General features: G+C 36.9%; 1 pseudogene; it reads right to left on the bottom strand.

Moving 5' to 3' along the window:
* Nucleotides 1-267,061: 267,061 nt before the first annotated feature.
* Nucleotides 267,062-268,361, bottom strand: LOC109459312 (large ribosomal subunit protein uL4; annotated as a pseudogene).
* Nucleotides 268,362-288,358: the final 19,997 nt, after the last annotated feature.

The following is a 288,358-nucleotide window of genomic DNA, read 5'->3' as shown; positions in this document are numbered from 1 at the left end:
AGACCTATATGCTGAAAACTATAAGACGTTTTGAAAAGAAATTGAAGAAAACACAAGAAATGGAAAGACATTCTGTGCTCATGGATTGGAAGAATCAACATAGTTAAAATGGCCATATTACCCAAAGCAATATACAGATTTAATGCAAACCCCATCAAAATCCCAATGGCATTTTTTAAAGAAATAGAACAAAAAATCATCAGATTTGTTTGGAACCACAAAAGACCCGGAACAGCCAAAGCAATCTTAAGAAAAAAGAACAATACCGGAGGTATCACACTCCCTGACTTTAGCTTGTACTACAGAGCAACAATAACCAAAACAGCATGGTATTGGCAGAAAAACAGACACATAGACCAATGGAATAGAATTGAGAACCCAGAAATAAAACCACATAAATATGGACAGATAATTTTTGACAAAGAAGCAATAAACATACAATGGAGAAAAGACAGCCTCTTCAATAAATGGTGCTGGGAGAACTGGACAGCCACGTGCAAAAGAATGAAACTGGACTGCTACCTGTCACCATGTACCAAAATTAATTCAAAATGGATCAAAGACTTAAGCATAAGACCTGACACAATAAACTGCATAGAAGAAAACATAGGTACTAAACTTATGGACCTTGGGTTCAAAGAGCATTTTATGAATTTGACTCCAAAGGCAAGGGAAGTAAAAGCTGAAATAAACGAATGGGACTATATGAAACTTAAAAACTTCTGCACAGCAAAAGAAACCATTGATAAAATAAAGAGGCAACCAACTGAATGGGAGAAGATTTTTGCAAACAGTGCCTCCGATAAGGGGCTAATATCCAAAATATACAAGGAACTCATTAAACTCAACAACAAAAAAACAAACAACCCAATTGAAAAATGGGCAGAGGACCTGGAGAGACATTTCTCCAAAGAGGACATACAAATGGCAAATAGACATATGAAAAAATGCTCAACATCACTAATCATCAGAGAAATGCAAATAAAAACCACAATGAGCTGTCTCCTCACCCCAGTCAGAATGGCTGTCATGAAAAATGTATTCTCTTTTGAACTGAGGGGGAATCACAGAAAGGAGGTGGGCAGATAGAAGACAAGGCTCCCAGTTCTGTGTATAAACTCTGCCCAAGTCTTCCTTTGTCTCCTGAACCACACACATGCTGATAATTTCAAAAAGGCCAACAAAGTTAAAACATCCCAAGACCCATTAAGAATGCTGAAACTAACCCTACAGATTCCTTAAACATTAAAGTGATAATAAAACAATATTCTGAACAAATTTATGCCAACAATTTTGAAAACATAGCTAAAATGGACATATTCCTTTAGAAACTCAACATACAACATTGATAGAAGATGAAACAGAAAATCTAAATAACCCTACGTGTATTGAAGAAATTGGATTTGCTATTAAAAAGTGTTACCTGAAAACTGCTAGGCACACATTTTTTTTTTTTTTTTTTTCAAACAGATGGTGAATTCCATTAAGCACTCAAGGAATAAAGAACCCCAGTCTTACAAACATTCACCATATAAAGGAGAAAACAAAACAAAACAAAACAAAACCTTTAAAATTAATTTGATGAAGCCAGCATAACACAAAATTCATTTGATGAAACCGGCATAATCTAAAACTTGACAAAATATTTTATAAAAGAAAATTATGGACTAATATTTCTCAAGAACACATGTGCAAAAAGCTTTAAGAAAATACTATCAAACTAAATTCAAAGATATATTAACATAATAGCATATTGTGACCAAACAGAGTTTGTCCCAGAAGAGCAAGGTTGGAATATTTGAAAAGCAATTAAATTAATTCACTGTATTAACAGAAAAATAACCAGAGACTCATGATAACTGCTGCAGGAAAAATATTTGATACATATCAACACCCACCACTCCTTGAAAACACAAACTTTCAGAAGGAACTTATTCTATAGATTAAAGGGATATGTATAAAAAACTTAGCTAGCATCAGAATTAATGGTTTAATATCGAATATTTTCCAATTATATTGGAAACAAGGCAAATATGTTTACTCTCATAATATCCATTCAATAATTTCCTGGGATTCCAAGCCCTTCCAATAAGAAAGTATAAGAAATAAACATCACAATGATTATAAAGGAAACTACTGTTACTTGTAGATGACATGACTCTTTACACAAAAAGTCCTAAGGACTCTGCAAAATTACTAAAATTAATAAGTGAATTTAGCTATTTCAAATGATATAAGATTAATGAATTGAAAGTCTGTATTGTGAAACATCAATTCTTTCCAAATTGGTTCGTAAGTCAACTAATCTTACTCATAATTCTAGGCTTCTTATTTTGGATAAATTGAATAACTGATTCTAAATTTAGGTGGAAATACAAATAATGAAGATTATCATAGAAAATTTTTAAAAAAGAATAAAATTGGAGGAATTACACCTCCTGAATACAACCCTTCTATCTTGCCGTAAAGTTATAATAAACAAGATAGCGACAGGCTAAGAGGCTAAACACGTGGGTCTGTGTAACAGCGTGTGTGTGTGTGTGTGTGTGTGTGTGTGTGTGTGTGTGTGTATTTTTTTTTCAACAAAGTTGGCAGGGTAATTCATTAAATAAAGTTTTGTCAACACTCTCTGCATAGAAAAATTGGATATCTGTATGAAATAAAGATATTGCCCACAACAGAATGGTAGTTACCAGAGAAGAAAAGGGCGGGGGGAGATAAAAGAGGGGGAAGGGGTTCAAATATATGGTAATAATGGAAGGAGACTGGATTTTATCTGGTGAGCACACACTAGAGTATATAGATGTCATATAAAGTTGTATACCTGAAATTTACATAATGTTATCAATCAATGTTACATCAATAAATCCTCCATAAATTTAATTAAAAGCATAATATTTGCTTTTACATCATATTATATGTAAATATTAACTAAAAACCAATCGTGGCCCTAAATATAAAAGCTAAACTTATAAATCTTGAAGAAAACCTTTGTGAACATAGATTAGGCAAGTTTTTTTTTGTTTTTGTTTTTTTTTTTAGCTAAGGACACATTTTTAAAAGTACAATTTAGAATTAATCAAAATTAAAAATGTTTTCTCTTTAAAATATACCATTAAAAAAAATTAAAGGGCAAGTCACAAAATAGGAGAACATTTTTGTAAAACACTTCTGACAAAAAAGAGTCTTATTTAGAGTAGACCAAAAACCCAATTTTTAAAATGGGCAAATGATTTAAATAGACATGACAGGGTTCGGAACAGCCTATGTTAAAATATGGCACCTTGGCATATTGGATATTTTAAGCTGAAGGGATTTGGGAAACAGTATGTACAGCAGGGTGTTTCTTACCTTCCTCTGAAGAAAGTCATATAACCCTCATGCCAGAAGTGCCCTTCCTCTAACTGGAGGAAGGGAGTTTGCTTATCTCTAAGATATCTAGAACTATCTGAACAGGACTTACTGTTTCCTAGTTCACTACACTTAGCTCAAATCCTTTTCACGTTATCCCATTTTTCCAAAATTCTACCCTTTTCACCAAACTTAGCATTAAACATTCAGGTTTAACTGCTTCTTTGAGTCTTTATTTCCTTATAAAGGCTGCTGTGTCATGTAAAACTGATATTAAATAAATTTGTTTTCTTTTATTATCGTGTTCCATGGTATAGGGGCTGGGCCAAGAACTCTTAGAAGGGCAGAGGAAAAAGATTCTTTCCGCACAGACACTCCACAAGTAAAGATAAATGATTAGACAATAAGGCAAAAACAATAACAACAAAAAGTTCAACATTATTAGGCCTCAGGGAAAAAGAAATTAAAATGACAGTGGCATGTGACTATATACCTATTGAAATGGCTAAAATTTAAGGGGTTGATGGTACCACGTGTTAGCACGGATATGGACATGAACTCTCATAAATGTTGGCAGAAGTATAAAATGGTAACATCAGTTTTTAAAACTGGGGAAGTTTCTCCAAAATTTAGGCATATACTTGCACTATGACCTATATTTGCCGAAGAGAAATGAAAATGTATGTCCATACAAAGTCTTGTACATGACAATTGCAACAGTTTCATCTGTAATAACAAAAACTCTAAACACTAACAATGTCATTCAAGTTTAATGGGCAAATAATATATGGCCTGATCCCTCGTGGTGGGGGTGGGGAAGGGGGGCAGAAGAAGGAAAGAAGGAAGGAAGGAAAAAAGGATGGCGTAAAAATGTTTAGCAGTTGCTATTTGTGCTACTTTATAATTTATGTTTTCAGAAGCACGGATCTAAAAAATTATCACTTGTTTAACATTTCTCTCTTCTTTAATGAGTTCCTTAAGGCAGTGACTATGATTTATCCTGCCTTTTAAAAAAATCTAGCACCCTAAAAGCGGTATCATTCATGGGTGCACACACACACACACACACACACACACACACACACACACAGTCATGTGAAAGGAATCCCTCCTAGTCCCTTAAATTCTGAATGCAAGTAGGGAATTAAAAAAACCAAAGCTACGCATGGTAAGAATGCTCTTTATTCACTTGTACAGTGCTTTGACGTTCATGTGGCACTAATGCCATTGTAAAAAATAACACAACCCTTATGGAATCATTATCAGTTATTCATTTTATGATCATTGGTTGAAATTCGCACCATGTGTTCAGTTGGAGGCTGAGGTGCACAGGTTATCCCCAGAAGTAAAACTGAAGCACCTAGAGAAGCTGGAATAATTACTGAATATTTTAAAAGTGCATGTATGTAAGCACTAATGTTCCCCTGATTCTCGGATGACAAAACTTAGCCTTGTTTCTTTCTTTCTTCTTCTTCTTTTTTTTTTTTTTTTAATTTCCACCTGAGCTAAGGCGTATTTCTGTGTTGAAAGTATAAGATGGAGCACAGCACACAGAAAGAATGCCAAGCGCTGCAAAATGTATTTTTACCCTTATTTATTATTAATAGGAATGATAAAAATAACTAAAATTTATTGATCACTAAACCTATACCCACCATTGTGGTAAGAGGTTTATATTATGGTATGTTTTTATTCTGGTATACGTCTTATTTCTGCAGATGCAAAACCTGTCGCCCAGGGTAATACAAAAGTTAATCAAGGTCATATAGCAAATAAGTGGCAGAATTGAGATTTAAATGCTGACTCTATTCACTTGTTCTGCATTTCAAAGCAAAGATTCTAATTCCAGAAGAATACCTTGTAAATAATTTATCTTTGTCCTTCCTTCAGTTTTTCATCCCTCACTCTTCCCCCTCTCCCTCACTTTATTCCCCCTCCCCCTCCCTCATCATAAGCCATTGTTCTATGATGATAAGATCAAAGAAAAGGTCTATATTGTAGATTTAATACAGGCTCTTTAAGACAACTTGGGTTTTCTGTGGGGTGTCAAGAGGAAATAGTGTTAGTTGAGGAGAAATGAAGAATGGGGTCCAGAGATGAACGTGGATGCATAACATACAGGAAAAGGGAACAATCCAATTTGGCCTGAGTATAAAATTGATTAGGGTTTGCAGGGGAAGATGGGAACATTTTGAAGCCATCCCATCACTAATTCTGGCCTGGAGGCATGATGTGTACAAAGATTTTGGTTATATCTCTACTCTGGCTCTTCTTGGCAGTAAGAGCAATGAAGTGAAATGGAACATTCACTGGTAAGTGGCAGCCTTGTAAGAAAAAAAAAACAAAAACAATAAGAGAGTTTACTTTAGCGTAGATTCTGCACACTTATCTAAGTGAATTCAAACATTAGGGACTTTGCCCACTTCTATCTATAGTTGGACCATAACTCTCCAGGGAGGTGGGGTGTGAAAGTGGAAGGGAACAGGGAATATATTATAGCCATGACAGAAATATGCTCCAAACAATCAGAAGGATTTTCACTAGCTACTGTGTGTGTATGGCTTTCTGGAGAATGGAAACAGTGACTAGTAATGATGTCCAGAGATCTTTCTGAGGGCTCTGTGCATAACACTGAGGGGGCTTCCTTTTAAGGGGAAAAAACACACAAAAAAACTACAACTAATATTGATATTGATCTTCGATCAATTGATCATCAATCAGTTCAATAAATGGAACCTGTAAAGTCCCATATTTGATTTCTTTTTGTTACTAGTTTCAGGTGTACAAAACAATATAGTGATTATACATTTACACCCCTCACAAGTGATAACCCCAGTAAGTCTACTTCCCCTCAGACATTGTACAAAGCTGTTACATACCACGGACTACATTCCATATATCATACTTTACATTGTGTGACCATATAGTCTTTAAAATTATAGTTCATTCATTATTATTTTATATTAGTTTCAGGGGTACTGTGTAATGGTTAGACATTTATATAATTTATGAAGTGATCTCCCCAATAAGCATAGTACCCATTCGACCCTATACATAGTTTTTGCAATATTATTGATTACATTTCCCATACTGCACTTTGCGTCCCTGTGACTATTTCATACTTGATTTCTTTACATATTAACAGCCCGAGCCATGAGGAGTTTGAAAATTATCAGGGTTAAATAAGTATCTTTGCAATTTCTTATTCCCTCTTCCATTCTTTCTTCCCTCCTCCCCTCCCTTTCTTCTTTCTTTCCTTCCTTTCTCCTTGCTTTTAAAAGAACATAATCTTGACAGTCTAGGAATGAGAGCAGGCTGATGAGATGGTGAAAAACTCAAGGGTAGATTTTAGCAATTTGGATTGATAGTTTCAAATATGCTGCTCCTTTTTGTGTGTGTGCCCTGGATAATATATTGAAATTCAGCATGTCTGAGTTGCTTCTATTAACGGAGGTAGATGAATCTTGCCATCTTTAATCTTGTCACTGTGCATTACCTCCATTCCCATCAAAATTCTCTGAGGTAAATACCACTATTTCCCCATCATACAGAATCGGAAATGGAGCCATAGTGAGGTCATATTACCCCAAAGTGACAAATTCAAATATTCAACAATGTCCTTTTCTTAAATTGCTTATACCAATCAGAAAGTCAGAATAATGTAATGATAAAAGGAGTTGCCTTTGTATCACACAGACTTTGACGTTACCAAGTTTTTATTTCACGAGTCATTTTTCTTTTTGAAATATGCCACACCGATTACTTCCTAACCATCAAATGATATAGCTAAGAAAAATACTCTATGATTTGTTAGCCATGGTGATAAATCAAGATACAAAATGCTGGTTGTCCTCCAAGTGCTATTCAGTTTCCAAGAGCTGATCTGATTAAACAGTTGGAGAAAAAAATTAAACAAACACAATTTGGTGGACATGTCCTTATTCTGTTGACCCTGCTTAGACACAAATTATCACTTGCCATTTAACTAATTGTGCACTTGCAAAGCTTTCTATGTGGACATGGTAGGCAGGAAGCTTCACTGTCAAAATAAAGCTAGTATCTGTCTAATGTTTTTAACACTAACCACATTTCAAAAGAAATCAGTATAGTGGCTAGGAAAATGCCTGTTGTGAAGCCAGAGGCAAAAATCACCTCTCCTTTAATGAGAAAATATATGCCAGATATACCACTTAAAATTATAAATTAAGATGCCTTTGGCAAGTTTGGCAGTAAAACAGCAAGCTGTATCTCTGACACTGAGTGCATACTAGTTTTTTAGAGTTGACATATTAACTGTGACCAAAGATGATGATAATGAAAATTTGTTGAGAATAAACAGTGCATGAGATGGTAAAATGAACTAAGTTGTATTGATAGTTACCAGGTCCTATTTCTTTATGTATTTTCTAATGTTATCTTTATAGCATCCTGATGAGAATACAGTGTATATTATATCCATTTTTACAGAGCAGGAAACTAAAGAATATAGAGGATCATTCATTTGCTTAAGTCACAGGACTAGTCTTTGGAACAACAAAAGAATCAAAACCAGGTAGTTTCACACTGGAATCTCTGCAGTTACATACCATACCACAATGTGTCTCAGGTAAGGGACTTCAGAGCCATCACTTCACTTAATATTCATAATAATCTTATGAAACATGTATGATCAATATTACCTATCAGAAAGCAACACTTCAGAGCGACTGGCTTTGTCAAGTGAATCAGCTAATAATGCATCCAAGAAAGATACTGATCCAGAAGGTAGTTATTTTTCCCCCAATAATAACTGATTATTCTGAATCACTATTTGTGTGTGTGTGTATTGCTGTTAGGAAATAATTCTTTCTCTCTGAAATGCAAGCTATGAAAACTTGTCCCTAGTCATTCATGGAGGGGTGGTAAGTAAGATGTTTAGGCTAGTGTGAAGTTTAATTCGTCCTCGTTTTCAAATACCTGAACAATCTCAAAGCCTTCTCAAAAGAGCTTTCTACTGCATTTGCATCCTCTTTCAAAGAAACCTCTCATGTGATTAGTGTTTTGTCCCCAAATGACAGTTTGCTAATGAGGCATTTTCCTTTAGAATATGTTAAACGTGAGGAAATAATTTATCCAAGTAGGGAACCCTCCTTACCTACCCCAACACCTGGGAAGTAGGAAACTTTCATCACTGAGCAATACTTTTTGTATTTCAAAGAAATACCACAAAGACAATTAGCATTGCCAGACTTGTACTTGCAGTAGGGAGGAAGAGTGTGATTACTCTAAAGCTTTAGTATCTGGCTTGAGTAATCATAGGTGATTTGATGCCTCTGGCATTTATATCCCCCAGATTTATATGCTGACCTTGAATTAAAAATGGTATACCTGTTATTTATTGAATTGTAACCTTAATGAAAATGTTTGACAGCGAAGTGAGGGGTATTGATGATGAAACTGAAGCCTTCTTGCCACATGGCTAATTGAATATCACATTTGAAATTATTTTGTGACCTATAGGACCCTTTTCCTAGTGATGGATATAATTATGCACACCGCCTCAAGACACCGAGCGGAGACATTTCACTTTCTAGAAGCTGAGCTCTGCATGTATCACCTCCCTTCAAGTGCATACAAAACCAAAAAAGTTAGATTGTATCAAAAATTTTAGGGTTTTTCTTCGCTTTTTGTAATATTTACAATTCCAGAAGATGTCTCTAAGTTATTATTCAAATCTCTATCTGATGAAAGTAGCACTGGTGTAGTTCTGGATGCTGAAGTGTGATCAAGACAGATGCCATTTCTGGAACTCCCAGACAACAGATTCTGCTATTTCTTCTTCTTGAAGAAATCTGATACATTGATACTCATGGCAATCATTTTTACTCAAAAATGAATCACAGGCAGTGATTATTCTTCAGATCCACTTCCACAAGGAGTTTGTGCTATCTCTATTTACTAATATATGTCTTATTGCAATAATAGTTTCTAATTATCCTTTTATCTGGCTGATTTCCAAATCAGTCCAATCTCTTAGGAAGAGTCAGAAAACCTAGGAATCATTTAAAAATTGTTGTTTACCTGAATGTGGCATGTCTGTCCTGTTTCCCCCAAGTGCTATGACGGGCATGGTAAAGGTGGGATGGCATCTGTAGGCCGTTAAAGAAAACATTATTCACGATACTGTTGAAGAGTATAAGGAAGAGTTTATTCAAGGAGGCCGTCACGATAGGTAGTGCAATGGAGCCTTGCAGTGAGGGAGAGAGATTGGGCTCAATCTGTATATAGCATGGGCAAGTGGGAATTTATGGCCAAGGAGCAAGACTCGGGGTCAGCAGATGGAAATTTACTAAGAGGACCCATCAGTGGCTAAACTAAACTGAGAGGATTCTTGTTGAAGTCAGTCCAGGGTAATCAGACATCACCTGGTGGACTGTGGAGTGAGGAATCCAGTTGTACATATGGAGGGTGATACGATATTGGAGATGGGGAATTCTGACTAACCTGACTTAGCAGATTTTGTGCTAAAACTGGACAATACAGACAAACAGAAGTCCAAAAGTCCTGGCTTCGCTGAAAAAGAGCTCGGGGAGCCAGAGTAAAGCATGGTCATGGAGAAAATCTTTGTTAAGACATAAAATATGTCTTCCCAATATTTTCACAGATTTAAAATGTGGAATGGATTTTCTAAGAAATGATCTTGAATTCTTAACGATTAGACTCTGAGGACTGCTCTGTTATTGGGTTTCTTTTATACCATTGACATTTTTTGGTGTCTGTGGATCTTGTTGAATTTTTCTATTTTATGTGTGTACCATCATTTATATTTTAAAAATGTACATTCTCCAATTCATCGACAAGGATAAAAAAACCTTTAAAACACCAGCAGAAGTTGGAGGGGGACCCTGGTTCCTCTTAATCAAGATAGAAGATTAAGCTCCCGATCCACCCAATATCCAATTTACCCTTTCTTGTCATCCCCGTCACAAGTGATGCGGCACATGTGACACATCGGGGATGGCCATTTGCAGTGATTTATTTAATTCACCATTTTAAGAAATTAACTCACCTCATTTTATACACCTGCTGATACGAGTCTGAGCTCTAGACAGAGGTGTGGACATACCCTCAGAGTTTCCGAAGACTGCAGATGGGGAGGATTTATGTCAATGGTGGCTTCAGATCATTCCAGCTGAAAGCAGAGCTTTCAGAAAGACTTCTAACTATTCAAGATATTTCTACTTCAGTAATGTTCAGGTTTTTACTAAGTAAATAAGTAAGTAAATAAATAAATAAATAAATAAATGCTAAAATCCTTGAATTTCCTTGATTTTTCTTTTCTTTTCTTTCTTTTTTTTTTTTTTTTTTGGTCAAATATGCACTTATCTAGGTCTTTAATTTTTATTGCTTATTTGCGTGTCTTCCAGATTATTGAAAGTGATAGCTGAACATTACCCTTATCTCTTAGAAGTAGCAGAAAATGGGACCAAAGTGTGGGGGGGAAGTAAACAACAAGAAAAAAATTCTCCAAATTAAAAGGGAAATGGCTATTATTAATATTTAAAAACTGATGCCTCCCTTAAAATATGAGACTCAATCTAGATATGCTTTCCAGGAAATGGTAGAACCTATGAACAAGTGTAAATACTTCACATTTCTCCACATGTGTGTACAAATACCGGGGTGCCGAAAGGATGTATACAAGGGGACACTTTGGTCAGCGTTGCTCAAGCAGTAGTTCGCCATAATCAGAAGTGTGTGGACGCTGATGGTAACCACTTTGAGCACCTCTTGTAATTGCAGAAGTCAATCGTGACTTGTATTCATCTTTTGTTATTGGTATATATTGAGTATTACAATTTTAATAACGTTTTCCTTTTTTAAAATGTGTATCTATTTTTTGGCACCCTCTGTAGATTATAAAAGGTTATAAAAGGTAAGCTATACATATAGAAAGAGCACACACACGTACACATAAACCAGGGCATACCGCTTGGAAGATAAAGCCATCTGGGGGGCTTAATTTCATCATAGTTTCATAAATAAGCATGTTGAAAATATGGAAGAATGGACAAGAGCTACTTCATTACTAATCTGACATTTTCTAAGCATATGCTGAGTGCAGAGAGCTATAGGTTACAGAGTCTGCTTATGTGAGGAACAAAAAGAGATTACAGAGGCCAAACCTACATTGCAGTCGCAAAAATGTGTACAAGTGTTCTTCCACAGCCTCTGTGCCAGTCTTAGCATAAATGCTGACTGCATCTCCAAGTGCTGTCGATTTTTACCTTAAAAATAGATTTGAATTCATTTACCACAGGGCACAGAGGGAAAGGAGGATGAATCAGGAGGATCTCAAAGAGAAGATGCTTAGACACAACAAACAGAAGACATGCAGGAGGCAAAATGTAATTTTGAGGGGAAAAATCATAAGATAAGATTGGATTTTTCAGCATAATTTTTCTGAAAATGCAATTTGTAACAAGTTATATTGTCTGTAAAAGAATCCCTACTGCACTTCTAATGTGCTTTTTAGTATCTGAAACATAAAAGCACATCAGAATACATCATGTGCAAACCATGGCATTAAACAGATTAGAAAAACTAAATGTCATACAGTAACATGGTTGGTTCTCGTGCAGTTAATTTACTAGAAAGGGAGAGAGTCGCTGCAGGAAACACTTTCTCTAGTTATGCACCCTGCAGCTAAAATACCTTGTATACTTTTTTTTGAAGGAACAATAACTTTGCTGAAGTGATAAATTTAAAGCTTATGTGGTTTTCAGATGGCTCCTCAGCTAAATTAGTCCTGAATTGGGCTGTGTGTTGGGAGACACAGATGTTAGAATGGACAAGCTAAGCCCCCATCTTCCTCTGTCCCCCAAAGTCCTCCGGCATGAACACCGTTATTAGGCTCACTGGGTGTTATTTATTCTAATGAAATTAATACCTGGACTAGAACTACCTTCTTGGCATCGACACCCCGCTCTGTTTAGTGTATCTTTTTAAGGTTCTTGGTTTTTACATAGCCTTACGGTTAATGCACCACAAAAAAGGTGCATTTATCTACTTTCACTTAAAAAAAATTAAAAAAATTTACATTGTGACTTGGCGTCATCTGGACACCAGGTCAGGAAAGTTAAATTGAGCATTATGTGTTCTCCAGTGGTCTTAAAGCAAAGACCATCACTTCTGTTAATTAGAGCTTTTCATGTGGGTTCTGACTAAAATCATCTTGGGTGCTTGCTCCAGCTCTCACCTGATTCTAATTAGTCCCCTTGGACCATTAATCCATCTCCCTCCTCCTGTCTCCATCCCCACCTCATGATTCATCTCATTAGAAAAACTGATAAATGGGCTACTGATATCTGCTCGGTAAGATCTACAATCGTGATCTCACCATTAAGTAGTTTGCTAACGATAAAGGATAGCCTTCTTATGGCACGCATTACAGAGTATCATTGCCTAATGCCCTATAATGTGGGGAATTAAGCACATCAACAGTAGAGATAATTTTTTCACAGTGGGGGTTAAGGAGAAACTTGAACAAAAAAATAGACTTTGCCCGGGCCAAGCTGACATCTCTATAAAGCATTTAAGCAGATTTAACGAAGGTGCTTTACATATTGGCGACTAAGCAGTAAGTATTCTGGCCTCCTGCGTTCAGAACAAAATGCATAGAAATTTTAAAACTTGAGCAACAATATGTAGGGGGCAGAATAATGATCACTCCCAAAGATGACCACAGTCTACTCTCTGGAACATGTAACTATACTACCTTCCCTGCCCAAAGAGACTTTGCAGATATCCTTAAGATTTAGGACACTGAGGTGGGGAAATCATCACAGATGGTCTGGGTGAGCCAAATGGAATCACAAGTATCTTTAAAGTCTGTCATCAGAAGGAGATGCTTTAACAGAACAATGGTCAAAGAGGTGCAAAGTTGCTGGCTTTGAAGATGGAGAAAGGGGCCATGAGACAAGAAATGTGGGTGGTGTCTAGAAGGTGGAAAAGGCAAGGAAACAGTCTCTCCTGGAGCATCCAGAAGGCGTGGAGTCCAGCTGATACCTTCATTTTAGCTCATTGAGACCCCATGTTGGGCTTCTGATGCACAGAACTATCAGATCGAAAATGTGTGCTGTTTTCAGACACAAAGTTTATGTAATTTGTTATAGGAGCAATAATAGAAAGCTAATTAAAAATAGGAATTTAGGAGAAAAGCTCCCTCAGTAGAAGAATCATGAAGGGCTCGTTCAAGGTTGTATTCAGGGCACCTATCAGTGTCTGTGCGTAACAAAAACTCAGCCATTATATTTGAATCAACATATATTTACTGACCACCTATGAAGTGTCAGTGACTTAATGTTGCTACGTTAATAAGGACACTGTTTATTGCTTCTTTGACAGACTAAGGTCTATGGCCACAAAATGTTCTAATTTCTGTTAACTGTCACTTAGCCTCCTAAACAGATCTTTCATAATTTTGGTTCGAGTTACTTGTGCGTGCTTTTTTTTATTAGTTTCAAGGGTACAAAACAACCTAGTGATTAGACATTTATATACCTTACAAAGTGATCAGCCCGGTAATCTGTTATTCATCTGACACTGTGCATATTTATTATAATATTATTGACTATACACCCTATGCTGTACCTTATATTTCCATGACTATTTTTATAGTTGACATTCAACATTATTTTATATTAATTTCAGGTATACAGCATAGTGGTTAGACATTTATATAATTTATGAAGTGTTACCCTCAATACATCTAGGATCCATCTGACATTATACATAGTTGTTACTATATTATTGACCATATTACCCATATTGTACTTTACATCCCTGTGACTCTTTTGTAACTGCCAATTTGTACTTCTTAATCCCTTCACCTTTCTCACCCAGTGCCCCCATCCCCTTCCCATCTAGTAATCATCCGTTTGTTCTTTGTATCTACGAGTCTGCTCTGTTTTGTTTGTCCTTTTATTTTGTTCTTTAGATTCCGCATGTGAGTGAGATCATATGGTATTTGTCTTTCTCTGTCTGACTTATTTCACTTAGCACGATACCCTCTAGGTCAATGGAACAGAATAGAGAGCCCAGAAATAAACCCATGCCTATATGGTCATTTAATCTATGACAAAGGAAGCAAGAACATACATTGGGGTAAAGACAGTCTATTCAAAAAATTGTACTGGAAAAGCTGGACAGATACATGTGACAAAATGAAAAGGATCAACTTCTTACTCCACATTCAACAATAAACTCAAAATTCATCTTGTAAATTCTTGAAAATTATTTCTGAACCTTCCGTGTCACTTAGAAGTAGAAGAGATTCGGGGTGACATAAAAATACACTTGGAGTTCTTCAAAGAGTGTACTAGATTAAAAGAAAGATGTTTGTTGAAATAATGAGAGCTAACATCTTTCTAGAGGCCAGTCATGCCTCTAACAGCTTTGGCTGCTTTAACACACTTATTCTTCAAAATGATAGTAAAAGGAAGGTATAATTGGTAACCTCACTATGAATAAGGAGTGGGAGGTTAAAAACAGAAAAGAAACAAAACAAAACAAAAAACAGTTATTTGCTTGAGATCACATTTTATGAATCCCACAAGTGGGATATAAACCCATGGAGTCTGATACCACAGGTTACAGGTTTCATTGCCTTAAATAGCCTTTATCAGAGGGGGTTCAGACATATTTCCTCTTGTCAGAATCTTTAGCCTTATTTGCAAACTATCCCTTTGCAAATCTGATGAAAATAGTAGTGCATCTTCCAAAATAAATGGAGAAGCATATTGTGGACATGTAAATTTTTATAGAGTGTACTTTGGGGATCAATGACATAAAATTGGGTATAAGCACACCAGAAACATACATAGTAGAAAATAACCTGGAGATTTTAGATGCAGAATCACCATAGAATTATCTTTCTGTTGAATTTTGATTTGATATAGAGAGACTGATGACTTATCACAGCCAATTAAATGTGCTATTTTCTTAACTTCTCTCAGTCACTTCTTGATCTTTGCCACAAATCACTTTAATAATTGTCTTCTCCATTTAAATCTCAAATATTGAAAAGATTCTGTAGATTTAAAAATATGCCATCAGCCAAACAACAACAAAAAGGCATGACATATACACTAATCTCAGGACTTTTTTTTTAAGTCCAAATTCAGTAGCATATACTACAAAGGGCCGATTACGCTATTGTCAGGTTAAGGAATTTTGAAACATTAAAAGTTCTGAGAACCAGCAATCCATCAGACAGGGTCTGCAAATATTTGGATAGAATAGGGTATTGTTGCAAAGGCGTAAGTTTAAGCAGCATTTGACCTACACTGTGATGATATAGTTGAATGTCAATGGTATATGGTTGGTGGCAGTGGTCTTGCTCTTTTTCTACACTTTTCATCCAACCACCACCTATAAAAAGCCTTTCCTTCTGTGTGTGGATGGATCCTACGTTATGAAAAATGAAAATCCAGATTTCCATAAGTGATTTCAAATATAATGTTGTATGTGAAATCATGTACTAATCTTCTCTCTCTTTTTCTCCCCCCCCTTTCTGTCTCTGTTTCTTTCTCTTTCCCCACCCACTTTCATTTTACTTACATAATAACATCATATATCCATGCAACTCTTTAACTCTGGTTTCTAATAACATTTGATGAAAGAGAAACCTTAATAGAGAGTGCTACTCCTATAAAGAAACATATCACTGTTCACAACAGTCATCTGCAGATGTTGTGAAGCAGAAAAAAAAAAATTAATTGCATATCTTTAAGAAGGAACTGAGGAAAGAGAAAACCATACAATGCACCTGCAGAAAGAGGCATTTAAGCATTGGGAAAGTATGAACCCCTGTGGTTTAAGAAAGGAAAACAAATAATGGAATCTAACATTCCTAAACGGAGACTGCTGTCCATCGCAAGATGAATATATTGGGATTTGACTGAGCGCTCGGACAGCAGTGTTTGTCAGTGGTCACTATGCGTTGCACACTGAAGTATAAAACATTTTTTCTCAGGATCTTTATTATTAAAGAGTCTGCATTAATATAAATTCTAGATTACAGACCATGGACATTTTACTCGTTCATAAAAAGAAAAAAAAGGCACAGAAAGTAACTTTTCATAGACCACCACAGTAAAGGACTGTATTTCTCCAAAAACCTGTGCATCATAAAGCCACAATCTGAGAATTCAGTTTTGGAAACAATGATATGAGAAATTCCAAAAGGCAGAGGAAAAGGTTAGGTGTGTTATCTGCCAGGGAAACTACAGGGTTTCTGAGGGCTGTGGGGAACGCTCCATTCGTCAGTGCCCTGCTTTGTTTACTCAGAACAGGCATAACTATTTATACATCTCTAAGGGGAATCTGCTTTCACTGCGCTCTTTGCATTCGGGGAGAAAAACTATACAGAAGCAGATTTTCCCTCCTACAGGGAATTGACATACCGTATTCCCTGAATTTGGCTGAAAATAAGTTTCTGTTCTGAAAACCTCATAGGAAGCATCCATAGACATTTCTTTGGGGGTTGAGGGTGGACTTGGGTGTGGGGTGGGAAACTGCAGAGCTTTATGTGTGAGTGACAGAGCGATTGATGTTGACTGGAAGTCGTGGCTCACTGGTATCCATGACTGAGCACTGAGCAGGAAGCCATCACGCTCCCACCCTAATGCATGAAATGCAAAGATAAACACATAAATATGTGTCTTCTCCCAGGCAAAGATGAGAACGGAATGTGGGACCAGTTTCATCCCTTCTTCTTCTTTTTTTAAATGTATTTTAACAAATTAACTTTTGCCAGTTTATTTTTGTTTGTTTGTTTGTTTGATTACAATTCCCCCTCCCCCAATGGTGTAATGAGTTTGGGGGAGATTTTTGCTGAGCCTATTGCTGGGTGATATACATAGGAATTTGTTTATGGGTCCATCTAATAGAGCCACAGGGAGACCTTGATGAAACGTGCTGGGGGGAAGGAAAAGCTTATCTAAGTTTATTCTAGGAGATTACAAGAAATTCAGAACACAAAATTCCTTCTAGTTCAAAGGAAGCTGATGATCTTTGTGCAAACGAGGATTTGCTTTTACACTGCATGTGCACGTACAGAAGAAGCAGCTGATAGTAAATACCTTGTGGAGATTCAACTGTGTGTATTTAAGTTAAAGAGGAGAGTGTCTTGGAGCAGGAGAACACGATACTCTTAAAAACACAAGGAGAATTCATATTATCACCCCTAAGCACTTAAATGCAGCTGCCCATCATGTCTGGGGCAAAGCAGAAAGTCTGATTTCAGAAGACTGACAGGATCCACCTCCCAGAGATGAACTCACTTAGCAGTTCCATGTTCTCACGTGCCAGTCCTTAAGATTTCTAAGTCTATAGAGGACATCTTTTTTCCTTCCGTTCTATCTTATCTTGACACTCCTCATTTCTACCAAACAAGCCTTACGCCGTTATCTGGCCCACTGAGATCAGCTTCCCACTGGATTTTCAGCCATGCAGGCTGCGCTGTTGGTACCACTACCATCACACTGGAACACCTTACCACCTGCTAGGCCCAGGCCACCCAGTAAAGCAGAGGAATGGAATATTTTCTCTATAACGGATAAAAGTTGTTCACATTAGAACAAGGGCAGATGGAAGACAATTATAAATGGGAGTGGAGGGATTCTCAGCTCTGTAACATAACAAACAAGATTATTTTCATGGCAGCCACGAGCATCGGCTAGAGTCAGATTGTGGTGGTTTGACTCACTATCCCTGTGGCTGTTAGATAAGCACTAATTTTTGTGAGTCTTTTTTTTTTTTTCCCCACCTGTATAATGAAGCTAGCAGTAGTAACTCACAACATGGTTATAAGAATTAAATCTGATAATTCATATATTGTTCCAGCCCTGTGTCACGATAAATTCTATTTGTTGTTTAGGTTATCCATTGCTCATAAAACACAACCTAAAACTTAGTGGCTTAATACAACAATTTATTATTTCTAACAGTTCTGAGGAATCCTTGCTCTCAGGTGGCAGTGCCAATTTTGGGTCTCTATGGAATTGCAGTTCAAGGGCAGCTCTGGATGAAACCAACTCAAGGCTTGATTGGGCTGTATAATTAAAGGGGTTTCTTCCCGTGCATTCTGGGTCATTTATGGGGGCTGCCAGATCACGCTGTCAACCACAGTGCCCCTGCCTGGCCTCTCTCTGTGACTTCTTATTGCATGGGAGCTGGGTTCCAGGAACCCAGTGCGACACACACAGAAGGCATATTTTTTTTAAACAAGACCTAACCTCAGAATTCCCAGAACATCACGTTTGCTGCATTCTGTTGGATACACAAGTTATTAAAGCCAGTCCACATTCAAAGGGGGGAATTAGACTCTACACCTGTACTTTGAAATGAGAAGCAAATATACACACACAGGAGGGGAAGTATAGATAGCCATCATCTTTTGAGAATATAATAATTAATATATTAATAACAAAAGTTGTTTCTGTTAAAGAATACTACTAATAGTTATTAATCTTCGAACCTCAGTTTCTACATTTGAAAAATGACATTTTAATGAGATCTTCATAATGTGCTTGAGACACTCTCTAGAATATAATGTCAAAGTGCTCTGTAAATGAAATTTGTTATTTTAAGGAATATTCTTACTTTGATAGGTTTGCTTTTTTTAGTTTTGCTAGTAACCTCCAATGAGATGTAACTAAAATTTGATGACTTTATGAATAAATTGATTTGTTTTGCTTTTAATTAACAATTTTTAAATCACATATATATTATGGCCTTAGGAAATCAATTGATTTAATATATCAATCTCAACTTGTTGAACGTAGCAAAGTATATGATACATTTTAAATATCGTAATATTTATTCAGAAAATACTTTCTAAAACATTGAAAAGTATTATTTCACCATATTAAACTTTTTAAAATCTAATTTTTCCATTCATGGTGATGGCATACCATGTTCCAATATAGAATGATAAAATAAATGAAATGAGGATACTGTGAATACCTAACTATGATACTTTGGCTAGTTATTACATCGGGCATTTTCAAGTATCACTATTTTATTTCTTTGCATTTTAAAATGTTTAGAAAATGAGCCATGAGTTTGCCAGACATGATAGTTTTGAATTCTGGAGAAGTATTAAGTATTGTGTTTCTTTCTCTCCAAAGTTTCATTTGTTTTGATCAAAAACTCTTACCTTTAACTGCCTTCTTAGATACTCACTGTACTACACATGGGTGCAAGCTCCCAGTGAAAATGCACTACCACCACAAGACGGGGAATGAAGCATGGGTCTCTGAATGGACAGAAGACTAAGAGGCCTTCCTTGGGGAACTGTGCAGAGGACATCAATTCAATAAATGGAAGAAAAGGCAGCCCTATTACCTCTGGACATTCAGCTCAGAGTCAACCTGTAACCAGCCTAACAGGCTTTTAGTTTGATTAAGACTAATTTTGCAGCAAAGAAATTACAAATTGAAAATATCTATTAGGTCATCCAACTTGGAACTTTCACAACTGCAGTATGTACTATGACATATGATTATCACCAGTGAGAGGAAAGGTACAGCATTTGACCTCTGCCATCCACTAGGACATATCCCATTTTTTCCTTGTTTGGCAAAGCCATCATTAGGGACATCTTTTTTTAGATTTCTTCCTTCTCTTTTCCCCATACCCTATACTAACTAATTCCCCATATTTTTTGGCTGAAGAACTTAAGTTGGGAATGGCTCTCAAAATGGAAGCAGCATTAGTCTGGCATTGGCAGCCTTCTGGAACTCGGGTCTGCCCAGACGTTACCCATGTTTATCTTGACTCCTCTTCAAACCCTGAGTGTCTTCCAGTCCCGTTTTCTTGCTATGACGGTTCACCTCTCTCAACCCCAACACCGCATCCTAGCCCACGTTTGTATCCAACATCAGGACGACAGCAACAGCACCGACACAATTTCCCCTTTTTAAGGTAGGCTTCACTGAGTCTCTCCTTTACACTACCAGGGTCAAGTGTCTAAAATGCAAATACAGAAACAAATATTCTAAAGAATCATGATGCGTGCCATCTTGAACTCACGTTCTGTCTCTATTGCATCTATACAGCTCCAAGGTTTTGCACATGGTGCGTCCTTTTCCTGGAAAGCATTTCCTCATTGTAGCTGACGCGCCGTCCTTCTGATATGAGTTCAGATATCACTTCCTCCGAGTGGGCTTCCTTGACCACTGTATCTATAGCAGTGCTCAGTCATTCTCATTAGGCCACCCCAACTTATACTTCATAGTCTCATAGTATCACTAATGCATTATGGTTATTCATTTCATTATTGTTTATTGCTTCGACTATCAACTAGAATGTATACTCCACTGGGCTCGTACTTTGTCTGAATCGTTTTCACCACCAGTGTCTAGGACTGTACTAGAGATAACTCAATGTGCATGTCATGAATATATGAGTAAACAGCTGGACTAATGCAGGTTGAGATCTCAACAGCTACAGGAGGTTCACCATTCCTCTGTTTAGAGCAGCGTGGAAGTGGACAGTGTGGTGCCCACCCTAACTGTGGGCCCTGGGGCTTTGATGAGTACCTAGGTGACAGGGGCCTCTTGAGCCCCAGAAAATTTTGCAATGAGACCTGCAATCAATTTCCAAATAAAACAGTAAAAACATGTTTCTGTATTATGACTTCTCAGGTATGTTTTTATGTGGCTATAAAAAACCCATTTCCTTAATAACTTATATCAATAAAACATGAAACCTAAAATGAAAAATACACAGTATATCATGGTATTTAAAAAAACAACACTCTGCCACAGAGAGGATAACATGCCAACAAGAGGTTCAAATCAGTGTTTAAATCCCAGTTCCAACATCTCTGGAAGTGACTGATGTTGGCTTGTTTACCACAGGCTGTATTTTTCCCATGGGTACATTCTCACAGGATTTTTTTGTAAGGATTGTATAGAACAGGTTGACATGGTCCTAAGATGATACTCAATACATATCAATTCCTTTCCTCTGACATTCAGTATTCAATATGAAGGGTTCAAGTGTGTCCCCCAAAAAGAAACATTAAAAATCCTAATTCCTAGTATCTCAGAATGTGCCCTTATTTGGAAATAGGTGTTGCCAATGTAATTAGTTAAGATGAGCTCATACTGGAGTAGGGTGGGCCCTTAATCCAATATGAGAACATGATGTGAAGACATAGAGAGAATGTCATGTCAGGATGGATGTGAAGGTTGGAAGTGACGCAGCTGCAAGGTAAGAGATGCCGAGGAGTGCTAGTGACACCACAAGCTAAGAAAAAAGCGTGGGCATATTCCACTGTAGAGTGTTGTCTTAGAGAGTGTGGCTGCACTAACACCTTGATTTTGGACTTCTGGCCTCCAGAACTGTAAGACAATCCATTTCTATTGTTGAAAGCCACCCAGTTTGCTGTGCTTTGCTAGAGCACCTTAGGAAACTAATACACCCAGAAAGACAGTTGCTGGAATATGTCCCCCGGCAAACGCATTTCCAACCTTTCAATTTCATCGCATTACTCTTCATCACATCCTTTTTATCATGTCAAAAATTCCTTTTATTTCTTAGCATTTATAACACTCAGCTATGAGACAGTAAAATCTCATCATAAATCAACATCTCAAGTCCTTAAACCATTTCTAATGCCAATCGAGCAATGCTTTCCTATTGTAGGGAAGTAGTAATGAATAGCCTCCACCAGAAAAATGTCACCAAGCGCTAGTCTCTGATATATTTAGACAGATATGACTGCCTCCCTGCTATACATCATAAAGCATACCTGAAAAAGATACACGTCACATTTATTCCTCTTTTTTTTTTCTTACTAGTTTGAGGTGTGTTTAACATGTTCTTCATAGACTGAAATCTAGTTTACAGTCAATGTGATTTATGATGTATTATCCTTACATGTTTTTCTTCCAATAGTATTGCACATTGATTTGCTATTTCTAAGTCTCTGAGGATGGTGGAGAAAGAAGTTGAGGATCTTTTTTTCTTTTTTTTTTTTTTTTACCATTCCTGAACAATGCCTCACTTGACTTTCTCTTGCTACCATTTGGTATTGCTTAGAAATTTCCATAAGATGACGTTTTATTGCTCTTTCACTGGAAAACTCAGATATAGATTCATATTTTAGGCTGATTTTTCCTGGACTTCAGGCCAGCATTGCCTGAAAGGGAGTTATTTTTCCTTTCTGACAATGTGGCATGCCAACCAAATGGGTTCTGAGAATAGTCAGCAACCAATGATTCAAGTGCCAGGCACTCAGCTAGGGGCCAGCACCCTTTCTATAGGAAGATAGACAAGACCCTTCCTGGAAAAAGCTTCATGACCTAATCAGGAAGAGAGAAAATACATATATTATTGTAGGCATGCAAAATTTCATGACAGATATTCATAGAAAACACCCTAACCACGCTTTGCTTGGTCAAAGGAGCAATAATATCTTTGAAGAATAATGTCTAAGCTGAGCTTTCAAAGTACAAAAGTATTAATTAGGTAATAGAAATCTCAAAACTTATGCAATATAGATTTGTAATTTTTAAATTTTTTTAACTTCTGTTTTTGGATAAAAAACCCACAAAGATATTATATGAATTTTCTAAGATAGTGACAGAACTGGGTCATCTAGGAGGCCTATAGCTCCAAAGCCCATTCTCTTGACCACTAGACCACACTCATAAGCTCCTTGTTACCTGGAAAGATTTTTTTTTTCTTTTCATTTTTATTAAAGGCTCATCTCAGGTGACACAATCAGCCAATCCTTCCGTGAGCAAGACATCTTCCAAATTAGATAGTCTGAGCCTTCTTCTACCAAGTTCCTACCTCTTCTTCACAGTTTACATCTCCTTTATTACATATAAATATTTACATGTGTGTATTATAGCAATAGTATTCCGAGTCCTTTTTCATTCTCCTAACTTTATCCACCACTTATCTCTCTTCCATTATTAGAAAGAAAGAGAAAGAGAAACAGACAGGAGGGAAGAAGGGAGGAAAGAAGGAAGTAAATGTGGTAAGTTTACGAAGGACAGAAAACAATGCATGTTTATATCACCAAAGTGCCTCATATAGCTGTGCGAATGTAGGTGATCTTCTGTACATAAAAGCTGACTTGGGACTCACTTATAGGCTAGCTGACCACATATGAATGGGTTTATTTCTGGGTTCTTAATTCTATTCCATCTGTCCATATGTCTATTTTTATGCTATCACCATACTGTTTTGAATACTATAGCTTTGTGGTATAGTTTGGAATCAGGAAATAGGAAGCCTACAGCTTTAATTTTGTTTATTTGAGTCATCTTTCTTTTCTTTTTCTTTATTAGTGTAGCTAATGGTTTGCCAATTTTATTTATCTTTTCTTTCAAAACCCCAATTTTCAGTTTTACGTTTTCGTAATGTCTTTCTGATCTCTATATCATTTATTTCTATTCTGATCTTTATAATTTCCTTCCTTCTGCTAACATTGGGCTTAGTTTGTTCTTCCTTTTTTCTAGTTCCATTAGGTATAAAGTTAGTTTGCTTATTTGAGAACTTTTTTTTCTTTATATAGACATTCATCTCTATATACTTCATTCTCCGAAGCACTTCAGCTGCATTCCATAAGTTTTAGTATGTTGTTTTCATTTTCCTTTGTATCCAAACACTTTTGGATTTCCCTTTGGATTTCTTCTTTGACCCTTGGTTGTTCAGGAGTGTGTTTTTTAATTTCTACATATTTGGGAGTTTTTCAGTATTGCTACTCTTATTAATTTCTAACTTCATACTATTGTGATTAAAATAAATATTTGTATGATTTTAATCTTCTTAAATTTGTTAAGGCTTGCTTTGTAGACCAACATATGATATATCCTGGAGAATGTTCCATGTAAAATGTGTATTCTGATGCTGCTGGATGGAATGTTCTTCGTGTCTATTATGTCTTTTTGGTCAATTGTGTTGGTTAGGTCCACGGTTTCCTTATTGATTTTCTGTCTGGATGATCTTTCCAGTTTAGCAAGTGCATTATTGAAGTCTCCTACCGTGTTTCCCCGAAAAGAAGAGGCATCCAGAAAATAAGCCCTACCAAGATTTTTTGGGATGACATCCCCGAACATAAGCCCTAATGCATCTTTTGCAGCAAAAATTAATATAAGACCTGGTCTTATTTTCAGGGAAACACGGTATTATTACTGCATTGCTTTCTTTTTTTAACCGACTCCCTCCTGACCTACAAGGATTCTACATGCGATGAGGCATTTTTCTCTTGCTGCTTTCAAAAATTCCTCTTCATCTTAATGTTTAACATTTTGATTACAATGTGTCTCGTAGCAAGTTTCTTTGGGTTGGTCTTGCTTAGTGTCCTCTGAGCTTCCTTTACTGGGATGCCCACATCTCTTCCATAATTTTGGAAGTGTTTAGCTAATATTTTTTTTAAAAAGCTTTCTGCCTCTTTTTTTCTCCTCCTCCTGGGACTCCCATGATACAAATGTGAAGTTACTTGATATTGTTCCATAAGTCATGTAGGCCTATGAATTGTGGCCAGGATGGGCTGGAGCCAAGTGTATGGCCTTTTCAAACATTTCTGGGGCCACAGATGGAGTGTTTCCTGCAAAAATGTCCATTTATATTTTGTGGCTGGAATGTGCTTATTACTGAAAACAAAGCAAATTTTTTCTCTCTCAGTTTAGTAATTTTTTTCCATCAAAATTTCATGTGACCATCAAATCCTAATTATTCTTTAATGTTATTAATTTGAGTTGCAAAAATGGCACCTTAAGAACGTATTACCAATACAGAGAAAAAGGAACCTGCTCAGAAAGATAATGCATACAGGTGACAAGAGGGAAGAAAAAGAAAATCAGAAGTCCAGGGGCTGCAATAACTGGCTGTGTAAGAAATAAGTTTAAAAAAAAAAAAAAATACTCCCCCGTCCTCATAATATAAAACTTGCTAGAAGCAAGTTGACTCTTGTATTCAATGAAAAATGTGTGATTACCATGGCAATCTCTGTAGGACATGTTTCATACTGCATTTCAGAGATATAATGAGATAAATGGGAATGAGGTCTCTTACAACAAACAGCAATTTATTTTTATGAAGACTTTTCCCATATGGAAGACTAGGATTTGACATCTCTCGAAAGTATCTTTCACAACAACCCTGTCACCATTTAGAAAGGGAACAAATGATTCCCTAGGGTGCTTTTGCTAATAATACAAATGCTTTTCTGATTTTATGTAGTTCTTTTATTTTACTGTGTTGCATCAAGAGATTTAGCCAGAATATATCCTATTACAACAAAGACCTGTGTGATCTCTTTCCTCCCATCCCTTGGACATCGTTGGGTCCCCCTGCTCTCTGCCTGGTATCTTCCATTCTCGGCCTAGAACATATCAAACCTTAACCTTGTAATGCCATAGGCATTTGTGCTGACCTTTCCTGTTGGTCTGGAAAGTGGCCCTTGATGTTTTCTATCACTAACCCTCTTTGTGTCATTCACAGCATTGTAAATATGCCTATTTTATTTGTTTAGTTTCCTTTAACAATAACATTTTTCCATCAGGTGATATTTTGGAAAAGGGGGGTAATATTTTACCTTTGTGCCATGATTTAGCACAGTATTGAAAACAGTTTAAGCACTCAGTACCGATGTGTTGAATAAATAAGGTAATTCCTTAATTCATTTTTGTTGAATGCTCACCCCTATCTTCAGAAACACAACAGCTTTTACGACCTCATCACTGCCTCTCTCTGAACCAACCACTGTTCAAAAATCACCGTTTCCCACCCTACGTTCCAGCTGGTCACTGTTTCATTGCTACCAACATGACATGCTCTCTTTCTCTTCTGTATGTCTGCAAAATCTGTGCTATCTCCCTGGAAGTTTCTTGACATTTCTCCATCTAGCTAAATGGTACACATCGATCAATTGTCAAATCAGGTTGACACCTTCACGTCCTCCTCTCTGATCCTTTAGTTTCTTTGATTTCTGAACCATACAGACTGTTCCGCCCCCCACCCCCAGGCAATTCAGCGCCACTTTGATCATAGTCCTATCACAACATTTCATTCATTCAAAACATGGTGACGCCTTGTCATTTCACAATTCCCACATGGTAATAATTAAAGTACACATTCTGTGTCTATATTTACTCTCTCCGTGGTTTTAAAACTTTGGTCTTTATAAACAACTTGGAGAGCTTATAAAAATATTCAGAGTTCTAGATTCTGATTTTGTAGAATAATTTACAGAATCTATTACAGATCATGAGAAAGGTACATCTTAAAGTTGACTGGTTCTATAAGAGCATGATACTTGAAGAGTCCTCTGTGTATTACTGCATGTTTCTTTTCCATCCTCCCCCTTAGGAACCAAACTGCTCTCTCTATCTTGCCATAGCAACACAATACCATGCATTTAAGACTGGGTTGAGAAATCTCACATCTCATAATCGTATACTTAGAGTTGCCTAAATGCATTGTCAAAAATATTTTTTTAACCCTGCAATACTGAAAAAATAATACTATAAAAAAATTAGTTTGGTCATTTTCTCAACTACTGAGGAAGAAACTCTAATGAACTCATCAGGTCACATATGATTCCCTTTACTCCCACCCTCTCTTTTCGAAAAAGAGAATGTGTGGCTCCTCTCTCTTCTTCCTGCTACGACCATCAATAACCAGCACATTTTTCTTTTTTACCATTGGAGGTATAATTTATCAATTAAATCTTATGCGAGGCTTTGGAGTAAAATCTAGTCAATTCATTTTTTTGCTTTAGTTATGTTCTGTAAAATCTCTGCAAACAATTAACGAACATTGAACCGACCACTGTTCCTAGGGGAACAACAGAGTTAGGTTCCTGCAAGCCTCTGGTAATAAGATTCTTGTAGACCAATCAATAATCTTGATTTATGCATGTTTCTGTTTAAAGACATCTTATTTAATACACAGAGGGTGCCAAAACATATGCACATTTTAAGAAAGGAAAAAGCTGTATTAAAATTGTGATACTCAACATATACCAGTAACAAAAGATGAATGTAAGTGATGTGTATACATTGCTTTGGCACCCCTGGTATATTGTTGACTACTTAACATAGAATTCAACAGACAACAGCATGGTAACTCATGCCTGAATAAAGATTATTTAACATCAGTATTTTCTCCATAAGGTACATCACAGCTTTCTTGCCGTTAGGAACAGTAGACATACCTTCATTGCTATGAAGCTAAAATGGCTTGGGGGCCATTTGAAACAGCAAAATCTTCAACAAGGAGCACAGAAACGCAAAAACTGTCACTCTAAATAAACTGTGAAACATAAACTTGTATATATCATGAAAACTGAAACAAGAAGTTACAGCATCTCCTGTTCAACCTGAGCTGGAAACTCAAAATTTTTACTGTTCTGTGCACATCTGTGAATGACCATGAAAAGTACTATGTGATCATATAGCATTTTTTTTTTTTAATTTCACTTGCAATGCATCCTGAAAAAAATATTTCAACATATAAATTATACATGTGTGTACATATACATATATAAATATAAATATATATATATATACACATATATATATATATTCTAATTTTGATGCCCATATTTTATTCTACTTTATAAATGCATTAATTATTTTATGCATTCAATTGTTTTTTTTCTTTTCTCTATTTTTACACTTTCAATATGTTTCCTATTAGAATACACATTTTCATTAACACATTTTTGAACACTTATAACTGACTTTTCCTTCAGTGGCTCGGATGGGTCTAAATAGGTCTATAATTTAGGATTATGATGTGTATTGCTGTGTTGTCCCATCTAAGCATTTTAACACATCTCATGCTCATTATAGAAGTATGAAAATATATGTTTTCCAGAACAGGAACTAGATATCATTGTGAGCTAACTCAGAGTATCATTTTAATTTTTGAGTTTATTTGTTTACTAATGAAGCTGCACAACTTTTATTTGATCTTTTGATTTACTCTTTGTGAAATGCCTGCTTCTATCCTTTTACATGTGGCATAATCTTTCTTTTTTCTAATTTGCCAGATAGTTTTGGTCCTCTGATTGTTTTAAGTAAGGCTATTTAAAGTATAATTTACACACAATAAAATTCATTCTAGTTTTAAGTTCTATGAATTTTGACAAACTAATACAGTTCTATAAACACTACCGTAATCAAGATATAGAATTGTTCCATCATGTCAAACAACCCCTCCTGCTTCTTTGAAATCAACCCCTCCTCCCTAATCCCTGCAAACAAAAGTTGTCATTTATATAGTTTTGTTCTTACATGAAGGTTATATAAATCGATCCATACAGTAGAGCCTGCCTTCTGAGTTCTCCTTCTTCCTTTTAGCATCATTCATTTGAAACTTATCCATGCTATTGTGTAATCAGTGATCCGTTATTGATTGACTGATTGCTCAATAGTATTTCATTGAATGATGTTCTACAGATTTTGCTTTTACACTTTTACCAACTGACAGACATTTGGGTGATTTTCAGTTTCTGGTAATGATGAATAAAGCTCTGGAAACACTCACATACAGGTTTTTATGTTAACATGTTTTCATTTCACTTGGTTAAGTAACAGGAATGGGATGACTCAGTCATATGTGAAGTGTGTGCTCAACTTTAAAAGAAATTACCAAATTGTTTTCCAAAGTGACTGGACCATTTGGAATTCCCACCAGCAGTGTACGGGAGTGCAAGTTGCTCAACATCCTCACCAGCGCTTGGCATTTTTCAGGTTCGTTTATTTATTTGTATATTTGTTATCTATACTATTAAGTTAGCAATAATACAGAGAGTGACAAAGAAATATATACATATTTTAAGAAAGGAAAAAACTGTATTAAAATTACACTGATGGTAACTACTTTGAGCACCTCTAGTAATTGCAGAAGTCAAACGTGACTTGTATTCATATCTTTTGTTATTGGTATATACTATAAACAATTTAATACAGTTTTTCCTTTCTTAAAATGTTTACACATTTTTCTGGCACCCTCTGTAAGTGCTATATACCTCTGTATATCATTGTGGCTTTTAACTAAGATTTTCTTACTCACTAATATGTTTTAGATTATTTTCATATGTTTATTTTTATTGTCAATAGTACCATTTTTATAATTTAAATTTTAAATTTTCATTGCTACTGTGTAAAACTACACTGGTTTTTGCCTATTTTCTTGTATCCTTCAAACTCGTTAAACTCACTTAACACTTTTAGTAACTTTTCTATAGATTCCATTCAATTTTTTACATAGACAATTATTTTGTCTGTGAGTATAAACAATTTTCTTTCTTCTTTCCACTCCATGCCTTTTATTTCTTTTCTTGCATAATTGTAATGGCCAGTATACCCTGTACTATGATGAATAGGGATGATGAGATCATATGTTTTTGCCTTGTTCTCAACCTAAGAGGAAGAACATATAATCTTCTATCATTAAATACTATGATATAAACTGTAGGTTTTTTGTAGGTACTTTTATTAGATTGAGTTTCTTTCTAGTAGTACTTTACTGAGAGTTATCTTTTGTTTGTCCTAAATAGATATTAAATTTCTCCAAGTTATTTTTCTTTAGTCTATTTTCATGCTAAATTTTACTGATTGATTTTCAAGTGTTGAACTTTTTATAAGTATGGATGCAAATCTTTGTCATATTGCTATAAATGTTGCTCCTAATCCATCATTTTTTAATTTAATTTTGATTTATGATACATGTATTTTGTTTAATAAAAACTATTGATCTTTTACAGTCTATATTGTTGGTGACATAAACACAATGATTGAAGTTTTAACATTATATAGTCTCCTTTTTAATTTCTGTATCAGAATTTATTCACTCTTTACTCATTTTAGGCTCTTCTGGTTATTATATACATACCTGAAGTGTATATCTTTATGCACGTGCCCTCCAACATGCATGTTTTCTTTATAGGTAAGATGCACACTGGTACCAATGAATTAAAATATATCAATTATTAAAATGGCCTTTAAAGCATGTTGCACAGATGCTATCACACAAAAAAAAATGATCCTAATTTACACTTGTATCAGCAAAATACAAGAGTTCCTGTTCAACGTATTGGAAAATACAAATAGTTTAGCAGGATACAATGTAATTGGGATCAGAGAACCCTACAAATAAGGCATACTTAACTCACATCACTATCTTTCTTATTGTAATTTTGTCATTTTTCTTTAACTTCTATTTTATGCTGGAAACCCAACTCACTTGTCTCTTTAGCTATTCAATTCCATTGTTTCCACATGAACAACTAGCAGGGTATCTGAACCATAGTTTTCATTTTATAATGCATTTATTTACCCACTGCATTATTAAACTCTGCTTCATGAAAGGGTTGATTATATTATTTGGAAATAAAAGATGAGAGAGATTCCAAATTTATCACAAACCTATAGATACTTTTAAATGGCTGGGAAACACTCTTCTTAAACTTACCTGTTGATCACATATATACACATATATAATGTATGTAATATACATAGTATTATAGATTGCATCATATATATATACATATATGTATATATGCATATGCATATGCATATGCATATACATATACATACATACATACATATATATATATATATATACATATATATGAGAGAGAAGTAAGTTAAGCATTGGTTGCAAAAGAACCATAAGAAATATGTTTTTACAGAGTTCAGCCTTGTGGGCTGGGGACAAAACTGCAATTGCAAGATGGCATGTTCAGTTATATTGGGAAGAAGCATAGGAAGCAAAGGCGAGACATTCACCAAAGCAGGTTAAGTAAGTCAGGAACCTTGGGAATAAATGCCGTTTGTTGTCACTCATCATCCACGGTACGTTTACAATCAGTAATGAGAACGTACAATAGCTCTGTTTTCTGGGAGGTGGGGGTCTTGATTTGCAATGGGATGAACACCTTTATTTTAAAGAGTGGACTCCCTCTGAAGAGCCTGTCTCCACTAAGTAGCCCTGCGCTGACTTCTAGGACAGCCTATTTCTCTTCAACTAGAATAGCGAGTTTTCAAGGACAGGAAACACAACTTTTTACTTTTCAAATTATCTATTGCTAACAACTGCCCAGGAAGGAGCTTCACATATTATGAGCACATAATGTGCATCCACCACAATTTGACTTTGATTGAAGTTGACTTTTTCTATGTGGTTGTTTAGGAACACTTTTTTCTAATTCCACCATTCTCCTCCTATTTTCTCCTCGCCTCACCACAAAGAGATCTCTTTATTTAGAGATCTTTAAATATTTACTGATTGCGTACTGTGTGGCAGGCACTGTTTTTGCCAATAAACTTTTATTTAAAAGTATTTAAAATGAAACTTGGTATCACTATTGTTATTGGTTGAATTTATAAGTTCAAGGCTTAACCCCTTGTACCTCAGAATGTGACCTAATGTGATCATTAGAATGGGCCCTGTCCAGTGACTCTTGTCTTTATGAAAAAGGGAAATTTGGACACAGACATGTAGGGAAGGAAATAACATGAAGAAACAGACAAAAGACAGTTATCTATGAAGGCAGACAATTAAGTTTGCAAACTCATCCTAGAAAGCTAAGCACCAACGCCAACACGTAGTCCATCCTTCAAAGCAATTTTGGAACTCTTTCTGGAATGGCCATAGGAACTGTCATCGTATTACCCTTGATGTCCTGAATGTCATCAAAATGTCTTCCTTTCAATATTTCCTTTATCTTCGGGTAAAGAAAGAAGTCACTGGGGGCCAGATCAAGTGAGTAGGGAAGGTGTTCCAATACTTATGTGTTTACTGGCTAAAAACTCCCTCACAGACAGTGCCGAGTGAGCTGGTTCACTATCATGATGCAAGAGCCATGAATTGTTGGTGAAAAGTTCAGGTCGTCTAACTTTATCACGCAGCCTTTTCAGCACTTCCAAATAGTAAACTTGGTTAACTGTTTGTCCAGTTAGTACAAATTAATAATGAGTAATCCCTCTGATATATAAAAAAAAAAAGGTTAGCAACATTGTTGCAACAAGTTCAGGAACTTAATTGTCAGACCTCGCACAAGCCAAGGAAAGAAGCCCAGAACAGAACCTTCCCTTGTGGACTTCAGTAGGAACCAGCCCGGCTGACACCTTGATCCCGGGCTTCCAGCCTCCAGAATTGTGAGAAAGTCAATTTCTGTTGTTTAAGCCACCCAGTTTGTGGTCCTCTGTTACAGTAGCCCTAGCACAGCTACTATAATCGCAAAATCATTTCCACTTGCAATATAGAAGATACTTATTAAAAATACGCATACACATAAATCTACTATCATGTTAAATAATCCTTGAAAGACTTGAACAAATATTCATGCTTTCAGACTTTTGTGTCCTGGGTAATAGGGTTTTGGTACCTCATCTTTAAAAGAAGCATTCACACATCATTGGAGACATGCATCAAGGCCACAGTAGCTTTCCCCCAAGCAGCTGTTGCTTTCTCTGACATTGCGTTCATTCACCTCAGAATGTCTGGAACTGTGTCAGGGTCTGCATGTATTGTACGCGACACTGGAACACCCAGGCCTAGACAGCATTTATAACTGTCAGAGTGCATTTCTCTCCCAGGACCCTTCCTACAGCCCCTTGGGCTGTTTGCATCCAAGAAGCACTGAGCTGAAGCAGGTACGGACGCCCTGCCCATACCCCTCACTCTTGGCTGCCTCCAGTTTGGGCCCCTGCTTGGATACTCCCAAGTGAGATGATGAGAAACTGGGCCCCTGTATCCAATTTGGGAAATTGGCTTGAGGCAATGACGGTGGAATAGAATGAAGAAACTGCATGGCGACACATGTTCCACAGAGGAATGAGGACAGCAGGTGGTAACACATAGCAGGGACTGAGAGGAGAGAAAACTGAATAGGTAAGGGACAGAAGAAGAATGAAAAGAGGGTCTTGAAAAATGGGACTTGAATGGGAACAGCCAGAGAAAACAATAAAAACATATTTTCTATCTTTTCAATGTTTTTCTTTTTTTCCCTTACCACCTGCCTTGCTCGCCTGCTGATCTTCGCACCTTTGGTGTCTCTGTACGTTTGAACTGTCACAGATACCCTTTGTCTCAACCTCTGCTAACCAGGTATGCCCGGTTCTTAAATCTTTTTCTTCCTCATCCCGGATCTGTTCTTTTCACTGGTGTTACAAAGGAAAAGAGCAGAGGATCCTGAAAAATAATGACAATGTATGATACCCTCAAATAATATCTACATATTTTAACAACACTGATTAGCTAATGCCCACTTAGGATATCCACAACTACGTGAGAATGAAAGTGGGTGGAGCTGGCTTAACTCCGTATGAGAATGTCTGCACTGTCAGAATCTTAATGTCTTCGGGTATTCTTTCTTAAAATGCCCCCCATCTAACCGTCACAACTCTACTTTTTGCTCTTGTTTCCTGCCCGTGATACTTACCCTTCATGAAATACATTCCATCAGCGTCCCTTAGTCTGATAAGTGAAAACGCTTCATCATTGTAGGGTAAGATAATGGAAACTGGTTTTATAAAACAAGGCTTTGTGATATTACCATTTTGATTACAATGATATACCACTTCTTAAAATGAGCATGGTCCAGAGACAGAGAAGCTATTAGAAATGTATTCTCAGTATGATTTAATTATCTAACGGCTCCCCACGAAAGCACACTAAAAAGTTATTTGCATGTAAATCCTGTTGACAGTATATTATTCTTACTATAGAACTGTGCATGAGGAAGTACACTTCCAATTACTTGTAGAAACATAAACAACAAATTCATATATATATATATATATATATGAAATGTATTCATTTAACTGTTGGTAGGAGAAATATTTCTACAATACCTATAGTGGACTCACTGTAGCCCCAGCTATGTATTTGTAAGCACACAATGGCACATTTGATAGGAATAGCTTTGTTTTTTTCTTTTTCATTCATTAGTTTATTTTCTTAAGACATTGTTGTCCTATTTATAGTTTCCAGTTAATGGACAAGTTACTAAACCTCTCTAGCGCATACTTTGTAAAGCCAGAAAAGAGTCTGAGGCACTGTTTTCTCCAGAGCTCTCTCAGCCCATAAAATTCTATGACATTTTATGATCTTCTAACAGGTAAAAAAAATAGCATTCATTGGACTTTTAAAAGTGTCTTTTGGTCGAGTGCTTCAATAGAAAATCCTCTTCAGATTTAAAAAATATTTGCAATTTATTGCAAAGCAAAAGCACGATGAAACCCTCTTCACTCAAAATCTGAAATAGATGAGACTTAAAATCATTAGCATACGCTTTATGTCGACTAACTGCATCAGTATTTTCACTATTTACATGTAAATAAATTCAGTAGTCAATTTTGTATTTATAAAGATGTGTAATGTAAAATCTGAAAGAGACCTTTCCTGGCATTTTGTAGCCCCATTTCTTGATGGCAAAGATCAAGGATTTAATGAAGACAATGGGGAAATATGAATAGGAATATAAACTCATTTGGACTGAATTCATTCAGAGTGTGGTGACCATTTGTTCTGCTGAGTCTGGGGAAGGGTGGGGAGAAAGAAAGAAGTGGAGATGACCTAATTAGATTATGCAGTTGATCACATCACTCTTAATATCAGGTTCTTCTTCACTTATAGCAACAGTATTTTTGGGTGAATAATTGGCACACTGCCAACAGACAAGGCACAACCCTGTCAGCTAAAGCGAAGAAGGTTACATGCCAGAAACAAGAATCACAAGAGGATTTTTGAACCCCTTTAGAGGGAATGAGGATTGGATTAAGGTTGCTCTATCTCTACTAATATTATATTTGCATTTCCACTGAGATCATTTATTTGTTACCCCATCCTGTCTTTTTCTCCAAAATTTCTTCTGCTAGATTTGCTTATAAACATGACGTCTTAAGCATTGCGAATGTGAGCATTATATACTGACACATATCTATAAAAAAAAAAATCCAAGGTTTAGCTTGTGAATTCATATTTTATATCCTGACTCTGAGAGGCTTCACACTAAAATACAGAGAGAAAAGGACAAAGATCTGGAAATGGCTTTTGAATCAGCAGCTGGAGTGCCCAGCCCACAAGAGATTCATCTGCTGTGGATGCCGTCTCCCGTGGCAATTATCTGCTGGAAAGTAAAACACTTCCAGCGACAGTAAAAACATCCAACCATGCTCATGTCAATCACTAGTGTACGCTGGCACCTCTTTATTGACTTACTTTCATCTATAAAATGGACACCTGTTCACTGTACTTCAGGATATGCGGAAAGTTTATAATTAAATAATACATATAAAAATACTAGAATAAGGGCAAGTACGGATTTACAAAATACCTTTATCATTACAACTATTATTTTTCAAAATTCCTACCTTTATTTTCTGTCTTTGTTTAAAAATATCATGGAGACGTGATCATTTGGTGACCTAAGAAGAAACAGACACCTCTGGAGGCCTATTGATGCACTTCTCATGGCTGCCCTTCCACTGTTACTTCTCCAGGCATCACTGTCTGCTCCTACCATTCTCGAGACCAAAGGCTGGACACGGGACTTATGTTTTCCTTCAAATATTATTGTCATACCCTGGAATTCATGATTAGACTTCACTTCCTTAAATTTCAAAGCTTCCACTTTCGATGTCACCTTGTATTTTAGTGTTTTGTTGTTGTTGCTTGATTTCAATATAGGTGCAAATGTGAATTCAGAGAGAGTTCATAAACAAAAGAGGATGTCCATATAATAAATACTAATTTATTCACGCCTTGACAGCTCATTGTTTTGACAATGAATATTTTTCAGTTTTAAAATAAAATTCTTGATTTTAAAAACAAATTCTTCTTGTTGGCCACCAGATAGCTACAGGTTCTGTTTTGTGAAAGCTGACACTCTGGCTTGTCTATCTTAGCGTTCTCCCATCACCTGTCCCTCCCCATCCTGATCTCTGTCCCGTGGCTAATATCTTGGCTCTTCTCCTGGGAATAACTCTCCTGCCAGCTCTTACACATTTGGCTTGTAGCATCCAGGAGCGAATTTCTCTGTTGGTGACTGACTTTGTTCCAAAGTAGAGTTGACTGAAACTAAAATTCAGTCCTCCCATTCCACTTTGCTCCGTCACCCACGAACTCATCAGCCTACATGTATATAGCAAGCCCCTGCATACAATTGCCCCTCAGTCATGCAGAAATCCTTATCAGCCTCCAAACCTACACATCCTTCCTCCTTCATGGCCTTAGTCATGCATTTAAAAAGCAGGGGTTTAAAGTCACCCACAGTAAGTGGCATACCGCGCTTGGATTTGGGCTAAATGATTTCAATTCCTGTGCCTTTTATTATAAATAAAGAAAAGAAGTAATGTAACCTAATGAATAATATATGTAAATGAGTAACATTGAGTGACATTCAGTAAATGGTAACTGGTTATCGTTATCATCATCCTCCTCATCATTATCGTCATCTCATCGTTTCCAAACCCACATTTCTAGCTCACCTCCATCATCACCTACCTCCAATACGGGACCAGGCCTGCAGGACAACCCTTGGATGAAGTCAGAAAGGAGAGTGTGAAGCCCAAACCTGTAGAGCAGTACCTCCCAAAATGGCTTCACCACGGAATCACCTGAGGTGATGTTAAAACTTCTCAGGCCCAGGCTGGACCAATTAAACCAAGCCCTGGGGGTGGTTCCCAAACACCAGTATTAAAGCTCCCTAGGTGATTCCATTCTTCAGTCACGATTGAGAATCACTGTTCTACAAACAGCCAGTGAAACTGTTAGATCTAGCTGGAAGCAAGCAGAGAGCTCTCTTACTGCTTTCTGAATGACAGTGATTTGCTTTATGGCATCCATTTTGCTCCGGAGAACAAAGAGCAAGATCCGAACCAGAGTTGACCATTTGAGAGAGGGAAGCAGCTAGTAGACCACTTAGGATAAAAGGTTGGTTAAGATGGGATTAGATTGCCTGAGTTTGACTCTTCGCTCAGCCATTTAACAATCATGTACCCTTGGCCAAGTTATTTCATGTCTGTAAGCTTCAATCCCCTTTTTGGCAAAATAAGGTTAAAAATAGCAATGAGGTCACGGGTATGTTGTGAGGATTAAATGAAATACTTAATATACAGAGGGTGCCAAAAAATGTATACATATTTTAAGGAAGGAAAACTGTATTAAAATTGTAATAATATATATCAATAACAAGATGAATACTACAAGTCACGTTTAACTTCTGCAATTACAAGAGGTGCTCAAAGTGGTTTCCATCAGCATCCCCCAGACACTTCTGATTATGGCGAACTACTGCTTGAGCAACGCTGACCAAAGTGTCCACTTGTACATATTTTTTCGGCACCCCAGGTATATCAGTTAACATACATCGTAGAGTATGCACTCATTCAAATGTATGATTGTCATTATTCTTACCGTTATGATTAAGAAAGTAGGGTAATAATTTATCACTTGATACCCTAATCTTTCTTCTGAGGTCATGTGAAAACTGAGTACAGGCCTAAATCAGCAATTTTTAATTAATGTTATAAACCTTTCATTGACTTTCAATCACAAGCTGGCATGTTGGGAAACAGCAAACTGAAATAATGATTTAGGATCAAAAGAATATGATTTTTCAGAAGTAAGTTATCCCAGGCCCCACACAACAATCAAATCTCTATCAAATCTTTTTTCCATCAGCCTCTCAAATCATACTCTTTTAGAAACAGATGGTGTTTAAAAAAATATTCATTGCTTTTCAGGAGGCATATCCTTCACCAGCTTGGATGGTCTATGTGGCTGCATCTACATGCCTGACACTGCACTAGTTGTCCCAGACTTCCAGGGCTCATTATCCTCATCTTTCATGGGCTGTCAAGGACATACTCTAGTCAATGGCAGATCTAGCATCTGAGCCCAGGTGCGGATGACCCAGAGTAGTACTGTCTCCAATAGAACACAAAGACACGGTCAAGAGAAAGGACAGTTGGGCTACGGGAATGGAGAGGAGGAGAGGGATGGCGGTAACATCCTCCTCTTGGCAGCTTTATACTTTTTTTTTATCATCTCTCTTGCACCGAAGTGCCCTCCTGCTCCCTTTTCCAGCTATTTCTCTGGTGTTGACAGCAGCCATTCAATGTCTCTCTCTTTTCTGTATAAGAAAAAGATAAGCACATTTTCAAAAAGGAACACAAAGGGAGCTTATATATGTTGGTGGAATAATTATTAGAACTCATAGGCTCTATTTAAAGATTTGGATAAGAGCCCTGCACATGGGACTGCAGATAGACGAGTGGCTTGAAACTCCATCTCCCGCACTGCCACTATTTGCATAACTAACAGGACACTGTGTCAGTTCTGGATGAATTAGATTTTTCACAGAGAAGGTTAAGACAAGAACACAGGATTATGGAATATTCTAATGAAATATTGGGCCCAGTGATTCTGCATCAATGTAGTTGAATAATTGCCTGCGTGTGGGGGTTTAAATGATTTGCCCAATTATATACGCTTTGGAAAAAACTAGAGAGTGTATCAGTGGTGATTGCTATACAGCAATGAGTGAGAAAAAACATTTATTAAAGCTGCACATTTTGATAGCTTCTGGCTCTCTGAAGTTTTCTGATGTGAAGCTCTAATCACTCCTGCTTATTCTCAACCATGAGTACATTATTTGAAAAGGTTCAGACACATTTCGTTCATCATAAAAATGTACATTTTCCTCTAAAGTAAAAGGAAAATAAAAGATTGCTTTCAAATGGTAAAATAAAAACCTTTAAAGTAAGTAGCTTTATAACCAGCGCTGCGCTCCATGATAAATAGGAGAAACTTGACAAAATAAAAACTATCAGAGATTTGAGTTTGTATTAGGTCATGAATAATTAAAATATGGAGAACACATGTTCCACACTCAGGAATTCTAATGGTAATATTTTGATGCTGTCATATATATAGCATCTGAATTGTCTAAGATTAGACAACATTGAGCAGTAACTTTTCTAAAAGTGTGAGAGCACGTGTAAGTTGTGTGTGTGTGTGTGTGTGTGTGTGTGTGTGTGTGATGAAGCTTCATCACCACCATTATAATCATCAGTACACTTTAGGGAGCATCTTCTAAGGAGGTCAGGTGCTGGTGACGTAAGGATGAAAACATCACAGCGCATGACTAACGAGCTCACGTCCGGTCTATAATACTTTCTGGTAATACTTTCTCAATTTATACTACTTTGGAGAACAAATGCTACACCATGATTCAGAATTTGAGGTTTGGTTTAGATCAAATATCTGAACACATCCTCGCTCATGGCTGAAACATATAGCGTTAATAATTCTTTATACAAATAAAGAAATGTGGCCTTAGTTAAAGGACTTTCTAATTGTGATAGTAATAAAAATAATTCTACAAATAAAATTTCATTTGATCTCGAAAACATTTCAGACATCAGGTCAAGTATTTTGTTGTTGTTGGTCCCGTGTTACACACCGGGTTTCTCCGAAGATAAGACCTAGCTAGACAATCAGCTCTAATGCATCTTTTGGAGCAAAAATTAATATAAGACCCAGTCTTATTTTACTATAAGACCGGATCTTATAAAATATAATATAAGACCCGGTCTTATATTAATTTTTGCTTCAAAAGATGCATTAGAGCTGATTGTCTGGCTAGGTCTTATTTTTGGGGAAACAGGGTAATAGAAACTTAGGCCCAGAGATTTTAGGTGATTCACCCAAGGTCAAGGTGAATGAGGAACACCAAGTTCTTTGTTCTGAAGCTTCACATTATGCCAAGTTATGTGCTAAATACTCTTCAGTGCTTCACCATTTTTGCTCCCAAGAAAGTATTAACATTCTCCATTCAAATAACCATTCAAAAATATTTACCACGTGACTTCTTTACACTAATCATCATGTACGAGTATATTAAGCCAAGTAAACAAAACTTCCTTCTATCTAGGGGTATTTATTCCAATTGCAAGACAAAAAGTAATATGAGAGACCTGCTCCAATAATCTGATATTATAAACATTTCTTTAAATGATAACATGATCCTCACCCACTTCACGTTTTGTGAAGCATCCTGTGCTGTCCATAATTGAACCAAGACTCAGACATCCTGGCTTTCATTTTGGGGTTACCACTTAGTGAATAGGCCTCTTGAGGAAACAGTGTGTGGCTTGGGCCCTGTTATTCTTAATGCAACATCAGCAGCCTCACACATAACACATAAACAATGCCACCTGTCAGGTCCTATCGCACTTGGCTGTTGAAAAGATGGAATGATTACTGATTCTTTGAACTACCTCTTCATGAGTAAAGCACTGCATTTATTTGCTGTGCGTCCTTCCAATTCTTCCCATGTTTTTAGCTCTTTAATTATGATGCTTTCTTTTTGCCCCTCTCTCCTTTTGCCTTCTCTTTTTCTCCTACCTAACCTAGCACGTAGCAGGCAAGAGCACAGAAGCGCAGCCTTATTACATCTAGCATACACTCGAATTGGTTTCTGTGGACATATATCAATATCTGAAGTGTTACATGCATCATAATGTTGGTTCCCTGTACTCCAGATTGGTGATTTGGCCATTTAAATTTGCTAACCATTATGCATTATGCATAAACAAAAACAAAAACAAAACTCACTTCAGCATCTGCTTTATGACAGAAACATGAAGGAGGTGGAACAGAGTATATTTATAGGAGGATGGTATGTTTTGAGATCAAAATTGTATATATTCATTTTTGTTAAGTTCATATTACCCAGGTTATCCAAATATCATCAATAAATATTTTGTATTAACCAGTTTTTGTTGCTTTTGGTTTTGGGGGTCAGTATGTATGTCAATATATAACATCTTTAAAGACTCTGTGAATCTTAGTTTGTTATCTATTGTGTCTAATGGGCAAAGGTGCATAAATCAGGGACTTTTTCTACATTTGATATCTCATCAGTTTTTATCAATTTTGTCAAAAGTTATGCTAGGGGCTTTGGAATGACCATGTATTGAAATAGTTTAGGGGTAAACCTCTTCATAGGTTGCCACTTGATCTAACTGGGGACTAGATAATTGTGTAGAATACGTTTCTAATGATAGAAGAGGCGAGATTTCCCACTGGGTTCAGTTTCCAGGGTTCTGCATGTACCTGCATTGTCTGCCAGAATTACAGGGCAGAGGAATTTACGTGATTTTCCATAGATCTTCTTATCAACACTTCTACTTAGAGACAAACATCCAACTGACTTGAGCCTTAGTGTCTTTTGGACACATTTGAGAGAATGGAACTATCCAATTCCCTGGGTTCGGCTGGAATCCGTCACAATGCGAAGCATGATTTTCATTCCTACCACGGCCTCCTCGACAGCATGGTGACTTTGCACTCACTGTCCAAATAGTCAGCTTTTTTTTTTTTTTAACACAATTTGCCTCCTTTGTGCCATTTTACTTGTGGAGGAGACAGTCCTCTCTGAGCGCTGAATCTTCCCTAGTATGTTCCCATGCTGATAAGCCAGTGCCCAAGTTCAGAACTCAAGGCGTTCTCAGGGATGGATCATTTAAGTCAGAGCAACATATCAATTTGTAGACAGAAGCAACCCAGGAGACAAGTGCTGCCCATTGGAACTGACTATTTCTACAGAAATAAGGCAGTTGACACGGCTGCTTTCTCAACAGGGAAACTGGAAAAGTGGCCACTAATTGCTCCGTTCTAGTAAGCGTCCCTTCCTTCCTTAACAACAACAACGAAGTTAAAGACATGTTGACAGAGCTTCGCACAGATGTGCATCCTGCATCCCTTGGACACGGGCTTTCCTTGCTATCCCTCAGTACTTTTCAAGGCTTTATTTCCAGCTGGGAGAAGCTTATTTTGAGCTTGTCTCCACACTCTAGGTGATGGTGGAGAGAATGAAATGTTTTTGTTTATTTAGCTTTTTTTTTTTTTAAGTAACCTGAATGACACTGTATTTTAAGTTAAAGGTTTTATCAAATCTGCTTCTTTCCCCCCGTCTGAGGGCCTTACTGCATTTCCCCGAAAATAAGACCTAGCTGGACTATCAGCTCTAATGCGTCTTTTGGAGCAAAAAATAATATATGACCCAGTCTTAATTTACTATAATACAAAACCGGGTCTTATGTAATATAATATAAGACCGAGTCTTATATGTATTAGTTTTTGCTCCAAAAGATGCATTAAAGCTGATTGTCCAGCTAGGTATTATTTTGGGGGAAACATGGTAGGTATAAAATTATACAGAATTCATGCTGACAAATGGCCAATCTGGGAGAATAGCTACACATTTCATTTTCTTGCACATCTGTTGAGAAAGAGACTGATATCAATGAAAGTTTTTCAATTATTTGTACCCCCAAAGCTACTTTCCCTAATACTTCATAAAATGCTGACAGAAAACAACTGTCTCCTTACAGTATCCCCAGAGGCCCTTCTTCTTAAAATATATATTTTAACAGAATGTTTCATAAGTCTGAATAGGCCTCTTGAGGAAATAGTGAAAGGCATTGTCTCCATTCAACCAATATAATACAGAGAGAATCCTCAGAACAGATTCCCGCTTGGGTCTGATTTAACCAAGACAATTTGCAGTGCACTTGGAGAGTTCTAGGTTTGGTACTAGATGCTGGGATAAAGGCGCAAATAAAGTACATCTCTTGCTTTCACGAACCCAGGACACTAGTGCAGCAGGACAGGGCGAAGCGTGACTGAGAAATAGGCCAAGACGGACAGATGTCCTCAGGAGCATTCAGCTGTTGTTTCCTCATTCATCAAACATCTAAGTGATACGGTCAGATAATTTAGGTTTGCAGATGAATACGCATCTTACTCCTACTTGGCCTTGGAAAAAATTACTTAATCTCTGTGTACTTCTGTTTTTCACCTTTTAAACAAGGATACTAACAGGAGCTATTTCATATGGTCTTTGCTAGAATTAAATGAGTCAATATATGTAAAATACACAGAATAGTGGTTAGTGTATAGTAAGCACTCAGTAAGTGTCTTGTACTTGACATATACAAATGCCAGGAACAACTATGGATAGGTTTATAAGAAAAGGCTATACCGTTTTACTAGTGCTACCTAGAAACCTGGATACACTAGTAGAAGTGACATACAGATAAAAAGTTTTTGCAATGCAATATTAAATTTTATGATCCACTGCTGTGTCAAAATGGTAAACAGAGCACATACGCAGACCCTCTGATCCAAACACTTAGCAACGATGGAAGACATTTGAAATGAGGAAACTAAAGCAATATGACTGCGCTCAAATTCCAGTTATATATATATATATATATATATATTTCCCAGACACTTAATAAAAACAAACAAACAAACAGAGAACTATAGTCTTTCTCTTTCCTGTGTCTGCAACCTCACAGTACTGGATAGTTTAGTTCCTACAGGGTAATGAACAAAGAAAATTGCTCAATTTGCTCCAAGTCATGGTCTGAGATGGAAGTTCCCTGACTCCAGAGATAAGGCTAAAATAAAGGAACCAATATGTTCATGGAATTTATCAACACAGCTTTAGCATCAGGAGCTGACCCCATGAGAGAGTGCAAAATGAAGATATTTTCAGGCACATACACACAAAGAAGATTGTCTACACCCAGAAATTCAGAACTTGGAAAAACCAAACAAACAAACAAAAACAGCATGAAGGATATATTTTAACATAAATAAAAATAAATTCAAGTTGAGGTTATATGAGAGCTGGAAACAATGAGGAAAGAAATTTAATCAACTCAATTAAATATTTAATTGCTTGTGATAAAAACAATGACAAACGAAAAGACTAGATGTATTTAATGGATAATTATACCAAGTACTCAAGGAAGAAATGATATGAAGCCATAAACCTTTATATTCGCAGGTCATTTTACGATACCCACATTACATTAACAACCCAGGATAAGTCCTTACAAGAAAAGCAAATTACAAATCAATCCCCCCATGAGCAAATCCGTTTAAAAACTGTAGAATGAATCCATCAATACATAAAAAGTTTAACATATCATGATCAAGTATGTAATGGATTCTTATTGCAAAAATACAGGTTAGTTTTACTTCTTGTTTTGTTTTTTTAAATCAATATGGTAGTTTAACATTTTTTTTTTCTAAATCAACCTAGGTCATTCTTAATGTTAATTTGAGAAAAAAACATAAAATCTCAACATATGAAAAAAATGCATTTAGCAAAACTCAATGCATTTAGTACAACTCAATGACCATTCATGATTAAAGAAAAGAAAACAAAACTCTCATCCAATTAGGACTAGAATAAAATTCCCTTATTTACAAAGGGCATCTACAATAAACATACCTATTGTGATACTCAATGGTGAAAGACTAAATGTTTTCTTATTAAGATAGAGAACATGGCAAGAATGAAAACTCAACTTTTACTCATGATTGTACTGGAGGAACCAGACGGTGCAGTACTATTGCCATATTCTAGTTGGTAGAAGCGACTCACTGAGTCTGGTCCAGACTCAAAAGGAGAGCTTATGCAAGTGCATGGAGACTGGGGATGGGAATCATGGGAGCTATTTCAGAAGCTTCCCACCACAACAGCTAAAAGGCAACTATGGTCATTTCAACGCATGTGTTCAAAATCTTCAATATACTATATTCACTATGATTACAAAGGACAAATATTTTTACAATCTTTAAACATAAGGTACAAGGGAGCTTTCTTAAACTATTAAAGGCGTATATTAGACCATTTGCTACTTAATGGGGAAACTTTAGAAGCCACCTCAATAAGTCAACCGCACAACAGGTTTGGCTTCCATCACTATTTCTATTTTACATTTATTGAATGTACTGGCAATATAACAGGATAAGTAAAGTACTCATAGCTATGTAAACTGCAAAGAAGAGATGAAATACCCTTTCAATTTTTAGAATATAGAATTGTCTATATATGTTCATTTTGCTTAATATAAAAATATAACATGCAAGAATAAATAGTGTTTGCAGACATCAGTATTAAGAAATTAGAAAACACAAGAAGGAAACACTTGCACTCATAATGGAACAGCAGATAAGAATACTTATATCTGTAAAGCTTCTAGCAGAAATAAAATGTATTAAAGGAGTGAAAGAAGAATTGAGGGATTGGAGAGAAATACCATGTTTATAGGTGGGAATACTCTATTGTTAAGCTAGCAACGCTTTCTAAATTATCCTATAAATTCAATGTGATCTAAGTCAAACATCACATTTTAGTGCAAGTGAATAAGTGTACTATGACTAAAATGGAAGGACAATGGGTCACAAATAACAAAAAGACTATGGAAAAAGAACAGTGTGAAATCACTCGTTTACAGATATTATGCCTAATTTAAAACTATAATAATCAAGAGAAATTAGTTGGGGTGGGAAGGAATAGATGTCAAAACACAGACTAAAGAACTACACACAAAAACCATAAACTAAATCAAAAGATAAATAAAAACTAGATTTGGGACATAAATAAGACTATAAATCAATGATTAAAAACCTCTTGAATATATCATATTGGAATGACCAATTATTTACATGGGAAAGAGTGAAATTAGCTCATAACCTCAAACATAATTCTAGGTGTACTAAAGAACTGCTGTCAAAAGTAAAATTTTAAACTGCTAAAAAATAATGTGTAAATTAAAGTCACTTTAGCGTATGTAATGGATTCTTAGGTTTGCCACAAAAAAAAAGCAGAAAACATTAAAGACTGAACGTATTGATTATGTCAAAAGTAAAATTTATGCAAAAAAAAGACAAGCACAAACTGGCATAACATACTTGTAACATATGTGATTAATATATATTTAAAGCTGAAGATCTAAAAAAAAACCTCATAAAAATCTCTATGGAAAAATAAATGTCTTATTACAAAAAAAGGGCAAAGATAATTCACAGAGGAGTAAACCTAAAAGGCTAATAGGTATAAAAGAGTAATAAGCCACACTTGTAGTCAATGAAACACAAATTAAAACATACTAGTTGTCATTTATATGCCCCTCTGTATGGACAAAAAATTCATCTTTTTGAAAAGTTTGACAGTACTAATATTTTGAGGTATGTGAAGCTATCCACTTTTACTAGGACAATCAAGTATACCAATTTTCCTGGATACAACACAGAATTTTCTGTGCTAAATCTGGGAAAGTTCCAGACCGATCAGAACTAATTGTTCACCGTCCTGGGATAATAAGTTGGTATAACAATTTTGTAGGGCAATATTGCAATGCTTAGCATTCCACATGGCACATTACTTGTCAAAGCAAAAAATAATAACAAATGTTCAGCAAAAAGAGAATGGTTAAAGCGTGGTATATTTATACAACAAAATACAATATAATGCAAATAAATGAACTAGAAGAGTGGGTGTCACACTCTGCTGTGTATCAGAATCACCTACAGAGCACCTATTAAGAAAGGGCCCAGAAACTCAGGTTCTATTGCTGCAGGATGAGACTCAGTCCTTGGTTTTGTTTTCAAGTTCCCCAGCTGATTCTGATACCCACTGAAGTGCGAGGACCACTAAATTGGAGATACATGTATCAGCAAAGAAGAATTTGCACACATATTGTTGGGTAAGAATAGCAAGTTTCAGAGTGTATAGGAAGCATGATTTAATGTATTTAAACTTTTAAATCCTCCAACACAAGACTACATTATGTTTAGAGATATGTAAATATGTATTAAATATTAAAACATGCATGGGAACAATAAATATCAAATTCATGTTTGTGATAACCTTGGTCAAGGATAACAGAATCAGATGGCTTTTTCCAGGGGGCTTCAACTGTGTCTCAAATATCTTATGTTTTCTACAAAAATGGGACTGCATAACATAGCATAATGTTAAGAATTGATGTTAGAAATTGAATATTTGAAATATTTCACTAAAGAGTATAAAACTATGAATGTATTGTGATTTCTATTTTGTGAAAACATTTTTTAATAATGGATATGGTTACAGAAGGAACGTCATAGCCATAGATTATTATTACCTACTGCTATATTTAAATCTCTTAATTATTGAAAAATCTCCTTGGGCTATGATTAAGGCAAGGTGATGTAATTATGGGTGATTCTTATTACTTTCTGTTCCATATATATAATTTTTTTTTAAACCAGAAATGCCATTAACACATTAAACTGATAGCTCATATGACAATCTAGAGTTTGCAGGCACAGTTTTCAGATTAGTGTGACGATAAATGACTTCTTTTGCTATTCCCTGCTTTGTTGTGTATTGTATGATAAATACAGATTACAGAGTATACTACCAACTGTATTTATTCTTCAGAACTAAACTATTTTATCACTAAAAGGTTGTAAACACCCACTATCTTCAGCTATGAAGGATTATAGAAACCTTGACCTTTAATCATTACTTGCCTCAGTTAGTATTCTTTTAACCAATGGGAACAGGAAAACGAAACTGTATATGTTGACTTTCATCATTAGTTATATATCATACTGGACATTGTTCGACCAATGGGCTTGATCTGAAAGTAAGTGAAACAGGGAACATATCCAAATACCATATATCTCACATATTCTTCGTGGTGGAGTTTCCTAACATATGTCACCATGTACTGAGAAGCTGAGAAGAATATCTGCAAATTAGGCTTTGCAGAGTCCATTGGAATACCTGGTTATAGTGCGATGTGCACACCTTAGAAAGTTGCAACAAAGACAAAAAGTCCTCATCAATTATTCAGAAAGGTCACTTTAGATGACTGTTTTTTAGGTGGATGTAAAAGACTGCTTTTTTCAACTGTCAGTTTGATATGAATTGAAGTTCCAATAATAGTCAGGGAGCTGTATAATATATTTACATTTATACTGTGTTTAATCCTTACAAAATAAGTGTCAATAAGCATAAAATTATATTGCAGCATCTTGATGGTCAAAGCAGGAAAATTGATAGTGTCAGAGAGATAGAGTCTATGTTTGATTGGTTGTTGTTTTTTGTTTTGATTTTGGTTTTGGTTTTGGCTGTGGGTTTGTCTTGGTTTGGGATTGGGTTTGGGTTTGTTTGCTCATTTGTTTAGCAGAACTCAAGGTTTGCTTGCATAGGGATATTTCCAGACTACTCAGGCAGCAAGGGTCGTAGGCTTTTTGATAGGGAAACTGCAGCCTAGTAGGAAAGAAGTCGTAGTGGAAGAGCAAGTCAAAATATGGAAGAATAAAGAAATAAAAACTGTTAAAAATAATTTTAAAAATGTGTGCTCAAAGTCTCTATCTCACCCTTCATCCGCTTTTTCAAAGGAATGTTGAAGAGGGTGGGTAGCAGAGAGAGGATTTCTAATCCAGTCAGAGAACAAGATTTCCAGTCAAATAAACCTGAAGGGATTCTGGAAAATTGTGTGTGTAATGGTGCCAAGCAATAAAGCACAGAACAATTTTAGGTCTTTCAGAATTTACTGATGAATTGGTTAAGGCTGTTATATGATTTTGGATGAACAACATGAAAAGAAACATCATATTGGAGGTACAGAAATACTTGCTTTAATAATAGTGTTTCTAAGATATCAGCACCAACAAAATTTTATGCACACTTTCATTTAAACTTAAAATTAAATAGAAAGATACTACTTATTTTTATTAAATTTAAAAAAATGCACTACCTGCAGTTTATGCTATTATGTTGTTTCCCAAAAACCTTCCTGGAAAATTGGGGGTACTGGATCCAGGGTATAGAGTCGAAAGATATGAAGTTTTGTCATAGTTAGGAGATAATGCACAGGAGGAGACCTGGAATTTTAAAGATCAGAGTGTCCTGGAAGATACACACAGATTAAGAGAAGTTTGAAATTAAGGGGAGGTGTCCTGGTTGATTTCGGCAAATGCCTTTACATATATATCTATGTTAACATATAGTTCATTATTTTGGGAACTATTTCCTGAATCTCTTATATGTGCCAGATTCCAGCACACTCTGGATACGTCTAGTAACATAAAACTCCACAAAGAGCTTCTACTTGGAAACCTTGGGATATCTCTTGCTCTCTCTTCTACTCTTCCATTGTCAATTTGGGAAACAATCAATTTATTCATCAGAATGGTAAGAGAGGAAACACCAGAGATTATTTCTTTGTTTGTCTGAAGAACCCACTCGTGTATGAATAATCTCTTATCTTCCCTTTCTTTTCAATACTGTTGACTTTTTTCTAAGTTAAAAGATATGTTCAACATAGCACCTATACTGCCTTCTTTACTAGTTTAGCAGAAATTTCAGTTGGAAGGCTTTATAAAAACCTCACAGGAACTCTGAATTTGGTAAGAGTATGAGGGCTGGATTTACAGCCCAACACCACTTGGAAATCTTCTGATTTCCACAAAAAGAGCACTTCTCACTACATTCTCTGTCTTCATTGTGTTTTCTAATCAACCTAAGTGAGTGTGCCAAGAGTTGAAATCGCCTGTCATTTCCCTTGACTCATCCAGAAAGAAATGTCAGTTGTTTCTTTTCAACAATTTCGGTCGAATTGCTTCACCTTTTAATGGATTTGAGTCACAGCTTTTTTTTACTCGTGGTATTAGATTTATAGCTATTTTCAAACACATAATGTTATCTTTAAATGCTTTGACCCTGTTAATAACAGGGATGGAGATGAGAGCTGAAGAAGACCCTGACACTAAATGGAGTTTCCATTGATGTTTAAACAATACCTAAGTTGTGGTTAACTCCTTAGAGAGGTGAGCTGCCCTAATGGACTCTCGGAGCTAATCAATTAATCTATAAGTAGTATGAACAGTGGTTCGCAACACTGGCTGCACATTATAAACCCAGGGAGTGTCTTACACTCCTGACATTGAACTCCACCACAGACCATTGAAATCAGGATGTTTAGGAGTGGACCCTATACATCAGTGCATCTCCAGGGATTCTAACACGCTCTCCATTTTGAGAACCATTGGTAGAAAACAGTACTTCCAAATATGTGTTCTGCATACCTCCTGCATCAATATTATCTTGGGAGCTGGTGCCAATCTGATATGCGGAACCAAATCTGGTGATCAGGGGTGATATTACTAATGTGATAGAACAGGAAGCCCCAGGCCCTCTGCCCCTTGTGGAGATGCCCACTTAAAAAGAAAAATGGACCAAATTACCTTGGTGAGAATTTCAGAAATCAGTTAAGAAGTTGTAGCACCAAAGGCACAAATAAATGGAAAGACATCCGTATTCACGGATTGGAAGACTTAATATTGTTTAAATGCCCATACTTCCCCAAAGATTCAGTGCAATCACTTGCAGAACCCCAGTGACATAGTAGGAGTAATATTTTTAAAAATCCTAAAATTCACATGGAATCTCAAGGAACCCTGAAGAACCAAAAGAATCTTGAAAACGAAGAACAAAGTTGAAAGCCATACACTGCGTAATTTCAAAACTTACTGCAAAGCAACAGTAATCAAGACCATGTGGTACTGTCAAAGGACAGATATAGAGACCAAAGGAACAAAATAGTGAGCTCAGAAAATAACGATTGCATGTGTGGACAAATGATTTTCAACCAGGGTGCGAGAGCTGCACAGTGGGGAACGGACAGTCTCTTCCACACATGGTGCAGGGGAAACTGGACATCCACATGGAAATGAATGAAATTGGATCCATACCATACTATACACCATACATACAAAATCAACTTAAATTAAAGACGTATATGTAAGACCTGAGGCTTTAAAACTCCTAGAAGAAAAGATAGAGGAAAAATTTTAGAACATTGGATTTGGCAATGATTTCTTGGGTGTGATACCAAAAACACAGGCAATAAAGGCAAAAACAGTCAAACGGGACTATATCAAATTTAAGTCTTCTGCACATCAAAGGAAATAATCAACAGAATAAAAGGGCAACCTACAGAATGGGGAGAAAATTTGCAAGTCAAATATGAGAGATGGGGTTCACATCCAGATGTATAAAGAACTTTGGCAATGCAACAACAATCAACAAACAACAAAGAACCAAGTAACCCAATTGAAAAAAAAAAAGGCAAAAGATTTGTATATATAGTCCTCCAAAGAAGATATAAAAATTACCTTCAGGCATATGAAAAAATGCTCAATGTACCTAATCATAGCAGAAATGCATATCAAAGCTACGATGAGATACCACCTCACACTCAGTAGAATGAGCATTATAAAAAGAACACAAAATAACAAATCTTAGCGAGGACACAGAGAAATTAAAAAGCTTGTGTATTGCTGGTAGGAATGCAGAATAAATAGTGCAGCCTCTATGAAAAATAGTATGGGGTTCCTTAAAAAATTATAAATAAAACTACCATATGATCCAGCAATCTCATGCCTAGATATATGCTAAATATACATATTTTGTTTGTTTCTCTGGAGTACCCAGACCTATAAATAGAGAATTCTAGGATGTGGATTCAGATCTAATACAATAGCCAATATTTATTTAATTCAAGCAAGAAGGGAAAACTGCCCTATTTAAGCAAAAAAGGTCATTTACCAGTCCCTGTAACTGAGGTGTCCAAAGGTAGGTCTGCTTTCAGGTATAGCTGAGTCCAGAGGTTCAAACAATCTTATCTTGTATTTCTCCCTCCCTCTCTCTCTTTCCTCCTCTCCTTCCTTTTTTCTCTCTTTCCTCTGGGACTCCTCGGACTCCTCAGCTTCATTGGTACCTATTTATCATCTGTCATCTAATTTTACACAGAACAACGGTGAGAACATTGTTCCCAAAGAAGCCAACACAGAACAAAGGCAGGGACAGTGGCCCCTGAAAAACCCTAAGGCTATATTTTAGCTTGTAATGCAGAAGAAGAGACATCATTTATGTCTCCAAGTCCCCAGGTAACAAATGCAGGGACGGGTATCTGTCCTATTTTCAATTACCGTAACTCTGATCACGGTGCATATTTAGATCAATTGCCTTGATTAGCTCATGGAATGTGTCGGGTTGAACTCAGTTGTTGAAAAGGGACCACACTGATATCTCCACCAGAACCATTTTTAATGGGGAAGGATGCTTCTTCCAAAAAGTTTGCTGGAAAACAAATACCACATACCACTCCTGGCCTCTTCTGCATTTGGTGATGGGATCTAGTTGGTTATCCCTCGTTACAGGGATCCATTTTCTTACTAAGATTGTAAAACAGAATGTGTGCTTGCTCTAAAAGAGTCAAGATCTAAAAAAGTCTCTGTCCAGCACCAAGGATATGCAGTGGAAGGTAATTTGAAAAACTAAAGTGGGGATAATGTACCAACCTTGTGATTTGTGGCGATCTGCCAACATGCCTCAAACCACTGTACATTTAGCATTTGTGAAAATCACTCTCACTTAGATTTCAGACATGTCTCTTCCCTCCCCTTGCTTCCTCTGACCAGGCCTGAAAAATCTGTTTTACCTTCTAATTGATCATCTGCACTATATTTTCTGAAGACCCTCATGTCAACATTTAGGCAAGTGAAGTGCCAGTGCCATTGTAAATGGGGGAGTAAATGCGTAGCTTGGACATTTTTATAATAATCACATTAGACAAAAACCACATCCCAGGGAGTTTTTAATGGGTCTAATAGAGGCCCAGGGACTCAGGGGAGCAGAAGGCTATAGGCCAAAGAATTTCAACCACCCGAGAAGAAAACTAATGGCCCATTAAAGCACACCCTGGAGTGCTTTATGGTTGTCATCGGAATTAGAATATATATCTTTGTTTTAAAATAGAATGCGGCTTTGATGACATTTTAAACATGTTGCCTGCCTTTTCTCTCCATTCGCTACCAGTTCCTTAAAATATCAAGCAGAAAAAATCAAGAAACAACAGAAGCAAATGAAATCTTTGATTTCACAGAGAAACTCCAGGCATTATGACAATTAAATTATTTTACAGGGCTATTAAATTACTCTATAATCTCATTATTTAGAAAGAAATTTGGATTGCAGTTATTTGCATTATAAATGAAAATAGAAAAAAAATGCTTGGAATAACTTTCTATTGATTGATGTCAGATTTTTAAATTAATATGTACACAAGTATCTCTAAATTTGTTTTCATTAGGAAAGTGTGAGCATTTAAGTTGATTCATAAAATTTGTGGTTGGTAACATACATGTGAAAATTATAAAACTGCTAACATCGTTTACAGGAAATTTTGTTTGGGTTCATGAAAAATCAGTCTTTGCCTCAAATGTATAATCTTTGTGAAGCAACGGTCTGCTCCTCTGCCTTCGGTAACTATGGGATCCCGCTAAATTAAATGAGTTTCAGGAATGCCCCCGCACATTAGCATAGACACATCTTTCATGAAAGCCTAGTGACAAGATCTCATCATAAACTCATATTTAATCAATGTTGATAACAACGCCTGAAAAACCCAGAGGATTATAAAAAAGACTCCTGAGAAAGATACTTAAAAACTAGGCTAGGAAAAATATTGAGACCTGATCATCTCAGATGGTGGCTTTATATGTCATCATATCATTTTATATTGAACTGTATACAGAAAACACCATATAATCTGTGGTCAATTATATAAATATATTATCCAGGAGAAATGCCTCAACATGCAGCAATAAATAACAACTAGCACTAGGAATTAAATACTTAATTATATGTATATTAATTAGTCAACCTTAATAGAAAGAACTGTATGGCGAGGAGTAATTGAGGAACTTTGTATATGACACAGGATAATTCTGGCATTTACTATCAGTGTGCAAATTTTCACTCCCTACACTGCTTCTTATTGAGCAAGATATAGTGGTGTGTGTGTGTATTAGTGTGTGTATGTGTGTTTAAATCATTAACGATAAGATAAAAATCTCTGAGTAATGGGAGGTCAATCTCATACATATGCACATAGATTGAAGTTTGAATAATAGACAGGACCTGCTTGCTTTCGTTCAAACATATACACACTTAAGAAAAGTGTCCCTATAAGCTCTGTGTTGACCAGCTATATCATCCAGGGGTCTATTACGTATATAGCATAGTCTTCATCAGATGCATTTTCTCTTCGGTGCAATATTTAACAAATAGACTGTCCAGCCATAAATATATGCTCTGAAAAGGAAGAAAGAGAAGAAAGACTCACCCAACTGCTTAGTAGAAACAATAGAACAGTTTCCTGCTATGTTCTTTTCAAAGCAAGGTGCCTAAGTCAGGCTGTGCTCCCATGTTATACATTTTGTGGAATATTTCCTTGAACCAAATTCTTAATTTATTCATATATGGTCCTCTGGATTTGAAAAGAAATTCAGTTTGTGCTATAAATCCAAGATATGGTTGGGTTGGCTTAGAAGAATATGAAAAAGTAAAACCGATAGAACAAGAAATAAAACCAAAAGTCCCGTAACTATAGTTAATATAAAGACGTTAGTGATTGACAGCTGTAAGTAACATTTCCTGATCTTTGAACAGTACCTAATACTGCTATTTTCCTTAGGCAAAAATTGACCCTCTTAGAAAAATTGTACTTTTCACTGTATATATAATACATATATTTAAATTATAAAAATAATGTGGTCAATCGTCAAATAAAGATGAATGGCCATTGAAAAAGAATTTTGGAAAACTAACACATAATAACTCTTTCAGTCTATAAATTGATCACATTCAAACTTCTAATTAGACATTTCTAATGTTCCAGGAGCTAATTTTCCTCAATAAATTTCAATTTTACTTCACTTCAACTCAGGAGAAGAAACCGAGCGGGGGAAAGCTTTTTATTCATACGTATTTTTAGATGCGTGTAAGTCTGAATATTTTTTTCTTTGATAGTAATCTGAAGTTCATGCAAATAAATCAGTGAACAAAGAAGAATTTGGTAAGTTGATAACACAGATATATTACTAAAACAAATACAGTTCATGTAGCTCTCAGCTGATAACTAATCTTTGGGTAAGTATAAGTAATGGAATTTGTTTGGTATAAAAATGGTGACTAAACTCATTTGTTATTGCTATTTATTTCAAGTGACTTACAAGTATGCAATTTAATGTGGTCTCTCAAACGCATTCCCTTATTAACTGGTGAGTCAACATTATTAACTGTCTTTTGATGCATAAGGAAAGATTGCTTGTTCTTTAATAGTAATTCCCTAAGTTTTTAGAATATAAAGAACAATATAATAAAATATGTCTTTTGTTAATAAATTTTGATAATATTCTACTCTTCATAGCAGTGTGTGTGTGTGTAGAAAATAGGCAATGAGATGATAGCACAATGGTAGGAGAAATCTATGAAAGTCTAAACTGAGTAGACTAGTTCCATGGTCTTTGGTGTACAATGTGGGACTGGAAAGAGGTGTAAGATCAGTTGCCCTTAGCTACCTGGTGATTGGGGTGACCAAACATTTGGAAGAGTTATTCAGGAGTGATAAAATGGGAAGAGTGCTGAATTTGCAATGCAAGGACTCTAACCCTATTTTTAGATCTATCATCCATACACTACATTATCTAAACGATCTCCTTGTGACATGGAAAGTTGGGCTCTCTTAAAGTGCTCAGCATATAGCAAGTTGCCTTCAAATTTGCATATGTCCAGAAAGTGGCTTTCAAATATGCCAAGTCTCAATCTCCAGAAAGACCACAAACACAGCAACCTCTAAAAAGTACAGATACCCACAATTAATCATCTATGATTCCATAAATCTTCAAACTACATTTCTCTTATCCATTTACCATATTTCAATGTGATTGGTTATGTGATCATCTTACCGCTTTTCTAAATCTCTTAATCAAGTGTAAAGGATAAGCTCACAGGACGGAGCCTGAGTTTGAGACCTCCCTCTTCTCATTATGATAACTGTCTTATTCTGAGCAAGTGTCTTCACCTTTGTCTTTCTCAGAATCTTCATGTAAAAATTGGGATCATAATACTAGAAACCTATAGGGTTGTTATGAAAACTCAGTGAGTAACACATTTTCTCAATACCTGTGACTTAGTAGGCGCTAAATGACTTTAATTATATTTCTTTAACCTACGATTTGATAGAGGGACCAGAGATCCTTAAAGAAATGGTCAGTTCCAGGACTGGAGCAGAAGACATGTAAGATGAAGTAACAAAGGTGCCAAAAAGTAAGGACATGCTTGAAACCAAAAAGAAAATAAAACGAAGATCCCAAAACACCACAATGATGCAGGTATATCAAAGAACACAGAAGCCTACTGAAAGAGCTCCCAAAGGCAAAAACTAGAACATTTTGCACAACAAAAGAAAATAGTAAGTTATAATCCAAAGTATAAAAGAAATATGCATGAGTCCATACTGATATAAACAGATAATTGGATAAATAAATAGGAGAGAAGAAACAAATCTCCCATGCGGAAAATTTGCAAGTAATGTATGGAATCACTCTGTTCTTAAGGGAAAGGAACATACCTCCCCACTCCTTTCGTGTAAGTTGCAGACAGTGACCTCTGTCCAAAGAGCACTGTAGGGAATGGGACAAGGGAGAGGACATTTTCAGTGGACAGACCTGACACACTCTCAGCTAGATGATCAAGTTCAACATCAATAGTGATGAGTCACACTGATAGTGTGTACCCTAGATGTGATGTGATGAAAACAGCAATTTATTTCTGTGGTTTTCCACCCCCCCAAAAAAACAAAAAACAAAACAAACAAAAAAAAACACAAAAAACAAAAAACACATACCCCAGTGTAATCGTGAGAAGAAATCAGACCAATTCCAGGAGAGGGACATTATACAAAATACTTGACTAGTACTCCTCAAACCTGTCAAGGTTATCATAAACAAAACAATGAAAGTTTGAGGAACTATCACAACCAAGAGAAGTCTAAGGACATACGACGACTGAATAGAGTGTGGATGGGATCCTGGGACAGGGAAAGATCATTAAGTACAAACAAAGGAAACTTTAAAAGTATGGACTTTAGTTAATACTAACATATCAATACTGGTCCATGAGTTGTAAAATGTTAACATAAAATGTCAATAAGAAGGAAAACTGTGGGGGTCTATGAGAACTCTTTATACTATCCTTGCAATTTTTCTATAAATGAAAAACTGTTCTAAAAATTATTGTTTTTTCTTAAAAAAAGTCCAGCATCCAAGACTTGCTAATTCAATCACTGTGTCCTGGTCCAGATCTCCATGAAGGAATGCCTACTGAATCAGTGTTGGGCAGACTGCAGTCTGCTTTCAGACAAAGTCATAGATTTGTGGATACATAAGCATCTGAGTCACATAAGCACGTGGATCCTGGTTTTGTGGGATCTGAGGCTTATGGCCTTTGCGGATTTGCTTTAAAAAGAAGAACACAAAATAAATACATATTTGATTATGAATATGTATGTAAGTTAGGGTCCATTCTTGTGTCTCAGTAAGACACATGCAAGGGACAGGTCCTGAAGCTTAAGCTTCATTAGCATCATGATAATTATCCCTCTGCAAGTAAAGCTGAGCTAATAGAGATCTGGGCAAAGGCATGAGAGGAGAAGAACATTAGTATTAGAGGAAGTGATTGGTGTCTTTCCTTTTTGTTGAAATCTCTCCACACACACACACACACACACACACACACACACGGTCAAACAAATCTAATTTTTTCCCATTACAAGTTTGGTCTGGATGACTGACTGCTCAGATCCTGATACCGAGTGAATATTCACTACTTTTCACCTAGCCAGGCACGATGAGAATTTCTCCTTGAGCCCCTGAGACTATCAGATTCAGAGCACAGTGGAGGGATAGGCTTCGGATAAAACTTTTGATAGATAGCTTCCATTCAAAACTAGAAGGGTAGGAGCAAGGGCAGGTACATGTGAAGGCATTCTGGTTGTTTATGGGATGCCAATTGGAGGACATTACAATTTGTTTCGATTTTCTCAGTAGATTATGATTTAAGTCATTACCTGAGAGTGTGGACGAGAAAACTGGTTGCTATTGGAGCTTTGAGGAGAGATAGGAAGGTGTGAAGAAGTGTGGAGAGTCGGAAGACAAAAAATAGAAATGCATAATTGGATTGCTCAACAATATTATATTCATTTCGTGTTTGTGATCACATATTTAAAGCAATATTATTTTTCACAATTTTGTACTTGTCTACAGCAAAGCTCGCCTCTTAAGTGCAATCCTGAAGTTGATCCTAGGCAGGGATATTGACCAGATCAGGAAAGTAGAGGTAGATGGGCAAATGGGGCTGTGAGTCTTTGGGCAGGTGTGAATGTAACAACAGATCCAATTTCGCTACTTGGAAGTCTACCACACTCCATCTTTTTTATACGAGGTAGCTTTAATGTCACTGTTCTTTTTCTCCCTTCAATAATCGTTTATTTCTTTGGAAAAGTCACGATTGAAGGTTCCTTAATAATCTGCTATTATTAAAACACAGTATTTATTGTCATGCCTTATGTGCAAGTTGCCTTTATATATTTATTTTTAATTGCTTTATCCCCATCGTCACTAGGATGTAAACTCTTGTTTGCACCAATACTTTGCTCACCAAGCTAGTGCTGGCTTCATACAGTGATAGTACTCACGCCATTTTTCTAAAACGTATTACAGGTGTGTGAATAAGTATCTGTAGCGCACTGGTTTCTATTCTACCATTTGTGAATTCCTGAGGGTTAGCACAGTATCTGTTATTTTACAAACTCATAACAAATGTGTGCTCAATAAAAAATGAATTTCTGAATCCTGTGCTATATGTAAAGCTTTATATGGAAGACATATAGCACCTGTGTGTCAGTTTACTCAGTAAGCCTCTCCTATGTGTAGCTATAACGAATTTCTTTGCTAGGAATCCATTCAGTATCATCATACAGGGTTAACTTTCTTCATGCAGTGGAGCATTACGTAATTCTTAATAGCTGCTCATGTTTTCAAGTACCATACCGTGGGATATTTAGGAGTTAAATATGAATACCCACATAGCAAATGTAGCATTTCTTTCTAAGAAGTCTTAATCTTGGTTTGCTGAAAACTCCTAGTAAGTGCAATTATTACACTTCTTTGATTTTGATGGTAAAAGTCCTCTTTCAGGTTAATACAAGTACAATCCAAATTCCAGTTGTCATCTTAGTTATTATCTTGAGCAGGTTGGCACACGTTAAAAGCCATGCGTAGATTAAGAATATAAGAATGGGAAATACTGACGTGAGATTAGCAATATTTACAAACTAAACCTCTTTATTGAATGGTCAGCTTTTTCCATCTCTGGCAAGGCTGCATCAATAAAAGACATTTCAGATCTGATATATAATTTTTCATCAGCTTTTTTTTTTTTTTCTCGAGGAGGGGAGATGATAGAGGATTGCATCTCACTCAAAACAATTTTCAGCGGGAATGACCTTCACATTAGCTATAATTGATCTCATGGATAATTGTCTTAATTATGCCAGAAAGTACATTTCTAGTGTTGGCCATAACTACCCATGTAGATATGAAAGTGCCTTTATTGGTAATCTCCAATATTGTGAGTACCCCACAGGCAGAACAGAAAAGCTCTAAATGCCTGATGAGAATTCTTGACAGTCAGCGTTTAATGGTGAAGTGTGCATAATAAGGAAGTTAAAACTCCTCTGCAAATGGAATTCTGGTGTCTTCAGCCCATCAATGGAGACCACAATCTTGAGATCCGGGAAGAAACATATTTTCCAGACCAATGGACATTTTCAGTGGAGAGAGATCAAAAATTGATGTGACGAAGGTTCTGTGATTCTGTGAAGCTTATGATGAACTAAAGATTTCAAGTTCTCTGTTCTACAGAAATTTAGCATTTCATTTGATATTTTTTCAAACATATATGTTTTATAAATAACTATACTGTTTCTCCCCTCATTTAGTCTTTGATTTCTCTGTATTTTCTATCTTCCTCTCTTCATTCTCTATAGTCAACAGACTTGAATTTGAACAGCTGCTCTACCAATTACTAAGTATGACCTAAAAGGGGTTGTTTAATCTTCTTGAAACTTAGTTTTCTTATTTCTAATGGTAGGATTTTTCCACTGAATTTGATAATTTTTCAAAACCAACTAGCGCCTGAGATCTATTAGCTGCCTTTTTCAATAGATCTTAGGCGCTACACCCCAATCCCTCTATAGTCCTTCCACATTTATTTGACACAAACACGTGTGTGTTTGTATGTGTGGTTTGTGTGTGCGCCTGTGCAAGCTGTCTTCACAGGACAGCCGCTGTTTATTCAGGGCCAATAATGTTTCAGGCATCCTGCTAACATTATTACATGGATTATCTTGCATTATTACAAGGATTGCTATAAACTACTTTATGGATAACCAATTTTTGTTTCAGAGGCATTAAAAATATATCGGAAATTAGGGATGGAGTCTCATAATTTCAACTAGAAATGAATATATTCATGCTGTTAATTCAAACTTTACACCTACTTTAGACTTTCCATAATATTAGCTAGCCTAATTGAAAACTTCTGAACCAAAATCCAGTTGAATGTTACCCTTTTACCTAATTTATCCTGTTTTAGCCTAATGACTATATTATTTAAATATAAAGAAACTACAGATTAACAAAGTTGTTAACTTTTCCAAGTCCTCAAAACTCAGAGAGAAATGTAATCTAGGTTAGGCACTGGACTCAACAGTTGGGTGTATAAGTATGTTTTTTTTTTCTAATGGGAGAATGGACGTGCAAAAGGTCAAGTTGCGTGGGAATGAGTGATTTCATTGTGCATAGAGTAATATTACATAGGTTTTAATTCTGCCAGTACACAAGCTGTTAACCTGTTCTAAGCTTCATCTGGCATAGAAGGAGAATAATGTATGTACCTCACAGGGCTATTGGAAAAATTAAATGTGCTAACATAAAGGAAAACATAAACCATTGTAAAAATGCAGTGGGTTGTAATAGGAACACAAGTATACTTAGAAATTCTGTAGGAACACAAAGAAAGTGTTTCAGATTGAGTTCCCCTAGAGGCAGCCCACAAAATGGAGATTTGTACGCAAGGGATGTACTAAGAGTACTTAGTAGTTTTGAAAATTTGTACCTGTGGAAGGGAATGGAGTAGACGTAGGATTCAGAAGAAGTCATTGAGCTGCAAAGCATCCCTCTTGTAAACCAAACCCATAAGGAACCCTAGCGCTGCAAAGTTGCTTCAGATTTTATACCCCCATGTTGGCTAGTCACTTGATTCATGCTGCCTCTGAAAGGAGGCATGGATTTGGGCAAGGACATTCTTTACAACCTAAGTCAAGCAACCAATGAGTGCTGACAGCTGACAGACATCTTCACTTCACACTCCTAGAAGCTGGGAGAATAATTCTAAATTTCAGGGGGGAAAAAATCTTCATTGTGCATAGCACAAGATGAAGGAGTCTACACGGAAGAGGGGATATTTGATTTTGGTTTTCAACTTAGACTTGAAAAATTCTGAAACTTTCATCTAAACTTTTATCTGAAAATTTTATCTGATTCTGCACGCACGCAAAATCAACCCTCTAAGAAATAAACGTTTTATATCTTTGATCTCATATTGCTTAATATGGAAGGAGAGAGAACTCAGAGATGAATTGTTGTATGAATTGTTGCTTTTTCTCCTGGATAGGTAGAGTCACCTACAAGGATGATAACATTTCATGACCTATCTGCATTGTTTCTCTGACATCATTTGGAATCTGCAAGTGTAAAGGATTTCTCCAAAAAAATGAAAAATCTCTATTAGCTCGTGAGCATAACCAGAGGTCATTGATAAATACCAAATATAACCATTTTTTAGAAGAGATGGTACAACAGTCTGTTTTTATTCAATGTTAACTGCATAAATTTGTTCTGTTGTTGACTTATCTGCTTCTCGATGTCTTATTTTTTTCTTTCAAATGACTCTTTAACAGATGATCTAAAAGTCCTATCAATTTGTGGTTTGCAGAATATAAGCTTCCAAAATCACTTACTAATATAAATTTTCATCACAAACTTATCTTTACCAACGATTGGGCTACATGAGCATTATGACCTCCTGCTTTATGCAAAATTAAATTTCAAGGGAGGCATTTGTTCAACCTAACATATCAATGGCAGCCTATACTATTCTACAACCTTTCTGTTTTTCCCTGACATGCCAATTTTATTAGCATATAAGTGACAATGTGGAACTACTTCATTAACTTGAGGTTAGCCAACAGCCATTGCACTTGGCACTTAACGCAGGAAAACAGTTTCACTTCATTAAAAAAACCTACACTTACTTGCTGTTAGACCATAACTGTTCTTAACTGACACTGAGATATCTTGTTCGAGTTATCAGAAACATTCACTCACATAAGAGGACCCAGGACACAGACCTGATTAAGCAGAAAAGAAATGCATTTAAGATGTGCCATCTAGAGGAAGCCCAAAGGATTAAACCCCTATTTTAGTAGAAGAGACACATTTATATACATGTGAGTCTTAACTTACGTAAGCTGGAGTAAATGATAGCAATTCAATTATATTCACAGATTGGTCGTCTGTGGCTCCCTCCATGCTAGGAGGAATTTTAACCTTTCTCTAGTTTACCCCATAAGATACATTATTTTAATATTGCGAATACCAGCTACTATGGTTGGAACACTAGCATATACAATCCAGAACACACAGGCTGACATTTCGAATCCTATCAATTCAGCAATACAGAGCTGTGAAAACAGAGACAGAGTAGTTGGTAACTTTTCCAAAGTCCCCAGCTAGTCTGTCATGAGTGTTAAAATCAAATACACATAAGTGTGGGTCTCAGCTTTACATTTTGGATCTCTGTGCACAGTTTCATTTGACTAACCTGTTTCTAATTTGTGTTCTGATGAGTTGCAGTGACATTTTTTTTTTTTTTTTTGTCACTGTCAACACCAAACACAAAGGCTATGCCTCCAGTGCCATTTGAAGGCACTGCTAGAGCTGTGACCCATCAATGTCGTCACACATTCTGATGCCTGGGTCATAGGCACTGGTGTTAGTAAGAATGGTGCCATTTAATTCCTGAAAGATGTCACCAACTCTTTCCAACAGAGATACTGTATGCTGTTGCTTCTCAGAGTGGTTAAAAATATGCTATTTGTTTGTTTGAATTTGAGTTTCCTCTTGTAAAGAACTAAGAGTGAGGTCTCAAGAGAAGTTATAGTGACAGACAAGCTCATTGCCGTTACGTGCAGTACTCCACACCAAGATATCAGTCTGGAACCAGACTGGACCTGGGAGGAGAGGAAATTCAGGAAGCCGGCGTTCCTGATTCATCCTGTAAATATTGTCTCTCATGGCCTGCTTCAACGATCTTCTCAACCGAAGAGGAACCTCCTTAGGTTTTCAACAAGGTAACCAGTCGTGGTGGCCAAATATAAGCAAATACACTCACTGGTATTCAGCCAACTGGAGTAGCTAATATCCTTTCATTTTTACAACTAAGGTTTCAATCAGGACAAAGCAAAAAATCCATGCATTTACAGCTGATCAAACAGTGTAGAAATTTGTCTCTAGGTCTATGAAACATAAAGCAAAAGACTTAGTTTAGCTATAGGCTTGATGGCCCTCGGACCAGCTATGTATTTATAACTGAACTGTCAAATAATAAATCTATTTTTCTGATGTCACTGCCCTCCTCTTGACTAAAGAGAAAAACGTGTCTTTTGTGATTGTTCAGTTATTTTTGTATTGCATTGTGTGTGTGTGTGTGTGTGTGTGTGTAAGGGACAATAAAGGAAGAAGATTTTTGAAAGGTCTTTCTTCCATGCAGACTTTGAAGTTAGACAGACCTGAGTCCCCCTTGGTGTGAACTTGATAGGACATAGATATTGACATACAGACAGAAGCCTAACAGCCAGAATTCTTACCTAGATGTCTATCATCAACGAGCTCTATGGTCTGGCAACATTACATCACCTTTCCAAGCCACACCTACAACAATCATACCTAACTGACAGTGTGGTGGGGAGGTCCGAGGGATAAGAAGAAGAAATCACTGAGCACCCACCATTTAACCACACTCACTAGTTACCACAGATGTCTCCAGTCTTTCTTAAGAGACAGCAGAGCTGACCCTCTGCGGACTACTTGGTCTTGTCACATCACATCTATGTGAAGCTTCTGCTTATGTTAAGCTGTGCTGAACTAACTTGGAACACTCTTTTTCTTTTTTTTTCCTTCTTGTTCAAAAACCAGGGCTGAATTACAAAACCAGTCAAATAAACATGACTAAGACACCAGAAAAGCAGGGAAGAGATGCATCTGGAAAGCTTAAAGAAACTCATTAACCCATCACATCTTCTTCATGACACTGCTTGTTACACTGCATGGCAGCGTTTTCTGGGAAGAAAAGACCTCCTGAGAGAAAGTGTGGAGTTCCATCCCAGGTCAGGAAAGAGATATAATCAGATAGAGAATCCCTTTGGGGTTTCTTCTTTCAAATCCTTTTGCACCTTTTTTTAAAATTATTATTATCAGAGATCCCATAGCTCTTGGAAAATGACTATCCCAGGTACGGTAAGAATTCAATAACTCATCATAGGGATTCTCTGTGGCCTACTTATAACCTGCAGGGGAAAGGGCATAGAGAAAAAATTATATTCCGGGAGTGTAGATAAAACCATTATGCCTTGACTCTGGAAAAATTAAAATACAATCAGAGCTAACAGATAATTATAGTACCATTAAGATAATGAGTTAATTATTATATTAATTGGAAGGTTAATGGAATGCCAATATGGATTTTAAAAGTCTGAATTTAAATAACAGGGAAAAACTATATTAAGAATTTCCTCCAGATAATGTATCTTTACAAAAATACAGTATTTCCTCATAAAGACTCCGATTGTATATTTACTCCCCTTCAACCAACACTTAAATACAAAAGCAGAGTAGACACTAACAGTGTGTAATGACTACAGAGCCTTTTTAAAGACAGAATGTGTGATTTGAGTATGATGTCAGGTATGTTTTAATTGGATTTTATTGATAAAAATAAATAATTTAAGAGAAGATGTCACATTTCTCTTATTCGATATTTATGTCCTTTTTGCTTTGGTCTGGGGGTTAAATCACACTTGGTTCTGCATGGAGCCAGTCATTCTAATACCCGTTAAGCAAAACCTTGATTAAAACTCTGAGCATGGAGGCTCAGAGAGCGTCTGCGTTGGTGAGCGTACTGATGAATGGGGAAGGGAACGCAGGCACACCCTGACTCCTCAAGGACAGAAGTGCCTGCTCGCAGAACCATTCCAGACTTTGCTCCTATGTGTATCTCTTCCTCTGGCTATTCATTTGTATTTTAAACAATAAAATGGCAATCATAAATAGAATAGTTTCTTGAGTTCTGTGAGTCATTCTAACAAATGATCAGACCTGGAGGGGAGTTGTAGGAAGTCCTGGTTTGTAGCCATGCTGGACAAGAGTGCAGGTGGCTTGGGGGTCCCCTGAGACTTAAGGGTGGTGTGTCCAGTGAGCAACATCTTGGGAAACTGAGCCCTTTACCCTGTGGGCTCAGTGCTAACCTGGGATAGTGAGCGTCAGAATTGAATTCAAGTGTAGGACACCAGCTGATAGCAGAGCACTGGTGATAAAACTGACCCTCCGATCATGTTCAGCCCATTCCCAACAAAGGAGGGACGGAAAATACCTACATCTTAGATCTTGGAAACCTCATCAAGTTCCAGTGTCAAGAAATGGACCAATTCCCAGACACAGTTACTGTATATCAGTACGGGGAAGGGTGAAGTATTAGAAAACACTACGAATTACCAGTTAGTGATCTGTGGGGTGTGTGGCTGTCACGTGAACTCCACAGCCTCACTGATGCTACTCCTCATTTAGGTTTGGAGTTTGAAACAGGCCTCTACATTCTAATGAAGCCAACTTCGCTAATTGTGACCTGATACGTGGGACATGCAGCCAGTGCCTGGTGCATGTTAGATTCTTAACAAATGGGCCTTCCTTCCTTCCTTCCTTCCTTCCTTCCTTCCTTCCTTCCTTCCTTCCTTCCTTCCTTCCTTCCTTCCTTCCTTCCTTTCTTCTCCTTCTCTCTCCTTCTCTCTCTCTCTCTCTCTCTCTCTCTCTCTCTTTCTCTCTCTCTGTTGTCTAGTTGCAAAACCTGAATTTCTATTGTCCTGGGGTTTTCCAGAGTTTCCAGAATACTCTGATATTACCAGGTGACCAATTCATACTCTCAGCACTGTGGAACATCAGACTTTGCCAACACTCTACTCCAGTCTTAGAAGAGTAGAAGCCACTGAAAGAGTATTTGTCACATCTGTTCTTCAGAGAAGCTCATGTTCAACACTTGCTGAGTAGTACAATTGCTGAGATATAGAACATTTCATTAGGTGACAAAAAATCACCAGGCACTGAAATCTTTGTGACCACAAAAGAGTGCCTTCTTTTTTCAGAAACTCATTAATTTTCAATGTGCACATCTAAGAAATGCAAATCTTAGTTGGAATGTATGCAAATGTTACATTAAAAAAAATATATTGGTAGGTAGCAACAAAACCGTTTCCTCAAAACTCACTGACTCCTGTCCGAAGTGTGCAGAAGAATTTCTACAAAGCAAACTCATTGCCACAAAGACAGAAGAATGTTGATGGTTTTATAGCAAGCTCTTACAGCAGCTTCTTCAGAAATAAATTTTACATGGATCCTGAGGCTATTACTCAGTTGTATGCACCTTTTTTTTTTTTTTTTTTTTTTGCTGTTGGTAGTGATATTAGTAATTTCACATGACATTCTTTAGCCTAGAACTCAACAATTACTTTGTTTTTTTTAAATAATCATGTTAACTCAAGATTAAAGATAACATCTGACGCAATTTAAAGCATCTTAAACTATTTTACTATCTTCTTGTAATTTTTCTTTCCTAAGATACTACTGTGTTTTGGAAATACTAATGATTTCTTAAAGTATGCCTAGACTGGGGACTTTATTTTCCAGTGTTCAAGGTAAAATGAGAGAACAATAAGTTGTTACCCCAATCTTCACAACTATATGTGAAACCGCTGCAGGAAGACTCCAGAAAATTTCATGATTTATGAAACACATTCCATGAAAAGATGCAAAGCAAAGGATGACTTTGGTGGCCTGAAATGCATACAATAACCTTCCTGTAAAATGGCATCATTGCAGGATCAAGCATATCTGTTTATCTTTTGTTCGCACCCAAGAAATGCCATCATTTGGTATATAAAGAGAAACTGACAATGATAGGGGAGTGCCATTTGTAAGCTGAGAGAAGTCCAATATAGCAGATCATGAACATTAAAAGTCATCAGAAGCCATGCAATTATAAAATATTCTTGTAGTATTTGCTCCTAATGCAGGCATAATGGAATGCCACATCACAGTATTGATTTGGGGAAGTTTTGTTTTTTGGCTCTGTTGCCATAGTGAATTCCTCTCCAAGCTTTCCTTCCATTTCCAGCGGAGAAGGAAATCGTGAACTATTTGGAGGTTACTTGAGAAATGTTTTATGTAAACTTTGAACACTGTGAATTTTGTATTGCTTTCAAGATCACTGCCCCTCCACATTCTCTGATATCTTTCTGAATGGTATCACCAATTTCCTCAGAATTTAGGGCACTCTATGACTCCTCACACTGAATAAGCTACTGAAAATGGGCAGCAAGAGGTTTGATAATCTTTTTGGAAGTCAGACCAGGGAAATAAATTGGAAGGCAATCGTCTTTAAACGACTGTGCAAGCAGCAGTCAAGCCTTTTTTCTCTCATTTTGCAGCACCTCCAAGAAACTAAAGAAAGAGAGGTGGCCCAGAGAACCCTTACTGCCACAGACACTGAGAAAGAGACACAAAGATAATAGTTTCTGTCACTGAACAGAACAGTCTGTGATGGCTTTTCTGCAGGAGTTATAAAAGTGAGGCTAACACACTCTGTGTGAGCTCTCGCTTGCCTCTGCCACTGAGATGCAGAGAAGCTCGTGAATAACTTGCTTTCCAGCGGCTGCCACAGCTGCCAGACTCCATAGGGAAGAGACACCATGTGGGTCTTCCCTGTACGCATAGGTGATAGCAAGATAGGAGATATGTCCTTGCCCACGCTGGGCGTGTAACTCCAGGCAAGCGTGGTCAACATCTATGAGGGCAAGTTCATTCACCTGTTCTCGGCGTCTGCTGGTGATTATTTTTATCGTTTTTCTGTTTAGTTAATTTTCATTTCTTCTGCCCGGCTATATGACATATTTGTTAACTTATTTAAATACATTTAAAAAAATAAATTAGGTCATTTCTAATTAATCATCTAAAAGTAGAGTAAGTTCTAATGCAAGTCCTAAAGATTTCTTTCTCTGGCCCTCTCCTCACTCCACGCACACTGAGCTCTCCTGGGTTCACTAGACCTCTGACCGCTTGCATTCACTTCTGGTTTCCAGGTTTTACTCTTTCATTAAATATGGCAATTCATCCTGAATGTTAACATTAGACCCTTGACTCACCTACTAGAGTGCAACTATTTACTCAGAACTGATATCTTTCCGGCTATATTAGTGGATCAACACTCTGAGAACCTGTTGAAAATAGAAACTCTCTGTTCCCACCCCATACCTACTGCACTGGGAATTTTGGGTGGGGGGGTGAGGGGTGAGAGGGCATAGTAATGTGGCTTTTAACAAGTCTTCCAGGTGATACTGGTGAGAACCATTAGGGTATACAAATCTTCCTCCTTTAACCAGCCCTGGGTCCCGAATCCACCCGTATTGTTAGCACCCCAGCATTAACCCCTTCCTTATAGAGGCTTTAGGACAAGACAGAATGCGAGCCAAAGCCAGTAGGCTAGAGCAGGTGGCTATCACCATAAAAGGAGAGAATAAGCATACATAATGATCTTTAACCAGAAACTGGACGCACCATGGCCAGCAGAAGTCATGGCCCAAGGGCAACAAACTGATATTTATCTTAAGGGATTATATGTTCCTACATTGGGGTTGGAAATAGAAGGATGAGGAGAAGGAAGGGGAGAGGGGGAGGGGAGAGAGAGAGAGAGAGAGAGAGAGAGAGAGAGAGGAGAAAGAAGGAAAGGAGACCCATGAGAGAGGGAGGAATGAAGCCAAAAGGTGAGCGACAGAACGAAGGATGTGTGATCAACAGTAACTTGATTTAATGAGACTTGTGGTTTGATTGAATTCAAAGACTGTTACATGAAGACAGAAAAGTTTTCCAATTCTTTGAACACAAAGGAGTCGTATCTCAAGGCAAGGTTCTTAGTAGAAAGATTAGGTATATGGCCCTGATTCTCCTAATCATACATTAGGCTCAATGATTGAGAATTACAAGGAGGTAATTCCCAGCACATCCTAAGAGAAGTTGTGATCTCACACAAGAAGGAATCAACTGCTTGATATGACTTGGAGTGACCTGTCCCAACAACTATTTAAGAAACTTTTGAAAACACTCATGGGCATATTAGAGTGTATAGTACTTGGAAACAGGCATGTAGTGTGTGTGTGGGGGGGGGGGCAGGGGAGGGGATAGCCCATTCCAATTTTAAGTTGAATTTCATTTTAAGACAAAACAATTCAGTACTTAAATAATATAAGAAGAAGTCATTTCACTAAAAGTAATTTTAAATAATTTTTAAGAACTGGGAATCCATGCATGTTTCATAATCTCATAATTGTAACACAGGAGCTAGGAAGTGACTGATACTGGTTAATACGTTTGCTCTTCTATACTACTTTTATATTTGTACCTAGAATATATCAGTGTAGACAGAAGAATCCCAAACATGGTGAACCCAAAGAAATCATGATTCCAGGAGACAAGTTCAATGATGAAAGTGGTAGAGAGAGACAGCCTCACAAGAAATCAATGCATGAAGAGGAAAGAGATTAAGAAGGGAAGGAAGTGAGAAAGTGAGTGCAATTAACATGAAACCTATAAGTCCTGTCCTTTCACCATGATCGTAGCTCAACTAGTAGCTGCGCATTTCATTGGATCGGTTAGCATCATTATGGACACAGCACCATGGAGGCAATAGTGTGGGTCCCCACACAAGCCCCAGTCATAGAGTTGTTTACCTAGAGAGACAACATAACAAACGTCATATGAATATTATCTAATTATGACAAAATAAGTGGCAGTGTCTCAAGCCCTTTCCATCTGCCATGATTGGTATAATAAAAAAGAGAAAGTAGCCAATGCCTTCTCCAAAGTCACCTTGAGACCTTGAATTTTTGTAGAAGTGCTCTTGTGACACAGTAGAACTAAAGTGGAATTTGGAGTGTCAGACACTCTTTCCTACTGGATTCTTGTGTTTTTATGCTTACCTCCCTTACTTTTCCTACTTTTGCTCTACTGACATTTTATTGCCACAGTAAAGAAAAGCAGACTGCTGTTCGTAATGAGAGCAAGCCACCTACTTATGATGTCTGAGAGACTCCAATTTTGTTTGAAATAAACTCTGTTTTATTTGTATTAACATTGACAAAATTGCCTTAAGCCCTCCAAAATTCTCCCCACTTGCTTCTCCCCCAAGCCCTCCCTAATCATCTCTGCTCCCAGACCTCCAACTGTGTCCAGTAGAGAAGAAGCCCTGATGGTTTGCCATGATAAACGTATGTATGACAAGCAGTAACTGCCACAAACCTAAATACACAATTACTATTCACAGAAACCTGCAACCCCACCCAGCCTGTCCTCCTAGCCACATGAATACTTTAGCTTCTGTACTTGGCTTGTTCCCCATTCTGTCTCAATCTCTACTTGGGAGGAAGCTCCTTCAATCAGAACCCTCTGTTCTGTGAGTATTAATAAATGTGTGCTCCTTCTCTGGAGTTTGCCATGTCACGAAGCCCAGCCACCCAACAAGTCAAAACCCAACAAGTGGATTACCGTCAAAACCCTTGGCCAATTAAAAATCCTGTTTAAATACCATCTTCCTATTCTTGCACATAGTTTCCCTTTTGAAAGCTTTAAAAATCCCAATCCCAAACTAAATCTGAAGGAATGGGCATCATCTTCAACGTAAAATTAACACCATAAAATTGAACACCTCATTGACTTTCTTCTCTCTCCAGAAATCTCTCTTTTGCTCTTCTTTCCTTTGTGTGTTGCAGCTGTAAATCTCTTCCTTATTGTGAGAGATATACCTTATTTCTTTATCAATATTTGTTCATCAATTATGCAGTGGGATCACAGGCCACAAAATCTAAAATATTGCTAAGCTTAGTTCCCATAGATTCCTTTTCTTTTTCCAAATTGGAATCCAGTTATACGGAAGACATCAGTAATATTTTCATATTAACATTCATCTCAGGTTTTTAAAAACTACTATTGCTATCCAAATTCAGGGCTTTAATTCCTCACTTCTTTAATATTCCAGTAGCTTCCACTTTGTTTCAGTACTACAAAGGAACCTCTGGCCTTTACCAGCACCGAGAGAGACAGAGAGAGAGAGAGAGAGAGAGAATCCTATATCATACACACACATTTTCTTCTGTCCTTCTTTATAACTCCTAGTAGTTACCATCAATTACAAAATGAATTTGAAATTCTCTTGTAATTTCAAAATGATAATTCCAAATTCTCCACCATCTAGTTTTGTATTTTTCTACTTTGCAGGAGCTCATCTTCTCGTTCTTTCCATTCTTAGGCATTCTTGAACAAAGGTAGGAGGCATTCGTTTTCTATTCCCAATTCATTTATTAAAATCTTACCCTATCTTTTTTTTCTCTCAATTTTTGACTTTGAAAATTTCTAAACTTACACTGAAGTTGACAGAATCATGCAAAGACCCTACTACATTGTCTTTAATGTTCTTTGCACACTTCTTGAAGTCATAGACATTTTGACACTTCATCCTTGAATAATTCAGTATTTATTTCACAAAAATGAGGGCATTATCTTATATTACCACAATAATATTATTAACCTGTCAATCCAGTTTTTATTTCAGTCACTACTGCAGTAGAAAGTTCTTGTTTACACACTGAAAGCTTTTCCATCTATCTTAACACTTTCCTCCTTCAGGACTCACCTTTGCAAATGTCCTTGGAAATGCAGGTGACATATCACCACAGGAAGCTACTCTCCAACAATAGGGGTCTTGAATCAGTGGATAAATATCCCAGCCCCTGTCTTTCAGTTACATTTCTGGAGTACATGAGGAATAGTTACCCACATGTCTATGGTAAACAGCTCCACGCACCATTTATAGGAGGGATCTACATCTAATCTCTCACTCTCTTCACTCTGTTTCTCTTCCTGGGATCACTTTTAAAACTATCCACACATACATTGTTGGCTCAGTTCTCATCTTGGGAGAATCAAAACTAAGACTATCCCAGACAAATTTAACATTGGTTTAATAGTATTACTTAATATTCAATTAATATTCAAATTTCTTTAATTATCCGAAAACGCCCCCTAACCCAAGAATTAATCACACATTATTTTTGCTTGTCTTTAAGCTGAAACACCCATCTTCATCAGTTTTTGTTTGTCTCATAGAATTGACAATGTTAAATACCTCAGGGCAGTTTTCTTACAGAAAGTCTCACATCCTGGATTTGCCTATATTTTTCCTCCTAATTATTTCTTGTTAAACACTATGTAAGTGGTATTATTGAATCAAGTCAGAAAAAAAAATTCAATTTTTCAACTCTCAATTCTATCTGATCTCTGTATTGGAAACCATTTTGTTTTGCTCATTCTACAAGTGACCATATCCTGGAGGAAGTGTGAAATCCCACGGCATATGTTTTGTTTCACACAAAAGGCTTTGCATGCATACTGAGAACTGCACTCAGGTGGTAAGACGATAAGCCAGGGAAATTCATGTTACGTCTCTATCACCTTTGCAGTTCCTCAAGTAAGTGACTTTCAAAATATTGATGGTTTTCAACTCTGTGAAAACAAATACGAATAATCCCCATATACATTCTTAGGTGTTATAATAACTCATTTCCCACATATACTACTTAACATGGTGATAATGTATTTCTCCTTCACTTAATAAACTATAAGAGGAAATAAACAAGCTTCAGCATAGCTGAGGTCATCTAGCCATGGAAAACTAAATAAAATGTTTACCTATACATGCATATACACAAACACATATATGCACACAAATATATCTCCCATATATGTTTCTTTGAGTTTTTATGCTTTCTGGGAATGAATTCTTTTTTTAAAAAATTATGAAATATGGTCTGTTGTATCAGTAATTGAGAATTAAAACTTTTGACATTTTCATCTTTAGAAATACAGCCCATTCACAACCAGTCATTTGTTAAATTTGGAAACTGTTCATTTTCTTGGTAAGTTTTTTCCCCTTCAGGACATTCATACAATGAAAGTTACTTACTGCACCAGGATTTTTTTTTTTTTTTTAAACACATCCAACAGAGAAATGAACTTGAAATCCATGTGGTGAAGAAAATAAATTTACCCTGCATCCCAGTTTTTAAAATGACAGGGTATCTTATTGATCTCCCTCACTTTGCTCACCTGCATGACCATTATGTGCTAACCAAACATTATGTGAATTGGCAGTAGTTTTTTTTGTGTGTGTTTGGTTTTGTTTTTTGTCTTTTTTTTTTTCCTTTTTCTTTTTCACATCTACAATAGAACCATAAAACCTGCCACTTAGAATGGCTCTACAAGGGGCTATCTATTTCAAGTTGTAAAGGAGATTGTGGGGTTGGGATGGAGAGAATACTTCTCTTATTTTCTATTATAATATTGCCTTGTCAAGCACTTTATCCTGCGGTTACCTGAGCTTTGAAAGGAATACCATATTTCAATTCTATCTAAAACCCTAATCATTCTAATCTTTCAAAGACTAATTTGGCTTGACAGATTTTCATGGTTGTTCTCAATCTATAATATCAAGCAGTTTTCCCACCACATTTTGTAGTCCAGGCCAGCAGAACTGCAGAAACACCACACTTGCCAGCCCTTTCAGATTAGCCATAACCAACCTTTAAATTCTGTATCACACTTCAATGTCCATCCTTAATTGTTTTGACATTTTGCTTGCGTTTCAGCTAGCTCTCATCTGATTTCTGGCTTTTGCTCCCATATACCATTTATACTATGGGCTCCTGCCTTTGTCATTTAGTGTCTGCATCTGGTCCACCCACATCCTCACTCCTGTTTCCTCATCAAAGAGTAGGGCTTTTGCTCTCCTCTGTGGTTATCAGTGAATGAATTTCCACACTAGGGGATCCACCCATTGGATCTATCAGTGGTGTGTGTGTGTGTGTGTGTGTGTGTGTGTGTGTTGTCTTGAAGACTAGCTCCCATATCTGCCCATGATGGAAGAAATTCAGAGAGATGCGGGGTTTTTGTTGTTGTTATTTCCAATCTGCTTTGGAATGGGTTAAAATCACACCTTATATTTGTATAAAATTTGGGAGAATCCCTATTTAACATATGTTGCATTCCTGATATTTTATTTTCGTGTTTTTTTTTAGGTATTGAGCAAATCTCAGGATACAGAAATACCAAGCTTCATTTTTCAAAGCCAGATAAGGCATTAATCTCTGCTTGTTTTGGAAACAACCCTCTCAGGTATGTAAGGCTTGGATTGTTATCATGATGTAGATTGATATCAAAGTTAAGTAACAGGTTCGCATGTCCAATAAGTGTGTGTGTGGAACCTGGAGATCAGTCCTAGAACCCACCATAAAATCCGATCTCCAAACCACACTAAGTCATGGACATGTCGCCATCACATAGTAATGCTGGGCACGAATTGCCTACTTATGTCACACTTGGGTTCACCTTTCCTGGTTCCTAGAATCTATGAAGATCAAAATGTACAAATAGCTGTATGACTGTGCTAGAAATTGGGTGAGAATGATTAAATTTATTCTGAATGCTACCCACTTTATATATGGCTATGATGTTGTTCAAAGAAAATTAAATGTTAGTTGGGAAGCATCTCCATTCTCTTCAAGAATGTTCACTTTTTAAAATAAATGACATTTATTTGCAGATACCTTGAGAATTTTGCAAGTAAATCATGAGTTTACCATGAAAAATTTGTAATCACATTCTACAATAACAGCTTTAGGAAAATATCTGTTATGTAATTACCAATATATTCCTGTGAATGACAGGTGACATTCTTACTTTTTAGGAAGTGATATCTCATGTTGGTGGTTTATTCACTCATCAATTCATTCATGGATGCATTCCTTTTTTTTTTTCTTTAGGAAATGTTTATTAAGTGCTCACTTTGTACTTGGGTCTCATTTTACTGAAAATTTATGAAGTGAGCATGGATTTTTGCTCAGGATTTTTATCCTTCATGTAGTCTCTTCCACATTTAAGAGAGAACTATGTTTTGTTATGTTATTAAACTTGGCCCCTCCCCACACAACTTGGAGAGCCAAAGATAGGCAGCAGCAAATTTGAAACTTAGAAAAGTGGAAAATTGATGCTAAAGGGATCTGAATTTTGTTTCATTCTAATACATTGGGAAACTATCAATAGCTTCAGCTGTCACCTTGTTCTTCTCAAACCTCTAGGGATTTATCTGCTTAGTATCATACCTATTTAGAGAGATAGTAAGTTTTGTTTTGCAGTTAATTGTATCTGTGGGCAAGATGAAATGTTGGGGGGGGGGGGAACAAAAACAAGGCAATTGTGCTAGGCTTAAAAACGACTTGTCCCAAAGATATCCATCTTCTAATTCCTCAAACCTATGAATGTTACCTTGTATGACAAAATAGCATCTTTTTAAATGTAATAAAGTTAAGGAACTTGAGATGAGGAGAATATCCTGGGTTTTCAGAGTGAGCCATTAGTGCGTTCATAAATGTCCTTATAAGAAAGAAGAAGAGAGAAATTTGATACATGTACAGAGGAGAAGACTACGTATGTGAAGACAGAGTAGAGAAAGAATGAAAAATGCTAACTTGAAGACGGGGGGATATAACCACAAGCCAAGGAATGTCTGCAGCCAGCAGGCAAGAAAGAGGAGAAAGTGATTTTCTAAGATGAAAAGAAGTGATTCCCCACAGAGCCTCCACAGGGAGTGTGGCCCTGCCGAAGTCGTGATGTTGGCCCAGTGTTACTAATTTATGACTTCTGGTCTCCAGAACCATGAAAGGATAAATGTGTGGTGGTTTTTTTGTTTGTTTGTTTGTTTGTTTAGGTCATGAGTTTGTGATAATTTGTTACAACAGCCTCAGGAAACTAATACAGTAATACAACCCACTTATAATAGGTAGATTTTAAAAATAAGAACACTGAACAAATGAATGGTTAATAGTTGTGTGGTTTTGACAGTTGACACATTCTGTCAGCAGCATTTTATTTAACTCTAAGATGGTGGTAAACTAGTGCCTTTTCCCTCTTCTAGCCATGATGGAGTAATCAAATTTACCTTCCCACCTTAAAAACTAGAAAACATGAAACATACATGTTTCAAAATGTGGAGTGCTAATAGCAAATTTTAAGTCAACAACAAGGTCAACAGGTCAGTAGATAATTGCCACTGGAAAGATAGTTTGTTACTCACAGTCCCCAAGGGGAAGGGTCATGGAGTGCCATGGGAGGGCTGGGGGGATACAGGGAAGCACTGGGGTCAGTCAGGAGACAGGGAGAGGGGTGACTGTGGGCGAGAGTCTATACTGGGTTTTCTGCAGAAAGGAACAGGTAAAGTGGTATAAGTAACCTTAGGACTGGCTAGTCTGAATAACTGCCGTGGGCTCTGGGCATAAGGACTGCTCCTAGTTATCAGGTATGTGGCCCAGGGTGATTAGGGCCCATGGATAAAGACTCAGACAGTAAGAGCCCAGTATGGGACACGGTTGGAGTGTGACCTCTATTGGTTGGTTTCCATTTGAAAAGTGTACCCTCAGGAGGACTCCTCACTAGAGAGGCAGGAGGTGACACGGAAAGCCAGAGATCAAAGCAAGGCGACTGAGGCATATTACCAGACTGCCCATCCATGGAATACCCAACTTATACATGTAGGACAGATGTTAAGACATCAAATTTACACAAGCTAGAGACATAGTTAATAGAATACATGAAACAAAGATTGTAAGACATTGCATGACAGGCAGCAGGAGACAATGACCACTCAGAGAAGGGAAACAAAGAAGCAAGCCCTACAGCTGCCGAGCTTAATGTCAGGAGAGAATTCACAGGGCGAAGCATAGAATGAGAAGCATAGAATGAGAAACGTATACAAGGTTCGGAGGTTTCATTGAGTTCAGGAGGCAGAGGTGAGTGCTGTGGGATGGCAAAATATGGAGAACATTGAGCAGAGTGAGAGCTCATGAGAGCTGTGAGGAGGGAGTCAGGGACGCTTTGCCTGAGTGAGGCCTGATCTGGGCATGCTTGTGAGTAAACACTGGAGTATATATTCCGCTGGATTTTTGTTCTATATACCAAGTGGTACAATGTTTTCTGAAGAAAAGCTGTAATAACTTAAGATGTATGCTGTAAACTCTGGAGAAACCATTAAAAATTAAATGAAATAGTTATAGCTAAAAAGTCAGTAACTGAGAAAAATGCTACAGAACATATTCTTTTAATTCACAAGAAGGAAACTATTTTCCTTCCTTCTTGTGGAAACAAAGAAGTGAGGGAAAAAATAGAGAAAAGAAATTAGCAAGATTATACATTTAAGATCTACTGATAAGAATATTAAACGTAAGTGGCCAATGTAAAAGACAGAGATCAGATTTGATGAAAAGCAAGACCAAACCATATGATATCAACAGAAACACTCCCTTTAAACCACTTTGAACACATGGGTTAAAGTGAAAGGATGAAAAATCTATACCATGCAAATATGAATAAAAGAAAAAGTTGGAGTATCTATATTAATATCAGACAAAGTAGATTTCAGAAAAAGAAATGTTACCCAAAATAAAGAATGCTATTTCATAATAAAAGGAGAAGTTTATTCATCAAGAGAGTGGGATAAACCTGAATAAGTATGCAGTTATTAACAGAACTTCAAAATACAGGGAGCAAAATATGAGAGAAATAAAAAAAAAAAGACAGACAGACAAATCCTCAATTTTAAGAGGAGATTTCAATACGCTTCTCTCAATAATTGGTAAAAGAAATAAATAGAAAATCAGTAAAGGTCTCAACGACCTGATCAACTCTACCAGTCAAGTTAACCTAATTGACATTTAAGAAACATACCACCACAAAAAGAAACCAAAACAACCCATTCATTCCAATTGCACATAGAACATTCACCAAGATAGACCATATTTTGAACCATACCACAGGTCAAGATGAGGAAAAACACAATTTACCAGTATCAGGAATAAAAGTGAAAAATGACAGCAGATCCCAGAGACATGAAAAGGATAACAAAGGGAATACTATGAATAAAGCATACTAAACATTCAACAATGTAGATGAAATGGAAAATTCCTTAAAAGACACAAACTACCAAACCTCACTCAAGAATAACCCAAATAGTACTGAATCTGTTAAATGAATGAAATCCCCACTCACAACTTCCCACAAATAAAACTTGTGACTCAGATGGCTTCATTGACAAATTCTACTACATAGATAAGAAATATTAATACCAATTCTGCTCTTTCAGAATATAGGGGGAAAAAGATAATTTTCTCAGCCTTTTACAATATCCATATCACTCAGATGCCAAGATTAGGTAAAGTGATTTCAAGAAAGCGTCAAACTAATATCCCTCACGAATACAAATGGAAAATTCCTTAACAAGATATGAAAAGGTTAAATCCAGCAACATATAGAAAAAGATAAGAGTTTTATCCTAGGAAACACAAGTTGATTAATATTCATTTGTTCATGATTCATTGTCTTTTAGTAAGGCTTCAAAAAGAAAGATTTATTTAAAAATTATGCAAATCAATTCTATTTTATTATACTACCAGTGAAGAAACAAAAGTTAAAATTAAAATAATACTATTTAGAATGGCCTAAAAATTTATGAAACATTAGGGGAAATTTTACAAAACACACACACACACACACACACACACACACACACACACAAGACTTGTCCACTGAAAATTACAAACCATTCCTGAGAAAAATTAAAGTAAACCTATATAAATCAGAAGATTCATGGTTAGAAGTTTTAATATTTTAAGATTTCTAAAAAAAAGCATGACATAAAAAACTGATACAGTAGACTATCAAAATTAAAAACTTTAGTTCTTCAAAAGGCAACTATTGGAAACATAAAAGTGCAAACCACAAACTCAGAGAAAATAAGTTCAGGACATATATCTGATAAAGAACTTGTATCCAGAATTTATAAGAACTCTTACAAGTCAATAACAACATAACATCTGATTTTATAAAAAAACAAAAGTAGGCCAAAGATATGAGGAGACATGTCATCAAAGGCTAAATATATCAAAGGGAAAATAAACCCATTAAAAAAAGAAAAAGTATCATTAATCACTTTAAAATGCAAATACAGATGACAATGAGATAGTAATATACACCCATTAGAAGGTCTAAAAGTAAAGGCTTACAAGATCAAGTTTTGGCAAGCGTGTAGAGCAAATGATCCTCTCATATATTACCAGTGGGAATACAAAACAATGCAGCAACTAGGGAATTTGGTTTTGGTTGTTCATTATAAAGTTAAACATCCATTTACCATATGACCCAGCAATTCCAAACCTAGGTAGTTACCCAGGAGATATGAAAACCTATGAAGACTTGTATTCAAATATTCATAGCAGCTGTCTCTGTAATAGCTAAAATGTGGATGCAACCCACATTTTCATCAACTGGTAAATTAATAAAAATATTATGGTATATCCATGCAAAGGAATACTGCTCAGCAATAAAAACTAAGGAATTACTGAGATGTGCAATTACATGGATGAATCTCAAAGGTGTGATCTAAGTGGACAAAGCCAGACACAAACACATACTTCATGAATCCATTTATATGAAATTCTAAAGAGGGTAAAACTATAGTGATGTAAAGAATATCAGTAAATTCAAGGACCCAGGGGATGATGGGGAAGATGAGACATTTTGTAAAAGGCGCAGGATGAGACATCGTGGGGTGACGGAAATGATCTCTATATCATAGTTTTGGTGGTTACATGTCTGTATACTTTTGTCAAAACTTACCCAACTGTACACTTAAAAGTGTAATATATATATATATGTATATATATATATATATATATATATATATATATATATATATATATGTGTATATATATATATATATATATATAGAGAGAGAGAGAGAGAGAGAGAGAGAGAGATGGGGGGGTGCAAGTTAAAACAAAATAATGTCTGTTCTATGAGCTATGAGATGTTTGGGGGGGACAATGGGTTATTCATGTGAAATTGAAAGTGCCTTTTGAACCTGGGCTTACATGGTTAGGAAAGGCATAGCTGAGATCCAGAGACCCATGTCTCTGATGCCTGTTTCAAACCACTTTCTTCCTTCTCATGTGAAAAGGAACACGATTCAGGTAAGTGTTCTCCACTGTGCAAGCCTGTTTTTCAGCAGAAAGAAATCAATATCCAATGCAAGCAACACAACTGCTTCAGACATTTGTTGATTTGAAGTTACTTGGCCAAATATGAATCTTCATTTTCATTGAAGATTTGACATCGGCATTACCAATAAATCTAATGGATTAAATTATGTGGAAGAAATCACAAAATATTGATTGTCATTCCAAGGCTGAGATGGAAATTACCTATACTGAGATCAGAAACACAGTTCCAAAGTCATTGACTTCACAGGGAGTTGCATGAGCATAGGGGGGATATTACTATTAAATTTGCAGACAATTTCCCTTAGGGGATTAGAAGACTGTACTCCAAACTTGTAGTTTCAGTAGACTGCATGAGATTAACTGGGATTTTTCCCCAAAAAAATAAATAAAGCAAAGTAAAATAAGATGTGATAAAATGTATTAGGATCTCACTACACAGAACACCCCTTGAAACCTCAAGCCTTTTTATCTTATTCCAGACTCCTTATCTCTTGAATTAAATCTTATTAGCAATTCCAAAAGACAAATCAATTAACTTCCTGGAGAAAAAAAAAAGAAGAAAACAGACATCAAAATTTCTCATTTGTTACTGATATCATCTACATTCCAGGCAGCTTCTCCCATTGAGCACCAACCAGTTTATCAAAAGCAAAATTAAAAGGGCGTATTGGAACATGAATTTTCCTCATCCCTCTTGTTTCAGATGTGACTCCATCGTCGTTGCCTGAAAGACAGTTGTCCCTCAGTAACAAATGATTACAGCTCATGAACCCCAGAAGAGCTGTATTAGTGGCTATGCCACAAATGTAGAACAAAGGAGTAAGAATGTTAACAGGAGCACAGGATCTGTTTTTCATTGCTGCATAATGTTTTGCTCCACTGATCTATTGCTGAACAGCAGCTGCAGAGCTAGAGGCAGACTGAGACCCAGAAGTGACAAACACCTCTGGGAGTGACTGCAAACCTAGGCTCACCTCAGGTCCTGAACAAAGTCACGACTGCCACTGCAAAAGGAGGAAGGATGTGTTAATGTTGCCTTGTATCTTCTGAGAAAGGATTGACTGAGGCTCCACACATTAGCATGATATTCTGCGGCTGATCTGATATCATCCCGATTCGCATTTGTATCACCACAGATGTACCTCATCTCTCTAGTAGGAAAGTCATTTGCAAGGATAGCGTTGTTTTTTTTTTTTTTTTAAGCTTCCCCCTCTTTGTCCACAACCTTAGTGCTGAAGATTTCCTGGTTTGTAAGCCATCCTCCTTTCCTCTCACGTTTTTATACCTAGCTCTAAGTTTCTCCTCTCTGCCCCTCCTCTGATCCTACACTACCATCAAATACCTGCTTACAACATAGATTTTGCTTCATCTATAGCTTATCCTAATGAACAAGAATCTCTGTTTCCATCTCCAGATGTTGGAGAGTGACCTTCACATCAGTCTTCTGTGTGTAATTATTGCAAACAGTTAGAATGTTAAGAAAATTTAAAAAAAAAGTTTTTCAAAGCAAATGAATTAACAATCATAGGGAAAATGAGAATTTTTTTAAACGAAAAAGGCAATAAAATAAATTTTTGTTGAAGGAAGAAATGCAAGGGAGGAAAAAAAACACAAAAAAACAGAAAATAAAATCTTGATTATCTTGATTGCAGTGTGTACTGCTATTATTTTAAATGAACATTCCTATCATAGTTTTTAGTATTAATTACATGTTAAGATAGATTGCTAATTCTGAGAAAAAAGATATATATTATTTAACACTTCTTACAGTATTGTTTTAAAAATAGTTTGAGTGAAAAAACATGTTGTCAATTCAGTTATAGAAAAAATAATAATAGTTTAAACTAATTGAAAATTAAATTGCCCAATAGCTTACTTTCTTAGGTTGATAGAATTATCTAGCCTTACATTTAATTACGAGGGATTGTTATGACAGAGAAAATATATCTTATCTCTGTCTTTTCTTCTCTTTCTCATCGTGTTGAAATCTATAATTTTTGCAATGTGATCAAATTTAGAAAATGTATAACTATACCTTAGGTCCATCTATTCTTTACAATAAATGGAGTAATCTCACATTTTACAAAACTCTCTTCTTAGAAAGATTCACTTGTTTTATATATTTAAAGCTATAATCCATTCACCAATCCATCCATCCATCCTTCATTTATTTAGACAACCGAAAAACCACGACACAATTATTACATGCCAGGGACAGTATCAGACACCGGAGATAAAAAAAAAAAATAAAATAAAAAAAAAAATAAGAAGTCAGTGTCCATGATTCAGGATTAGGCTTTAATGGGAAGATAGACTTGCAAGTAGTAAAGCTACTGCACACCAAGTAATTGGTTAAAACAGACATAATGCATGAAAGGAGCATGAAAGAAGGACCACCATCTTTTTGAAGGTATCAAGCAGATCAAAGTGGAAGTAGAATTTGAATTGAATTTTGAAGGATAAGTAAGAGTTTTCTAATTGGACAAGAAGGGAAACATGATTTAGGCACAGGGAATAATATTGAAAAGTGTGGAGGTGGGGAGTGGATCTTTATATACTTAATTATGTAGAAATGTATTCAGTTCTTCCAGATATAGCAGGTGAGATGAAACCTGGAAGGAGTAGACTTAGGAGGTGAGGCTGGATACATAGCTAGAAAGAAGCGCATGAAAGACTTTTTAGGCCTGATTTTGAGGTTTAAAAATTAATTTTCTGTTGGGAACCATTGAAAAATTTGGTACAAAAAGGGAACATCATCACTGTTTAAATATAGGAAAGCTGCTATTGAAATATTTCTATAATAATCTTTAAAAATTCCTTGAATTAGAAATCTATCATCTATCTGTCTGTCTGTCTGTCTGTCTGTCTATCTACCTGTCTATCTATCAAATCAGTAGTTATATTGATATTCATGTGGAATATATTATTTTCTTAAATGATTTTGAAACTCTCAGATGATTTAGATGAGCAATACGAAGAGTGAATTGTCATGAATTCTTCACGAGTGAAACATTTTATTCTGATAAGTGCATTAGTCTCAAGTTTGCTCACAACATTTCAAAAAAATATTGAGAGAAAATTAGCTCCTACTGCCCCCAAACACTCAGCTTTATGCCCCTATTTATTTCCAAGTTATCTCTTTCCTCTGCCTGAGATATTTTCTGTCCTTCTGTAATTCTGACGTCCATCTGTTACTCTGCACCCTTACAAAGTAACATTCCCTGATATTAAGAGTGGATTTTGCATGATACAGATATATGAAAATGAATGGATTAGCCTAGACAACAAGATTTTCTACCGTTGGGGAAATGGTGCATATGAAAGTGCTTTGTGGTTTCCAGATAAATGAGATAATACATGCAAAAAACACCTAGTGCCGTCTTTGTAAATGAGCTACTGTATGTAAAAGTAGCTCACACTTTTCTCAGCAGATAGCACATGGGGATGGTGATTCACACCTCTGTGTCTAGTAGAGTTAACTGCCAGTATGAGGACAAAGAAGGAGAAGAAAGCACCATATTGGAAAGTGCATCCCATCTGGTATTGCATACATATATATATATGTTCTGTTGTCACATCATTTTTCTTTATCTTGAACAGTAGGATTTTCAAAAACCCTAGTATTGGAAATTGTGATCCAAGGAGAGGAAACAGGATGATTTCAACACTAGCTGACGTGTTTATTCTCATGGGTATGTAAAATGCAAATCCCAAGGTGGTAACCTAGTAAAGGCAGCTATGCAACTGGCAGCTGTGCCAGTTTCCAGACGGGACATTGAGCACGCTGCTCTATGGCAAGAGATCATCTGAACCTGCCAACAAGGTCTTCCCAGATACAGGTCTTAGATGCCTTTGCAGTAGGAATCCAGGAATGGCTGGGCAAGGAGTCAGATTCAATCTCCCATTGCCTCTACACGCTTCTACACACACACACACACACACACACACACACACACACACACACACACTGCAGTCTTACTGAACTCTAAAAGAGAAAGAAAGAGCTACCAAAATCTCAGTTACCAAAGTGGTAGATAAGATAACTTTGGTTTGGGGTATGGTCCCAGTATCTAGAAATAGCACAGATAATAATACAGGATATAGAAGAAGAAAGAAAAGAGACACTATGGCTTGGGTGTTACCCAAGCAGGAGGACTCACCCCGGGGCAATGTCTCCCCGTTCTGTAAAGGCACACAAGGCACAGGGACCTTTGTTTCCAGTTCTGCCATATGGTGAGGGAAAGACTATTGTGGAATATTCTATTCTGATCCAATTTGACACAAAATTGGTTTTCATATGTCTGTCTACCCCAAAATGTATATTCACTATGGATTTAGGATTGTGGATTTAGGATGAGAAAAGATAAGGATGAAAAACTGTGAAAGAATAAATATAAAGGCAATCTCAGGCACAATTGGTATTTTTCGTTAGAGTTACTCAGATTCACAATGCCTAGTTCATTCTACTATTTCAAATGACTTAATCATCTACTTAAGCAAAAAAAAAAAACAACTTGGAAAATTTGATTCAACCAAGAATTGAAATCAACTAAATCAAGAAGGTAAAATCTGTGTAGGTAAAGTCAGAATCATAAAAGGCACATGTCCTCAGTCATGTATCATCACCTTTATTTCACCAAACACAACCCTCAGTTCTACTACCATCTCACAGTGTGGCCATGTTATGAGCCTACCAGACTCTAAACCTAAAACGTAATTCGTTTCTGGATTATCTTGAGTTCACTTATTTCTTTAGAGTGAATTTCACACAGCGGCTAGTTAATTAATGAGTCTGAAGACACAGGTGTGAAGTAGTTGTCCTTACAGCATTCCCTGTTTAATAGAAAATGCATTTAGAACACTCAACGTGCTTGATTAGTCCCCCCAGTTACAAAATCCTGTTTCAAACCACATGTGGTGAGGTTTAAATAATTTTTTCCTGCCGTTGGGGTTTTGATATTCTTAATGACTAATTGTTTTCTGAAAAAGAAAAGAAAATGTGATGTTTTCCAGTCGGAAGTATGGTTTAGGTGACAATTGCAAATCTAATTTGAAAACCGAGGGTAAAAATCAATTTGCCCTTAAATTCATTTGGATAATAATGTGGTGTGGACTTAGTGTGTCTATAAAATGCTGTAAAAACTGTAAAGATGTGCCTCCCAGGGTCTTTGCCCTCAAACATTGCACCATTTCATTGAGAGATATGCCCAAGGAACTTGTATTTACACATATTGCAAAATTGTGTATATTCAACTCTTGTTAAATAGAGATGTACTTTGGGGTGAGAGTGGTAGTTTAGAATTGTGTCTGGAGGTGTCCTTGGAAAACTCAGTGGATATAGGTCATGTTTCTTTTATGAGATAAAAAAAAAATCAGAGAACTATAAATAAGCACCCCTCTATTTTGTTCACAGAATGAGGATAACAGTTGTTGAAAAAGAAATCTAGATATTATTCCAATTTTAAGCCATAGTCTCTGGATTCTCCAAAGTGGGGAGAGGAAAGTGACCGTTTTATAAAAATAGAGTACTGTTTCCAAGAGAATGGGGAAGAACGCTGAGTATTCAGAAATGTAAATGTCTATTGCAACGGTTTTCACACTTGTCTACTGTGACATCCAAATCATGTGACCCTTTTCTTCTGAGTTGCTCCTTTAGCAAATAGTATGAAGCTGTCCAGAAATTTGTCTCTACCGATTTCCCTGGCTCAGACCCTTTATAATAAGATCCATCAGTGGAATAAGATCTATATAGATTTGTAAAAACCTCAGTCAAAGAATGGTAAAAGACGACATGGGGAGCTCACTCCAGAAAACTTACCGTCAATTCTGTAGGAATAAGTTCAAAGATAGACTTCAGTTCAAAGCAGGTGAGGAAAAACCAGAATAAAGCAAGTTCAAACCAGAGTTGCTATGTTAGATTTCATAAATGTGGCATTGGGGAGTAAAGAGGAAAATAGTAATTGCAAGGCAAGGATCTCTCCCATCCCACCAGACACTGCATCACAATGGCAAACCTAGTTTCAGAGCCAAATCTGCTGATCCACAGCCTTACCTGTCAACACTGTGCTGGAAAAGCATGAATTTTAGGTGGTTATGGGAAGTTTACCTTGGAGATATTACAAAATAAAGCTCTTTAACATAGGTGTCTTAAATACCAGAGGGTTATAAGAGCTTAAGGTTACATCCCAAGGAAAAGGAAAACAGAGACTAAAAACTAAGTAAGAGATACAAAGACATGAAAGTCACTTATACTGTCCTAGGAATTTCATTAACTGGAATCCATGATCTGTGAGCTATGGCTAAGACATTCACTATATTTTGCCTAAATACGTAGAAGCCTGTATGCTCCTCATTTAAATTACACAGGCCAACTGGTGTTATTTGATACAAAAGAACCAAGAAAAAGAATAGCCAAAGAAATAAAATGTAAAAAGCTTTTAGGGTAATACGATTTTAAGTTAATCAGGGATTTAAATACCTTGCCCTTTATTCGTTAGCAACAATACAGCCTTGCCGAGCATAAATAAATGAGTAGCGATAATCTAATATGAAAATAAATAAATAATCCCTTTATTTGCAAACACTGTTTTACTAATTGTATGGATTGCCATGCTTGCAATGCCATGAGGAGACAAAAGTGACTCCTCATGATGACTAAGAATGGATGTCTGACTGCCGAAATTCTAAATAACCTCAGGTACTGCAAATACCACCTCTACCCAGTATTTGACTCATTCCTGATCAAGACTAAAGAATCAGGAGGTTGGGTCTTTGTCTTAGTCATGGCATAAAATATTCCTGGTTGAAAGGAGTGTTTGCAAAATAAGCCACAACCTATCCACCATCTACCCTTTCTCTGTGCAATCTTACTTGTCTTGATTTACTCCTCTGAATTTACGAGTAGGCACACCAATCTGTTCCTTTCTCCTCTCCAGGCTGACTTGAACCCAAGCCTCTTTATTCGGATTGCAATTTATTGTTTACTTTTTACGAGCTATCAAAACTATGGTCTTTTTTGGAACCACATAGAAATCTCTGAAGCAATTTGCGGCCAAGTAGCTAAATACTAAGAAAAGTGACCCTGCTCGATCAAGCACAGAGATAGAGACATGGGAAGAGAGGAGTCTACTATCATATCAAAGAGAGTACTTTGGGCTGTTTGCATATTCCTGAAGCTCAGAGGTCAGCAGGCACCAGGATAACCTGCCCAGCCCCACCAACTCCTTCCATCCCTCTAACAGATGTTACTGCTGTGCTCAGAGTAGAGTCTGCACAAGTCAATAGGGAGAGAGAATGAGGGAAAGCTGTCACATGTCTGCAGCAACTCAGACAAACTTGTTTTTCCTCTTGAGCATGACAGCTCTGTGTTGTGAGGCTTCGTTCCTGAGGTAAAATGAGAGCCATTTCAAGGTATGTAGATATCTGGATAAAGCAATTTATTTGTCACAGTTCTACTTGAAGGGAGTAAAATTAGACGAGCAACAGCATTTTTAATAGATTTCTTTGATAAATCTGTTTGGTTTCATTTTTGTTTTCATTTTTTGGGCATACTTCAAATTACACTGACACCTGGAATTCATCAATTCTCTTAGAAGATGATCCAGTTTAATTGTATTAATTCATTCTTTAATGACTATGAGTTTGGGTTGAACTTGTAAATACTCTCGGCCTCAGTTTCCCTGACTATATCAGGGTGATGGAATGTTATCTAAACAATAACTTAGGATTTAATAAGCATTAAAGTAAACTTTATAAAGAAAATACATCATTTCTTTAGGCTGCCTAGCCTAACAGTAACTGAATACAAAATATAAAAACTTTACAGGTCATTTCTATTTGAAACTCCCCAAGGTCACAGATAGAAATATGACAGATTCTATTAATTCAGTTTAGGAGATGGGGGAAATGAGGCATGGGAAAGCTTAGTTATCTGCTCTCATTTTTCTATTTTACATAGTTTTATAAGATGCAAATACCAAATAATGCACCTTGCATTCAAGCACTTAAAAGATTAAGCTCTGCAGAACTCTAGTTGGAGGGAATATAAAAAGGGCCACAATAAGTTTGGAAAACTCTAGTTCAAATCTAATTACACTCTAATGTAGGGGGTCCTAAAAAAAGATATGTTAGATTACATTGTTTTTTTCTCTCTTAGCTAGAGCAGTTGTCAAGGCTTCACAGATGGGCAAGGACAGAAAATAACCTTGAAATAGACTTCCTGTTTTTGCAAATAAAACGTTACATGACTTTTCTGAGACAGTGAAGCATAAGTTTAGTTGGTTTCACTTACCTAAGGGACAGTGGTGGGGCGGGGTGGGGGGTTAGGTAACAAAGAACCAAATACAAAGATGATTTCTAAACAAGTAGAACTTGATCATGAGGGAACAGTAAGTGGGTGGGTATGTATGTGCAGGGAAGTAGCACAGAGTGTTTTGGGCCTATGAGATAGTTGATTCTGGAATGAGGAATGCAGTGGTGCTCTCAGGGCAGGCTGGCAGGCAAGAAGTAGCTTTATATGTGAACCGAAAGTACTGAGTGCAAAGAGCCGTACTATTGAGGTTCAGCCTTTTAGGCAAACAGCCCTTTTGAGTGATGGTGCCATTCCCCTTCAGTTACCACTGAAAGGTCTTCCCTACGGCAGACAAAGAGGCTCTCAGCTTTTGTCACCACTTCCAGCCTGCTACACAGGCGTTGTCTCATAGGTATGCTCAGCTCTTCACTGACCACAATGTCCACTGGAGACTCAAACCCTCATCACTTGGCTGAGCAGCCCCATCTGTTCCACCGGGGACCCTCAACTACCTTGTCCCAGGGTGAGGCTTCAAGTCCTCAGCCATACTGGTCCAGCGCAACAAGCATCCCTGTAGAGTAATTTTGAGGATAATAGACATAAGACCTCATATATTCTCATGATGCCACGGCAACAGATGCACCTTTAGAAATAGTGAGGAAGGGAATTGAAGGAATGTAACTAGTTAGTTGACAAGTTTTCAAACTTTAGTGAAGGGAGCTACGAGCCTTTGTAAGAGTAGCTGCTTACTTCTAACAAATACTATAGTGGCTGCTTACGAGGCAGGCATTTACCCATTTCCTTCCCTTCAAGCTCTACTCTCCAAGCCGGGTTGAATTCTTATTCCTAGTGGCAACTGGGAAACTCTCAAAAACCTTGAGCACATAATGACAAGTGGTGTAGTCTGCTGTCACTATCATTCTGAGACTGAGGGCATTCTGCAACGTTTTGCCCCAAATATAAATTAAACCAATGAACAAAAAAATCTCCACTAACAATTTATTTTTCATACAGGATTATTTTTCCAGACCCTTAAATATTCTAACATGCACTTTAACATGCACTGAAAATCTCCAGACAAATAGTGTTCTACAGCTCCAAGCATCTCATCCTAGAGTCCTTTTTAAGAAGCATCCCATGAGACACACTTGGGAAGTGTTGAATTCATAATTCTTTCTGAGCCCTTGATAAGGCACTGGTGAGGCTACAAAGTGCTTTTTTTTTACCTGCGACAAATTGTCTGGGCTACCGCTGTGGCTTAAATTCAAAGCCAGGCAATGAATGGCTGTCTTATTGATATAAAGCTACTCAAGTTCTTTTATCCTGACCTTTCCATTTAGAACTAGATATAAGTAGCGTTGTTTGCTTAAAAAAAAAACAACCTACTATCTAACTCAAAGTAGCTCATAATTGTTTTATTTGTTAACTTAGGAAACAGCTAATTGTTAAGACAATAAACATGCATTTTAGGGAGCCATATGAGTTAACATTCTGTGTCTCTTGTATTACGTTTCATTGGGAGAAAACATGGCCTTCTCTCCTCTTCCCCTAATATTTCTACCCTTTGTGTGGAGTATCTTCACTTAACAATACTTACTTATGGGGTTAGTTGTTTCTATTACTTTTGAATCCTTAGGCAAATATAATCAAGGACCATTACAAACTTGTTCTAGACCAAGTCTCTCTCTCTCTCTCTCTCTCTCTCTCTCTCTCTCTCTCTCTCACGCACACACACACACACACACACACACACACACACTTTATTTTTTCTTCTTCCAAGACTCATTTTTCACATATAGGCTTTTTTATTTTTTTCATTTCAGAAACAGTTTTTGCAATTGCCCCTATGTTCTTTAACATTACATGCATTTACTTGAAGAGGTGACATTTAAAGAAATAGTTGAACTGCTATCTATTAATCAGACATTTTATCACTCACTCTGACTCTAAATATGTTTTATTTTAATCTTTACTACAATCCAAGCAGGCAAGTTTTATTATCACCTGGTTTAATGATGGAGAAAATCAGATATGTAGAGATTATTTTATTAGCTGAAAATCATAAGCCATATGGAGGGGATTCCTGAAATTAAAATCAGGTCTAGAGATCTCCTTTCACATACTTTCTGTTCAAAATCCCCTGCCTGCCTGAAACTTTCTGACCAACAAATCGTCCTATTTATTTTTTACTTTGATTAGGTCTCTATATTCAGACTACCTCATCCTCCTGGACAAATACTAATCAATCTTCCCTTCGATCAAAGCCAGAAAATATCATTGGAGGATCTAATAATAATAATAATAATAATAATTAATAATAATAATAATAATAGAAAATCCAAGAGAGAATTAGAAGCAAAGTAAAGGCTATTTGGAACCTTGCTTTTAAAAAGTTATGAATTAGTATTATTCCCTTATGTTTTATTAAGAGAAGAGTCAAAAAATAGCTATTTGAAGAAAATGTTTCTCAATTTCATAAGCAACATGTTATTCAAAATGATTTACTTCTATTTTTTTAAATTAATTTTGCCATTCTTAGGAGGGTTATTGAACAAATAATTTATTGAGGTAATATGCTCAAAAGAAACCTTTGAAGAAAGTATGGGAAATAGCATTGGGCGAGGAAACAAAGGTAGTCACAAATGTAGCCAAAGGTTAGCCTTCGGCGGGTCTCGCAAGGGACTGTGAAGTGTGACTTGTTGCACAAAATAGCCCACTGCGAGGCAGGGGACTGGCCTGTTATATGTTGTATCAGTCCATTCTTTTTCTTATGAACTATCCAGGAAGAAATTAGCATCGTACCTCCCATGCCTCTCTGGGTGACATGGCTCCTATCATCCAAAGGAAAACCTACAGAGAAAGATTCACCTGTTGAAGCTCTGAGATGGGTGCACGAGCCGAATAATGGGGATGTAGGTAGGAGGTCAGCATTAACTGCTATATGCCTTAAATAAAAGTGTATGCACTAAATGCTCTTAGATCTCAGGACACGGAAACATCTCATTTGAGATATATATATATATATTTCCTATTTGAATACAAGAGGGAAATACAACACTGTCACATTTCTCTTTTTGCCTTGGCTACCATGACCTTTGTGCAAATTTCTTAGCTCTAACCATATTTAGAAAAGTTTTCTGGTACAATTATTGCCTTAAGTTTCACCTCCTCTCCAGCTATATACCTTTCTTCTTTTTATCGTTTCAAAGGCCTGCTTTTACTTTTTTTTAAAAAATTGTGAATCATTTCAAATTATTTCTAATAATAAACAAAATGAATAATAAAAAATTAAAAATAAGGACACATTACTCCAATGGCATGTAGCAAATATGGATAAATGCAGTACATTTGCAACTATGTATTTATGTAATCATGACTACATTTTCTCAACAGCAGACTCCATTGAAAGTGACATTTATAATACAAAATTTTCCACAGTATTCATTTTGCATAAGAATAGACATTTTAATTTCATCTTTAACATTTATTAAAGTAATAATTTAATTTTTTTCCCCAAAAAATAGTTATGGAAATATCAAGTTCAAACATATTCTGAAAACCTTTTAATTTAAGGAAAGCGCTCATTGACCTTAGTAATGATTATTCTATCTAACCAGGCACTTAAAAATGACAGGGTCAAAGTCTTAAATGTGACATTTAAACCCTTTAAATGCCCTAAAACAAATTATTCATTATTCACAAATTCAAAATAAAATAGCAAGGTCGGTAAAGTGCCCTTACATTTACAACCTGAACAAATCATTAAGCTTCTATAATTATCTTTGCCTTATCGAAAAGCACCCAACCCCTTCCCCAAGTTTCCTGCGGTCATCTAGGTCATGATGTCCCTTTGTAATGTCTCAGAAAAATAAATAATCAAGAACTGCTGCCCCATTTCAAGACTGGGGGTGAGGAAGTGAATAGTAAATGGTCAAACATCATTAAGAAAAAGAGCATGGTGAATGAACTCTGGACAAAATTATGAAGTCAGTCCTTGATTGCTCCAACTTCCTTTTTTTCTGTCCCACTATTCAAGTCTGTGATCTGAAAAGAATTTGTATTCTATTATTCACATGAGAGAGAGTCTCAGCGTCCCAGCTGCTTTGCCTGTAGGATTCTAATATGCTATGTATGGACAGTTTTTTAACTGATGTGCCTGGGTAACCCCAAGTATTTCAGCTCCTAGAATAAGCATTTGCTTTAATATTCATTTAAAATGTCTCATAACTCCATGCCATTTACTGTTGGAAGTCCATCTACTAATCAAGATTTCTAAGAATCTCTCAATGTGGAGAGTGTATTTCAGAGTAAATGGCCAAAATCATTGGCTTACCTCTTGGTGGCTGCTATCTACTTTCTGCCCCCTCTCCCCCCAAGTCTCCCTTTATTTTCTAAGTCAGCATTAACACAAATTGTTGTAGGTGGCCAAACTTTACTAAAGGTTTGGTATAAAAGTGAGATTACAAGAAAAACTAAAACTAGGTGAAAACCTGACATTGGATATTAGTCCTGTATGTTGTAAATTGCCTTAGACATTCCTACCTCTATAAATTCCTCCTTTATTAATATATTTTGAGGAGATATTAAAAAGAAGCATTTCCTAACAAATCAATTAATAACAATAATTACAAAAAATTACTGCAGCAGATATTACTGAGTATCTTTCAGACCTGCCTCATTTAATATTCCCCAAATGCATGGAAAAATCAATATTATCATTTACATGCTATGGGTGAGGAAAAAATGGAGGTTTATAGATGTTAATTAATTTGTCCAAGGTCACACTAGTAGTAAGTGACAAGTGAGAATCTGAATTAAAGTTTCTCTGATGTTGACGCGCCATTGAAAAAAAAAAATACGAAAAAAAACAAAAAACAGAATGTTCTGTGGGTAGCAGTGGACTACCTGCGAAGAATGGATAATGGACAATTACTGTTTGATAAATTTGCTGGAACATAGAATAAGTATAGATTTTTGAGCAGTTGTTCAGATCAGCATCTTCCACCCTCGTGAAGAAACAGGACAGGAACCTCGGTTTTGATACACATCAGCAAAAAACGATGCCAATTATTTATTTTAGCAGTAGCAGCGCTGATTGTAGGAAACGTTTTTTGCAATAGACTTTGGTTCTATCATTAGCTTTATGATGACTGCCTCATGGTTATTAGAGCAATGAAAGCCTCTGAAGCAAACCTCATTTCTGGGAGATGGAAGAGAGAGCTCCTCTCCTGGCAGATTTATTAACTTCATAGCGAGTATTTCTTTCTTGTTGAATCTGGAGGCCGCTACCAATCAAACTGAGTTTAACTTAGAGCTGTAAATTGACTGCCACCTCTAATTTAGGGCAAATCCCCTCTAACAAGCAAATTGATCAGAGGTGTGCTTGTAAATGTTTACCAGCTGGCTGGTGGGGAGACGGTGGGCTCTGATTTATATCATGTGGTAATTTCTATGACGTAAAAACTCCCAGGCTGGCAGATCCTACACTACTATCCTGACATCACCGAGTGCAGAGTTGGGAAGAGAAATCCACAGCTAAAGAGCTGTGCGATTCTTCTCCAGAGCACCGATCACCTGGGAAAAAATTCACATGTTCACGATCACACATGTATTACTCCGGGAGGAGAACTCCCATGACCTGAATTCTAAACCAGAGGCCATTTCAAACGGAAAGATTTCCATTTTCATTCTCGTCCTTCACCTTACCCCAAGAAAGAAAATCTGAGTGTTGACAGAGCGAGTGCAAGAACAGGGTAAATGGGAGGTAGTCACTTCAGAGCCCTAAGGACTTTGGGAGTGGCCATAAGGTGTGATGGGCTCTTTATCTCCCCCAGTCCCCTGTGTACAAGACAATTGATTAGATCAGAAAAAACTAGTTGCGCTTTCTCTGATTGTGGAGACCAACACCAAACCAATTTCATCCAGCAAGACAAAACAAAGCATATTCTAAAAATAAGGCTGCGATGTGCAGTGCAGTGAATCACAGCATGGTATTTGAAGTAGGTCAAAAGTTATCTCAAATGCTGGCATCACCATCACTGGTAGTAACGCTCGGGGGAATGTAATCTCTCCAAGCTATAAAATTGGAATATCCACGCAGTAGTGTTATTGATGATTTAATGTGATCACCTATCTGAGCACATTGCTTGAGACATAGTAAATGTTTAATAAATGAATGAACTATTATTACTGATAAGAATACTATTATTTTTACAGTACTGTTTTAAAAACTGTTCACTAGAACTCTTGAGAGTTCTATATATGTATAAATATATAGTATACGGAGGAATAAAGAAAGTTATCAAACTGAATATTCGTTTGCCCTGTAATATTCTATCTGACTATATGTCTATCCCTGGATGTCCTATTCTATTTTATTCCAAATGTCCTTTATAAGAATTTCAGGCAGGGTAGACAATGCCTTAGTTTTAATCTGGAAATCACCGTTCTCTTTCCCAGGTGTGTGATTCATTCGGCGATATTTAGCACCAGGTAACCTTGGGTCAGGTCTTCTGAACTTCCATTCACTTCTTACCGCAGATTCACCATTGTAAATCAATGCATTGCTTATGCCTATTTCAGGTTTGTTAAAATCACAATTAGACACATTTTCAAGGTACCGTTCCTAACAAAGCCTTTCCCCTCCTGGGCAAAACTCATGCATTTTCAAAGGATTCTGATCCAGATAGTGCCCCCGCTTTATACCAACTGATATATTTCAACTGTGCGACGTTGCAGACCATCAATGTGTGTTGGGTTCATTAAAGTTTTTATTTTTCCTCTTCCATACATTCACCAGTTGGTAAATTAGGGGGAAAAAATGATATGCTTTAAAGACAATATAGAAGATCTACATTCTCAAATCTTTTACCTAACAGGCTGTTAAGAAGGTTGGCCTAATTACACTTTCCTCTATTGAAAAATGTCCAAGCATGGAGGAGTTTAGTTAAATGAGTCTGATTTTATTGCAAGCTCAATGGGAGGAGCTCTCCAGGGTAGGGGGCTACATGGGTTGCACTGCCTGCTTAATTGCCTTGATTGTAGCACAGTTTCTAAACCAACAACAGTCTCAGTAGGGCTAGTACTCTACGTATTAGACAATTTCAGTGCGTGGCATGTTTTTTTCATGTTTCAGTATTTGGGGACCAAGTTTAAAGTAGTAACGACAGATAGGCTGTGTGAAGTATGCTACTCTTAGTAGAGCTTGGTCTGAGACCATGTATGAAGCGGTTACAAGCATGTGTGGTTTGGCTCAGTCACTTATAAGCTACACATGTAACTAGAATTCTCTGATTTTTCTCTATTCCTTCTTCTGGAAAATATCACCACGTGGGCTAATTTGCATGTATGTTAGAATCCAATGAATACCAACTAACTCCAAAGGGACAATTATAATTGGCAAAGCAATGGAACTCCTTTGTTTGGATGTTATAACAAAATGAAATTGATTCTAAAAATGACATGATTTCTAAACCTGCATGGCTCATATTTTCTATCTCCATTGCTCACATCTTTTTACATCTTTCTGGTCTGGAAACAAGTTGTGGGTAGTTACTGTGTCTTGCTTCTATTAGTGTTCCTCAAAGTTGTGGAATGAATACTTAATCATTTACACCATTGCAGAAGAAGGCAGTTTGGTGATGTTCTAGTGATATTGTTGCTCTTAACCTTTATTCTTCTTCTGATTCAGATCTAGACATGGTGAGTGTGTGTGTGTGTGTGTGTGTGTGTGTGTGTGTGTGTGGATAGGGGCAAGGGAGAAAATGAAGTATTTAAAATAGTGGCACCTCTTCAATCCTTGATTAAGCCTCGTGTAATACTCATTCAATTTATTTTAATTCCACAAACATATAAGTAGCACTGTCTCTGTGTCCAGCACCCTTTTCCCTCTTTCATGAAGCACCAAGCCCCCAATACAATAAATCATTCATTAATATTATACTTGTCACAATTAGAGTATCTTAGAAATGGAATAAATATAAATAATCTTGATGTGCTCCCCTCAGTTTACAGCTATAGATGTTACTGCTCAGAAATATTAAGATCTGACTAAAACCACAGGACCGTTGAAAGCAGAAGTAATTGGCTCTTGAATCCCGTTACAGGCCTTGCTTCTTATCCCTTTTCTAAATATCACCATTGTTCTAGAAACACAGATACCGTTTTCTGTGGAATACCTATTTCAAAGGGCACAGTAATGAAAAACAGCATTTGAGTACAGGCTGTGGGTTGTGAAACTTCATTATTTCCCCCAAAAAAGGATTCTTTGATTTGGACAGTTACCTGCTAGACACAGTCTTTGATTTTGCTTACATGATTCTGAATTGATACATAGGCAACAGTGGCCTCAGACGTGAGCAGCATTTGTACCTCTCAGCCTGGTGCTCTGCCTCTAACTCAGGCTGCAGGTGGGCACGGTTCATACCTGGAGTTCACTCAGGTAAACATCTGCCATGGTATGTCAGGGCTGAAGGGGGCACATCTCCCACTGTTCTCATTCCAACGGAACGGCGTGATCTGAAGCAGCATACTTTACACCTGCAGGAGGTGAATACCTGCAATCCTGAGCCACCAGACTACTATCCCTTTTTCCTTTCCCCCATTCTACCTGACTGGATTTTATGAACATAGTTAATCTTTACCATGGGTGGGTGGTGGTATCTTTTATATTAACCAAACAGCATAATACACTTACACAAGCCTTTCACTCAGAAAAAAACTACCTGGTTCAATTCCTAGTAGGTCACATGCTAGGCAGAGGAAAGAAGCGACTTGTTCAAGCTATTTCCTTACCTATATGTAAAGGGAAACTCAAGTTTCTATCTATCTCAGAGAGTTATTCTGTATACCTGTTGAGATTTCTTCATTCATTCAGCAATTGTTTATTAAGTGTATTCTGTCTGGAAATTCACTAGGTCAGGGGTATAGAGTGTAAAACTAATAACTAATACATATGTAGAGTTATAATTATATAAAGACTTATTTTTTCCCCAAAGATAATATATTTAAAAATATTAGTTAGCCCTGGACAAATCAAGGCATTTGGATATTTTCTTGCCCGATAAGCAAATGCCTTACAGTCTAACAAAATTAATATTCAAAACCATGGCCCCAAAACAATTGAATATCTTGGAATGCTTTTTGCACAGAAGGCAATTTTAGTGCTGTTAACTCTTTCATCTCCCTAAGTTGCTGTGTCAAATCAGTTTCCAGTTCTGGAAATGAACAGTGCTGTGCAAAATTTCTCACATTGATCCTATTCTTTCCAGTCTCACTGCTGCCATAGCAGTTCAGACCCTTGAGTCACGTGCACATTTTTGCAAAACTCTCCTGGTTAACTTCACTGCCTCAAGGCGCTCTCAGTTTCAGGACGTGAAACATTATACTCTGTGATTACTCAGTAAAAAAAAAAAACAAAACAAAAAAACCACAAAAAAAACTGACAGTGCCACTTTACTGCTCTACACCTTTCTAAATATGTCCTCTATCAATTATAAAAGATTCAATCTCTTAGCTTGGCATTCAGGACCCCCAGAATTTTCTCAGGTATACATGCCTGTGCTTGCCCCTTCCAACCTTATATTCTGGCCAAACTCAAGCATTCATCTATTGACTTATTTAAGCATCTGTTAAGTCTAAATGGTCATTAAATACCCATGTGTTTCTGGCTCTGTCACCTAGGAGACTGACCAGGCTATTTAACTTCCCTTTGCCTCAGTTATGGTACTTTTAAAATGAGGATTGCATTAAAAATAATAAAATCAGATAAAATGAGGATTACAGTCACTGCCCCACACCGTAAGATAACTGTGGGGATTAAACAGGATCAGGGGCCTGAAGGGTACATATAGTTCCTGGTACATATAATTCACCCAATAATGTGTAGTCCATATTGTCCTTACTATTGTAATTGAGCATCATGCTAATTTATACACAAGATTTGTTTTAATGTGTTTAAATGTATTTATATTTTAGCACTCTGAAATTTGCCAATTCATTTATTGCAGATAAGGTAAGTCCTAGAATTTTCAAAGAAATGGAAATATAGTATCCACAAACATGTTGTTTATTGCTCAATAGCAATAATCTTGTTTATGTTGATTCTCATTGATGGTGTTCATCTTATGTCCTACAAGATAGCAGCTGAAGCCAACAGTTGCTTCAGAGGCAAGTGGATAGGCCTGAAAAGCAGCTACAGAATTGTGAAAACGCAGAGGAAAAGAGAGTCTGATGTTGGAACAAAAATCAGAACTAGAAGGTCAAGTAGTGACTGAGAGAAGCAATAAGAGTGTTCGTTGTCACTTAATAACCAAAAGAAAACTTCGGAAAAACCAGGCAGCTGAAAGGCAGCCATTACTTAGAGGAAACCCCAGGTTGAAATTCCAGATGTTTCATTGATGATATTTTTGTCTGAACGCACTGCAGCCTTTGAAGTTCAAACCTTTCTTGCCTTGAAGTTGCTTAAATGTAGGAAGAAACCCATAAGTAAACGCATTTTATGTGCATACCATGTTTTCCTGAAAATAAGCCCAGGTCTTATATTAGGTTTTGCTCCATTAAGGCTTATGTTCAGGGAATGTCTTATTTTTTTCATGTACAACAATCTACATTTATTCGATTACAGTCACGTCATCTTCTTCTGGAACATCGTCATAACATACAAAATGCATCCATCTGGCTGAGATCTTCACTGGGGCTTACTTTTGGGGTAGGTCTAATTTTCGGGGAAACACAGCAAATATTTAGGTAGAGAAAGAGACAGAGCGCAAAATTGAAGTAACATAGAATTAAGTAAGGAAGATAATTTTGGGAGACATTTTCAGCTCCACCATTCAATTTCCTCCCTCACTTTCTCTCTCCCTCCTTCCTTTCCTTCCTTCCATCCATTTTTTCCTTCCTTCTTTCCCTTCCTCCTTCCAGTGGTACCCTGACTGTCCCCACCATAAGAACAAAGAGCTGATTGTCAGCTAAAGCACGCCTTTCTAAGAAGTCTCAGAATTCCTTACCCAGCCCACAGCCCCCTTCTCAAAGAAATGGACACACCTGAAACCTCCACAAAAATTGTTGTCTGTGATGATTGATGATGCACTAACTGTAAAGCTCATTCATGTCATGTGACTACCTCCTAGGGTACAGCTGATTGGACCAGAAATAGGCACGTGATTTAAGGGCAGATTATTCTCAGTTATTTAGCAGCCTCTAAGCTTTGCCAAATAGTAATAACAGTGATAAACTGAACCAATAATATCCTCATGTACAGTGAGTTTGAATATAAAACATACAGAGAAACTAAGGAAGTTGGATTAAGAGAAGTAAAAGGACCTAATAGATAGAAAACAGAAAATAGAAGCCATGTGGTAGAAAAATTTAAGAGGTGGGTAAGTCATTAACATGTAGAAACCACACATGCACCAGAATGATGAGCTGGAGACCAGGAAAGAAAAATGTGTAACAGCAAGACTCCATAAACAGAGACAATAATTAGCAATCTCACGATGATGGGAGAATATGCAAGCACAGATACCTGAGTGCCTGCTGCTAAGCAGCCCACGGAAATACTTTGGCTACAGCTAGAGTATATCCTGAACAAAATTACAGTCACTGAAATATATTGCTTTTATTTTGTGATTACTATCATTTTCTCTTACTCTCTTTGTGCAACCTTTTTTAAACATCTGAGTTTGTTCTGTTTCTTTTATAGTAGATTAGATCACTCTGAAAATACTCCCTCCCTATGTTGGAGAAGCAAAATGTCCAACCCACTGATGTTGGGACTACCAGGTGAATGTGTTTTTTGCCAGTGGAATGAAGGGGGAAGTGGTAGTGTGCTAGTTCCACATCTAGTCATTAAGAGGCATCCTGTGTTTTCCTTGCATCGCTGGGTGCTGCTCACCTGTCATGAGAATAATGTGCTCCCAGGTAGCTGCTACCTCTCCAATGTAGGCCCCAGATGGGACAGGTGCAGCAGACCCACACCCCAACCCAGCCACAAAGCAGAGTGAGAAATCAATGTTTATTAATGTTAGCCACTGAGATTTTATTGTTCGCTGTGTAGCGAAAGCTCACAATATAACTTACAATTTTAAAAAAAAATCAATATAAAACTTCTTTAAAATTTAAAATTATGGAAAGGAAAGCTAGTATGTGGGAAGACAGAGCCTGCCTACTATGCTTCCTTATTTGGAGATGAGTAGTTTTCAAAGATGTTAGGATGCTTCTTGTTTTTGGAAAAGTCAGGGTAACAAGACAAAATAAAGTCCTCCACCTCACCCCAAACCAGCTTTTTTCCCTTTCCATTTTTTTTCATGATTTATGAACTCTGATACTTCTGTTAAGAAATGACTTTCTTTTATTGCAACAAAAATGATACTTAGGAATAAACTTAACAAAGGATGTGAAGGACCTATACATTGAAAATTACAAGATACTCTTAAAAGATATTGAAGAAGACACAAAGAAATTGAAAGATATTCCATGTTCATGGACTAGAAGAATCAACATAGTTAAAATGGCCACATCAAAGCAACATACAGATTCAATGCTATCCCCACCAAAATCTGAATGGCATTTTTTTTCAAGAAATTGATATTCACAATGTTGGATTTGATTACCAAAATGGAAAATTTATTTGATATTGTGAGTTTGATTGGCACATGTATAAATTTGAATTGATGGGTCATTTTGAAAAATATTTGAGTGATTTTACATTGCACTGGTGTAAGTCTTATTTGCAAACTTCTTGTTTTGATTTTCACAAATGTGAATTTCTATTGCACAAGCGTGAATCATGTGCAATGGCATGAATTAGTGTAAATTTTATTTGAACAAATGTGAATTGATGTCTGCATATTTAATTGATATTAAGAATGTTGAATTTGATTTGCACAATTAGGAGTTGATTTGCACACTTATGTGTTTATTTTCACAAGGGTGAATTGGATAAACACGTGTGCGAATTTGATTCACTTCAGGTCCGACTTGATTTGTTCAGGGGTGAAACATGTGATAATTTTATTTGCACAATGTGAATTTGATTTGCACAACTCTGTAATTGATTTGCTCAAAGGTGACATTCATTAACACATGGGTGAATATGGAATCACAAAAGACCCCAAATAGCCAAAACAATCTTAAGAAAAAAGAACAGGGTCGGAGGTATCACACTCCCTGACTTCATCTTGTGCTACAGAGCAATAATAATCAAAACAGTATGGTATTGACAGAAAAACAGACACACAGATCAATGGAATATAATTGAAACACAGAAATAAACCTACGTACATAAGGGCAGATAATTTTTGACAAAGGAACAAAAAAATATATAGTGGAGAAAAGAAGCCCTCTTCAATAAATAGTGCAGGAAAAAATGGAAAGCCACATGAAAAAGAAGGAAACTAGACTGCTATATGTCACCATGTACCAAAATTAAGTCAAAATGGATCAAAGACCTAAGCATAAGACTCAAAACAATAAATTGCATAGAAGAATTTATACTAAATTTATAGACCTTGGGTTCAAAGAGGATTTTATGAATTTGACCTCAAAGGGAAAGGAAGTAAAAGCAAAAATAAATGAATGGGACTATATCAAACTAAAAAGCTTCTTCACAGCAAAAGAAACCATCAACAAAACAAAGAGGCAACCAACTAAACAGAACAAGATATTTGCAAACAACACCTCTGATAAGGGACAAATATCCAAAATATATAATGAACTCATACAAGTCAACAACAACAACAAAAAAACAATCCAATTTAAAAATGGGCAGAGGACCTGAATAGACACTACTCCCAAGAAGACATACAAATAGCCAACAGATATACCAAAAAATGGTCAACTTCACTAGCTATTAGGAAAACGCAAGTCACAAGACAAATACTAACAAGTGTTGGAGAGGCTGTGGAGATAAAGGAAACCTCATACACTGTTGGTGGGAATGTAAGTTGGTACCACCACTGTGGAAAACACTAAATATGCTCCTCAAAAATTAAGAATATAATTCCATATGACCCAGGAATCCCTCTTCTGGGTATCTACGCCAAAAAATCTGAAAACTTTTATCCATAAAGATATACGTACCCCGATGTTCAATGTGGCATTATTCACAATGGTCAAGACATGGAAACAACCAAAATATCCTTTAATCGATGACTGGATAAAGAAGATACGGTATATATACACAATGGAATACTACTCGGCCATAAAAAAAAAAAAAAGATTAAATACTGCCATTTGCAACACAGATGGATCTTGAGATTATTATGTTAAGTGGAATAAGTCAGATAGAAAAATTCAAGAACCATATGACTTCACCTATATGATTATGTGGGATATAAAACTGAAAGAAACAAAGGAACAAGACAAACAAACAAAGAAACAAAAATTTATAGACACAGACAATAGTTTAGTGGTTACCAGAGGGTAATGAGGGGGAGAGGTGGTAGATGAGGGTGAAAGGGATCAAATATATGGTGATGGAAGGAGAACTGATTGTGGGTGGTGAACACACAATGTGATATATAGACGATGTATTATAGAAATGTACACTTGAAACCTATATCATTTTACTAACCAATGTCACCTCAATAATGTTTAAAAAAAGAAATGACTTGCTTTTAAAGCAAAATTGGACATCTTCAGGTATGCAGATGGTCACTACGGGAGGTAGGTAATTAGCCTAACTGATTTCTCTGAATTTAAAGAATAAATTTCTCCCTGTTTATGAGTGACATGAGAAGGTTTACCCAGATCAGATTCTGGCAATTCTTGCTACTGAGAAATTTGATCCAGAATCATTTTATCCTCCCCCGCAACTGAGTCAGCTAAATAGGTTTGAAGACTTTGAAGGCGGAAATAGTTATACAGAGGGTGCCAAAAATATGTATACACATTTTAAGAAAGGAAAAAAAAAAACTATATTAAAATTGTAATAGTCAATATATACTGATAACAAAAGATGAATACAAGTCATGTGTATACATTTTCTTGGCATCTCCCATAGATAAGGGTAATGTCCAAACTTCATTGAAAGTTAGTCAGCTTCTCTGATACATTGAAAGAGGTACTTGTAGTTATAAAGACATGAATCTTGGGTTCTGCTACACCCTTTAGTTCCTGGATGTGGGATTAAAAAGCCCTTCTCTTGTGCTAAGTTTCTGGTGGGCACAGCACCACCTGAAAAACAAAAGCAATTATTATGCATATGGGAAAATAGGGAAATGTTACCACCAGAGTAGGAACCAAAAATCCTTTGTTTCAGACTTATTACGTTCATTTAATTATTACTGATTTATTTTTATATAGCAACTCTTATCACTAAATGTTTCAATCACTGGTGTACCGTTTACTCATCCAGTTATCTGAGGGGAATAATTTGCCTATGTCAGTATTTATGCTCATTTATAAAATCAGAGGTGTGCCAGTTTTGCCTACACCTCACAGCTGTGAATCAAGTGAGATTATTACATTAGGAGAGGGTACTTTGAACAATAGAAAGTGACACACAGATGTAAGAAAATATAATACAGTTGTCTAATCTGTCAAAATGTCTATCAAGTTTTCTTTGAGATAGTTGTTATATTTTAAGAGTTTTGATTATTCTGTAACCTGTAGGCGTTTGGCATGAGAAAAACCTGTCACATTCTTCAGTGTCTCATAAAATAAATGCCCAAAAGTGGGTCTAGGGACAAAACAATGAGGCCATTTTGGCTGCGCCATAAGGCGTTTTCAGAGTTCTTTCAAAGCTGAAAACAATGACTATTTAGCAAACTTTGATTACCCCTGTGGAGGGATGGGGCAGCTTTTCTGTGAGATTTTCAGTGTGTTAAATTAGCATGCATGATTTTTCTAAATTCAGATGTTAGGTGGATTTAATATATTCTTACTATTTCCTGTAGAAGGTCAAGTTCCCCTCAAGACAGACTCTGAAGATGGAAATTATTATACTGGACACTTAGGTAGTGTTTTCTCATTTCCCTACACATTTGAGGAGTAAAGTTACCAGGATTGGGCAGAGCAAGTAGCGCTTCAATGCCAACCCAGGAAAGGTCTCAGTCTGCACTATGGGAAGCTCTGGAGCTGGGTGTTCCTGTAGAATTATCTTGAATTGGGGCAAAGGGAACACAACTGACCGTACATGCCCCACAAAGGTCACATGTTGAAATCCTAGATCCCTTCTCCACCCATATGATAGTATTAGGAGGTATGGCTTTCAGAGGTAATTAAGTTATAAATGAGATTAATGCCCTTAAAAAAGAGACTCCAGAGAGCTCTTCAGCCTTTTTCTGTCATCTGAAGACACAGTGAGAAAATGGTTGTCTGTAAACCAGGAAGCCTACCCTCACCAGATGCTAAATCTACCTTGATCTTAGATTTCCCTGCCTTCATAAATAAATGTGAGGAATACATGTGTGTAAGCCACCCAGATAATATGTTGTTATAGCAGCTCCACCTGACTAGACAAGGAGCAAAAACATCAATGCACTGCATGTACTAATCATTGAATGCAGAATGACGCTGGGGAGGAGGCATTTGGGAAGAAGTTGTGAACTTGGGTGAGGAGTCTGGGAGCAATCTACATGCTGTCAGTCAGGTCACGGTCATCACCTGGTAATGACTGCTTCAGTGGTAAGGGAACCATCGGGGCTGTACATCAAAGCACCCATTGCATTTCCAAAACACTTCCAGTTTCGCAACTACAACCAGAAGATGTGTTCTTAAATATTGAAGTCACACAGGTAATGCTGTGTCTTAAATAAGGAAGGAAGGAAGGAAGGAAGGAAGGAAGGAAGGAAGGAAGGAAGGAAGGAAAGGAAGAAGGGAGCATCAGCTTTAAATATTCTCAGACCCACCAACATCAAGGTTAGGAAACTGTTTACATCTTAGAATGTCACAGAATTTCAGTTAGTTAATTATGCTGCAGGTGGGCAGATGTAACTAGAAGTAGACATTTGCAGATGCAAATTGTGAATTTTGCATGTGTAAAGGTAAATAGCTAAAATGATTATTAAAGCACAGTGGAAAATAAAATGATATATAAAATGCAAATGTGCAGTGACACACACGGAGGCATTTTGCTTGTGAAATTTGACTTCCTGTAGTCGGAACGTTTCTGTGCTTCCGGTCTTGCTCCATTATTTTCCACAACGAGACAGACTTTCAGAGTGCAACCTCTATGCCCTGCAAGTGACTTTCAGTTACCCAGGCCTCAAAGTTAAGGTTTTATAAATTACCACTTCAAAGCAGGAGTCACCTCTATGGGCAACAGGACCCAGGTAGGTGTCATGGGATACCAACCCTACCATTTTCTTATTGTCCCATTTCAGATTGTACTAAACAAGTCCTATTTTCTTTGTAGTGTCAAGAGCTTTATTCAAGCAGAAAAGTGAATTCTCCAAATATAATGCTTTATTATTTATTTTATCTGCTCAAGAATCTTCTTTGACTGTCTGGAACCTAATACCTTCACCCTGAATGCAACTGCATTGCATCCATTGCACCCACACAATTTATCACCCATTGCATTTCAACCTTGCAAACAATTTTTTTTTCAATCATGTCCCCACAATTTCTGTGTAAAACAATCAGCCTAGTCCCATGCCATCCCCTCATTCTCAAATGCCTGGCCTTGACTGTCTTTGCCTTCTTCTCTTCCATCAATGTCATTCATTTGCTCATCTATTCATGCATTTAAAAATGATCACTGCATGCGTAACTTTCTCTCAAGCAAGATGTAGGGTATCACAAGAATAATGATGTATGACTCTCATTCTCAAATTTAGTGGGAGGCAGGCCTCTACATCAATTAAGAAAACATCTACACTGGGTTTTGGAGTTTGCATAGAAGTGTGTTTAATGGATGGTCGTATACTCTAGAAGTGAGGGACATGCATAATGCTTTATAACATTAAAAATATGGAAATTTCAGAGAACAGTAAATGTTCACTGTGAGAAGAGCACAGAGTACAAGGGAAAGCAGAGACAAGGATGAAGAGGTACCCAGGACACAAATTACAACATCTTTATCAAAGCAAACCGTACATGCTTTATGTCCTCATTTGAATATATGACTGTCATCTCACATCAATATTGCATCCTTGTGTTTTCTTGTAGCACTAATTATATAAACTATACATTAAATTATGATATTGTGATTAAATTGCTTATATTTTGCTTTGTTTTGGGGTAATATGTATTATTTCCTCAGTTATTTGCGGTTGATACCAGACTAGCTGATTATAAGTCAGGATCTGATCAGATTAAATTGTACTGAACCACAAAAGGACTATCACCTTCCAATTCTGCAAAGAGAGGGAGATACAAAACAATCAGTTCCTTAATTCTGTTAATTGAGTGAACATATCGCAACTCAAAAGTATATAAACACCAAATTCACTAATTGCAAGGCTATATTTGAACTTGGGATAGACACACAGGCAACCGCACAGGTTGAAGGAGATGCAAGGCCAGCCCTGTGGGAATTGTTCGTTGTAACTGATTGATGTATGAATGAACACTAGAGAGTAAAACGAGAGACTGTGGTCTCCAAAGGAAAAGGATCTATCGGAAGAAGCTCTTACTGCATTTAAAAATGCCATTTGGAATGATTCTTTCTTCAGCTTCAATGTGGAGACACAGAGGAGGCTGGGTCTCTTTAAGAGCATTTGGAAGGGGGACGTCATCCAAGGCTCACTGTGATTGGTCTCCTTGCTCAGTGCTGCAGGCACAGTAACTGTCCTTTAAAACTCCGAGTCTGTTATTCTAAGTAGTCTTGAATTACGTTCAAGTCAGTTTTCTGAAGGGCAGACAGCCAGAGTGAAAGCTGTTGACATACACAATTTCACGTATTCTTGAAACTGCCCACTTCCAGACCCAACACACTGCTATTCTCAACATGATCAAACTTGAACAGATTTTCCACTCTAGTCAAATACACCCTTCATAGGGATGGATAGAATGCCTTATGTTTTGTTAAATCAGATTTTCCCATGGTGCAAGTAAAAAGAGCAATGATTTTTACACTTTGCAAATGATCACAAATTAACTGGGAAGGAATTTATAGTTTTTCAGACCAGTAATGAGATGGCTATACTGAAAATGGATTCACGATTCTGGTCTCATGACAGAGTTGAAACATAGATAAATCACCATTAGAAGGGCCCCTACTGTACAGATACAAAAAATTAAATTCCAAAAAGTAAAATAATTCGATTGAGGTCACATGACTCATGTGTTAGTTATCATGGGAACTATTTATTGTTTCTGTGTTTTTGTTTGTATGTATGAGTGAGTGAGTGAGTGAGTGAGTGTGTGTGTGTGTGTGTGTGTCTGTCCACCACATATAATTATGCATCCTTTTATCAACTCACACCAATTTCTGGAAAAGTAATCTTTTGAAAGAATCTAATTTTTTAAAAAGCACAAAAGCATCCTTAGATAGAATTGCAGGTTTTATTGAAATAGGACACAGCTTGACCTCAAATTATGGAATTCTTCACTTTGTCAGTTGGTATGGGCTTTGCAGGGGTTACTTCAATCTTTGCCCTCCAATAACTATCAAGCAGAAAGTTAGTTTTAACCTCATTTTTTTCTTTTTCTGATAAGGACACACTGACGTAGAGAGCTGAAATAACTTTTCCAAGACTACCAGGCTGTAAGCAGTGAGAACTTTTGAAACCCTGGCTTCTAGTCTCAACCACACAATTCCCACATCGTAATCAATATGAGGAAGAATGTGGAAAGTGCCCTAATAGAGAAACTGGGATTCTATGGGACCCAGAAGGGACCCGGCCTGAGACACGAGAGGCTTACTGGAGGAGAGGATACTTAGGGAGTCAAGGTCAGGTGCGTTGTAAGTAGGGGAGTAAGCCCCTTCCCCTTTGTGAGGACTTTAAGGACCACTCCCACATGGCAAATGAAACTAAAGGACTTAGGACACTTGCAGGTCATAGAAGAGGGAGTCATGGCGGGCCATGCAGGGGACGCCATGAGAGGAATGCAAGGGTGCGAGCTCAGCAAAGCAGATGGGGAGCCACGGGCGAGTGCCTTTATTGTAGATCAGGGTGGAGTACACAAGCCAAAGGTGGGAGGGCATTTCATTGGTCATTGGATTGTCACTAGGTCATAGTCAGGGAAGCATAAGAAACTGGTGGCGGGGACCAGCCTTGTCACAGTGCACCTGGTGACCTGGGCAGGATGTTCACCGCCTGTTTCTGGGGATGTTGAGGTATCAGGAAAATACAAAGTTTTTCAATTTTCCAACACAGAGGAATTTTCCAGTAGGGAGATTTGTGCAAGGATACAGAGGTGCCGGAGAGAGGAGTGCATTTTAGAAATTGAGAAGTGTGACTTGTGGGTAATCCAGGAGAGTGTAACAAGAAATGAGACGAAAGGCAGGCAGGGGCCCGATTAAGAACTCAGGGACTTCGATTTGCTTTTTATTGCCAAAGTCCATGAAGGTTATTGCACAGTAGCGTTCACCAGGTGTGTCGCACCTGCCTGTGTTTTGGGAAGCTCATTGCGTCAGTACTGTGGAGGGTATAGTGGAGGGGTGACAAAGTCATTATAAATAATGACCCCCAGCAGGGCCTGTCAGCTCTGCTTGTGGGTAGGGGGAGGGGTGATGAATGGCGGAAATCCAGATCCCGTCCTGAAGTCTCTGAGTCACAGCCTGTCCTGATAGCCTGATAACTGTGCTAAATCATTTTGGCCGGTTCTGTGGTGCCACAGTCCATTTATTTTGTATTTTTACACATTCCCGGGAGACTGGCTTGACACTGGGGAAATCTGACTCAACACAAAATATTGTCAAATTTATTTTTCACTTGGGTTTACAAGAAATTGAGTTAGTAAGTAGGATGCTGTATATTGCAATTTGAATGTGAGCAGAAAACTTTTTATTTTTTTACGTGACTTATCATTGCTATGGACTATATCACATTTCAAATAGCAAATAATATTTTGTTGCCGTTTCTCTCCTTGGCAATGGTGTGGTCTCTGTATTTTTCATCACTAGAATTAGTCTTTCCTCTTAAACAGAGAGATCATTCATTGCATGAGGTTCAGTCAGAAGTTTTGTTGTTGTTGATAAGTTGAAGCGTATAGTAAGGAAAAGGGGGAAAAGTCTAATTTGCCAGCGGAGAACAGGACATAAAAATAACATTATCCATTCCGTTGGATTGAAATCTTGGCAGCTGCTCTTCAAAAATGTTGCTGACATGGTTATATTATATTAAAATTCAGAATTACTGCATTTTCATCAGTTTTTCTGTCTGCAGCTGGCATATCATGTTGTCAGCATCTTGGGATTTACAGGACTATTTGCATTGTGAGAATGTTCCTTTAAATGGACATTTTCATAAGCACGTCTGCTAATTGATACGATGTGGTATTTTAAAGGGGATACATGTTATGAAAGCCTCAATGCTTTAAAGTGTAAGTAGAATACATGAGTTGGGCTTTCTTGGCTCAGTTTTCATTAGGTTTGCTTAAAAGCAAAAAAGTTCCTCTGGGAAAATTTTTAACACATCTTTTAATTTTCAAAGGCATCGATTATGTCAATGAGGAAAGTTGTTAAAAGATAAACTTGGAATGGTGCATGCATCCAAAAATCTAAAGTATTTAAAAATGGATGCACAGAATTTGTGATACTCGGAAAAAATGCTATCAAATATAACATTTGCACCATGCAATACTATTCTATGTTGTCATTTTAATAGAATGATTAGTCTCGCATTCAATACATAAGCTGCTACTAATAGCATAATAAATACAGCTTGTAGAATGTTGGATTCTAATAGATTGTCAGTATTTTATATCTGTGCATAATTCAGAGTTCTTTGGAAACTAATCAGTTCTAAGAACTCGGCAATTTCATAAGGCTTTCGATAATGTTAAAATATGTATGCTTACACGTGGCTCCTGTAGATATTTATAAGCACTTATGTGGTTATGATGATAAAACTAAATTAACATATGCATATCGACTTTAGAGGATGCTTAAAAATTGAATTTGAGGCTAAATAAGGCTGGGTGTCTGTAGATTGAAAATGATTGAAGGAACTTTGATTGCACCTGAAGAGCACAGCAGATGAATTTCTGGGTTTGAAAATAATAGTTCTGACTTTTCATAATGTCCATTTAGAATGCACCTGTGAAAGATCTAGAAATACAGGAGGGTTGCATGCCGTTTCCTGGGAAAGAGACGCCCAGAGTGGACCCGGCCAGAATGTGCAGAGCTGGGATTCTGACAGCCTACTAAGCAATGCTTGTCCTTGGGTGCCAAAGCTGGCTGTCTCCTGTTTTAACACACACACACACACACACACACACACTTGGCTCCTTTTTGCACAGTTGCCTAAGGACATGGTATCAAATTAGCCTCTTTATTTATTATATAAACCAGCAGCTGCCTAATCTCTCATTATAACTTCAGAAAGAACCCATTAATATTTCTACCACTGGTGAGCAAAGCTAGTGAGATGAACAGAAAAGCTAGGTGAACAATTCCGATAGCTCACAGTCCATTTTTGGCATGAATACAACTGGCTTTGTGGAATCAAGACGTTGACTGAAACTTTGCTAAAGCTGAGGGTTTTGTTTTTTCCCCCCTCCTTTCTGTGAGACTGTAATAATTGCATTTCAATAGAATTGATGTCATTAATATATAATTATTACTTTCTTTAGTTGGAAAATATGAATGTGAAAGTTTTGGCCAAACTGCAATCTCAGGAGGGAAATTAGTAGTCTTGGTAATCAATAACGCGAGACATTCTGAATCTCTCCTTGGTTTTCATTAGCTGGAAGGAGAACGCATTTAAAGGAATGCTAACAAGTATCGATGTTTAAATTTGATTTATCAATGCTATTTAAATGTATATCTGCACTGTGCCGAGTTTATTTTTCCACATTAAAGATTATTCAGTGATATCCCCTGGGTTAGGACAACTTCTAAACAAGATAAAACACCCTGTGAATTAATTTATTTCAGAGAAACAAGAAAACCTAATTTATGTCTTCTTTTCATTAAATTATCCTTTAGTATATTGATTTAACAGAAACCAAAAACTTATTTAACTAAGGAAACAAAACACAGGTCCAGTATTCTATCACTTTGGTACCCTTTCTACTGAGAAAAGGATATAGGTGTGTGGGGGCATGTGTGTGTGTGCACGTGTGTGTGCATTTCGTGCATTTCTCTGCATCTTAGTGGCATTACAGGTGCTGTGTTTGTTGGAAGAGGAAAGTGCTGTTCGGTTTCCTTCTGAAACAAAAGCAGTACTATCCATTTATGCTTTCTACCAGGCTCTTCACGTTTTGGTTATGTCATACATAAACAACAAAATTATTGGAATTATGTCATCAACACAAATAATAGAAACTGACTGACCATTTGCAAGTTAAAGGTTTACAGACACCCTCAGGGACCAACTCAGTGACCAAATAACAGCAATTTTTTCAACCCTTTAAATCAATGGCTAAGCACAATATGAGAGAATTTAAAAACAAACTTAACATATATTGCAAGAACTGTTTCTTGTGTGTGTGCATGTATATGAAGACTCTATTAATCTGTTGATTTTATCTGTACCCAAAGATGTAAATTACTGTTTACCTAAAAATGTTTAGTCTTGTGAACCTGAATAGATGAGCACTTATTAAATTTGGTCTCTTAAGAGCACTTAAATTCTGATGGTAGCACGGAGACTGAGCCTGTAGAAGCTATCATTACGTGTTGAAAACCTAACCTCTGTAATTAACTTGCAATATTATACATTGGGCTCCAGTTACAGTAAAATCCAATTTTCCATAGTATACACACTAGGCAGCTTTGCTGAATATTAGATTTTAATGAGATTTATGACCTTATTCATAATTTATTCTTTAAGTTGGGAAAGTTTTGGTTGAAGTTCAAAACAGTCTCTTGAAGCATGAAAATAAAATCTATACCAAGCTCTTCTTGGAGACATTTGAGATTGAATTTTGGAACCCCAAAAGGGCTTATCTCATTCTCAAAGCAATTCATGGAAACCATTCTGACTTTAACACAGGAGCCTTCCCTGTTGTTAATAAGTAGCTGGTCCAGGTTTGTCCCTGGTTTAAGGATGATTGTTTGGCCAGCTCATTGGTTATTTGGCAACTTTACTTCATGGATTAATTTAGTCCAGCACATCTGAAACGTCACTGTGCCTAGAAGTCACTTGGGGATCCTGTCAAAATCCAAATTCTAGTCCACTAGGAACTAGTGGGACGCACGACTCTGAATATCTAATAAATGATTCTGATGTTGCTGGTTCAAGGACCACGCTTTGATTGGCAAGGGTCTACCCGGCTAGAAACTGCTCATGTTTTCGTCCTCTTTTTCAGAGGAAAAAAATGATGCTCAAAGGTAGGAAATATTTCTCCTTAGAGTAGTAATTCTTAACTAGCATGGATTTTTTTGAAGCACCAGAGGAATTTTTAAACCTTAAGACATGTGGGCCCCACCCCAGACCAATTCAATGAGAAAGGATTCGGATGGCGGTGCTTTTGCCAGTTCTCCCACGCAGTGAGGTTTAAGGATCACTGCTAAGGTTGGACCGCCAAGAGGGGAAGGGCTGAGCCTAGTGGAAGGCTGGCTGATTGGAGACTGATTGATTGAGGCAGTGACGGATTTCTGCTTACACTCAGGGCACACTTACTGAGCTATGCCCCAGATGCTACAGACGGTCCTCTCATGTTTTAGGTCTCATAGTAAAGGTTATCAACTCGGAAAGACCTTTTCTGACCATGGTATATAAAGGGCGCCTCCTGCCTCATCAGGCCATCACATCATTCTGCTTTTTTTTCCCTTCAAATTTATCACCACTAACTGGGAAAAAAAAAAAAAAAAAAATATATATATATATATATATATATATATATATATATAACATAATGTATATTAATATATAATAATCACTCTATATATGTATATATAGAGTGCCCAAAAAATGTATACACATTTTAAGAAAGAAAAAAACTATTAAAATTGTACTACTCAATAGATACTTATAACAAAAGATGGATATAAGTCACGTTTGACTTCTGCAATTACAAGAGGTGCTCAAAGTGGTTACCATCAGCATCCAGACACTTCTGATTATGGTGAACTACTGCTTGAGTAACGTTGACCAAAGTGTCTACTTGTATACATTTTTTTTGGCACCCCTAGTATATTTTATATATGTAATATATATAATATATAAATACATTATATATAATATATAAATATATATTAATATATTTATGTATATTATATATGTATTTGTTTATTTATTTCTTTCCTATCAGAATACAGCTGTCATAAAATCAGAGACTTCATTTGTCCCATTAACCTCCAGGTCTTGCCCTTGGGAAGCCCAGAGCACATGTTTGTTAAATACACTAAATTTAACGGGAAACAATAGAGCTCCACCACTGCAAGTGTGAGCTTTGAATCCAGCTAGATTGGCTGTGTTTCCTTGGACATGCTACTCACCTCCCACAAAGCCTTAATTTCCTCACTGATAAATCAACAGTAGCAGCTGCTTCATAGGATTCTTGTAATATTAAATGAGATGATTCATGCATAGCGCTTAACCCAGTGCTTGACGTACAGAAAACATTCAGTAAATAGCTCTATGATAATATGATTTAATGACCGCAAACTTGCTGGGAGTTAGATACTGTGATTCTCATTTAGCAAGTGGGAAAATAGACTCATGAAAAAGAGGTCATTTGCCCCAGATCCCAAGTATACATTTGGGGAAGGCTGGATCGGAATCTAAATACTCACGGGGTAACGCTGTGTGTAAGACCTTTCCCGCACATGGCTGGCTGGAGCTGCCCATCAGGAGGGGCAGCTCCCTCTGGTCCTAACCCAGTGCTACTCAGACCACACCACTGGCCCATTTGATTGGCAGTACAAGATGCAGCTTTCTTCATGTGCACCTGTCAATGGATTCATCAGCAAGTGTCCAGTTCTAGGACTTCCTCATGAAACCAAGGGTTGACTGTGCCCACAAAACTGTTGGCTACAATGTATTCAGCTTCTGCCAGGTATCAAGCACCCATTAGACCTCACTAAACCTCCATGATAGAAGTGTCATCGCTTCCAAGTTATAGATGAAGATATTGGATGTCAGAGCAGTCAGACTATTAAAATTTGCAAGACGCAAGGTAGGATGGAACTCACAGCTATGAGCAATAAAAATAAAGTATGGAATTAGGGCGGAATTATTGCACTTCATGGATGGTGAGTCCATTTTCTGAAATGGTAAACATACTAGAATCACTTATTTTTCCTTGCTTTATGTTGGGGTAACTTTCTATAGAGATTTTTACCATACAATAAAACCTTATAACATGTGGTTGTCTCCTGAATACAAAGTCAGGAGGGGGCATGGGAGGTGTTGAAATTCATTCATCAGCATGCTTTTGTGTGTGTGTGTGTTGTGTGCGTGTGTATGCATGTGTATGTATGTGTGTGTGTGCGTGTGTGTTGGGTATACGTATATTGAGTTCACAGTAATTGTCAATCCCAAAAGACAGATAATGTAGGAGATACAATTCTTAGGCTCAGGAAACTCAGATTAATGAGTGTGACTTTATGGAAATATGTCTGGTGTAGAGATCAAAAGAAATGTGCTATAGCAGAGGCAGAAACAAAGTGAAGTGACGATGCCCAATGCTCTGGAGCCGTTTGGGAAGGTCTGACAGGGGAAGTGACATTTTATCTGCCTTTTAAATTTGGAGTAGGCAGAACTCATTTCAAGGATATCTCTGTTAGAAAAACAACATGTGCAGAATCATGGAATGTGAAAGAGTCTGGAGAGTTTGGGGACTGGTAAGAAATAGTCTATGGCTCGAGCAGAGGGTATGTGGGGGGCGTGCATAAAAATGAAAGAAAACTTAGCATTTTATCAATAACATACTTTTTTAGTTAAAAATAATTCTCCCTGCAAACTTCTGAGTGAGATGCTTTCTCCCCGTGCCTCCTGCCCTGAACAGCAGGAAGGCTCCACAGGAAGTAAACTTTAAGTTCTGCGTGCATAGCTTAACGTTACTGCACAGTTTTGAGAGCTGCTAATGTGGCAACATTTTAAAAGTCTGAAAAGACGTTTTAAAATTTATTTTTCATAGGCAAGGGATTGACATTTTCCCTTTTCTTTGCTTTCTGCTTGCTACTCTGTCAGTATTTACCCAGCTTGCTTGCACGTTTGAAAACTCAGTTTACATATGCACAAGGAAGAATACGGAGATTTGGGAAGTTCCTGAAAGAGAACCTCATAAAATGCCACCTTCATCCAGAAGTTGAGAAAGTCTGTAGCTGGCGGAGAGCTGAACACTTCCGTGAGCCAGAAGGGGCCACGTTACCCTGTCCCCCTGTCCCAGGGACTCATTCTATTCCTGAAATGAGCCTATTGTATAATCAACTGTCCATCCTCACCTATGGGTGGGTTTGTAATGAGTCCCACTGCTGTATTACAGGAATGGGGTGCAGCACATTTTTCTCTCCAACCTAAAATAATTTGCTTTGGTATCAGAAATACTAAGCTTTTAGTCATGGCTTTACCGTGATTTTTACTGGGGGACTTCAAGAGGCCTGATTAACCACTCTTTATTGTTGTTTTCTTATCTACCCAAAGTTAGGATGATATTATGTTTCTTGCAAGATTGTCTGAATATTAGCAGATAGATGATTGATAGATAGATAGGTAGACAGATAAATAGATAGATGATAGGGTGTCTAATGCAGTCCATGTCAAAGAAAAAGCTCCTCAATTAATGGTAATTATAATGAAAACATGATGATAATGAGAGGGATGGAGGAAGGGGGAGAAATAAAAAAGAAAAGGGGTGGAACAAAAGATGGGCAAGTACTGACGTAGTACTAGAAGATGCACTTATACTTTGATAAATCGCTGTGTAAACTGGGCTTCTGCCTTGGTTTCAGAGTAGCAATAGCCCCCAGGGGCCTTGTCCTGAAAACCAGGATATGGTACATTCTCCCTCCTCTGCCCCTGCCAACAATCTAGTCTCCTGTTCTCAGGAGTCAGACCCCAATCTCTGGGCCCATCTATACTGGCTGGACCATATATCTCTTCCTCCCAAAAGCTTTTGAAAGGCATAAATCACTTATCAAACCACTTTCTTATGTTAGGTTCTTATGTTAGGCCTGTCATAGAAAAAAATCACCTAGTTGTTACAGCAAATTAGTGATCTTCCCAAGACATGGGCAAATCTACGATGCCAGAGAAGTTAAAATCATTTCATTTTATTGTCTTTGCCTCTCCATTTCTGTAACTTATTCATAATGTTTTTGCATCTTTGGCTGGTACTGAGTACCATGTTTTTGAAACCATTATATATAAAACCATTTTATATATATAGTGCATGCATATATGTGTATATATGTGTGTGTATATATATACATATATGATAATGTGTTAATTATTTGCTATGTTTTATAAAACTTTTTCCCATTTTAAATGATAAATCCGACAGAGAAAGATATTAGGAAGCTTCCTGAAATTTACACGGTTGGTAAGGAGTGTGATGAATCCACAAAGGGAAGTTCAAGACAATGGACAGTGCTCAGATGCACAGCTCTTGTGAGATCCTTTGGCAGCCACCCTGTGCCTTCATTTACTGTTTTTCCAAATAACATTGCGAAGGGGAGCCACTCCTCAAATAAAAAAATAAACTAATAAATAAGCAAATCAATCAATAAGGCATTGCTCTAAGAGCCACGTAATTGACATAGCACAATTTAAAATCCCCACACTAGTTTGAGACACTGCTTCTGTTACTGACTAAATGTCAGTTCAGCAGAGCAGGGTTCTCTGTGGATTTCAGTAGTTTGGGGAGCAGGCAATGAGGCAGCAGTGACAACTTTACTCAAACATCAATCAAAGATTTTTAGGAAGTTCTGTGTGAGTTTTATTTGAAATTTTAGTCTTCCTACTCTTGATTATCGGAGTAATGCATTTTCATTGTGGAAGTTTTGGAAAGCAGATAATATGTAAATATAAAAATATTTATAATACTACCACCCAGAATCAGTCACTGTAAATAAACCTTGTTTACATTTAGGATGCATTTTGCTCCTTTTCCTTTTTAACCAACAATGTATAATTCATAAAGACAAGCTGCAGTAAATGCAAAACCGTAAAATTCCTGAGGGCTCTCTCTCCTTTCATGGCCACAGCTAACAGGGCAGGCATGGTGGGAGAGCAGGGAATACTAGCGTACCATCCAGCCAAAATGGCTCAGCTTATTGTTCCCTCTCTGATCACTTCAACAGTTATGGAAATGTCTCCACCCCAAAGCTCCATTTCAGTATTTTGTATAATTTTCTGCCTTGCTGAAGGAGCTTTACTCTTCCAGCAATCCAAAGCCACCGTGCACAGAGCCCAGACTGGTAGACAAATCAGAGGCCACAAAGTACCTTAATAGCAATACCTAGAATTATATCCCCCCAGAGTGGAACAGCATTTTAAGATGACTAGTTTAAAAGCTGTTGGGTGACAGTCTATCCACGGGCCAAAAGTAAAGCAAATAACCTTAAGCCACATGAAATAGCTGCTCAATATTAGGAAAGGAAAAAAAAAGCTGAATCCATTCACCAAGGAAGAGAGATGGCAAGGCCATATCATTTTATTCCTTTCTGTTTTGATAACCGCAAATACTTAGAAACTAGAGATCCTTTTAACATTTTCTTGACAATTTGTCACTGACACCCCTTCACAGATATTATTTGTCCAGGCAGAATGGGCAGCTTTCAATTGCTCACATACCATGCTTCCCCCAAAATAAGACCTAGGCAGACAATCAGCTCTAATGCATCTTTTGGAGCAAAAATTAACACAAGACTGGTATTATATTATATAACATAATATAATATTATATTATAAAACCCGGTCTTATTTTGCTATAAGTAAAATAAGACCGGGTCTTACATTAATTTTTGTTTCAAAAGACGCATTGGAGCTGATTGTCCAGCTAGGTCTTATTTTTGGGGAAACACAGTAATACTCTGGACCACTTTTCAGGCCATCCATAGAAAGCGCAAACACCAGCACTCTGCTGCTGTTCACAGACTTAGTTCTGAACCACCGTCCCTGTATGATTCCTCCTACCTCACGCTCTCCTGCTTCTCTGCAAATGATGCAGCTGGATTGGGAGTAAGACATATCAGCCCTCCTTTCAGGCACGGTGTTCAGAATGTCTTCCTGCCAATGTGCTTTACCCCTCTTTACCCATAACCTAGGCTTTCCTTCTGCTTCTTGGGCTTTCTTGGGGGTGTGTGCGTGTGTGTGCGTGTGTGTGTGTGTGTGCGTGTGTGTGTGTGTGCGTGTACTCTACTCTTTTCAATCTTGGGACCTCTGAATTTCAAGGGCAGTGCCATGGACGGCACTCCCCATTGGCCTCATGCACTTTTTGGCAATAACAACCAGATATGAACATTCTTATAACAGAAACTCAAGAATATATGTAGTAAGGAATTACAGATATACTTGGCTGAAATACCAACCCTATTCAAATTCTTGATAAGTTCTATATTGTAATAGCAAATCTGCAAGAATAATTCACAGACATGCGCCAACGAAGAGAAAAATAAAACACTGTTAAGTATTATCAAAACCATTTGGTTTACTGTGAGTCCTCACATCTGATAACTGGGCTGGGACACGCAACAGTCACAAAAAAGGCAAGAAATAAAATGCATATCTTCCTACACATTAATCCTAATAAAGCTATTTGTAGATACTTATTCTGAAAATCCCCAATTCTCACAGTTAATGGAAAGAGTGCGCACTGTCCAAGGAGAAATCACATAGTAATAGGTAATTTTACAAGGAGAGAACTGAAAAAAGAGGGAGACTTTCCATGTCTAAATGGATCATTAATTCTAGCCCTGGTTTTCTTAGACCTGAGTATCATCTGCATCATTCTTTCTTAGAGGACACAAATTAACTTTATCTCACACTGGACTCCTCAGGAGTTCACAGTGCAGCCAAGAGACAGGATTTGAATGCTATTTGTTTGTTTGTTTGTTTGTTTGCTTTCAAGGAGGTGAAAGTCAGGGTATCCGGGTGCTACTGAGAAGGTGTGCTAAAGGTGAGAAATGTCACAAATTGGTAGAATCAAGGAAATAAAAATACAAAATTGAACTGGGTGGGGAAGAGAGAGAGAGAAAAATCCAAGGAACAGTGTGAGAAAGAAAAATTAAATGTTGTGAACCGGTTAGAATATTTCCTTATTTTTATTAGTTATTTATCCAAAACTGAATCCCATAACATGTACAATCATGGTAAGAATGTTCAAATCAGAAGGTTGTAGATTACAATAAGTATTTTAATTTATCTGATTTTAATTTTCAAATTGATATGGAAATTAAAATTTTACTTAAACTTAAAATATTCTTACCCCAAATGTAGGGCTCTGTTGTTTTTGTCTAACAGAAGCATTAAGAGATTTACAAAGTAGGAAACAATTTAAGGAATACTCTTTAGCAGAAGAAAGTCAAAGTCTTTTATCACACATAGAGAAATAATGAAGTCTTGGGGGATGTGAAAGGAGCACTCTTCTGGGAATGAAAAAATCTGGGTGATTGTATAATGTTGGGCTTTAGGTTACTTATCTGCAAATAGAAAACAGAGTACAGAAAAGTTTTTCTAGCTTTATCCAAGACGCTTGGAAATTCCTTTTATCTCTCCCTGTCTCCTGCTATTTTGTAACAGGAGATCTTTATTTGCATGGCAAGAGATCCCCAAGAGCAAATGGAGAGCTGTCAGAGGAACCGAGATTTCAGGTATCAGTCACATTGTGTCCTGTGTCTTATCCAAATCTGATTCCCTGGCTTTTCCCTCACCTGTAAAAATATAGGGCCCGTGGGAGCCTTTTGTGTCATGACAGGCATGTGCAGGGATGGATTTCTCCATGGCAGTTTAGGAGGAAGTTTAGGGGATGAATAGCAAATGTCTCTATCTGTTACATTGCAGCTTCCTCCCAATGTGACTGAGACTCAGAGCCTCAGGACACAAAACAAAACAAAACAAACAAATAAAAAACTATTACACAAATGCATAAAATTAATGTAGGAATGTAGTTATTATAGCATAATGAATGCAGCACAGACCATTAACACTAAACACTAGCTCCAACTAGGCATCAAGAAAATTGGTTCCAGAGAGATCCAAGATGGCAGAGTAGATAAACACTGTGCCTGCGTCCTTCCACGAACACATTAAAATTACAACTAAATTATACAATGAACAACCTGGACAACCATCTGAAGTCTAGCTGAACAGAAGTCCTATGAAAAAACTATAAAAAAGAAGCCACATTGAGATTGGTAGGAGAGGTGGAGACGCGGAACAGGCCCCAGACCTCCGTGTGGTGGTTGAGAATCAGGAGGGCATCTCAGCCACAGAGGCTCCCCCTGGAGGAGCGAGGAACCCCAGCCCCACATTCACAGCACCCACAAGCCCAGAGTACTGGTGCCAGTAAGAGGAGCCTCCACATCTGGCTGGGAACAACAGTGGGGATTCGGGCCATCTGGTGGAATGGAAGGCTACGGAAAACCCAAACATCCTTTCAAACGGCCCACAAACAGACTCACTGGCTCACAGGCACTCACCTTGGGCTCCAGCGGAGGGATGGCGACTCGGGAGGCATTGGAGACGAGTTGGGGTGGGGGGGGCAGTCTGAGGTGTGTGGCTGTGGGGGGAGGACTGGAGGAAGTCAGTATTTCCCCTGTGTGAGGGCCTCCTCCTTTGCAGCAGGCAGGCAGGCGCCATCTTTCCTGTGTTGAGCCCGCCCCCACCACCGCCAAATATAAATCCGATTGGCCTGGTGAGCACAGCTGCTACATTCTGATGACTCACTGGGATCCCATCCACCTGATTCCCCCAATGCTGGAGGCACTCTCTCCAAGAGCAGCCAGCTCCACCCACATTGCATTCTTTCTTGAAAAACTTTCAGAGTCTGGCAGACCCTTGGTGGCTTGTGGACAGTGACTGGCCTCTGAGTGCTCTGAGACATTTAATGAGTAGCTCCAGGCTCAGCACTGGCACCAAACCAGAATTTACATAAACCTGGCAACCACAGCTCTTCCCACTCTAGCAACTGAGACACCTGCCTCACCCAATTTGCATACCTCATGAGGCTCTACCAGCAGTTAACTGTAAGGAAGCTGGCAGGTGGCAGCAGATCTCAAGGTGTTCTGGCTTTTTGAGGAGCTACCCCAGGCCTGGTACTAGTGGCAGCCATCCTCGGTTCTTAGTGTGCCCTCTCCCACGTGACTCCAGGTTTAGCACAGGCAGCAAACAACCGCAGATCACTTTGTTGCTCCTACCAGGTAGTCCCTGAACAGTCACAGGCAGTAGGTGACCTGGGCCTACACCAGAACACCTCCTGGGAGGCCCCAGAAGCAACATATTCGAGGTTGGCTTCAGACCACAGAAACCCCCCAATTAACCCCACAAGCAGCACACACAAAGAGTGGTCTCAACAGGCACCAGAGCCCGCTGGGGCAAATCCTACTCACTGAGATAAGCCCCTCACACAGCAGTTGTGGACATGTCCAAACCCCACAGCCAGTCAGCCCGAGGGTCAATCCCATTTACTGAAGTGCCTATAGCAATCAAGGCTCAACTATAACAGGAGAGCACGAACCACACAAGAATACTTCTGGAGAACCTGGAGCAGGTGACCAGGGAGACTGTGCCAATGGGCCTCACAGGACAGCTGCTACCTAACACCACCTGGCCAAGACTGGGAGACATGGCAGATCTACCTAATAAATAGGAACAAACACAAAGAGGCAGCCAAAATTAGGAAAAGAAAAAAAAAAAAAAGAAAGAAAGAAAGAAAGAAAGAAAGAAAGAAAGAAAGAAAGAAAGAAAAAGAAAAATAAATGTGTCCCAAATGAAAGGACAGGAGAAAAATCCAGAAAAAGAACTAAACAAAATGGAGGTAAGCAAGCCACCAGAAACAGAATTCAAAACCATGGTTATAAAGATGTTCAAGGAACTTAGTGAGAACATCAATAAAGGGATAGCAAGCATAAAAAGGACACAGCAATCATACGAAAAGAGCCAGTCAGAAGAGAAGGATACAGTAACTGAAATGAAGAAGGCACTAGAAGGAATCTAGTGAAGCATAGGACTGAATCAGGGACTTGAAAGACAAGGTAGCAGAAAATACCCCAAAAATGTAGAATCCTAATTGTTTAATTATTTTATATGGAAAAGTGTACTAACTATAATGTGATTCTCTAAGGCAAAACGTCAAGAAGCACCCAGGAATGATCAGAAAGCATGTTTGATGACTCTGCTGAATCATAAGGTAAATAGCCTTTAATATACGGTTAAATTCCTTTCTGCATACATTTAAGTTTGTGATGAATTCTCACCTTGCGCCAGCTAGTGGGTATATGTATGTGTCAACTACCATGTTTCCCTGAAAATAAGACCTAGCCGATCATCAGCTCTAATGCGTGTTTCGGAGCAAAAATTAATATAAGACCCAGTCTTATATTATATTATGTTAGCTAAGACCCCGTCTTAGATTATAGTAAAATAAGACTGGATCTTATATTAATTTTTGCTCCAAAACATGCAGTAGAGCTGATGGTCCGGCTAGGTCTTATTTTGGGGGAAACAGGGTATCTACCTTCTATTTGTCATCTATCTATCTATCTATCTATCTATCTATCTATCTATCTATCTATATATCTATGCATAAATAAGTGAAGGCATACACCTTCAATTAGAGGACGGTATGCTGGATTTTAGAACACTTCGTCTGGCTGCAAAATGATAGTTGACAACTGAATTTATCAGGTTCTTTATACTCAATCATTAGTTGTTTAAGAAACATTTAAGAAACTACCAGTTATCAAGTTTTGGTATAGTATCAAAAAAAGAATTTCAATAATTATGTGATAAGACTATGAAAATACCCCTCCCTTTTTTAATACATGTGAGTGTCAGGTTGTATTCTCTTCATATAATTTAACGAAAATAATGTGCTGTGCTTTCGCCAGACTGAATGCAAAAACAGAAATGAGAACTTATTATATTATTTTAATCCAGATATTAAAGAGATCTGTTAAATGTAACTGCTCTTATCCATTATTATTTTTTTCTGTTTTGTGAAACAATTATCTTTTCACAAACATATGTCATTTCCATTAATATTAAATTTATTATTTTTAACTGAATTAATGAATAAACATATTTTTAAATTTCTCGTTTTAAATTTCTAATATGATAAACACTGATGGACATAATCCATATAGAAATCTATTTGTTTGCTTCAAAAATTTTAAGAGTATAAAGCGCTTTGTGAGACCTAATGTTTGAGAATAGCTACTTTTTTAAGCGATATTTTTCAAACCGAACCTCATGATCCTGATCCCTTAGTCACTATGATCCCACAGTGGGAAAACTACTGTCCGTGGGTCAGAGCTGAGCAACTGTTTGCTTTTGTAAATAAAGTTTTATTGGAACACAAACATGCCCAATTGTTCGCATATTACTTATGGCTGCTTTCATGCAACAATGGCAGAGTTGGTAGCTGCAGCACAGCTGGAGATCCACATGGCTCGCAAAGCCTATAATATTTACTCTCTGGTCCGTTAGAGAAAAATGTTTGCCAACTCTTGATTCTGTGAGCCATGAAATTAAATTTGTGGTTTTGGACCAGCAGTCCTGTAAAACAGAGAAAAGAGTTAAAGAAAACGGAGAAACGTGAAATAAATAGAAGTGATGATATAAAAAGAATATAACAGTGATAATTACTATTCCTGTAAAACAGTTATTTTAGTTAAGAGTGTATATGTCTTGGGTTTGGAGGCAATATATTTTCTTACTGTGGATGTAGTCAAGAAATTGAAATCTGTTGATTTAATTTAAAAGCTAAATACAATTAAGATTCTCAGAGATGTATTGTTAACATTGTCAAGTGCTGTAAGTTCTCCAAGGCAGTATGTGGCATATAAATCCAAAGCAGACAAATTGACACATTTATATCAGTCTTACTGAAGATATTCATAGATATTTATGGCAAAAACAACTTCAACAGGTTTTATAGAATGTAAATTGCCCCTAATTTTACAGATTTGGTTATGCTTCATAGCCTGTTATTTTAAGAATTCCATAGTTAATGTAATTTTCTCTACACATGTCAGATATGAAGTTTGTTTCTTAACCTGAAATTAGTCTTTTGTACAGTGTGTTATATTCTCATTGTTAATATGCAAATGCCAGAAAGTGAATACCTTTACAGTTATTTACTGGTGTTTAATAAACATACTTTATATATACAACCCATAAGTTCATAGTTCCGTGAATTTTTGCAAAACAGAACATACTTGGGTAACCAGAGTGTGGACCTTTCATATTACACATTGGAACACGTTAGAACTGATTTATTTATTGAGAGTGTTCATTTATTGAGCATGTTGTTAGGCATTTTGAGACATAAAAACATAAACAGAGCTGTGCCTGTCATCAGGAGTTTCAAACTAAGATGGGAAAAACCTGGATATAAATAGTTAAATTACTGTGAGTGTGTGTGTGTGTGTGTTTGTGTGTGTGTGTGTGTCTGTGTGTGTCTGTGTCTGTGTGTGTCTGTTGGTACCATATACAGTGTAGTTTTGAAATGTCATGTCCAACAGAAAGAGAACATACTTTGGATTCAGAGACGTCTGCGTTAAAACCCCTGTGGAGGATACAGTACCTGTGAGGCCTTATAAAATGTGTAGCATGGAGCCTGGTAAACCTTGTACTATGGACCGAATGTTTGTGTCCCCCTCAAAATTCACATGTTGAAACCTAAACCCCAATGTGATTCCATCAGAAGGTGGGGTCTTTGGGAGGTGGTGACTGCAGAGAGCTCCCTAGCCCCTTGTGCTAGTGAGGGCACAGCGAGAGCATGGTCATCCATGACCCAGAAAGCAGGTTCTCACCAGACACTGAATTTGCTGGCACCATGATCTTGGACTTTCCAGCCTCCAGAACTACAAAAAAAATAATTTTTTATTCTTCATAAGCCATCCAGTCTACGGGATTATGTTATAGCAGCTTGAGTGGACTAAGACCTCTTGGGTGCTAGACAAAAGTTAATTTCCTCCACTTGAAGAAAATAGCAGCGGTATAAAAGGTCCAGGCCCAGTAGATGTGTCTGCAGTGTCCCTTCCTTGAAGGAAGCACCTACTGCAACAACACTGGCAGACCCAGTGGCAACCTCAGTGAACAAATCCAGTGACAACAAGATCAAAGAGTAGGGCTTTGGAGCAGAACAAAGATAGAAGCACTTGGTTAACCTCTTTCCAGATTTTAAGGTGGAATTTTGAACAGAAGCATCTGCGAGTTGTAATTACTCAAGTTCCTACACTAACTCCGTCTTTCTCTCCTCTCCTTAGAGTGTCACGGGATAGTCTCCAAAACCATTTATAGGGCAACGCATTGCACATTTTATCTGCTGATGTTGCTAGTTCCTTCTCTGTCATGTCCACAATCAGGAAAATAAAAAAGTAGCTTTCTGTGAATATGTGTCTGAGAAGACAATGTCCGGCATTTTCAAAACCAAACAGCTCAATCCAGAGCAAGATAAACGTGTTATATTGTACTATGTTGTGTGGTGTCGCATTGTGTTCTCCATGGTAGCACGTGGATGGTTAAATTGCCATAAGTGTTGAGTTAGTTGTGTACAAGTTAAAACCCGTTAAGTCGATATACGTAATCATATGTCTCTCCCTCATCACTCCAATGGTTGCCAGCAATAATGGATCACAAGACCCTTCCTCTCTGAGTCTAAAAAGAGCTTCAGAACACTTACAGATACATCTATCCAGGCCATCAATAAACTACTCAATAGCTATGAGCAATCATCCACCAATAGACGTCTTGTTAAATCAGAAAAAAAAAAAAAAAAATCAGTCGTTTAAGTCACTCTAAGAAAAATTTACTTTGAAAATGCTCTTAATTGAATTATATAGCTTTATCCCTGGTTATTGTTATCAATTTTGTTTCCAATTTATACAATTCATCAGTCAATTCTTTTAACTGTAAGTACAATACAAATGTATCTCAGAGCTGCGAGAGAGTAAACAAAGACGTACATGATAGGTAGAAAATAGGGACAGTTATTTGCCATGGGACCCACAGAGTAACGAAAGAAGCTGCAGGTAAAGGACCATGAAACAGAACTGCAAGTTTGTGGCATCTATAAGGAGACAGGCAGCTCAGCTGAGGCTTCACTAAGAATCAAATATAATTTACGGGCCAGATTGAGACTATAGAACCCTGACATTTTCGAGGAGAGTTGAGAAATGCCTTCTTAGCTTATAAGAAGACATTAGACACTTCTTTATTTTGTCATCACAAGCACCTACACTGCAATAGATGAGCGGAATGTACCAATATACCTGATACATAAAATCACCATCACTGTAGTCTCTACTCCAGATAAAACACCACAAGGGATAGAGCCAATCACTATTCTGCAAGTATGTATCTCATTGCTTACTTTGGAAATGTAACACCTGCTGCCTTATCATGTCCCCCTCTTTATATTGCCTATTTTCCATTTGATCTTGGATTTGAAGTAGGAGAGGGTCATTGGGTTCCTCTTTGATGTGCATCATGAAAGGATATCAATTGCAGTGTGTTCCACAGGGCAAGGGTACAGGGAGGCAGAATATACTGGAGACATATCAAAGCTTAAGGTGCATATTTAGGAAACTCCGCTGCTGGCTTTACTAACCTATATTTTGTCATGTCTTATTCTATAGGATAACACAATCCTAGTGAGAACTGACTCCCTTATGACTGGTGTCTCTGATCCTTCGGTGTACTTTTACAGAAGTAAAGATGTCTGCTGTAAAGAGACAGTCTATACTGGATAATGAATGACTAACCAATGCAAACATATCCACTTCCTTGAGGAATTTTAATAAGAGGCATACAGAGAGATATTTGTGTGTCCAAAGCAGCATACATATGGGGGAAAGAAAGTAATCCAAAGTCATAAGAAAATAAAATGACAAACCAAAATTGTGAGAGAACTGTGACAGGGAAAACTCAAATAACACCACCATTGACCACTAGGAGTTGCAGAAAACCTGTAATAGCCGGGCACTCTCCAGCACACACATTAACAGAGTTCATCTTTACCACACAACTATAATGCGTGCACTATTGTCTCACAATTCTAATTTTACATGCAGTAAAGTAGGAGTCTACACAGACTGCGTACTCTCCTCAGATTAAAGCACCTGAGTGAGCTGAGCTGTGGATACAAGCAGTCTCACGCTTACCCGTTCCACTGCATCGCCTCTCATGTAGCAGTTTAGACAACGTACACTTGCATCTTAAATCATGTTCTTTAAGTGACCCTGAGGACAAGCATTTCCTTTGCTTCTCATTTGGCCCTTGTGTTCTTAAAATAAGCTGCAGAGGCTTCCTTCTGTCTTTGCAATGCATCCAGGTGTGCCTGGGCCGAGCTCGGCTGCCTATGAGAAGTTTTGCCCTGAAAATCATGTCCATTATCTGACCTTTGGTTTCTCTTCTGTAACTTGGGAATCACCACAATGAGCTGCTTGAGGACGGTGCTATAGAATCGATGCCCAAAACACGCTGCTGGTCACAGCTGCTCCACCATCTGACAGGAGACTTGGCACGGGTGCTTAATGGAGTTCTTTGATTACAATCAAGAGAACTCAAAATGCTGAGGAATTAATAAGCAATACTCACTAAGTAATCCAGAGCTCTTGCAATGAAAACCTACTCTTCTTTTCTTTCTCTGTGTTTTTCCTATTATACTTCAGCTCGACCACACTGGGGATTACTTCCCATGCTATGAAATGAAACTTGCCCTCAAAGGAGAAATGGAAACTGGCAATGTGTTCATCATTTTGCTGTCTTTTTGTTTGTTTGTTTGTTTGTTTTTGGGGGGTGGCGGTGGGGGGTGTGTGTCGGGGGTGGTTCTACATTAGCTACATGGCATCAATATCACTTTTTCCTGAAGAAACAGATCTTACAAATCACTCCTCAGTTTTGAACAAACATTGTAGTGAAGAATGCCGCTGGGAAGGAGCTTGCCTCAGGGGACTACTTATTGTCAACTAGCTTCCAGAGTAGCTGAGAAAACGTTGTTTTGCTCAACTAATACCACCTTTAACATCATGGTTTTGAAAGTACAAATGTAAACACTATGGAGCAAGGACATCGTCTCTTTTTTTTCTTTCACAAATCTCCCTGTACATGTGGGTTCACCCAAACCGTCAAGCATGATTTGAATTATTTTTTAAATTTTCTTTATCTCTCCTAAGTTGACGTATGTTTGTCTTACATAAAAATAAAAATAGTGACAGAAAAAAATATACACACACACATAACTGTATGCTTTCATGCCATCTTCAATGTGTGCATGTATGCTATTATAAATCATTAGCACTAACAGTGACACTAAATGAGGATGGAAAGGATTAGACTTTCAATAGAAAATAACAATCATTTTCTGTTTGTTTGAGTTGGAGCATCTGTAACTAACCAGAGAACAACATTCGCTGTACTATCTTATCTAATTTTCAGCAATACTTTGAGACAAACATTTTTAACTTAATTTTACAAATGAGAAACATGGTTGAAGACAGTTACTCCAAAGGTCACAAAAGAGCTAAATATCAATTTGAATTCAGGTCTGTTTGATTCAGTTATCGACATACTTTCATCACTGCTATTATTTATTTGCTAAGTTATTTATTCAGGTCTTGCATTGTGTATTTGTTAAACACATATATAGTTTTTATTCGCAATCCAAACTAATTTAGCACTCTTTACTTCTAAGCAGAGCTGCATCATTTATATCATTAAAAAAAAAATCTATTAACATGGACTGATGTTCCCAGTTAACTTCCTTGCAGAGAATTAGAGGTGAATACAGAAATATAGAAGTTTTGTCATTTTTTGTTTGCTTTTCTGCATGGCTAAGAGATAACACCAAAAATAGATGACCACTGCTTAGTATAGCTTCTTATTGACTCTCTGGATTTCCAGAGGCAGGTATGCATATATGATGGGTAAAGAGTTAAGTTTCTTAGCAAAATGAAGGAAAGGGGATTGAATTTCTAGTAAACTCAGAACAGAGGTGTCTCAGTCAGTTCTGCTTGCCATAATTAAATATCAAAGACTGAGTGGCTTAAACAACAGGCATTTATTTTCTGGAAGCTGAGAATCCATATCAGGGTGTCAGCACCATTAGGTCTGGTGAGAGATCTCTTCCTGGCTTGTAGATAACTGCCATCTCCCTGTGTCCTCACTTGGCCTTTCCTACATGTGTGTAGGAGAGAGAGAAAGCAACCTCTCTGGTTTGTCTTCTTAGAAGAACACAAATCGCACGACGAAGGCCCTACTCCCCACATCCTCATCTAAACCTTCAAAAGCTCCATCTCCAAATAACACCACATTGTGGGGGATGGAGGGACAGGGCTTCCACAAATGAATTTGTGGGGGACACAATTTCATCCATAGCAGGAGGGACCACAGGGAAAAATAAGGAGAAGTCATAGAATCATAGAGAAAGTAGGGAACAAATGAGATGCTGAGAGCCTAAAACCTATGAACTGAACAAGAAGGGATAATTAAGAAAATCTCCTTGGCTGGAATCAAAAAAGAGTCTACAAAAGGTTGGGATGCCTGACCTATAGTTACTTCTACAAATACCCTATCTCTAAATAAGGTCCCATTCTGAGATACTGGATGTTAGATACTGGATGTTTTGTCCCCTCATTTAGGGGACAAAATTCAACTGATCACAGCAGATAATAAATATGACATCAGAAAATCACTCTGTGTTATAAAGTTCCTTCGAAGAACCCCAAATTTACTCCATTGCACAAGACAGCTCTTGAATGTAGGGGATATAGAAAAAGGTAAAGATTTGCTAGGTATTAATGGATGATAGGAGTCATTTCTTTACTTTTCGCAAATCACAAGGCAATCATTTTTATTCTGAAATCCATTTTTTAACACAACCCAGGTATTGCATATGTAATTAACTTCCAAAATTATTTCAATAGCACTGGAAAAATTTTTTATTCTGCCAAATGAGGTACATTTGAAGGAACAACATCCATCTGAAATTCAAATTATGGCTAGTTTTTTGAAATGTATGTCCTGTTATCTTATAATCATGATGTGGTGTGGATATTGCAGTTTTTTAAATGGGATTCCTGATTATATTTCAGATTCCTGGAAACTTAAGTTTTGTACTCAATTTTTCCAATCAGGATTTCATATCATTTAATTTGTGAAGTTCTGCTCTTAAAGTTTTATGATTAAAAGTTTTACAATTATTGTGAAACTTTACAAAACAGGGCATACAATAGTACAGTGAAATTCTTTTTAGATACACTAAGTGGTAGACTAAACTTCAATAATTATGTGTCTTTAAAATAGACTTTTTATTTCTTTTTTTTTCCTCAAGAAAATGGTAGAAGCTCATTTTCTTTGATGCATAAGAACACTGATATTTAAAACGCTAAAGTTAAAGATTTCCATTGTAATGAAACTGGTAACTGTCCAATATCCTATTCTAAACCACAAAGTTCAAGCATTATACCTTCAGGGCCAAGAAGTCAAATTTTCTACCTAAGATAAAGAGTTGAAAAAAAATCATAAAATTTAAATGTCTTTCATTATAATTTTTTAAATAGCTCTATCTCATATTTCCTTATTTCTACATTGTCTTCATCAATGTAAGCCTGTGACATAAATTTTAATACATGATTTATGGTTACAAATTCATTTTTTCGTTCTCATTTATTATGGGGTGTCACATTTTATCATGCCTGCATTTAATCATCTCCTGTCTGCATATTAATGGTTACAAATATGATACCTGTGTAGACCCAAGAAGCCAGGAGCTTAGCTGTCTCAGAGTGTAACGGTTGAGTGCCTTGAAAAGTGTGGTTGGAAAAAAACAACTTTAGATGTCTTTGTACATGCATATGCATTACAGAATAATTCATGTAGTGAAAAGAGGGTTTTCTACTACGTAGAGTCAATTTGTGTAAATTGATTTTTCATAAGCCCCCATAATTTGTACATCCATAACTGTTACTGAACATATAACAAGCCTTGTGTCAAAATCATGGGACATCACAAACAAGACAGTGCTAAGTTTAGTGCCAATTTTAGACCAATAGGCAATACAGAAATGCCTCTAGGTACATGCATTCATGTTGACACATTTCATGTATTATTGGCTAAAACACATAAATGAAATGCATGTTTTTAGGAAGTTAGAGTTTATCTAAACTTGATGTGACATTAGGGTTTGAGAGCTGAGTAGGAAATTTGCAATTAAAGTCAAGTAGGAAACCCTCTGTTACAAAAGTATGAGTGCTTGACAAAAAGCATGTACTAAATATACATTTGATTAATGAATAAGTATTTTATTATTTCTTGTCAACAGAGAGTAACTGAGAGCCACATCTGGTACTAAAGCAAATTGAGTTGCGATACCATCCATAGAAATGGGGTGTGGAGGAAGGACTGGGCGTGAGTCCTTCTGAGAAACTACAAGAAAAGGAGAAACAAATCATGGGCATAACATGAGGCGCAAAGAACAAAACCAAACTAAGAGCAATGAGAAGCCAGAAATGCACAGGAAGGAAAGGAATTACGGTAAGTTTGGGAGGGGAGGTAATTTGGGAGGTAAGATACAGAGTGTTAATATAATCATGACAAACTAAGACAGTGATCAGCCAGAGTGTGTGCTGCTGACTATGCAAATTGAGGTTAAGTCTGAGGACTTCAAGAATCCATGAGGAAGGAGGGAATGTATTAATTAAGAGGAATTGCATGCATGATTGGTATCGCAGCAGAGAAACAGAAATAGGATAAGTTGTCATCCTTGGCCTCGAGGATGGCTGCAAGGAAAGAGTCTCCTAACTCATAAAGAAAATCACAAGACAAAATTGTTGGAGACGTGCTAAAGTTTAGAAATGTAAAGAAAAGGGAAGGTGGTTTGTCATGGGTAACTTGGTGGCTATATTTAAGGACTGAGAATACAGGCCTATTAACCCTTGTTTTCAAAATAGAATATTGGTCTTGAAATAAATTAGACTACCTCACAAATCTGTTATCCTAGTTTCAAAAGGAGAAAAACTTCCAGAGCAAAACTACACTGTTGAAAAATAAGGTCACTGGCCGATCTTCCTTTGATTCTATATTTTTTCTGTTCTTTTGCACAGAATTTTAAAGTTGAAAGAACAGTGTAATAAAACAAGGCATATGAAGCTGATAAAGCTAATCTACTTATAAAAATATCGATTTCTGGAAAAGATAAATTGTGTTTTCCCAGACAGTCTTACTAATTATTGCTGCCTTTTCAGACATGATGAAGTTCACATGAGTAATAATTCTTATAGATGTTAACAAAATTGACAATAGCTTTTCAAGGAAGTAAGCTGTACAATTAGAAATTTCAACAGCTATTAACAGTATAACAGTGTTGCTGTCTAAGCATGTGGAATCACCAAACATGTAAGTTACATGCATTTTCCCACATCCTATCTTTAATACCTCTCCTTTTGTCTTCTATTAAAAAAACACACATAATTTGCAACTTTACAGGTGATTGATGTTATTACATTGATAACTTGAATCTGCCCTAATTTATAAACTTAACGACACTTCGTTTAAAATAATTGATTTGTGATGGTTTAAATTGGGCCATAATATTAATGGCTGAAAACTTCCTCAGTTTCACCTTTTTCTGGGGAAGGAACACAGTGAGATTTTATAAGTCTTACTAAAGCAAATTGTGGAAAATATTGATATTTGTTTACTTTGGTTGACAGGGATATATGAAGTCTGCCAATTATGTTCCTGAATTCAGCCTAGAAAAAGTGCTACATATTTCATTGCTGAATATCACTGTCACTTTTGAAATACTCCCCTTGGAAAGCTATGCACTGATGCCAGTGCCTAGTCCACCCTTCAAAGCAATTTTGGAACTCTTTCTCTGGAATGATCTTCAGAGCTGTGGTCACATTACCCTGATGTCCTGAACGTCATCAAAATGTCTTCCTTTCCATATTTCCTTTATCTTCAGGTAAAGAAATAAGTCACTGGGGGCCAGATCAGGCAAGTAGGGAAGGTGTTCCAATAGTTATTTGTTTACTGGCTAAAAACTCCTTCACAGACAGAGTCGTGTGAGCTGGTGCATTGTTTTGATGCAAGAGACATGAATTGTTGGCAAAAAGTTAAGGTTGTCTAAATTTTTCACATGGCTTTTTCAGCACTTCCAAACAGTAAACTTGGTTAACTGTCCAGTTGGTACAAATTCATAATGAATCATCCCTCTGCTATCAAAGTAGGTTAGCAACAACGTTGCAGCAAGTTCATGAACTCAATTGTCAGACCTCATAGATATTTTTAAATATCATTAGACTCTTTGCCCTAAGCAGCTCAAAAACACACACACACAAATGTAAACACATCTTTTTCACAAGAAAACAAACCTAAAAATGTATCTATATTTGAAATATTCATTTTTAGATATATAAAATATTTTGTCACATAAAATATTTATTCAAATCTACTTTACCGTACTCCTGATGAAGATAGATGCAAAAATTTTCAACAAAATATAAGCAAACCAAATTCAAGGAGGCATTAAAAGGATTATATACCCTGATCAAGTAGGATTTATCACTGGGATGCAAGAATGGTTCAACATAATGAAAATCAATAAATGTAACTCATCACATCAATAAATGAAAGATAAAAATCTCATGACCATTTCAATAGATGTAGAAAAAACATTTAACAAAATGCAACATCCTTTCATGATTAAAAAACCACAAAAACAACAACAACAACAACAACAACAACAAACTCTTAACAGATAGGAATACAGAAAGAAAACAGCTCAACATTATGGTGGCCATATGCAACAACCCAACATCTAGCATTATACTCTGTGGAGAATAACTGGGAGGGTTTCCTCTGAGATCAGGAACAAGACAAGAGTGCCCACTCTCACCATTCCTATGCAATATAGTCCTGGCAGTCCTAGATGGACAATTAGGCAAAACCCAGGAATAAAAACCATCCAAACTGGGAAGACAAAAGCAAAATTGTTGCTATTATTTGCTGATGATATGATCTTACATATTGAAAATCCCAAAGAGTCAATCAAAAACTGTTAGAATCAATAATTTTAGTAAATTGGCACGTTACAAAACCAACGTACAGAAATCAGAGCTTCCGGTGATACATAAGTGGTGTCTGAGAAAGAGCAGCCTAGCAAATATAAAAACTAGCCATCAGTGCACTGGCCCCTCTAATTTACAGAGGTCTTAATCTCTGTGTTGGGGTGTTGAGTGGACTCGTGTTCCCACTGATCCAAGCATGCACATGTGCCAAATCTCCTTTTCCCAGAGTGCTGCATCAACTGATTCCTTGAAGTAGTAAAACCCGTTTTGGATTACTGTTGTTGGTGAGCCTCGCACACAAAACAAAGGGGCAAAGAACACCTAAGAGTCTCTACACTTTTGCTGGCGCATACACACACACACACACAAGGCCAAACCACAAAAGGCGCTCAGCACATAGTAACAACTGTCTGAATCATTTAAATTCCTTTGCTGAGGAAACAAAAAATGAAAAACACCATTTCCTTGAAGCCTTTTAACAACAACAAAAGCTTGCAGGAGACTTAAAATATGGCTGGGTTTCATCAAGTCTTTTTCCTTACTACAAATATTAGGCTTATTTTTATTTTTTTTATTGATTATTTTGGGTCTGTGTATAAGCATGCATTTTAAAAACACAAGAAGCAAAAGACAGACAGGTAATTAGGCAACAAAATAACAAAACAACTTCTTATTTACTTGACTCACATGGGATTAAATATATTTTCTAAAGACAACTGATGACATTATTTTAAATGAATTGAATGCCATCACCAGAACTGTGTAGCCTTTGGCCTTCTCCTTAGTAAATGGAGCAATGAGACATTTCTTAAAGGATCCTTTTGACAACTCAGTGCCTTAGCTTTAGGATGCAATTTGTTTTCATAAGATAAATCCATCTCTATTTCCAGAAAGGCATTTCTTCCTGAAAGAGGCAATATTAGATACTATATCCTCTCCCCACAAAACAATAATACGCCTTTGAAAGTAGGATTCTAGCCCAGTGCCAGAGAGAGAGAGAGAGAGAGAGAGAGAGAGAGAAACACACTCATTACAATGTCTTAAAAAACACAGGCTTCCATCTACAAAATAAATAAATCTTGGGGATATAGTGTACAGCATGGTGACTATAGGTAATAATACTCTATTGTATATTTAAAAGTCACTAATAAAGTAGATCTTAAAAGATCTTATCACAAGAAAAACATATTTTATAACTACATATAATGATAGACGTTAACTAGATTTATTGTGATGATCACTTCACAATATATAGATAGATTTTGAATCATTATGTTGCACACCTGAAACTAATACAATGTTGAATGTCAATTATAACTCAATAAAAACAAACAAATGCAAAATAATTCTTTCTTTCCACCTGCTAGAATCTAGTCGGGGTCAGCAGGTCAGCTGAGGATTAGTTAATCTAAACTAAATTTGGCTGGGTGAGTCTCCAAGCTAAAGTTCGGCTGTATATGCTTCATCTTTTTGGGACCGTGAGCTACCTGGGGCATATGTTATTCATAGTGATGACAGAGACATAAGAGGACAGCAGATGGCAAAGGACTCAATGACAATATCTGAGGAGAAATCAATTTCCTAGCACGGGGAATAATGCTTAGTCCTGAAACATTTTGAAGGTTGAAAGATTTTCTAATAGATACGCTGGGTACCACCAGGATGTCATCTCAATTTCTTCATCCATAAACTGAGGATGATGAAAACATCCTGGAGGATTGCTTTGGGAATCACTTGTGAAAATGCCTTAGACAGTGCCTAATAAACCATTAAATATAACATGAGTGATCCTTTGACCCATTTATTTCTCTAAACTTTAATCACAATTTTGTATTAGGATGTAATAAACATGAAATTTCAGTTTAATCTGTCTTCTTATCTCTCAGTTGTTACTTATACCATGACATACATGAAATAAAATCTTGGAATTCCAATAAACACATATTTAATTTCTGCCTGCATCATTTACTGGTTGTGAGATCATGGTCCATTACTAGAAATGGGCCTTGAGAAGCTTTCTTACAAAGCTGGCAAAATAATGCCTCTCTTCCAATTATTTTAAATAGTAAAAGGGGCAGTATTTTATTTGTAAATCACTTAGCACTGCATACAGCTCATTAAGACATGTGAAAACTATCAGCTCTCTTTGCCTCCAATTTAAAAATTTTATAACTGTAGAAATAATTTGTCACATGCATGTTTACAGGTAATAACTAGAGTCATCTCATCTCTGTATGCTAAATTGTAAGTAATTTGAGTTGTAAGTATTATGTTGTAAGATTCATTTGCTACCAGATTAGTAAAATGCTGAAATTGAATAGATTTTTACAATGCCTTTTTTCTTCCAGATATGTAATGGAAGCTTAATGAAGTCTGTACATCTTCCAAAATCTGTTATGTCAGCAAAAACAACGGAAAGTTTTGGTGTTTTGTTGTTGTTGTTGTTGTTGTTGTTGTTTTTGAGGAAGGGGCATCCTAATTCCATTAGATGTAATATTATGCCATGTAATGTCTAATCGGTTGCAGTTTAACAGAGATTCATGTGGAATTGCATTCTGGACAATCCCAGGATGTTGAGGACCATATGCTAAATTCCTCAAGGTACAGTGAGAGGGGCTTGTGTGCTTGTTAAGGACATGCCAGGCCATTGGCAACATATGCATTGGATGGCATCATAGCACATGTGCTCTCGGGGGGGATTATATGCAGAAAAAACATAGACTGAAAGAGAATTGTGCATCCTCTCTCGTACAATTGGAAAGGTTATAGTTCTGTATTAAAATTCAATAAAGACTCAAAGTGCTTATTATTAAGCTAAGTACAGAGTTCTTCAGGCATCTCTCTAGAAATCATCAGAAAGACTGTCAACAATGTTCCTTAGACATCGTGTCCATGTTTGGGGTGGATGCAAGTGTGATGATAGGGAATAGTCCCTGTTTATGCAAAGCTCATCACCACTGTCATCAATATCACCGTCAGTTTCAAGCCATTCTTTGCTTATTTCTGCCAGCTTGTCTGATAGCCATGCTATGTGCATGATTGTATTTAAGTTTCAGAACACCATTATGATACTTGTATCCCCATTTTACAGACCAGGAGTCTAGTGCTTACAGAAATTAAGCGGCTTCCTCAAGATCACACGGCTAATAGATGGCCGAGCCTGGCTTTTGATCCTGACTCTGCAGCATAGGGACTTGTCTGTATTCTATGTGGATAGGTGAAGACAACACACATTTCTGAGGCATTTTCTGGTTAAAATTATCAAACTTAAAGAAGTCTGTATCATAATTTTGTATGAGGACAAGGAGTCTTACAGAGACTTGAAAAATAAAATTGTATTTGTCTCTTATGTAAAAGGGAAGCCAAAACTTGGTGGCAGCTCCATGGTCATAGAAGTTCATGAAAATCTCAGCTTTTTACATCTTCCCTATTCTCTGCCTCTTGATCTCACAATCCAAGATACTTTCCAGCTCTCCACCCATCAGACCCATATTCCAGGTGGCAGGGTGGAGAAAAAAACTAAAGAACGCATCATTTTCTTTAATATCCTTGATGGCTGTACCTCCTAAAACTTTCAGGCATAATCTCTATTGTTGGCATATGGCTTCTTCTATTAACAGTTCAAGAAACACCAGGGAAAATGCCCTATTATATGGGACGCAATGAACCCATTTGAAAAGTATAATTCTGTACCTAAAGATGAAGGGGAGGATGGATATTGAAAACCACCAGCAATAGATACCACATAATCTAAAGAAAATGATCCCCCCCTAAATCACCGCAAATTACTTTCATTTTAAAAATAACTTAGATAATAGTAATGCTATATGTTATGGATAATCTGGATGGCCAATTTCTACAACATATTTTCTTAATATTTTAAGACTCATTGGTATTCTTGCTTATAAAATTGTCAGTAAATAGTACACTTTTGTTAGGCATTCATAATGAAAGCAATTCTACATGAGTGATATACACATGCCAAATGAAGGTCAAATTACATCACATCACACTATAGGAACAACAGCTTTATAGTAATTTGAATAGAGAAAAATGATCACAGCTTTAATCCCCCCCCCCCGTATGAGCAAGAATCGACATTTCAATTGCAAAACAACCTGTGCTGTAGCAATCATGTGGCAAAAGGCGACTTTATTTCAAGCCAAATAATATCACCTGTCAAGAAAAATTCATCCTCGTTATTGTGAATTTTTTTAATGTGTAGTTTTTTGTGTTAATTACAAATTTGTGGTTTTATACTTGTTTATCACTGTAAGTCTATGAATTTTCTATCTAGTTTTATGTTTATTACATAAATAACCTATAGTTAAATTAATTTAAATCAGCATGGGTTATATTTTTTTGGGGGGGAGGGATGTTTTTGTTTTGTCCCTCCCTTTGAACCAAGTACGTGGCAAAGGTTAATAATCACTTATAGTGGTAAAGTTGAGTTTACTCACCAGTCTCCTCAAAAACAGAGTCATTCACTTTCTGCTACGCTGTGTGATCTCCAGTCCCAGATTAATTGACACTTTTCTCCCTAATTCCCTCTTCTCAGCATCCATCATTTCCTTCTGTGCCTCCAGTGTGCATGTGTCATTGATCAGGAAAGGTTTTGACTCTCTTGACTGCTCGTTTTGAACCCTGTAAAATGCAGGGGCTGTGGGAGCATATTGGGTATTTTATGAAAGATGGACCGATGGATTGACTGTCCGTGGGAATAGAAGCCCTGAGTGGAGTGTAGGTGTGCACGGGTGCTGGATGGACCTTCCTTCCAGGAAGGACTCGCTGTTCAGCAGCCGGGAATGTGGTGGGTTCTGTCACGTCAGCCTCAGGCCCACGCAGCTGCAGCACTGAGCTCACTCCCTTCCGGGATGGCCTGTGTCCAGTGACAGAGAGAGGCGGACTGTAGAGGTCAAGCCTTTTTAGTTCGTTGTGGGACAGCACTGGGATGGGGGAGGCTTTGCTGGGCTTGCACTGTAGTACGACTTCTCTTTCTGTCCCAGCCTGCTTCCTTCATCTTCCTTTCACATGTAATGATCCCTAAGACATCTCTATACCCCAAGCTGTATTGTCTTCTGTTTCTGAAGAGCCCAGGCTGTGATTCTAAGTAACTACCATGTTGCAGGCGCTAGGTTGTTGGTTTTCCCCCTTGCTCTTGGTTTGTTTCCTCTGATTCTCTAGCAGTCCTTTGCAATAAATACTGGTATTATATACATATTCCCATTGTACATCAAATGATAGTGAAATTCAGAGAAAAATCACTTAAAGTCACACAATTGGCAACTTGCGAAGTGAAAAGACGGTGAAGACTTCAACTCTAGGAGCCCAGCGCTCATTTATGCACTCGTATTCATTTAAAAATATCAGAGGTGATTCAATGAGTGTTTAATTTATGCCAAATGTTATCCCAGCCCCTGCGTAGGTGGATGGGGAAAAGTCATGGAAGTGGAAACATACCCTTCCACTCCTTCTGGCCTCTGTGAGACTTATGGTCTAGTGGGGAAAACTGATATTTCCCAAATAATAAAATTTCAAGAAATCACAACTCGTTGCATCTAAGAAGAGGCGTGTACTGTCAGGGTAATCTGTAAAGGGAAATTTTGAATAGTTTACGCAGGAGGTTATAGAAAGTTTTTAGTGAAAAAAAAACAAGACATTTTCTTCAGATAGCTAAAGGTTGAATAATATTCGTCTAGGCAAATAAAGAAGAAAAGAATATTTAAGACAGAAATGGGATGTGCAAAGGTCCTGTGACAGAAGTTAGCATGGTAATAAATACATAAATAAATAAATAATCCTGTGACTTCATCATTGAGAAAAAGGAACAAAGTGGTCTTAAATGAACCCAAGAGATACAGACGCAGGGTAAGAAAGCCCATGGTAAGGAGTTTTGTCTTTGTTATATGTGTGATAAGAAGATATCCATTAATTTTCATCAGATGTGCATTTGGAAGTCATCACTTTTCTTTATGGCAGAGAAAAGCCATTAGAAAGGGTGAGAATGGATGTGAGGCTGTAATTGTCAAGAGTAGACAGCCAAACGGTCAACTCTGAGAAAGAGGAGTATTCAGGCCATACATGAAATATGACATAAGAACATTTCCAATGTGCCACAGCATGGTTGTAGTGAGAGCAAATATAAGCCCTGGACACATCAGTTGAGCAGAGCAAAACTTCCACTGCAGTAGACACACAGATGCTAGCCTGGAGGAGAGAGATAAGCTTACAAAGCTGCATTCCCACAAAACCTAGAGACAGGAGACAGTGGATTAAGACAAATACTCAGCCTCAGAAAGGTGGTGACACACGAAACTCTTCTTGCTGGACCACAGTAAAAATACACCCATACCTCTTCATATACTATGTGGATTCCATGAAATTTCCTTCTGGTCTAGGGCCAAAGTTGCACGATTTATAGTGGATCCTCTAACTTATAAATATGAGGTCTGTTCTTCATACTCCTGCCTACCTTTGGCCACTAAATATCTCAGAGATGGGTTTTCCTCGCTGCTAAATTATATCAGGTCTCCCACCCAGATCAAACCTTTCAGTGTGAAGTAGCATGCTTGTGAAACTCCTCTATGGATAGTTTTTGTTTGTTTGTTTTCTGTACATTGCTTGTGGATTTATCCATCAGGCTTATCAAAGTGCTTGCATTTTGAAGTATTTTAAAGACTGTGTGTTCTTATAAATTAGGTTTTAGTTCATTAAGACCCATAACAAGCTAGCTAAAAGCCTTTCATTTCCAAAGCAGCACTCACATTTAAACTAACATGAGGCATGTTAAGAACTATGAGATAGGGCTCAATGAGATAAATCAATATTCTAATATTCTATCCACTAAATGTGGCACTTTGCTCTCAGGAGGAGAACATGATGATTTTTCTTCTCCTTCTTGTCTCTTTCTATTCTGGATTCTGGTTTTTCCTCCACACAGAGCCAAATTTATCTTTTCAAACCAATCTAAACACAGCAGACTCATGCTCGAAACCCTAGGACGGTTATCTACTTCCTACAGAATGAAGTGCAAACATCTTAGCCTGGCACTTAAGGTTCTTCAAAATCTGATTTGAAACTATATTTCCAGTTTTAGCTCCTGCTAAACTTCCCCAGGCACACATTGCTCTCCTTCCAGAATTGCTCAGGTGTTCCCCCGGTATAATATGCAAACACATACCTCCTTGGTTTTGCATATACTCTTCCTCCCATTTGGAAATCCTTCCCTTTTCTTCTCTTCTGGAAAGACTTGCTTACAATTCAAGACCTGTATCAAATGCCACCTCCTCTGAGAAATCTTCCTGGGTACCCACATGCAGCTTTCCTGCCCCTCACATTGCCCAGGACACCACAAACCCTTGGGATTTATAGAAAGAGCGGCTTAAAATACAGGAAACATTGCATAAGCCTACACACACATTCTCAACAGGTAATGCTTCATATTAAGGGAATGCGTAAATAAGCTGGGCTTCCCTCAGGCTTGAACTATATATGTTGTGTCATACAAGGAAAAACAGAGGGAGTGTGGGAAAGGAGTATTTGAGCAGTACAGAAATCCTTAGCAATGACCTTAAGATATGAAAGAGCTGGTTTTGAATGTCATGTCCCTCACATATTAGCCTTTTACTTTTGGGGGTAAGTAACTTAAACTTTCTGACCTTGCAAAATATAGATTGAAATAACTACATCATTGGGTGGCAGGGGACCTTGTACACAAAAGATAGCACACAAAAAGGCTTATTGTGAAAGGAATATTGCGCTCACAAGAATAAAGGAGTAGCAAATTAATTTGTATAAATTTCTCATTTCTTGCCTAATTCTATATATATATATATATATATATTTTTTTTTTTCTTTTCTTTTTTTTCCTTAGAAACCTTATAAAAACAATTCAGTATCACTTCTAGACTGGTCAGTTGGTATCAGGGAGAGATCCAGGAAAGCCACTGTTTGGCTGAATTTTCACAAGAATTTGCTTTGTTTGGACCACCAGGATCTAAATTAAGGTACAGCAAATACCTAGAAACAAATCCCTTAAAAGCTGAGAGTTGCTTTCTTCCTTAAGAAAAGTCATAAAGTAGCCCAGAGAGTATAAAATTGTATAAAGTCTCCTTTCCTGTTTAATCTGAGAACCTTGGCACTGTGTAACAACCCACTGATGAACTGTCAATATGGTCAAATTGAAATCTGGATTATTATGGTGGGAGACGGGGAAAGGCTTTGGGTGTATAGCTTATTCGGGTGAACAGCTTATGAGTTTTTCCAAAATCTTACTCTTATTATCCTTCCTACAAGCAGAGTGCTTATTCTAGGAACTATGACATTGAAACGTAATTTACATAACAGAGAAAATAGAAGCTTCAAATAAGTAAAGCAAGAGCTTTTTTCTCTTGGCTTCTTGAATTCTCCGACCTACCTCCTCCTGAGTTTCCCATACAGAAGACCCCTTAAATTCATTCTCTGGCCAACAGAACAGAGTTTGGAAACTCCCAATGTGTTGGATTTTGGAGTCAAAGAGATTAGACTTCTTGTCCTGTTACCGTGTTTCCCTGAAAAGAAGACCTAGCTGGACCATCAGCTCTAATGCATCTTTTGGAGCAAAAATTTATATAAGACCCAGTCTTATTTTAATATAATATAATATAATAATATAATATAATATAATATAATATAATATAATATAATATAATATAATATAATATAATATAGTATAATATAATATAGTATAATAATAATATATAGATAGTATATATATATAGATAATATATACTATACTATATTATTTTTAGATAGTATAGTATAGTATAGTATAGTATAGTATAGTTTAACATAACATAATATAATACTGGGCATTATATTAATTTTTGCTCCAAAAGATGCATTAGAGCTGATGGTCCGGCTAGGTCTTCTTTTTGGGGAAACACAGTATGATCACACATACACTGTGCTTACTTTGCATGAGTACATTTTTCTCTCTAAACTCCAGTTTTCATCTCTAAAGAATATGAATAGGGAGAGATTCTTTATACAGAATTGTTACAATAACTGAATAATCATAATAATGAGAGCCCACATATATTGAGTGCTTACCATATGTCAAGACCTGTTTCAAGTATTTTCTATGTATTTTACTCCTCACAAAAGCTCTATGAAGTAGGTACTTTATCTCTTGCTCCCTTTCAGCCTGCTTTATCAGACCTTTCTCTAATTGCCATTCTTTATAGAAGACCTCGAGGTAACATCAGTGTTTTGTAGAGTCAGGGTTCAGAGCAGGGACGCTCATCTGCAGATTCCTCACTGTTACCCATTAGTCTCCATGCAAATACTGACTGGTGCACATCATATACGAAGCCCAGGAAGTTAAAATCCTCTCAATATCAATTGCATGCCCACTAAAATACGGCAGATAGTAATAATCGTCATATCATTGCTATTATTAACACAGTAACAAAAAGACATTTAAATATCCTAGTTCCATGTCATGTTTCAAAAAACTTTTGAATACTGATGAAATTATATTTGACCTTGAAATTGTGTTAACTGCACTAAAGTTCTACATGTTTATTGACTTTTACGAATATCTCCATGTTGAAGAGTCAATCCTTCTTTTTACAGAGATAAAACTAAGAACTCCAAAACAAGAAATCCACAATGATACCATGCTATAAAGTTACTGTGGTTGCCCGAAAATAAGACCTAGCCGGACAATCAGCTCTAATGCGTCTTTTGGAGCAAAAATTAATGTAAGACCCGGTCTTATTTTACTATGATATAAGGCTGGGTCTTATATAATATAATATAATATAATATAATATAATATAATATAATATAATATAATATAATATAATATAATATACCGGATCTCCCCTTCCCTTCCCTTCCCTTCCCTTCCTTCCCTTCCTTCCTTCCCTTCCCTTCCCTTCCTTTCCTTCCCCTCTCTCCCCTAATTCCAATGACTGCAATGGAGATCTAGTCCCTTCAATGACTTCAGACAAGCCAGGAATTAGTAATCTGTAGACTATCTGCTATGTTTCTATGCCTCATTCATCCCCTTCCTTTTAAGGATGAGGGCAGGCAGCTGCTCCTAAAAAGCCCTTCGACAGACTTAGAAATCTAGCCATCCTACCTCCTTTTCTGAATTACCATCATTCACCCCATTCACCCCCAAACCTCACCCCAACCTTTCTGCCAGACTAACTTGTCCCTTTACAAAGGTTGTCTATTTCTAATTACAACTCAAGTTAAATTGCAAGAAAGTCTTTCTTTTCCCATTTCTAATACTCAGGGATTCAAAGACAACCTTCAAATTCATCTGGTTTTATGTCCCTTCACAGACAAAATCTTCCTTGACATCTTTTTCCCTCCAGACCAATGGATATTTAAGTCCTAAACCCCCCTCCCACCCCTCACACCAGAACGTACCCATTTCAGTGATGTGACCTCAAGCTGAGTGCAGAACTGGATGTGATATTTATTTGGATTTTTAAAACCCAAATTTGATCATTTAACGTAAAGGCATTTTACCAAGCGCTCATCACAATCCTGTCCTAAGTTGTCCCAGGGGAGATGGATTTCACCTGATAGCCCAGGCATATCCCTATACATTGGCACTTGTGTCACCCATTGCTGTCATCAGAAAGAATACTTCTTTCAAATTTGCAAAATCACAGGCTTGCGAGGCAATGCTTCAAAGCAGCTTATAACTCATCTCTGCCACTGGTATTAAGGATGAAGGTAAGTGGCAGAGAGAGGTACAGTTGGAAGACACAGGCTTGGTAATCTGTCACAAAAGCTTTGGGGTGTGAATGGGGGTGGGAGAGGCTGATGTGCATGAAAGTCTCAAATGCCAAGAAAACCAGCCTGTGATCACCAGTGCAAAGAAACCATACAAATTACTAACTGTGATTTAAATTGTGTTTATTGCAGGCAAACAGCCATGTCTGCAATAAGCATGATCCTAAACTAATACATTCAAATGGCTACTTAATAATACCAGATGGATTTCTAGTATTTCCTTTTCCTGCCCTTTGAAAGAACATAACCCCATGCAAATACAATATGCTCTTTCCATGAAGTTACACTGTGATTTTGGTATCTCAGGTAGCACTTGATGTTAACAGATAATGAGAAAATTAAGCCCTGGTGACAATGCCTCATTTTCCTTTGCCCCTAATGAACACTGACATTAGTGCTCAATTAACAATGAGACATATAATCATATGAGCCTTTGCTCTGATTCCAACTCAGTAGGACTGGACCATATGGAGACCGCCCTGGGTGATCAGATCAAAGCCCCTATGCAGTGTGTCTTTTCAGAGCAGGGCAGAGACAAATCGATCATATTTATCTAATTTTAAGTGGCATGGTTGAAGACCCACTGGGGAAAATTCATGGCAGGTGCAGGGAGCAAGGCAGACTCATGTCACAAAAGAGACGAGGTCTCATGTCTGGCAATGCCTATAACTGTTTGCAGTTTTCTGCTTTATAATGTTTTTCTTTTCTTTTCCTCATAGATATTTAAAATTAAATTAGTGCTTTTCTTTTTTAATGAGAGATATGAAAGATGTTTTTTGGTCATGATGCCTAGCATGCTAAGTATATCGATATACCCTTCTCTGCCTCTTTATGTACTTTTTTTGATTTTTTATTTTTTCCCTTTCCAACCTCCTTTGGGGAGCTAGTAGGAAATAACTTTGGCTAATCATTAATAATGGGAGGATTCTCTTGAGGAAATCATTTGAAATTGTTATGCTCTACTAATACATTGTCATTTCAGAATTCTTATCAGCAAAATTTGGATTCCAAATGGTAATTACAGTGGCCCATTGCATCTGGATTGATTGGCATGTAAATGTAGCTGTTTCTGTCTTCAAGAATCAATATAAAGTAATATGTATACACGCATGAAGAATAGGACTCATGTGCTCGGGGACTTTGTGGAAGAACCTGATACAGAGATAATAATCTTCATATTAGGAATAAGTTGGTTTCTTAAATTCTATTGCACTTTATTCTCTCAATAGTCTCTGCCATAGCTGCTTCAAACGTCTAGGCTCTTTCAACAATGTCACACAACTCCCACTCAAATCATATCAATGTTTCTCTGCCTGAAATACGTTATAGCCCGAAGCCACTTTGTCCAAGGAGCTCCAACTATTGCACTGATACTTAGTAGTAAAGGAAGTCCCGGTGACCCTTAGAGAAAGTTGGAAGTAGAACGGCCCTTGGCTGTCCTGGAAATGATACATGCTTCAACTTGGACTTGTCCCAACTCAAGGACTGTAGTTCTGCGACAAAGACCTTGAAATCTGTTTATTTCCTGATGCCACAGTGGAATCATTAATACCCACAGACCCTGATATGCTGAGTATAATAAGATTCTCTACAATCTGCATTATACAAGAATCTGAGATATCCCAGGGTTCCAGAATAGTCCACATTTTACATAAAGAATCAGGGGAACTCTGCTCTCTAGTACTTCTTCGATCTGCAACACTTATACTAGTCTTCATGCTATTATCCTCATCTAGAATGCCCTTCTCATTTCTTTCTGGAGACAGGACTACAAAGCAAGCGTTTTACCTAGGACTCTGTCATTATTTGATATCATATTTTATATGGTCTTGGACAAAGGTAATTAGTAATTGTTATGATGTAATCCCTTTCTTTGCCTGCATGAGACACAATCATTCATTCATTTTTCAAATTATCTGCTTAGAGCCTTTTATATGTCAAGTACAGGGTTAGGAATTTGGAACAGTAAGAAGAGTCATTAAGATACAATCCTTGCCTTCAAGGAGCAAAATCCAGTGGAAAGGTTAATAGATTAACAGATAATTACAAAGAATGTGATAATCCTCCTTCTGAAGTCTCTGAGGACATGTTTGCAGTTAGTTGAAGCCTATAAATATTCAAATCTATATAGTGTGTCAGAGGCAATTTACATTGAAATTCTCTTCTGGGTTCAGACGATGTCCCTCTGTGTGGCATTATATATCATTTATTTTTGCAACCTATTTAATAACAATTTGTGAAATCTTTGTATTATTTCAGTATTGTTATTTAACATGTCATACATTTATGCCTCACGTTCTGAAAGAATCTGAGAAGAGGTACTCTGTCGTGTATGTGTGTGTGCATACTCTCTAAAAGCAACTTCCAAAAGAAATATTATTGAAAGTATTCAATATTTTAACGTTTTTATTTGAAAGTACACCACATAATTCATCAAACTGTACATACAACTGTGTACTTAATAAACTCTTTACAACCTTTCAACAATGATCTGAACCACTTATAGTTCACCAATTTGATTTCCATTTGCAATAATGTCAATCTGGCTGGTACTAATAGCTACAGATTTTATTTTTCTCTCTTTAAAAAGTGTATCCACAGTACATAATAAATCCAGTAGTTAAACAGCATTCTCTTTGGATCCTAGCTCTACTATATTTCAACACCAACATAGCTTAAAATGTTATTTCCAACCCCATTTCAAAATGTCAATCATAATTTAGCAATCAAAAGTAATGTTGTAAGAGAAAATAAAAAGTGCCTTATTTTTGTTTGTTCTAAAAAAAATTAAAAGCATTTGACACTAATGCCTCCCCTCTCATACCAAGATCTTCTGATCTTGGTTTTATTTGCCATATTGTATGCCATGAATGTTTGAAATAATTGCTCGCATGTGTCTACGATGTCACTTTCCATAACTGCTTTAGTAACAGCCTATGCTTAACAAAATAATCACAAGAAAACTCATAATGTCTCCCTCTTTATTTGGAGTTAAATAGTGTAGGGAAAAGTGACCATTGTGTCTCAGTGGCTTTTCAGGCTATGAGCTTACTAGAATATGTAGTAATTATTTGTCATAATTATGACTGAAATGTAAAAAAAACAAAAAACAAAAAAAACAGCAACAAAAAAACCCCCACGACTTTATTACTTTTTATTTTTCATCAATGGCAGCAAAAATTCCTGGACAACAGGCATTTTTGCTCTATGCATGTTAAAGATTAAATTAACAGAAATTAGCAATTTGCCCACTAGACTAGTCAAGTAGAAGCTGAGACTTGCACAAAGTTTTTTGGCTCCAAATACATATTATTTCTTCTGCTCTTGTAAAATAAAAGAAAGCATGAAATCGTGATATAAATTTTAGGTATTTTTAATGAGAAATCACAAACCATATTACTTTAACACTAAAGAACAAATTAAGAACTATGTAGGAGGAATAGTCACCTTTAAATGCAGCCAATTCATTTGTGTGCATTTCTTATAAAATATGTCATAAGTTATGCACATTCTTAGTCTTAATATCACCTCAACTGACATTCCTTGCTTAACCATGTTAAAAGTATCTAATTGAGAAGGAAAAAGGCACTGCACTTTGATTCATTCCTAGTTAGACTCTGCCCCTAACTGCAGGAGCGACTAGGTAATTTTCACTTGCCCTGACTCATGGCCTCTGTCTTCTCCCCACTTTCAATGTGATCACCTTCTGAAAATGACCGGCTAGTGCCAGACTCCATATTGACTTAATGGATGTGCCATGTTGCCACTTTTTGTGATTAAAATGGGAAGGTGAAACTACATCATCCCCAAAGTTCAAAATTCAAAATGGGAAGAGCCATGTTACAGTAAATTAACCACACTTGTCTGGGCACACCTCTGCTCTAGGTCATGGCCACGAGTCAATAGAAAGTCACTTGCGTAAGAGAATATTGTAAGTTGCAATATTCTATGCAATACAATTTGGAGCTTCAAATACAGCTTTTCATTGACATGTCACAAAGGAGTTAAAGATGCAGTGGTATAAAACAATATTTCCAACCCTTTCAACTTTCATTTTTGGCACTGCCTTCTGAACCTTGCACATTTTATTACTTTCCTGTATTGAGTGACTTTTCAAGTGGTCCTGCCATGAGCCAGTAGAATTACTAAGAGGTTTCTGATTTCATAGCTATTTTTTATTATATTTGGAAGCTGGTCTTAAGTAGAGCTAAAACTCCAGGGCCACTATTTTAGAGTAGTAAAGATTGGCGTCTAAATTATGATCTAAGGAAAGTACTTGGCCATAGCTTTCATTGAATGTCGGAAGAAGTAAAAAATGGATTTGTCTCTGAAAATGTTGGCTATTTGACATCTTTGAGAAATTTTCTAGCATATTAAATTCCAAATCTCAGCAATAAAACTGCAATAGACATTTGTCTTACATCTATTACTCTTGGTTAATTCCCAGTTAAAGTTCCTTAATTCTAGCTTCAAGTGATTCTCTCTTGTCCTGGGGAAAATGTGCTGGCATATGATTTAAGAGTCTAAAGTAGATATTATAGGGATTAGCAATGATCAATGTGAAGGCATAATGTAAAAACAATCTGTTGCAAAAAGAAGGGAGAAAAGACATATAGAATATTTTTATTCAATTTTTCATGCATAGAACCAGAAACTGTATATTTCATTCAAATCTAAGTAAAATGCTGTGAGTTATATGTTCTATTTCCCATGGGAATAAAGCCCAGGGAGGTTAGGAAACATACTTGAGATCATTTGAATAGGAAGCACCTTTCTGTGCAGCTAGAATGAATTATTTCCACACGCTTTCTCCTTAGAGGTGCTTTTTATTTGTCTTTCAAAATCAAATTTAAATAGTGCCTCTTTGGATAGCAATCCATAACGACCACCATTCAATATGACATACATATCCAAGTGGTTATTTCCAGACCACCTTGCATTGTCATCTTAGAATTTATAAAACATGATAGTAACAGTTTGGTCATTTCTCAATTTAACCAAATAGAAGGCAGGAATTAACTCAATTAAGTCAGAAATAACGCTTTATCAGATATGACAAACCCAATACTTACCTTAGTAAATTATATTAAGCAACTGCGAATGGTTGGTGCATAAAGTAACATAACTAGAAATCAGACACAGATCTATGTAACTGCTAAGGTGATGCATTTCAGGGAGCTGAGCCCAAAATAATAATATGGGGCAACTGTTCAAAGTAATAAACTGATGATGAGTTAAGTGGCATCACATAGGTGCTTTTTGGACTGTGTTAGATGTTCTGTGTGGCTAACTATATCTCCAAATAGCTACTCATCCTAAGACAATACCCATATTTAGTCTAAAAGACAAAGATAAAAACGAGTTTTTCGTAAAGCCTAAGATATCATGCCAGTTTCACTGAACACTAGGAGGAGGGGAAGGAAAAGAGAGAGACTACCTGACAACTGGCTGAAATTGGGCTGAGAAAGTGAACAAAACAAGAAAGCAAATAACTTCAACCACCATGCCCTAAAGTAGGTCTTTCTGCTTGTACCTCCACCTTGACTCTTAGTTTTGGAAGAAAGGTAGGGATAGAAGGCTATCTGAAAATCTACGTATACCAAAATTAATTTAAAACACATGACAAAAAGACTGTAGTGGCCTGTATTCTGGCTATTTCCATATAGAATCAGTTCTTAATTTGCTGCTAATTATTACTAACACCCTTTGAGGGCAGTGGGGGGTGGGGTTAGTTCCAAGGATACAGAACAAGATATAAACACAAATGCAATTTGGGTTGTCCAGCGTGTATAAGACTTGGATCATGAATACGGCCGTATTGCCTAGAGTATGTTCTGATTACATGCTGGCTGTGGGTGTTTGAGAAGGCTAGAATGAGGATACACACGTACACATACACCACAGGGAACCTACCAAAGATTTAAATCTGCAGTGTCTGATTCCAAGCCCAGCGTTCCTCCACACTGACATGCTAACTGATTCCTTGAAGTGCTGATGGTGCATTGTATTTCTGCTGTGGGTGTGTCTGAAGTTGGGAGACACCAGGGAAATAGAGAAAGGCCAATGGGTACCCTGGCCAGAAATCTCACCAATAAAGTAGTGTCACATGTATGGAAATTCACCAGTCCTAACGTACTATAAGGGGCATACTATATCTCATCTCATCCTTTAGACAATTTGGTGAGATCGGTTGTCACCATCTCCATTTGACAAGGTCTACTATATCATATCCCAATGAGGTTAAATGGGTTGCTCAAGGTCACATAACTACCATGGCGCAAAGTCAGAACTGAAAACCAGGTTTCCACCTTCAAAGCCAAACTGTATGTGACACCAGCCATGATGGAATACCTCGTGGCCTCCTGCTGCGTGCCCCTCCTCTTGCTTGCCACTTGCAACATGAGTGCCTTATGAAATGACAAGATTCTGTGGAACAGAGATTGTCTTGACTATTGTGGCAAACCACCACAAGCATCACCACAGTATGAAGATATCGCATTGTGGCACAGTTATTGGTGGAGACGGTGGTGGCGGCTCTGCTATTGACCAGTCTCCCTAGAAAGTCTAATGTCGCCAAGTCTGGTGCTATTCTGGTAGCAATAGGAAACATGGCTATGTGTTTCTATATTTCTTAACTTACTACTGAAATAGGGTTGGAGATATAATGTTCTTACATTCTTCCTCAACTCAGGTGTCAGGGGACACACACACACACACGCACACACACACACCTCACCATTCATGTTCTGGGTCACTTTTTGTGTATATTCTTTTCTTAGGTCCAATCTTTAGTCAACATAATATGATCCAGGTGTTTTTCCTTAATGTTAGCTATAAGGACAAATAACTCAATTTGTGCTGATTAAAGAAGCATCACTTACATAAGTAAACCCAAAATTGACCTCAACTGGAGTTGAGACATAATACAGAGATAAGAGTGGTTTCAGAGACAAAGAAAGGTATTCCTTTCTCAATATTTCTCTGATTCATGAAAGACAAAACAATATCCTTCAGGTTATTAGGGAGTTTTTCTTTCTTCATACTCAGCCCTGTTAGTGGTACCTCACTATGCTTCTGTTATTTCAGTTGGAATATATATTCTTAACATCATTATCCTGATGTACACTACAGATTACAGCTCTATCATCTGAGTCTGGCATTTGGCCATGTGGGCTGTTATGCCTTCAGAAATGTTTAAAATGTGAAGCTAAACACAAGAAGCATGCAGATATCAAATGACTACATGTAAAAAAGTCTTGGCATTTTGTTTGCAATTAAAATACTTCCAAATATACCTAACACACTTCTGTACCCAATTAAAACAAAGGAATGTAATTGGTGGAATTTTATTTTATTTTTCTATAAATAGATATTCATTTAGTACCCCCCGCTATCCCCCCACACCCAGAGTCTACAATTGTTACATAATGTCACAGTTCATAAAATACGCCCTTTAATTTAGCATATTAGAATTTCGACAAAACAGAGTTCAAAAATAAACTGATCCATTTTTTGTCAGCTGTGTTTTTGTTTGTTTGCTTGTTTTACTATTTCTCTTAAAAATATAGCTCGAACCATATACAGACTGTTTTGGGGGTCACTGTGGAACTTCATTTTAACCAGGAGTTAATCTCTTTGTACTGATTAAAATGTCCATTTATTCCAGAAACCTCAGCACAATGAACTGAAAGCAGAGATGTGGAAATGGGTTTAGAAGCTGTAAAATCTCTGGCAGCATCTATCAGTTAAACAGTTTATTTTATAATGAAAAGACACTATCACTAATAGGTCAAACATTCTCTCATTCTCATGTTATTTTCTCCTTTTTTTGTGACGGTAAATACAGTGTTGTTATCTTTGGACAGGCTGACAGCTCCAGGCAAGAGATACAACCCCAGGGACCAGCACTTTAATTTAAAAAGCCAAATGGGAAACACACACACACACACACACACACACACACACACACACACACACACACACAGGAGGAAATCAGACAACCCAAGCCTGAAAACAAAAGCTGCGTTTCACAGTCAAAAGTTGGACCCAAATCGCCCTGCTAATCTCAAGCAGACTCCAGACGTTGTCCTTTCAGTAGTAAAGACAGAGGAAATACTATGCTGCTGCAAAAGTTATTGTGGCTTTTGCAATTATTTTTAACATTTTAAACCGCAATTACTTTTGCAGCAACCTAATAGAAAGAAATGGCAGAAACCTCTTTAGTGAGGAGTTGAGGACAAACATTCAGCACAGGATAATACTCAGGATATTATTTTCTAGGATAGATATAGAAGGTATAAGAACAGAATGTTCTGGCACTCTGAGTATAAGAAACTACTTTCTTTAAGGGAAGGTGTATCTATAAAGGGAAAGCAGTAGCATATCTTCCCTTCCACTGTCAATAAAAAAACATTTATGAGCATTTACTAAGGACAAACACAGAAAGAGACACAGAGACAAAGAGACAGAAAGTAATGTTCTCATTCCAGCTGCGAGAACAGATCATTTGGGGACCAGAACAGTAATCAAGTACATGAGATATTAATACTTGCCAACATTACCCTGATATCGAAACTAGACAAAGATTCTACAAAGAAAGAGAATTACTGGCCAATATCCCTGATGAACACAGATGCCAAAATTCTCAACAATAGCAAACCAAATTCAAAGGTTCTGTTTATAGTTTGGATACAAGGCCGTTAAGAGACATGGACTGAAATCTTTGCCTAGCCCTAGATACTGAAGAATTCATTCTACTTTTCAAAATAAAGTTTACATTTCTACAGTTAATCCATCATCGTGTTTATGTTTGTGTAAGGTGTGAGATTTAGCCTCAGGTCCACGATTTGGACTATCAAGGGCCAGTTGCGACAGCATCATTTGTTGAAGAGGCTATCTTTCCTCCACTGAATTTCTGTTGCAACTTCATCGAAAACCATATGAGCATATCTGTGCAGGTCTAGTTCTTGGTTCTCTATTCTTTCAAAAATACCACATAGTCTTCACTACTATTGCTATATAATAAGTATTGAAATCAGATAGACTGATTCCTCTCACTTTATTTTTCTTTTTCAAAATTGTTCTAGTTGTTCTGAGTAATATCAGCTCTATCTACAAATTTTAGTTTTCCAACATATGATAGAAATTGTACTTAACCTATCAATTTGCGGATAAATGACATCTTTATTGTCTTCTAACCAATTAACATGGTGTACATTTTTACTTAGATCTTTAATTTCTTCCCTTCACATACTATAGTTTTCAACAAAAAGTCCTATACACATTTTGTTAGATTTATATCTAAGTATTTCATTTTCTGATTGTTTATTATAAACAGTATCATATTTTTAATTCCTGTATACACATCATCTTCATTGCTGTAGAAATACGATTGATATCTGCATGCTTATCTTGTAACCAGTTACCTTACTTCCCTTACTTGTTATTGCTAAAGAATTTGGGGGGAGGAATTCCTTGGGATTTTCTATGCATACAATCATGTTTCTGCAAATACAGTCAAATTTCTTTCTTCCTTTCAAATTAGCATACCTTCTATTTCCATTGCTTTTGTATTGCAGTGGTTAGAACCTGTGGCACTAGCCTAAATAAAAGAGCTTAGAGAAGACATCCTTGCCTTATTTCTGAACATCATTAAATATAATGCCAGTGGCAGCATTTTGGCAGACGCTATTTATCAGGTTGAAGAAGTTCCCCCTCTGAGATTTTTCTTATGAATGGGTATTACATTTTGATGTTTTTCTATGTTATTTAATACAATCATGTGATTTTTTTCATTTTCAGCCTGTGAACATGGTGGATTTCTTTCATTGATTTTTTTTTTTTTTTTGAGTATTGAACCAGATTTCCTTCATTGGAATAAATCCCACTTTATCACTGCATGTAATTCTTTTCACATATTTCTGAATTTTATTTTCTAATTGTTAATTATTGTTTCCATTTATATTATTGTGAGACATTAGTATGTATGTAATGTCTTATTTTGTACTGTGTTTGTCTGCATCTTTTATAGAATAACATTAACTTCATAAATTAAATTGAGAATTGTTTCTTCTACTTTCTGAATTGGTGTCACTTTTTTTTTTTTTAACATGTCTTAAAATTCTCCAGTGAAACTGAGTGTGGAGATTTCTATTTTAAAAATTTTAATTTTAAATTCAACTGCTTTAATAGATGGAGGGCTATTCAAATTATTTATATCATATTGAGTGAGTTATGGCAGTTTGTGCTTTTTTACAAATTGGTCCATTTCATCTAAGTTGTCCAATTTATGGGTACGGTGTTCTCAGAGAGTCCCTTATTATCCTTTTGTGGTCTGCAAAATCAGTAGTATATTTCTTGTTATTCTAGATATCGGTAATTTGTGTCCTTCCTCTCTCTCTCTCTCTCTCTCTCTCTCTCTCTCTCTTTAATCACACTTATTGGAGATTTGAAATTATTTTTGAAATAATCATCTTTTTGTTTCATTGATTTCTCTATTGTTTTCTGTTTTAAATATTATTGATCTTGGATTTTATTTTTATTATATTTTTCCTCTATTTACTTTTAGGTTTATTTGTTCTTTTTCTTAGATCTTAAGGAATGAGCTATATTATTGATTTGAAATGGTTCCCTTTTTCTAATGTATAAATTAAATACTATAAATTCTCTCTAGCAATGCTTTAGTCGTGCCCCACACATTTTAACGTTATATTTCTAATTTCACTCAATCCAACGTACTTTGTAAATTTCCTTTATACCTTCTAATCTTTGTCTTTTAATTGGTGTGTTTAGACCACTTAAATTTAATCTAATTATTATTTTTATTATTTTTCTTCTTTTTTTTTAAATTTAAGTTTATTGGGGTGACATTTGTTAGTAAAATTATATAGATTTCAAGTGTACAATTCTGTAATACATCATCTATATATCACATTGTGTGTTCACCACCCAGAGTCATTTCTCTTTCCATCACCATATATTTGATCCCCTTTACCCTCATTTAACACCCCTCTCCCCACTTAATCTCTGGTTACCGCTACACCAATATCTGTGTCTATGAGAGTTTGTTTCTTCATTTGTTCGTCTTGTTCTTTTGTTGTTTTCATTTTTATATACCACATATCAGTGAAATCATGTGGTTCTCTACTTTTTTGGACTTATTTCGCTTAGCATTGTAATCTCAAGATCCAGCCGTGTTGTTGCAAATGGTATTATTCATCTTTTCTTACCGCCGGATAGCATTCCACTGTGCATATATACGGTAACTTCTTTATCCATTTATCTATCAAAGGACATTTTGGTTGTTTCCAAGTCTTGGCCACTGTAAATAAAGCTGCAATGAACATTGGATTACATGTGCCCTTATGTATAAATGTTTTCAGATTTTGGGGGTAGATACCCAAGAGAGGGGTTGCTGGGTCACATGCTAATTCTACTCTTAATTTTTTGAGGAAACTCCACACTGCCTTCCATAGCGGCTGCACCAGTCTGCATTCCCACCAACAGTGAATGAGGGTACCTTTTTCTCCACAGCCTCTCCCACACTTACTACTATTTGTCTTGTTGATGATAGCCATTCTAACTGGTGTGAGGTGATAGCTCATTATGGTTTTTATTTACCTCTCTCTGATGATTAATGATGTTGAGCATTTTTCACATGTCTATTGCCCATTCATATGTCCTCTTTGGAGAAATGTCTCTTCAGGTCCAATGCCCGTTTTTTAATTGGGTTGTTTGTTTTTTGTTGTTGAGTTGTATGAGTTCCTTATATATTTTCGAAAGTAGCCCCTTATCGGAGGTGTTGTTTGCAAAAATCTTCTCCCATTCAGTTAGTTGCCTCTTTATTTTGTCGATGGTTTCTTTTGCTGTGCAGAAGCTGTTTAGTTTGATATAGTTTTTCATTTATTTTAGCTTTTACTTCCCTTGCCTCTGGAGTCAAATTCATAAAATGCTCTCTAAAACCAATGTCCATAATTTAATCTAATTTTTGATATAAAGGGCTTCAGTCTGCTATTTCATTTTTGGATACTATTGGTTCTCTTTTTTTTTGTCATTTGTTTTCTTCTTCCTGCTTTTTTATGGGTTACTTGGACAATTTTTAGAAATCCACTATGATTTGTCTATGAGTTTATGAGTTTCTGTCTTTGTATACCTTTTTTAGTGATTGATAAAATTATTAAATCACACACACATTTTATCATAGTCCACGGGTGTCACTGTTTTACTAAATTGAGTGAAGTGTACAATCATTAACTTGTTTTACGTCTCTTTTTCCTACCTGCTCGTGATATAATTTTCTTAAATATTTCCTCCACATGTATTTAGAACACCATCAGAAAGTGTTACAAATTTTGCTTCAATTGACAAAAATAATTTAGACAAGTCAAGAGGAGAAGAAATAACTATTGTTATTTATTGATAGTCTTGCTTATTGATTTCTTTCTTTCTTTCTGATATTCTGGGTTTTCTTCTTTGATTATTTCCCTTCTGTTTAGAAAATTTCCTTTATCCATTCTTTTATTGTCCATTTGCTAGTGTGAAATGCTGTTAGTTTTCCTACAACTGCTAATGTCATTATTTCCCCTTTATTCCTAGAGGATACTTTTGCAAACATAGGCCTCTAGGTTGACAGTCCTTTTCTTTCAGGACTTAAAAAATGTTTACCTCTTCCTCCTAACCTCCATTGTTTCTGATGAAAAACCCTCTGTCATTTGAATTGTTTTACCTGTAGGTAAGGTGTTAGGTATTTCCTGCTTTCACTTTATTTTTTTAAATACATTTTATTGTGGTGTGTCTTTGTATGGATTTCTTTGTATTCATACTATATAGGATTTTCTTGCCCTCTTGATTCTTCAAGTTTGTGTCTTTTACTCACTTCCGAGGTTTTCACACATTGTTTCTTTGGGTACTTTTTAAACCCCTCCCTCTTTATCCTCTCCTTTTAGTACTCCAATGACAAGAATGTTAGATCTTTTACTATAATGCCACAAGTCACTTTATTTATTGGTCCATAGCCTCCTTGTTGCTTATATTGGATAATTTCTATTTTTTTTATCTTCAACTTCACTGATAATTTTCTCTGACCCTCTTCTTTCAAATTTTGAGCACATTCGTTGAGTTCTTATTGTTTTTAATCATTGTACTTTTTAGTTTAATATTTTTTATTTTGTCTTTCTTTGTATATTCTATTTCTTTGCTGAAAATTAGTATTTTTTTTCCATCTGTTCATTTTCAGTTGTATAAATTCATTACCACTGACCAGCAGAGTTGAAAGTCATAACTCATACGTTGGCCATTCTGACACCATTGATAAGTGTGAGCGCATCCTGGTAAGAATGAAGGTGTAGCTCTCTACTTGGCCTGTTCTGGAGAGGGTGGGCATTAGGGCTAGAGACTTTTCTGTGCTGTTGGGCTGGAGTAAAGCAGCAGCTTTCTAAAAGTTTTCTTTCTTGGTAGGCTCCCATGCTCCTGTTTATTTGTGTACAGTGAATAAGCTTTTGTGGGGATTTGACTTTTTTCCCTCTCCCCTTGTTTGCATTTTCTATACTAGCTGCTTCAGCTTGTTATCTTGGATACATGAAGAAAATTGAAATCTAGGTAATTCACCACCATGTCATTGCTTGAATCCTGAGGTCTGTGCTAGTCCACCTTGTTCTTTCTACATTTCAAAATATCATTATGTTGGTTATATGTATAATGTCCAGAGATATGGCACTTAGTGAAAAGAATAGGGAAAGTGCGTCTATCTCATCTTCTAGGAAGCATAACTCTTCTATCCATTCCATGTATTTTATATAAAATTTATAACTTCAACAGGCATATGTTTTGACTTGTTAGTGTTACCATTATTTGTTCAGATGTACCTATTCTCTTTGGCCTCAATAATGCACCTGATTAGAATCTTATTTTTCCCCCCATATACTTTATTTAAATTGTAGACTCTTTTTGATTAGAATCTTTGATTGAATATGAAGACATTGTCTGAATTATACTAAGCCAGCATCTCCACTGGGATAATGATACACATTTTCTCCTAAAAAACTCTAAAATTAAAAGAAGGCATGCTTTAGAGATATCATATCACAAAATTGTTCCTTGATCTGGACTGTGGAAACAATAAGCTATGAATTTAAGGAGACACTTTTCCTTTCAAAGCCAGCAGAACCAATATAGCAATAAAGATATGATACATTAACCAATATCTCAAGGAAGTAATGTATGTGACTCATATCTGATAAGTCCTGTAATTTGTACCATCATCGTGCCAGCATAGAACAGTCTCAACTACTCACAGACAAGGAAACTGAAACTCAGAGAAATTGCTTAATTTGACCAAATATTATAAGTACTTTATTTACATATACTTTTTAAATCCCCAAGTAATGCAAGTACTATCTCTTTATGACACACAAAATAACACAAAGGTCTGTTAAAGAAAAATAAATCACCTCCTTAAGAACTGCATATTTGGGAATCAAAAGCATGAACAAAATTATAGAAAAAAAATTCACAGAAGGAACTCAGAGTGGAAATATTGAGATTTTCTTCGACCAGGAAAAAACAGATCTGAGTTTAAAATAGTAAGATTAAGGCGGGAAGAGATATAAGAGGGTATTGAAACTAGACAAGACACCATGAATAGAAGCCTGAGGTAAAATGGCTGAAATAACAGAAACTAACAATTACTGGACACTTACAATGTTTGTCTCCCTTAATCTTCACAACAACAGGAATGGTTCTGTACATTTTATGAATGAAACAGGGTATTTGACAAGTCTGAAGAGCAACTAAGTGGCAGGTACAGGGTTTTAACACAATACTGAAGAGACTTCCCACTAGTGTTTGGTGTTAACTGAGGCTTCCCAAAGGAGACAAAGTGTTTTTACAAGGTGAAATAGGCTATTCATATTTATCAGTTTGTTAAAATGCATAATTATTACTTATTTTTTCCATAGGATCACTACTTCAAAAATAGTCTGTTAAACTTTATGAACTTTGATGGTATCCTTGGATATCTTTTAGGTCATTCTTCTGTGAGCGAAAATTAACATGATGCAAATAGGCCCATTATACCAAGTCATACTTTACAAAGTTGTCATGAGATAATACATTCTTTTATTTTGAGAGACCGTTTCATAGGCTCTAAACTTTCTTCCTTTCCCCACTTTGCCTTTCATATCCTCAGAAATAATAGCAGATCCTACGTAGTTTATTCCACCACTAAAGACGCTGAGCACTAATAGCTTGTCAATAATGGATGCACAGCACATGATCCAGGTTCCTGAGAGGGAGAGCTTAAAACCCACCCATTTCTCATGTGTTCATATTGACAGAAATTCACTGACAGAGAATTGCAAAGGAACGTGTCAGCTACAACACTGACAGGCAGTCCAGTGAGCAATGGACGTTAAGTGTCACTGTGGTATCATTTATAGACCTTTTGCTTTAAGACACATTTGCCACACAATAGGTAGCTGAGAAACAATAAAGATTTAAAGTTTTTCTGGTTTTCTTTTTTTGTTTGTTTGTTTGTTTGTTTTTTTGAAAGTTGTGCTATGAACAGAGGCAAAAATAGAGAACCAATGTTTGCTGAATAGTTACTATAAACTGGGTATGGAGACTGACACTAGACAGAGTTTACTCTCTTTTTTCTTCCTTGAGCATAGAATAGTCTCAACTACTCACAGACAAGGAAACTGAAACTCAGAGAAATTGCTTAATTTGACCAAATATTACAGGTACTTTATTTACATATACTTTTTAAATCCCCAAGTAATGCAAGTACTATCTCTTTATGACACACAAAATAACACAAAGGTCTGTTAAAGAAAAATAAATCACCTCCTTAAGAACTGCATATTTGGGAATCAAAAGCATGAACAAAATTATAGGAAAAAATTCAAAGAAGGAACTCAGAGTGGAAATATTGAGATTTTCTTCTTCGAGCAGGAAAAAATAGATCTGAGTTTAAAACAGTAAGATTAAGGCAGGAAGAGATATAAGAGGGTATTGAAACTAGACAAGACACCATGAATAGAAGCCTGAGGTAAAATGGCTGAAATAACAGAAACTAACAATTACTGGACACTTACAATGTTTGTCTCCCTTAATCTTCACAATAACCACAGGAATGGTTCTCTACAGTTTATGAATGAAACAGGGTATTTGACAAGTCTGAAGAGCAACTAAGGGGCAGGTGCAGGGTTTTAACACAATACTGAAGAGCCTTCCCACAAGTGTTTGGTGTTAACTGAGGCTTCCCAAAGGAGACAAAGTATTTTCATGGCAATAGAGGTCACTATCAAATTATATTCTTGACTGCATTCTAACAGGATTAGATGTCATTCTCCAGATAGCGAAATGTGTTTTATGCTGTTTGAAAACAGAGTGATATCGTCAACGATAAATCTGGTGACCATATGAAGCCTGGCTTTAGTGGCTAGCTCCTGAACACAGGAAATGAAGTTAGGAAATTACTAAAGTAATTTAGATGACTGGAAGAAACAATCTGCCCTAAAGGGGATTAGTGGCCAAAGAAAAGAAAAACAAATGAGTGGAATGCTTTGCAAGTTAAAGGATTGGACAGACTACAGTCATCAAAAGGACAAGAAAAACTGTCTCACTGTTCACATTCTAAGGTATTTTTCCAATGAATTAACAAATTAAATCAGAAAGTTTAACATTTCAAAAGTGGTAGAAAACGTGGCCAAGCTTTCAGCCACACATAACTGATGGATTTATTCACATAAATGTAGTTCAAATATACTTGGTAATTATTTCAAATTCTATGAAATAAATATAACATTAACAGGATGGAATGCTTCATAAAGTTCATGAAATCTCTGATAGTTTATGAAACATGGTGCAATAAAAATCCAAATAAATATATAGTAGTTATTAGGGTTAGTAATAAAATCTGATTATTTTTAAAATATATGTTGATTACAGCAATATCGATTTTGTCTTATTTGTATTAGGTTATTGAAGCTATATATTACTTACACTGGTTACTGTTCAAATTGGCATATTTATGGCCTTTTTTGTAGTTATGCAATTGGCTTTCTTTTTATTATACCACATTCTTGTTGTGAACTTTTTCCTGATCGTTGGCTTCCTTTTAGAACAGCTGTTGGCAAGAGCAGAAAACATATTTTTCTTATTTTCCGTGTAGCTTATTGTATATTTCTTAGTCAGATCCAGAATCAACTAACATTAGCTGAGTGCCTACTCTGTGATTTTGTCACAGGGGCATGCTCAGACAAGAGCTCTTTTAAAATCACTGTTCTCAAAGGAGCCGCTAAAAGTTGCCCAGTAACAAGAACCTTGAAATCAACGGGTTTTGAGGAAACAGAGATGGGGGCAGTAAATGTAGGCCAGATTTATGAACCAATGAAAGGAAAGCAAGAGGACAGCATTCACTCACTAGGGTGAGAACTTGAGAACTATAAAATTTTCCTTTTGTTCCACACTTCAACATAATAATGTACTCCAGTCTACAAAGTATTACCGAATGTGGTTCTAACGTGAACTTACTGTCTCCTCCACAGAACTAATGAATATAATCAGTCACACTTGGGTACAAAAAAAAAAAAAAAAGACTATGTATGACATGTGTATTTTCTTCTTGCAGTATTTATGTCCTGCTGATACTTAATTTCCCTGACTCTCATTAATTTCTCTGTCTTTCGTTAGAGTCAGTGTGTGTGAGTGTGTATGTATGTTTGTCATTATGGGTAGAAATGCCATAGTCCGCTCATTACTTTATTCCTTAAGTTAATTTTAAAAACACTTTAAATATGCAAATATTGAACCATCGTATTATATACTTGAAATTAACATAATGTTATATGTTAACTATATCTCAATAAAATAAAATTAAAAAAGAATACAGGCTAACTGCCACAAATCCAAATTGCAAAGGGAAAAACAAAACAAAAAACTTCACCAATAAAATGAAGAAGTATATTTTTCTTTTCTTAGGAATTCTAAAAGCTAGGGACTCCCTCTTCCACATGACATGCCAAACATGATCCCTCTCGCCATAAAAGACTAAGAAAATCTTGAGAGCCTCACAGGTGCATGCTTTTCCTTTGTGACCTGGAGTATCTTCCTCTTCCTCTTGGTCTGGACAGAAGGAGCCCACATGGCGGTGGGATCCATATGCTTTATTTGGGTAAGGTAAACTGTTAGAGGGGTTGGGTAAGTACCATGTTCGAAATTAAAAGCAGAGAGCCGTATCACAACAGAGGACCCTGAGAGCAGACTTAGAAACAATAGACTAGGAACCAGGATGTGATGAACTTTGTGACATGTCACATTTCTGATTTTATAGTGAATTCTCCCAAGCAGGTGTTTTCATTCTTAGTTTTCTCGGTAGAAGAAAGGAGGTAAATAGCAGTAAAATAACTCATCGGTTTTCCTTTGGGACCAAAAAGAAAGAGGAGACTGGTAAGACCATGTCCAATGCACAGACCCACGGGGCAAAGCTGGGGCAAGAGGAAAACTGAAATGATGATGTGCAGGGTCCCTGTGCGGAGAGAATTAGGGGAAGGTTCTGGGCTGCAAGGAAGAAAAAGAGAACGTAGAAGCGGGCTGAGCCATATGGGTTGATGGGACATTCCTGACCCGAGTGTTTAATTCCATTTCCGTTGCCCAAGGTTAATGCCCTTGATTAGATGTGAGGGGAAAGCAGGTCCCTAACTGACAGTACCATGAGTTACTTTTACAGTTTAACATGCAGTGGTTGCATTTGTTCCATACCTTCCACAGTTCATAATTCATTGACAGGAGATGAGAAAGTGATGGAGAGGTAGGTCAGAGTATGTATTATCCCATTCCTGTACCAACAGGCCATGTGTTTTTTTACTAAACACCACTGCTCCTGTCACAATCTTCCCTTCCCTATAGAGATACATGGCAACTGAGGCACAGTAACCAACATGGGAGAACTTCCTAGTGCTATCATAACAAACTACCATAATTTGGGCTGCTTAAAACAGAAATGTACTGTCTGCAAATGTATGGTTCTGGAGTCTAGATGTCTAAAATCAAAGTATCAGCAGGGTCATGTTACTTCTGAAACCTGAAGGAAAGAGTCCCTTCTTGCCTCTTCCAGCTTCAGATAGCCCCAGGCATTTATTTCATGCTATCAGTTGCCTTGTACATTCATCTCTCCAGTCTCTGCCTCCACCATCACATGTTCTCCCTATGACTCTGTCTCCTCATGTCTCTCTGTGCCACATGGTCATCTTTTTATTACATTAGTCACATTAGTGTAGGGGCTTATGCTAAGCAAGTATGACCTCATCTTAACTAATCCCATCTACAAAGAAATTATTATTAGATCACATTGTAAAGTACTGGAGCTGAGGACTTCGACTTATGTTTTTTGGAGGGACGTAATTCAGTCCATAACCCGATTCCTACCCTTGTTTATTTAGGCCTCAAAGTGGTGTTAAGTGACACCTCCTTTTGCCCCCATGTCTTTCACCATCTTGTTGGTTTCCATAAACTGTACTTACATCTTTGTATATTCTCTTTTCATTCCACTCTTGTGTTTATTTCTCTTGAGTGTGCCTTCTCTTTCCTGTCAGGACCCCCATCATGTTAAATTTCTGCCCTGCTCTTCCTGAAATTCAGTACAGTATTTATGAAATTTTGCCAGCATTGGATGTGTCCAAATTTTACAGATTTGGGAATAAAACAAACAAACAAAAAAAGACAAAGCTAAAAACTACATATGGATTAAGAGCTAATTAAAGGCTTTAAAAATAAAGGCATCATTAATATCTAGCAGCAAGACATAGATCTGTTTGATTTGACCTTTAGAAGTAAAAAGGTACACATTTGTCTGATAAGCTCATGACATCATCAAAACGAGTTGTAGCAAAAATGTTATTTTTCACTGAGGTACCCAATCTGTCCTTTAGACACCAACTGTAATGGAAACTGACAGGAACTGGTAGAAAGGGTAAAGTCAAAATTTCAAAGCCATTTGTGAATTATAAATAAAATATAGCACCATATATTGACTTGTCACTCCAAATTCCTCACTCAATAATGATAAGGAGATCTGTATTTGCTTTAAAGTCTAATATGACCATCATTCACCAAAAGTCAGGTTAAGTTGCTTTAGAAAGTGATTACTAGAATGGATGTGCTGACACACGTCCACATTTGCACCCTTTCTTTAGCACTTTTCACATAATTTTGCTTCTCTTGTCTTCACTCTATAAAAACACCAGTTTAAAGATTTGAGAAATGTCAAGTATCACTTTCAGGTGGTGAAAGTTACCCATTTGGGTATGACATCTCTATTATACACAAAATAATTTAGAAAGGCAGTGATTTCAGTGACCCTGAAAGGGTACACACATGTATACACATGGGCATACATATGTGTCTGTCTGTGTGTATGCGTGTGTTTTGCTACAGATTTTTCAGTAGTCTTCCATGTATATACATCTTCTGGTCTAAGCAATAAAATATTAAAGTCTGTTTGAGAGTAACTTGGAGACTTTGTGCCATTCTTTCCTTATGCATACACCAAATTAGTTCATTATTCCAGCTTAAGGGTCCACAAATTTTCATTTTTCTTTAATGCATTTCTTAGAATAAGTAATGTGAATGTATTCTGACTGAAAGTGATTTCTATCAAGAATATCAGAATAACATTAGCAAATGAAACAGTCTGTTTATTCATAGAATTTTAAGTCACATATTTGCCTGTCCTTTCATTAGTCTGTACCTGTGAAAATAAGTACTGTGGGATTTAATTGTCTATGTTGGTCTTTAAAGGACAGCAAAATGTTATAATATGGTAAAAAGAAAAGGCCACTGGAACTTAAAGAGACCTAGTATTGGTTCTGCCTCAAGTTTTAAAATTTTAAACAATGGGAGCTGTGATTCCTTTCTGTGGATATCCATGTATTTTTCTCATCTATAGAATGTGAGTAGGCTACTTAAACTATCTCTCGCTTCTTGTTCAGTCCTGTCAGTATGTGATTCTATGACAAACAGTATTCTAGAGAAACAAATTTACCATGTCGTGCACTAGAGATTATTATCTGTATAAGTCTCTTGGATAGAGATGACAAAGACATTTTCCATTAGCCTTTTAGGGTAGCTGTAATTGTAGTCAACCCAAATAAAATACTGGTTCATGCAATTCTTACTGGTTTCTACAATTTCAGAGTCCTTCTAACTTTTTAAAAGTTATTTGAAAAGGAACTGTGACAGATGTCTAATATTGGAAGTATTTGAGAAATTTGCTGTGATAGACAGTTTCTAAGATGACTACCAAGTGATTCCACCTTCTGGTATTCGTGTTTTTATATAATCTCTTCCTTTTGCATGTGGGACAAATTTAGTGACTTGATCTAATAAATAGAATATGGCAAAAGTAATGAGATGACACTTCCAAGATTAAGTTATAAAAGGTTTTTTTCCTTCCATCTTGGCTCACATACTGTCTCGCTGGCTCTTCTCACTTGCGGGCTCTGAGGAAGCAAGCTGCCATGTTGTGAGCTACCGCATGGAGAGGCCAATGTAACAAGGAACTGTAGGTAACCGTGACATTCAGCCAGTAGCCTGCAAAGGACCAACACCCTCAGTTTAATAGCTCCTGAGGAACTGATCCTTTCAACAACCTTCCGTGAATGATCATGGAAGGAGATCCTTTCCCCGTCAAGCCTTGATGTGACTGCAGCCCCAGCCGTCACCTTGATTGCAACCTGTGAGGTCCCGAAAGCTATGCCACACTAGAATTACTAAACTATAGAAATTGAGAAAATAAATACGGTGAAGTTACTAAGTTTTAGAGTAATCTGTTACATGGCAATAGATAACTAATAGGTTTTCCCTTTAGCATGAAGAGTGACTGCCAATGTAAGGGTGGGTCTAAGAGTCTACTTTCAGGGGGAATAGAGGAGTTGTAAAGTAAGCCTAAGCAATAATTGCAAAAGAGACAGGGAGGGTTTTTCTCCTGGAAAGCTTGGATTCCTAGACAGAAAAACAAAACAAAACAAAAAAACCCAGAAGGAATTAGGAAAAAAAGAAGTGAATACGTTTCTCATAGATGTCTACCCTTGTCTCAAAAGTCATCTTGTAATAAGTGTACCCTTTGAGTCATAAACCTGCTTACTCATTACAGTCTAGCCATGTTCGTCTTATTCCAGTTACACAAACTGATCACATCCTTCCTTACATAGGGTCTTTGTTCTTGGTGCTCTCTTTGCCTAGAATATTCCCTCTGTTCCACTCCACATTTCTGACCTTTTCTTTTTTTCTATTACTCAGATTAATTATAACTTCCTAAAGCACCCTTTCAGAGTAGGTCTGGGTTTTTTTTTCTCTTTTTCTTGTGTAGATTAGTCACAATTTACAATTATTTATACTGTTGTTTTCTTTCCTACACACTACCATACAAACACCAAAGAGCAGGGCCTGTGTCCTTTTTATTCACTCTTTATTTCCCAGCACCTTAGCTGACCATGGGAAACAATACACTTTTGTATGGAAGAACGGGGAAAGGGGTAGAGGGGAACAATTTTGTTAGCAGAGAGAAGGGATGAATTTCAAGTTCACTCTAAGTATCAAAAGCAATTAGGCAGATACATCAATATAGAGCAGACATGAAATTATTTCTGAATGTATCTTAGAATTCATAAATCTTTAATAATGTACATTTGAAGAAGGTGTTTTTTGTTTGTTCTTAGTTTCTGCTTTTTTATGAAAACGCAATTAGAAAATTCTAACACTGGTGCTTAGACTGCCAATCATTCTATGATGCTGGGCAATGCACTACCTCAGAGGGTAACTTAGCAAATGAGAAGACAAATGTGTTAATGACCTGAGACACTCCTAAATCTAAAATACTTTGCTATTCTATTTCATTCTCCATTTTAAAATTTATTTTATTTAATACTTTATAAGTTACACTGTATTTTTAATTTAAAACTGTGGCCACCGAAAACCATCTTTCAGTGAATTCACTGTGAGAAAAATTATGAAAGTTTGTAACAATGCCCCAATTCTTCACTATTCCACATGTGCAGTCACTTTGATACAGCACATTGCAGCCCAGTCTAGCTCTGGGCTTGACCACGTGACATGCTTTGGCCAATGAGATATTAGTAGATGTGACATAAGCAAAGGCTTGTAATGGCATTACTTTGGGTCTCACTCTTACTTTTAGGACACTGCTACCACCATAAGAAGGGCATTCCAAGGGTTACCTGGCTGGCCTGAGAAAGAAAATGAGAGACATTTGAAGCATAATAACCAGCCAGCCCACAGACTCATGAGCAGCCCAACAGATGTGCAGAAATTTCAGTGAGACTAGGAAATGGCAGTTGCCCCTCAGCTATTTCAACTGAACCTTGAAGCTACACGAGAAATAAATCCTTTGTGGTACATGCCACTGAAGATTTGGAGAGGCTTGTTACACAGCAGTTTCTGATGGATAGAACAGGAAATGCACATTGCAAAGAGGAGTGATATACTGCTTTTAATGCAGTGTGAAACCATGTCGGTTAAGAAGCAGTCAGAGTCTGACTCCATGAAATCATTCTGTAATATATCTATTTTGATTTTTGCTGTTTTATTATGTTGATGTAAATTAAACACAATTTCCCCAAGACCTATATTTTCAAAAGTACCTACATTTGAAAACCAATTAGAAACAAATAACCCTTCCCATCGAATTTCTCAAATGATCTAAGATGCCAGGGAAGTTGTGAAGTAAGCTTGGTTAAAATAAAAAGAAAGAAAGGAAACATGTGAAAGTGATAATTTGGGAAGGCATTACTTTCTGGACTTTAAGATTTCCTCACATATGAATAGTTTTGCTTTGTTAATTTCCATAGTTGCTATTATCTTTTTTTATGTCCTTTAAATATCTGTGTTAGTTTACAACTCATGAGGGAAAAAAAATAAGAACATGTGCCAGTGTTCTCCTGTTTGACATATTTGACATATTTATCAGACAGCACAGATCCGCTCAGATAACTTACTTATTTGGGTCTATATTTATCTCCAGCATTGGGATATAAATCCCTTCAGGGCAAGGAACTGTGTCCCCTTCATTTTAGTATTTCCCAAGGAATGGCACCTGGTTCAGAAGCATGGCACAATAACTGTTTGGCAAACTGACCTGAATTAAATTTAACATCTTTTGATGCAAACAGCTGTATATAGAAGTGCACAAAATCATGACCTACGAGCATGACGGCTGAGGTACAGCAAGAACCTCTCTTTTCAATATGTGGCTATTGCTTGTCATGTCTGCTCAGAGAATATGAAGGGATAGGAAAAAGTATTTCAGTATGTGAGAAAACTTTGTTGATAAGTTTATTAAAAACATTTTACACTAAAGCACATTTTGATATTTTACCTAAGAGAATGACACCAAATTATCATGGTTTTAAGATAAAATTCAAAATAAATAATAATAATAATAATAATAATAATAATAATAAAGCAGGTAAGCCTCAAAGCACTCTTCCATTCAGCTCTACCACTCCTAGCTTTATAGGGGAAGAGTCTGGGGCGTCCTGATATTCTGTGATCGTTCATCTCATTTTTCTCTGTAGCTCAAATGCTCTTCCCAATGCCAGGAACACTTGTAAGAGTTAAAGATTTGTTCGGTGGATAGATGGGTGGATGGAGCAACAAACTAATACCTGCTGGTAGAGGTAGAAATGAGAATGCCTTCCATTTTAATATGTTTAACACACACAAAATAACTCAATTATGTATTCAAGAAACTGATGGTTTACCTAAGAAAGAGTCACTGAATCTTTCAAAGCCTCATATCTGTATTTCTCAGTGCATTCATTCTTGCCTACGTTTAATTCTTATTAGTTGTTTTATCAACAGATATTTCTTGTTTATCTTTATTCAACTTTATGGAGGTATAATTGACAAAATTTTAAGATAAAATGTATAACATGGTGATCTGGACTTTTCATTTCTTTATATTCATGTATCCAAACAATAAAACTACCTTGTGCCTATAAGAGCCAGGAACTAACCTAGGCATTAAGGATGGTGTGGCCTAATTGCCCCACTGACAGTTATGAGCAAGTAACCAGACCTGAGACAAGGAAATACAGTACTCCAACATTTCTTCAAGTTTTTACAAAGACTACAAAGTGAGTCTTCGTAAGCATAATTTCTAATAGCTCCCCAGTAGTCCCTCAGTGTGTGTCCCACTTCACATAAGCACTCCCCTATTGTTGGACATTTAGCTCGTTTCCAGATCGTTGCTGTTATAAATGACGTGCATGGGGCATGAGGATTTAGTGGATGATGAGCATGTACTCTCAGGAGAAGAATGATCAGGTTAGGAATTATGAAAGACTTTGATCCAGGGGGTTCAACTGCCAGCCAACTAGCTTGTAGCAACCCACACTTCATGTGGGTAGGCACATTTCTTAGGAATCTAGTTATTTTAAAGCTGAAGTTTAAAGAATTAGGAAAGGAACTGAGGTGACGAGTGGAATTAAGAGGGTTCCAGACAAAAGAACAATAGGTGTTGACAAACTAGTGATACTTTCACGCAAAGGTTGCATGGTAGAATAAGTAAAATGATTCTCAGTGTCATGAGAAAGCAATACTTACTAGTTTCCAGGCACAGTGATGAGCATTTTAAATAAAACCTCTCATTTAATTAATTCATCTATCTAGTGAAAAATGTTGTATTATTTTTCCTTGTTTTAAACTGCAAGGAGGATATGGCTTTCAAGAGTTAACCTGACCAAGTTCTGAAAATTATAAAATTTGAATTCAAGCTATCTGATTCAAAAGGCTACTTTGGGAAACCGCTTTGCAAGATAATGATTGTAATGTAGCTAAAAACTTGTTAAGGGTTGGCTTGGTTCGCCATAACCTTACTGAGCATCGAAAACTCACATCAACTGCAGTAGGTAGATATAAGGATAATGATTTTTTAAAAAGCTTAATGGGGATAAGTCACTTGTTCATGTTTATAAACTACTTAAGTGGCAAATTCTGAACCTGTGTATCCCAACTTCAAAGTTACTGTTATTAACCGCTGAGCCATAGAGCAATGTTTAGATCACACCAAACCTGAAAGTCATGGTAAAAGGCTTTAGCTTTATTATCCACAATGTACAGAGAAAATAGAAATTACTCTATGTGTATTGGTCTATCTTACCAATCGGATAATATCCTCCCTGTCTAATTCATAAGGCCATTGCGAACATTAATAATACTGATCTTATTATATATAAAGTCTAAATCTCAATATGACATACAGGGTTCATCCCAGTCTTACCACAATTTATCATGTCAGCATAATTACCCACCAACCTGCCTCTTGAACCCACGACTTTTGTTACTGTTAACTTTTCAAATCATCGTCTTTTCCCCTGTTTCAAGCCTCTAAGAAGTTGCTGAAATTAGTCAACTTAGCTAGGACTGAAAATCAGCCTATTGATATCACAATTTGCTACTTTGCTGGTTGATTTGATTAGCACCAAGCTCTTCAATAAAAGGGCATGCAGAATTAATAAATGCTAATTTTGCACCAGCTTCATTTTTCTGCATTCACATGCATGCTTGCTCACTAAATTTTTGTAACACTAAAATATATATATTATTTCTCAAAGACGAAAAGCTTAATGTTTAGGAAGGTAAGAGATTTTCCCACGGTTAAACAAGTAGCAAGAGTAGAACGATGAATTGAACCCAGGTCAGTTAGATTCCAAAGTCCATTTACATTGTATTAAACCAAACTGCCGTGGCTATTTTTAAAGCAAAGCGAATTTTCAGAACTAGTTTTAAATTTGTTTGAAACTTGTCTTAAAGTTTTCATACGCTCATCGATTGCCAAAGCATTTCCATCTTTATGTAAAAAGGGTGTAATACTGCATATAAATTATCTTGCACTCAATACAGCTAGTTCCTCTCCCATTTTTCCTCTAGCATCTGTGATATGGTTGATGATAGATGTTGGGAAGGTCGGATGACAGATGGGGAACAACATGTCTAGTTTTAGTTAGAAATTTAAAGTTGCAGATTAAAATCAAGTGTCACAAAGGGGGGGCTTGGAAATCTTTGGGTGATGCTCGATTCACATCAAGAGTCAATTAAAAAAAAAAAAAGAAGTTCTTTCCACTTCAGTTCGCACCTCTTTGGGATAGAAATACCAGTGCACCATTCATCTAAATGAAGAGTGGAAGATGCTTTTCATGATAGTAATGGGATGAGTTCTAGGCCATCAATATGGCCTCCAAGAGCCATCTGTTCCCAGAGTCAGTGAGCTGCAAGGATTTATGAGCTATTCCCAACAAACTCTGTGTGTGTGTGTGTGTGGCAGGGAAGGGCAAATCCAGCTGCTGTTTATTTTCGTCAAACATCTTGATCTGTTCTTCAAACACTGCAAATTTGATGAAACCCCAAATGCAGTTTGTCAAACACTTTTCCTCTCTAATTGGGAAAACGATGTGACTGTTAAGAGAAATTGCAAAAGATGGTGCTGATTCATTTATATTTACGCGAAGTCACCGATGTGTAGATCTGATCAATACCCCAGATTCCCAGAGTCTGCCAAAACAAACAAGTAAGAACATACACAAACTCTCATACACTAACATAATCACACAAACCTATCTTTCCTCTTACTCTGTCCAAAATCATACAGATGTTGGAACATTGGGAAAGTGTGTTTTGTACCCTTTAACAAATACGTTCATTTCAGAAAGTACTGAATGAATGCCACCGTGATTGCTAATTATCCTTAATATGTACTCAGCATTTTTTAAACCTGTTAAGTGCTTTCTCACACATTATTGCTATTCATAATAGAACCAAAATGATGGAGTTGAAAGCTATCTAGAGATCATAGAGTCCAACCCTTTTATAAAAAAATGAATGAATGAATGAGTAAATAAATAAATAAATAAATAAATAAATAAAAATCAACTCTCTCCAAGCAGCCCAGAGAACTGAGTTCTCTCAGGAGAAGGCCCACATTCTTGTTGGCTCCAACTGAGTTTGCAGTCAATCTTTTTATTTTGCCATGAGCTCCTGATAAGCCACTTAATGACAATGCTATTCAGGAAACAGCCTAAACAAAAATCTCTGGCCTTGGAAGAATCCAGGCCAGACATTTCTTGATGATGTTTTCCTTTAGCACAAGTCTTGACAAGAAGAACAAGATTCCCAGATTGCCCTGATCACTCATAGACAGATGCAGCCCAACCAACCAATTCCATCAGAAAGGAATAATCCAGTCACTCTTCCTGACCAAGATAATTGAACTGCACCAACCGTTTCCACACCTGGCTGTATACTAGAATCATCTCTGGCCTCACCCATGGAAATTCTGACTAAGCCTAGAGAGCCAGGAATCTGTATTGTCAAGTTCCCCAGATGATGTGGCACACCCAAAGACCACTGTCTTGACTAGTAGCATCACCATCACTGGCAAATTCTCGAAACTCTGGAAGTGAGGCTATCACGGTGACAGATGCATCCTAAAACCTGAGAGCTATTGATCTCGATAGGAGGTGAGAAACTTTTTACTAAAGAGCCAGATAGCAAATATTGTAGGCTTTGTGGACCAAGAGACAAAACTGAGGATATTATGTTGGTACTTATATAACTATTTAAAATACAGCCATTTGTTGTGGGTTAAATGTGTCTTGCCCTCCCCTCTCTCCAGAGAAGATATGCTGATGCCCTAATCTCCAGTACCTCAGAATGTGGCCTTGTTTGGAATTAGAGTCTTCCTAGAGGTAATCAAGGTAAGAAGAAGTCACTAGGGTGGGCCCTAATCCAATGACTCGTGTCTTTATAAATCAGGGAAATTGGACACAGAGAGGAACACATAGAGGGAAGACAACTTGAGACACAGAAGAATATCACCTGCAAGCCAAGGAACGGCTGAGGCTACCATGAGATAGAAGTAAGACGTGAAACAGATTCTCCTTCACAGCCCTCAGGAAAAAGCAACCCTGCTGATAACTTAATTTCGGACTTAGCCTCCATAAGCATGAGAAAATAAATCTGCTGCTTAAGGTAAAAAAAAAAAAAAAATCACATCTAGTACATTATAATTTGCATGTTATAAAATGTATCCAATTTAAATAGAGTAAGAGTTCTGTGAGTTTTAACAAAGGTGGACACCATATTACCATGCTATAGTGAATTTTCATCACTGCATGAGTTTTGCTTGTGCCTCTTCTCCATCAATCCCACCCACCCCTGGCCCAAGCAACCACTAATTTATTTTTTTTATTTTCTACTTCAGATTAATTTGACCTTTTCTGAAATTTCATATAAATGGCAACTTGCAACATATTTTCTTGTGTGTTCAACTTATTTTCTTTGGCATATTTTTGAGGTTCATTCATGTTTTTTTACTCTATTTAAAGCTTATTACGTTTTCATTGCTGAATAGCATTGCATGGTATAGATATTCCAGTTTGTTTATTCATTTACCTATCGATAGTCTTCTTTATCAGATTGTGAATAAAGGTATTATGAACATTTCAGTGTATGTCTTCATGTGGATATATGATTTTCTTTCTCTTGGCACCTACCTCTGTGCAAAAGGAGACAAGGAATAAAACTGGGGTTAGCCAAAGCTCAGTTTGATTTCCCCCAATGTAGGAAGGGTCTATACCCAACAACATCATCAGGAGATCTAAACTATTATAGAGGATGGTCCCTTTGTGACTTAGAGTGAGCGTCCATGAGCCTCAGTCCCCTTAGCTCTTCAGGTTTATTTGACTCTTTCTGAGGTGATCGGCGCTATACAAGGAACGTTCTCTATGATGGTGAAGGAAACAGACACAGTCACTAGAGAACTAAATTACAAATCAAGCTGGTGTGTGTGTGTGTGATTTCAAAATGTGAAGAAATCACAGAAGAATTCACACAGAGCTCTATAATTCTACTTTTGTCTGAATAACTGAAGAACTCTCTGGCATGGCGAAAATTAATCTCAAGGTTGAAGAATGAGGAAGAGCCAACGATATGAAGAGCTGCACTAAGATCATCAAAAAGAGAAAACAACGTGAACAGAAGTTCTGAAATATCAGAGGTTGGAGTGTAACTGAAGGAGGGGTGGACAGAGACGAGCTGAGAGTCAGGGGAGGTTCTTTTTCTTGCTATCCTTTTACTTCTTTTACTACTTACTTTCAAATATAATATTATACACACACACTCATATATATATACATATATATGTATCATATATATACCGGGGGTGCCAAAAAAATTTATACATATGACTTGTATTCATCTTTTGTTATTGGTATATATTGAGTGCTATGATTTTAATACAGTTATTTTCCTTGCTTAAAATGTGTATACATTTTTTTGGCATCCTCTGTATATATTCAAATATATACTCTATATATATTCACACACATGTATATTTACTATATATATATTTAAATATATGTATTTAAAATATATATATATATTTACTTTAAATATATATATATATACACACACTTTAAATATATACATATATTGACTAGTAAAAATGCATAAATCTTAAGTATATAGTTAGATAAGTTTTGCAAGTGTATACACCCATGCTATCAAACCCTAAATTAGGATGTAAAGATTCAGAACATTTCCATCATCTCATAAAATACCTTTATTTGCCTTGCTTTTCCATTGGCACTCATTCCCTTACTGTCACCCTAAAGCCGTAACCACACTCCAGTTTTCTATGGACATAAATTAGCTGAGACTAATGTTGCCTGTTGTTCAAACGCAGAGGACTCCTATCATTTCTATAATTTTTGCATGCGGCTTCTCTTGTTCAAAGTGATATTTCAAGATTGACCCATGTATTTTATTTGTTTTTATTGTTGAAAAGTAGTCCATTAAATAAAAATATCACCACTTTTTTTTTTTTTTTTTAATACTAAGTATCCTATAGATGAGAATTTGGGATTGTTCTAGTTTTGCGCTAAGGCTTCTATGAACACTTGTGTATAAATCCTTTGGACAAATATGTTCAACTCTGGGAGTCAGGATGCTAGGCCACAGTATAGCAGTTTGTTTCACTATATAAGAAAATGCCAAATAGCTTTCCAAGGCTTAGTACTATTTTATACTCCCAGCAGAAATATGTAAGAGTCCCTGTTCTTGATAAAATTGCCAACATTTGACATTTTTTTCTATTTTTCTCTTACTTTGAATTTTTAGCTATGTTTCTGTTTTTTTTTTTTCTAATTTGTTTGCTTTATTTATTGTTTTTAGTGCTTGCTCTAGCGATTGCAAAATGCACCTCTAAGTTATCACAGTAAAAACGAAAGTTAAACTCCACTGTTTCATGTATTAAATAATTTTTATATTCTTATATTTACTTTCACCTTCTGTAGCAACCACCAGATGCCACCTCATCCTGCACCCAAGACTGTCACCTGCAACCAATCAAAAGTAGCAAACGTTTCTTCCTAAGGACTGCGCATCTATCCTAGAACTGCCCCAGCCTCACCTTTTCCTGCCCCCCCTTTGCTGTAGCCAGTGAAAATCTTTCAAAACAAATTACATCTTTCTTCCCCAAACATAAGGTATACATGAGTCCGTGAACTCCAGAACAACAGAAATGTTTCTTTTCTACTTACTCTAGTTAGTGGTGGTTTAGATTGCACGCCCCAGGATCTGGTCCTGTTCTGACTAGCATTTGACTCAATAAACCCTTTCTTCCAGAGAAGCTTTCAGCCATGAAAGTTTTGGTGTAACATTCAAAAGAAATATGTATATACAATTCAGGGAGATAGAATACTTACTGAACTAGAGATATCCACATCACTAGAGGAACACTGAAGCCATATCTCGGGATCTAGAGAAGTGGAGTAGAGATGATATTGACCCTGACAAGGAATGTAAGGAGAAGTTTTAGCTGATTTCAGTGTTGAAAAATTTAGATATGTTTCAGGCAGGAATGAGGAGGAGCAGAGGCAAAGTATGTATAAAGCCTCAGGTATGTAAATAATAAATACTAATCCTCAGTGACACTAATTTAATTAGTTTGATATTTCAAGAACCCTGATTGCATACAGACAACCATGGTGACAAATTTTTTCATGTGGAGGGGGGGAAAATCTTAGTTGTAAAAATTCTAATGTAAGTGAAAATTTAAAACAAACTTCAAATTTGACTTTATTCAGTGTCAATACATCTCAGCTGATGTCCTCAAAGATAACTTTACTTCCAATAAGTAGATGCTTCAAAGCTGACAGGTTTCTGTGTCTTTTTGTAATGTTTTGTAGATACATTTCTGAAAAGTTAAACTATTTTGTTTTTTTTATTATAATTTAAAGAAGAGAACAGTCTCATAGTTCCTTGCTATTTAAATTGTGGTTTGTGGATCAGTCCCACCAACCTCACTTAGGTGTTTGTTAAAAGTATAGTCACTCAGGTCCTACCCCAGGCCCAAGGAATCAGAATGTGTGTTAACAAGATTCTCACATAATCCTATGCATATTCAAGTTTGAGAAATACTTTTCTTGTTGATTAAAATAGAAAGACAATTACTTTATTTTTCAGGGTTTTTGTTACTTCATCTTTGGTAGAATGAATCTGACCTTTCCCCTCAGAATCACAATTCAGAAAAAATAATGCCTAAATATTTGTAGGTTAACAGGAATTTACTCTCCATACTGGTATCAACCGGGAATAAATTCAGTTTTTATTATAAATGCAGGTTTTCAGGTAAAGGTGTCTAAGTCCTGCCACTCTCTGATTTAATGAAAATGAACACTTCTGAATCCATATCTCATTGTATCTTTTCTTCATTAATTACTTTTTTTCCTTTCTATGTGGTTAAATTGTATTCTTGTTCTGTGACGTGTTGAATCTAGCTTCTATTATCTGATAAACACAAATAGATATACACACGTGGGAATAAATCTACTGAAGAACCCGTGATTTCACCAAAATGATCCAACCCACTGATTTTTGTGTGTAAACAGATGAATTTATGAAAAATGAGAATTCCCCTTTGTTTCAAAGCAAATTGCCAGGAAAAAAATTGTTATTTCCTTGGGTATTAACAGAATGCAGCTCCAATTCATGTGAAAATGAACAGTACCTTAATGTATGTTCTCCTCGGTGTGTTTTGGTCGATTTCTGGCCATTTGGCTGGGCTTTAACAAAATGCAAAAAGTATCTGTTGGTCCTATGGAGCACCTCCTTCTGGCCTTCCTCTTTCCAGAAAGACTCCATTCTTCCTGAAAGGACCCCAGCTGTAGCTTTGATTGAGGCATTCATTCTACAGCTGGGGCAAGCTTTCTCTGAAATGCAGCTGGAATAGGCATTTCAAAGGCCCACTCTGTTACACAAATGAATCTATACTCTCCATGTTTGAGGTAAAAACCCAGTCAAGTGCCCAGACTCACAGGCTGTCAGAATGGAAGATAAATAAATTTTTCAAGACTATCCTCAATTTTTGGTTAATCTTTCACCTGGAAAAACTCAGCAAAAAGAAATAAAACGACCTAATCATTATATGTTCTGGCTAAATGATCAAATTGAAGGTATTAGTTACATTTCTTTGATTCACACCAGGATTACACTGAAAGATACACAAAGGATTGTCACAGGGAGGTGGAGAATGAACATTGAACAAGACAGAAGAAATGCAATCAAAATGATAATCATCGCTGGTTTGCCCAGGAAAACTATGACTATTTCAGAGAATGAAAACTTCAGGTGATCATAGCCTGTTTTCTTGAAACATTAAAATCATGTAACTGTTTTTCACATACATTTTTGTTTTCTACTCACCAAGGGACTTTGATAATTTTGCTTCCCACATGTTTTTCCTCTGAGGGGAGACTTACATGATTGATAAATACACCGTATACGAAGAGAGTATTTTGTGGTTCATTATAAGGGGTAGAGTGGGTGCTCAATAATTATCATCTGAGGAAAAAAAAAGAATGGCTACATATGCATTTTAGTTTGTATTGGTTGTGAATACCTGACATAAGAGGAGGCATTTTATTTTACTTATTTTTTAAATTAAAGTTTATTGGGGTGACAATGGTTAGTACAGTTAAATAGGTTTCAAGTGTACACTTCTGTGTATAATACATCATCCATATATCACATTGGGTGTTCACCACCCAGAGTGAGTTCTAAGAGGAGCCATTTTAAAAGAGAGCTAGGGCAGCCATTCCTGAGGAACGGCCTTGCATATCTTACTCTTCAAACCTTTGGAATGTTTGAACTGGATAAAATAACCTTTGGACTGGGCCAAATCAACATTGTAATTCAAACAACTTCATGTAAAGCTAACAAGAAAATAGACATCCTGGCTATGGAACTGAAAATTAAAGACATTCTTTAGAATTAGTACCACCATCTATAACTAAAGAATAACTTAGCTTATTTGCACCTGTAGAAATTTCTTCTTTCTATTCATGTAATTATTTATCATCCATTTTTCATAACCCCCACCCCACCCCCCTTGCCATCACACCCTAGCTGGAACCCTATTTGGGTTGCTTCCTGAATAACTATTCTGTTGATCTGAAAAAAGAAAAAATCATTGCCTCTCACTATGGCCTTTCATTTTTAGGTGAACAAGGTCAATCTCTAGTGATGTTTCTTAGGGTGAAATGACGTCATATCCAGTGAACTATAGAGCAATGAGAAGACTGGATTTCTAGCTACAAGATGAAAGGCCAGACACTTGACCTCCAAGTAAGGTCATCTATCATGGACTCTTGGCCTAAATCCATATTCAAACATTAGAAAATAATCTATGAAAGTCAGATTTCAAACTTGCCCAGTATATTACAAATCGTATCTTCCTTAGCCAAGAGGATTTGAATAATTGAGCATACATGAATCATGTTTAACTGTTACAGAAAACAAAACTGTTATCAAGTGACAGCCTCAAATGCCACTAACCAGTCTATTTATTACTTCTATATGCAGGACGGATCTTGTCTGATCTTTCGTCATTTAAGTTAGCTTAAAAGACTTTTTCTCTCTTATCTCCCTAATCAGCACATCAGTGGCAGGACTTTATTGCTTCTCAAATCATGGTTCTAAACTTCTGATCGCATTATATTTTACTTACTGATTGTTCCCATGGCGGTTCTCTGAATAAAAGAATAATGCCTTTGATCAGAGGACCCTGATTTTTATTTTAGGAAGTTAGGTTCATAGTGTTGTACACTACATTGGAAGCCATTTCATTTTAGAGACACAGCTTGACTTGCAGCTACAAAACTTGAAACTGAAAAGAAATGTTTTTTGGTTATATTATATTTGATCACTTCTATCTGACTAGTATGCCTGTTTCCATTATATTTAAGGAGGCTGACATCACACTTTTTGGATAACTGTAGTGTTCTCTTTTTCTAGTCCAACTTGCTTTATTGAAGGACACAAACATGACCAAGAACAGATTTTAACTTCCCCGTTCCACTCAAAGAAGCAGCTCGATACAGAGGAGAGAATATATGTTGCGAGTCTGGGGGTCTTTAAATCCCAGGATTGGCAGGGACATAGGTGTCACCTTCTCCAAAAGCTCGTGATATGGGCATTGTCCTCAGCATCATTCCCACCAATAAGTTATTTACATTTTAGATTTTTAAAAAAATGATGTTAAGCACTTAAAAACACTGGGGGTGCCAAAAAAATAAAACATATACACATGACTTGTATTCATCTTTTGTTGTCAGTATATATTGAGTATTACAAGTTTAATGCAGTTTTTCCCTTTCTTACAATGTGTATACATTTTTTTGGCACCCTCTGTATATATGCATTAAAAAGTTGAAATAAATAGAAAAGAAAAAAGGAGGTAGAGTGGGAACAAGGAAGAGTGGAGGGCAGAGAGAAAAGAACAGGAAGGAAGGGAGGAAGGGAGGGAGGGAGGGAGGGAGGGAGGGAGGGAGGGAGGGAGGGAGGGAGGGAGGAAGGAGCTGCCCTTATTTCCCATTATCCAGAAGTAACTATTTTAACATTAGGCCTTTTGAAATCTCATAGAAATGGAGAATTCACATTCTAAACATCCTGTTCTATTTTTTTTGAAAGGCCTACATTTGGCATTTTGTAGCTTTCACCATTGTAGCATGTCTAAATGTGATCTCTTCTGATATTTAAAGAAGGCATCATAGACTTTCTTCTATACCAATTTCTAGAAGCTTTATAGTTTTCTGTTTTACATTTAGGTCCCCTTTGAGTTAATTTTTGTGAAGAGTGTAAGGTCTGTATCTAGATATTTTTTTTTCATGTGGTGGAAATTTAGTTTTACTGAGGATTCAAAATGGTGATTTGGGCGGCTAAAAAAAAAATGTGTAATTTGAGTCTGAACCTGTTAGTGTAATACGCAGCGCTTGGTCTCAAATACAAAAATACATACATACATACATACATACACACATAAAAACAAATGACTACTTGACAGCATCCAAAGGGCTTATCTATCAAATGGACACCCATCCACATGTCTTAAAGCTGAGACATAACATTTAAGCACAATGGCAGAAATGGCAGGAAGGTTTGATAACTGTATCAACCACTGAAGGAAAAGGCTCAAGTTTCTTCAACAAAGCACATATCTTTTTCTTTCCATTTTAGTCACTCTAATAATACTAATAAAATAGTAATGACATCAATACACACTTACTAAATGGTAAACACCACGCTAAAACATAGTGTATGTAGTGCCTCCTTTAACCTTTGCAACACCACTATGAAGCAGTATAGATAAAAATAGAGGGCCATAGGTGTTCAGTACCTTTCTGAAGGCCATTGAAGCTAGTAAATCGGAATCTAGGATTACAAATGAAGGGACAACTGAATTCCAATTTCCATATCTAACAAATCCTCTGACTTCTCTGCCAGCTCTACACCATTGGGCATCTCTCTCAAGGTCTTGTAATAATGTACAAAACAAATATTCTAGAGCATTCAACAGTCATTGCTACCCCCTGTGGGGACCTGCTTCTTGTCAAAATGTACCATGAACATCTCATAATGAAAGTATTATATGAATTCCTTTTTTTTTTTTTTTTTTTTTTTTTGCTTAAATCCACAGGGTACTTCATAACATTTTAAGTAATAATGAACTATGTGTGCAATGGGACTTTCTTGGTAATTTCAATATTGCATGAACCATAGAGTACTATGTAGTAATTCATCTTTTATTAACAGCATCAATTCAAGGAAAAATTTTATTGTCACAGTTCACACTACTAAGAACAATTTATATTAATTCCATCTTTCCAATGTCTTCTAAATCCTGTTTCTACACTATCCTTTGATCTTGTTTGAAATATATTTCAGCTAAAGCGTGCATATCTTTTAAATTATAATTGTATAGAAATTTAAATACCATAAATTGTTGGAAATCCGAGATTGATGGGAAGACAGGGCATTCTGGGTTCTCGAAACTACCATGTCATCAAAAGTGAAGGAAGGGTGGCACAATTATACCAATATTGCCTTGTGTCTTACAAATACAACTATACCAAAAGCAGGCTCTACCAATAATTAGAATCTTATTTTTTCCTGGACTTCCATATGTAAAATTAATATTTTTTTATTATACTAGTGGTTGCAAAATCTGCCGCAGCACCAGAATCACCAGAGAGGCTTGTTAAAAATTGTCCCCTGATCCCACTTTCCAGAATACCTGAAATGATGTCTTTTTAGGATATGTGTGTATAAATGTTGGTAGGTAGCAATTCATTGATTTTACAGAATCTCCAGGTGATTCTACTATAGCTAGTGTGTTAGAATAGATTATATCTGAGATTCCTTCTAGTTTCAGGATCCTTTTCCTCATCTAAAGCATTGTCATTCTATGAATCTGAAAGTGTTTTATAGTGGTATTAAGTTAATTAACAAGGAGGCCATTAGAATGAGGTAGTTTTAATACCTCAGCAGCCTACATTAAACAAACACCAACTTACGCCTGTAAATGCTTCAAGGTTAAGAAATCAAAACCTAAAAGCAACCAACCACAAATAGCCAACTAGGTTTTTCCAAATAAGGCAAGTGCTTAAGCTGTAGCCAATCATATAATTCTTGTGCTTTGCTTCCACCTTTTCTGTATAAAAGTCTTTCCTCTCGTTCATGTTGGTGAAACATTGCTAACCACTTCCAGTTTAACACTTCCCAGTTTTAACCCATGCTTGTTCAGATAAACTTAAAAACATTGTTTAACATGCCTCAGTTTATCTTTTAACCATGGTGAGATAATTTCAGGGCTCAAGTGTGTGTACTACAGCAATAACATAACAGTCCACAAAAAGAAAAAAAAGCATGATGACGAGGGACGAAATAAGGGTGATGGCTCTCCTGGTGACACATACAGCACAACTCTCAGCACTTTTTTCTTCATTCTGGTATGATTCCTTTCCTGCTGGGGCTTGCACTGGCTATTGACACCCTGTTGAGGTTCTGTTTGCTCAAGCATCTAAGGACATTTCTTGAATCTGCTCTTTTTGCAGAACTGACAGAAGGTAGAGTTAGAATATTTAACATAACTTAATTGTTGGCTTCACTGGCTTTCTCATTTTAGCGTATTATAGGGGAGGTCACTACAGTAAAAATACCACAAGAACAGAGGTGATTCTTTAGTTCTGTTACTTGACAAATATTTAGTTAGCACCTATTAATATATGCCACTATACTAGACACTGGGAATAGAGCAGTCAATAGGAAAAACAAGTTTCCTATCCCTTTGGATCTTATGCTTAAATGAAAAATAAGCATAGCAATAATAATAATTATAATAAATGTAGACGCTATTTATTGAGTATGCACCAGAAAGTATGCCGACGGCTTTAGCTCTGCATCACCTCAGGCTATTATGAAGGTGGGTGTGATTCTTACCTTGATTTTACAGTGTGGATCTTGAGAAAGAGAGTCACTCAGCTAAATGTGAAAATAGATGCAACCTCAGGTCTGTGATCCTGATCTGGTCCTATTCTGTTTGGAATTATGACCTGGATTGCAAAGACTTCATCACCCCCCCAACCTGCAGGTGAGTGACCTCAAACAAGTGACTTCATTTCTCTGAATATCACCTCTCATGATCAGATTCTTTATTTGTGAAATAGAATTGAAAATATCTACCTTGCAGTAAAGTTGTGAGGATTAAATGAAATAAGAAAAAAGAAAAAAAAAAGTTTCCAGCTCAAAATCTGGCCAGCAATTCATAAATGCTGGTTCTTTTCCCAAACCTCACCCACATGCTACTTTTCACTAAATTTCTCTGTAAAACAGGCAAACTATAAATGATTGACATGGATAGTCATCGCATTATCTGAAATAGGGAACTCAGCCTGGCAGGTTTATTTGGCTTACACAGGACCCTGCGATAGCCTTCCTTCATGTAAAAGACTCACCTAGTCAAGGAGGTAGTTTCCCCCTTGTCTGTATACAGTAAAGGAGAGAACCTGGCCACAGATGAAAAGAAGTATAACCACATGTCTGCAGGCTGAGATGAGAAGTACCCGAGAGCTGTGGCCCCTGACAAACCACGTTTATGTAACTAGATTGTTTCTAAAAAGCGATTGAGTCCAAACACACCAAAGACATAAAACACGGATTCCCTTTTGAACACAAATGCCCTGATTTCTAGCATTGTGCCCACAGGAAGATATGATGAGTACCATCTTGGAATTTTGAAAACTCTTAATTTGCCAGTGGTGACTTCTTCAGTGGTAATACCTGGAAATAAGGCCTCTTCAAGGAGAAAAAGGCATGGAGTTGGAATCCTTTAGGAAATATGTCACTTAAATTGTTTTTTTTCCTGATTCCTGATCTCCAGAAGAAACAAATCTCTGTTCTTGGGGCTTTGTTGATTCAGTAGTTGGCAGGTATAATTTCAAGGGTTGTTATTTATAAAGCAAAGCAAGCTTCCCTATAACACTTGTGTGGTCAGTGTAAACCTCTTCCTTTTTTAAGAAATATTAGCACTAAAGATTTAGGAAAAAGTGCATTACTAATTATTCACTGATTAAATAAATTTGAGTGTGTTTGAAATGTAATCTTGATCCCCAGGGTAACACTTAAAGTTTACATCAATCACCTAAAATTTGGTTTTCATCAAGGAATCTGCTTGTAAGTTTAGAAAAAGTGAAAGAAAGTTTACATTTACCTCTGAAGGCAAACTTGAGAAAGGAAAGATAAGACCAGGGGTCAGAGTATTTAGCAGGGGTAAGTAAATTAGCATTTATTTAGTACCTAAGCACTTTACTTTTTTTGTTGTTTTTTTCTCATTTAATTCTCACAGTAAAGCAAAGAGATAAGCATCATTAGCATCCGTTTTACATTTAAGAAAACTGAAGCTCAAAGAGGTTAAGAACTTGCTCCAAGTGACACAGCTGGTAACCATGTAGCAAGTTGAGATCCAAGGTTCTGTTGTCCACTGAAAATTTAGCAAAAGTATAATTTTGCATACAGGGCTGGTACTGTTTACATATTCTCTATCTTTGGCTTACTACATTGTATCTCAAACTCTTTAAATATTAATTTACTTAGAAAGCCAAGCAAAGTGTCTTACTCAATAGGCAATCAATAGCCATCGTTGTACTAATGTTTCTGAATGTGGTTGAATAGAACCCTACTTCCTCATTCATCTTTTACCTCAGAGACAACCAGGGCTTCTGTTTTAATGGTTTACGTGCTTGAGGACGAAAGACTTACTTTGCAGAAGGAGGCAGGGCATCTAGAAGGAAGAAAGACAAAGGAGGTAGAAGAATGATGGAAATCAGGAAATTTTAGCCTAATATTGTCTATGCCTAGGCATACAGTCAGAACATTTAAAGTCAAATTCTAAATAATCCTATTGGCTGTTTCACTGAAATGACCAGGTAGTAACTGCGCAGGCTTTGTGATGAAGTTTACTATGTATTTAAGTACTATGTACTATGAAAATAACAGGGCAAAAGAATAAAATATAACAGTCTCAGTTCATATAAAGGTAAAATGCCCTTGTATACATATTTGCAAATGTGATGAATAGTCTTTCTAAATTTTAGTATTAGCTTGTGTTATTATGGGTTAAATGTGCATTTGATAATGCTTTTTATTCCTGTCTTCCCTCCCTCTCTCACACTCATCCTTTCTTTCTTCTTTCCTTCCATCCTCCCTTCTTCCTTTCCCCTCCCTCCCCTTGCTATTTAAGGTTTTTCCCCGGAAAATCCCATGTCAGTGTCTCTTTTAGTTATTTAATTTTCGAAATTCTATTTGTTCAAGAACTACGAAAGTTCTTGGAACCAGTACTGATTCAGTTGAACAACCAATCCAACCACTGCCCAATCTTGTGAGTAACTGGTGTATGAATTTATGCTTGTCAGTGAACTACTCAAAATCAAAGACACACATTACTCTCATTGGTAAAAACAATATTCTCACGAGAGCCTAGAGATTCAAAGATAGCATTATTTTTTGAGATATGCTAGCAATTTAGCCAATTTTCAGGGGCAAAGGGAAACTATATGTCAAATGTACATAAGGACCTTAAAACAAAAAAGTAATTATAGAGACATTAAAATGTAAAGTTTTCTGAGTTTCAGATTTGAGCAAATAAAATCAAAACTCACAGAGTTGTGAGATGGCTATTGATTTTAATCCTTATTTTAAAAGTTTCTTTTTACAAACACCTTTTGACTATTTAGTGCTAGATATGTGCTAAGAGCATTAAAGAGGTGTGAACATTTCATTCTCACAAAAATATAAAGTATCGACAGTATTATATAACGGTCTACTAATGGCAGGTCCACTACGTGGCAGATTTATAGCCTAATGTGACTGATGTCAACACCCACCATCTTTCCTATTATGTTATAAAACTTCAACAAACACCGTGACTAGTAAATAGCTAGGATTTCTCTCAGGGCTTCAGAAGGGCGCATGCAAGGAAATGTCTATCACACATAATTTCACAGGAACATCTCTTTTTCTCTCTCAAATAGTGATGAAGGGATTCATTGTGCTCCAGATCTCACTCTTGATTAAGACGAAACTCCACGCTCCAACTTAAGAGACACATTCTGCCCTACAGGGTAGGTGAAGAGACATGCTGTTGTTGACTACAATGTCACCAATGACTGTCCTACTGTTGGGGGAGCTACAGTGGACTAGAATATAATGTGTAATGCAAAACACAGCAACAGCAATCAGAGGCAGACCACATCTCACCAGCTGCTCTGTGTGACATGAGAGCATGTGGAGGGATGAAGTGCTCATAACCAGAGCAGTGGCTCCATTACCATAACTACATTATTCACGGTTTCCAGTGAAAACATCGGCTTGAGATTACAGGCCACTGATTCCCCCTGCCCCCCTAAAACCCCCTCCCATTTTTAACTGAAACGATTTCTCTTATTCATTGTTCAACTATTTAACAAACTTCAAAGTATCAGGGAGGAGGTGGCGGGTAGGGGAGATCTTCTTAAATTTCTAAATATGACACATTGGTTTGCTCATAAACAACAGGTATAATGAAAAGAGCTTTTAGAAAGAGGCTCTCGGTGGAATGGGAGGGACTATCAGGCAATTAGTCTCTCCAGTCCACTGAGAAGTGAGGAAACAGGACGACTGACTGCTGTGCTCAAGTGCTGTCTCGCCCCTGGGGCCGGGGCAAGAAGGGGTCAGCAGAAATTGTGTCTGCCAACTAGATTTTGTCTCGTTGTCTGGATTGTAGTTCCAACCTCTTGTGTTTAAAATAACTTTGGGAAAGTAGTCCCTCCAAGGCATTCATTTTTTTGACAACAAAAAGAAACACACACACACACACACACACACACCACATCAATTAAAAAAAAAGACAGAAGGGCTTGATTTGAAGCAAGTAAGTTACAGGGATTAGTTTATTTCATTATAAACCCAGCAATGGCAAGAAACATATGAGGTATGCATCAGTATACCTATAAAAATAAAATAGAGCATCCAGAGAGTTTGTAGTGTCACACAAGGTCAGGGAGTAAAAAATAAAATACACTTAAAAGTAAAGTGGAAGAGCTGATATTCAATCCCAGGGTAGAAAGACAGGAGCTCTCAGGTTAAAACCTTATGAAAAATCAAGTGTTTTATTACTAAATTCCTGGGTAGAGGCAGGTCTATCCTTTACTAGCTATGCAATCAGAAGTTACTTTATCTGTGTAAATCTCATCTACAATACAGAGAGATACAACATCCACCTTGTAGGAGTATTGATTGGACCAAATAAGATGATGCCAGTAAAACACTTCCTATATGGCCCATCATAGAGGAAATGCTCAATTGTGATCAATATTTATGATCACAGACGTGAGGAAAGATATATACATACATACATATATATATATATATATATATATATATATATATATATGTGTGTGTGTGTGTGTGTGTGTGTGTATGTATATATATATGCACATATATTGACAGAAAGTGTTAAAAGATACACTGAGGCATATTAAAGTTTTGAGCTTATTTGAGCAAACATTGATTTAAATCAGGCAGCCCCAAATCAAAAGCGCTTAGGGGCACTCCACTGGCAGGAGCTAAGTGAAAGGCTTTTACAGAGCAGATCAGAAGCAAAGCAAAGGAATTGTGGGATTAGCTACAGCTCAAGTGGTTGCCTTATTTGGAAATGGCTTGCTGGATGTCTGTGATTGGTTGTTTTTAAGCTTTGATTTCTTAACCTTGAGGTATTTACAGAAATTGACTCGCTTAAGTTTTGGGTTGCTTACATTCCATGTTTCCCCGAAAATAAGACCTAGCCAGACCATCAGCTCTAATGCATCATTTGGAGCAAAAAATAATATAAGACCTTGTTTTATATTGTATTGTATTGTATTGTATTGTATTGTATTGTATTGTATTGTATTGTATTGTATTGTATTGTATTATATTATACCTGGTCCTATATTATAGTAAAATAAGACCGGGTCTTATATTAATATTTGCTCCAAAAGATGCATTAGAGCTGATTGTCCGGTTAGGTCTTATTTTCAGGGAAACACAGTAGGTTGCCAAGGCATTAGCGCCACCTCAGTTTAATGGCCTCCTTTTTTAATTACTTTATTGAGAGAGAGGGAGGATAGAGATGCAGAGATAGAAATACAAAGGGTGCCAAAAAATGTGTACACATTTTAAGCAAGGAAAAAAAAAAAAACTATTAAAACTGTAATACTCAATATATACTGATAACAAAAGATGAATATAAGTCATGTGTCTACATTTTTTGACACCCCTGGCACACACACACATACACACACAGACTTCATTTTGCCATCAAAATATTTGTTAATTTTCTTTTTGTGCTGATGTTCAACACATTGGCAGTTAGAAAAAGAGGCTTGATGATAGATAGATAGATAGATAGATAGATAGATAGATAGATAGATAGATAGATAGATGATAGATATATAGATACAGAAAGAAAGAAGAGACTACATTATAAGTAGTGATATATATACTTCCATCAGAAAGGTCATCATTCGTACTTATCTCTGTTTTGTGATATTGGTAACCATTCATCACCTTTGTCTAGGTTTGTTTTTATGTAAGGGATTCAATATCTTTTATGACCAAGAATGATGCTTAACATAGAGAAGTTTTGGAAAGATGTAGTCTTGAATAAACAACTTTACATAATCTTGGGATGATGACTAAACAGACCCTAGACCACTCATAGGCCTCAGAATAATAGTCCCCATTTGTCAAGACATCTGAACCAATTTCCACCAGGCTAATAGCCACTGTCTTGCATATTAGGATACCTGGGCAGGTATAAATATAGTAGCCATATTTCTTACAACTTAATGATTTTCATCCCAACATTGGGCAAAATTGTCAGTATCATAAAATCGTATTTATTTTTTAATACATATTCTAAGCTTAACAAGAAGTTTCTCATCTCCCATAAAATTCCCTTTTGAAAGGATAATTATGTTCATATATATATATATATATATATATATATATATATATAAAACGTTGGGTGTTATATTTTTCTAATAAAAAAATGAGAAGCATGGATTTCGTAGAAAAATAAAAAGATAGTAATAATAATTCCAAAACTTCACTCACCCAGAGATAACTATAGTTAATCATTTCTGATATTTCTGATGCAACTAAATACAGAAATAAAAATAAATTTAAGCTTGTTCTACAAGAGATAAAGAGGATGCAATTGCTTTGACCTTTCAACAAAAGAGACCACCAGCTCCTCTCTGAAGAGGTAGACTTAGAAATTCAACCTGGAGCATATCTTGAGGGCACTACTCAGTTATGCAGATTTATGCTAGGCAAACCTCTGTCTTAAGGAAATGCATAAAAGAAACCTTTGGCTTATCAAAGTCCGGGCTCTCCCTTTTTGTAGCACATCCAAATGTGAAGAGAAAACAATTTGCATAAGAAGTGAAGAGATTTTATTTATATATTTATTTATTTAGGGAGGTATTTGGTAAATCTCACCCTTCTCTCAGGAAAAGGCAGAAATCAAGTAGGACAAGTTTGAAACAAAACAAGATCCAATAGCAGGTAAAGGCCAACAGGCCCTGGAAGTCACCGTAATTGTAGAGAGCAGGGTTCAGGGGTATATAACCTGTGCAGTCGCACAGTACCCTCTCTCATAAGGGACCTACTCTTGTTTCAATGCTCTGCTGTTCTCTTAAAATTTCTAAACTGCAAACAAGGGTCTCTGCCTTTTTATTTTACAGTGGGTCTTGCCAATAACTTAGCAGTCCTATTAGAGAAAGATGGGAAATTGGTGTTAACCATGAGAGATAAAGCGTGTATGTTATTCTGAAACCATGAATGGGAGATAGGAAATGTACTCTTTATGCTGACAACTTGATTGCTTGGAGGTGTGTGTGTGTGTTTGTGTGTGTGTGTGTGTATGTGTGTGTGTATGTGTGTGTGTGTTGAAAGAATTGGACAGAAGTAATGCTTATGTACAAAGGAGGTACCTACAAAGTCATGGTACTGCCTTTGTAACAACGACACTATAACTTCTATTTTGATATTTCAACCTATAGTGTAATTTGATGTAACAGTGTAGTTTTGTTACAGATACCAGGACCAGAAAGAACCCAGAGAGTTAGGAGAGTCAGCTTTATTACGCCAGCGGACTCAGCGGGATCTTTCCCAAAAGACTAAGCCCCAGCAAAGTTTTGAGCAGGTATTTATGGGTTGGGGACTTCCTTGAGTTGGGGAAGGGGTAGCTGTCGCCTGGTGATTGGCTCAGGGTGTGGCTTGGAGGGGGCTATGCGGAAGTGGGCTGGGGCTTAGGCTGGGGACTTCTCTCTCTGCTGGGGCCACCATTTTAGGTCAGTTCCACGTGGCAGGGAACCATTTTATGTCAGTTTCTCCATCAGTTTAGTTTAGGATTTTTTGAAAATTGTTCTTTTCTTTGCTTCCTTCCCTCCCACCAAACTTTAATGATTCTGTTTATTAAACATTTACTCTGAATACCAGTTTCAGTGGTTCTGTTTACTTCCGACCTTATGCATACCTGACCCAATGACCTGAAAGAAGTTTCTACATCAGCAGATCCACTCCTATCCCTGAAACAAACCAGCTTCTGGGAAGCCCCTTTTTCAGGAGTTGCCTGACCAACTGCTCCTTCCTTTGTTCTGCCCCTCCTTGCATGCCTCTAAAACCTTTTGGCAGTATTAAGAACAGGAAGGCAGCCTTCGTAAGACAAGGAATCCACTGTCTTCCCTCAATGCTGGCATTTTGGAATAAACCTGCTTTTCTTTCTACCAACTTCACCTCAAGAGTTTTGGCTTTTGTGTGGAGAGCAGCCAGACCTTTATCACGGTAACAACTTGACTGAGGTTAACACATCGGTTATTGACTTTTCCTGAAAAAGTAAGGTGATAGAAGATGCTTTGTCTTGGAAGTCTTTGTCTTGGAAACTGGGACACTTGGCCCAGTGAGTCTCCTCCACACTAAATATGACTAGATAGTTCATGCCTCTTTGCAGACTTTCCTCTGCTTTTTCTTATGAATTTCCACTCATAAACCTGCTCTTAAGTCTAGGGACCATCTCTCCTTTCCTGTATATCCATAATGTTGCAAAGCTTAAATAAGCATAAAAGTGGCCTTGGCCTCCATGGAATTAGAGGAAAGGGGTGGTGGTCAGAGGGGAAGAAGAGAGCAAATCTTTGATTCTTTATAACATATTCTAGCATTCAGGATGCTTACATCCATCCCCTGCACATGGAGATGAATGTGAACAAGAATGTACTCTACTTCCTCACATAGACAAGAGTATCTGTGCAAAAATTCCTGTGAAATCACAAGGATTTGGAGACCTGGGTAGGGCTATATTGAATTTCAACTATAATTAGAAGATGGATCCTGAGCTCTGCACTCTGCATCTGCTGGAGACATATAAGTTATATCCCGTACTTTTCAAACACTAGTAAAGGAATCTCTATTATATATAATTATAGCATATATAATTTACATATATGATAATTAAATATAATATACAATCTATGTTAATAACATTGCAATATGCACACTGTTCCATAATTTGGTGGAAAAAAATAAGAATATAGTATGACTTTTTTACTCATCACTATTATCCTAAATCATATTTTTTCAATAGCTACAAAGCTTTTTGTGGTATGGTGGCACCATAAGTGTTATAATTGTCCCCTATTTTGACCATGTGCACTGTGTCTATTTTTCTCTATTCAATCAACAAATATTTACTGAGCCCAAGACCCTGGCACACTGAGAATAAAAATTGGAGATATGTGTCACCCTTTCTGAGTACAAAGTTTTGATGGCCATAAGTAGAAAACACAGAACCATACCACCATAAAACACCTGCATGTGGTTATTGATTTTGAAGCAGTTAAATAACAATGAAACACATTCTGAATGCATCAAGAAACATTAAATTTCTTAAGGGCATAACAACAGTACATTTTAAAGGAAAGAGATTTCCTCTATCTAAATAGGTTTTTAGAAACTGGACTCTAATGAAGTAGATAAGTTTCTGCCATTGCTCTATGTGTTACCTTATTGTAAATAACTCTGAGTAAGAGAACATATGATACAGGTCACTTTATCCCATCTTCCTAACAACCAGGGTGAAGAGGGAAACAGAATCACATTTGTCTTATTTATTTAAAGAAAGATAAGTAAAGGTGACAAAGCCATCAAGAATGAGGCATTTTCCCCATACAGGAGTGCCAAAGAAACAATGTGATGGGTCGGCATATAAGAAGAACGTTGATGTCTCTGGCAGAGCTTTCATTAAGTTGGTTGACACAGTCAGGAACATGTAAGTGCCTCCTTTTTTCTATTCTTGCTCAGATCATGGTGTTGTAAGGGCCATGGAAAGTGCACCAATAATCCTTTCTAAACAAGTTGCAAAGATCCTACGGTATTTGAATGGAGTCCCCTGTTCTGTGTCACAGAACCCACAGATGAGCTTGGAGTTACGCTTTCGAAAGGCAGGAGGTACCAAATGTATAGTGACAGCCTTGGCATAAGCTTTGGCAAGGAAAACCAGATTTTGAGTCCTTGGTCAACAGCCTCATAAACATCAGATCTGTGCAGCAGGTTCATTGCGTACAAAGGTTTCTTGCAACTATTTTCACTACAGAGGAAAAATGAACTGTCTACAGAGTAGAAAAATTAAGGAGATATTTGTATTAGAACATTGACTTTACTAGTCAGAGTTTTGGTTGGTAATAGTTGATTCTGATTAAGAGGTAATAAAATTTAATGGTGGACACAGGATAGAGCCCACATAATCGAGGAGGCCAGAGGGCAAGGCTAAGGCAATATGCAGGAACCGGAGAGGGGCTGACAACCAGATCACGTCCAGAATCGCATTTCAGGATGAGACCAGCTGCCATCACCCCAAAACCAGGAGGTTGTTATTGACCCTGCTGCCGCTAGACAGTAAGATTACTTTTATCCAGTGAAGGATTATTTATAAACAATCACCTGCTCCTTTGAATCACCCCCTTTAGATTCAAAGTCCTGGTCAAAAAATGTTTAGTCTGTTGAATTTAGATCTCATGTTCTCAGTGCCAAGAGTCAGTCAGGGTTAGAAGTGGGCAGACTGCTTTTTTTAATTAACTAATTAATTGATTAATTAATTTATTTATTTTGTCTTCCATAGTAGCAAGTAGTTGTGGAAAGAGAGAGAGACGGAGAGAAGGAAGGAAGGAAGGAAGGAAAGAAGGAAGGAAGAAAGGAAGGAAAGGAAGGAAGGAAGGAAGGAAAGAAAGAAGGAAAGAAGAAAGAAAGAAAAGGTGTGCAAATATGGACCAAAAGCGCAAAGTGGAGAGCGCAAATGTCCACATGAAGGAAAAAACTGCATTGCCCACAGCCTTTCCCGTTGTCCGCAGTCCCTACTGTCCATTTCCATGTTGCACTCACCTCCACAGGACCTGCCATATGGCACCTAAAGTGACACTCCCTGAAGTAGGCACTGATTCATTGGTAGGCCACACAGTGCAGGGTAAAGAACATGCACACTGACTACTAAGACCACACAGGAATTTGAGAAAGTCTCTCCATCTCATTGAATCATTGTTTGTCAGTCTCAGTGGTGCTACTGATAACTCTACTGTTGCGAATGATTCAGTATGTGTAGAGTCACCATATCGTACCTGAAACGTAACTGAACAAGCTAGGGATATTTTTGCCGTTATTCACTAGTTGATTTTTCAATTCTGTGGTTTATGAAATGTTTTTCCAATAAGTTCCTTCTGTTTTTATTTGGCTTCTGTTTTTGTTTATGAGCAATCGAGCTACCCAGGCCAGACGTACCACCCTCCTTCTCATTTCTTATTGAAAACCAAACCATCTTTAAAGATGGCTTCATCGTGTCTTCCCACGAAAGCTCTACTTTTTCAGATACAATTATCAAGATCGTGCATTTGTTAGCTTTGTGTCTTAGTCAAACCCCTGTCACAGTAACTTCCACACTTCTTGGTATTCTATTGATGTACATGCTTGTTCCCTCTCTGAGTTCTTCGAGGCAGAAACTCCTACTGATCTATTTTAATATCCTCAACACCTAGCTTAGGTTTGGGCAAATTTGGAGTCAGTATATGCTTGCTGAATCAGTGCAAGGCTGTGGATGTCTATGTCACTGGGGCCCAGTGTGGTGTTTTGCACCTAAGGAATCTCAATGATGCCCCATGGATAGAATGGGAAGAAGCTCTACTTAGCTGAGCTGATGCCATCCTCACCTTTTTGCATGGAACATTCATAGATGTTTGCAAACCAGTCCTTTATCTAGTTGGCTATAGTATTTGTTTACCTCTATCATGTCTTCATAACCTCATATACTTCATGAAAACAGAGAATGTATTTTAAGCCATGGCTCCACCTGAAACGCATAACACATCCTGTGGGGTTGCTATAAATATTTATTGAATCTAATCTGATAACTGTCAAAATTGGAACATTATGTATATGCTGTCTTAGGGAATTAAATCTGTATCACAGAAAAAACTAAAACCTCTCCACTGTTATCCTATAGTTCCTGCTTTGTGTTGTAAATGTAAGATTTGGCAATTATAAGGTATCACATTGTCACTTTTTTTTTTAACTGATGCAAATGTCTTTATCACTACTGAGATGCTAAAAAGTAACTTTGAAATGAACATCTGCAAGAAAACACAATGGTATGGTAAGAGAAAAAAAGAGGAATAGATACCTACAGCTTTTTACAAATATGTCAACAAGATTTTAACCAGATATTTAAAGTAATTGGGTTGTGAAGTTTTGTGATTTTTCTTATCAAGTCCACATTCCAGAAAACAACTACTAGTTGAAAAAAACAAACAAAAAACACTTTGCCAATAATATGGAGATAATACAACTTATATTTTTATATATCCTAAGAAAGTTTCAACAAAGGAAAGCTGAAAAACACTCATTTGCACAATAATCATTTTAAAAATTTGCTTTAGCTTACATTGTTAAGTACATACAGAATAACGAATGAAGGCATCTAATACATGCAGACCTCAAAGGTGGATACTTGGGTTTCACAAACAAGCAGTTCATTTAGAATTGATCCAAAATCATTGAATATACATCATATTTGATGTTTCAACTGTTCCCTTAAAATACAAATTGGAAAATATAATGATTCTCTGACTTTAGTTCCCCACTGCTGTTACTGGGTGACATTTCAAATTACATCTTTGTCATTCTTTCCCTTGCCTTTTGTAGCATAAGTGGATTGAGAAAAGAGAATACGTTTTAAATCTTAGCTACTCCCTTTGAGGGAATTTTCATAATATTTGTCATTGCATTTTAATTTGTAGCAATAGTTATGAATAAAACTTTTACAAATGCATCGGCATACATTTTCAGTCTGACTCAATCTCTCTTTCTGTCTCTCTTTTCCTCCCACTTCCCTCCTCCCAATACAGTCATTTTCCAGGGTGTCAAAAGATGGATGGTCTCCAGGGCTAGTTTGTCATAGAAGGTAAGATCAAACCAATAGAATAAAAATACAATGAGCATGTGCATTGAGCCAGGCAGTGCAAGAGTCAGTGGCAGTTTCTCCAAAGCATCTGACAGACTTCATTTGTCTCCTTGTTGAGCTAGTCATGGTAGCACATGTCATGACTTCCCACCATGCTCCTGCCTTGTTCCTCCCACCTCTGCTCCAGGTGCTACCTGGTGAGGGCACCGCGGAGGCCAGACAACATCTAGAGAAATCCCAAAATGAATTTGGCTTTTAGGAGCTTCTAAAAAGGAATGCTTCTCTGCTCATCTAGCTGCCAAAGAGCTGTCACTTTCTTGGGAAGTTAAATTTGTCACAGAGAAAGAAAATTTCACCATGGCCCGTTTAAATAAGTTAGGGAGTAGAATCTTCTCCCCAATGCTTTTTCCACAGCAAGCAAATGTATCAATCATTTTAGTCTCTGAAATAACAATTTATTATCCATGCAGGAGGCCTTAGATTCAATCTGCACCGTGTTCTGAGTGCCGCATCAGAAACTAAGAACTGTCATCAGTCTTTATCAGGGTAATCACTCTGCTCTTGTCATCAGTTTTTAATAATAAAACTATGTATTACCTCAATAATTATTTATGACAAGATGTCTGCCATTGGCATCATGAATAAATATTGATAAATAGCTTGGTTAATAAACTGATACTGTTTAAGTGGCTTGGAGAATGTGGAAATGAGAGGGGTATTATTACACAGAGTTATTACAAAAAGTTGTGAAATATTTATCTGCTATTGAAAAAATTATACTTGCCCAATAGGAATCCTGTGAAAAGAAAGTAAGAAGTCTAGTTTGTAAAAGGAAAAATATTCAGCATGAAAGATTGAAGAATCAATACTGAATCATTGCACACACACACACACACACACACACACACACACACACACGGAGAGTGACCGCAAAAATGTATACACATTTTAAGAAAGGAAAAAACTGTATTAAAATTGTAATACTCAATATATACCAATAACAAAAGATGAATACAAGTCAGGATTGATTTCTGCTATTACAAGAGATTCTCAAAGTGGTTCCCATCAGCATCCAGACACTTCTGATCACGGTGAACGACTGCTTGAGCAATGCTGACCAAAGTATCCACTTGTATACATTGTTTTGGCACCAGATATATATATATATAAATTTTCAGGCATTCAGGCATCTTACCTAGATGCTAAAGTAAATGAATTGGACTGAGTTTGACCCATTGTTAAAATATATATCTTTTAAAGTGGAAATTAGAAATTTGGAAACTATGCTAGAAACATTTCTTTGAGTTGAGATCTGCTCCCAAGAGCCACAGATTTTTTAAAGAATGCCTTATATGACAGGCTGGAAACATGAATTTACAATGTGAGTCTGAAATAGTATTAAATCTTATCCTCAGATGAGCTGGTGGGAGCACATGGATATAATCTTTACTTACAGAGACTATTTCCCTTGGGCCAATTTTCTGAAAATCACAGAGGACTCAAACCATGACTAACAGTTACCTGGTCAGTGAAGCTGGATAATAGGATATTCACCTTTAAAGTCAGTGGCCCCAAAGCCAGTTTCACAAGAAGGCTGGCACAAACCTTTCAGCCATCCTGACTGTATGGCCCAGTGGGAATAAAAAATATAGAAGTTAGGGGAGAGGCAACTAGAAGTAGTTACGAGAGATTATGTTTTTAAAAATGCAGGTAAAGCTGGAGCCTGTTAGGGGAACTTACTAAACAGAAATCCTACGTTCCATCCAAGCCACGCCCCCGTCAGGCTGCTGCAGTGGAAGCAATGTGGAAAAGTAGACTTCCTTGAATGCAAGCAGATCTTAAGGAGAGTTGCCCCAAAGCAGACTCTGAAAAAAGGATTTGAATGCAAATAGTGAATTTGGAAGGTGATCCTAGGAAACACCAGGAAGGGAATGGGAAAGTGAGACAGGGAGAGAAAGGAGGTCCTCTGTACAGCGTATATGGCTGAGTTGGTTAATGGCTGTGAGGAACTGAGGTTTAGTCCCACTGGCGAACTCTAGGAGGCAGTCTAGACATAACTCAGAGTTGATCCAATTGAGAGATAAAGAAGCGGGCTGTGTATCCTCCAAATCCCAGTCAAATGTGCCAAGGAAACATATGCAATGTATCAACAAGTTCTTTACAATGAGGAAATTAAAAATTAAAAAATTGGATTTTTCCAAGAGTTTGGTGTGATCAAGAAACAGGCCCATACAAATAAGTGCGTTTGGGGGGTGGGTGAAGAAAATGACGAAAAGAAGTATGACGGATGGGGCTTTCTCTTGAGTGCCTTGTGCACTCGAGGATATGGAATAGTTCAGATATACATGGAATCAGTTAAATGGATGCATGGAGAATGGTTGTGGGAGAGCAGCAAACATAAACCTGACTATCTACAGGGAATTCAGACTGTGATTAAGCACTCAGGTTCAGGCATCAACCTTCTGGGTTTGAATACCAGTCTAAGATTTAATTTCTGTAACCTTGGGGAAGTTATCACTGCTCATACAGATTTTGCAGAGGATATTAAATTAAATTATAGAAAATAATTAACAGAGTGGCTGGTCCTGAGTATGTCCTCAGTGATATTAGCTATTATCAGTGTGATTATGAAACCCTGGCAAGTCCAAACTTAGACACAAGATAGACATCTCTAATTAGGGACATTGTTTGATATCTGAGGTTGCCTGGACATATGCAGGCACACTGGATGGTTTACAAGAATAATTTGGAACTAAGAACCTGTGTATTCTGCTATTTGCGGCAAATAGGATGAGGGTATAGTGGGAAAATTTTTGGAAGCCAGAATGATTGACTTAATAACCCGTGGCATTAAATTGATTGTTTAAGGCTGTATTGATTCAAAAAATGTATATGGGACCTCATGTTAATCATAGTTTTATGTAGTTATTTCAACGTCACTTATTTTTTAATTGTATCTCATGCACTAGGTGTTACATAGGGCACTAAGGATATACCAGACAAATCCTCTGCCTTCAGAAAACTTACATTCTAGTAATTCAAGACAGACGATGAACCAGTAATTGTAACAGTAAGAGGAGTAGGACACATTTCTGAGTCATAGAACAAAGACATTCAATCAAACCTAGGGGAATAGGCATGCATTTTGGTTAGTAATTTTTTCCTTAAATATGTATTCAGCACCTAGCCAGACACTAAGCTGGGCAATGAAATACATTGATGATGAGAAAAACAAAAATGATTCAATTCCAGCTGTAATAAATTACACTATGAGAAGGCAGGTCTAGAGAAAGATTAGGAAACATAACATCGCTGCAGAAATCATGATGGAACTGGGTGGTGAGGGGGAAAGAACTTCACAGGCAAAGTCAGAGGAAGAGTAGTTCAGGCAGAGGGAAGCGTGTGTGTAAATACCTTCTGGCAGAAGGAAGTGAGACAGGCCCTAAATCTCCAAAGGCCCATGGAGCAGGAAGGCAAAGCATGAGCATGCTGCATGAAGGTTGGCAGACAGCAGACCACCAAGGAAGGGCCTTGGAGGCCAGGTACAGCTTGTGCTTTTATTCTGAAAATGATGGCAGATGCTTGGAGGATTTGAGGCCCAGGGTGCGTGACAGGATCTGCTTTTGGAAACAGATCACTCTGGTTACCGTTCAGTGACTGCTTCAGCAAGGGCAGAGGAGAAGACCCATCCCGGAGCTGTGGCAATCAACGTGAAGGTTGATGGGCATGACATTAGGCTTGAAAGGAAAATGGGGAAGTTGGGGGAAGAGCAGTAGAAGCAGTCTAGGCAGAAGTAACCAAGCTGAACAGGAGGGTGTGATCATTTTGAGAAATGCAAAGATAATCCATTATTCCTGGAGAATTGCACACAAAGGAGAAAGAGTGTCATGAATGAAAAGGGCCCGCCAGATTCTGGAGGGGCCGGTGACAATAGTCTATGGATACAGGTCATAATGCTAAGCACTATTAAAAGATTTAAGTCAGAGTTTTGAAAGGTCATTGGGTGAAGGAACAAAGATAAAAACAAACAACTCATTCTGTGGGCAGGTGATGAGATTGCTGCTCTTTGAAAAGCTATCTCAGTCATTTTCACACGTCAAGGTCCTTTTGGAAAATGCTATCAGCCAAGCAGTTAGGAGTATCCAGCTATCCATCTGACATCATAATGCCAAACACAAAATGAGTTCTGCTGAAAAAAAATATGTGTGAGGCTTACACTGACTGATGCAGATCTGATGATGACCAAATTGGCCCCGCCAACTCCTTTTGGTTCAGTACATTCACCCATCTTGAGATCCCTACCATCGCTATGTGCGTTGGTAGATCTGGTCAAGTGTGAGGAAAAGTCTGGGGCTTGGTTCTCTCAGAGTTAGAGCTCCCATTTTGAGTAAGAATTTTCAATGACGCAGACTAAATGTACTCACTACAGACACTTCAAAACACAGAACGATCTACTTGTGTAGAAACCATACTAATCTGCATTGTTTCTTAAACTTTTCTCATGGCTTAACCTGTGTTTCTGTGTTTGGTAAGCTGGTTATTTCTACCTAGTGAGAATTTCCTTCTTCTCTGTCCCCAAATGCCCTCTAGATTCTGATTTCAGAGATGTGGGAATGCCTTAGGTTTCTGCATTAAAACAAAACTCCCCAGGTAACTGTGACACATGTGGAGGTGTGCCAGCCTCACCTACTATACAGAAAGCATTTGAGTCAATTGAATCAGCAAGAGGGAAGGTATCGTAGCAGTTTGTTCATTCAACCAGCGTGGATTAAGCATCTGCTCTCTTGCTATTATCTGTAGCCATGGTGAGAGTGGGTGAGATGAACCAGATGGAATCTGGATATGAAACAGAGAAGAAAGCTGAATGCAGACCCCAGAGGAAGGTATGCCTTTGAGACTGGACAGAGGAGGAGATGCAGGAGGGAAAGTCAGAGAGATGGGAGGGGTATTAGGCAAGAGTGACTCTGTCAAACACTTCATAATAATTACGGTGCTTTAATAATTTTTAATTTCTGCTTTTATCACCATTCAGCCAAAATGTTCATAAACATTGTGAAATGGGACCTCATTTACATAGTCTGCCAATTATCTGTATTTATGGTAACCACTTGGAGGTTTTCCCCCATTACCCAGAATAATTGAGAATTGGCCATAGAAGCAGCTTCCCTTCCCTGCTGAATAAATGTGCTGTATTTATATTATCCATTACCAGGTGGCAGACGTAATGTTCAGCGATGTGTGTTAACTTATCTGAAACTTGAAATTCCTTTCAAGGTTCAAGCTCACCAGTTAATAGAAGATAATCTGAATGGAGCATAAATTTCAAGGAGATGTCTACAATATATCTTTCGCCAGCCTCCCGTTTGCCAAGGTACTCCTGCTGGAGTTGACTTTATTAGCAGTAACCATTTGCACTAGGATGCCTGTGACAATGACAAAGCTCTTACATTATATGAATTATATTGGACATATTCTAGTTTTTCACATTCATTTGTTTACTAACAGACCTTATGATAGAAAGCTTTCAAATCATTTGGCAAAATATAATTAAGGATCACTCAGACATGTAATTTAATCAGGAGACTAGGAAATACATAAAGGTTATAAATGACTTCACAAATGACTTTAGAATTCTTATTCATACTAATTCTTTTATGATGCAGATTAGGGAAGTGAGTTAGATGGATTTTAAATGTTTGGTGTTCCTAATATGTTAATTAATAAAAGTAAAAACCATGTGGTTAACCTAAGTATACAAAGAAAACAATTATACTTTAATATCTTTAATGTCCAAGCTTCTGAATTGTGTCTTTATACTTTGAACATAAGGAGGTTTCACACTGAGATGATAATAAAATTAGTGGATATGGAATGTCACTTGAGGGACTCTGTTTTAATATTATCTTTACTCCCCCAAATCTCATTTTGTATGGCTTTTCTATTATGTAGAATTTTAGATTATGGACATTCTTGTTTATTTCCTTGTCAGTCTTTCAAAGCATATGAAACCATAGATCATTTTATGCTAGTTCTAATTCTGCTTTTCAGAGAAAGATATTCCTGTTTTTTTTGTTTGTTTGTTTTTTTCCTCCTATGATAGAGAATTGCTTTTAAGATCCAACTTTTCTTTAGTAAATTAATCAAGTTTGGTCACTGAAACAGAAAAAAATAGACATATAGTTCAAATCTATATTGGAAACATTATCATTTCTAATTTGAATATTCAATCAGGAGAGAAATGATATCTTGAGAAACCAAATCTCAAGTGATTGGCTGTGAGCATAGTTGTGATGGGAAAACACTCAGCAAACATTTCAGAATCCATCAGCTGAGACTCAGTCAGACACACCCATACCATCTGTCTACATGGTTTATGGATGCAAGACCATATGACAAAGGGAATCACCTAGACACCTCGATGCCCAATATCACCCACATTTTTGGTTGAAGAGATTCTTCAATGACTCCTTTGTAATTCTACATGGTTTGGACCTCTTTATGTCATGCATCTCTTTTGTTGTTTTGTTTCTAAAGTATCTGTGTATCTTTACCGACTAGATATATGGTTGACTTAATTAAGATAACATTTTCTTTGGAGGCAAACAGGCTTAAGTTTAATTCTAAGCTCTACCACCTATTACTAATCATGAGCTCTTGGTCACTGTTTTTTGTTTGTTTGTTTGTTTTCTTAACTTCATGAACTATTTACATTATTTGTAAAAATCTAGAAAACAACTGGTAGCTAGCTAGTGCTTAAGAGACCTTGGTGCATAGCTGCCAAGAGAACTCTGAAATCCTACATCATTGTTGAAATCGCCAATCTGCCATATAAAAGCTGTGGGACTTTTGATGGGAATCTGAGACTCTCCCTGGCTTGTTTTCCATCTGTAAATTGGAATCACACTAAAAGCTATTTCCTTCAATTGTGGTGAGGATTCAGTAATTCATATATACAGCATGCCTAAAAATATATCTGGAACATAAGAATTTAGTAAATGTTTTAAAATGTCCAGATTTTGAAAGATATAATAAAAATGCCTTCTAAAATGCCTGGCTAATAGATGGCCATCAATTCTCCTTTGAAAACATCAAGCTTTTCGTTGCAACTTTCTAATCCCTGAAGTTAGGAAAACATTTTGCAATAAGGTGTACTTAATAAGTACAGAAATAAATATAAATAAATAAATCTGAAGATATTTTTTAAAAGTTGATCTTCAAGTCAGGGTTTCACCTAACCTGAAGACTTACAAAGAAACTACCCATTATACTCTGTTTATTTCTCTCTGTTTCTCCATTGAAGTCCCCTTTGCTTAAACTGATTAGTTTCTGAATACCCCACACAATCTATATCATCTAGGTTCATTTTACTTTTTAAACATGATATTCAGGTAAATGGAATATATTATAATGACAAGTAAAACAGCAAACTCAGTCATCTAGTTAACCTACTCGTAGAGTCCAAATAAACACATATACCATTCAAACATCAAGCAAAAACAGTCGACACAAAGCCCATGTGCTTTATTCTAAGGCAAAATATTAAAATCACTCTCCTGAACACAGTTTAAAGCTTGTTGGCTTAAAAGTGAATGAAAATAAGAGTTGTTGATTTTTTAAAGATTACTCATTTTTTAAAGTAAAACTGAGCTGTGTTACAAGTGATAGCTAACGTATACTGAGATTTTCTAGTAAACCTCAGTATATGTTTGTTTGTATTATTTAGAAAATTACCATAATTCCAAATCATTTTAATCACTTAGAATATTACAGTAATTCCAAAGGCATTTTTTAGGAGATAATGAATATATGTAATAACTTCCTTTTTTAGTCAATGGTGTATAGGTTTGATACTTAAAGGACAAACTCTACAGACTTTTACAATTGTTTCACTCATGGAATAACAATCTTTTGAAATTTATGAAAATGAGGAAAGGAAAGGCTACTTGGGGGAGGGGTATGCATATCATAGCCTCCCAAAGTTTTCCATGTCCTAATCCCTGGAACTTGTGTTCATGTTACTTTGTATGACAAACAGGAGTTAAGGTTACAGATGAAATCAGGCTGCTAATCAGATGACTTTAAGAGAAAGAGATTGTCACAGAATAGCTCCATGGGCCCAATGTAATCATATAAATTCTTAAAAGAAGAAGAGGGAGATAGAAAATTATATCAGAAAGAGCTGACTTGATAAAGTCCCAACCGACCAGACCTACCATTGCTGGTTTTGAAAACAAAGGAAAAGGGCCACTAGTCAAGAAACGTGGAACCCTCTAGAAGCTGGAAACAGATCTCAGTTTACAGCCAGCAAGAAAAATGGGACCTCAGCTGTACCACAAGAAGGGTCTGAATTTTGCTAACAATCTGAATGAATAGGCAATGGATTCTCCCCTAGAGCCTCCGGAAAAAAGTGCAGCTTGCCGATACCTTGATGTTAGTCCAGGGAGACCCATAAGAAGCTTCTGATCTACAGAAACACAAAATTCTACATACACACACACACACACACACACACACACACACACACACATATATACACATTATATGTATATATTATACATATATACATAGGATTATATATCTATATATATATCTACACATATGATTATCTATCTATCTATCTATCTATATATAATTAACATATGTGTGTGTGTGTGTGTGTGTGTGTGTGTGTGTGTGTTATTTAAGTCACTAGGTTTATGGTAAGAGAAAACACAATTGATAATGAATACAGTCCTTAACAGACAAACCGGGGATTTGTAAGAATATACCACTCTTTGAATAAAAATCTCTTGAAATTTCTGCAAATGAGTTAAAATAAGACTCTTTCACTCCTTGCAAGTGTGCTGTTGTATAGGTAGAAAGAATACCTTCTGGTTCACAGAGTTATTTTGTCTGTTGATCTAGTAAATGTTTGCCAAGCTTCTGTTAGGTTTACAGACCTCACGGGCATTAAGACAATACAGGCATTTGGGACAAAGAGTTTGACAGTAGATCTGTGATCATACAAAACCTCTAATGCAAAGTAGATATAATAATTCCTACCAGGAAAATAATAGCAGGGAAGACGAAAAGTCACTTTTGGGTTATCAGGAAGTGCTTGACCAATCAGGTAGCTTTTAAAGGGACATTGAAAAATTAGTAGGGTTTTATCAGATGGAATTAGCTTAGAAGGCTGCTAAGGAGTAAGAATAAATGAACGGTGATGTCAATTAGGAATATGCAGACCTATTTCAATTTTATTTAGCTGCATTTTTTTTTTTTTTACTATTTAAATTACATCTACAACATCAATGAAAGATTTTTGTTTAAACACTTCTAGTGAGCGGGCTCTCAGTATGTCAAAAGACAGCTGATTCTGTTGTCTAACAGTTCATATAACTATTCTTCTCTTCCTAGTGTCAACTGAAATATGCCCCCCTCTAATTTCTAGCCACTTGCTTCCATCACAGCAACTAAAACATCTGAATATATATATTATCCAGCTTTCTCAGAATTGCCCTTCAGATCATTGAAAATATTTCTCAGTTTCTTTTTGTGTCTTCTCTCACAGAATAAATGACCCCAATTCCAGCTGCCAACACTTAACAAGGTTGGAGACGTTCCACCATTATGGTCATTCTTTCTTGGATGTAATCCAGTTTAGAACATTCCTTCTTATTATTATAGAAACAAATTATTTTGGAAAATATTAAGGGGGGAAATTGGTTTCTCTAGGCTGTATATAGGCATTTTCAGGTAACTGAAATATGAAGACTTTGATAACCTGTCGGATCAACATGGAAGCTAATCGCCTCAGCTTCTACCTTCCTTTGCTCTAACAATAACCTAATTCTTTTGGGCATACAGAGATAAAATAGAACTTGTTTTCTCCAATAGTGAGGCTAGTTTCTTCTAAATACAGTAATATTGCTTATTTTAACCATTATATACTGAGTTTTTTTCTAAAGTAAATTAGTGATGTTTGTTTTCTTAAGACACAACTGGATCAATAAGAAAGGCTTGGGTTTATATTGTGTTCTCTCTTAATGCTGGCATCCTGTGCAAACTTGGTTAAAAATCTTAGTCACTCTGAGCCTAAGATTTATCATATACACATAAATACATCGACTTGCTCTGTGGAGTTGTGGTAAAAAGTACATGAAATAGTCTGTTCAAATTGCTTAGCAAGAGAACCTGTTATACAGTAGATTCTCAACACACATTAATTCTCTTTATTCTTAAACAGAATAATTGAAGATCATTTTATTTTACTTGACTAAACAAGATATTGTATGTAATCTGTTATGTATTAAAACTTTCGGACAAATGACGAATATGACCAGTAAGTCATTTATTTACTTTTTGATCATCTATTCTCAACAGAAGAAGTACCTGTAAAATGCTATCAGAAAAAGTCTCTGCTCAACATTCTAGCTCATTTCTCAATTGTTTGTGTAAGGAAATGGCTCTGCTGTGGCGCCCTGGTAACTTCGCACATACCCATGTAGGCCATGGAGACAAAGGCTTGAATGACAACTGATATGAGCCTTGGCGGGACACTCTGTGAGTCCCCTGAAACACTGGGGGGTGGGAGGTCTGCCTCCTCTCATCTATGCAAGACTCCCAGGAGATAGTTTCCCATAGCTTCCTGTGGACTGGAGAAGCATGGTGCTTTCTGTCTTACCCGCCCCCCGCCCCCTAATCATCTGTAGAATATAAAACTGTAAGATGCAGATTAGAAACAGCTCCTCAATAAATGGGTATCCCTCAAATTATGTTGCAGTTACCCAGCCCTCGCTTTTTTTTCCCCCGACATTCATTTTGGTATGTGGCTCATGGACCATCGGGAACTAGCACGTTGGGTTTTCCTCACTTCCACTGTTTATGTAAATAATGCTAAATCTAAAAGAGGCTTAATATATTGGTCAAATGAGTCAAGGCTTAGCCTCGTCTTGTGCATGCTTGACAGTTTGCAGGTAGAAGGACAAAAATTTGAACATGTGAAAAATAGCCCTTGCCTGCTCCCCCAAAACAGATGTCTTCCTTCACTGCTATCTAGAGTAACCATCTAGAGTAACTACAGGAATTCAGTTGTATAATATAACATTTCATTTGGAAGCATGTCATTTTCAAAATAGGCACAACTACTGCTGGCATATATAAACACAATTTTTATTCTGTGTTAAGACAAATAGAAAGTTACTTATTAATCTTTCATTGCATCCTTTCTTTTTTTCACTGTTACCCGACACTCTAACTTCTATAAAACCCTTCATACTCCTTCGAATTAATTTGTTGGGATTCTATTAGGTGAGGAAATCGAATAAACAAGCTTGATAAGACTTACAGGTTGGATAATATCAAAGTCAGAATATTACTGCCAAAGAGGAACTATATGAATTCTTGCTTTTGTCATCACAGTATCATAGAAAGAGGGCTAGTGATTTTTTCTCTAGTGTAGGCTCTAAGCTTGTTCTCTGCTACATTTTCATTTACTTTGGACACTTGTATTATTTCCTAGAAAGTATTTTTGAAACCCACCCTTCCCCCACCTTCTCAGATTGCTTGTTTTTACAAATAAATAATTATTGGGTGGGTGGGTAAGGGGGAAACACATCAAAACAAACAGATTAATGTAGTTTAACACGAAGGCAATAGAACACATGGGTGAAAACCACTGACTTTGAGTTCAGACTAATCTGAGTTCCAATTGTACCTCTTCTCAAAGTCAGGTTATGACCTTGTCTAAGCTATTTAACCTCTCTAAGTAACAGTCCCCTGTCTGTTAAGTGAGAGTAAGTAATACCTACTTCAGGAAGTTGTTATAAGAATTAAAGGAAACATTTTTAAAAAGTGATTTACAGAATAATTTGTAGATGTTAAAATCAATAGTAATCATAATGATAATTATTAAATCATTCATTCATGTAAAAAGTATTGTGTAAGCACATATTAGGTCTAGCTGTATTCTAGGCATGGGAAACTCAATTTCTAGAGAGATAGATCAATATATAAACAAATATTTCTTCTTCACATCTGTCTCTTCCTCCATACAATTTGGATTCAGCTTTCTCTGTTTTGCTAAGTTACTTATCTCCCATCTGATTTTCATTTTCCCACAAGGTATCCTCTTTTGTCTGCTGTTTTTTCTTCCCCACTATTTTTATCTTTTGGGGTACACATCTCTTTAAGGGATAAGGATGTCAATATGTATGCAGTATTTAATTTCCCAGGAGTTTAAGTGCAAGGCTAGTAAGTACTCAAAGAAAACTTGGTTAGAAACCCATTGGAAAAATAGAGCAAAGAGTACATCTCTTCCTGGTTGAGCCTGGGAGTATTTCAGTCAATTGGAAACATTGTGTTGAGTCTTGCAGGATGAATCGGGGTTAGAGAGACTGAAAACAGGCTAAGAAGCAGAGAGCATCGTTATTTGGAGAATGAGGCTTCAGTGAGACAGATGCTGCATGGGAGAAGCACGCATGGGAAGTTCTAGAGAAGCTCAGGAGTTCAGACTTTATTTTCTATGCCCATGGAAACCAGAAAAGTTAGGGAGATGTAGTTGGATTTACATTGAAAATAACAATTCTTAAAACATTTTGAGAGAAAATGCAGGTGCAGAGGATAGGGGTAAGAGGCTGTTGAGAGAGCCCAGACCAGGAAGGAACAGGGTTTGAGTGTGCAGTCTCTCTGATTAGCATTACAGATCGGATTTTTGGTGAACACATTTTGTAATCCTAGGAGTCTTTCAGAGTAATGTGTTTCTCTGTCAGACTTAATTCATTTCTCTTGGATTTTCATCTCTCCTCCCTCTACCACTCCCATCCTCAAATCATCTCCTCTATAAATCCTTGCCAGGGATGTAAGAGGATGCTGATGCTAATTTATCTTGGCCTTGTTCTCACCCATGTTATTTCATAGTGTTAAACAAATTTTCAGCTCTTACTACCATGAGCAGGAGGTGATATGCATAAATCTTACACATTCGCTTCTTCCTCCATTCGCCCCAAAACACTTCTCTCTGAAACTGGCATTGCATAGCTGATGCGATCACCAAAGCCCAGTCCCTGTCCAGAATCCCAGATGGTACACACAGCTTTTTATCTCCTATTGGAAAATGGCATATTCGGGACAAGTTTACGCCTACATAAAATTTCATTGGCAAATTAATTTGACATTTAGATAACTGATTAAATTAATTGAGCTTTTAATCTACATTGTTTTATGCAAAACAGTCTGTTTAATCTCTTTTAAAATCTGGATATTTAAAAGTAAAACATTTTTGCTTTTCCTCATAAAAGCCATTAATTTCTCAAACATAACTAATTAGCCAATAAGGTATCATCAGAGATGAATGCCAGTTTTATGAAAGTTTACACGCTTGTAGTTTGAAATTACTTTGGCATTTATTATTTCCAATAAGTCACACACTTTGGATATTAGGCTAATAGTATAATGTTTATGGTGTACATATTTTTAAGATTTCATAAAATAATACAGGGTTTACCAGAGGTACTTATTTATAAATCAAAATTCAATCATATTTGAATTCATATACACTCAAAGAGTGGGGAGGGGTTTGATTAGTGCCTGGGACTCCTGAGGTAGATCTATATTCCCAGAACAATTTTTTGAAAAATGTTAATTCATAGTGGATGATTTAGACATCTGGTAAACCTCAGCCCAGAATTAAAAACAGAAAAATTCTGCCCGACATTTGTGATACTTTGCTCTAATTATGTCAAAGCAATATAGAAAGAATAGATGCAAATAAAAGCCTCCCAAAAGTTGAGGTCATTAGGGAAAACATTTTAAGGTGGTTGCATTTTTTTTTTTTTTAATTAAAATTATTTGTTTGTTTTCACAACAGTTGCTCTCCTGGTAGGCAGTCTTTCCTAAGAGGCTATCTTCCTGGAAGATAGACTTCTTTGTGAAGTTATGCTCTAAGGAAAAATACCAGCTGTGCATAAACATGAGATTTTCCTTATTTATCAAATGGGAATTTTTTAAATAGTGTGCACTAGATAGGAGACGGTCAAAGTAGGATGGGTAAGCGAAAAGTGATGCATGGTCAGATTTCTCAGTTTAAACATAATGTGACTTTCATACATTGAGAGATCTGAATGAGTTATGAAACTGAGACTGAAGGTTCGCCACTGATGAGTGGCATAAGTTTGAGCAGTTTGAGTCTGAGTTACATGGACCCTGGGGGAAATGAGGAAGCATAAATGCAGGGCTCTAGGGCAGCTACCATGTCGTGATGGACTAAACTTAAGCTTTGCTAGGGAGAGGTTACACACTGATAGTCATTCAGTTAGGTAAGTTTTAGGACCAGGAGTGTCTCAGTAGTTGATATGATCCTATCACAAGGCACTGGTCATTTTGGTATTAACACACTTTGGGTCTTTTACAATAACATCACTGAATTCGATGTCTTCGTATGTGCATTTCCTTTTTCTGTCTAATGCCATGATTTCAGATATGAGATGTTAAGCGGCCCTCCCATAAGATGACCTCTTTATTTTTGTTTTAATGATTTTTCATATTTGCTAAGAGGTAAATATTTATTTTATTCATAAATTGTCTTTTTAATAGACTTAAAGAGCTGATTGCTTTTGTTCAATGTCTTTAACTGGATTTATAATTCTGATACTCTACTGCTAGCAAAAGTGTGACTTTATTCTTTAAAGTTTCAATATTATTTTGTTTCATGAACAGCTTTACTACAGAAATCCCCTAAAATAAATGTGTAGGAAAATTGATGCTATGTAAATATGAACTTAAGTACTCTTTGCTGGCAAATTAATGAAGTAAAATGAAAAATTACATGGTTTATATTACAAAGATTAATATCAATGATGACAATCTATATATGTCATATGTAAGACATTAATAAAATCTAAGCAGTTCCTTTGTTTGTTTGTTTAAAGGAATGGCACCTTTTGTGACCTGGAGCGATTTAATTTCCCCTGGTGATCAAGTTGCTATACTCTGCTACACTTGAAGTAGCAAGGTCTTTATTGGTGTGTGGGCTTTGTTGGAATGGCATTGATAAATGCTGAATTACATTGGTCAAATTGTAAATAGAACTCAACCGACTGAAGTTCTATAACTCGAATTTTCTCGGGGTTAAAAGGGACCATAAATACATCTAGGCAGGATTATACCTAAGTGTTCGCCACAAATGCTATTTTCTTAGCCTATTAATAGATGGGACCATAAAGAAACATAGGACAGTATGTGACCAAATAAGTTAGGGATATTTAACTAAAGATAAATCTGTTTCTTTATTGTGCTCTCTCAGTGCTTAAGTTCTTATACAATGATAAGATTTGAAGTGAAGATTTGAGTACATAGTATTCAGTGACATGTATGAGTAAAGTTACTTTCTTCTTTCTTTCCTTTCTTCCACCCATTTTCACTTTCATGAAATATTTTATGTGACCAGTGTTTTCTGGAGTGCACCTAGGTAATACTGATTTCATCTAACCCACTTTTACAGATAATGTAACAGTCCATACCTGTTAAGGGACGACTTTGTAGGAGGATGGAAAGAACAAGGTGTGTGAAAATAACCAAAGAGAAAAGCACTTGCGTTCTTATGAAGAACATAAGACCTGAAACATAAAGATCATATTGTAATGAATCAATCAACTCACGACCTTGCTGGTTGGGGGACAAAATAAGAGCATGCCATGTGGATGTCTGATATACATACCAACTTCAGGAGAGTAAGATGAGAAACAAAATTGATTTGGCGGAGCCAAGAGCTTGAAGCTAGAGTGAGATACAGAAATGGGATAAGACACTGGATACGACCCAGGTTAAGGAGAGGGCAGAATATAATGATCTCTAAGTCCATTTGTACAGTGATAATGAAAACAATTCAAGATTTAATAACAGAAATTCCCGTTTTAGATTCTGCTTTCTGTAAAATAAGTAAATCAATCAATCAATCACTTCTCTTACTTCACTATCAGGAAGAATGTTCTTGAGTTAGAGAGAGCAGTATTCAGATTTGTAGGAAGGGCACATGTTAGAGACTAAAAGGGCCCCATCCTCTTTGAAGAGAACAGAACTTCAATTTTAGATAAGGGCTGTATCTCTCTATAAATCCCTTTCTGGTTGTTGAGCAGGGACGGCCCATACTCTGACAGGAAGAGGCTTCCCTCTCTAGTTTCTACCAATTTAATCATGCTGACCATTTTTAAATTTTCTTTCTCTTTTTCCTTCTTTCTCTTTTTCTCTTTTCCCTTTCTTCTATTCCTTCTTGCCTGCCTGCCTTTGTTTTAGATAGATATTAAAGTCACTACGCTATCCTTTCATGTATGTGTGCATTTTGCCCAGTAATTTTATATTTCTTCACTTATCTTAGTGCTTATCAGCATAGAAGCTAACTCTTCAGGAGTAATTCTAAATCCCCATGCAAATGTATCCAAATGCTTATAGCAAAACAGAAAGTCCAAATTATGACAAATTTGGAAAGCTTCCTGAATTTTGCTTAGGAAACTTTGAAAATCAGTCTGATAGACTTTCCAGATGTTCGGGAATTTATCACATTCTTACAGCCAAGTGCACTTGTGTGTTATTATCTGTTTTGTTTTCAACACTCTGGCCAAACACAATAGTAAAACATTACAAATGGAATAAATAACATTAAAAGGCTTTCCAGGGTCTTTCTTTCATCAACCAGGGAAGTTGGAAACAATATTATACCTCTCCTGCTCTTCTTAACCTTTTTACAAAATTTCATTCTTTCTAATACACATATCTTTTTTACACTCAGCAGGCATGGCTGTAGTCTGTAGCATACTTTTGAGAAACAAGTCTAGTTAAGTCATCATTCTAAAAGGACATGCTGTTATCCACTCTTCTCAGTCTGGGCATCTGATTCTGTAGTCACACATTTAAGAAAACACAGTTGATTAATTCATTTAGTTACCATGAATTTATTAGGCAACTTTATGTGCTAGGCATTGATGTTATCCCTATTTTCACAGAGTCTTTTCTAGAGTGGGGGAGGAAATAGCCAGAGGTAAACACATACTTCCATATGTTGACAAGGATGTACTGTGAGAATAGTAACAATAAAGGGGCACTGGTGTAAAGGCAACAGGGTGGGGGTCCCAGGAGAGCCTTAGTCTGGGTGGCTAAGAAACACCTTATTAAAAGTCATTGTCTCCTAGGAGGCAGAAGGAAGTAGCCATAAGCATCCTAGGCAGAGAAAACACAAGGGCAAAGACCCTAACAAAGAAATCGGTGTCTTGTGTTGGAAAGTGGAAGTCAAATAAGCATGGGTCAAACCATGCAGGTGCTAATGAGATGTTCTAAGTGGCCAACCTAGTCCTCTGTGCAGTAGAAATCCCTGAGAGGGCTTCAGGATGTTGATGGTCATAATATCATTTATGTTTTTAAAACATTTTACTCGGTTTCAGATATATGTCTCATACTTTCTGGAAATATATTTACATCTTGGATATGTAAGAAAAATATAAATGATTACTTAGAAATAAAAAAATCCCACATATTATAGAGGAAGAACTGCATATACGTTAGTACTTTGTGGTGGGGACGTATATAAGGATACACATTTAACATTTTTGAATGTGATCTGCACACATTATTCACATTTTAATATCACTGAAATTCAGATGTGTTAAAATTGATGGCCTATCAAAGTTAAATTTACAGCATATTCTTCTTTCTCGGAGGTAAGCAAAAAAATCATTGCCTTTGCAATAGATATTCACTTCATATTTGATGAATTTTGGGGAACAAGTGGGTATACTAATATTTATTGTTTAATATGTTGTTCTAGGCACTATTCAAAGTGCTTTAATATATTAACTTCTTTGAGGAGTGAATTCTTTTGGGGGAACACCTGTCTTTCATATGTTTCAGGTGGTGCTGGACTATCATCCACTCTTCATTCTGAGGTAGATACGTGATGAGGGCCCAGGACCCAGACTTTTAGTACTACAACTGGGCAGTCACAGAAAATTGGGATGACTGGTCCCTCTATCCATTCTCTTATACCATCATTGATCCTGAAATGGGAAAACAATCCAGACTGAGCCAATAGCTGTCTTCTCTGGAACTTTTATTAGTCTCATCCAAAAAAAAAAAAAAAAAAAGGTGTGCTTTCTTTTTGAACTGATGGATAGCGATTAGGTCACTGTATGTTTGGCATAGTTGATCACTATTTTTACAGATGCCAAGTAAAACTGTGCTTAGAACAGAAACCAATAGAATAAAAGAGATAGTCTGACAGAAAGTGTCTAGAGAGCATCATGTGAGTTTCTCGATAGACCTACAGCCATTTTTTATGTTTGGCTCATTAGACAATAAACTCCCTTCCTTAACACTTTGAGTTGGTTTTCTATTCCTCCTGATCATCACTGTATTCACACGTTTATCATTTTGTCTAATAAGCTTATTTCCTCCAATTCATGAGAATTAATGAAGAAAAAAATTAAGTGGGAAGATTCTCGTAAGAAAAATAATCAATATGGAATGAGAGAGTCTGCTAAAAGAAATATAAATATGCATATAGTAGCTGCAAACCTTTTCTAAGAGGTCCTGTTCTAACTATTACAAAGTTAGTAATGTTTTAAGTATAGCATTTTGAGGTTTTCTTTTTTTTTTCCCCTTATTTCAATATAATGAAATAACCAGGCTAAAGAACATATCTTTGAGAAAACAGCTTTTATAAAAAAGTGTTAGGTATGAGAATTGTGGAAGTTAGAGCCTTGAATATTATGTTCTTGATCAGTTCTTACGATAACATACAATAAGAAACAAAAGGATTAGACTAATATTTTTTCATTGTGTCCCCAGTTAATGTTATAGTTAAACTTCAGCTACTTATCAATAATTTCATAAGGTGGAATGTGTGGCACGAGGATCAAGAATATTCCAGTGGTGATGGAAGAGTGGATAGGCTGAAACCATTAAGTGCAAGAGAGATCAGGGAAAGATGCATCAGTCCACAAATATCAGACCATCTGTGGAAAGTAGAGCGTGTTCAACAGCCAGACATCCAGAATTAAGGAAGAAAACTACAGGAGACAAACAACTGGATATGAGTCCAAGTCAAGAGGGTAAGGGGGAAAGGGGGTGGTAGATGAGGGTAAAGGGGATCAAATGTATGGTGATGGAAGGAGAACTGATTCTGAGTGATGAACGCACTATATGATATATAGATGATGTAATACAGAATTGTACACCTGAAACCTATGTAACTTTACTAACCACTGTCACCCCAATAAACTTTAATTAAAAAACAAACACGAAAAAAAAACACAATGAATTTGCAGAACCAAATGTATTAGAAATTGAAATGGATCTTTGAGTCGGGAGATAATAGGGTACTCCAATAAATATTTTTTTTTAGTTGATTATGGGCTTCCTTTTTAAAATAGAAACTTCCTAATTTAAGCACAGTATGGAATTTACAGGAAAGTTGAAAGATAGTACAGATCCTATATACTCTCTGCCAATTTCCCTAATAGTATTTTACTTTATGCTATAGTTAGGTATGTTATGATTATTACAAATAATAAACCAATATTGACACTTTATTATTAAGTAAATTTCCTAATTTATTCAGATTTCCCTAGTTTTCACCTCATGTCCCTTTTCTGTTCCAGGACCCCATACCAATTCCATTTTGTCATTATGTCTCATTGCACTCTTCAGGGTGTGACAATTTCTTAGACTTTCCTAATTTTTAATGATCTTGACATTTTTGAGAAGTATTGCAAGTATTTTGTGGACTGTCCCTCCACTGGGATTTGCATCAGATCCAATACCACTTCATCACAGTGAGTGACTGTTAATGTCCCTTTAAGACACCCCAAAGTCGTTTTGTTGGTAAAAACACCTGGATTAGCTACATTAATCTTATGACAGGCAGATTTAAGTCCTTTGGTGATTTGATAAAGTTAATGGCATTTGCGCAGAATGAGTTCAAAAGACATTACCTTTATTATTTTCTTTGACATAGTTCGGTCAATGTGCTTTAATATTATACAATTCAAATTCATGGATTAACATAGTTGGTGTGTGTGTGTGTCTGTGTGTGTGTATTTGTGTGTGTGTGTGTGTTCGTGTATGTTTGAGAGAGACAGAGAGAAGCCAATCATTATTTAAATAACACTGTCACATCCTCATATTTTTTCACCTAAACAAAAGGCCTCTGTTTCTTTTGAACTCAATCACTTTGCTTATTTTTCTGAATTGAAATAAAACTAAAACAGCTGTCCTTTGGAAATTAGAAATTAAAGCTCATCACAGATGGTGGGTGTCTCTTCTTATTTGGTCATCTGGCTGATTTTGAACAAATCCCTATTTAATTCATTTCTTCTGGAAAATTTCTAATCAAACCTTGGAAAATCAAAGCCATCAAAAATCAACCCTCACCCCACACTTCGAAAAGTATCAAAGGACGAAGGTAGAGGAATTCATGACCTTGAAATGCGAGCAAAACATCATCCAATCACCACTGTAGGGAACGAACCTTCACTTCCATAGAACAGGTGGCAAAACAATTATAGATGTGCAGCTGTTTTATGCCATCAAATACTCCATGGAAAAGCTGGAGGTGATTGTTATGTAAAAAATGTTTTATCTCCACAGAATATGTTTAATAAAACTGTGAGGTATGTAAATTTGCCAGCCAGAGGTAGAAGCATTTTGAAATTTGACTATAGCTTTGTTTATATTAAGAAATTACACTTATTAGTATAAATCATCTAAATCATAAATTAGCATAATAGAAACATCTCTGTAATAAAAAGCTGTCATTCTATTACCACATAGCTTTATTTCTATAAGACTTTATTAGCAATGAATATCAAGCAGGCCAGGCGATGTAATATATTGCCTAACGTGGTATTGTGAAATGGAAAACATACTCCATGAATATGCAAACTATTTCCATACATAAAAAAGAGCTCTATAAATATATGTCCAGCAACACCAACATGGTGGCTGTTATATTATTTTCTTAGCATACCTCATGTTGTATATACTTATAATTATAATATATTCAAATTGAATCTTTGCTAGTCAGAAATGAAGAAATGTACACTGGGGACATAGCATAGATACTATATTAACAAAGATATTGTATATCTTTCAAAATATATTGTATATCTTTCTAAATCAAACTTAAAAGCTTCTGCACAGCAAGAGAAACCATCGACAAAATAAAGAGGCAACCAACTGAATGGGAGAAGATTTTTGCAAACAGTGCCTCTGATAAAGGGCTAATATCCAAAATATACAAGGAACTCATGCAACTCAACAACAAAAAACAAACAACCCAATTGAAAAATGGGCAGAGGACCTGAAGAGACATTTCTCCAAAGAGGACATATAAATTGCAAATAGACATATGAAAAAATGCTCAACATCACTAATTATCAGAGAAATGCAAATAAAAACCACAATGAGATATCACCTCACCCCAGTCAGAATGGCTATCATCAACAAGAAAAAATAGCAACAAGTGTTGGAGAGGCTGTGGAGAAAAAGGAACCCTCATACACTGTTGGTGGGAATGCAGTCTGTTGCAGCCGTTATGGAAGGTAGTGTGGAGGTTCTTCAAAAAATTATAAATAGAATTACTGTATAACCTAGTAATCCCTCTCCTGGGTATCTACCCAAAAAAATCTGAAAACATTTATCCATAAAGAAACGTGTGCTCCAATGTTCATTGTAGCTTTATTTACGGTGGCCAAGACATGGAAACAACCAAAATGTCCTTCGATAGATGAATGGATAAAGAAGCTGTGGTATATATACACAATGGATTACTATTCGGCGGTAAGAAAAGATGAAATAGGACCATTTGTGACTACATGGATGGATCTTGAGATTATAATGCTAAGCGAAATAAGTCAGACAGAAAAAGCAGAGAACCGTAGATTTCACTGGTATTTGGTATATAAACTAAAAACAACAAAAGAACAAGAGAAACAAATGAGAAACAAAAACTCATAGACAGAGACAATAGTTTAGTGGTTACCAGAGGGTAAGGGGGGAGGGAGGTGGTCGATGAGGGTAAAGGGGCTCAAATATATGGTGATGGAAGGAGAACTGACTCTGGGTGGTGAACATACAATGGGATTTATAGATGATGTAATAACACAGAATTGTACACCTGAAATCTATGTAACTTTACTAACAATTGTCACCCCAATAAACTTTAATTTAAAAGAAAAAAGAAGGAAAGAAAGATATTGTAGAAAGGGGCGGGTAGGGAGAATGAAAGAAAGGGAAAAAAAAGAGAAAAACAGAGTCTGGAGAAAGGATCGTAAAGAACTAAATGAAGAAAGGGAACCATGTTTCACTGTTTTTCTCCTTGAAGCCTTAATACAACCCTTGGGCTTGTCATAGTCTCATTTCAACGATAAAGGACTGACGTCCAGACAAATGGGGACTGATCTGTGGCCACTCAACAGGTCTGAGTTTGAATCCAGCCCTTCTGATTATGAGTTCCCTGATCATTTCTTGAAAAAAAAAAAGGGGAGAGGGCAGGGAAACTACATAAGCAGGTGTGGCCACCAGTACTTCCACTTCCACCAGAGCTTTCCTGCTTCCATCTATCTTCTGTATCAAAATTCTGCACACTTTCGTGTTTTAAAAGAAGTTTGGGAACTGCTGCACTAATCTGTCCACACCTCTTGTTCTCTGTGAGTTTGCTATCTCATCAGTATGGCAAAAATCAAACCACCCAGAATGCTAAAAACTGTAATGTAAGTGGTTCAGTAAGGACCCTTGTGCAGCTCAAAGATGTCGGTGAGGAAGCTTGATGAGCAAGGACTGAAGGAGGTGATACTTGACCCAGGTCCTGAAACATGGGTCAGAGAAAGGTGGGGAGAGGGAAAGGATTAGCTGATACAAGTCTGATGCCAATTCCACTGTGTGGGATTTTCCCCCACACCAAGCCGTTCTCCAACACCAGTTCTACAATGCAACTAAATTCTGACACTATCTACTTGAAGATAGCATCGCATCCCACAAGTTAAGGGCTCAGTCTTACAAGATTTGCCGACTCATGCCAATTCAGATGCCAATCGCAGATCCAGGTTGTCATCTAAGCTCTGACCCACTAGTTATAGATCAGAAACTCCCACCACCCCTTCCTCAGGTTCCATTAATTTTCTACAGCAGCTCACAGAATTCGGAAAACACTTACTTAGTAGATTAGCAGTTTATTATAGCAGACAACTCAGAAACAACCTGATGGAAAATATTCAGAGGGCAAGGGATATGGGCAGGTGTATTGAGCTTCCACGCCCTCCCAAGTACAGCACTCTACCCATGTTCACCAAATTGGAAGCTCTCCCAACCCTGTCCTCTTGGGCTTTTATGGCGGCCACATTACAGAGGCATGACTGATGAAATCATTGGCCACTGGTGCTTGAACTCAAACTCCAGCCTCTCCCCTCCCCAGAGGTTGGGGGCTACCGCTGAAAATTCCAACTCTCCACTGGCAACCAGCCCCCATCCTTAGTCGATTTCTAAAAACCATCTCATTAACATAACAAAAGACACCTTTATGACTCTCATCACAGGAAATTCCAAGCGTTTTAGGAGCTTAGTGACAGAAATGGGACTGGAGACAAAAGACTGGGGCAGTTCCAAAACAGTGTATACACATGACTTACATTCATCTTTTGTTATCGGTATATTTAGTATTACAATTTTAATACAGTTATTTCCTTTCTTAAAGTGTGTGTACATTTTTTGGAGGGGCAACCTCTGCATATATTTCTTATTATAAATCATAATATCACAGCTGACAAGGGAAAAGCTTTCTGATTCCAGGAACTCATATTTTCTTACCAAAAAAAGTTTACTGTAAGTTTCATTAGGAAAGAGTCTTCTTTGGAAATGAGACACTAGAAGTGGCAATTAGCAATATTCGCTTATGCAGAATACAACAGATGGATGGCTGTGTCTCCATCAAAACTTATATATTGAAACCTAATCCCCAATGTGATAATATTAGGAAGTAGGCTTTAGAGAGGTGATTAGGTCATGAGGGTAGATCCTTTATGAATAGGGTTAGTGCCCTTATGAAAAAGGCTCCAGAGAGTTCCCTCACCTCTTCTGCTACGTGAGGACTCAGCTAGAAGATGATGGTCTATGAACCGGGAAGTGGGCTTTTACCAGACACTGAATCTGCCAGTTACTCAATCTTGGACTTTCCAGTCTCTAGAACCCTGAGAAATAAATTTCTGCTGTTCAATAAGCCACACAGTCTAAGATATTTGTTATCACAGCCTTAATGGACTAAGATTATTGAAAGAGTATTAAGGAGTAATAACAAGACTGTCCATGTATGGATTGATATTTGGAAGAGACCATGTAGAGTCATCCACGTGAGAAAATATCTGAGGAAAGGAATTTACTACCTTACAACTATGCCATTTTGAATTGTCCTACAATGATCATATTGATGCGATTTGATTTAACAAGTACTGTGTGTTATGAAAAGCTTCCTTATGTGAAACTAAAATCAGTCAGAGTCCCCCTAAGCTACATGGAGGGTCTGCAAACCACTGGATGATACTCACTTGATCCAAACACCAATCTCCAAAGCTTCCAAACTCCTCTCTACGTCCGCACCCCTTCTGGATACACTTTTCTGTTGGCGGAATATAAATTAATAGTACAGACGCTGGGATTAAATTGTCTGGATATAGACCTCGTCTTCAATACTAATCCCTGACTTTGCGTACTTGTTAATTATGGGCGCCTCCATTTCCTCATATGAAAAGAAACATAACCACAGGCATCCCAGTAGATGATGGTGAGAAGGGAGGAGATGGTGCTGGTGTTTATCCCAAGCCTGTCTCTGCACAAATACTTGTTGAACGTTGTTGTTGCTTCTGTTAAAACTGGTACAAGAACTGTCGTCTTACATAAGATTTAAACTTAGTTCTTATTTTCTCCTATGCCATAGACTTCTTACAAAGCCTGTCAATGTAGTGCTTGCTTCCCATTCTATTTTCCAAAGACAAAAAGGGAATAAGGGGCTGATTTCTCTGGAAATAAAATCAAGCAGCTTTTCCTGTGTCAAATGGTAATGTGCCTTTTCAATCTAATCACTTTGTGATGCTTAATGTAGGAAATTAGAGAGTTGATGAGATGCCGCAAGCTTCCATATTCTCTCTCACTGCACATAAAGCTGTGTCTCCACCATCAATCAGGTATTCTTAGGTTAGTTGCACTCAGAGTTCAGCAAGATGCAAAAAGTAACTCTACAGGTGCCAACTCTACCAGAATAACTCTGAAAGTAAGTTAGCAGGAATACTCCCGTAGCATTACTTCTGTTTCCTGGGACCATGCATGACCTCTGGTTTTATTATGCCTCTTTGTAACTTCAGTTGTCAAAGATGAACTATGCCTGTCCAGGGTAAAAGGCAGTGTAGTGATATGATGAAGAGATGGATACTTGGAATGTACTGCAAGATTCACATTTTGGCTACTTCCCCAATATGTGACGTGAACAACATGATGTAACCCCTGGGCCCAATTTCCTCATCAGGGACTTTTAATAACATCTCCTTTGAAAGATATTGAAAAGATTAAATGACACACACAAAAATGTTTAGTACCATGTCTGACACACATGTACACACATTAGTGCTTATACACAATTCATCCAGTAAATGTTATTGCTATTATGGTCATATGGTAGACCCCGTGAAGGGGGCAGAGAGATGGGATTCCAAAAGGAATCTATACTAAATCACGACAGGATGGGTGATATGCCAGTTACATATGCTCTGCTCAGAGTGTAGCCTAGAAGACCGGCGGGGAATACACATTTTCAGAACCCTTCACGTGTGCTAGACACTGGACCTCACATTCTTTGATATCTCATGCACTGCCTCTTAGGAAGTTGGTACTGTTGTCCTCTTGGAGGGGAACACACTGGAACTCTAAGAGATTAATTTCCTGAGGTCACACAGCTGGGATTCTAGCCCAATGTTTTTAGCAGTAAAACTCATGCTTTTGATACTTCAGCATACTTCATCTGTTTATCCTGTCTAGAGAGATTTAAGCAATGCTTCACGGACACGGACATAAAAGAAATGGCCTTTAGGCATGGCTTGAATGGTCGTTAAATTGATGATAGGTAGATAACAAGCAGTACATATTTATATATTTAGGCATATATGTGTATGTATGTGTGTGTATGCATATATATACATATATATACATGTATATATATATATGTATACACACATATACACACACATACACACATACATACCTAATTATTTTTTTGAAAGTTGTTTAGATTATTTGTTTGAAAAAGTCTATTTATATCTAAGATTATATATTATTTCTGTGAAATCAAGAGTATTTTCTTTTAGAAAAAAGATGTTGGTAGAGATAGTAGATGGTAGATTTCTTTCTTCTCAGTATTCACTCTATCTGGACAACCTATGCTAGTTTGCACACGCTCCCCCTTTTTTATTTTTATTTTTCTAATAATGTTATAAGTTATTATTTGGAATCCCAAATTCTCTTTCTCCTTTAATATTTATTATAACTTCTTTCTTGATACGATGCATTGAGAGGATGACATGACTCCCTTAGACAGTTGGAAATAATGGTGAAATTAGTTTTGAGAGTCAGCCTTGGAAATAGTGAGTTTTAGAATTTTGAAAGGGCAATGAATGCAGACCAAACAAACAAAAAGAAACAAATAAAATTAATTGGTGATATGTGTTCTTTATGTTTCATTTGGGGGGAAGATTGGAAGGGAAGAAAAAGAGGGAGGAAAAACGAGAATAGCATAGAAAGAAAGATATTGAGAGAATGTAACGTGATCATGAAATTATGAAAGGCAGAGGAAGGGCAAGGAAATATGTCAAATACTGGACATAGCATGACGGCATCAAGATTTTCAACAGGCCAGAATGACAGCATAAGTCTTCTAAGAGCTAGCTAGCTTTGTGGTTGCAGATTGGTATAGTGCGACTCACTTAGCTTGTGTGTTGCTAATTTTAACCTCCAGATACATATATTTTACCTAGATTAGAAGCACAACTCAATGAGTCAAAGGCTGTGTGTGTGTGTGTGTGTGTGTGAATTTCTTTAACTTTTACTCTTGCTTGCACGTGTGAGTTTTTTCAAACTTGGGCACTCTAAGAACCTATAATGCAAGTTGAAAAGTGCCTGCATTTGAAAGGCTTACCAGCTGTGGCATTTGGTCTTCCCATCCCTAGGGTGACAGCCTGCGTTTCCCAGGGCGATGTGCCACTGTGTCCCACATCGCATGGGAAAGCAACTTCTCTGAGTGAGGCCAGAAAAATGAATAACACACCATCCTAGCAGACAGAAGGCTGTCAGCACTGTTGCTCTAAGGAGGAGGAGGCTTCCCTCTTCCTGAGTGGATGAGTATATTATGTGATTCGATCCAATTATAGCGAAAACAGCAATTTAATTCATATCCAGTTAACCATTCGCTTTGATGATGGTGTTTGGCACTGAATTTGCAGCATGACAGGCACCAACAATACCTGGTCAATAGTACTGCTGGGAGATTCCTGCAACAGCGGTTGGATCATACTGTAAATGTCTCTCTGCTCAAGGGACGGCTTCCTGTCTGACAGTTTTACAATGCTTCTTTGTAAAGGGGCAGAGACTAGATTTCCTTGGAAATTTGCAATAAGAGGCAACTGTGATTCTCTGTCAGTGGTACAAACTGTATCGAAGCTTATAATTTCACCTTCACATTTGAAAGTGAAAGTCTCACTCTCTCTTTGAAATGCATTATAATTCAGGGGCAACTCTCCCAAGTAAATAGTATTATTTTTCTATAAAGAGACAGGATCCAAAGACTTGTCTCGAAGACGACAAGGTTCTGAGCTCTATCCTTTGGGATAACCAGCGTCAGGTTGCGTACTTTTATCTTTAAGCAGCATCTTCTCTGAATCGCACTTTATTAATTTCTACCAGCTTGTGGTTACTTTATTATACTTTGTAATAATCGCTCCCTGATATTTAAAAAGCAGCACTAATGTGTATATGGAAACAAACTCATTTATTTTCTAGTGATCTCCTCACAGCTGAGGCCTGCTGAAGTCTCCCAGTGTGTGGCCCCTATGACACAGGAGCACTTATTTGTAAGATTCTTTATATTACTGCAATTTAGCTGGAACACTGCTAATCAGGTAGGCCATCATCTATGAGCAATGTTACGCAGAGCTACCAGAGGAAGGCTTCTGACTGACAATGGGAAACGGGACTAGGACTATATGCTATAGAAGACATTATTATTATTGCTATCATCATTATTATTTTTTTTGATGGTACAAACAGATCTCATTCCAAAATGTGACATTCTCTTAATTGTCCTTTCTTTTTTTTTTTCGTATGTGTGTTTTTGTTTTGTTTGTCTTTTGTATATGGTTGTGTAAGCACACTTTCCGTGGTGTCTGACTAGTCCAAAAGCTAAGATCACTTTTTCCTCTAGGTACTAATCCCTTCAGCTTCTTCAATAGGAATAGTTTCCTGGCGGGATTGTTTGCACTGGGTGTGTTCACCCCCTGGCATAGTTTTCTGGAGTGTATTGGATGAATGTGTTACTACTATTTGATTCAGTTGGACCAAAAACAGCCATTTAATTCGTACTCATTTAACCATTAGTTTACAACTTTTTTTTTTTTTTTTCATTTGGAATTAAAAAATAGGGCAACTTGAGCAAATCCTTTGTGGCTATAAACGTAATGTATAAGCTTAGGGTGAGTATCGTCATGCTCGTAGTCTGTTAAAAACCCTGTTTCTTCAGCCTCTGTTTCAGAAAAATTAAATTAAATTAAATTAAATTAAAATTAAAAAATAAATTAAAAACAAAACAAAATCCTGTTTCTTAATGAAATGAATCTTTAATGTTTACGCTTAAGTTTTGTCTCTCTGAAATGTTCTATGAGACATCACCTAAGATCTTTCGAAGGTCTTCATGATGGATCGTACATTTCCAATCTGGTATTGATCTTGGTCCACAGGCCCTTTCTTCATTTGTGAACCCGCTGCTGTCTGAAAGACTATTCTGATCACTTTATATGTCCTTCCAATTATACTTGAGAACTGAATGGTTTATTCTTCAGTTCACCTCTGTCTTATTTTATTACAGAAGAAGGCAGATACACCTTCTATATTCCGTCTGGAAATACCCATCACTGTCTCTCATCAACTTAATTAAGTCCATTTCACATTTCTGCATGATTCGAGGTGACAGTGTTACTAACTTTTCTGCAACTTTATACAGTGTTTCTATTCCTACAGCTTTTTATAATATTTTTACCCCAGTCTTCTAAGCCTTGACCACTGAAGGTCCTTCTAGCTTTCACCATGGGTTTCCTCAAGGCTTTTCCTGCTTCGACTTGGTGCCAACGCCAATGCCACAGCCTTTATGTTTTTATTATGGATAGTGAGTTTGCTATAGTAAAGTACTGTATACAATACACCATATTTTATAGGACTTTCAAATTCAAACTTTATCTTTGTTTGTTACTGTTGTTTAGCAACCTACCCAGTACTTAGTGACAGAGGACAACCACTTTACCATGACCATGGATTTTGTGGGTCAGGAATTTGGACTCAGGAGGATGATGTGGCTTATTTTTGCTTCACAATAGCTGCAGCCTCAGCTGGTAAGACTTGAAATGTGGGGGCAAACACATCTGAGGTGTCTTGACCCACATGTTTGGCTATTGACTGGGATCTGAGCTGGGCCTATAAATCCAAGTATCTGCAAAGGGACCCTGCATGTGGCATCAAGAACCCAGAAAAGCTGGAGTTATCGTCTCTAAAAGCAAGTGTTCTAGAAGCTGCACTGATTTTTATAACACCAAAACTGAAGTTACATAGTGTCATTTCCGCTATTGTCCTCTACTGTCCAAAGCAGACATGTGTCCAACGAGACTAAAGAAGAATGATGCGAGGTCTGATAATTAGGTTTGCAAACTTGTTGCAACGCTATTGCTAACCTTTTTTGATATCAGAGGGACTACTCATTATGAATTTGTACCAAGTGGACAAATAGTTAACCAAGTTTACTAACTGGAAGCGCTGAAAAAGCTGCATTAAAATGTTAGATGACCTGAACTTTTTGCCAACAATTCATGGCTCTTGCATCTCGACAATACCGCAGCTCACATGGCACTGTCTGTGAGGGAGTTTTTAGCCAGTCATCAAATAACTGTATTGGAACATCCTCCCTACTCACTTCATATGGCCTCCAATGACTTCTTTCTTTACTTGAAGATAAAGAAAATATTGAAAGGTAGGCATTTTGATGAACTCAGGAAATCAAGGGTAATGCAATGACAGCTCTGATGGCCATTCCAGAAAAAGAGTTCCAAAATTGCTTTGAAGGATGGACTAGGCATTGGCGTCAGTGCATAGCTTCCCAAGGGGAGCACTTCAAAGGTAACCGTAGTGATATTCAGCAATGAGGTAGGTAGCACTTTTTCTAGGATGAGTTTGTGAACCTAATTGTCAGATCTCATATACCCGATCTCTCAATGGGAAGAATGTCAAGCTAACATTATAGAGGAGTATATGGAGGGAAAACGTTGTTACAACCATCTTTGGAAAACACACGTAACACATTGGCTAATACAGTGCCTCATTTTAATTGTAGCATCTTTGTATTAAATAAAGCAGGTGATTTATTATCAATGAATATACATTTCCCCCACTATCCTACATAAATATATATTTAATTTTGAAGAAAAAATAATACAACCTCTAATCATTATTCTTTGTATGAATTATAGCCCATGTCTCCACCGTTGCTTTAGACCAACTCATTCATTTTACATATGAGTAAAGTACATTGCAGAGAAGCAAAAATACTTGGCTCTGGCCACATAGAACGCATTATACAGTACTAAGATTGAAATCCACATTTTAACTCTGTTCAATGGTCCTTCAATTAAGCAAACTAGCCTTTCATCAGGGCTACTTATTAGAATATTTTCATGGTAAGAAGTATTTTCAAATCACTTTATAAATGACTCTGTCACAAAGGCAAAGTGATTTCAGATGAATAACCAAAGCAGGACTATAACAACTGAAAAATCAAGAGTAACTTCATTTGAATAAACAACTTGTTCAGTCCATCTGCTTTTCAAAAAAAAAAAAATAATAATAATAATAATCATGGCTTTGGCTTGGTAGTGATTTAGGTACATCTTGATTTATTCTAAGGGCAGTGAAGCATCAGAAATTTCCATTTTAGGAAGCTAAATTGGAGTTAAAAAATTTAAAAAGATGTTTGGGCATCACAAAACACTAACTAATGGTGAATCACTTCTTAGATATCGACTATGGAAAAAATCATATATGTCAAGATGTCATTTAGTTTTTCTCAACCTTTTTAAACATTGACAGAGAAAATGCTACCTATTGGCTGTCAATTCCTATGGTTAGAAAACTAAGTTAATGGGTCTAAATTTAATGAAGAGAAAGGAACTGAGAGAAAAAAAGATTATTTTTATCCTAAATTGCATGTCCCCCACCTGACCTTTCAAAATTAACCAGGTATCACATAAAGAATGGACTTTTAAATTAAAAGATTCAAGTACAAGGAAATTACTTAAGATGAAATATAAACAGTATGTAAACAAACCTAAAACATCCATTTTCCCCCAAAATTTGTTGACTCTATAATGTCGACAATTAATAAAAAAATCCAACTTAAAACTCCATTGAATTATACCTTCATTAGTGAAGTTAACCAAGAGATACAAGGTAATCTGTTGGTTAGCAAACAAAATATGGAAACACACACACACACATACACACACACACTCACACATTTTTTCTTTAATTTTCCTGAAGCAATTTTAGAAATTGAAAGGAATTGGAAATTAATAAAACTCTTTCGTAAGAAGCATTTATTATCCTCTATTTGTGTATACACAGATCGACCCATCTATTTATCTTTATGCCTACTTATCTATAAACATCAAATGTACTAATATTCCTTAACATAGCCATCCTCCTATTGGGGATTTAATATAAGGAAAACACTTAAGAGGAACAAAAAATTACAACCATGACTATTTTAAAAATAGATTTAAATACATATACATTGTGTGTAGGTGTATACAAAAAGAAACTAAATAAAATTGATACGGTATTAGTTTAACGAATTTTGGAACATAACCATAGAACAAAACTGGAAAGCAGTATTCAAAACTGAAAATGCTTGAGTACTAGTGTATGATAGTTGGAATAATGGGTATTTATAATTCTATTTTCTTTCACTATTGTTAAAAATATGAAGATGAAAGACCAAATCTTGAGGACTTTTCGCAGATTTGTGGCAAAGAATATTGTTTGTTGTTTGGGAAAACCACTAGAAACTACTAGAAGTCTTTGTAGATATACTCATATTTTTGAAAAGCATATTTATAAATAATCCCAAATTTCTGATCATTCCCAAAGGAGCCAGGTAACTTTCTTGTCCTAATTTTTCAGCCCTTGAGATTGACAATACCATCCATTTAGATGTTTACCCCTCAAAAGTGGTGTCATCATCATGCCTTCTTTCACCCCCTCCCACAAACCACTCCCAACCACTCTCCCAACCACTGAGTCTCATTAATAACTCTGGAATATGTATACTTTTGTTTTTTAATTCCCACTTCCACGGCTTTGTTTTTATCCCGTATACAACTGAAATAGCATCTATATTACCTGTCTCTGTCTCTGATACATGTATCTCACATCCATCTCTCACAGCCTGCAAGAATAATTTTTCTAATGTAAATTAATCATTGTTGATAATAATTATTATTAGTAGTAATAGTATTCATGTTACTCTCCTGCTTAGAGAGCTTAGTTGCTCCCCCATAACATTTCCATATAAAAAAAAAAAATTAAATCCTTTCTTTAGCTCATATACAGGAAGTTTAGAATCTACTCTTTTGTTGTTGCTCATGTATTTACATTTTTATTTTTATTTGTTTCAGGCATCATGAGAATCAACGCACCCAGAAGCCAGCTTCCGACCTAACCAGAGCACTACCTGGTTTGACCTACAAGTGACACACCCGAAGGGTGTCAGATGGACAGTGTAGAATCCCCTCTTGCTTAAAATTGTAGCTTCACAGCCTGATACTCTCCCACACAAACTCTTGTCTATAGACAGAGCAGCAAGTAACAGTGCCCTTCATAAGGACAGCTTTTTAAAGTGAAATTTTGTTCTTGGGTCTTTACCAAACTAAATGTAGAAACTGTCATCGTTGGTGTTTATGAAGAATAAAAATGTCGCTATCTCTCAGGAAAGGTGACAACAGCAGAGGGTCCCTGGGTTGGATTTGAAGCTGCCTAATGTCAGGGAAAGGAAGTGCTCCTTCCTTGGGCCTCTGACAGTCGCAGCAACTTGCAGTGTTGCGTGTTCAGAGCCAGACGCTGCCTTCATCTGCTTGGCAGAGGGGAAGAGAGACGGTGGACGGGCTGCCAAGATTTTAACAGAGGGGCTTAGAGCTCCAGAGCAGGGACCCTCCAGGACCAGTGGGTCCAGTCCGCCAGCTTCATGCCCGAGGACTTGGCAGGCAGTGAGCCGTCCTCATTAAAATCCAGTTTGGATCCTGGTACCTTTTCATTCCCACCAAGCTGAAGCCAAGGAAAAATACAAATAATAGGGGGTAACACACACATACATAAACAAATACATACGTACATACACAAACACACTGCAAATCAAACATGTAAACTGGCAATAGGCAGAAAACATCAAATTCAGGTTTAACAGTTGTCAACAGAATGCTGTCCAGGTAACTCCATGCCTCCAGAGTCTGCCTTTCATCATCTTCTTGTTTCTTTTTTCCTCTTTTCTTGCGGCCTTAATTATTCCCCACTTTTCATAGCCCACCACTGGCTTTAATTAAACTGTCTGTAGTTTCAGCTTGTTCCCCAGGCAGGTTTCCTTTCACTCTCCAAGTCCAGACCCATTCTTGTGTCCAGGCAGTCAGGTTTTCGGGGGAGTTTGTTAGATCCCTGCTTCCTCAGGAGTTTCTCTCATCCTTGCTCTGTGATTTCTGTGATTAGGCAACATGAGCTCAGCTCCGAGGAGATGCTCTGTTTTCCAAGATTACAGAGGCTGAGGCTCTGCACATATTTTCTCCCTTATCACTTCCTCTCCTCATTCCCCACTAATTGAAACGTACTTTCATCACATGTTGATCTCACAGAATCTATCCATCTTCTATTTAGTCTTCTGTCCGTTTGATACTGTTGGAGGAACCATTTGCAGCCAGCTCTGGGATGCTGGGTGAAGAGCCAAGGCCTTTGGGAAAGGGACAGTTTCTTACAGCACAACGATATTTTGCTACCTGTTTATACTTATTATAATTCCACAATCACAAAGCTATTGCCAAGGACACGAAAGGGGTTCCAGTATAAAAACTATGCTTTTAACGTTTCATGTTCTTCATCAAGTGAAATTTTCTAAGGCTACATTCTAATGGGGATCGTCTCATGACAAACCTATCTTTTTTCTTTTTTTCTTTTTCTGTTTCTTTTAGGAGAGTTGAGGGAAAATATCTTTAGGGAAAATGTTAATTGTCAAATGAGAATGAAAGCAAAGGTCTTGCATTATTTTTTAATAAAACATTCATTCATTGATTCATTCAAAGGACATTCATTAAAGCGTTGCAGTGGCAGCACAGTAATAGGCATTAAAATGGGAGAATGTGAAACCATTCCCCCTTTCCATATGTTCACAGGAAGATAGGGGGAGACATCGTTACAACTTGGTGGGGTACATACTGATACGGAGGTATGTAGGTGGAGACAGTAGGACATAGGCAGGGAAGAGACATCATCAATGACCAGAAATTTGTGGGAAACCCCTCAATTATAAAAAGTAAATGAGAACAGATAGAAGTGGAGAAATCGTCTCAGATATTTTCCAGAGCAGCATGGCACAGAATGAGTAGTCGTGTGGGAGAACTCTGAGCCTACAGTTAAGACATTGCAAGGTGGGAGGTGTTAAAGACAAGACAACAGGCCCCAAGTGGAATCTTATTCTGAGTTTCACACCAACTGAGACTTAGTTACAGTTTCGGCTTCCCCAGAAATGGAATCAAAGCAGCCAATCAGGAATCATCTGAGCAGCACTAGTTAGTCAATCCACCTCATGAATCACTGCCACCCCCTCTAAGGAAGTCACTTTGAAGTAATTTTTTTTTTTTTGGGGGGGGGTGTAGTACAACTTCCTGTTCCTGTTCCCTCCTGCCTATAAAACCTTTTGCCTCCTATAGCTCCTCAGAGTTCCTCTCTGTGTCCTAGACTGGATGTTGCCTGACTCACGAATTACTTAATAAAGCCAATACTGTCTTTAAAATTACTTACTTGAATTTTAGTTTTTTAACTGAAGTAATGGGGCATCCACTGCATTATTAAAAGACGGGCTATACTCAGAACAGCAAAGATGCAGGCAAAGTTGCCTTTTTCCATGACTAATGTAGTGAGGGTAGGACCGAGTAGGTAGGGCCATGCCCCAGAGAAATAATGATTCCAAAGCATGGTAAATCTTCACACAGAAGAAAGAGCCACTGGAAGACCAGTTGCCACAGTGAATATACAGTCACAAGATAGATGTCACCCACTTATCAAAACATAGTGAATAATCTATAAAAGATGCAAACGGGGGAGAGATTAGAAAAAGAATACAGAAATATCTAAAAAAAAATAAACTATTATAAACAATATTAGTATCAGACACAAAAAAGTAATGTAAAAGGCATTAAGTGGAATGGCATAGAGTATTTTAAATGCATAAAAACTGAATACATGAAGAAGACATAATATCACTGACTTCATTTATATTCAGTAGCTTAATAAATCACAAACAATTTTAAAAATGTATACTTATTCTTAATGTATCTCTCTAAAATTCAATAGTTCAGGTAGACTGATTATTAAATGAGAAGATAAGATGTGGAAGATTTAAATAATTCAACAAGATTTAGTAATATTTATGTCTACACACACATACATGCATATGTCCACACATATGTGTGTATATTTGTACATATAACAGCAATGTAAACTGTGTGTAATCATGTCATTTCTTCCCAAACTAAAAATACTCAATATTTTCAAATACTCATGAAGCAGCACTACCCAAACAACTGATCACATATATTACCACTAATAAGAAATACATTTCAAAGAGCAGGGGGAACACAACAAAAGGACGTGTACATGAAAGAGAGATAAGTATGAGCAAAAAAAGTTGGGGAGGGCCACATGAAAAGGGGATTTTGAAGGATGAAGGAAAACATCAAATGGACAACAGGAAAAGGATATTCTAGGAGAGGGAATGATTTAAAGAAGGTTGTCTTATTCAGGAATTTGGGGGCTTCAAAAACTCAAACTCATTCAAACAGCTACAGCAAAAAGTGACAATTTATTGAAAGGAGAGAGAAATGGTTCTATAGAGCCTTGGTTAGTACATAAAGGCAGGTCTCCTATCATCTGGAAGCAGAGACTGAAGCAGAGATTAAGGACCCCCCTTCCCCTGTCTCTCTTACCTTTCCCTTCCCTTTCTCAGTCCTATAATAACCCCGGTGTCACCATGTGCTGTCTCTATTTTCTGGTCTTTATCTGTTTTTTATTCTTTTCCCTTCCCTGATTTCTTGCTTGCTTTTCTTTGCAGAAAAACATTCCATCAGTCTTAGAGTTTATCTCAAGACAAACAAATAACGGGGGGTGGGGGGGGGAAGCATTCCTGACTATCAATTCCAAATTTCTGAAAATCAGATATGCTTGCTTTGGGTCAAGGGCTCCTTGCTAGGTCACAAGACTATAGGGCTCAGACAGGGAAACATGGTCCCCTACCTATTTAATACACGCTATGATGGCAATTCTTTGAGAAGATATTCAGAAGGACAGGTGAGAAAGTGACCGTAAATGCAGTTGGAAAAGGGAGCAGAGACAAAAAAATATTAAAGATTTTAGTTTTATCCACCCTCCCCCCATTGTAGATAAAATATAATACTTAAAAGAGTCCAAGTAGTGATATGGAATGTCCAAGAGCTTGGAAACTGCATAGAGATGCTAGATACTGCAAAAAAAAAAAAAAAATAAATAAATAAAAATAATATATATATATATTTCAGCTGAACATTTATTTATTTATTTATTTTAATTTATTGGGGTGACAATTGTTAGTGAAATTACATAGATTTCAGGTGTACAATTCTGTATTACATCATCTATAAATCCCATTGTGTGTTCACCACCCAGAGTCAGTTCTCCTTCCATCACCATATATTTGATCCCCCTGACCCTGATCTCCCACCCCCCCACCCCCCTTACTCCCTGCCGAACATTTTTCAATCTTCTAGTTTAGCCTGGAGCTAATGACTGGAATCCATTGGCCTGAAGTATCTAATAACAGCACTTTGATCTGACTCACTTTACCTACAAGACAGAAAGTAAAATAGTAATACGAAGTTTTTTAATCTAAAAGTTTAGATATCAAAGAAAGTGAATGATTAAGCTGATATTTGAATAGCTGGATTGAGTATGAAGTTTCTGGGTATAAACCTTGGTTATTTCTCCTTGAGTGTGAACTGTCTTATTTCCTTGGCAAAAATATAGTGAATGGGAAAGTAGGTTTCATAACAAGTTACAACCAAGAAGAAATAGCTCTTAGAAAGCCACATTTGTCCCTAGCGTGTCTACACAAAGCTTATTTTTTTCTAAGTCACAATTTTACAATATTTTTAAACCTAATGGTCTTTCAAATGTGTTTATCTGTAGGCAACTCTTAATTCCCACATTATAAATGTCAAGACCCTAGATTCACTGATACATATCCAACTGCATGGTAAGCCCCTCTGAAACAGCTTTGTTACACGTCTGAGCAGAGACATTGAAGTTATTGCATCCCCAAGAAGCTCACTCTGTCTCTGGACAATTCTGGCTCAGAACACTCTTTTTGCTATTGGACCTAAATCAGTATTCCTGCAAAATACTGGAAAAACTATTTTTCTTGAATATTATGTATCTCTCTATATTAATTATATTAAAATCACACACACACACACACACACACACACACACAAGTTCTGACAATTAAGTTTGGGAACTTCTTGCAATAATGTTGCTAACCTTTTTTGATATCAGAGGGATTATTCATAACGAATTTGTACCAACTGGACAAACAGTTAACCAAGTTTATTTTGGAAGTGCTGAAAAGCCTGCGTGAAAAAGTTAGACGACCTGAACTTTTTGCCAACAATTCATGGCTTTTGCATCACAAACAACAATGTACCAGCTCACACGGCACTGTCTGTGAGGGAGTTTTTAGCCAGTATTGGAACACCCTCCCTACTCACTTGATCTGGCCCCCAATGAACTTCTCTCTTTACCCAAAACTAAAGACAATATTGAAAGGAAGACATTTGGATGACATTCAGGACATCAGGGGTAATATGACGACAGCTCTGATGCCAGTCCAGAAAAAGAGTTCCAAAATTGCTTTGAAGGGTAGACTAGGCACTGGCATCAGTGCACAGCTTCCCAAGGGGAGTACTTCGAAGGTGACCGTAGTGACATTCAGCAATGAGGTAGGTATCAGCTTTTCTAGGATGAGTTCATGAACTTAATTGGAATTCATATATCCAATGAAAATAATGATCGTTTTTAAAACTATAATAGTTGAATCTACTTTTCATGTACTCTATACTCTCACCATGTCACTCTTTTTACTGCTTACACATCCCTACTGACTTCAGCTATTCCATTGTTCATGTTTCCCCCAAATCTCTCATGAGGCAAATTTTTCAGATATGGACATATTGCAATATTTTAGTTTTCTCCTTAAAGTAGGAAGCTCTGAACACAATAAATATGGCAACTGCACATTTGATTCCAGGATCTGATGAATGCTTGTGCTTAATACAGCCCAAGAACCTTTGCAGTTATGAGATTCTGTGATCCCATGACAAGACCAATAGCACCACTTTTGTGCCCTTTGACATGGCTTCATTTGCAACATGGAACAAACTCATTACTCCATGATATAAACAGAAGACCATGTCAGAAAACATCAGCTGCTGCTTTTCCACGGGGAACAGCTGCTTATCTGACAACCGAGAAGACTATGTGCCTGAGTGGCTCTAAAGTCCTAAAGCAGCTTTTTATCTCAAGCTCCAAAGATGGCTCTTCACCCTTTGGAGATTCAGATGACAAAATCCCATAAGGTAGGGATGCCAGGCTTCAGAATGATGATCCTTTTGAAACAGTGCATATCCCCTTCCTAGCCCGGTGCATCCAAACCATCTGGCTATTTGCTCCCCTGTGCTCTTGTGAAACACTGTTTCCTGAGTTAGCTTCAGAGAATTGTTCTCCGGTCAGTTATCCTTATTGCCGATTTAAATCGCAACCCATACATGTTTCTTATTGTGCTATGGCTGGGTAGTGCTGCTGACTCATCTACCAAGATATTAGCACACGGTATCATCATGTTCCCTGATATCTTAGGGATAAGGTGAGATGAATATTGGCTTGATTCTTATTCCTTTGGATGATGCGATAGTTAATGTGACAATCTGACTGGATCAGGAGCTGTCCAGAGATCTGGGTAAACATAGTTTCTGGCTGTGTCTGTGAACATGTTCCTGGGTGAGACTGGCATTCGAACTAGAAGATAGAGTACAGTGGGTTGTCATTCCCCAAGGAGTTGGGCCTCATTCGATGCATTGAAGGCCTGAGTAGAACAAACAGGTGGAAGCAGGGAGGAGTCACATTCTCTCCCTACCTCTCTGTGGAGCTGAGGCATCCAGTAGCTGTCCCCGAGACTCCTGGTTCTCAGGCCTTCAGACCCAGATTGCACTTTACACCATCAAGCTCTCCAGCTCTCAGGCCTTCTAACTATCCATCTGTATTCCTGGGTCTCCAGGCTGCAGATGGAAGACTGTGGGGCTTTTGGACCTTCATAATCATGTGAGCCAATTCCCCAAACAAAATCTTATCTATCTATCTATCTATCTATCTATCTATCTATCTATCTATCTATCTATCTATCTATCCATCCATCCATCCATCCATCCATCCATCCATCCATCCATCCATCCATCCATCCATCGATCTATCATCTATCGATCTATCTATGCTTTTGTTTGTTTGTTTGTGTGTGTGTGTTTTATTTTTTCTGGAGAACCCAGACTAATACAGATGGCCGATATAAAAAGGATGCCAGTTAATCAGTCTGCAGACATTTGTGGGGAGACTGCCCCACAAAGTTCTGCCCTTAGAGAGTAAAATAGAAAACTGTTGTTATTTACAGAGAAGACAAAACGTGTATAAATTGGCTAACTCTCTCACTACAGAGAGATTAATAGATAGAGTCTCTATCAACTCTAAAAAAGTCCTAGGAGTGAACACCTATTAAAATCAATTTTAATAAGAAAAAGCTATTGTTTATAAGATTTTTCTCTTTTATTTCCTTTATCTCACTTCCCAACTTGCCCTCAGGCAGCATCATTTCCATCAACGGCCAGTTATACGATGCATGCAATTATTTTGTTTCTGTTTTTTCCCCCCATCCGTATCCACTGCCTAAAATACTATTCCTACACTGTCAACCAAATGAAGTATACTCAACTTTTAGAACTCTGTCTAATAATGTTACCTCATTTTATTTGTGGAAAAGCAAAAGATACATATAAATTAAAATAAATAGATGGTAAATATGTTTTCTATGTTCCAAGCAATGTGTTAGGTTGGCTAAGGATTCAACAGTAATTGAGAGAGATTCAGGCTTTGCTCCAAAGACCTTATTTTGTAATGGAAGAGACAGATTAAAAAAAAACAAAAAAAAAAACACAAAAAAACACACACACAGAAAAAATAAATAAATAAAACAATGATAAATTGTGTAAATATTAAAAAGTAAATTAAAAATTATATAGATAAAAAGAAGGATGATCTATTTTTGATCATCATTAATTGAGTGTCAGGGACTCTCAACTCCAAAAGTGTTGGTGCATAGTTGATGGTGGTAATAGAGATGATCCACATACAGAGAAGAGTCTCATATATTCAAGAAAGGAAAAGAAGATGAGTAAGTGTGAGTAATATGAGCAAAGGATAGTAGCACGCAACGCAGGCAGAGAGGTAAACAGAGGCAAGACCCCTCAGAGCTTTTGGGGGTGGGGGGTAAAGATTTAGTTCCATGTTCACTGTGAAGCTACTAAAACCTTTAATTTACAGCTTGCTTAATTTTAATTGTCATACAATTAATATAAAATGATCAGATGTTAAGCATTCAGATAGGTGAATTTTGACACTTGCAAATACCCATGTAACCACTATCTAAAAAACGATACAGAAAATTACGACCATCTCAGGAAGTTCCCTAAGAACCCATTCCAATAAATTTCCTTCTCACCATTCATACACTAACCACCATCTCCCTCATAGCTACCATGATTCTGATTTTGTTTATTATATTTAGTTTTGTTTGTATTTGGATTTCAATAAGTGGAATACAATATGTAGCATGATATAGTTTAAAAAGCTGAAAATATCACACTTGATGTTTTGCACATGTAATTTCATTAAATAAAATGGGTATACTATTCTGAATATAAAACTACATAGTGGGTAAAATGTTATATAACCTTATGTACATGTGTAGTATGTGTATGAATCTGTGTGTGTACATATACATGTGCTAAATTAAGGTGGTAGCAACAGAGATAGAGAGAACTTGACAGATTTGAGATCTTTTTGCATCAAGATTTCTGGAACTTGCTCATGACCTATAGTTATATGGAGTGTAAGGGGTGGGGGGGAAGGGAGCAAATAGGATGTCTCCTTGGAGGATTAGGTAGGTGGTGGAAGATAGGTGTGGTGGTGCAAATCAAAAGATAAATTCTGAACAGTTATGTTTGAGATAAATGGGAGATTATTCCAGGACAGATATGAAGTAGGAAGTTTAGAGGTGCAAACATGAAAATCACAGAGAGGTGTGGTCTGAATTGATAAATCTAGATGTGATTAGTATACCAACGGTGTTTGAATCCTCTGGAATTAATGCCATTATTGTGGGGGAAGGTCAGTCTGAAAAAGTGACTGAAACGAAGTCCCAGGGAAACTCAACATATAGATTTGGGTTAGAGGAGAGAGAGCAGAGGCACATGAGAAAGAAAAGCCAAGAAATTAATGGGAAAAGCAGTACAGAAGGGAATTCCAAAAATAAAGATAGAAGAGCGTTTCAAAAAGAAACCAGTGGTTTACTCTTTTGAAAGCTAAATGAAAAATCTAGTGTGATGAGGACAGAGAGAACTATTCATTTGGCTGCATGGAAAGCTTTTGTGACTTTATAAAAACAGTTTCAGCAGAATAAACTAGTAAGACTATATCAGAATGTGTTGAAGAGTGACAGGGGTGTAAATAAATGGAGATACTTACATGTAAATAGACAGGACTTTTGAGAAGACTGACTATGACAGATAGCAGACTGTATTCACAAAAGTAATGACATCTAAGATTTAACTTCTGGATTGTAATTAATCAGTGAGCATATAATGGGTAATCTAAACAGAGAAAACAGGGTAAGGAAGGAAGCAGAGGTGTAAACCAGATGTGTCTTTGGGGAAGTGTTAGTCACCTATTTTGATAAGAGAGTAGACATGGTGGGGAGTGGAGATAAGGCAGACAAGATTACGAGTTTATTTTGGAAATGCTAGAGACAGCAAACATATATCTATCAGCAATTAGTTTAACAAATTAGATGGGGCTGTGGATCTTTAAAAGTTCTGTGTTGGGATCCTTGAGTTTCAATGCCAGTGAATCTGTTCCTCCCTGTCCTTTGTCTTATTATACCTTCTAGCTTTCCTGTACAACTGGTCTTGCTGGAGGAACAGATTGCAAAGGCCACCTTTAGTAGCTTCAAACTTTCTAAGATTTGCAAAATTTTCATTTTCTGGTGACTAGCCACGATGTATTTTATAAATCTCAATCCTGAAGAGCAACAACAATTCCCACTTCCCTCAGAAGAGTAATGCTGTTCCTTGGGGCAGATATTAGAGCCAACATTGAGGGGCGTTCTGTATTCCGGAAGAAAATAATTCCTTGCCAAGCATGGGTGTCTCTGCCAGAACAATACAGTGTTAGTGTGACAGAAACAATGAAAATAGGAAAGCAATGCTTTGCAATTCCCAAGACTCCAGAATTGAACTACATACCTGCTACATAAGTTACATCAGAGACTAAGAAAATTGTAGTAAACTTTATCAAAGTTCCCAGGCAGTGATGCAGTGAGGAGTTAATAAATGCATAGACTTGAGCTTTTGGTATGGCTAAATTTAATTATATGGTACATGGAAGCATTCAATTTTATGAAGGTGAAAATAGGATACCTTGCAATAAAATGAACATTGGCATCAAAGTGTTCAAATGTGCAGATTTAATGTGCTTCAAAATAACTTCATTTTGTCACCATTCAACTGCAAAAGAAAAAAAAAACTCATCTAGGAATTAATATTTGGTACAGAGAATGACAACATGAAGCTGTCTTTTCTATTTCAGAATGCACCGGAAATAAATGGATGTAAAAATGATCAGATGAAATGTATCTGATGACAGTTAACAGCATCTTCCCAAGTGATGTTTAAAATAAATACACACATCACTCAAGGTCTCTCCAGATTGAGAAAAAGAGGTGTTCAATTACAATAGAAGCAACTCACTTTCCAGCCTTCTGACCTTCCTCCTCCCACCTCGCTCACCATCTAATCTGCTACTCTGATACCTCAAGTTCTAATCCTACCATCTGCTCAAGTATATATGCCACATAATCTTTGAAACTGGTTACGGTGCACTCTACATATGATCCAAAATAATGAATGATAACAAGTACATACAATATTTATGACAGGCTATGCAAATTTTACACTGCATTGAAAAACAGATGATTTAATGATGTACAGTCGGATGTGGCTAAGCAGGGTTTAGTGATGATTTCCTGATTATCCAGTTCCTTCAGTAAATTCAGACAGCCAAATCTCAATTTCAGGCCAGATAAAATTTACTTTGAAACCTCATTGCTTCACTGAAATTAACAGGATTAACCAGATAATTGGCAAAACATTGTTTCTGTGTGTGTGATGTGAAATGGTTTCAGGTGACACTGCCGTCCCAGGTGTATATTAAACACAGCTGGGATGCCATCTGTGGTCCTCATTGGCTTGCTATTTGGGTTACAGAAACAGATCTTTGTTTTCCTTTTCTAAGGAAGCATGGCATCATTTTAAAGAGCATATTTGCATCAGATTGTTCTGGGTTTCATCACTATTGTAAGACCTTGGACAAGATTCTGAATCTCCTTTGGCCTTAGCTTTCTCATCTATACAATGGAAGAAAAGAATTGTGCCAACCTAACAGGACCGTTGTGTAAGTTAAATGCACCGTCATATGTGAAGCACTTAGTATGTTTTGCATGCAGTCAACACCCGATGTATGTTGTTATATAGCACTCATTATGGTTGCATTAATATTAATACTCCTGTGAAATCTAACAGCTTTCCCACAGGTAACTGAGTTTCTCATTAATGATAGTCTTTGAGCACTTAAAAAATAAAAACCAGTGGATTGACTTACATTGAGTGGATTCTAGCTAATGGAGGAAAGCAAGTCAATTTTAAAATGAAATTAAATATTTATTTATATCACATAATCTGGGACTATTTATTGTTTATTGTTTTCTTATTTAGAAAGGCCTACATGTACAGTTGGCACTTTAAAAACGATAGACTTATTTCATACCTCAGAATCAATTTGAAGGTTAGGTTGAAATAAATCATATATACATATCATTGACATCTTTCTCATCTTTATATATTTCTCTATAATAAATATTTACTTTTAAAGAAACACAACAAAGAAATATAGCAATTCTGACTGGAAACAAATGGGCAGCACCATGTTGGAAAAAAAAATAGCTGTTAACTTTCTAGCATTTTATTTTCAGGCCACATAGTGAAAGAAAAACTTGTAATAAACTTTGGTCAGGACCCCTCTAAGCATCTCTTGTCCCTTTAGGTTTATTCTTAATTTAGGTGCTTGTTAGAGAGATACCGTGTTTCCCCGAAGATAAGACCTAGCCGGGCAATCAGCGCTAATGTATCTTTTGGAGCAAAAATTAATATAAGACCGGGTACTATATTATATTATATTATATTATATTATATTATATTATATTATATTATATTATATTATATTATATTATATTATATTATATTATATTATATTATATTATATTATATTATATTATATTATACCCAGTCTTATATTATAGTAAAATAAGACTGGGTCTTATATTAATTTTTTCTCCAAAAGATGCATTAGAGCTGACTGTCCGGCTAGGTCTTATTTTCAGGGAAACACAGTATGAGTCACTCTGATGTTGACTTTTTCAAGAATCACACTCATCTTTTCAATTTGTATATGAGTTATTCAGGACCTTGAAGTATTAATTACTTCAGTTAAGGCTAAAACTTAATTTTTACTTATGAGTTTTCTCAGACTTCCATTTAAATGAATGTCTACTTTCAAAACCTAATGATGAAAAAATCCTCATGGGTTTTTGACTTATTGACAAGGAACTTGGGCAGGTACTATGTGCATAGACTGTCTCTGGAGAGATGGTTTTCTTCCTATTGACATTTCCAAGCTTTGCTTTCCTAGCCCTTCTCTAACTTTGGCTAAAGATAGTTTCCCTACCCTCCTTAGAGAGTCTTGGTTACCTCAGATTTGTCTGATGAATCAAGATAAGACCAATGGCTTGCAAACCAAACTGGTTTTCTTTGAGGAAAAACCTATTCATTTATTTTTCACAATTAAGCAAATACGAATATAATGTCTGCACTCTATAGTTATGTTCTAAATACATCTAGCTAGCTATATGTGTATCTAGAATGAATCTAGAAAGCAAACAGGAAAATTCTGAGAGAAAATCCTAACCAATTTGTTTTCATTCATACTGAGGATTAACATACATTGATCTAATATTTCATCTCAATTGCTATATCACATCAACATTTTGAGGCCTATTTTTTTTAAATAATCATGAAATATTACAGCATTTTGTCTCTTTAGATTTACTCCTTATATTGTGCATATAAAACTTGAAATGTTCTTTGCAAAAATATAAAACATTTAGACTTTTTAAAATTTGCTTTCATTAGAGAAATGTAAACAAGGAATTCTAACTCTTCCTGATTTGTGATATCATTGGTAATCTAATTCCAATTCCAATGGTTAACTGAAGTTAAAAGCTAGGGAACAACGGATGAGCAGAATGTCGCACACACAGATAGAAAACAGTTTTTGATATGCTACTTCACAAAATGAAAAAATAACGGTACTAAAGGAATCTTTTAAGGAGCTACTTAAATATATTGCACATCATAAAGAACTGTCTCTGGCATTTACAGATTAGAAACTTGGGGCTCAGAGAACTCCAGTGACTGGCCAAATGCCATTCTATCTTTTAGACCATAGGTGGGGTTCACTTCTGTTCCCTTCTCCATGCCTAGGGTATTTTAATTCATCTCCACCTTGTCACTACACTGCTATTTATCCATTCCTAGTATATAAGTGAGAGACACCTTCTGTATGGATGGGGGAGGGGAAGTAGGGAGTGCTGCCATTGGAATTAACATTTTAATCAGGAAGAGGACTCTTGCCATTGTCTCAGCTCAACCTATCTCCTGTGGTCCTTCCTAGGACAGGTGAGCTCTTTCGTTTCACTCATCTCTGCCATCTTATACATTCAGGCTTCTATGCATGTAGTTGTCATGGGAGATGACTAGGAATCTGGGTAAAGGTACACGGCTTGGGGTTCAAGAGGCAGGCGAGGAAGAGACACACATTAGCTGGTACTTTTACGTGGTATCCATGCATACCTACTATAATAGCTATGATGACAAATACAAACAATGCTGTGTGCAAGCAAGTATGTGCAGCAAGAGAAACTCTTATACACTGCTGGCAGGTGTGTAAATTGTTACAATAATCACTTTAGGAAAGCGGTTGGCAAATCTACCAAAGCTGAATGTTTACATCCCCTATTACTCTCAATTGCACCTGTAGGATTAAAACAAGAGATATGGCAGTGCAAGACCAGTGCTAGAATAGTCACAACACTATCATTAGTAGCCCCCAAATAGAAACAACTCACAGACCCTTCAAAAGCAGAAACAAATAATTAGTTTGTGATATATTCACACACTGGATTCTATATAACAATGAATATGAAAAGTCTTTGACATGGATGAGTCTCAGGAACAATGCTGAGCCAAACAGACCACACAAAAGAGCCTAATGTAAGGTTTCATTTATATAAAGTATAACATAAACACCAAGCTATGCTGTTAGGTGACAGCATGGTGATTACCCTTGGTGATGGGAGGTGTGTAGTAAATGAAAGAAGGTAAGAGGGACTTTCTGAGGGCAGGTAATTGTCTTTTATTTATATTGGGTTGTTGACTAAAAGGTGTATTTACTTTGAAAATTCATTGAGCTATTAAATTATGATTTGTGTCCTTTCCTGTATGTCAATAAATTTGTAAAAATAAAAACAGCTCCTCCACATTTAGACAAAATTAAGTTTATTTTTATTACACGGAGAAGTTTGTTTCTTAACCTTTTTCTGCTTTTCCCCATTTTTCTATTTCATGTTCTGGACATAAAGCCCCAATCCATTCCTTCAACTGATTTCTGATTAGATATATTTTTCTCTGGCATTCAGGTTCTATTGTAGCTCTGTCTGCCCCTCACACCCCCCTCCTACCAGGTCTCTGGCCCTCTGGGCAGGCAGGCTATTCCTGCATTTTCCCACCCACTGCCAGTCAGGGCACTGTCAATTCTCCTGCCTCCCATTGTCACTGCAGAGTGCTGCTTTCAGAGCCCGCCATGTTGGCAGCCTTCAAATGCTTCCCCCTGGGATTCTGCAATCTCATTTCTGTGATGGCCCCAGGGCCTGCCAGGCAGGCCTGGGTCATTTCCAGCACCTCTCCTGTGAGAGGTTCCCTCCCTCAGCATTGTCCAGCTGGGCTTCTATTATTATGATTATGGGTAATGGGCTTTCCATCCTTCAGCTGTCAAAAGCTTTCCCCACACTTTATGTCCACTGTCTTTTAATTTTCACTTTTTAACTGAAAGCAAAACAAAACAAACACAACGTTTATAATCACCTTAGTTTAACATTTGGAGCGCAAAAAAAAAAAAAGAGGAAAGAAAGAAAGAAAACAAAAAGGAAAAATTGGCAGTATCTGAGTGCCACTGAAAGCCCCAGCTGCCTGTTGGTTTTTCCTGTTTTGTTCTATTTTCCTCTTTATCCCCTTCCCCATACCATCCTTCCCTTCCCCCTTCCTGGAGCCTGAGAACTGTCCACATGGTGACAGTTTTCAATACCATTCACCCAAATCATTTAACCATGGGTTTAAACCTCCGGTTTCTAGCAGCTTGGTGCACCGTTAAATCAGTAGTCTTGTCGCAGCACCAGTGAAGGAGTTGGAGAGCTATTAAATTCAAAATAATTGTTTTGGAAATTGTGATTGCATGCTGTACCCACTAGTGCAGTCATAGTTAAGAGAGCATTAATCTGTTTTTCCTCTACAACCAAGTGTTTTGCAGAACTTTGTAACTTGCCATATTCTATTACCCAGGCCCAGCATTAGATAAGAGCTTCCTGTAAGAGAAGTTATAAAATATTCCTTATATTCCAATATAATCAGGAAAATAAACACTCAAACAGATAATGAAATAGAGCTTTAAAACTGGATTTGAGTGTCTATTTTGCCTTTTGCTAACTATTTGAGACTCTTGTTAAGGGACAATGCCTTGACCCATGCCCAGAATTTTAAGGAAGGACAATTTTAAGTACTGCTTAAAAATGATTATGGTGGGCAGCCTCCAAGACGGCCCCCAATAATCTCCACTTCTTGGAATTCACACCCTAGTGCAATGTCCTTCAGCTGAGTGTGAGGTGGGCTTCTGAATTGCTTCTAATGAATAGAATACATTAAAAACCACGGGCTGTCACTTCCCAGATTAAGTTGCTAAGAGACAGTGGATTCTATGGTGGATACCCTGTCTTCCACTTTTGCTTGCTTGCTCTGAGGGAAATCCACTGCCATGTTGTAAGCTGCCCTATGGAGGTACCCACAGGACAAGGAATTGAAGGCAGTCCTGGGGTGCAACAGCTACCCAGGAACTGAGGCCTCATTCCAAGTGCCCTCAACAAATTGATTATGCCAACAGTCATGGGCACGAGCTTGGAGGTGTTGAGATGACTGTACCTTGATTCCAGTCCCTAAGACGCCTGGAGCCAGAAAACTCAGCTAAGACACGTCATGATTCCTGAGTCACAAAAGCTAAGAAGTCATATATGTCTGTTGTTGTGAGCCACTGTGTTTTAAGCTAACTTTTCACTCATCAATAGGTAGCCACTATAGTGATAGTAGTATTAATAATTGTTACCATTTTTTACAGTGTTTTATAGTTTAACATTATTTTTCACATGTTACTTTATCTTCAAAATAACCATATGAAATAAATGTTATCATTTCCACTATTATTTTTTTTTTTAGATAAGAAAACTGAGTCTCAGTAACATTATGCAAATTGCCAGTGCTTGTCAGTGGCAAAGGTGGTTTCAAAACCTGATAACCCTGAACTGTGGGTTCTTCCCAAAGAACAGTGCTTTGTAAACTTAAAATTTTATTATAAGTGAAAGTTTAAAATGCCAAACATTACAGACATTAATAATTCTACCAATGGAGCTTTATGTTTAGAATGTAATTTTCTGAAAACTTTGATAATGTAATTTCTTAGAGAAATGCACCAGTTTTAATTCCATCAATTCCTGGCATCTCGGTGTTAAGGAAGGAGCTCATTTGAAAGGGAGAAGAGGCAGATAAAGAATAACGAAAGTGATATTTTATGAACTAAAGGTGAAGGGGAAGCAAAGATTCAAAAAGGTTTGGAAACTCATGCCTTATCTCACCTATTAGTCAAAGGCAAGTAACATTTCCAAATATACTGTAGTTATGCTATAAATATTTATGCTATAAATATAATTATGCTATAAATATTTGCAAATGACAAATTAATTAATACATAATTAGAAATTACTGCCACAAGAAAGAAATTAGGGGATAATGCTTTTCACATAGAATCGAAACACACACACACACACACACACACACACACACGACACAGTAAATATACATATACATATATTTTAAGTTATTGAAACTGAACCTGAAATGCCTATTTCAGAGGGTTATATATTTGTAATTAACCATAGAAATACATTGCATTATCTTGTTTTATTCAAAATGGCTCATGTTGCTCAAAATAATACATTACGTAGATACAGATCTAATAATTGCTATGGTAACCAAAATATAAACCTTGATGTATTATCTTAATAACATTTAATCTTTGCAACCTATAGAGAGTTGATAGTTTGAATCCTTTTATTCATTCTTAGACTAATTTAAGATAGGATATTCTTTCTTTATAAGTGGAGATTGGGACTTGTAACAATTTTCTACTATTACTGTAACAAATTACCACAAACTCGGTGGCTTAACACAACACAAATTTATTACACAAATTCATTACTGTTCACACCAGAAGTCTAAAATGGGTGAGCAGGGCTACGTTCCTTCTAGAGTGTCTGATGATGAATTTGTTCCCTTGGATATTCCAGCTCCTAGAAGGTACCTGCTTTCCTTGGCTCTTAGACTGTTCCTACATCTTCAAAGTCAGCAGCAGCACACCTTTAAATGTCTCTTTCTTTCTCAGATTTCTATTTCCATCATCACATCTCCATTGTGATTCTGACCCTCCTGTCTCCTTATAAAGTCTCTTGTGATTGCATTAGGCCCCCTGAGTAATCCAGCATAATCTTCCCACCTCAAGATCCTTAATTTAACCATAGCTGTAAAGTGACTTTTGTCATGCAAAGTAACATATACACAGGTTCTGGGGATTAGGGCATAGACATCTTTGGGAACCACTTTTCTATCTACCATAGAAACTATTTTGTTTGGTGAGAGAACTAAGAAAAACAGGTCCAGGAGAAAATCTTCTGGGAGAATCCATGGGACTTTATTTGGCTTTGGAAGAAAACAGGGTCATCTTTTTGTTTGACCCCCCGCCCCCTTCACTGTAATGACAGGGACTTATTCAGGCACAAGTCCAAATATGCATGAACTTGACTGGCTCACTTGTATATTCAACGTCACATTCTGACATACTCACTGTCACCTTCCATTCAAACAAAGTAATAAAATAAGTATAAAGTCACCATTTCTGTCATCTACCATGTGTCCAGTACTCAGCAGGCATTCAGCCTCTGAGGATGGGCATATTTTCTGCTAGATGCAACTGAATGCACTGAGAGTCCCCCAAAGCTTTGCTGCCTTTGATTTTGTAGATTTGATATGTCCTATTGGACTTTAAATGATAGCTGAAAATAGAAACGAGACTTAAGAAGATGCAATTGATTTATATTGGATAGATAAGACAGAGTGGAAAAGAACTCAAACTTTAATCTTTTTCTCTCTCTTCAGGTTGGAAAAGTGAGTTCCCTGATGGGGAAAACATTCACTACTCATAGAAGAACCAAACTTAGATCCCCGTATTTCTGACTCCAATTTGTTCTACTTTATAGCTTTGGATAGAAATAACTTATGATTAGTAACAACAAAAGCCTCCCAGTAAATTCCATTTTTTCCCCCAAAGAAAGATTGATCTAATAGATTAAGAGATTACTCAAAGAATTCAGGATTTATTGACAATCTGTTCTAATAAAAGTGATAGTAAGCCCCTTACAAAAGAAGTTACCAAGAAAGAAATTTAAAAAAATAATAAAAAAGCTAATGCTTCCCATGAATGATCTCATCATTATCAATAAAAACTTAACACCTGCCAACAATGATATGGAAAAAAAAAAAAAAAAAAAAAGACCAAAACCATTGTTCCTCTCATGATGATGTTTTATGGTTAATTAGAGAAACTAAGAAAATCTAAGAGGTTCTAGGCTCTGTCATTTACCTATGTGGTACCTTCAGCAAGTTAATTAATACCTTGAAGTTTCATTTTTTTATTTTTTATTCCTGCTGAAATTTCACTAGAAAGTGCAGGTGACTCACTCAGATTAGTTCCTTGGAGCACTTTTGGCCAGGGTTCATACTGTTTAAAAACAACAACAATGAAATGTACCCACTGTGCTTTATTCTAAATATAAATCAAAGAATAATGATAGTTTGATTATAGAATAGTCCCAAAAAAGAACCATTCTCTTGCATTTGAAATTAATGAATTTTATTGTTATGTAATCAAAAGCCCATCTAATTCCAATAATATGACTAGCCCCCCGATGAATGCCGAGGGGGCCTAGGGGTTATAAAAGTTACATGTGGGCTTGACTTCAAAGTATAACAACACATGAAATTGCACCAAATGTTCTCAAAAAATGTAGAACGTATTTAGGAGGAAACCAGGAATTTTGGATTCAGTTATTCCTTAAATACACAACATTTGGCCTCCTTATAGTTTCTCTAAATGCCAAGATCTTTCCCCTAAATCACATCTTTGGCCATCTACTATTTAATAGAAGCCACTTTCAACTCTGTCTAAATATCAGCTTTATTTAGTATTTATCATAATTTATTTGGTTTATTTGCAGCACTTACTCTAGGCCGCACAATTTTGTAATTACTATGTAAATATTAACTCATTTTATTTTTTTATCCTTTAACATAATTTTAAATTTATGTTTATCTTCCACTTGCCCTCCACTAGAGCCATCAATAAGCCCTGAAAAACAGAGAAACTCTATCTTCATTGAGTGAATTCAGTAAGACCTAAAGAAGTTTCCAAATTCTCTCTAGAGGAAAAAACAATTGTTACATGTCAAATTGTCTAACATTTCTAATCAAATCTGAGGGTAATACCCATAAATTTTGTGCACTATTATTTCTCCAGTCTAGCACGGTACCTGGTACACATATAGCCACTAAATATCTGTTCTTTAAATAAGTGATGAAGTGAATAGCTTTTTAAATATACTTAAGGCCATGCAGAGCAGAGGTATAGGGTATATTTAAAAAATTAACTACATATATTAACACTATATTGCTTATCCTTTTAAGTTGGTTACCGATCATATTCCTATAACAAGTGTGCCAGGGCAGTCCTCTTCCGATGACTGATCACGATAGCAGTTCAAGATCTGACACCTTTGCCAGTTTTTGGAACAATTCTGAAGGCCCACCCCAGTTTCAGACTTCTTCATGGAAAGGCTTGAAGTCTCTTTTGCATCTGATTGGCAGCTCATTTTCTCCCTATGGTCAATCCTACTACTACTTGTTTTCCTTCCATTTTACAGGCGGTGAGTCCAAGAGTGTTTCCCAATAAAGCTCTGGCAAACTCATTTTCATATTAGTGTTTGCTTTTTTGGGGAACTCAACCTATTTTTGTTGGTGCCAGGAATATTCTCACAAAGCAGATTCTGGGATGGGATTTTGGATCTGGGTCACTTGCCACCCAGCTGGCAATAAGAGAGCCACTACTGACTGTAGGTGGAGCACAGATTGTTCCTGGAACAACATATCAAAGCAATTGTCAAAATTTTCACCAGTAATGAACTGAGATATTGTACTGGTTTAAGAAAATATATATGTTGCTTCCATGTATCAGGAAGGTGAGAACTAGTAACTGTAAGAACAGCCAGTTGGGTGACCATTGCTAATCTGGATTGCTTTGGAAAAAGACAACACATGTGGGACAGTGATTATCAGTGATGAAGGGCTAAGTGTATTCTACTGTTTGGAAAGATTAGTAGCCTGGGTTTAGAATTTACGTGAACATGAATAAAGTTTAGAAGGTGAGGGGCGACAAAACTTGAAGTAGGAACACACGGAGAACAAAAGGAAGTAGACACAAAGTGTGAAGGTCTTCAAATTATACTTTAACACCCACGAAAGAGCATCCAGCACTGAAATGGCACAAAATAAGTAGAAAGAATCTATCTACATTTCTGTGTTTGCATTATCTGTCAGTAGGCCTTCGGGCATCACCAGTCTCTTACAGAGTATTTAACCCACCAATGTGGCATCCCACATCACATCACTTCAATTCATCGGACCCACTTTATAGCAAAGGTGGTATAGGAATGGGCCCTAGACTATGGGTCCCACAAGTTGTATGATATACCACACTGCCCAGAAGCTGCCAGACAAAGAGAGTGATTAAATAGTCACTTAAAGTTACTAGCCTGGGGACAGTATCTTGAGACGATGGAGAGCCATCCTCCAGGATGTGGTATGCATTTTTAAAGTGTAGATCCAGGAACCCAGGAACGGTCCCAGTTCCCATTACTCACACTTATCAGGAAAAAAAAAAAAAAAAGAAAGAGAGAGAGAGAGAGAGAGAGAGAGAGAGAGAGAGAGAGAGAGAAAGAGAGGGGAAAAAAAGATTTCTGACTTAGTCTTATCAGCGTTGAAACTTTGGGCTCTAAATTTAAAGATCCTCATTTCCAAAGGGAAAATGCTTCCACTACAGAACACCAGAGTCCTACTGAGATACACACTACAGCTTCCATGTTGGTAGATCAGGTTTCATGAAAAATGACCAGTACTCAAGAAGCAAAACAATTATCTTGACAGGGGTGATTAACCTTAACCCTAGTCATCAGAAGAAGGCAGGGCTGCTGTTATCAGTGCAATTGTCAAAATGGGGCAGAATGAATGGATTTGGAAGACACATACGATTCACTTGGGTGCCTCTTTGAACGCTTTTGCTCAGTTTTGATAGTAGTTGGGCAAGTTCAATAACTCCTGCCTATGACAGTTATGATGAACATCAGCTCAGATGTCTCAAGAATACGGATCTGGTTATGTCACCAGGTAAGCCAGCTGGAGGTACTAGCTGAGGACAGGAGGAATCTAGGATGGATCTAGAGGAGGGAGACCCAGAATGTCAGATGCATCCCTGGCACCAGCTGTTTTAATGCATCTCACTGACCTTCCTTGCACCCTTTTCTCGGAAAACTGGGGCATTTGCGTACATATAGCCAATGGTACATAAGGTCAGGATGATGGGTAGACTGTATTGTATACTGAGATATGTCACCAGATCCTCTTTCAGGAATGAAGGAACAGCTGGGAATGCTATCAGACAGCCCTCAGTTCTCATATGTCTTTGGGGATCACTTTGGCTGAAGATAATCCTCTCCTTTAAAGATAACTTCCAATCCACAGTCATTCCTTGCCTAACGTGGAAGGATTAATGCTTTATTCCTATGACTCAACTTGGGATGACCCTGAATGGGTCATTCCAGCTTCGGAGCTCCTCAGATGATGGTCTGAGGCCTTTTGTGGAGACTGCATTACAGCCTAACATTTCCTTTGTCCAGTCTGGCTTTCTTCCATTCCCTCCACAGGTGGTCACTCCAAAGAGCACTCTTCTAGAAATCTCCAGGACACCAATTTCTATTTCGGATTCTGCGTCCTAGCTCACTCAATCTGCGACATCCCTTCTACATCACACAGAATTACTCATCCTATCCCTCTCTTCCAACTGGCCATGTTCTGAATGACTTGATGTCTTTGAACGCCATCAACTTTGAATACTCTGCTGATTTCATTAGTTACGACAGACGGGCTGCATGGCTCCCAAGCCAGAAGTATTTACTCTTTGGTCCTTTACAGTGAAAATTTTCCAATCCCTGATTTGATTTAGATGATGTCCCTTCTACAGTGTACAAATATTTCCACAGATGGAAGGTTTCAGTGCAGCATTCTCTTTTCATTTTATTCTACTATGAATTTTTATGTTTACTGATTACGTATTTGAATTGCAATACTACATCAGCCACCTCCCACTTCCAAGTCCATAACCACTGAGATTACTTCTATTATTAATTGCTTTTGCGTAATACTATGGATTTAACATCAACTTTTTAGACACAGAGAAAAATGCTGTCTGTCTGTCTCAAGTAAAATGTACTGACAGACAGACACATGGAAAAGAAAAATAATAAAATAAACAGTGTAATTGCTTCTGAGACCTATTAGCATAAACCATCAGAAGCTTGACTTTCTGTTTGCTAAACTGTTTCAGACAAGATAATTACATTAAAGTGCTTGGTATTTTCCAAGTTACTGCATAATGTCATGAATCTTAGATAAATTAGTCTGGTTGTACACTTGATAGGGGAATCAATGAAAATGTGCTGAAATTAAAGGGGAAGATTTTCAAAGAAGTATGTGGGCGGTCTGGGTGGAACTTCCTTTAGTTCTGGACTGTGTGAAGATTTTGCTGTGTATTACCAGACAAAGCAGCACAGGCAAAGTTTTAGTATTGCTCTTCTGGTTAGTTACAAGAGTCAGAGGATTACATAGAACGCTTTCAAAAACTGGAGTTTACTGCAAGGATACTCGTGGTAAAGCACTGAAACAAGAAATGGAGATGTTACAAACAGGAACTTCTGGTCTCTCTCTTTCTTATGCGGTCTGGTTGTGTCATCTGTTCTCTTTTTGTCTCACTGCCAGCTGATATTTCCTTTATAGTTTGGGGATCTTTTTAGTATTTCATGGCATCTATTTACTCATGGTTTCTACTTCCTCATGACTGTGGCTTGTAGAATCACACGTGCAGAATTCTAATAAATGGCCATTCTCTATCTACCCTACCATTTCTCTAAAGGCTTCCAATGTTTTTTCGCTTGTTTGATTTTACTTTATTTATTTATTTTGTCTTTTTCTTCTAATTTTTTCTCATGTAAGTTCTCACTGAGAATCTGATTGGCCTACCTAATTCTGTCATGCTGGGACACATCTTAGGGAAATCAGTTTATTAAGTGGCTATTTTCATCTACCCTCTGAAACATCAAATCATGTGATCTGCTGAGTCTGTAGGAATATAGTTATATGGTCTGCATAGAGTTTTCCCTGGATTAGGAATACGGATGGAAAATTTATAAACATGGTATACCTCCTCAGATATTCTATATCAACCCGTACCTTGTCCTAGCTGCCCATCAAAGCAGAACCTAATACAAAGACGTGCATGCAGATTGTTTGTTTGGGGAACGACCTGCAGGGGATGGGTGTGCAGGACAAGGGGACTGACATAGAGAAGACAGAAAAGCCAGTGCAAATAGTATTACGGTGTCGGTCATTGCTATGGGTGAGAAGATGCTCTGTCATCTGAGACCTTCTGAGTTGCTTAACGAAATGTGCCTCAGTACTGCCTGCTTTAGGGATGAAGGGAAGAAGCATTTATCTCTCATCTCCCTCTTGTCATGGTTGGCTCTGTGGGCATCAACTTCCCACTTTTGAGTTGTACATACTCGTATGTGAGTGCAGATCAGGTTCTGCAGGGGTCCCTTGCCACAAGGCCAGAAGTAGAGTTTCCAGGAGGGAATTCCCGCCGTTCTTAGAAATTTTTTTCGCTTTCCCAATCCCAAATCCCAAGAAAAGTTGGTCAGGAAATCAGGAAAATGGGCTCCTTGAACCCAGCAATACCCTCAATGGGAAGTAAACGTACTATGCACAATGTATCTCATAGACGTCTTTCCTATTTATCACTAGGGTTTCCAAGCGGGCATGCCCACCTGTTCTCGGGAAATTTTTTCACTTTTCTGTTCCCAGATCCCGAGAAAAGTTGGTCAGAAAATCAGGAAAATCTGCTCCTTGAACCCAGGTGGTTGGTAGTATCGGCTGTCACTTTGTGGAAACAATTTGTCGTGGAGAACAGAAAATAGTTTATATCTCGGGATTTGGGAAGAAGAGAGTGAAAAATATTCCTGAGAACTGGTGGGAATTCCCGCCTGGACACCCTAGTCAAAAGAACCCTAGATAGAAATGGAGAGGTATACTGCACAGTTCAGGATGAGGCATTTAGTGATCATACCTGTGCATGGCTGTTTGAGAATGTGGCAAAGATGGTTTGCAGAGAAGAAAACAGCCATTATATCTTCTGTCTCTATTTTAACTGCTACTCCTTTAGTGAGCCCACTTCAATTCTTGCGTAGAATGTTTTAATCTACCTTCCAGTTTACCCAGTTCCCATCTATTTACTATATCATCTCCAAGACAGTTAAAACCTGGTGATATTATTATGGTTATTAATGCCATTTTGTTTATGCTTCTTCAAAAATCCTTATTGTTTTAGAAAACAAAATTCCCACATTTGCAAGGCTTCAAACAAACGTATGATGTTGTCTTTGCCTGCCTCTTGCTCTCTGTGTCTGTTTCTCTTCCCAGACTTGCCTACTTATCTGGATCCAAACCTTAGTGCAAACATCACTTCCTCTGCAAAATCAGACCCAGCTTCTTCTGATATCCTCTGTGCCCCAGCGGCAAATGTTACATTATGACAAAATCATCTGTCTTGCCATGAGAGCACAAACTCCTTCTAAGGACCAGAAAGTATTTCCTTAGGCACTGCCAGGTCCTGGTACCACATGTGCCAAGCGTAGGTGTCAATAATATAGACTCAATAAGTAAGTTTAAAAAAATGAAATGAAATAATTGTCTTTTATCCCATGCATTTTGGTATGATTCCTAAATTTCCATACTCTAATGATTTCTGTACAACTGGCCTGTGTGGGCTCTACTTTCTTTTGTGTCAGAACTTTCCAAAACTTACCAAAACTAAATGTAGTCATCTGTGTCTTCACAGCAACAAAGGAAGAACTCAAACCACTTTGGTTGTTGGGGCATGACATTCTGCTGAGCTAATGGGGCTGCATTATATATATATGTATATATACATATATATATGTATATATATACACACACACATATATATGTATATACATATATATATATATATATATATATACATATATATGTACATATATGTGTATATATAATCTGTTAGAGCAAGTATTAATTTTTATGTGAATCTAAATCCCCATCAAACTAAATTAATAAATGAATAAATGAGAAATACTTGTTTATTTATTATGAAGTATTAGGTTAACATCTAAATTTGATGATGTCACTCTATGTATGGGAAATAGTCTCAGAAATACCATTATGCTCATGAATAATCATATCTATTATATATAGATACTAAAAATGTGAGAATAAGTATAATAGGTTATGATTATTCTGAGTAACCATCTGTTAGAAGACAGTTTGAATTCACCTTCCTATATAGAAGGTCTTTCAATGAAAATGCTTTTTCCACTAAAAGGTAAATAAAAATTGGCTGTTTCAACATTTAGTGAGCTCACATCACTGGAGTTGTTCAAGAAATGTACTTCAGTGGCTGTAGACAGACCTCACAGATCTAATTTGAAATACCACCTATGACTTTGGGAAAGTCACTTTGTTTCTTTAAATCTCAGTGACTTTCTCTGAAAAATAGCAACAGCATCTTTGAATGCTAAATATAAGGATCAGAGGAAATGTATATAAAAGTGACTGGGGCATCAAAGCACTCAATAATGGTATAAATAACAATATACTTTTAAGCAATTATAGCTATTTTTATCACTAATTATTTTTTGCTATTAGAAATGATACAACAAATAGTGGATAATAGGTATTTGTTGGAAATATTTACAAGAGATTTCAAGCATCAGGCACTTGATTGGCCAAGATTGGTGTCCCCGGTCTCATTTATGCTAGTGATAGGTAAACCATCTAACTTCCCTTCTGCAGAGGTGCAAGGCACTGAGAGAAATGCAAGGGAAAGAAGAGACTACAAAGTGAAGATGCATGTGAAGATGTAAAGAGTTGAAGGAACAAATAAGTACTATGCTAATGTCATAAAACCTTCAGGTGAGATATTTTTCCATCTATTCAGAGTCTGTGATGCTAAGTTTAGAAAATTCCAGGGAATATCTTTCTACTTTTTACCTTATCTATCTACTTATCTATGTTTCTACCTTAAAAGTTATTTGTTTTCACTGGGTTAGGTCTAGAATTCTCCAAAATTATGGAATTTGTCCCACCAATCAAAAAGAAGACCAGATTTCAGATAGATAGATAGATAGTTTAGGATACAACTGAGTCTAAAAGGATTACTTATGTTTATTCATGCATTAGTCTTTTCCAGGGGTACACTCAAAATATTGGAGTATTATACACAAGCTAAAGTCAGGTTTAGGAAAGTAAAAGAAGGAGCAGATAAATTAAAAGAAAGGAAACTCATGAATATGTATGTTGGAAATGAATACATTTTAAACCTCAAAGCCTGATTCTGAGAGGAGGCATGGCTTTGTTATTTCAGTAAGCGCTGAGCTGATAAGATGTGACTATATTGCCTTACAAGGAGGATGATATCTTGGTCACTTTAAAGGCTTGACTGGTTTGCATTACAGCTGAGTAACTAAATTATATCCACACAGAATAAGTACGGCCACAGCCCAGTTTAAATAATTATCAAAGTGCAGTTGTATATCCTATTTTTGGAATGTCTAGAACAGATTCTATGCTAAGTCCTTTGAAATGCCATTCATATCTGAGATGTTACAGAATGGCAAACTATTCAAAATTTCCTTCAGAGTTCACAGTCATGTTAATTTTTAAAGATACTTTGGTCATCAGATACTATACAACACTTAAAGTAAAATTTCAAGGGTTTTCCCAGAATACTGACTCCAGTTAATTTTCCTTTCCAAAAAAGTACATGCAAATGGCTTGCTTTCTTTGAAAAATCCAGCTTGAGACAGAATGAGATAAACTAAGAAGCACCTAAATCTCTTATTTTATTGATCCAGTTGTTTTCAATAATTACATCTTATCTTCAGAGATACAAAAGACAACATATACAGTGTTCAAAATCAATAACACTAAGGATATGAAAGCAAACAGTTTGCGATGACTTTTGTATTTTTATGAGAGGCGAAAACTTAATTAAAGAGTAGCACTTGATGGGAATAGGATATTAACACTACCATTTTTAGTCAAGCATCCAAATATATCCAATATTAAAGGTCACATTATGTATGACTTTATATTACATATATGCACACACATATGCATACATATGCATGCATGTATAAATATGTATATATATGCATATACATATATAGATGCATACATGGATGCATACAAACATGTGTGTGTATAAAAAAAACACACAACAACTTGATTTTTCTTTCCAAATAAATTACATAGGTTTTCTGTTATATGGAATTAATAGACCACACTACATAAAGTCCTATCTCTGGTACTGTTCTAAACTTTCTTATATTTTAGTACTCTACAAAATCAGGGATTCATATTGTCCTACATTTAGCTTCCAAAACTAATCATTAAGAATCAAACAAGATAAAACTTTTTGAATGTGTTTCTAAAGATGGATAGACATACTAAAGCTACTGAAGTCAGATAAAATAGTAACTATATATATATATACTTTTTTTTTTTTTTTTTAAAGATACATCTGTTGGACTATGAATGGTCAAGACACATCTTTTGGCTTTGGATTAGACTTAATGTATTGGGTCCCACTATTGTGATCAGGAGTGCTTAGATTTTTTTTTTTTTTTTTTTTTTTCCAGGAAAAAAAGGTGGGGAATTGAGCTAGGTCGACTTACTGCAATTAAATGTGTCTTTTGTGAGAGAGCAAACACAAGAGAAAAAAAACGTTGGGGAGGTGAGTAAACACCTGAGATGTTCCTGACAGTGGGTATGGAAGGCATTACAATGGGAACAACATTGTATTTTGGGAAGGTAAAGCAGGTAGATAAATGTAATGTGATCTTTGGGTCCTAACATAGTGGAGAGAGTTACAAGGTCGATATAAAAGATGGATGTAGTGGCCCATTACGGCCTTTATACACAATCAATGCATTCAAATACGCGCTCAGCAACTATTTGTCTAATATCTGCTCTGTTTCTGTTTCCATCTGTATCCTAGGGGTTAGTGATACAGAAGTGAACAAGACACATTTATTTACTTTTATCTTCACCGAACATACATTTCAATGGTAAAAATAGGGGGGGAAATCAAATAAAATTGTCAAATGAAGCCAGTTATAAATCTACCCAAGTATTGGAAAAGGGAAAACACAGGCTTGCTATGGAAAATAATAAGTTCTAAGTGGGATGGTTGGTGATGGCATCTCTGAAGAAGAAGCACGTACAGTTCTCAGTGAACGACGTGTAAGAGCCAGCCACTTAACCAGGACACATGTTCTAAGTCACAGGATGAGAAGTGCAAAGGCACCAAGGCAGTAAAGACCTTAGATTGCATGGTGCATTTTGTAAGTCCCTCCCAGACCTCCTTGTCTGGCTGGTGTACTCATTCCCTAGCTTTGGTGATATTTGCTAACAATTCAGAGCTGCTCCCTTCTCTGGATAGCGTCCTTGGCCAAACAGAAGACCCAGCAGGCACTTAATGGACCCTCTTATAGCATTACTTGGTACTCCCATGCCTGGTTTTAATAGAAAATAGCCCAGTACAGCAACCATTCCTGATTCAGAATCTGCTAACCAGCACATCCTCCAGGACGAAGATCTGAAAAATTGTGGCCAAGGAGGATGGGGATATCGGATAAGTGGTGGAGGGAGAAGACAGATTTCAGTAATGACTTTGGGAGAATTGCAGCATAGGGCTGCAGTTTGCCCCACTAAGCCTCCACTTAGAAATTGTCCCAGATTTAGACTAACTAGACTACCAGAGAAGCTGTGACGATGTGGATTAAATTTACTATAAGAAGCAAGTGGATATGAACAGAACAAGAAATGTCCCATAGAATCCACACTTGTGATACCACCCAAATTCCCTTTACTGGGATGGTTCACCCATCACCATGTGTGGTGAGTGTTGGCTGCTAACACTTCACAGTTGCTCTTTTCTCTGGAGAATAGTCTTCAAACAAAGGAAATAGCCCTCGGACTCACCTGGAAATTGTCTCCTTCTCTCACCTAGAGGCAAAGACATAATCTGACTAAGTGTAAATGTCTGACTCTATTATTTGGAAGTCCAGAACTGTCTTGTGAGATTATTCAGAAACTAGTCTCAATCTGAGACCACATTATTGTTTAGCATTTTTCCCTAGATCTTTCTACTTTCCTCAGATATCCTGCAAGCACACCACCGATAAATGTAGAATACCCATCTTAAATCGTGTTTGTAGGGAAATAGACTGAAGACAGCCTAAAAACCAAGAGAGGGAATGTGGCTGCAGTGTGGGGAGAAAAGAAGGGCCAAGATCAGATTGGAAAGATAGACGGATGCCAAATTATTCACAGCTATGGTAATCTCTTTAATTGTCATTTTGTGGCAATGGGAAATAATAAAATTATATTTGGCAGGGGGCAGGAGAGTGCATTTTATTACACACACACACACACACACACGCACATGCACACAACTTGTTCCTTTTAGTAGAGGACTGATATGAGAAGTTTGACATATAAGTGGGGTCTGGGCAAAAAATGTGATAAAAGGACCAGAAAATAAATAAAGGTATGAGGTTCCATCTTTGATTGACACTTGTGTTTGAGCACCTTCCCTGTACCTCCTGGGAAGAGGCACAGAGAAACTATGACTTCTCAGGTATTACAAGGGCACTCAAACCAAGTCTCTTCCTGCAAATTATCATCAGACACTGGGTAGAGTGATTCCAATAATAAAATTATATTGTTTCCGCTAACACTAAATATAACGTAGTACCACCATTTTCTTTTTCCTTTTCCATTTGGGAGAGCAAAACCTACCTCAAACTTTCTTTGTGAAACCCATCCTAAACCCGAGTTACTCCTTCTGCATGCTTCCACAGCTTTTGTTCATTCATCCATTCACTTATGAATTCATTACACAACTACCTATTGATCACCAACATATGCACCAATATATGCCAAGCATCTGTTCTAAGTGCTGAGATACATTACAGAAAACCACAACACAATTCTTGCCTTTGTGGATTTTACAGTCTTACGTACACCCTTTTGTTACAGCACTGTCTCACATGGTTTAGAAAGTATACAGATGGGTTGTAAAGTGTTTGCGTCTTCCACAGAAACCTACATGCTCAATAATGGCAAAGGCTTTTCCAGCATCAGAGAAATATAGACATACAATAGATACATGTTAATAATAATGGTTGATACATGTTATAATCTGCTTTATTTCTAATTATAGCATGGCTACTGTCTCTTCTGCTCAGAAGTGATTTAGTCTGATAGAACTTTCATACAGCAAACTTCTAAAAAGCAATAAACCATAGGGGAAGAAGCACAGACACAGAAAGGGACAGATTTTCTGGAGCAGATTTATGAATGTATTAAATATTAAAGGGTTAGTCTCTATTGCTTTGTAGTTTAAGCAGCAATAAATGGATGTTAGGATTGATTAAATGCTTGCACTTTACTTCAATGTTTGTTTTGAACTGCTTATGGGAAGAATATGTAAAAGGAATCGAAATGCCTCTATCAAGGAGAATTTCTTCTGCTAGATGCACTTGGAGGTGATATATTCATACCTACAAATATTTTTGAATTAGGTGAATCTCATTAGCAAATCAACATCGAGAAGTAGAATGTAATCATAGAAAGCACATGCTTCAGAGTTAGATTGCCTGGTTTTAATTTTGGTCTGATCATCTGAATGCATGGCCTTATATAATTTCCTTAAATTCTCTATTTTATCATCTATAAAATTATTGCAAAACCCAAAGTGGTGTGTTTGTGCGTGCACATTAATGAGTCATGAAAACTTCTAAGCATAGAGTTTGACATATACTAAGGGCTCAGTGGACATCAGCACTTATGTTATTAAACATAGGATTAATTGAGTACTTCCTGGATGGCAGGTTTTGTCCTTAGCCCTTTAATGGATTGACAGAGTACACTGTTCAAAATTCCATGCAGGCACTACCTTCATTCCCCCATTTATATATGAGGCTTAGAGAACATCAGTGACCTGCCCTCAGACAGTCTGTGTCCTGTAGAATGAGCTTGAGCCCAGACAATGTGCTTCTGATTTCCATGCACGTAACTGTTATGAAGCCGCAGCATCAGGACCATCAAGGAGCTGCATGGATGCATGTGTGAGTCAGTGCATGCAAGAATGAATCCATGATGGATCAGTTCATAAGACAGTAAACATTTGGAACATTTTCTTGGTTACAAAAGGGAGGACAACATAGGGAATAAAACACACATTCTCATCTATGGTTTATCATAAACATGATCAACCATATTTAAAACCTAAAAGCCTATTGTGACCTGTACATTAATAATTTCACTACTAGGAAATTTCCAGAGAAGATAAGAAATATGCATAAATAGTTGCAGAATCATCAATTTCCACAAAAAAGAAATAATAAATGTATCTTTTCTTTCTATGATTGAATTGAATTATCAAGTTACCTGAACATGTATTTGGTATACTGGTGTGAAATAAACAATAAAAACAATAATAAAACTAATTATTTTAACCAGTAACTAATTAATTATGCTGTAATGATACAGAACATATTTTTTCTAGCCTTTGTTTTGTTTCCTTTATTATGCACAACTTTGACTATCGATTTATTTAAAAATCAATTGCCAAGGATACAGGTAACGACCTACGCATTTGTATGTCCTTGTATCATTACCAGTTTGGACATTGTCCCTTCATAACATATTTTAGTGCACTAGAGAAATAAAATGAGACCATTACCATTTAGTAACTAAACTTGCAGTGGTTATAAAGTTATCAGTAGAATTCAATAATAAGTAGAATGAGGCAGGATTTCCAGAAAAATAATTGGAAGAACATGTTTGAGGGTTTATTTTATTATTATTATTTTAAGGGTCTATTTTATTATTATTATTTCTTACTGTTATTAAACATTCTAGATTAATGTGTTAGAGACAATCTGGATTAAACATGGTTATAGAGGTACTTTATTTTTGGACTTCTAGAGCTTTTACTATGCTATCAGATATTCTCACTCCTGTCAAGCAATACATTATGATACATTTGATCATAAAGTTATTGATATTTTTCTTCTAGTGCATCTCTAGGGATGAGTTTTCTGTAGAAAAATATTGGAAATGTAATCTATTGCTCTGAATAACCACAAATCTTCTCTTACACAGACTAACAATGATGTACCGTTATTATCTGTTCCTAAAGGATGAGAATTATGCTAACAGCAGCCGGGTTTTCATTTAAAAAAATTTCCAGGAGGCTTCAGAACTCAGATTAGCATTCCTTTGAAACACACAAATGATATATTTAAAGCAATCATCTGCTTTGTTCGCCTTTTCCAAATAGCAGCCATCACAAGAAACGGTGCTCCCAATGGGGCTATTCTGTCCTCTCTGATTGTGCACAGATGAGCAGAATCCCCTTCTTGCGCAAAGAGAATTACTTTTTACTGAGCATGTTACCTGATTTAATATTATGGACTTCTGTTTTATGAATCATATTGTACCTTACACAGCTGTAACAGTACATCTTATGCTCAAAAAAAGCAGGAATGATTATCCCATTCTAGGGATAGAGGAACAGATTATTTGGGACCAGTAGCTATTGTTTCATTAGCTCTTTACTGTCATTTCCACCGTGCCCAGCTTCCGAGTGTATTAACTCCTTCTGGAGTTCTTGTCAAGGCTGAGTCACGCAGCTGGAGTGAAGAGAGGACAGAGCTTGGGGATGTTCCCCTCGGCTTCCAGAACCTTTCCTTCAGCAGGAAAGCACGTTAGAAGGGCATGAGGGACGAGGGGATACTGGATCCCCCATCGTTTTATAAGTATCCTCAGAACTGACCACACAGTTCCTTACTTGCCTGGGACACAGAGCATAGGCCACCTTTTAATGGCTCAAACATAAAATTGAAGGCTTTCATTTCACCATGGACATAGAAAAGCTCTGCTGCTTATGAGTATACCCTGACTTTCTCACCTGTGGCCCTGCCAACCCAGTGCTATACAACATGAAATGTGATTGGGCTTCTTAGTCACTGGCCCAGACCAGATCCAATGCCCTCCCCATGCTTTGCATCATGGGGGATGGGAAGCTTTTCCTTAATGCTTATGAGGCATTTCATTTATTCTTGCATTTTATAGCCAAGGGGCACTCAAACTTGGACACCACCACTTTGCAGCAGCATCAGGACCTACAAGTTTTCTAAGTTTCCTAAAAGCTTCTTTTCATAACAAATAAACTTTTTGGCACCTGGAAGGGTATCATCTACAAAGAGTATCATCATCTTTGTAGGCACTAAGTGAAGAAAGTATATTGTTCTTATTTAACATAAAAGCAAATGATGGCTTAGGCAGGTCACACAACCAAGTTTCAATGTCAGTCTTATACCAAACCCAAGTTCTCATCCTTGCTTCTCTCTATAGGTAACAGAAAGACATAAGCAGAACACAATGATGCATAGGGAGGTCCCAGAACCTGGAGAGGCAGGAATGCTATAATCTCCATCAACTGATTAGAAATCAGCAATATCCTGCACTAAAATCGACAGCAAACTGCTGAGGCACTCACAAACCCTAACTTCTATTTAGAGATGCTTCCTGTAAACCCTAGTAGACAATTGCACAAAATCAGCAACTTAAAAAGAATAAAACAAACAGAAAAGAGACTTAGTATGTCCCCCCACCCCACCACCCTCTCTCTCTCTCTCTCTCTTATTTTTTTCCCGTGAAAGTGTCAAAGAGAATCCAAGCCAGATGCTTGGTAAAAGGGGTGAGATTTTATTCAGACTATTGCAGTAGGGGAGAGAGAGAGACTTCAGCACAGAAATTAATTACACTCCATATAAGCATTTAAAATGCTGGGGAAAGTACTGAAATTGATCAAGGCGAGTTGGCCTGTGTGATGAAGCCATCTTGGTTTGTTAACAGCACTTGCCTGGTGCCCACAGGAGCTGGGACTTAGGGGAGCTTCCTTCCTGGAGGTTTGCATTTCAAAGAGATGGCCCCCATCCTTGAGGAGACCTTTCAGGGTGGTAGAAGACTTCATAAAGGGGCAGAGGAAGGATTAATAATTGCAAACTTTCTAAAGTAAATGATCTTTGAAAAAGAAGGTCAAGGTCCTATAGAGTAGTCAGGTTTTGGCTGGAACAAAGTGAATTATTTTGGCAGTGTTGAGCTTTCTTAAGAGGGCATTTTAAGAGAGCACGGCATCATCCTAGGGACATAGTTTTGGGTCTTTGTCTGATAGAAGCCATGCTAGAGTGGTCAAGTCTCTTAGTGCAGGAGGTTGGATGAAACCATTTGTGATGAGAGAGAGTTGTGTAGTTCTCAATAGCCAACGCATTCTAACTCCATTGTTCAAATATAGCTGACCCGCAAACTTTATAACCATGAAAATTATTTTTATACAGATTCAAAAAAAGTTTTCATCTCTTAGCAGCAATCTTTACTGCACCCCATAAAAGCTGCTGATTTGCTTAATCATGGGCTAAACTATAGAGGAAGCTTCTTAACTTAAGCAGATCCTAAGCTGGTTGCTAAAGATGTCACTGAATCTCAGAGAAAAATTAGTGAAACCTTTGGATATGGAGCACCTTTTAAGTGACAGATCACAGATATTTAGAATGGCCATTCAATTTACAAGAACCAGAAATTACAGCATTTTGGCATCAAGCACATATTGTGCATACTGTATTGACTACAGCAACCATTTCTTGACAACACTGATTGACTATTCTCTGGAAAACCATCATTGTTGAAGGGAGAATGTACTGTCAATGTCTCTCTCTATTCTGTGATTTCCTCCCCTTTCTGTGTTTCAAAGTAATTCTGAGTTGTGTTGTCCAAACTAAACATATATTTCTGGTCCACATACATGGATGGCTGTTAAGATTTATAGGTCCCTCAGGAATTGGTACCTAAGTTTTCAAATTCATACTAAACTTTCTGTCATTCTTTAGATATGTCATGCTCCCGAATGGCTTCTCTTGCACAGGCTGATTCCTCTGCCAGAAGTAATCTCCTTTCTATGTCCATCTGAGATTTTCTATTATTTCTTCAATACCTATTTCAAAGGCCTTATGTTCCGAGGTCTCCCAATCTCATGACCTTTCTTCCTCAGGTGGAACAAGGGCTCATTAGCATTACTGTTCTTACCATTACTATTATAATTGCTTATGCCTACTTCTTCCAAATATACATGTGAGCTCTATGAGGTTAGTTATCAATACATATCACATCATTATACACAATGGAAGCTGAGACTGCTGAGGAATTAATTCAGAAATTCAAATGTTAGGACCAGAAAAGACATAGCCACACCTACTTAACATCATTGGATTTGCATTTCTCCTGCCCTACATGGTCCCCAGAATGATACAGGATTGGCTTGTTTTCTCAGAATGAATTGTACATGGGTGAAGCGGCATCAAGATATAAGTTAGCTTTCTTGATTTTTGGAAATCGCAACTCAAGCTACCACAACAATCTATTTATCAACCACTTTTTTTTTCTGTTTTTTCCATGTTTTCTCCCTGCCTCTTTGATCAGGCTTTTATTCAAAATTAGCTGTCCAATGTGATTTGACCTTTATGGAATAAAGAAAGTTTAAGATTATGCCACAGGCTTCTTTTCTTCTGTGGTGGGTTTCTTTCCTGTGGGCTTCTTCTCAGCTGCTGGTTTCTTGTAGCTGCAGCCTGTTGTCCCACCAAAGTCTTCTTCTGCTTTGTAACGCCAACAGCCTTCTTTCCTTTCTTCCCTACCGCTGGCTTCTTGCCTGGAACCCCCTTCTCGTCTGATATGTCTTCTAGCACTGCTGCTGCTTTATCCCCCCTGGAGCTGGTGGTTCTTGACCTGACAAAGAATGGTGTTCCGGCGCATGATTTTTGCATGTGGGTTTTGCTTCAACATGCTTCTCAGGTTTTTCAGTGGATTCTTCTTCAGGACTCTGTGATAAATCTTCTTGCACAGTGCTCGAAGGGCTCTTTGAATCTCTGGGCTTTTCAAGATTCTTCTAAGGTCTGTATTGAGCATCCTGTGCATGGGAAGGTTGTAGTTACCCTTGAGGGAGGCGGCGTTACTCCAAGTGCCACACATATCATTGAACTTGCAGAAAGCATCTTCAGTCCAAAAGCAGAATTGGCCGACATGCCCACCAGGAGCAAGTTTCAAACTGTTCAGTTTGCTTACATTAAGCAGAGTCATTCCAGGGATGTTTCTGAAGGCTCTGATGATGCCGTTGTCCTCATTAGAGATGATGCAACGTCCCCTGCGCTGGATACGATGACAGTTTCTCATTTTACCCTTGCCAGCTCTCATTCACTGAGAGGCATAGACCTTTTTTATATCATTCCAGGCCTTAAGCTTCTTAAGAAGCTAAAGAGCCTCCTTGATCTTCCTGTAGCCTTCAACTTTACCTTCAACCACCACGGGACATTCAGGAACTTCCTCAATACAATGACCTTTACACATGACTAGGACTGGGAAGGCCGAGGCAGCCAGGGCAGAGCAGATGGCATATCGTGTCCATGTTGTGTTTATTCTGCGGTGCCAACGGAGCCAGGTTTTGGTTGGTGCAAACATGCGGCCTCCACGACATGTACTGCCAAAGGCACCATGGCCAGAACGGTAAGTCCTCCTGCCTCAAATTCTGGGAATTCCAGACACAGCTCTGCCAGGACCCACTCAGCACTGGTTTGATGACCTGCTAATCCACTGACAGCACAGAGCTATCTATTGTTTTTGTGCAAGTAGGTGTGAACAACGTTTACAATATGTGGTTGAATGGGAGCCTTCAACACAGCAGGCAAAGTGACATTTCTGCAAGGTGATTCCTCCTTTTCGGAGGACACTGATGTCAGTGGACAAGCACATGCCATGCAGGGAGAGGAGACGGCCACGCTCCTCCCAACCCAGGGGCTCCCACAGGAAAAGCTTATCAACCACTTTTGAGGATCACAGACACACCTTGTCAGGTTGTTTTGAGTTGAACAGAACGTAAATGTTGAGATCCACATACTTGAAATCATCCAGAGAAAATGTGATTCACAAGATAATATATAATTTCTTAGAAAAGGAATCAATGGTTCCTAGGAAACAATACTAGCTCAACCAAGAAATGGATTATGGCAGACTAGATCTGTTTTCTTTCATGACTAGTAAGACAGTATTTTGTCATAGAAAGAGAGGGAATGGGGAATGGGGAAAGGGACCTTTGTTTAATATTATTTATGTATCAGGCAAAGTACCATACTTATATGGTTTCTGTACTAAACCATTATATAAACTATTAGCCTAACATACAATGTGAGGAGGCTTGTATTGACTGATTAAACGATTTTTTTTTCCCTGATATAATTCAACTCATAGGTAGCACAGTAGGAATTCAAATATTGGTCTCAAATGGCTATGAATATGTTTTTTATAAGAGCCAGACATTTTTCTATAACTTTCCCCTACACAATGTATTACAGAGCCTCTGTTATTCTTTCCTCTCTGAAAGACCAATATCATTCAGCTTTTGTGATGGAGAGAAAACCACCATGACAACATTGGTTCCATGATTTTTTCCAGAGGTTTGTGACTTCGTGAATGACTCATGGTTAGCTAATATTTACTTACACAGATACATGCATGCATATACATACACACACACACACACACACACACACACACACACACACTAATTTTTTTAAAGGTTATTTCAATTAAGCAATAAGCTTGTTTCAGAGAATAGATAAGATTAATCAAGAGATCACTTCTGAATGAATTGGATCAAAATATATTAAAGAGTCTATGAAATTAGTCCACACTTCAAATAGTACCTATCAAATTGATAATGATTGCTACTATTAACATTATTGAATGTTTCATATGCATTATCTCATTTAACCTCACAGTATTTCAATAAGGAAGGATATTATTTTCTTCATTATTTTCTTACTATAAGGGCAAGGAAATAGAAGCTCAGACTAGTTAAGTATTGCTAGTGATGAGGTGTAGAATAGGATTCAAATCTCAGTATTGTAATTCAAGAACCCACGTTCTTATCCTCTACAGGCATCTCAATGACTAAACGTGCATAAGTTTTCAAAAACTTTGGTAATTATTTTTAGATTTCCTTTAAGTTGCATCAGCTCTAGTTTTTTCTTTCTATACTTTGTTCCTATAAAATTATATAAGTACCAAGGTCAAGGAGAGGCTTCTAAAATTCTATAAAGACCATTCAGGAACCCCGTGTAAGACATCAGTGTTAAGTCCTGTTCTGTCCAATTTCCTGTCATATGGTATCATTCAACTTTTAAAGTATATGTTACTAAGAATATCTTTTTTCTCCATATTGCACAGTACCTTTTATAGAAATGGTACAAACATTGTTTTTACTTAAAAATATCACAAATAATCAAAGACTTGCCAAAAGAAAAATATAAAATTTGAGGACCTCAAATTTCCTTGGAACTTTCAAATCCTTCTAAAAAAACATTGAATTGTATTATTATTATTATTATTATTATTATTATTATTATTATTTGGAATACTTTCCCAGTGTTATGTAGCTTTATATATTTTTTTAACTTCATCAGGGAATTAACATTTATTCTCTTAGCAATTATTTTAGCAGCCAATCCTTTCTTCAGATAGCTGTATTAATAGTGAACTATTGGAGTCTTTCAGTGCTTTGTATCCTTGAATCCTTATTTGGGTTCTGTGTACATGTTATAACAAATCACTTTTATAAAATCATAATATTAAATATATATATATATATATATATATATATATATATATATATATATTTATATATTTTAAATTTGTTTAAACATGTTTTTAACTTTAATAAGAGATAATTCACATAACATACAATTAATGCACTAATGTATAGAGTAGTATATGCACAGAGTTTGCATCTATTAACACAATCAATTTTAGAACAGTGAGTTACCCTGAACCATTTATTTCCCAAGTCCCTTTACCCCATCTTCCCCAGACTAGAGCAACCATTAGTCCACTTTCTGTCAGAACAGATTTGCTTATTCTGAGTATTTTACATAAAGGGATCATACAATATGTGGTTCTTTGTTACTGACTTTTTTTACTTAGCATGTTTTCAGGGTTCATTTAGGCTGTGACATGTATCCCTACTTCATTTTTTAATTGCAGAATAATATTACATCATATGGATATCAATTTTTATTTGTCCTTTCATCAGTTGATGGATGGATATTTGAGTTGCTTCCAATTTTGGCTATTATGAATTATACTGCTCTGAACATCTGTGAACAAATTTTTCTGTGGACATGTGATTTCTCTTGGGTATATTTATAGCAGTAAAATTGGTCTCAACATCATTTTACAGTCCCACCACTTTTCACTTGATTTTTAATCCATCCACATTTAATTTTATTATTGGTATAGTTGAACTTACTTTGCAATTTTAATCTTTGTTTTTTTTTATTTGTCTAATGTTCTTTTTGTTTTCCAATTTCTCTTTTACTGTCTTTCTTTGCATTGAGTAAATTTTTCTAGTTTAACATTTAAATTCCTTTAATGATTTTCTTTCACTATTTGTTGTTGTGGGTGGTGGTGGTAGTGTTATTTTCTTAGTTGTAGTTGTAGGGCTTACTATATACATATTAACTTATTGGAATTTACATTAAATTTATAACTAAATTACAGTGAAATTGGAAATACTACTCCTACATAAGTCCATTTCCTCTTACCCCTTTTTGTGCTATTATTGTTATACATATTACATCTGTATATGTTACAAACCCAATGACACTGCTTTAAGCATTGCTCATAAATTTTCTATTAAATAAGCTAAGAAAAGAAAGGTGAGCAGAAATATACTTATGGAATTTATTCTATTTATATTTGTACTTACTATTTCTGATTCTCTCCATTTGTTCCTTGGGGTGCAGGTTACTGTCTGGAGTCATTTCCTTACTCCAACACAACTCTGCTCCTTCTCACGTCCATTGTGTTATCATTGTCAAATACATTATGTTTCTACATGTTATATGTCTAGCAATGCAACTGCATATGTATTTTCATATAATTGCATTTTGTACCAGTTAAGAAAATAAGAAAAATATGCATTTAAACTGTCTTTTACAATTATATAATTATTTTTGCTGTTCTTTGTTTTTTCATGCAGATTTATGTTTATTTGTGGGTTTGCTTGATTTAAGTATGAAGTATTTCTTGTAAAGTGAGTTTGATTACAACAGATTCTTTCAGTGTTTTTTCTTTGTTTTAAATCTCGGAATGTATTTATTTCACCTACATTTTGAAAGATAACTTTGCTGGATATAGGAATCTTGGTTGTCAGTCTTCCCCTCTTTTCTTCAGCCCTTAGAATACGTCATCCAACTACCTTCTGGATTCCACTGTTCCTAATGAGAAGTCATCTGTTAATCTTAGTGGAGGGTCCCTTAGATGTGATGAGTTATTTTGCTTTAAGATTTCCTTTTTCTGTGACTTTCAGTATTTTGGCTATGCTATGTACCAGAGAGGATCTCTTTACATTTAATCTATGTAGAGTAAATTGAGAGCTTCTTGGATGTGAAGTTCATGTTTTTAACAAATTTGGGGAAGTTTTCAGTCATTATTTTTTTTCAAATATGTTTTCTATTTGATTATTTTCTCCTTCTGGTACTCCCATTATGCATATGTTGGTGTGCCTAAAAGCATACCACGTTTCTCAGGCTCTGCTGATTTTCCTTTATTCTAAAATCTCTCTTTTCTTCAGCTTGCATAATCGCTATTAACATATCTTCTAGTTCACTGATTTCTTCTGCCAATTTAACTTTTCTATAGAATGCCTTTATTTTGGTTATTGGTTATTTTATCTCTAGAATTTCCGTTTGTCTCTTTTGTATAACTTCTATCTCTCTATTGGTATAGTCTGTGTTTGATGAGACCCTGTGTCTCCATGTTCTCTTCATATATTTAAGCTTGATCTTCTTTTGTTCTTTGAACATATCTGTAATATCTACTTTGTAGCCATTGTTAAATCTGACATCCGATCCCTCTCATTGGTGGTTTCTGTTGCCTGCTTTTATTCTTATGTATTGTTAATGTGTTCTGCTTTCTTACATAGCTCATCATTTTTGTTATTGTCATCATTGAAAGGTGGACCTTTTAAGCAATATATTTGAGCAACTCTGGATACTGACATCTTCATTGGCCCGAGAGAGATTGAGAGAGAGAGAGAGAGAGAGAGAGAGAGAGAGAGAGAGGCTTAGGTAGATTATTCCAGTGATGTGTATTTCCCCTGTAGCCTATAGCCTGAAGCTTTTGGTCTCATTTTTCAGAGGGTGACATCTTAGATATGTTACAGTCATGTTAGGATGATAATCTCTCTTTTGCATCTTTGCCTTGATTACTTCCACTTAACTCAGCCAGTTAGACTCCACTAATTATGGGCCAATTGCTCTACTGTTTTTTAACAATGCCCTGGGACATAAATTGGTGAGCTGCCTGATCCAGTTAAATTCAGGCAGGGGTGTTTCTGAGGCCAGTCTTTGAGGTTAGTGCTGACCCCTGTAGTATTCTCCTTGGCTCTCTATTTTCTTGTTCCCTCTATTAAACTAGCTGCTCTATGGTTTAATTTGCTTCTCTTAATTAAGAGGAGTTATTGTTTCTGAGACCATCCCTAGGATTGAATTTCCCATAATTTGTTTCAAATCAGTATTTTGGGGGAGAGCTCAGGCATTCTTTTTCTTATGAACTATCTCTCCCTATGATCAAACTCTCTGAGCCACTACTATAGGCACTGGATGATATGGTAGCTTCTAGACTTCTTGTCTTGCTACCGCCACTGTGGAACCTCTGTTCTAAGAACAAGATGGGTGATTGGGGCCCCAATATTCTCAGGCTGCTGTACTTATGAGTAAGGACTGGCTAGAGGGAGGGAGTTCCTGACCTGTTGGCTGCACTTACCAAGAATTTAGCTTCTTCGGCTTAGAAGTGGATAGGATAAGAAATGCTCGTGGCTTGCCCTCCCAAGCAAGATACAGTAAGCCTTGATTAAGGGATGAAGAAAGAGGAAACCCTGTCTTGGCTGTATCCAGCCTAATTGGAGACACAGTCATGATTAGCTGGGGAGAGGGAGCAAGTGGATAGTGGCTCAAATGCCACAGGTTCTCACTGTTCTTACCATATTTTATTAGACTTCCTTAATTAAATAAAGGTTTATTTATTTGTTGTATGCCTTTCAAACAATTTCAAGTTTCTGTATTTTTAACAATTTTCCCTACTTATGTTTGTTTCATTGGGGAGAGTCTGTGGAATTGTTCCTGCTATCAATTCAAAGATACACTTTTCAATATTGAACATTTAATAATATACAAATTATCAAATACATACTGAGAACAATTTATTGACCACTGTCAAATTTCTTAATATGGTGAGGCCTGTACTATAAGTAAAGAAACTGAAACTTAAAGAAATAAGATAATATATATTAGAACAGTAAGTTAGAAGGAGCCAGACTTGAACTTAAATTTACCTGTTTCCAAATTGTGCTCTAGCCATTATTCAAAGTACTGTGCTGGCTAGAGAATTTTGTGGTGCAAGATTGCAAAGAAATGCTAAATATATATATATATATATATATATATATATATATATATATATATATATATATATGGAGTGGGCAGGGTATGTCTAAAGAGCAGAGGAGCTAACAGTTCCCAGTGGCCACGTTGATATTTAAAAAAAGTGACCAAGGAAATAAGTAGTGCAAGTATTGGATTATTACCCAAGGACTAAAATAAATACCAAGGAGCCTACAATGATATAACTAGCAACTAAATAAATGGAGGAGAAGGAAAATCCTCGCTGAAAAATTCCAACTGCTGAAATAATAGTAATAATAATAATAATAATAATAATAAAATATAAAATCTTCAAGGAAGTACTGTGTCTATTGGAAACGAGAATAATGCACAAAATCATTGGTGAGACATGTCAAATGCTACAGAGGCACAGAAGAATGAGGGAGGTAAAAGTGAAGGGCAGAGAGCATGTGAGAATGGGGTTAAAGAAGGTGCCATTCAGAAGTGGGAAGCAGCTAGGTTGTGACCGATTAGAGAAGCAGGAGAAGTTGAAAATAACATTGGCATAACAACAAGATCTGACGGTCCAAACAGTGAGAAGTCAGGTCTTCCTGTGAAATAAAATGCACAGAAAAGCACAAAATAAAGTAAAAAAGGCTTGTGAGCAAATCATGAACAATGTCAAATACCTAGAAAATAGGTTGGGACTTGAAGTAGAGGTAAAGGCAGTCATTTGAGATTATTTCTGTGGTAGAAAACACTCTGCAATTATAGTAATAAGCAATATATTCGTGAATGCTGGTTTTACTTGCTAAAAGTCACAAATTCTATGCTTTTTAAATATGCCAAAATGCAATTATTGTCAGATTTTTTTTTCTTTTGAGACAACTGTATGTATCAGTTGATTTTACATTCATGCTACAAGGTTTATAAGTGGCATTTTTTCCCCTAATTCTTTTCAATCTTGCTTTGAAATAGAGCACTGAGGACAATTTTGAAAAGGCTTTAAATTTTAGATATTATTTTAAGGGTTTGCTTTGTTTTTGATACATTGTTTTTTTTAATGCATCTTTAATGTTTCTAATGTATTTTGTACCCTGCCTTTTATTTTTCTTGTTGAATCACCTTCAACATCATCCACGAGAAAACACTGTTCTTGCTTCATCAGGATTAATTGACCTTTTGACAACACAGTTTTGTCTCCTGTTATATGAACTAAATAGGAAAAGATGGGAACTAGCTTCTGTAAAAGTAATGCCCTCAAGACTTTTTTTATTAGCCTCCTTTTTCTTGTTTTTAAACTCTAATTTATTTTACTTTTGTGATGTGAGGATGATGTTTCAGTCTTTATTTATTTATTCACCAGCTATTTATAGAATACCTACAACTTTTCAGGTCCTCTAACTGTGGCTGCACAAAAAGTTGGATAAGTGATTCAGCTGTCATATTCAAGATTGTTAGAGTTTAATATGCACCATATAGGAGAGAATATGTGTAGTTATATTATTCTCAAGAAAATTCAAATACTGATCTATTCTGTATATGGGATATCCCCACTTCAGGATCCCAATATCCTTTAGTTTTATTTTCAGTGCTTATCACAAAGTGCTATCAATTTCCTGATTCCTACAAAATACGTGAGAGACTTTCTACAAAGCCCTCTTGAGACTATTCTATCACACGCAAACCCCTATCAGGTCAACATTCTTCTGCAGTTACACTTTATTCTTATTCTTCATATGAGCCATCTCAAGCAGACAATGAATTTCTGGAAAAATGGAGATGAAACTGTGTTTTTTTTTTTTTTTTTCTCTTCACCCATGTCCCTAGTTCCTATCAAACTGCTGAGACCATAAATGCATGCAGAAAATGCTGATTGAGTTTCCATCTTAGAGTACAATACAGTTAGTTTGCTAAAAAAAAAACACAGTAGTATTGAGCTTATTATTTTCTATAGCTTCCAAAATACAGAAGACATTAATCTGCATTTCAACTAGAGCAATGAGATGATACTCTTGCTTCTGTACAATGGAGACAGATTACTTTCCCAAGATATTGAATCAATAAGTCATCAAATGGTTGTCAGTGTAAAAGCTGTCTCCTTCCAAAGCATCATTGGTAGCTCACCATAAAGAACATATAAATCATAAATAGGGAGAATAAATAAATTGAAGCATATTTGTACAATACAATGTAATATGGCAATGAAGAAGCATGAATTACCTTCAAATACTCATAAATGTGGCTGAGTCTTTAAAACACAACATTGAGTGAAACATAAAAGTACTAATAAGATAATCTCTAGAAGATACCATTTATATAAATTGTAAAAACATACTCTAAAATATAGTTTATGAAAATAGGCATTTATAAAAATGATGCATAGGTATTAAACATATTAAGACATGAATGGAAGTCTACACAGCAATTTCTTGATATTCTTGATATTAACTGCTTTTAGGGAGGAAGGGATATATTATACACATTATAATATGTATAACATACCATGTTTCCACGAAAATGAGACCTAGCCAGACAATCAGCTCTAATGCGTCTTTTGGAGCAAAAATTAATATAAGACTTATTTTACTACTAATAATATAATATAATATAATATAATATATATAATACATATAATACATATAATACATATAATACATATAATACATATAATAAATATAATATAATATACCAGGTCTTATATTAATTTTTGCTCCAAAAGACGCATTAAAGCTGATTGTCCGGCTAAGTATTATTTTCGGGGAAACATGGTACATATATACTATACATAAATTATATGCATAAGCATATATACATATATATAATTTCTTTGTGAAAATAAGTGTAGTCTTCACTTCCTGCTTGCACTGAGGCTACAAAAGAACCACAAGTGAATGCTTATCATTTTCTCAGATCTTTCCTGAGTATGTGTCTTGGGCATGTGTGAAGCTTTCTAAATTCCCCACTATGCACAGATACTTTTGATTTCCCAAAGACACTCTCTCTCTAACTTTTTCTCCAGGCTGTACTACTGTGTTTTCAACAATAATCTTTTGCCCCAGGTAGCTGCAGGATTTTTATCTCCCTCACAATGTTTTTGAGCAATGTCTGTTATTTTTCTCCCCTGAGATAGTTCTGAGCAAGGCAAACAGAGACGAGTACCTTATATCTATCCATCAGGTAGCCCTCCCCTGGATCAGAGCAGATACACACAGTAATTTACATGTAAGTGTGCTTTGTTTTCTCTGAAAACATGGACCAAGGTCCCATGCTGGGAACACGGGCTGTAGTCTTTAAGACTGTTGCTGAGAAGGGGGAGGAGCAAGAGAAAGTAAAAATGCCACGAAGCCTTTTCTGTTATTTTTAAGTTGCTTTTTTTTGTAAATTCAGAATTATCTTGGTTATTAGAAAACTTTGACTGTCTTTCTGAATTTGGACAAAGTTGCTTCCAACAATTACTGTTTGTTTTTTAATATTTCTGTGGAGGGATGTGTTTGGAGCTGCTAACTAACCATTAAACTACCTACTTATACATTTTTGATTAACCATTTTATACAAGTAACAAAGCGGTCACTTATTTCCTTATACATGTTAAATAAAGGTTTCATACAGAATCCAGGTCTATCTGACTCTAGTGATATTTTTATCCATGCCATAAACTGCCCTCCTACCATTTTGTTTCATTTATGCATGCGTTTCTTTTAAGTTCTTTTCCCCTCAATAAAAATATTTTGATTGAACTTTATATCTCAGGCAATCTGACACTGTCAATGATAAAAGGATGATCTAGGCTTGGTCTTGATCCTCAAGAAGTATACAATCTTCCTGAAGATGTTGTCCTTACCTTTATAGGGTAAATAGGCAATTACACTATAGTGTAGATACAATAAAGTAAGGACAAGATGTTATACTTGAAAGACTTTTCTTAGCATGTCTTTTTTTTGTTGTTTTTTTTTTAATCACAAGACTAGCAGTCATATGAAATATCAAACTATACAAGGTATGATCAAAAATACTTTCTGAAGCAGTTCTGGAAGTCCTCTTTTGTGAGTGTCTAGTTGTGCTGTTGTGGCTGCCTCGATGCCCTGAGTTGATTCAAAACGTTTACCTTTCATGGTCATTTTGACTTTGGGGAAAAGCCAGAAGTTGCACGGTGCCAGATCTGGTGAATAAGGTGAATGAGGAGACATTGTAATGTTTTTATTTGACACAAATTGTCATACCAGAAGCGATATGATGGAGTGTTGTAACGATGGAGGATGAAGTAAAAACATGAGAAAGAGGACTTTCAGAACTGCTTCAGAAAGTGGCAAGAACGATGAGGTAAGTGTGTTTAAAGAGAGGGGAGTATTTTGAGGGGGATTAATGGCAATGTGTCTTTTATTGTAATACATTTTTTTTAATTTAAACATTCACTATATTCTTTGATCATACCTCGTAAGAAAGAGAATACACGTAAGCGTGTGAGTGTGTGTATACACGGTTCTGTGAACATAAACAGTGTGAGTAAAGACTAAATTTTAACTCACCAAATATTTTAGGACTCTGGGATAACATTTCTCATGATTTCAATATTAATAATTACAAACTGTGGCTTACAAATTGCCTTACTGTATAAAATTTCTGTAAACCACTGAATAAGTTCATCTTCCTTATAAAACACCAGTGATTTTTCGCCTGTAGCTTTGAGAACAATAAATTACATTAAAATAAAATAAAAAACGAAAACCTCTTCAAGAACCAATAATAAAAATATGTATGCTCATTGCAATTTGGTTCACACATAAACGTGTATCTGTGTAATTCACTCTCATTTTTATTTATAAATCATTCATACATGGTATATTCCAACTCATCACAGAAAGATTTTTAGTAGAATCATATGCTGGCTGTGCCTTTTAAAACAGAATCTGGGCCCTAAATTTACTTTTGACTTATAGTTATGTGTAGGGAAATGACTCTATACAAAAAGACTAGCGTAGTCTATAATTTAAATTGGCATATTGATGAGCTCTGTATATGGATTTGATACATAGTGAACAAGAATAAAATTACATATGCAAAGATAACATGGCAGGTGTTGCATTTCCTGATGAGAATATATTAGAGGAAAACAGGGTTAGCCATAGTGTGTAGGATACACCTGGTTTTGCACCAAGATTTCATATTTTTCTTTCATAAAATTACTCATGTAGAATGAGAGAGACCTAACCTTTGTATGTGTATCAGCCTGATTTTAAGAGCACCTTAGAGAGTAGAATTGGATGTCACAAGATTCTTCCAGGTGCAGAGCATTATGTTTGAAACAACAAATCCACACATTTATAACAAAGAAGTTCAGCTCTGTAACTTAAATGCTATGACCTGCATCTATAGAGTAGGGGAACTAATAGTCACCTCCCCAGATTGTAATAAATATGAAATGAGATCAATTGCTTTCTAAGTGGTAAATCACACCAATATGAAAAATAATTACATGAAGTACATTTTTAGAATTGTACCTTAAGCATATATTTTAATCCCATGTTCAGAAAAGTATTTTAATTCTACCTATACAAGGAGCATTTTCTAGGATGGGAATGACCTTTCTTTCAGTTACATTCATTCCAACCATTTCTATGATTCAAAGACCAGTGTACATTTTTTATACCCAGAAACCCACTTTTTAAGTTATCCCCAGCAGACTTTGACATTGAAAATATATTCATATATAATCCTAAAGTTTAGAGTTACATGGAAAATACCTAAGTTCAACCTACCCATTCTGCTAATAAGGATTCGTAATTCCAAAGATGAGTGTTTTACCCAACTCCCCAAATACCCCACGACTGCAGAACAACAAAACAAAACCAAACAAATAATTTGATCCTTTGAGTTACATCATAGTCATAGATATACATATAGAGATAGAGATATATAGATATGGATATAAAGATATAGATATATAGATATAGATATATCTCCTTGATCTCTTTAACCTTCATCATCTTACCCTTCATGATTTGATTCTGATTATGCACAATTCTTAAACTGCATTGATTTGCTTTCATTTTGGGAGTTAAGGGCAGCCAGACCACACAGTACCCTCTTCTCACCTGTCCGCAGCGCTCCACACAAGATATTATAATTACTGGGAAGATATTATAATTACTGGAGAATGTTTTCCATTGCTTTATGTAGGTATACTTTACAAACCATAAAAATTCGCCCAATTATTCATACGGTTTGACAAGTTTTTGGTAAGTGTGTACTGCTCTGAAACCATCAGTACAAACAAGCTTGGACACTTCCAGCACCCCCCAAAGTTCTCTCATGTTCTTTTCTAGCTGTTCCCAGTACTTCCCACGAACACCTCAGCCCCAGGCAACCACTAATCCTTCTGGTGCTACAGTTTTACTTTTTCTAGACTCTTCTTTGTGTCTGACTTTAATTCAGCATAGTGATTTTGAGATTCATCTATGATATTTCCTGTGTCAGTAGTTTGCTCCTTTTTATTGCGGAATGTATTGTATTGTATGGATATATCACATATTTTCTGTCCTTTTACTAGTTGATAGTTATTTGCTGCCCACCCGCCAGCCCCAGTTGTTCACCATCACAAGAAATACTTCTAATAACATTCATACAGAGGTCTGTATGTGAACAGCTCTTTTATCTGAGGAATGACTAGCATTGTTAGGTCTTATCTGAAACGCATGTTTAACATTTTAAGTAACTAACAGACTATTTTCCTTAGTGACCTGCTAGTTTGAATTCCCACTATATTATAATAGTTCATTAGGTCTGCCACAACAAAATACCACAGACTGGGCGACTTAAATAACAAACATTTATTTTCTAACAGTTCTTGTGGTACAAGATGAAGGCGTTATCAAGGCTGATTTCTTCTGAGGCCTGTCTCCTTGGCTTATAGATGGATGCCTGTTTCCCTATGGCTTCAGATGGTTGCTTTTCTGTGTGGGTCTGTATCCCAACATCCACTTCTTATAAGGACACCAGCCACCATGGATCAGGTTGCACCTCTATGACCTAATTTTACCTTGATTATCCCTCTAAAGTCCCTATCACCAAATACAGTCCATTTTGAGGGACTCAGGTTTAGGGCTTCAACAAATACATTTTGGGAAGGTATGAATCAGTCCATACATCCACCTGAAATGTCTGAAAATTTCAGTTGCTCCACATGTTTATTAACACTTGATCTTGTTGGTCTTTTAAATTTTTGTTAATTTACTAAGTATGTAGCCATAGCCCATAGTGGTTTTAATTTTCATTTCCCTGATGACCAATGATGTTGAATACCTTTTAATATGCTTACTGCCCTCTATATCTTTTTTCTGTGAAGTGTCTATTCAAATGTGTCCATTTATTTTAGTGAGTTATTAGTCTTGTGCTTGTTGAGTGATAAGATATATTCTGGATGCAAGTCTTTTGCCAGGTATATGCATTTTCCAAACATTTTTTTTTTTCTTCTTTTTTTTAAATTAAAGTTTATTGGGATGATAATTGTTAGTGAAGTTACATTGGTTTCAGGTGTACAATTCTGTAATACGTTATCTATATATCACATTGTGTGTTCACCACCCAGAGTCAATTCTCCTTCCATCACCATATATTTGATCCCTTTTACCCTCATCTACTACCTCCCTCTCCCCCGTTTACAGATTTTCTTAAAATCTGTAACTTGCCTTTTCATTTTATCAAGGTTATTTTTCAAGGACAAAAATATTTTACTTTTGATTAAATCCAATTTATAATTTTTTTTATACCATTTGTGCTTTTTGAATCCTGTCTAAGATTTTTTCCCTAATCCAAGAATACAATTTTTTTTTTATGTATGGTGTGAGGAAAGAGTCAATTTTTAATTTTATTCCATATAGTATCTAGTTATCTCAGTGCTATTTATTGAAACATTAGCCTTCTTCCACTTTCTTTGGCATTTTGTTGAAAATGAACCACATATGTGTGTGTCAATTTCTGAATGCTCACATCTAGTTCCACTGTTCGCTCATAAATCTGGTACTTTAAGTCCTTAGACTTTGTGCTTTCTACATTTGTTTTTTGCTTATTCTGTTATTTGCATTTCCTTATAAAGTTTAGAATTAATTTCTTTTAAAAAGCCTGGTGGGAATTTCAGATTTTTCCATTTTTTAAAAGTGTGCCACAAGTGGCAACCTTCAGTCAGATGTTGCTCTGATCATCTGCTGAATAATCTTGTCATCTTTTTTCCAGCCACAGTTTCACAGTTTGGCCCTTTCTGCATATATTTTGCTCCTCATATCATTAGGAAAACTAAGTGTGTGTGTGTGGGGGGGGGAGGGGGAGAGAGAGAGAGAGAGAGAGAGAGAGAGAGAGAGAGAGAGAGAGGTGGTGATCATTAAAAATATTATAAATCAAAGGCAGGTTTGATGCCCACCAGCCCTTAGAAGTTACTCAGACAATGTTTGTTTTGCTCTTATACCTGCTGTTGGCTTAACAAGGTGACCAACCTATAATCAGAGACGTGGCACAGATATAACACATGTGTCACCATCTCATACTGAGAAAACAATACAAATAATATTCCCTGGCATAAAATTAGAGTAAATATAAGAGTAAATGAGTGATATAGGTCAGAGAGAAGTTTAGGAATAAGGATTGGGTTCTAGAATAAATTCAGCAGGAGCCAAATCAATGAAGTTGCCTGTGAAGTCTTAGATGAGTGCATTGACCTTCTAACTTGTAAATCAAATATACTGATGAAGTGCCATCATGGGGTGATTTTTTATTGTACCAGTAAGTGAACTTGCTTTGGCCATGGTTAGCATATTAAGAGACATGATAAATGCTAATTGAATCAGAAATACTCGAGTGTCTCAATCAGTTGCTTTTGAGAAAATAATTCTTCCTTGCAACACTCCATTTATATCCATGGCCAACCCAATCACAAGTCCACCCCTTTTCATCTCCAAAATCTATCTCAAAGGCAGCCATTCCACTCTCCATCCACTAAGCCAACCCTTGCCCAACTCAGCATCATTCCTTACATCAAAGTCTTCAGTGTCTTCCGTGCCCTGCTTCTATTTTAACACCATTGAAACTATTTTCTACAAAGCAATTGGAGTGTTTTTTCCTTCGTGCTTCCTTTCTGCCCTACCTCTCCTCTTTTCTTCCTTCCTTTGTTCCTAAGGCATCTCTTCAGTTATGTCATTGTCTTACTTCTCGTTGCATTTGCACTAAAATAGAGGCTCTCAATGAGGATCCCTCCTGTCCTGCAAGATCGGGACCCTGATGTCAATTTTCGCTCATTTCATTTTTCCTTACCTGGGCTTTCTTTCAGTTCTTCCCTAGACCAGGAACCTATTGACCCATTGATCTTTTACCCACATACCTTCCATCTAAAGAATGCCTCTTTAGGGAATCTTTCTCTTTCTGTCATTCTAACCATATTCCCCTTTTGCCAATCACCATTGTTATCTTTCACTGCATCCTACATGTTTCCTTTTGAGTATGTAACCGAAACTATAATCTTATGTGTATTTTTGGGGCCACTTGTTCATTGTTTACTTCTTTCATTAGATTGACAACTCTGAGAGGCTGAAGACATTGCTTCATTCATCAATGCATGATCAACATTTGGTATATTACCTGCTAAAGTAATGGGATAATATCTAATGCCAATTCTTATTACTGGATTTGGTTTCAACAAAAACAGTTATAAAGTGGCTGCAGAAGTTTCATTGTTCAAGTTCGTAAACCTAAGTTCAAGTAAAGTATATTGAGTATAACTTTTGATTTTGAAACAGTATTGCATGCTGAGATGCTACAAGTAAAATAATAATAATAAAAATAATAATGCATTCTTTACTACTTACAAACACAAGGAGAATACATATTTGAATGGTGTGCTCAAATGACTGTGCTGATTTTCCTCATTTTGTGGTGTAGCTATAATAGTTACCAAATATGAGGTGGGAAAGACCGCCAGCATGATGAGCCAGTGATGTCCCATGTTGTCACCTAAGGGTTCTTACATTTGTAGAATCACAAGTTTTCAGGTAGGTTATTTTCTTCCAGGAACTTAGTTAATGACTGTCCTAAAAGGAGATCAAAGGCAATCTACCTCCTAGAGAGAAGCCGCCAGACTTGCTGCCAATAAATTGTTTACTTCAAATTTCTCTCCTCAAGTGCCTTGGTTCTAGTCACTGATATCTATTTTTTCCTACACATTTCAACATCCAGTTTCACAGATAATTAGCGACACTGAACTGACTCCCCCTTCTTTACTTTCCTCCTTCTGTCAAGTGAATTCCAACATATAACAACATGCAGTCATATAATCTCCGTCAGAGTTCAGCTATAGCAGGAACATATAAATCTGGAGGCCTCCGAGAATCACTTTACTATTTCAGAATATTTGAAAGCAGACAGAAAAATAAACACAGCCTTGGTCACAACAGAACTGATTGCTGCTCTCATTTATCAATTTTTATAGGGTATATTTTAGTTATATTAAAAAATGCTTGCATTTACTGTGGGATCTGGGTTTGTATTTACTTTCACAGTTGCCATAGGACAATTTCTTCAATGCATTCTGCTGCTAATCACTGGATGACTCAAGTATGCCCGTATTTAATGATTTGAGTGAAAAATATTAAAGGTCGAGGTCTCAGTGTTCCTTCAAAAATTAATAAATATCTTTGTATGTAACAGATTGTCTCTTTCTGGGAAATATGTTCGGGTTTGGGTGATGGTTGTAAGTTATAAAGAAATTCACACTATGACAAAATAACTTTTAGTAAGTAAGAGATAGGTGTCGAAAGACAGAGAGGGGTGTCATTTCATTTAAAGAGTTAGTTCTTTTGGCATTGTGTGTGTTTGTGTGTGTGTGTGTGTGTGTGTGTGTGTGTGTGTGTGTGTGTTAACATAAGTTTAGGGATGATAGTCAATGCACTTCACTTCATTTTGGAATATCTAGCTTTATCTTAGCACCGCTACTCGCTTCCTCCTGAGATCCTTAGGGAAGAGACACAGAAGGGAAGTATCAAATCTAAATACTACTTTACTATTCGTTGGGTTTCTGCCCAAAAGCCTCACGCAGAGCTCTGGGAGACTGAGCTGGAGGATACAGCTTGTTGCATAAGGATAAGCCCTAACGATCACCTATTCTCTCCAAGCCCCAATTTGTAACTCTGGACATTAGCAGCGCCTGGTTTGCAGGAGGAACAAAAGAACAAAGGCGTGAGAATGCCAAGGTGTGGAGTCCAAAGGGCCCCGACACACACAGGGCAGGCTCTTGTTTTAGTCATCCTCTAAACCACACTGATGGCGGAGCGAGACCTGGTCATACATTTGGCTCAGACAGGGCCCTGGAAAGGATTCCGTTCCCTTTGGAAGGAAGCATATGAAAATCAACAGGGTGGGAGCCCAGATGTTAATGCCACACTCCTCATTCAGCCCCCTTCTTTGAATCTTCAAAATGTCAAATATACTGAAGACCCAAGCACCATGTTTTTTCTTCTTTTTTGATTTGTTTCTGTTGCTTGTTTTAGGCAAAGAACTAGGATACCATGAAACACTGTAGTTGCCCTGGATTGAAATAATTATTCTCTGGTCCATTATAAGTAGGAAGTGGTGCTACAAAGTACTTTCCTTGCAAAGTAGCAGTGCAATATATTACTGCAAATAACTGTTATTGAAACAACCCATCACTGGTTCATTGACCAAGGACACCAAACTTCCATCTCAGCATCTCAGCACCACTTGCACAAACACGTTCTCACCACAAAAGTAAGGTGCCTGAACATGTGCTAAGAGACCCTCTGTGCTGGCCTGAACACCTTCAGCTGGGAAACAAATGCTGACAGTACCGATTCTGGGAACTGATTAATTAAATCTCTTTCCTGGCAGTTCCATTAATATCAACACCACATGGCAGAGATATTGACATAGTGAGAAAACATTGCTTTCAACAATAGGGCTTTGTTGACAAAACAGTGAAATGTCTAGACCATTAGCAACCATTCAGGAATCCATCTTCTCCATCAATCTCATTTAGCTTACACATAACACACATTAACACACACGCATGCATGCATACACACACACACACATTCACTCTCTAAATGTGTAGCAGTTAGACAGAGAAAATGAAGTGGAATTATCATTAAATATAAATGCAAGCTAGGTTAGAACCACACTAGACCAACTCAGTCTGATTCTCATATTCATCCTCCCTCCCTCCCTCCCTCCATCCCTCCCTCCTTCCCTTTCCACATACACACACACATATATAATTGGGGTGGGGACAGCAGATATTCAATGATACCATCCAATACTGACTGATAATATTATTTAATGTATCAACTAACAGAACGTGACATCATTTACTAATTGTCTACTATGTACCAGATACTTCACAAATACTATCTCATGTCCTCACAAAAGCTTTTCTGGTTTGTTTTATTGCCCTTATTTTTCAGCACTTCAAACTGTGGCTAAAAGAAATTAAAGGACTTACTAAGAGTCACAGCTTACAAGATAGCAGAGAGCTGAGATTTAACTTTGAATTATTCCAAAATCTAGCCTTTCTACAATGGAGTCCTCCCTTACTTCTTGACCCCAGAGGAAGCTTGCAGTTTTCTTTTCAGTTCTCTCCCATACCTGAGCATCTGTGATTCTGCTCAATCTGATGACATGATTCATGCAATAATGTCATTTAATCCGATCAGAGGTCATGCTTAGTTGCTTATGTGACTGTTTCCTCTGCAAAGACTGTTGGCTTTTTGAGGGGTACTTTGTCTGATGCACTTATACACTCATATCTCGCTCTAATAGCATCTAGTACTTTATCACAACTATGTAGAATGAGTAAACACACATCTTTCTAAGGAATCACATACAAATAAAATTAGAAAGATACAAACAAGTCTAATACTGTCCATGTTTAAGTTATATTTCTGTCATTTTTCTAACCCCTGATCCCCAAAGTTGTCTAGAAATCACCATCTTTATAACTTGCAGATTTTTCCCTCAGAGAGTAGGTTCTCCATGAACCCACGCTTCTGTTCCTTCTTTCTCAACCTTTCTTTTTTCCATCTTGCCTTCCTTCCTAAAAACTTTTTTATTGGGGAAGGGGAACAGGACTTTATTGGGGAACAGTGTGTACTTCCAGGCCTTTTTTTTCCAAGTCAAGTTGTTGTCCTTTCAGTCTTAGTTGTGGAGGGTGCAGCTCAGCTCCAGGTCCAGTTGCCGTTTTCTAGGGGCAGGGGTCACAGCACACCATCCCTTGCGGGAGTCGAACCGGCAACCTTGTGGTTGAGAGGACGCATTCCAACAAACTGAGCCATCCGGGAGCTCAGTGGCAGCTCAGCTCAAGGTGCCATGTTCAATTTTATTTGCAGGGGGTGGTGCCCACCATCCCTTGCGGGACTCGAGGAATTGAACTGGCAACCTTGTGGTTGAGAGGATGCACTCCAACCAACTGAGCCATCCCGGAGGCAGCTCAGCTCAAGGTTCCGTGTTCAATCTTAGTTGCAGGGGGCGGAGCCCACCATCCCTTGCGGGACTCCGAGGGATTGAACTGGCAACCTTGTGGTTGAGAGCCCACTGGCCCATGTGGGAATCAAACCGGCAGCCTTCGGAATTAGGAGCATGGAGCTCTAACCGCCTGAGCCACCAGGCCGGCCCTCCTAAAAGCTTTTATGTACAAGTATCTAAGAGTCAACCGCTCAACAGTCTCATGAGAAGAAATTATGTTATTAGAGGTGTGTGCAGGATACAGTAAGAACACAGGAGACTTCTGCTGTTTTGGAAGCTCAGGAAATGCTACTTGGAGAAAGTAATTAGTGAACAGAGTTTTGAGATATAGGAAATAATCAGGCAGAAGTTAATAGAATGGTGTTAAGAGTTTTGTGTTTCAAGAAGAAAGACTAATAGGTTTGAAGGCTTTTTAAAAAATGTCATTAAAAAATAAATGTCACTCAGGAGCTCCAGATTCAAGGACTAAGACAAAATGGATAAGATTCTGTGCAGATTTGCTCTAACTTGCTTTTTCCTTTTTTTTTTTTTTTTTAAGGGCCATGCCCCTGAATGAGAAGGACACATATTAGGTGTGAAAAAAGTGTATTTGAAACTGCCAGAGCTCAAGCACAAGATTAGCGTTAATTCTGACCAAAGCTGGAGAGCTTGAAACGAAACTCTATATCAGGGAAAATCCTAGCACGACACAAACACACTATACATCCACTTGGAGGGGCACCTTCTATGGACTCAGCTGACTTAAGCTTGAATATTGTCTGTGTCACTCACTGAGTCCTTGAGCAAATTATTTAATGTCTCTGAACCTCAGTTTCCTCACTTATAAAGTGAT

Source organism: Rhinolophus sinicus, linkage group LG11 (assembly GCF_036562045.2).
Source record: "Rhinolophus sinicus isolate RSC01 linkage group LG11, ASM3656204v1, whole genome shotgun sequence".
NCBI lineage: Eukaryota > Metazoa > Chordata > Mammalia > Chiroptera > Rhinolophidae > Rhinolophus > Rhinolophus sinicus.
This window is presented reverse-complemented; position numbering and strand designations above follow the sequence as displayed.